We start from the raw sequence: 203,975 nt of genomic DNA, 5'->3' as shown, positions 1-203,975 counted from the left end.
GCATTCCATTCCTATTTTCTCTCAGTGAATTGATATGGTCAGTTCCACGGTAAAACAGAGCGATGTTGAGACTTTCCCTTTCAAATGTAAGCCAAACAAAATGCAATGATTGCAAAGTTAAACAAACCATACAACTCTATGCACAAGGATGACTTAACATTTTCCACAAATATTTTTTTACAATAACACATTTACTTGAACTGTGCAGATGTAAAGTTTGGTAACGGAATGACTGCACCAAAAGCACAAACCCTCTTTTTGTTACCAAACTTTGCACTGTTCTTTAAGTAAATGTTTTTGTAAAATTTGCAGTCATTGGTTTTGTTTGGCATACAAAGTAATGACAAGAAATCTTAGTCTCAGCATCACTCTTACTGTGGAATTGCCCATATGTTAATGTCTTGCCATACAATATCATAATGATGGTGACATTCTGATAATCATCCACTGTTAGATGTAAAGTGATTGGGGCCAACTCAGGAAGTGAATTGAAATTCAATTAATGAACTCAAAATGTGTATATTCTTTTCCATGGCATGTAATTCATAATCCCTGTTTAGTGTTCATATTATTGTGAAAACATTCTGAACAAGGGTATTGAATATGTGCCCAATAGGGGGCGCTATATGCTATGAGCATGCACGTGTTCCATTGACCAGTGCATAGATGGGCAGATGGTGCCTAAACTCTTAACATCACAGCACAAGGTCATGTTAAAATAATATCCATCATTCCCACATGAATGCTGCTATGCTGAGCTCCACGACAGGGGCGTGTGAAAGGGGCTGCAGTGTTTCCCCTGTGTGTGTGACTGACGTAAGGCCTTAATGGCCATCCCACCAGAATTTCAGAGGACATAGACCCCTGTAACCTTCCCCACTAGCAGTGCTAAATCTGTCTACAAATCTTAACCTAAATGGTCTAGCATAAACTTCAGGTGTTTAAACAGGCCATTTCATCATGAGCATTATGACAAAGGTATGACAACCCCTTTTTTTGAAGAGGCAGCTTTTTTCTTTTCCATCGGTTAGAGTTGGCCAGACTCCAATAACTTGTCCCATTGATCTAAAGCTAAAACGGCCCTGTGCGCACAGCCAGACCTGAGAGAGAGCGGGCCGGGTGTAAAAACATTTTTCAACCTCTTGTTTTTTTTTTGTTTGGGCTCAATCCCCGGTTCTTTCAGGGGGCATAAAGGAAGCGCTGCGCTCAGCAGGGTCATGTGGGTGAACTCTGCAGCCCAGGCGAGGGGCAGACTATAGGTGGTGATTAGGGCCTCTAATGTGTGATGAATCCTTTTCGAATCACATGATATGAACTAATGTCGCCATTTAATTATAAAACAACAGAGAGGGGGGGGGGGGTGAAGAGCCCACAGCTGCACTGGACCGTATAGGGGCATGGAATGGATGACAACTGCATTTCTAATGTTTTGTGCTCCAACAACATGCCTCATACCCCAGTGAAGAAAGATTTAAAAAGCCCAGGGAGACTGATGGAAAGATACAAGTATTTAAGTTAAACACCTGACAACTTTTTTTGCTTTTGCCTCATTGTCAATCCTCAACAATACTATATCTGACAGTAGCTGTTTTCTCGGCTTTATTTGCTCCCTGTGTAAGTTATGGATGGTTTAGTTTGTCCTTCCCATTGGCCAAAATAGTGGGTGGACAGGATATTGTGCACCTCCATAACACATCCCTGTAACCTTGGGAGCTGGTTTTAAAGGCTGACTCTCAATAGAGGGTTGTCGGGGTGGATTAAGTTACATTTAGGATGACCTATCCTTATTTGGGGGACTCAGGGAAGCAGTGGGCGTAGCCCTCCAATAAACACACACACACTGCTCTCTCACTCAAACAGGGAGTTTTCATACTCAGACTGAGCGATGGGCACTATGATACCCTAGCACTGCCTGTAGGAGTCTCTGTTGAGATCAGCCCATCTCCATGTCCTTCTCATCCCCATGTTCCCACATCTCTGTCACTGGGATCTTGGATGTGTTGTCATCTTTACCTCACTTTCTCATGACAAGCCCCTCTTTCTCATGGACAGTCAAAACACAGGGTCCCTATTCAGGGGCGGAAATCCCGGGGGGACACACAACCCCCCCATCCTGGGAAAAATATGATTTGTCCCCCCCCAATATATCACTGAAACATAACTATGTAATTTAAATAATATTAATAATACGCAATGAAAGCAATTGTGCTGATTATAGACACTTAATAGCGCGTTTTTAAGTTTCAAAAGATTGCAACCCCCCCACCCTTTGCCTCACAATGGTTTGATCCACTGCCAGTTCCTTAGTTTGCTAGGTAACAGAGAGGTCGTATCTACTGTCTGAAAGGCACTCAATGCACGTAACTGACGTGAGGTTAATCCAGTCAATCGCGCACACACACTAGCTGAATATGCAGAGCTAGCACGCAAATATGAACTATTAAGCTAGCTAGTACCTATTCCATTTATGTGGCGTCGTCAAAGATGGAATCAGCATGCAGATGATGTAAGTTAGTGCTTCAAAGTCCCTGTGATAAGGTTAGCGATAAACTGAAATCCAAACTGAACAGAACTATACTCTCTTCTACCATTGTCTTAAATATACTGCTCAAAAAAATAAAGGGAACACTTAAACAACACAATGTAACTCCAAGTCAATCACACTTCTGTGAAATCAAACTGTCCACTTCGGAAGCAACACTGATTGACAATAAATTTCACATGCTGTTGTGCAAATGGAATAGACAACAGGTGGAAATTATAGGCAATAAGCAAGACACCCCCAATAAAGGAGTGGTTCTGCAGGTGGAGACCACAGACCACTTCTCAGTTCCTATGCTTCCTGGCTGATGTTTTGGTCACTTTTGAATGCTGGCGGTGCTTTCACTCTAGTGGTCGCATGAGACGGAGTCTACAACCCACACAAGTGGCTCAGGTAGTGCAGCTCATCCAGGATGGCACATCAATGCAAGCTGTGGCAAGAAGGTTTGCTGTGTCTGTCAGCGTAGTGTCCAGAGCATGGAGGCGCTACCAGGAGACAGGCCAGTACATCAGGAGACGTGGAGGAGGCAGTAGGAGGGCAACAACCCAGCAGCAGGACCGCTACCTCTGCCTTTGTGCAAGGAGGAGCAGGAGGAGCACTGCCAGAGCCCTGCAAAATGACCTTCAGCAGGCCACAAATGTGCATGTGTCTGCTCAAACGGTCAGAAACAGACTCCATGAGGGTGGTATGAGGGCCCGACGTCCACAGGTGGGGGTTGTGCTTACAGCCCAACACCGTGCAGGACGTTTGGCATTTGCCAGAGAACACCAAGATTGGCAAATTCGCCACTGGCGCCCTGTGCTCTTCACAGATGAAAGCAGGTTCACACTGAACACGTGACAGACGTGACAGAGTCTGGAGACGCCGTGGAGAACGTTCTGCTGCCTGCAACATCCTCCAGCATGACCGGTTTGGCAGTGGGTCAGTCATGGTGTGGGGTGGCATTTCTTTGGGGGGCCGCACAGCCTCCGTGCTCGCCAGATGTAGCCTGACTGCCATTAGGTACCGAGATGAGATCCTCAGACCCCTTGTGAGACCATATGCTGGTGCGGTTGGCCCTGGGTTCCTCCTAATGCAAGACAATGCTAGACCTCATGTGGCTGAAGTGTGTCAGCAGTTCCTGCAAGAGAAAGGCATTGATGCTATGGACTGGCCCGCCCGTTCCCCAGACCTGAATCCAATTGAGCACATCTGGGACATCATGTCTTGCTCCATCCACCAACGCCACGTTGCACCACAGACTGTCCAGGAGTTGGCGGATGCAGTGTATTTTTAATGGTCTCGTTGCAAAAGCTAAATTGTCGCAAGTAAACTATTTATTTATTTTATTTCACCTTTATTTAACCCGGGTAGCAAAGATTATAGCAAACACCACTGAAACTGAATTGGTGCTCGCTAGCTTTGCAAATTCAGCTATTGTTGGAAGCCAGCCAATATGAAACAAACTATTAAAATTACAAAAGGTTGCAGCATATGTTGTGTAAATGGTGAACTCATACAGCTGTCAACTCTTGTCATTTTAATCCGTTTCACATTTTCTAGCTACCTTTTAGATCGAAGCCCAAATAGAATGATTGAAGATGATAGAAGCCCATCTCCTACTGTAAATAACCTACACACTGTGTGTAGCCAGCCAGCCAGCCAGGTAGAAAAATGGCAGAAAAATAAAAGACGGACATCAGAGTATTTTTCAATACACCAAAACGCATAGTAAGAACCCTAGTAGCCTAATATCTCAAAGACTAGTTGATAAAATGTTCATAAGAAAGAAATTACATTATAATGGAAATGTTTCACAATGATGTCATTAGGCAGAGCAGGCAACAGATGGCACACAGACAGCAGAGTTGGGGACAGATATGCAGGGACAGACTGGCAGAGACAGGGAGTCTCAGGTAAGTTTGTTGAGTCTTTGCTTGGCAACATTATGAAAGGTTCTCAATTTTTTTTACTTGTAAAATAGGAACATAATTGGAAAATGCCATGGATACCCCCACCCTCAACTTAAACTGGTGACTGAACTAAGATTTGTTAAAGGCAATGGTATTGCTGTTGTGATTAGTTGTGTAGTTTTGGGTACCGGTAGTTAGGAGTACGGCAAACACCTTATTTCTTTGGTTCCTCAATATACATTTACCATATTACAATGTGGGCTATGTGTTACAGCACTACTTTTGGTGTCCCCCTCAGGAATTGCTCTTGAGAAAATTTCATGTAATTGTCCCCTCCAAAGTTGATATCAGATTTTCGCCCCTGTCCCTATTGGATGCACTGTTTGGCCACACTGTAGAAAAGTTACAGGACATGAAGTACTCAATACCAGGATTAGGGTCTATGCCATTTTCAAATCAGTCTATTTAAGCAATAAGGCCCAAGGAGGTGTGGTATATGGCCAATATACCATGACTAAGGGCTGTTCTTATGCGCAATGCGGAGTTCCAGAGGTGCCTTATTGTTATTATAAACTGGTTACCAACGTAATTAGAGCGTTAAAAATAGATGTTTTGTCATACCCGTGGTATATGGTCTGATATACCACTTCTGTCAGCCAATCAGCATTCAGGTCTCGAACCACCCAGTTTATAATCATGATTATACAATGGGTGGGATATAATCTTGAATGCTGATTGGTTAAAAGCGCATTCCAGATGGTGTCTTTTCCACAAATTACCACCGGCTAAATCTATGTAGTTAAAATGCCTTTTTACTCTGCTCCATCTGACTGCGCAATCCACTGTCTCATCAGCCCAGGCAGGGAAGTTATAAACTTGATCTCCACTATAAAAAGCATCTAGACATTATCTCACATTTCTTTTAGACTAACATTTAGTTTTCAACAGCGGAGATTCGTATAAACCATACTGTCTGCCTCTCCGACATTTGCAACATTGTTTCAATATTCGATCTAAAACTGTCCCTTAGTTATGAACGTGTAGGGTTCGGGAGTCGAGACTAGACACATGCAGCGTTTCTCAGCCAGTCGAAATCATGAATCAGCTGGCATCATTTTTATGGATATAACAAAGAAATGTCAATTGAAAAAAGGTCAAACGAAATGAAGTGCAGCTAGTTTGCAGTCTTTCCAGCTTCAGTTTGAAGTTATTGTGTTAGCTGTGTTGTTGGCTAGCTCCTCTGAACAACTGTGTCTTATTAACGAGAGAGCACATTTTCTATGCCAGGCGAAAAATCGTGCCTCGTTAGCTCATTGTTACGGATGTATCCAAATAAATGTCACTAGAAAACAACTTAGAACAACAACAGTAGCTGCATTTGTTTATCTGCACCGTTTGACGTGACTGTAAGTTAGCCGTAGTTGGCTAGCTAGCAAGCAAGGGGTTAGAACGTTGCCAGCCAGTATGGCAATGGAACATTTAGAACGAACGACTGGGTCACATCCATAGATACAGAACAAAAAGACTGAAGGACTGGGTCACATCCATAGATACAGAACAAAAAGACTGAAGGACTGGGTCGCGTCCATTGATACAGAACAAAAAGACTGAAGGACTGGGTCGCGTCCATTGATACAGAACAAAAAGACTGAAGGACTGGGTCACATCCATAGATACAGAACAAAAGACTGAAGGACTGGGTTGTGTCCATTGATACAGAACAAAAAGACTGAAGGACTGGGTCACATCCATAGATACAGAACAAAAAGACTGAAGAACTGGGTCACATCCATTGATACAGAACAAAAAGAGTGGATGACTGGGTCGCGTCTCTGGCAACTGAACCAATAGAACGAATGACCAGCCGGGTTTGGTTGCAACCCTAGATTTGTTTCGGGACTATATCTTGTGGAAGGATGAAATAGTATGAATAATTTAATCAAAATAACGATTTTAATGAAAACATGTCAATCGTTATTTGAATATGTTGGTAACCTGTTGTATAAAAATGATAATGCCCTCAAAGCCGGTGTTTAGAGGATATACTGGCACGGTTTGCCTGCCCTCGACGAACAACACCCGGATTCTCGGGCATTATCACTTAAGTAGAAAATGGCACATTATTTTCTATGTGGATACGATTCATGAATCAAATGTAATTTAACTTGCTGAATTGACAGAATAAAACATGGAATGTATTTGGCCACACTGGTTCAATGTTCCAGTGTCTTCACTATAGGTTTAATTAACATCATTGTTTAACCCCTCATTCTCTCACACACGCACACATACCCACGCACACCCTGTCACTGAATTTTGAGGCCTTGTATTAGAAGATTATGTCTGTGGGAAGGCTATTCTAGGCCCCATAAAAACATCCAGGGCACCACTGAAATTAACAACTGGGTACTGACTTGATTGATTGATTGACTGACTGACTGGCTGACTGAAGTATTCGGACTCTGGGGCTAGTGTGAATTTGTTAGGCGATTAAAGGCTATAAATAACTGCTGTCTGTTTTGGGCCTGGCTGGCAGGGCTGGTGTCTCTGTGCCCTGGCAGCATATCGAGTAGCTTTCACATGGCAGCTCCCTGCCAACCCACCAGCAATCTTCCAACACTCCTCAGCCACAGGACCCTGTACCCCCACACCTATCTGTTATCTCTCTATCTTGTCCCTCTGCCTGTCTGGCTGGCCCTGTCTGATCTATGCACCCAATACTAATCACTCTCCTCCTTGTTCTATTGTACCTACTCACATTTCTTTGTCCATAGTTATTCTCCCTACATTTCTCATCTTCTACCCACTGTTCTTCCCAACTCTCAAACATGTCCACAAGTTCAGAACAGGTGTCCATTTCATTTGTAGATGTGTAGGTTTTGTTTCCCTGGTTCCCATGAGTTCCAGGAACAGCCTGAAGAGCCATTACTTCCTCATTCTCATGCTCAGGTGCTCCTGATCCAGGCTGTACTTTAAGACTCCAGGCTCTGCACTAGACTCCCCTAAGCCTGGTCATTTGTTGTTTTAGGCAGGTTATGAATCACTCATTGACTCGTGAGTGCCCAATGTAGATATCATCGACACCTTGATGTCTTAATTCATATTCATAAGCCAGCTGGCTAACTCCAATGCCCTCAATTTTCTTGGGTTGCAGTTTACTATAATACTGTTGATTGTCTCTATTTTTATCCTAGTTATTATATGCCACCTCTGTGCCAGAGGTTTAATGTTGGGGAGTTGGTCCATCGGTGCTGGTAAAAGTTGCTGGCTCTGTGTGATGGTGTTTAATGGATTTGTGATAGATGTTTGTCTCCAACGTGTGATACTGACACGCTGGTCTCAATTTAATTATATGTGTGGATGTGTGTTCACAGGGTAGTCAGCACTGTGGGGAGTGGTGTCACTCTTTCCTCTTTTCCAGCGCAATATCCCATTCTCACATCCAACCTTGGAATGTGAAGAGAGGGAGCGATACATTTAAAGGTCAATGAGTGTGAGCTCTTCTTGTACAAGATGCAGCCCAGCTTCCCCAAGATATGATCTACCCATGAAGGTACAGAATGTGTGTGTTGAAAATGTATACTCAAGTACAGTAGGTCCACATACTGGCTCAATTTTATTGATTGCCACATATACCGGAAATATGGTACAAAAAGTTTATTTAATAACAGTTTTGTAAACATTTGAGGTAAATTAACATTTACATCAACTTGTTTTTATAAGGCACTTCTCTTAAGACAGCATTGAAACAGGCTGTTGTTCTGAGCATAATGTAGATGGTTCCTACTCCCTGACTGGCCAGAGAAATCACGCTCAGCATGACACACATCAAGAGTTTGAAGAAAGCTACTGTATATTAACCTATTGGATGAGGGGCTTGCGGGCAACTCAAAACGATACACAAGTTGCTGTGTGTAGAAGAAGAAAAGGGCCAGCTACCCAGCTAACACTGTCTCAACATTAGTGTGATGTTTTAATACAAGCTAACCAGAGAGTCACAGGAATGTGTTGAGAACATAGTGAAAGCACTGAGTGAGCACACAGGAAATACTCACAGCCCACTTTTTTCTAGATTTCAAAACCCAAACTTTCTGCAATCGTTTCAGACCATGACATTTGCCGTATTTTTTTTTAAATACTGTCTTTAACGCAAAGAGCCGTTGTGTTTAACTGTTAAGACATTTTACTTTAAAGATTATATGGCCTATTTATTGCCTACCTCCTCATGCCTTTTGCACACACTGTATATAGACTTTCTTTTTTCTACTGTGTCATTGACTTGTTTATTGTGTTATTGGCTTGTTTGTTTACTCCATGTGTAAGTCTGTGTTGTTGTCTGTGTCACACTGCTTTGCTTTATCTTGGCCAGGTCGCAGTTGTAAATGAGAACTTGTTCTCAACTTGCCTACCTGGTTAAATAAAGGTGAAATAAAAAATAAACTAAATAAAATAAACATCGGCAGTCTGGTGTCTTTTCCACTCTCTCTCCTACCTCTTAGAACAGCATGTTTTGCCTAAATGTGCAAATCTTTTACCTTTTTACTAAAATGTAAACTTTGAGAACCAAAATGACAAATGCAAATAACACAGATTTTTTTGTGGTTTGGTACAGTTAAATAGTTTAAATGAAAAGGTTACATACATTGGGAAAAACGGTTGTCCCAATAAGAGTAACACTGTTATAAGCAAAGGATTGCATTTTCTCCTCGGGTAGTCTCTCCACGGTTTTAACTATGGTTTCTAGTTTGCATTGAATGTTTGTTATTGTGTTTATTTATGATCCTTCTCTAACTATAAACTATAAGCATATGGTAATTTGAAAGTATAAGAACTATGTAAGAAATACATAAGTGTGGTATTATACCAATCGTAATATACCAAGTAATTTAAGAAAAGGCCTATTTTAAGTGAATGATTGTGTTGTGCAATTACTTGCATAGCTTTTCAGTTATTCAAGATGGTTCAGGTAATCTACGAGGTGAAATATTACATTTACACTCACTAGGCGGAAGCATGTGCTTCCCATTGCTTACAACAGGTGACGTAGTCAGTAATAGTTGAGCTTCTATCAAAAATAAGAAATGAGGAAGGACTTTTCATCCTGGCGTTATGACACTTACAACGTCATTGCATGTGTCCGTTTTGAACCATATAGCTGTTTTGGTTGTCATAAACTGACTACAGTTTAGAAATGAGATTTCATTATAATTCAATAATGTTTTAAAAAATAGCACTTTGAAGAAAAACCAATAAAGTATCACATGTGATGTATGAGAGTGAGTTACCCTCAACATAAAGATGCAATGATTAAAAAGTGATATTGTGTTTATGATGACAGCAATAAACATGGTTATCATAAATATATAAAAAACCAAATCTTATTTACCGTCTTAAGTTGAAGCATTTGGTTTATATTTGGTTTTCAACCTCTTTAAAATCAGATGTCAACTTTTCATTGTGCATATGGCAGTGTGCTTTTTAATTTCAGGCAAAAGCAAATACTTTATTTTCTTAATTTCTGTATTCGAGAATCAAATGTCGGAGCAGGGGCTGGAACCATGGAACCTTAAAACAGCTGTAGACTACAAGAACACATTCAACTTCTAGTTCTGACCCATAATCCGGTTATAGTTTGTGTGTAGATGATGTGTTCAGTAAGTGGATCCTGGGTAAAACTCAGACAGATAAATGCATCTGCAGACCAGTTAGTGAATCAGTGAGTGTAGTTTGCATTTACAGATTCCACTGTTACTCTTCAAACACTTAATACAAAAAATAGCCAGGCTATTTCCTGAATATTATAAAAATAAAAGTTATTTAGACTGTGAAATTCAGGAAGTGTCAAAGTACAATATAAAAGTTCGATAATGAACAAGCAAATGTTGTCCCCATATTGGTGTCATTGCTGACATTGAACAGTATTCTTCATCTTGGAGAAAGAATGAGAGCATACGTTTGGATTTAGTTTGTCTTGCAAGCGACTTTCTAATACACCCAAAAAATGATTCAAAATAACTTGTTTTAAGAAAGGCTCAATTTGAAGGAACTGTATAACAGCATAAAAGTAAACATAATTAACACACAAGTGGTTTCAGAACACCCTGTTCTTACTTGTTCCACATAACAGTTTTATTCGAAGTTGGTTCTCAGCAATTTGCCAACCGAACTCAACGACTTGATGAATGTACAGTATCATTCCTAATTGGAATAAATAGGCTTTTATGTTCATCAAATAAACACAACAACAATAACCACTGTTGACAAGAGCACATTGACACATACCAGGCCGTTGAAACCAAAATCAAACAAAAAAGTTACTTGGCCATTTTAAACTGGAATAAGAACCATAAAGTCCCCTGATGTCCAGTATATCGAAGCCTTCAGCTTGTCAGACCATTTTAACCAACATTGCACAATCAGACTGTGTGCATTTTTTATTCTAACACGTATGCTACAACTCACCAATTGCACTGATATCAACTGCTGTTAATAGATCTATATACTAGGCAACAAGTCCAGTTCCAGCCCCCTGCCTCACATTGCCTCCATTAAAAAAACTAAAATATTTTTATTTTATTTTGTACTTTTTATATAGAAAAATCATTGGGGGCTTTGGGAGGTTGGAGGTGTATTTAGGGGGACTGACTATACTGCCAGGTCGTTGGGTCTGGATCTGATGCTGCTGCTCTTGCTGGCCCTGCTGAACCGTCGAGGGTCTGTGACCATAACGGGGGGCTCGTGCATTTCCACTGTGGTGGTGACGTGGCCTCCCTCCTGATTGCCATTCCCCCCACTCAAATGGTCCCCACTGGAGCTAGGTTTGGTGGTGGTGGTGGGGGGAGCAGCTTCATGAGGCTGCTGCTCACTATCAGAGGGTGAGGAGGAGGAGGAGGAGGTGGCCTTCATCTCCCAAGTCTGCTGCTCGGTGGCCAGGTTGGCCCAGTTCTGCTGCGTGGTCAGCCTGTGGTTGTTGTTGCTGCTCATGTAGTAGGAGGATGAGGGCTCCTCCTGCAGGGGGTCCATCTTGAACTCTGCCCGGGAGGCTTCTGCCATGGGCGACAGGAACGCACCACTCCCAGCCGTCACGTCTGTGTACATCGGTGGGTAGCTGAGGTTGGGAAGGGCAGTTCTGGAGGCTGAAGTCATGGACTCAGGCCCCACAACATCAGAGTGGGGCAGCAATGCATGATCAGGGGTGACCATTCCCTGTTTAACTTTCTTCCACCCAAGGTGATAGATCTCTAACAAATTCAGCAAAAGAGACAAGCAAGCCACCACAAGCATAAATATGATGAAAATCGTCTTTTCAGTGGGCCTAGATATGAAGCAGTCCACAGTGTTGGGGCAGGGCCACCGTGCACACTTGTATAGCGGCCTCAGCTGGAAGCCATAGAGAAAATACTGACCTAAAATAAACCCCACTTCAAACAGGGTCTTGAATATGATGTTGAACACATAGGTGCGCAGCAGGGCACCCCTAATGCGGATCTTGCCATGCTCATCCCTGATAGGTGGCTTCTCCTTTTTACCACCTCCTCCTCCTCCTCCTCGTCCTCTTCCTCCACCTGCATCCCCTTTGCCGTTGTAAAGGAGTTCATTCTCCTCCTGGAGTCTGTTGGCCTTTCGCAGCTCCTCCTCCTTCTCTTTCCGCTTCTCCTCCATGCGGACGATGTGCAGTACGTGACCCAGGTAGATGAGGGTGGGCGTGGACACAAAGATGATCTGCAGCACCCAGAAGCGGATGTGCGAGATGGGGAAAGCCTCATCATAGCAGACGTTCTCACACCCAGGCTGCTGTGTGTTGCATGTGAAGTCCGACTGCTCGTCGCCCCACACGTCCTCGGCCGCCGCTCCCAGCACCAGGATCCTGAAGATGAAGAGGACAGTCAGCCAGACCTTGCCGATTACTGTTGAGTGTTCCTGTGCATTCTCCAACAGACGCCCCAGAAAGCTCCAGTCACCCATGCTTCAAGATTTCTAGCCTAGGGAGAAAGTACAGTCTGGAGCAAACAGAGGGAGGAGAGAGGATGGAGGGGAAGAAGAGACAAGGAGAGGGGGAAAAAAAGATTGTCAGGAAACCTGTCAAAGTGATGCTGTGTAACATAAAGCATAAATAGCAGTCAAATAAAACATGGACAGAGAAGCATTACACACCTAGAGAGAGAAAGCAGAGGTCTCATCGCCCACAAACATACAAAGGGTTAATCACACTTCACATCGGCACAACACATTAAGCGCTTATTAAAATGAATTCCATAAAATGGCCTTGAAGAAGTCATTGACGTAAACCGCTGAATCAATTGTCTCAATCGAACAATTGGTCAAAGGAAGTGAACGGTATAGAAATGTTCTGTAATGTCATATAATTTTGTGAAGCCCCCTATTTCACTATTTAGCTTAGAACTCTGAACCTGACATTTGTGCTAACACTCTTTCACTATCCTGTTCTCTCTCTCTCCCACTCTTTCTCTCAGTTACTGTCAAACACACACACTCACACACTCTCTCTCTCTCTCTTTCTCCCTCTCTCACCCGCTCGCTCCACTGCCCAGATGGTATGTGCTGAGATCAACATTATAATGTTGAAAAACAGCAGCGAGCAGAGGTTGTACTGCGGTGTGTGGGCCCTGACACACACAACTCCCACTGTTACAGATCCAATAGGGCCATAGGGGTCAAGTCCAAAGACATAACATATGATCTTCAACATCTAATAGCCCATTATATCCTATGATCTACTGAATTACTTTTACATTGAGGATGGAGGCAGCTATAGGCCTCTTTTAACACGATGACAATTATTAATTAGCTAAATCTAATACATCTCTACCTCACTTGTTAAAAAAGGATGAGAGAAGAAATAACCAATGCAGAGGCCATTTGATGTTTGAGTCTAAAAAATGGGTGCTCTTTTAATGGCAATTGAATGGTAATTTGTATTAGAAATTGCAGCCAATAAATGCAAATACACCATACGCACAATAACATGCATTGACTAAACTATTAACTATGCAATAATACATACCGTCATGCGGCATAAATTAAACCAAACAGAATAATCAGATGATACTTTCCCATAATGATGGTCAAAAACAAGCTTTTAGAATGGTTTTTAACTGACCTCTGAATATACCCTAGTCACACGAAACACTGTTGAATACAGGAGCATGAAGACAAATAGGCCTACTGCCTTTTGTTATCGATATATAGTGTTTGGTTAGTGTTGTGCACATGAACTTGCCAGTAGATGCCTATCAATCTACTATTCACAGCAAAACCAAAACACAAGCAGATCAATCTACTATTCACACCAAAACCAAAACACAAGCAGATCAATCTACTATTCACACCAAAACCAAAACACAAGCAGATCAATCTACTATTCACACCAAAACCAAAACACAAGCAGATCAATCTACTATTCACACCAAAACCAAAACACAAGCAGATCAATCTACTATTCACACCAAAACCAAAACACAAGCAGATCAATCTACTATTCACACCAAAACCAAAACACAAGCAGGAACATAAAATAGTTGGAACTTACTAAAATGTTTTTCTATTGACGGTAATAAATCCATCGACTAGGGTTCAGAATATTTTTGACACCTGTAACGAAAAAAAGTATAAATCAGTTAACATATTCGTCCATGAATGTATTTACATCAAACCCAAACTAAAAAGAAGCCTATTCCATTAGATTTAAGCAGACTGGCACATAAAACGTCTGTTATTTTGTTTAATGATGGGTATTCTTTGGTTTACTAGTATTTTGTCACTCTTATTGAAGTGACAATTACCATAATCTGATTCATAACTAGTATGGCGTCATGAATTAGGATGTTAGTTAGATTGGAAAGACAGCCATTTTGACAAATAATTTATATGCAAATACATTTTGCTTTTGAAATATGCTTTCACCTATTTCTCTCTCCTTATCAATAACCCACCCTAAAGTTTGTATCCTGATTCAAATATTGTAAAAAATATATATATAATAGTAATAATATATATAGGCCTATATAGTTCACAGCAAATACATATGAAATATATATTAAGAAGTGCTAACATTATAGGCCTACGCATATTGATTCAACTTCAGATAAATCGATACCAAAATTGCTGTTCGATGGGTCTGATGATGACCCACCCCAAATCAATGCTTGTCTCATCAGAATTTGAAGTGCTGATCAAGGGGGAAAAAACGGGCATCTAACTATTGAAGTCATCATGCCTATGGGAAACATAAATGACTGTATAAAACAATGCAGAATGCTTTAACATGTATATGTTTAATATATTTGTATTTGCATTATCACTGCTATTATTAGGCTAGTATAAAGACTACATTATTAGAATACCATATCTGATAAGGTTGGAATGCTGCATGTTGTTTTTTTGGTTTTGTCTAAACACGTATATCAGCCCAGACAATGTCTCATCAGTTTATACAAATCGAATACATTGAATATCAGAAGTTTTATGAAGGTTTTGTTTAACATTAAATAAGTAATATTGATTCATTTGATCATGTTCAGATAGCCTGCAGTAACCTACAAAGGGTGCAGGATAGGCTTTGTGTCCACTGGCTCTTTTTAAGCATCCCTATACCTTTGTTATCCTATTATTTAAACCTGATTATAATAGAGGGTTACTACTGTAATTTCTAATAATTAAAATAGGCACACTCAACATTGACATTGTCATTAAATAAAATGTGCTTATAAGTTACCAGCATCACGGTCTAGGACGACAGTGCCGGGAAAGATATTCACACCTAATTTCAATCATACCTTAAACTGGGGAAGCCCAACTTAAATATCGAAAGCAATATCCGTCTGCCATTGGTGCCATATTTGAGTGCGTCGGATAGCCTATAGACCTCCCAAGGAAGCTGGTAACCTCCCCTCTCCCCCTGTCCCCTGATTCTGGCACCTCTGCCAGCTTACCAAACTCTTTTAAACGCAGCCAGGCCAAGATATTCATGCACAAACTTCTTCACACGTGGATTCGCCGCCAAACTTGCGCAAGGAAAGTTAGTTTTCCGAGGTGGATTTAACTTGGAAATGGGTTTCCGCGAAGAGCAGCTCCCAGTTATCGCGACTGTCACATTGTGTGACCATGCATGAGTGAATTCAGAAAGTCATCTCCCTGGACCAATGCACGCCACGCCCCTGTAAACTTTTTTTTATTTTTTATTCATCGCTCAAGCTTCAACTACAGGCTATGTAGTCTGGGGGTGTATGTTAACCCGGAAAAGTGGGTTCTGCGTTCATTCTTTTACATCTGACCTTTGGCCTACTACAGTGGCTGAATTAGGCGATTTTGACAATACAGTAGGCCTATACAGTAACCCACCTGTGAGAAATAGTTCATTTGGAATGCTGGGGAGAACATAGGCCTGTCAAATAAAATATTGATGTGATTTAGGTATTTATGATTCTACACTTCACTAGAATAAAATGAACTTACTTGTCATATGGCTATCAAAAGTTACACTGCAAATGCAGTCACCCACCCCAAACCCTATATCAATAACCTCCTGCCCTCTCTTGGTTGTCCAGAGAAGCGCATCCTAGTGACTGAGGTTGATGCGCCTGCGATCAATCATTGTTATTACAACAGATAGTCCAACAGTGTGAAAGGAATAAGTATCATTTTATTAAACAAACAGTCTCAAGACTGGGGGTCAAAGTGCAGATAGCTAATATAAAAAATACAAATCAAACATTCTTCATATAATATGCAGTTAGAAAGCTAATAGACATGCCCTAACTGCCGTAAGGGAAGTGTGACCATGAGGCATTCAAAATGTTGCATTTACAGATATCCTTTGGCATTTCCTCTAAACAATCACAATATAAAAATACAAATAGGGCCTCAACAACTGAATATTGAGAGAAAGTTAGCCTACAGTTTGCTTTCCATGACAATGTCCAAATCAAGAGCAATCACAAAATGTGTGGGATGCATCTCACTGGTAAAACTTACATCTTCCCAGGTAACTGTCAGATTGTCACTACAGTGATACAAGTTATGGTGTTCCAACTTCTACATGCATTTTTAGACAGAGCACATCAAGCCATTTTTGCCTGTAGATCAGTCTGCTTCCTCACATTGAAAGAGGTACACTGATTAGTTCAGTGGCTAAAATAAGCAACAAGCTGAAAGACAACACCCCCAGTTAGGCTCTGTAGCCAGGTTTACCACCAGTCTTGACAACAATAGGCCATGTCTGTCACAGTTGTCATAATGCTCAGAGGGCCAGTTTCCAGGACCCAGCTAAAGCCTACTCTTGGATCAAAAAACACTTTCCAATTAATATTCCTAATTGAGCATGCCTTCTAGTCTAGGCATAGGCTTCATCTGGGTCCAGGAAACCTGCCCAGAATGTTCAACTGGATCAGCCATCTTCCCTGAAAACATTGTGCTCAATATAAAGCATCAGGTACTATTTGACACTGCTGATAGCGACTCCCTTAAGGCACTGCATCTTAAAATTGCTTTGGTACTTGAGAAATGTCACTCGTCACTGTTAGAATGCAGGCAGCTATGTGTACACTGGTGATCCGCAAATAGAACTTGGAGCTATGCTGCACATTTGTGAGTTTCTGCTTTGGAAAAGTCTCCCACAAAAGCTGAACACAATGTTAACCAATTCTGGTTGCTCTCCACAATAAAACATCAAACTCCTGCAAACATATTGTAAACCAGAAGGTGGCACTCTAGACCCATTTTTTTACTTCTGTTCGACCTCCCACTCCCTGAACAGACATACAGCTCAAACATACAAGCACCTTAAATTGATATCAATAACAAAAATACATTAAAATTCTAACACGTTAAAACTTTTAAAACTCTAAAAGTAGTTTAGGGCACTGAGAGAGAAATATCCTCTACATGAGCAGACTCGGGGTTAGGCCGGTCCTCAGCTGCTACAGGCATCTAGAACAGAAGAATGGTCTCATCTCATGGTAACAAAACACTGATAGATTTCTACTCCCTAGTTCTGTGTAGTCTCTAATGGAAAAGAACAGGCACTGGGCTGTCCTCACACAGTCTTGTTGCTGGAGGAATCGCTAACAGACGACAGCAGCATCTGATTCTTTTTATTCTGTAGTAGAGACTTGTCCGGGGCCACATGATCAGGGTGAGCATAGGCACGGTTCTTCTTGGAAATCCTGGTGGAGCACCTCATCAGGGCCTTGGCGATGAGGTAGGCCAGCTCGGCCACATTGAGCACCATGCAGATGGCAGAGGAGACCACCATGAAGATGGTGAATATGGTCTTTTCCGTAGGTCGTGAAATGAAGCAGTCCACCTTGTTGGGGCAGGGCCATTGTTCACACTTCACCAGACGAGGCATCCGGAAGCCGTCGTAGACAAAGTAGAGTGCGTACATGAAGCCAGCCTCAAAGATGAGGCGGAAGAACAGGCTGCAGGTGTACGTCCACCACAGAGGCCCAGTGATGGACAGACGCCTCCTCTTTAGAGTCTCCAGGTCCACCTGCCTGGTCTTGTCATCACCACCGCTTCGTGAGGCCGCGATGATGTGCCGCTTGTCCCCACTCTTCCTGTAAGCCACATGCATGGCCACCAGCAGGGCCGGTGTGGACACGAAGATCAGCTGTAGGCACCAGAGCCGGATGTGTGACACTGGGAAGAAGTGGTCGTAGCAGACATTCTTGCAGCCGGGCTGCTGGGTGTTGCAGGTGAAGTCAGCCTGCTCATCTCCCCACACGCTCTCTGCAGCCAGTACCAGGATGGTGATACGGAAGATGAAGAGGACAGACAGCCAGATCTTCCCCAGGCTGGTGGAGTGTTTGTTCACCCCTCCCAGCTGGGTGTACAGAGCAACCCAACTCATCTCTAAGGCAACTTTGTCTGAGACCACCTGGAGAACACAAGAATGGAAAGAAGGATACAAATTAATTTCAGTTCTTAGTGGACATCAAAGGTTTCATTTTCAGAAAACCAAACAGACCACCCAGTAGACCTACATCACTGTTAAGTGTTTGTTTTAGTTCCCCCCCCCCCCCCATTTAAAAACCTAACCAAAAGGTCCAACCCAAAAGTGTTCAACTTAACACTAAGTGGTGTTTCTCTCCAATACATTTCAAGACAACTACTGTATATAATATATATCAGTGGTTCACAACCTTTTTTTGGTTATTGTACCACCAACTGAATTTTGCTCTGCCTGAAGTACCCCCTCATGTGCATTTTAGCAGTAGGCCTATGGTCTCATGAGTCTTCTCAAGTACCCCCTGTGGATAGGCCAAGTACCCCCAGGGGTCCTGGCTGGGAACCACTGATGTACAGTATATAATGTGTGTTTTCAGTCAAGTAATTACCTTCAAACAACACTGGCTAGTGGCTATCAAAAGTGAGGCTATATTGAGAGATGGATCAAAATAATCATGTCACACAAGAAAGTGAATTCCCATTAACTTAGAGAAATCAATGAAATAGCTTTTGTTTTCATTATAATAGGCGACAAAATGTCAGAAACTGTCCATAACAATTCGCCAATCAATCACATTATATCAAGTTTGGTTTCCTCGTCGAATTTCTAACCTGACAATTCTAACCTGTATATCAGGGGGGAAACATCTCAATCTCATTCACCGGCGGCTGTATCATTACATAAAGCTGAATAAAACTGTAGAATATGCGGCACGAATGATTCACAAATCACAGCTAACTCACCTCCCACTTTCCTGGAATATCAGCAAACTTCCATCAACTTCAATTTTCGGTGCTCTTTAACGCCGTCTTGTCAAGTAACTCCAAACGTGGAAGAGTAAAGTGTGATTTGTTTGGAAGCAAATCCAACTGAGAAAGCTGCGCGTGTGTGTGAGCTCTGGAGCGATGCACCTGAGTTTTTATAATCTTCTCTTCTTGAGGAGGATCCACCGGCTGGGGGCGAGACCAAGGAAAAGAGCACTCATCAACTCCACTCACTAATCGGAATACTGGGACATGTTCAGGACAGAGTAGGGCCTATGTATTTGTATGACTACCATAATCTACTATTTGGTTTCGAAGTATTGAAACCAAACCATATGATTTCAATTAAAAGTATTTTAATAAACAACCGGAAAAGGTTGTCATCATTTGAAATAGGTTACATGTCATATTAAACAGCATATAAACACTCTAAATAGGTCAGGAGTCAGACAAGTAGCCTAAGAAGGAACGAAAGTTAATTATTTAAGCTATATTATTTCAAGGCTATAGTCTACAAAGAAATACAATACATCGTAAAGCATTTGCGAGTGCTTCACACTAGGCTGTCGGACATTAAGCCTCAGCATTTAAATAACATTTCGTTGTATTACATCATTATAGTCTATAAATTGCACATCTAGGCTGTGACTTACTTAGAATTAAAATCAAATGCAACGAAAAAAGCCTTATTAGGCTCCATCTACAGTGCCTTTGAATTCATTTTTAGAAACATGAGTTTGGCTTGAGTCTGTGTCTTCAGGTGATGGTGCCTGGAGAACATGCCAGCAGCGGAGAATATGCGCTCAGTGCTTGCAGAGCCACTGGGAATGCTAAACACCCTTGGGACTCTTGCCAGGCTGGGCAGGGATGAGTATGTGTTTTTCTGTAGGTAGGCCTAAAGGATTTTAGGTAAAATAACCCTATCAAAACAGAAAGATCCTTGCAAGAGGTAATATGCCAGGCATATTGAGCCAAAAATCATTGATGGCCTACTGTATAGATAATATAACAAAAATTAACGAAACTTAATCTGATTTTTAGTTTATAAATACTTTTCTACAATGACACACCTAGCTAGCTACCCATCTCGTTTCTTTCTGTTAGCATTTGCACGTAGTAAGTACACGATAAGGCTTTCGGGATCATTTTCTTTTCAGATTCCACAACGATTCTTCAGTTCACCGCACTCCTTCTTTTTTAAAAACCTTTATTTAACTAGGCAAGTCAGTTAAGATCACATTCTTATTTCCAATGACCGTCTACCAGAAGGCAAAAGGCCTCCTGCGGGGACGCGGGCTGGGATTAAAAATAAAATAAAAATATAAAACAAAACACACATCACGACAAGAGAGAGACTAAGACAACACAGCACTTACTCCTCCTCATCTTTGTAAGTCACCTTGATTTTTCACCTGTGTGTTTTATCAGTTTCCTAATGAAAATATTTTGCATACTAAAAAACAGTAGCCAAAGCAAAGGGCTATAGCAGCACACAAGTAGACTACAAATGCATGCTGGGCCGGCGATGCCCTGAGCCCGTCTAGTGAGCGCTACTGGAGAGAAACTGGAGCGGGCGAGAAGGACCATGCCTTTGGGAAACTCGCTCCACTCCTCGCTCTATATGATTAAACATTCTGAACGTTTAATTTCACTGAATACACCCTGTGATCACATTCATTTCAAATGTACTGTTGACAGATCGAGACACTTGAATTCGGTGTTAATCACTGGTCAAGCATACTGTATAAAGTACATAGTCATCATGAGTCACAAGATCACCAGAACAAATGTAGGCATGACGGAAGAGGGAAGAGATTATTTTTTTGGGATGTTCAACCCATTTAACAGATTCCAATCATAGTTGTCCAAAATGCGACGTAACACAATATGAAAAACCCCATGATGTATCTTCAATCAATTCATGTTTGTTGTTTATCTTTAGTTCTTGATAAGGACAATTCAAATGTATTCCAATCCAAGAGAAATTCAACATTTTAATAAAAAAAAATAAGACAACACAGCACTCACTCCTCCTCATCTTTGTAAGTCACCTTGATTTTTCACCTGTGTGTTTTATCAGTTTCTTAATGAAAATATTTTGCATACTAAAAAACAGTAGCCAAAGCAAAGGGCTATAGCAGCACACAAGTAGACTACAAATGCATGCTGGGCCGGCGATGCCCTGAGCCCGTCTAGTGAGCGCTACTGGAGAGAAACTGGAGCGGGCGAGAAGGACCATGCCTTTGGGAAACTCGCTCCACTCCTCGCTCTATATGATTAAACATTCTGAACGTTTAATTTCACTGAATACACCCTGTGATCACATTCATTTCAAATGTACTGTTGACAGATCGAGACACTTGAATTCGGTGTTAATCACTGGTCAAGCATACTGTATAAAGTACATAGTCATCATGAGTCACAAGATCACCAGAACAAATGTAGGCATGACGGAAGAGGGAAGAGATTATTTTTTTTGGATGTTCAACCCATTTAACAGATTCCAATCATAGTTGTCCAAAATGCGACGTAACACAATATGAAAAACCCCATGATGTATCTTCAATCAATTCATGTTTGTTGTTTATCTTTAGTTCTTGATAAGGACAATTCAAATGTATTCCAATCCAAGAGAAATTCAACATTTTAATAAAAAAAAAAATGTAAAATCGTAAAACAAGTTTATCACATTAACAATTCATATTCACAATTCAAGAAACCATTGTGGTATGACCAAACCATTACTTCCTTTGTCTGATCATCAACTTGTTGATTGCATAAAACATGGTTATATTTCTGAGAAGGCATGGCAATCAATCCCCAGATTGGTTTATTGTGTGTGTGGGCTCCTACAGTAACATCCCAGATTGGTTGAGCGATTGATTGTGTGTGAGGACTCAGGACTACAGTATTCATTAACATCCCCAGTGTAGGCACCACTGAGAGATCAGATCATTCTCATCAACATGCTCCTCAGGCTGAGTGAGGGTCAGTGAAGGCCTGAGTGACGGACAGAAGAGTCCCAGACACAAGCCCATCTTGTACATCAGTGGTGTCCTGTGGTCACTTCTTGAGCTTGGCCAGGCCCATGAGGAGCTGATCCCTCCTCTCTCTCCTAGCAGACAGGTGCTGCGGTTCAGCTCACACATCTCCTGTAGGGATACATCAGAGGAGGAAAGGAGGGAGGGAGAAGAGGAGATGAGTAGAGAGAATTATTTGTAGTTTTAGCTGCTGGGATTTCTTTCCGCTGTTGGCCTGGTAAAATATGTCCTTGGTTGGATACACTTGGATGCATTAAATTGGTCCAATTTGAAATATTTTCTGCTTATGGTCAGGGTGTTCTCACACGACAGCCCCCATCTGTGGAGAATAATATTTGAACAGCTTGATGGCATGTGGTTGAGTAATGTCTAATTAACAGAGTAAAGTTCTAGAGGGGGAAATATGTAGAACGCTCGACCTTCGTTCCACATGTAAACATTGCCCTCTTTGAACTAACCCAGTTTTTCACACCTCCTTGAACTTGATTAGTCAAATCTGAAGATATTTTTCCTAGTCCTAGAATATAGAGGAGTTAGTACAAACAGTTCAACACACAAACACATAAGCCTACTTTGTTGATGCACTCGGCTGCCTCCCCAGAGAATTCGGGAACAGGTCCAAAGGCGTTCAGAACCCTCCTCATGCCCTCTCTGTATCGCTGGAGATAGTCCTCCAGACCTGGGAGAGTGGACCATACATAGAGGGTTGGCCAGACTTTAAGGCAATGAGAAGATCTTATTTGTTACAGAAGTTCAGAGCAGCAAAATCCGATCTATATGGTCTCACTATGACCGAAAATGAACATCTTCCAAGTCATTTAGTCATATTCTATAATGATTCTAGTGAGGGTTCTAGAGTTCTAGGGTGTAAGCATTTAAATGAGTAACTTGTTTCTTGGGTGTAAAATGCTATTCCCTGTTTTCTTACTCCCAAGTTGAACACTGAAAGTGTACATGGACATTACAGGGACAGACTAAAGCTAACATTTCAGTGTGATAACTGCCAGCTACATCCAACTAAGCTCTCTCACGGAGTTATGTTTTTGGTGGGAGAGATCTCACCTGACTAGCACAATTTCAGTGATCCTTTCTCTCCTTCTCTCTTCTGCTTCAATAGTCTGAACAAAATAAGTGCATGGCTCCTTCAGTCTCGTGTTCAGCTTATAAAATTACTCTGCTTTCTGGTTTAAGGGCTTTTCTGTGTCCTAACTGGAAAGTATAGTCACTCCGCCAGAGCAAAGCAGAGAGTGGACCGGAGTGTTTTACAATCTGATTGGACTGGTTAGACTAGACGACCTACAGCCACAACAGGAATGGGCTTGAGTAACCTTTGGATGTTCTGAGCAACATGCTGTAACACATGCCACTGGTGTTTTTATTTCATACAATGGGAGATAAGTGTATTTTACTACACTTACCCAGGCCGATGTTAATTCATCACTTGAGAAGATGGCAATAGACTGGCACAATAGGACTGTATAAAAAAAGATAAAGAAAAAAGAAAACAGTTAAAGTAGAATGTGTGAGTACTGTACAACATGTATTCCTCCCTGGTAATAGTGGTTTTAGATGACTTGTGTGAGGGAGTTCATTAATCTGTGTTGATCAAAAGACAGCTTTGTTCTGCCAAAGTGCTCTCTCACTCTCTGAGCACGGTGGTACAGCCAGAGCAAGGTCACCCTTTAGTTTTCACACTTCCCTTTCATATTCTACATCTATATGACATCTCTCTCTCTCAAACACACGCGCACACACCCCGCCTTCCCCCAATATATGCCTATATGGTAAAAGGGGACTGAGACATGTGAGGGCGTGTGAAGGCCACAGTTCCCCCTTCTCTTCACAGATGTTCAGCGTCTAGCAGAGCGACCTCTTTGAACTCTAATATCACGGTCTGGTCATAAGCTCTGCCTCTCACACAACCATAATTGTACATGGTTAAATGTGCCACAATCACACAGGACAAAGAGTACAGTATATAAATATGTATTCTTTGGGGACGGCCTCTCTATGTGTAAGTAAAATGAGGAACTGACCTTCAGGTGCATTAAGGTGCATGGTTTCCATGGGACCAATAAAAGCGTAGCGCATTCCCAGCCCCTCTGACATTACCAGGTCAATGTCCTTGACTGAGATGACACCGTTCCTGAAATGGTAGGTAGCAATGAACTCAGATTCAACAAAAGACTCAAAAGGGCAAAAGTTTTATTTTCGTACACCCCCCTCACTCAGGGTACCAAAGACACAGACGAGGGGTTATTCACCCTCAACGACACTCCAAATAAGCTTTCTACCTGCCCAACAAACAACCATCAGTCTGTCAGGAGGGCTGCAGAAGCATCAGACTAGACAACCCTTCTCCTTTCATCCCAGCAGAGCACAGCAGCATTAAGGCTACTCCCACCAGATTGGGTTTCCCTAATCATCCCGTTCTGTGTCCAAGGATAACGGCAGGGTACAGAGGAGAAAAAAGGCTGTGAGGGCAGTGCCAGGCCAGGGACAGGGCCTGCTGTTCCCCACTCAGATTACTGCTCAACAGATACTTGTTGGCTGACCAGGGGGAAATCAAAGCTCGGACACAGATATGGAGAGTAGAGGGGGAGTAAAGGGGGACAGTGGCGTCTTTGTTCACTTCCTGCAGGCCAACAACGGGCCCGTTATCTTGGTGTCGCGAGGCGGCGTCCAGGCGGGGGGCAGCCATGAAAAGGGGCTTTTCCTCTGCTAATCACTGGGAGCTACCGGCTGCGTTCTCAGCCACTCTGCTTTCCAACACTGGCTTGGACTCAAAGGCCAAGTTTTGTGTGTGTGTGTGTGTGTGTGTGTGTGTGTGTGTGTGTGTGTGTGTGTGTGTGTGTGTGTGTGTGTGTGTATGTTATTTAACATTAATATCAGTGACACTTCACTTGAACTCTCCGTCATTAGGCCTACATACGACCATAACACTCAGCTTTTTGCAACTTGTACAGCAATGACCAGGTAGACCTATGAACTTACAAGGCAACATTGTAATAACATGAATTACTTTATTATTTTGTGGGGATTCTCTGAGAAGCACCACTAGGTATCAGGTACTGTGGAGTTGAATTATTCTATGTAACCTAAGTGACTAGTACATTTCCATTGATGCCATATATTTTCCTACCAATTAACAATACAGCACCGTAAAATAAAATGTTGCCAATTCCCTCTTTCAGCGTGCTAACAACAAAATGAGTTGTATCAAAGGAGAGAACATGCAGGATAGACCAGATTTCCAAACTCTGACATCACAGCGAGCTTTCATTGTCATGCATGAGGCAAGGTGTGTATAAAGGATGATAACATGTCAACAGCTGAGTTGATGCTGGCTTTAAGATAAGCAAAGTGTGTCAATATCATTACATGTCAATTGAGTAGATTCAGTTCGGAAATTGAAAATACTGAAATATCTGCATTAGCGAATTGGCAGTAATTAAATTGAAATTGACCCAGACTGGTAAATATGGTAAATAATAAAATACCATCTGAAATGTTGATTCCATTAGCTAGGTTTCCATCCAATTTCATGTGAATATTCTAAAATCGACATAAAAATAATATGCACACTTTCCCACCAGAGACTTTCCATCATTTTATTTGGGAGGGTGCTTAGCAGTGGAGGGGGGATGCTTAGCAGTGGAGGGGGGGGTGAATGCTTAGCAGTGGAGGGGGGATGCTTAGCAGTGGAGGGGGGGGGGATGCTTAGCAGTGGGTGGGGGGGGATGCTTAGCAGTGGAGGCAGCTGCAGCTAAGGGGAGGAAGGCTCACAACAATATCTGAAATGGGGCCAATGGAACAGCACCAAACACATCAAATATGTTGTTTCCATGTGGTTGATACCACTCTACTGACTCCATTCCAGCCACCACTAAGAGCCGTCCTCCCCTCAACAGCCCCCACTGATGCTTAATATGTTTAGTGCTATGCTGTTAAAGTAGAACATGTTCCTCCCATAGCCTTCCAGGTGTCTTTTATATGATATGTGTGGGTAGCGTGTATTTTGAGCAAGTACATACAATGTCTGAGATTTGTTAATGTGGCTTTCGGTACAGCACCAATGACGAAACCACATAGAACAATATTATGGCACATACTATGTGTAACAAAACCCCTTTTCAAATTGACTTGTTGCAGGGAAAAAGCTGTGCGTGATGATGTAGTGTGCATAAAAATAAAATTCTCATGTACTGAATAAAAAAAATTATATTGCATTTTCAACTCTACTGATGGTTTTGTCACAAGAAATGTGTATTATATAGTAATGGGCCCACTCTGGTCTTTTCACATGAGCTCCAGCCAACAGCTCACAGAAACAGTCTAGCCATCAGCTCACAGATACAGTCTAGCCATCAGCTCACAGAAACAGTCTAGCCAACAGCTCACAGAAACAGTCTAGCCAACAGCTCACAGAAACAGTCTAGTCAACAGCTCACAGATACAGTCTAGCCATCAGCTCACAGATACAGTCTAGCCAACAGCTCACAGAAACAGTCTAGCCAACAGCTCACAGAAACAGTCTAGCCAACAGCTCACAGATACAGTCTAACCATCAGCTCACAGAAACAGTCTAGCCAACAGCTCACAGAAACAGTCTAGCCAACAGCTCACAGAAACAGTCTAGCCATCAGCTCACAGATACAGTCTAGCCAACAGCTCACAGAAACAGTCTAGCCAACAGCTCACAGAAACAGTCTAGCCAACAGCTCACAGAAACAGTCTAGCCAACAGCTCACAGAAACAGTCTAGCCAACAGCTCACAGAAACAGTCTAGCCAACAGCTCACAGAAACAGTCTAGCCAACAGCTCACAGAAACAGTCTAGCCAACAGCTCACAGATACAGTCTAGCCAACAGCTCACAGAAACAGTCTAGCCATCAGCTCACAGAAACAGTCTAGCCAACAGCTCACAGAAACAGTCTAGCCAACAGCTCACAGAAACAGTCTAGCCATCAGCTCACAGAAACAGTCTAGCCAACAGCTCACAGATACAGTCTAGCCAACAGCTCACAGAAACAGTCTAGCCATCAGCTCACAGAAACAGTCTAGCCAACAGCTCACAGAAACAGTCTAGCCAACAGCTCACAGAAACAGTCTAGCCAACAGCTCACAGATACAGTCTAGCCAACAGCTCACCGAATCCGTTCATAAAACACAGGCTTGATTTAGAAATGCATGAAAAAGACACTTGAAATATCTCAATAAAATAGAAGCCATCAGCTCACAGACAGTCTAGCCATCAGCTCACCGATACAGTCTAGCCATCAGCTCACAGACACAGTCTAGCCATCAGCTCCCAGACACAGTCTAGCCAACAGCTCACCGATACAGTTTAGCCATCAGCTCACAGACACAGTCTAGCCAACAGCTTGCAGATACAGTGCGGGCAGGCTACCTACATGATGAGATTTCTTTAATTATGTCAAACGGCAGCCAAACATCGATCATCATGTCACCAGAATAAGACCCTCAATATTTATTGGAAAGCACCATCAAGCTCATCACCCTGTTAATTAAGTTCATCATAACTTATTTCATCTGTAGCCTAATAAACGGCATGCTTTCCTGCTGTTGGGAGGACCACACAACATGTCATCGTGTGACTCCAAGTTTACTTCGATATGATGCCTATTATATCAATATTTGCACATAAAGGTGTTGTTTAGAGCCATTTCATGCATTATTCATTTTACAGACACAAAAAGATCCCACCATGTCCAAATAACAAATGATTATTTATACAATTGAACCGAAACTTTCTGTTTCCATCACAACGTCATGATTTTGGCCACCTAATGCATAGTTATAGTGGGTCAGCCGGTTCAGCTGCTTCACCCAGAAGGCAGCCAGCCTCAACCGAAAGGATTTCCAAATCACTGCCTGGCTCTGTCTCAGTGACTACGAACTACCCAGAGACAACATGAGTAGAGAGCAACCAACACCCAAAAATAGAAGAGTAAAATCCTCAGTGACATATTTGACATTTATACAAATATTTGACCCAGATCTGTCTGGTTTTACCTGCACAACAGCCTTACAAGATCTTAAAAAGCTGAAAAACTGATCTCAATCTCTCATGACATATGGTGTCTATAGATGACCTGTATCACACTGTTATTTTCATTAACTGGCATGATACACGTGACCAACGCATCCTACAGTTCCACACTGTGTAGGTAGAGAACCATCCACTTAGTTTAAACTCCATCCAGGTCAGAGCATTTCAATAGTAACAGCAATGTGTCATTTGTCAGTAAAGAACCAACTGTGCCCTCAGAGTTCATTTGGCTTCAGGGTACACCTCACAGCCTGCCAGGACACTCCAAACACTCCAAGGATCCAAGGAATGTCATAAAGACATGTCTGAGTTTCTACAGGTCTGTGTTAAGACGTAAATATCTTCACAAATGATATGTATAGGGGGTGGGGAATACAGCTCGCCAGCTTGTAGTCCTAAAACCCGGAAATGAGTGACCTCTGGTTTGTTCAGCCATCCCTACGGGAAATATGAATAGGAAGAGAATAGGGTTTTGGAATAAATGCCAAAAATAAGGTCTGAGGTTAACACAGGCTTAAGAGATATAATATGTTTTGTTCTATGAGATAATAGCAGTCAGTTAACATGACCTTTGTGAATTATGAAGCCTTTGTGCTTTTTTTATTAAACAAGATCTTCAAAATTCACAAAAAATGGCGTTAGCTGATGAAGATTATCTCATAGAACAAAACGTATAAGATCTCCTAAGCCTGTATTTAGCAAACCTTATTTTCTGCGTTTATCCCAAAACCCTACAAAAACGCCATACATTTTCCCCATAGGCTTTGTCCATCGAACCAATAGCAGAGTTAGTGCTTACAAAAACACACCATTTCTCTCTATGGATGTTAGGTGAAGAGGCTCAGTTCCCTGCGCCGTTTCTCTGAGCTAAAAACAACACAGATGTTCTCAGTAGCATGACCACAGCGCTTTGTTGAGTGGACTGACTGAGCTCACAAGAGCAGTGCCCTTCACTCTGAAGGCTCACTTAACCTGTAATGTAACTCTCTAAAGACACTACAGTGTTACACGCTAATGCAAATCCAGACTTAAGAGCTAATCGACTGGGTCGGAATGTTCTGAGTGTCTATGTGCATTCCACTGGGTTGTCATCTCTGTTCTATGAAGACGATGGAAGTAGAATAATTCTTCTCTTGGGTAGAGGTTCATTGACTCTAAATGGTTTGTGAAATCAATGCTAATTGACATCGCCAAATAAGTGGCAGACAGTGACATGACAAAAGCCCCACTGAGGCGTTATTTTTTTAAGCTTGAGAGGTTTCATGTCCAGTACTAGGCCAGATAAAGAGCCACAAAAGCAAAGCCGTCGTGACTCTGCACATTATCTGAGACTTCAGCACTTCTTACCATGTACAGTACCAGTCAAAGATTTGGACACACCTACTCATTCAAGGGTTTTTCTTTATTTTTACTATTTTCTACATTGTAGAATAATAGTGAATACATCAAAACTATGAAATAACACATATGGAATCATGTAGTAACCAAAAAAAGTGTTATATCTCAAATATATTTTATATTTGAGATTCTTTAAAGTAGCCAACCTTTGCTTTGATGACAGCTTTGCACACTCTTGGCATTCTCTCAACCAGCTTAATGAGGTAGTCACCTGGAATGCATTTCAATTAACAGGTGTGCCTTGTTCAAAAGTTAATATGTGGATTTTCTTTCTTTCTTAATGTGTTTGAGCCAAATCAGTTTTATTGTGACAAGGTAGGGATGGTATACAGAAGATAGCCTTATTTGGTAAAAGACCAAATCAAATCAAACTTTGTCACATGCGCCAAATACAACAAGTGTAGACCTTACCGTGAAATGCTTACTTACAAGCCCTTAACCAACAGTGCAGTTCAAGAAGAGTTAAGAAAATATTTACCAAATAAACTAAAGTTATAACAATAACGAGGCTATATACAGGGGGTACCGAGTCAGTGTGCGGGGGTACATGTACAGTGCCTTGCAAAAGTATTCATCCCCCTTGGCGTTTTTCCTATTTTTGTGCATTACAACTTGTAATTTAAACAGATTTTTATTTGGATTTCATGTAATGGACATACACAAAATAGTTCAAATTGGTGGAGTGAAATTAAAAATATAACTTTGCTATAAAGTCCCTAAATAAGATCTGGTGCAACCAATTACCTTCAGAAGTCACATAATTAGTTAAATAACGTCCACCTTTGTGCAATCTAAGTGTCACATGATCTCAGTATATACATACACCTGTTCTGAAAGGCCCCAGAGTCTGTAGCACCACGAATCAAGGGGAACCACCAAGCAACCAGCACCATGAAGACCAAGGAGCGCTCCAAACAGGTCAGGTACAAAGTTGTGGAGAAGTACGTCTGGGTTTCCCTTTGTAGTCCGTAATAGTTTTAAAGCCCTGTAATCCATGGCTCTGGTTGGGAGATGTACGTACGATCACTGTGGGGACGATGTTGTCGATACATTTATCGATGAAGCCGATGACTGAGGTGGTATACTCCTCAATGCCATTGGATGAATCCCAGAACATATTCCAGTCTGTGCTAGCAAAACAGTTCTCTAACGTAGCATCCACGCCATCTGACCACTTCCGTATTGTGCAAGTTACTGGTACTTTTTCTCTGTCTTTTCTTCACGCAAATAACGTGGATCTGGGCCTGTTCCCGGGAGAGCATTATATAATTCTTGTCGGACTCATTAAAGGAAAAGCTTCTTCCAGTCCGTGGTGAGTAATACTAGTTCTGATGTCCAGAAGTTATTTTCGGCCATAAGAGACGGTAGCAGCAACATAATGTACAAAATAAGTCAAAAAACAAGTTAAACAACACAACAACTAAAAACGAACAAAAAAGCACAATTGATTACAGCCATGTAAAACGTCAGCCATCCTCTTCGGCGCCATTTTCCATCAAGTCCATATTATAGCAAGAACAGCTCAAATAAGCAAAGAGAAACAACAGTCCATCATTACTTTGAAGACATGAAGGTCAGTCAATGAGGAAAATTTCAAGAACTTGAAAGTTTCTTCAAGTGCAGTCGCAAAAACCATCAAGCCCTATGATGAAACTGGCTCTCATGGAGGACCGCCACAGGAAAGGATGACCCAGAGTTACCTCTGCTGCAGAGGATAAGTTCATTAGAGTTACCGTCCTCAGAAATTGCAGCCCAAATAAATGCTTCAGAGTGACACACACATCTCAACACCAACTGTTCAGAGTAGGCTGCATGAATCAGGCCTTCATTGTTGAATTGCTGCAAAGAAACCACTACTAAAGGACACCAATAAGAAGAGACTTGCTTGGGCCAAGAAACAGGAGCAATCGACATTAGACCGGTGGAAATCTGTCCTTTGGTCTGATGAGTCCAAATTTGAGATTTTTGGTTCCAACCGCCGTGTCTTTGTGAGACGCAGAGTAGGTGAACGGATGATTTCTGCATGTGTGGTTCCTACCGTGAAGCATGTTGAAGGAGGTGTGATGGTGCTTTGCTGGTGACACTGTCGCTGATTTATTTAGAATTAAAAGGCACACTTAACCAGCATGGTTACCACAGCATTCTGCAGCGATACGCCATCTCATCTGGTTTGCGCTTAGTGGGACTATCATTTGTTTTTCAACAGGACAATGACCCAACACACCTCCAGGCTGTGTAAGGGCTATTTGACCAATAATTATTATTTATTTCACCTTTATTTAACCAGGTAAGCTAGTTGAGAACAAGTTCTCATTTCCAACTGCGATCTGGACAAGAATAAGCAAAGCAGTGCGACACAAACAACAACACAGAGTTACACATGGAATAAACAAGCGTACAGTTAATAACACAATAGAAAAAAAGAGTCTACACACAGTGCGTGCAAATGGCATGAGGTGGTAAGGCAATAAATAGGCCATAGTAGCAAAGTAATTACAATTTAGCACTGGAGTTATAGATGAGCAGATGGTGATGTGCAAGTAGAAGTACTGGTGTACAAAAGAGCAGAAAAGTAAATAAAAACAATATGGGGATGAGGTAGGTAGATTGGGTGGGCTATTTACAGATGGGCTATGTACAGCTGCAGCGATCGGTAAGCTGCTCAGATAGCTGATGTTTAAAGTTAGTGAGGGAAATATGTCTCCAGCTTCAGCGATTTTTGCAATTTGTTCCAGTCATTGGCAGCAGAGAACTGGAAGGAAAGGCGGCCAAAGGAGGTATTTGTCACGGTTGTCGTAGGGTAAAGTGGACCAAGACGCAGCGAGGAAATGTGCACTCATCTTCTTTTATTAAATGGACAAGAAGGTGAACCAAAACAACACGTACACAAAAAAAAACCACAACGACTAATAACAGGCCGGTAAGGCACAAAGCTATACACAGCACAATCTCCCACAAATACAAAAACAAACACATACCTATTTATAGAACCCTCAATCAGAGGCAACGAGAAAACACCTGCCTCCAATTGAGGGTTCAACCCCCAATCAACTAAACATAGAAACACAAATAACTAGACTGAACATAGAAATACATAAACATAGAACAGTGCCCAAAATCCGGAATACTAAATCAAACACCCTACTAAACACACAACCACCCCGAACCACATAAAACAAATACCCCCTGCCACGTCCTGACCAAACTACAATAACAAATAACCCCTATACTGGTCAGGACGTGACAGTGTTGGCTTTGGGGATGAACAGTGAGATAAACATGCTGTAGCGCGTGCTACGGGTGGGTGTTGTTATTGTGACCAGTGAGCTGAGATAAGGCGGAGCTTTACCTAGCAAAGACTTATAGATGACCTGGAGCCAGTGGGTCTGGTGACGAAAATGTAGCGAGGGCCAGCCGACAAGAGCATACAGGTCGCAGTGGTGGGTGGTATAAGGGGCTTTGGTGACAAAACGGATGGCACTGTGATAGACTGCATCCAGTTTGCTGAGTAGAGTGTTGGAAGCTATTTTGTAAATGACATCGCCGAAGTCGAGGATCGGTAGGATAGTCAGTTTTACAAGGGTATGTTTGGCGGCGTGAGTGAAGGAGGCTTTGTTGCGAAATAGGAAGCTGATTCTAGATTTAATTTTGGAGATGGATAATATGAGTCTGGAAGGAGAGTTTACAGTCTAGCCAGACAGTTAGAATATGTGGACAACTACAAATACCTAAGTCAGAACCATCCAGAGTAGTGATGCTAGTCAGGCGGGCGGGTGCGGGCAGTGAACGGTTGAAAAGCATGCATTTGGTTTTACTAGCGTTTAAGAGCAGTTGGAGGCCACGGAAGGAGTGTTGTATGGCATTGAAGCTCTTTTGGAGGTTAGTTAACACGGTGTCCAAAGAACGGCCAGATGTATACAGAATGGTGTCGTCTGCGTAGAGGTGGATCAGGGAATCACCAGCAGCAAGAGCGACATCGTTGATATATTCAGAGAAAAGAGTCAGCCCGAGAATTGAACCCTGTGGTACCCCCATAGAGACTGCCGGAGGTCCGGACAACAGGCCCTCCGACACACTGAACTCTGTCTGAGAAGTAGTTGGTGAATCAGGCAAGGCAGTCATTTGAGAAACCAAGGCTGTTGAGTCTGCCGATAAGAATACGGTGATTGACAGAGTCGAAAGCTTTGGCCAGGTTGATGAAGACGGCTGCACAGTACTGTCTTTTATCGATGGCGGTTATGATATCGTTTAGGACCTTGAGCGTGGCTGAGGTGCACCCGTGACCAGCTCGAAAACCGGATTGCACAGCGGAGAAGGTACGGTGGGATTTGAAATGGTCAGTGATCTGTTTATTAACTTGGCTTTCGAAGACTTTAGAAAAGGCAGGGCAGGATGGATATAGGTCTATAACAGTTTGGGTCTAGAGGGGGATGATCCTTTGAAGAGGGGGATGATCGCGGCAGCTTTCCAATCTTTAGGGATCTCGGACGATACGAAAAGGAGGTTGAACAGACTGGTAATAGGGGTTGCAACAATGGCAGCTGATAATTTTAGAAAGAGAGGGTCCAGGTTGTCTAGCCCAGCTGATTTGTACGGGTCCAGGTTTTGCAGAACATCTGCTATCTGGATTTGGGTGAAGGAGAAGCTGGGGAGGCTTGGGCAAGTAGCTGCGGGGGGGTGCGGAGCTGTTGGCCGGGGTTGGGGTAGCCAGGAGGAAAGCATGGCCAGCCGTAGAGTAATGCTTATTGAAATTCTCGATTATCGTAGATTCATCGGTGGTGACAGTGTTACCTAGCCTCAGTGCAGTGGGCAGCTGTGAGGAGGTACTCTTGTTCTCCATGGACTTTACAGTGTCCCAAAACTTTTGGGAGTTGGAGCTACAGGATGCAATTCCTGTTTGAAAAAGCTAGCCTTTGCTTTCCTGACTGACTGCGTGTGTTGGTTCCTGACTTCCCAATTAGAGTGATGGAGTGCTGCACCAGATGTCCTGGCCTCCATAATCACCTGACCTCAACCCAATTGAGATGGTTTGGGATGAGTTGGACCGCAGAGTAAAGGAAAAGCAGCCAACAAGTGCTCAGCATATGTGGGAACTCCTTCAAGACTATTGGAAAAGCATTCCAGGTAAAGCTGGTTGAGAGAATGCCAAGAGTGTGCAAAGCTGTCATCAAGGCAAAGGGTGGCTACTTTGAAGAACCTTAAATATAACATATATTTTGATTTGTTTAACACTTTTTTGGTTACTACATGATTCCATGTGTGTTATTTCATAGTTTTGATGTATTCACTATTATTCTACAATGTAGAAAATAGTATACATAAAGAAAACCCCTTGAATTAGTTAATGTGTTAAAACCTTTGACTGGTACTGTAATTCTGATCTTGGCTTTTCTTGTTTTAATGAAGTGGGAACATCAACAATAATTAGTGCTTTCTCTGGGAAACTCCTTGCAAAAATAGCTTTCTTTCTGCTGATATGGATGACCATGATAGGGAAGTGTCAGTGTCACTTCATGGAAAATCTTTATAGTCACTTTTCACATCATACAGTCTAGGGTTCACAACAATAAATACTTCACTTTCCAAATCAAATTCATTTATGAAGCCCTTTTTACATCAGCAGATGTCACAAAGTGCTGTACAGAACCTAGCCTAAAACCCCAAACAGCAAGCAACTCAGAGGTAGAAGCATGGCGGCTGGGAAAAACTCCATAGAACGGCAGGAACCTAGGAATAAACCTAGAGAGGAACCAGGCTCTGAGGGGTGGCCAATCCTCTTCTCTGGGAGCATTTTTTTAATTTTATTTTACCATTATTTAACTAGGCAAGTCAGTTAAGAACAAATTCTTATTTTCAATGATGGCCTAGGAACAGTGGGTTAACTGCCTTGTTCAGGGGCAGAACGACAGATTTTTACCTTGTCAGCTCTGGGATTCGATCTTGAAACCTTTCGGTTACTAGTCCAACACTCTAGCTACCTGCCGCTAATGTAATAAAAGTACATGGCCATTAAGGCCAGATCGTTCTTCAAGATGTTCAAACGTTCATAGATGACCAGCAGGGTTGTAGAGGGTGCAACAGGTCAGCACCTCAGGAGTAAATGTCAGTTGGCTTTTCATAGCTGAGCAGTCAGAGGTCTAGACAGCATGTTCGGTAGAGAGAGGGTCAAAAACAGCATGTCAGGGAGAAGGGAGCACTTCCGGTGAACAGGTCAGGGTGTACTATTGCTTTTGCACTAACCACCGCCGACAACAGGATGCCAACCGGAATGGAGATGGTTTGTTGAACCAGGTGATCCAGTGGTGGCTGAAGACTGAAGTCTGCAAACACATCTTCAATCTGTGCAACTCAGCCTTACCAAAACTAGGCACCTGTCACATCCTCATACACACATAACCACTGTGATCTCCTGTTTTCTTACAATCTGTTAATGTTCAGGCAAGTTAGTGGAAAAACACTTATGTTTCGGTGCCTGTGTGGACAGAGTGGAAAACAGTTTGACTGACTGGTCACCTTGATGGTCTCAAGTTCTCTACCTTTACCGACCAGCCTTTTCACAAGTACACCTTTCTGTGATAATACCTCATCATCCTTCCCTTACTGCCCCCACACCCACATTTCAGACATAGTTTGCACAGTTCTTGATTATTTCACTCTTCGCCATTTCCTCCGACACTATACATTTGAGTGAAAAGGAGAGGAGAGGGTGGTAGGCTTACTAGGCTATATGCATACCAAGACATAAACATAATTTAAGATGCCCTGATTAACTGTATTGAAGTGTAAAGGTTATGTACAAACACTTGTGGCCAAAGCAGCTCCTGTTGTAACAGTGTTTCTCTTGTCCTTGGTAGCTACTGTGTTTGCACAGGATAGCAGTACCCTAGCCTTGAGGGCTAGGTGGGTCTGTGAGACCAGTTCAGACCGGTCCGTGAGCATCTGATACACTGTAACTCAGGTGTACTGTAACTGTTACAGTAACACGGACAAAAATACTTAGTCAGGAAGCTGAATGTGGGGAATCTATTGTAAATCTCACCCAGCCACAAAAAATACAGAATAAAAATAAAAATGTTAATCAGGGGACTATAAATACTCCATTATAGTTGTGTGCTGACAAAGACAGAGGGACTGTGGTCTCTCTGTCTGAGATACACTACATTACCAAAAGTATGTGGACACCTGTTCGTCGAACATCTCATTCCAAAATCATGGGCATTAATATGGAGTTGGTCCCCCTTTTCCTGCTATAACAGCCTCCATTCTTCTGGGAAGGCTTTCCACTGCTACAAGAGTATTAGTGAGGTCGGGCACTGATGTTGGGCCATTAGGCTTGGCTCGCATTCCAATTTATCCCAAAGGGGTTCGATGTGGTTGAGGTCAGGGCTTTGTGCAGGCCAGTCAAGTTCTTCCAAACCAAACCAATAATTTCTGTAAGGACGTTACTTCCAGAGGCAGTTTAGAACTTGGTAGTGAGTGTTTCAACTGAGGACAGACGATTGTTACGCGCTACGCGATTCAGCACTCAGCGGTCCCATTTTGTGAACTTGTGTGGCCTTCCACTTCGCGGCTGAGCCGTTGTTGCTTCTAGACGTATCCACTTCACAATAACAGCATTTACAGTTGACCGGGCAGCTCTTGCAGGGGAAAGTTGCCGAACTGACTTAATGGAAAGGTGGCTTCCTATGACGGTGCCATGTTGAAAGTCACTGAGATCTTCAGTAAGGCCATTCTACTGCCAATGTTTGTCCATGGAGATTGCATGGCTGTGTGCACGATTTTATACACCCGTCAGCAACGGGTGTGGCTGAAATAGCCAAATCCACAAATTTGAAGGGGTGTCCACATACTTTTGTATATATGGCGTAATAGACCTCACTGATTGCCGTAAGCCCTAGATTGCAGCCATTAGCGCTTTTCTTTTCAGTACTGGGATGAGTGATGGGATTTATTACACATTATCCTCCATGCTGAGCCAATTCATTTCTGAAGGGGTGTATAGTGCAGCAGGGCTGAATACAGTCATATACCTTTCAAGGCATCAGCCTCAGTATCAGGGTGGTACAGCGATATGACCAGTTAAACAGTCTATTGTAGATAGAATATCAAAAGGGGCTGTTTACTCAGAGTGAATAAATGATTGTGATTAAGCTTAGTCCTGGCCTACAAAGCACCTTTAATGGATATTCTCCATTAAGATTGTTTTTAGTCCAGGACTAGGCTTAATTTCAAAGCTGGAAACCAGCCCTGAGAGTTCAGCTCTTTAAACAAGCACTAGGAGTAGGAACTAAGACACATTGGGCCGAATCATCTCCTCCATCCGTGTGGTGGTAATAGAGATTGCCATCAGGTAAAAGGTTTATTTAATCCCCAATTTCCCCATTTTCACAGTTACACTTTTGGAAAGGTAGCATGGAGATTAGACCTGAAGACAACTGGTAGAGACTTCCCCCTCCACTCCCATTTAGACATGACCATCAGCAGAACTATTAGGGACCCAAAGTCCAAAGCTACAAGGACTGAGGGACTCTTGTCTACAAAGACGGCCAGTGTCAACATCAAACAAATCCACCTCCACTCATGATACATAATCCCTTGGTTCCTAACTAATTAACAGACCAATACAGTGATAAGAGAGGAGGGTATGTTGATCAGTATTCAGTCTGCCTCCCACCTTGACCAGCCTCCAGGACTCAGCGATGATGGCGTACTGCACACGGTTCAGGGCGAAGCCATCAATCTCCTTCTTCAGCCTGACAGGAGCCTGGCCCACAGCGGTCATCAGGGCATGGGTGGTGTCCATCACCCCCGGCAACGTCTCTGGGTGTGGCACCAGCTCCACCAGACGCAAGTAGTAGGGCGGGTTCACCTGTAGGGAGCTAAACTTGTCAGCTCGAACAACAACAGAGAAACCTCCATATCAATAAACCATCTCTTCACTCCCTAGTACCTCAAATGTTTTACTGTAAACACTGAGGCTGTACCCGCTTTAAGTTACAGTTTCAGACAGTGGTCAAGTAAGCTACTGTAGCTATTTGATCAAATATAGGTCTAACAGAGTTGCCTACCATCAAAAACGAGGCCTATATTCCATGAGACTTTTGAAAAAAGCATGCAGGGCTTGACATTAACCTGTTAATCCACTTGTTCTTCAGACAAGGAGGTGACAGAACATTTTGTTGTGTTGTTTGATGCAAGAAAACACTTTACAAAATAAAATGCATTATCATTCCCATACTATTATTACAGAGAATCAGACAAATTATGCTACCCACTGCCTGTTGGCTACTTAGCTTATTCAAGACCGTCTCAAAATTCAACACTGCTCCTATAAGACAAAAAAAAGCTCTTTGTTCAACTGACTTTTCAAAGGTCTAGAAATGTACACGTTTTGTGCTCTTGTAGGAAGCAATCTCCCCCATTGCTGGCTACAAATGATCTATAACTAAGATAATAACTCACTAACTAGCAAAGGATATTAACAAATGTGCAGAAGTCGCTACATGCAGCTCTCGCTTTGATCTCAAAACAAGCACATCTACTCACGGCCGCTCATGCTGTAAACACAGTCCAGTTGAAAGTGAATAGCACAGATCCATATTATATATATATTTATTATTTTCATTTAACTAAGCAAGTCAGTTAAGAACAAATTCTTATTTACAATGATGTCACCCCGGCAAAACCCTAACCCGGACGACGCTGTGGGACTCCCAATCACGGCCGGTTGTGATACAGCCTGGAATCGAACCAGGGTATGTAGTGACATCTCTAGCACTAGATGCAGTGCCTTAGACCACTGTGCTATTCGGGAGCCCAATGACAATGGTCTATTTGCATATAGGCCTACCGCAGCTCTGATTGGTTATGCCACACTGGTCTGTGTAGAGTACGAGCTGAGTCATGCATTTCAATGCAATAGAATCCTACTCCAATGCGTTCTGCCTACAACAAAATCTCTTGCATACTATGTGCATAGTTCGTTTTGTTTCGGTATGTTGCAATGAAAGTGGCTAAAATTACGTTGATTCGATCATAATTCCCACAGTAAAGGGAAACATTGATAGTGTGTACTAATGGGGAAAAGTCTAGAAAGTTGAGTTAAGTTCAATCTCCTGCTTATCTGCGAGGGCTGATATTTCTTCTACACTGAAGTCCCAGGGAGCTGTGCGCCCGTGTGCAGTTTAGAGGGAACATCGCCTAGTGCCTCGCTTTTTTTATGTTAGAATTTGGAAAAACAGGGTGGTTGAAAACAATATGGTGGTTGTGTACGAGGAGTTTCACTAGTCCAGCTCTCTCACATCTGTACAGACTTGGGAGAGGAGACAAGGGGAGGTAGCTAATTGAGACTATTGAGATGTTATGCTACACACCTAGGGCTGTTGTGGTGACCGTTTACCTCCACACCGGTCATGACCTCAGTCAAATTCCGTGTGACAGTTGAAGGCTTCTCCAAAACAGCTCTCTGATGCCTCTGATGTTCATTAGTAGCCCACCAAACTTGCCAACGGACAGTCGCTAATGGCCGGTACTCAGCGCTCTATTGTCCCTCTAATCACTCTGACATCAATGCAAATGCAATTGAAAATCAAATCAAACACTTCATGAGAGCCCTGGCATTTAGAGTTTGAGCGGAATAGGATGTTGAGCAGCACCTGTTGAGCAGCGAGAGCCAGCTCCTCATAGCTCGTTGATGCATTGAATAAGTGCTCCTGTTGCGCATTTCTATGCAATTGCGTGAGAAAACATCATTTTGATGGCCTCTATTAAAAAGAGGAGGATCCCATCAGCTTTCTATAAGCAAAGCATACTATATTTATTTCTCAATGTTCCATATATAAAGCACATTACTTCGCTTTACAACTGGAGTAGCCTACCTGGCTGAACAGCAGGAAAAGAGTCTTCCATTTGCTATTCGAGTGCATACGGATGACATACCAGGCTGTATCACTGCCTGGTACGGCAACTGCTCCACCCACAACCGCAAGGCTCTCCAGAGGGTAGTGAGGTCTGCACAACGCATCACCGGGGGCAAACTTCCTGCCCTCCAGGACACCTACACCACCCGATGTCACAGGAAAGCCAAAAAGATCAACAAGGACAACAACCACCCGAGCCACTGCCTGTTCACCCCGCTATCATCCAGAAGGCGAGGTCAGTACAGGCGCATCAAAGCGGGGACCGAGTGACTGGAAAAACAGCTTCTATCTCAAGGCCATCAGACTGTTAAACAGTCATCACTAACATTAAGGGGCTGCTGCCAACATACTGACTCAACTCTAGCCACTTTAATAATGGAAAAATTGATGTAATAAATGTATCACTAGCCACTTTAAACAATGCCACTTTATATAATGTTTACATACCCTACATTGCTCATCTCATATACTGTACTCTATACCATCTACTGCCTCTTGCCTATGCCGTTCGGCCATCACTCATTCATATATTTTTATGTACATATTCTTATTAATTCCTTTACACTTGTGTGTATAAGGTAGTTGTGAAATTGTTAGGTTAGATTACTTGTTAGATATTACTGCATGGTTGGAACTAGAAGCACAAGCATTTCGCTACATTCGCATTAACATCTGCTAACCATGTGTATGTGACACATAACATTTGATTTGATTTGGAACCTGCGCCGACAGACGGATGATAATGGGCCATTCTAATTCAAAACTAATTTCAACATATTGTTTAGTATATGTAAAGACAAGATCAAATTCAGAATAGTCTGAATGTCTAGCCCATAGGCCTATATATTTTGCTAAGGTTTGTATCACAACTAAAGTGGCCAAATAACTCCAAACATAGCTTATAGGCCCAAGCCCCCTGGAACATGGATGGAGAGCCCATAGCCTACAGAGCCTACTGAAACGTGTTCTTATAAGCCCAGTCATTGCGTAACCGCCTGTGAAAACAGAGTTTTGACTGGCCACTTTTTAATAGCGGATCCCAGCCTTCTCGTGCTGCTACATTTATTGCTCAATTCCTAAAAACGACAAACGTTGTTGCCTACCTTGCATATTAAAAAAGTAGCTGCACGTAACGTGGATGACTTTCCTTTTTTTGTGGGCCATTCTAAATACAAATGATTCCACACATATATTATTAAACTATATGTAAAGACCAGATTAAATTGAGAAAAGAGCGCTTCTGTCACGCTTGTCGTCGGTTAAAGAGGACCAAAACGCAGCAGGTATGTGAATGCTCATCTCGACGTTTTAATAAGTACCAAATGAACACCAAAATAACAAACAGGAATACGATCGACAAAGACAGTCTGGCAAAGCATAAGACTACACGCAGAACAATCTCCCACACCTAACAAACACAAACACACCCTAATATATGGGACTCTCAATCAAAGGCAAGTAGACAACACCTGCCTTCAACTGAGAGTCCCAACCCCAATTAACCAAACATAGAAACAGACATACTAGACTAAACATAGAATGCATGAAAACCAAACAGTGCCCAAAAACCCCGGAATACTTAAATCAAATGCCCCTTCAACAAACACACCACCCCGAACCACATAAAACGAATACCCTCTGCCACGTCCTGACCAAACTACAATACCAATTAACCTTATACTGGCCAGGACGTGACAGCTTCCCTTTCATGTAACTTTTTTCAAATAATAATTTGTTGCATCATGCAGCCTTAGAATGTATTAGAAATCAAAACATGTAGCCTAACGTTTGTATCACAACTAAAGTTGCACAAATAACTCTAAATTAAGCATATAGGAGGACCTCAATAGAGAAAAGCCACTCAACACAGAATAGCTGCATATACACACTCCCTCGGAAATCGTTTGGGGAAAAATATATTTTCTATTTTATTCAGCTATGTTCAATTGTATTGTTCTTACTATAAGATAATATAAAATAATGCCACAGGAATTATAAGCATATCTTGCCTGCAAAATGAACTAGTGTTGCCCACAGCCATATGGCATAGCCAGATCAGGGCCTACCTAACATAAGGCCTAAAATAAATAATGGATTCATTGTGACGGTGTTGGCTATTTTAAAAAGGATTTAGACTTTTTTTTAAAAAATATAAATGTCCCAAAGGTTCACATCAGTGGCTTGTAGACTATGTGTTTATGTTAATTAACAGTCAATTACCGTGAGACCGGCAGTTATCTGCATGACAATCACTGGCTGACAAAATGTCATGACCGCCACAGCCCTATACACACACCCAGGGTATGTTCTTCTCTGTTGGACCACATTACTCTGTGAGCCATAAGCAGGGCTTAGCTCACACATCTCCCTCTGTGAAGGCCTCTATGAAAAGAGTGGCACTGAGGTAAAACCATTGGGCGATTAAACATTCATTTACATTTAAGTCATTTAGCAGACACTCTTATCCAGAGCGACTTACAGTAGTGAATACATACATTTCATGCATTTTTAATTTTTTTGTACTGGCCCCCCGTGGGAATCGAACCCACAACCCTGGCGTTGCACACACCATGCTCTACCAACTGAGCCACAGGGAAGGCTACAATCAACACACACATACGCGCACATGCACACAAACCTTCCCAGGTAAAGGTGAACTCGTCTCGCTGGCCACAGAATCAAATCAAATCAAATGTATTTATATAGCCCTTCGTACATCAGCTGATATCTCAAAGTGCTGTACAGAAACCCAGCCTAAAACCCCAAACAGCAAGCAATGCATGTGAAAGAAGCACGGTGGCTAGGAAAAACTCCCTAGGAGAAACTCCCTAGAAAGGCCAAAAACCTAGGAAGACTGTGTCTGTATGTGTGTGTGTTTAAGCCTCAAGGCGATAGATAAGGGTGGAATTTCAGTGGTTAGCTAGTTGTTAGGAGACTGAGGGAAGAGGGGTTAAAGTCCATAAGGTTCTCTAATACTTCTTTAAGACTGGACAAGGACTGGACTGCAATAAAATGTAGTGTTGCAACCTAGAGATTAGAACCTGAAGGTTACAAATGTTACTGTTGGAATGGATGGGTCATTCCCTTGTGCAAACACCAAAAGTACTGGCCTCGGACAGGGAGAGAGCATCCTGTTCCCTATGCTGTGCAGTGCTCTGGCCAAAAGGAATGGGATTAGGGCGCCATATTGGACACAGTCTTGGTGTTTGGGGTAATGCTGGACTGACCGGGTGAGATATGATGCAGCGCTTCCGGTTCTGGAGAAGACGTTGCCAGGCAACAGGCTGCAGGTGGAGCTACTGAGGATCACGCCCTCTCCCACGTGACTCTCCACCACCTGGAAGACAATCTGCTTGTCCTCAGTCTCCTCAAACACACGCTCCTGTACACACACACACACACACACACACACACACACACACACACACACACACACACACACACACACACACACACACACACACACACACACACACACACACACACACACACACACACACACACACACACACACACGTTTGTTAAGCAGAGACAATGTGACAGTGAAGTTAACACATTTTCCCATTGCAGTGGCAACAGACCTTCAGTGCAACATTATAAACAAATATTAGGACATACAGAAATACAATGTAAAGGCCGAAGAGAACAAACATGGTGTACTTTCAAAATATAACTTTTTTTGCTGGAAAAATGGTTCTACTTCACACAAAAAACAGCTTTCCGAGCTACTTGCATATGGCTGTGTCGTAAACTAAGTTATGGCACATGATCTGAGATTCCAGACACAACGTGTCACATATACTGAAAATAAATATAAATGCAACAAGATTTAAGGAAATCAGTCAATTTAAATACATTCATTAGGCCCTAATCTATGGCTTTCACATGACTCGGAATACATATATGCATTGGTTGGTCACAGATACCTAAATAATCATGGGTGTGGATCAGAAAACCAATCAGTATCTAGTGTGACCACCATTTGCCTCATGCAACGCGACACATCTCCTTCACATAGAGTTGATCAGGTTGTCGATTGTGGAATGTTGTCCCACTCCTCTTCAATGGCTGTGCGAAGTGGAACATGCTGTCGTACATGTCGATCCAGAGCATCTCAAACATGCTCAATGGGTGACATGTCTGTTGAGTATGCAGACCATGGAAGAACTGGGACAATTTTAGCATCCAGGAATTGTGTACAGATCCTTGCGACATGTGGCCGTGCATTATCATGCTGAAACATGCTGTAACGGTCGTCGTATATAGTGAACCAAGGCGCAGCGGGTTGAGTGCTCATATTAACTTTTATTGAACACTAAATAAACAAAACAAGAAAACGAACGCACAAACAGTATTGCAGGCTAACACAGCAGTGCAAAAACAACTTCCCACAAGGGACATGTGAAAACAGGGCAACCTAAGTATGACTCCCAATCAGCAACAACGATGTACAGCTGTTTCTGATTGAGAGCCATACCAGGCCAACACAAAGAAATACACAACATAGACAGATCATAGAAATACAAAACATAGAACATAAAACAAAAACCCCGGAATACTCTAAACAAACACCCCTCTACATAAACACATATCCCAACAAACCCCGAACCACATAAAACAAACACCCCCCTGCCACGTCCTGACCAAACTACAATAACAAATAACCCCTTTACTGGTCAGGACGTGACACATGCGGTGATTAAGGTTGATGAATGACACGACAATGGGCTTCAGGATCTCATCACGGTATCACTGTGCATTCAAATTGCCATCGATAAAATGCAGTTGTGTTCGTTGTCCGTAGTTTATGCCTGCCCATACCATAATCCCACCATGGGAGCGCACTGTTCACAACATTGGCATAAGCAAAACGCTCGCCCACACGACGCCTTACATGTGGTCTGCGGTTGTGAGGCTGGTCGGCCGTACTGCCAAATTCTCTAAAACAACGATGGAGGCAGCTTATGGTAGAGAAATTAACATTAAATTCTTTAGCAACAGCTCTGCCGGACATTCCTGCAGTCAGCATGCCAATTGCACGCTCCCTCAAAACATCTGGGCATTGTGTTGTGTGACAAAACTGCACATTTTAGAGTGGCCTTTTATTGTCCCCAGCACAAGCGTTTAATCAGCTTGCCACACATGTCAGGTGGATCGATGATCTTGACAAAGGAGAAATGCCCACTAGCAGGGATGTAAACAAATTTGTGCACAAAATTTGAGAGAAATACACTTTTTGTCCGCACGGAAAATTTCTGGGACTTTTATTTCAGCTCATGAAACCAACACTTTACATGTTGCGTTTATATTTTTGTTCAGTGTAGTTCTACGATGTGATATTCCTAGAAGACGACCTATTTCTTAAAGTAACTGCCCAGTGTTTCCAGGTTTCTATGAAATATGACCTATAATTACTTACAATGAGTGAAATAGTTTTCCTTGCAATTTGTTTTATTAAGTTTGTTAAAAAGCAGATTTTCTGTGTTGGAATGATGTGGGCGTACACCAGCAACAGAATGGTCATAAAAAATATTCACGCAAGTAGACCGCTTACTGGCCAGCTCATCCTCCTCTAGACCGCTGATTGGTTAGCTCATCCTCCTCAGGGAGATGACATCATGTTCTATGAGGAAATAGCAAGCATTCTTGAAACGGTCTGAGATAAATGTTTTTTCTCCTATTTATGCTTTGGCCACAAATACAGGTATAGGATGAGTCAACAACAATTTTTCGATATAGGTTGACAGAATATTAACTTTTAAAAGTGACATTTTGACTGGGCAATTACTTTAAGACTGAAAAGGAATATTGGGGCATGATCATGTTTTTACTGAAAAAGATTCTGTAAGCTATAAAAACAAAGAAAGTCTCACACTCCATATATATAACCTCCCAGTAATCTATTGGGTAAAAAAACACCAACGTCTCGGCATCACCAATGCCTTCTTCTGGGTGCGACTCTTTGTTTTCATAGCTTACAGTTTATTCCCCTTTAGTCAGCACCTCGACATTAAATACTTTTCTCTGGGTGTGTGCCAGCTCATGCTTTTTATTAGACTGAAAATGTCACATCTACAATGACTCAGGAATGGTGGTTTACAAAATGTTTCCCAGCTATCCTCATGATCCCCAGTCACAAGAGGGTTATGTACACTGCTGACATTAGTGTTTCAATACAAATACAAACCACATTGAGAAAAACATGACATGATTCGATGTGGTCATCGCTTCTTAATTAATTAATACAGAACACTGCTTGTGCTTAGTCGTGTTAAGTATCGCTCATCACAATCATATGCACAGACAAATGTCTGGAAGGACACGATGCTCTCTACCTCTGTCATGTTCATCTAAAGGAGTAGACCAAGGCGCAGCGTACTTAGAGTTTCACATGTTTAATAAATATGAAACTCACCAAAACAATACAGATGAAAACGAAGCATGACGTTCTGGGCTGCTCACAGGCAGCTACACAAACACAAGATCCCACAAAGCACAAGTGGGAAAAGGCTGCTTAAGTATGATTCCTAATCAGAGACAATGATAGACAGCTGCCTCTGATTAGGAACCATACTCGGCCCAAAACAAAGAAATACAAAAACATAGAAAAAGGAACATAGAACGCCCACCCTAGTCACACCCTGGCCTAACCAAAATGGAGAACAAAACCCTCTCTATGGTCAGGGCGTGACAGTACCCCCCCCCCAAAAGGTGTGGACTCCGGCCGCAAAACCTGACTCTAAAGGGGAGGGTCCGGGTGGGCCTTCCTTACGGCTGTGCGGGACGTGGACCCCGCTCCATCTTCGGCTTGGCCCACTTAGGTGGCGCCTCTGGAGTGGGGACCCTCGCCGCCGACCCCAGACTGGGTACCCTCGCAGCGGGCCCTGGACAGGCGGGCGACTCTGGCAGCTCCGGACAGGCGGGCGACTCTGGCAGCTCCGGACAGGCGGGCGACTCTGGCAGCTCCGGACAGGCGGGCGACTCTGGCAGCTCCGGACAGGCGGGCGACTCTGGCAGCTCCGGACAGGCGGGCGACTCTGGCAGCTCCGGACAGGCGGGCGACTCTGGCAGCTCCGGACAGGCGGGCGACTCTGGCACAGGACTCACCAGGCTGGGGAGACATGCAGGAGGCCTGGCTCTGGGAGCAGGCACAGGACGCACCAGGCTGGGGAGACATGCAGGAGGCCTGGCTCTGGGAGCAGGCACAGGACGCACCAGGCTGGGGAGACATGCAGGAGGCCTGGCTCTGGGAGCAGGCACAGGACTCACCAGGCAGGGGAGACATGCAGGAGGCCTGGCTCTGGGAGCAGGCAAAGGATAGACCGGGTCCTGGAGACGTATGATTCCTAATCAGAGACAACGATAGACAGCTGCCTCTGATTAGGAACCATACTCGGCCCAAAACAAAGAAATACAAAAACATAGAAAACGAACATAGAACGCCCACCCTAGTCACACCCTGGCCTAACCAAAATAGAGAACAAAACCCTCTCTATGGCCAGGGCGTGACAACCTCACAATGCTCTTTCACCTTCTAACTAAACTAACCAGCTTGGATATACTACACAATGCCAGCAGGGCAGCTTAACACCTACAGGTATTTCTTTCTAAGCCCTGATGGCTCTCTTGTGGGCAGGTAAGGTGTGTTGGCCAGTCACCCGTGCAATGGTTACTATGTCTTTATTAGTAAAATAATAACTCCATGACAAAGTCGCATGTCACCAGATTAAACTAGCAGCAGTAACTGGCTGGGTCAGTGGCATACCTGACACATTCACAAATAAAATGGTATGTCCATCACATAAAGAGAGAGACAAAAAACAACAATTACCCACTGAGGCGGGACACATTGTGCCTAAAATATTTCACAAGTCTTAAGCGGGGAAAACGATTATAAAGCCTATTCATCCAAAATAAGGTTAGAATCAAAGGAGGAGTGAACTGCTGTCAGTGAGGAAATGTATCTGAACCAGGATGTCACATCTGTGTGTAGGAACGGACCAAAGCGCAGTGTGAGCTTCGTTCCACATCTTTATTATGTTGTGAAACTTAGCCAAACAAACAAAAAACTACAAACAAAACACAAACCGTGACGACAGAGGTGCAACATGCACTAACTCAAAATAATCTTCCACAAACACAGGTGGGAAAAACAACTACTTAATTAAATATGATCCCCAATTAGAGACAACGATGACCAGCCTCTAATTGGGAATCATACAAAAACCTCAACATAGAAAAAAGAAACTAGAAAACAACATAGAAAAAATTAACTAGATAAACCCCCCAGTCACGCCCTGACCTACTCTACCATAGAAAATAAGAGCACTCTATGGTCAGGACCTGACAGTACCCCCCCCCCCCCCAAAGGTGCGGACTCAGGCCGCAAAACCTGAAACCAAAAGGGAGGGTTGGGGGGGTGTCTAGTGTTGGTGGCGGCTCTGGTGCAGGACGAAGAACCTTCTCATCCTGTGGATCCGCCAGCATTGGAGACGGCTCTGGTGCAGGACGAAGAACCCTGGACCGCCTACCGTCGCCTACGCCATGGATCGCTGCTGGAGGCTTCGTGCCATGGATCATCACTGGAGGCTCCGGGCCATGGATCATCACTGGAGGCTTCGTGCCATGGATCATCACTGGAGGCTTTGTGCCATGGATTATCACTGGAGGCTCCGGGCCATGGATTATCACTGGAGGCTTCGTGCCATGGATTATCACTACAGGCTCCGCGCCATGGATCATCACTGGAGGCTCCGGGCCATGGATCATCACTGGAGGCTCCGGGCCATGGATTATCACTGGAGGCTTTGTGCCATGGATTATCACTACAGGCTCCGCGCCATGGATCATCACTGGAGGCTCCGGGCCATGGATCATCACTGGAGGCTCTGGGCCATGGATCATCACTACAGGCTCCGGGCCATGGATCATGACTGGAGGCTTCGTACGTGGAGCCGGAACAGGTCTCACCGGACTGAGGAGACATACTGGCAGCCTGATGCGGGGAGCTGCCACAGGGCTTACCAGGCTTGGGAGATGCACTGGAGACCGGGTGCGGGGAGCAGGCACAGGATATACTGGGCTGTGGAGGCGCACTGGAGGTCTGGAGTGTAGGGCTGGCATAACCCGTCCTGGCTGGATGCTCACTTTAGCGCCTGGCAAGTGCGGGGCGCTGGCACAGGACGCACTGGGCTGTGAAGGCGCACTGGCGACACAGTGCGTAGAGCTGGCGCAGGATATCCTGGACCGAGGAGGCGTACTGGAGACCAGGAGCGCTGAGCCGGCACAACCCGTCCTGGCTGAATGCTTACTTTAGCCCGGCAAATGCGGGGAGCCTGCCACAAGCGCACCGGGCTGTGAATGCGCACTGGGGATACCATACGCATCACCGCATAACACGGTGCCTGACTGGTCACACGCTCCCCACGGTAAGCAAGGGGAGTTGGCTCAGGTCTAAACCCTGACTCCGCCAATCTCCCCGTGTGCCCCCCCCGCAAATGTTTGTTTGGAGCTGCCTCTCGGGCTTCCGTCGTTGCCGTGCTAATTCATTGTATCGTCGCCGTTCCTCTCTCGCTGTTGCCGCCTGCTTCCACGGCAGGGTCTTGTCCCCTGCCATTACCTCCTCCCAGGTCCAGGATGTCCTCCACTCCCTTTCCTCCCGGGCCCAGGATCCCTGCTCATCCTGGGCACGCTGCTTGGTCCTTTGGTGGTGGGAGATTCTGTCACGTATATCGTATATCGTTCCACATCTTTATTATATTGTGAAACTTAGCCAAACAAACAATAAACTATAAACAAAACACAAACCGTGACGACAGAGGTGCAACATGCACTAACTCAAAATAATCTCCCACAAACACAGGTGGGAAAAACAACTACTTAATTAAATATGATCCCCAATTAGAGACAACGATGACCAGCTGCCCCTAATTGGGAATCATACAAAAACCCCAACATAGAAACTAGAGCACAACATAGAAAAAATAAACTAGATAAACCCCCCAGTCACACCCTGACCTACTCTACCATAGAAAATAAGAGCACTCTATGGTCAGGACGTGGCACAGGAAAGTGTGGTCTCAGATGGTGACAGGAGATACTCTGAATATTTCACAACAGAATTTCCCTGTAACTCTCTAAAACACACTCTATTGTTCTCCTCCACAATGTGACACGATGGTATGTTCCTGAAAGTTTTAATCGATACACTGTAATGATTAAGCGTGTGAAATACCATGTAGCAATCTCCCACGTGACCCCTGTCTATTTTGGTTTGAGGACCACACTTCCTGGCTCGCGTGGTGTATTTGTGAGCATGTGCGTGACTAAGACCAGATGAAATAATTAATTCAATGGTAATGTGGACTCTCCCAGTCATATCCTCCTAAACCTTCCATAACAGGAAATGTCTGAAAGCCAACCCTTCTAAGGAAGGGATGGGCAAACTGAATCTTTACAGTCTCCTGGCTTTTGTTCTAGATTGAGATCAGAGTATGTGAGTGGATCGGAGCAAGCAGTGGAGCGTGCCCAATTTTACTGGAGCAAGTTTCCCAAAGGCTGGAACGTCGGCCTTCTCGCTCACTCCAATTTCGCTCCAGTAGCGCTCACTTCACAAGCTCAGTGTATGTCAGGCACAGCAGAAAGGAACGCGGTGGGTAGCTAGCTAAGTTGGTCATTGTAGCAATGTATTTATAAAGTGAAAATCAGATCTCTTAAAAGTTTCGTTAATTTTCATTCTATTATCTAAACAATAGGCCATCATTGATTTTGGCTCAATAGGTCTGGCATATTACCTCTTTCAAGGATCTTTCTGTTTTGATAGGGTTATTTTACCTAAAATCCTTTAGGCCTACCTACAGAAAAACACATACTCATCCCTGCCCAGCCTGGCAAGAGTCCCAAGGGTGTTTAGCATTCCCAGTGGCTCTGCAAGCACTGAGCGCATATTCTCCGCTGCTGGCGTGTTCTCTAGGCACCATCACCTGAAGACACAGACTCAAGCCAAACTCATGTTTCTAAAAATGAATTCAAAGGCACTGTAGATGGAGCCTAATAAGGTATTTTTTGTTTAATTTGAATTTAATTCGAAGTAAGTCACAGACAATATATGTGAATTTGGAGCAGCAGTTTTTTTCCTTTGAGCGAGGAGCGTTTGGAAAGGACGTGGAGTGCCGGAGCTTTGCGCAAGCACCACTCCATGTGCGTTGAGCGGGATTTTCGACCGCTCAACTCTGCTCACATTCTCTGATTGAGATGCATCCTAGCGAAGTGTTATTGCTATTTCAGCATGAAAGGCCATTTTCCTCAAAGATGATACTCATACCAGTCAGCCTACTGTACCTGGATGAAGAAGGTTCCCGCTAGTGCCTGAGGGAGGTCGTGGCTGCTCAGTAGGGCTAGCTGCTCTGAGGCACTCAGCTGCCCGCTCAGTATGTGAGCTTCCTGCAGCTCCTCAAGCTGTTTCCTGGGCCACCACACAAGGAAACTGGGTTAACACACACACACTCGCAGGCGCACCCAAGGTCTTTTTCAATGACCCATAACTATACAGAAACGTATTGACCTCTGGAATATGAAGGAGAGTCATTGCGTGCCACCTGACTACATAATTAATACACTAACACTGTGTCTGTACCTGTCCGATTGATCCCATTTCAAAAACCATGGGAGACTGGCAAAACACAATAACAACAGACAGGTTGAGAACTTCACCACCTTGTGAATGGGCTGAACATTAGTGGTTTCACTAGACTGCATTGTGTACCTGACAGCCATTATGTAAATACAATGACAGTCATTAACAGAGAAATATCAAACTGAAGTGAAACCTCAGGGCACATATCTGAACTCAGTGTAACCATGAGGAGAACTGAATGTTATCAGGTTGGTTCTCAAGCCAACAATATATGCACTGGTCCATTCCCTATGCTTTCGAGGCTGCTTTTCATACTGTCATTTCAAAGTGAAGTAAATGAAAACTTTATACGTAAACATGTCTTTCCGGTAGCTCTACGCTGAGGCCAGTGGTATGAGGGATGGAGTTGTTTCAGTGGCGTGTGTCAGTTTGTTTAATAGGTAACCAAGCAAGATAGACTCTAAAAGCTCAAGAATGCCCCCTACTGTCCAAAACATATTTTTTTTTTACCCATGTGCAGTTGAGCAAACTTAGTATAAAAGTGCAAAACAGCATGGTATAGAGAAGGGTTTCCCAATCCTCTCCTCTGGGACCACCAGATTTTTGACTTATAGCACAAATTTGTTGGGAAGTACTGGTATAGAAACCTGAAGATAAGACATACTGTGGCTCAAACTGTTACGATATACTGTAGCAAATAGCTATTTATTTTACTTCATCATAACACAGCAGGTCTGGGATTTGTTTACAGTCATGAAAAATTAGCAGGTTGTTATTTATAAATACTTTTAGAGACCAACCTCAAAGTGTCTGTACAGTATGATGCTGAATGTGAAACTCTTCTAAATGAATCATAACAGAACATTTCTGGACTAGGCTAGTAGTTCTCTCCCTAATGTCACTCTAAGAACCTTTTCCCATCATCCAGAGCCTTGAGCTTAAAATACCCTGGGTTAAAGTTAAACCAAAGATTTGTATAACTAACCCAAGATAGACCAGAGCCTGTCGTTTTCAATGGGAGCAAATTAATCATAGTGGGCAGAACATGCAAGGAGGCAGGCAGTGCCAAGCAGGAGCTAGTGAGATCCTACTGGTGCATTCTAGCATTTATTTGCATATTTCTGTGATGTGTGTGTGTGTAATAATTCAATTCGCCCTTGCACTCCTTCTAAACAACGCACTTTTTTTGAAACTTTGGCAAAGGGTAAAGTCTACAAAACACTCTGCTTGTCTCTGAGTCTAGTTTTGGGTCACTGGGCTTCTTCTCATCACCATATTTGGTAGTGAGTGAAAATGCCAACCGGATGCTTTACATTTATACATCCGGTGAAATATCTGGCTCATTGTTCTATCTGTGGTTAAATCCTATTACATATAGTTTTTAAAAAACTAAAGCATCATGTCGTAATGTTCAACCATGTTTTTAACACGGTACTACAATATGGTTGTTGACTGATTTATACTTTTTTTTATTTCATAATAATTAAGGAGTGGGGTAATGCCCATTTTTTGGCTTTATTGAAGAGATAGTAAAGTGTTGGAAAGCCGGGAAGTCAAAGGGCAGCAGGACAGATTTTAATCCATGCCGACTCTGTCATACATGTGTGCCGGGGTCAGTAGCTGTAACCGGCCACACAGGGTTTATACAGTTAAAAGGATTCACTGATCATGTTTTGTTCTTGTGCCTTCAGTGTGAGTGCAAAAAGGACTGAGGGGTATTTAGGTCATATATGAGTTATGTGTGAGTTGATGTTGTTATGAGGCATTTTGTTAATGTTTTGTTACGTGAATTAAGTTATCAATGTTCTTAAACCGAACTTCAATTAAACTACTCAGTCTGCCCCCCCAGAGTGTGTAAGATTCTGGTTGAATGAAGCAGACGGATAGCCAGCCCACAAGGGTCAAAACGTTTATCTATGAGAGCTCTGAAATCCTTACAATGTACAAAGCCTTTTATATTAACACACACACATCAGTAGAGAACTCCACCCCGCTTTAGGCGGCTGTATTTTTCCACAGTACACATACATTCCTTATCAACCTTGCCACCTGTCTTCTAATCTCCTGCCAACTAGCCGTTCCCAGGCCATTGTTTCTCTCCCTAACTTAGGGAGGCATCTTCTGTTCCTTTCCCAAGGTCGTCTTATCAACTCTGCCCTGCTCATTTTTGGAATATAGTTTTTAACCCATTATTATAGCCTTATTTCGAATACATTTCAACAGGTTATAGGGTTTCTGAGTGAAATCATTTAGTCAAACCTTTAATCATATAATTTCCATTACAATCCACCCGATTGACTAAATATTTCACATACACTAACACATCTATTTTTATTGGATTCAGAAATTTCACACAAAATCTAACTAATTCAGTAATGTTACACAAAATCAAACTAATTCAGGACATCAAAGAAAACAAATGCATATACTGTCAACACATACTTATCGATGACTGTTCTAAGCCTACTCCAATCATAGCACTTTGGATCAGGATTTTTGTTATGGCCTTTACTTAAAGAAACAGTCTTCCTAAACTCTAAAGATGGTCTCATCTAACATGGGCTCCTCATAATTGAATGAATCCTCCACCAGGCTCGGCGGTAAGTTTTTGTCGTCCCACTGATCTGAACTTGGAATCGGTCCGTATCTCACTATCTGCTCCGTTATCGATCTCTCCAGAATCCTGGAAATGAGACCTCTCGCACACGGGACCAAACAACAACCACACAACACAAACACACTCATACAGGTGAAAGCAGCCCACAATATCGTACTTACAACACTTTTCCATTTCTTGAACATGTTATCAAACCATCCTGTCAGGAAAGTATCCACACCCGAATTCTCTGCTAAGTCATTAGCTAATGTGGTTAACCCTGCCAGGGCCTTAGTCACTGATCCAGCTGAAGCTGTGTTATCAGGAACGTACGTACGTGCAGCAATGAAACCCCATCATTCTACCCACACCGCCCTTTTCTGCCAATAACATATTGAGAGTCAGTCTATTTTACCAGGTCATGAGGGAGGTGGCGGATAATTGGTCAGAGAACCCCTTTACTACATCCCCGGTTTCATTCATGAATCTCTGTTGATTATAAAAGATGTCCTTAATCCAATCCACATTTTTATTTATTGTCAACCACCAAAATAATGTAGTGTTAAAGCCTTCACATATTTGATTCATAGCTTTGTATTAATCTGGAACTTCCCTGAGGATGCCAATAGCATCCATCTAGACAAAGCTACTCCCATCCTGGTCAAAACTCCTCCTGTGCCTACTTTAGCCTCCTATAACTGGCCTCTGATGACTAATTCGAACTGGTTGGACCAATAACCCCAGGCGCAAGTTCCTAACCACCCTTTGTGGTAATTTCTGTTGTATGTGTCCTTTGCTGGTACTAGCCCACTCTACATCAGTTATAGGTACTGTGAGGTTAAGAATTTTCTACTGTACTTTCAAACCTAAGTCAGTCACATTAACGATTGCATTATAGCCATTAAAATCATCTAAGTTCTCGGTGCCATTCTTGTATCTAGAACACTGGTACTCATCAGGAATTTAAGTGAACCGAGGTGGGTTGGCTGAGTACTTCAATCTGGCCCACCCAATCCCTGTAAAGTTATTTGCTTTCCTCGGGAATCGTTTAATGTTTACCTTAAATTCTACATCTTGATCTTCTTTGGCTCCTTATTCTGTACGTCACTCAGTGTATTATATAGTTTATATTTTCATTCTTATAAATGACAACAGTGTCGTATGATTAGTACCGGAAGGTGGTGGATCTGAATGTATCAGAAAGATTACCAAGACTATGATGCAGCTCAGAGTCTCTACTCTTCCCAAAAACCGCCAACCCTCTCCTGCCCTTAATCGATCTGCTAGGTACTGCCCCATACTCACACCTCTAGGAACACACACAGTGATGAACGGTCGGGATAGGGAATCTTCGTTAAGGAGGTAACCCCCGGACCCTGTTGGTACTCAGTTCTTCTCCTAACTCTGTGTGTGATCAGCAGTGCTCATATGTGTACATACCTTCTTGCAGTGGATAACGTGGACCCAAGTGACTCTCTCAGTTTTTCTAATTGCAAAGGCAGTGGTTTAACAGACCCTGGTATGGGCCTTCCCAACGGGGCTGCTTCCAGTCTTTTCTCCTCAGGGAATGGATCCGCACCCAGTCTCCTGGTTGGATTGAGTGAATCACCTTCTCCTGTAATTCACCTGTTGGACACAAAATCTTGGACATACGGGTTTGGTTAACAAACAGTCTTCTCATGTGCTCTGCTAGTATTTCTTCAACTTCTATGTCTACCTGTTCTGGTATCTCTAACTCTGGCATTCTATTTGTTCAACCCGATTAGCTAAAATGTCATCCATCATTTAAAGAGATAGATCCTAGTAAACCAACTCTAGGGATAATATCTTGACCTCATATTTTAGTTACCATAATCATGTCCACCAAGTAAGTTGGGAACGCTTCTACCCATTTGCTATACTTATCTATTAATTGTTAAACACCCCTTCTTCCCCTCTCTTCGGAATAGTTCAATAAGTCCATTTCCAAATGTTGGAATGGATATCCTACAAAAAAATAGTTTTTTCTTTTTTTAAGTAGTTATTCTCTAGGCCACTAGGTCTTTCCTAACCTGCAGTGTTTCCTTACCTGCTCTATCACCTGTTCTACCATCCTACCCCCTGTTGACACCTGGCTCCGCCCATGTGTCAATATTGCCGCATATCTAAACAGTGTCTTTGGTAAGATTAGTAAATTATCCTTATGTCAGACCTTCTCTTGTGGGATTGCCCCCTTTCATGTTCCACATGTCCAATTCTCCCTGGGGAATTCGTTCTTGGCTATCCTGTAACAATTATCTGTCAAGTGTAAACTTAAAATCAAAACTAAAATACATGCCAATGGAGCCGATAGTCTCTCCATGAATTAATATCCTAAAGCTAAGCGAACCAAACTAAATTCTCTTCCTATCTTATATTCTTATTATGTCTTTACTGTCTGTCCCAGTATTATTTCTGTCCTCTCCTGTTTATAATTTAACTATGCTGGTCTCCACTCACTAACTGTTATCTAATTCTTCTGTGTCTCTTTTATCTTCTCTTCCTGGCTTATGCTCTCCTCCTGCTACTTCCAACCCATCAAGGTCTCAGCAGTGCAGGGGAGGACTTCTCCGTCTGCCCTACCTTCTATCTGTCTGTCGCTCTTTCTCATAACAGTCAGTATCAAATATGGGTTGTTTCCAAATATTGACTAAATGTCTCACTGTCTCCCTGGTTGCACTCCTGGATTTGAGAAAAATCAACATGTCTTAATATCAAGATTATTCCATAGCTACTTAAATTTATCTCGATACCCTCAATTATCCTGGATCACCTACAGATGTCATATATTCCTGTCCCATTGGCTTAGAATATATCCTAAATACTTGACATAAGTCTACCATTATTAAACTTATCTTGCTAAGATTATAGCCTTATTCCACAAGAAAATATAATAATACTATTATATAAATACCACCGCCTTGTTGTGTTAAATCTTTTCCACTGAATTCAACAACAGCTGACTACCTAAGGGAATATGAACTTGGCTAGATAATGTACAGGAATACTACTACTGGTCAAAAGATATTCAAATAACATAATCCGATCAAAATGACTAATCTGAACTACTCCACAAAGAAAAAATTATTGTACCATTGTCGTCATTCTGTCTTCTCATTGGTTAAAATTACCAATTGTGTCTAAGAACTTTAACTCCATCATAATTATCAGTTCTACAAATTTCCTTAAAATCAGTATCACAAATGACCTTAAATTCACTATCCAAATGGCTTTTCAATGGGGCTGATCAGACCACAAAGGGAAGCCATTATAGAGGTCAAGAGTCATACCACCCCTTCACAGAAGTGTTTCTTAATTTATTAGACAAATTAAAGAAAGACCTTCAACAGTTTCAACATATTTTATCTCAGGTTCCCAGAACATTTCCCTTATCCAAAGACTTCACGTGTTTAATTAAAACTCAGAAAACAAAACTTCAACGATTCCATGTGTGTGTATACCCCTTTAAGAAATCCTGTCCCTAGGAATTTGAAACGCTCCTTTTTCCAGAAAATACAACCACTTGGTCAGCATTTCATCATACTACACCGATTCAGAAACCCAAACATTGACTACAAACAAAACCTAATGATACTTATAATTCCATTGTACTCCCCCAATCATGAATTTTAATCTACATCAATGTATGTGTATGCTTAACCTGTTGGGGCTAGGGGGCAGTATTTGCACGGCTGGATAAAAAAACGTACCCGATTTAAACTGGTTACTACTCTTGCCCAGAAACGAGAATATGCATATAATTAGTAGATTTGGATAGAAAACACAAAAGTTTCTAAAACTGTTTGAATGCTGTCTGTGAGTATAACAAAACTCATATGGCAGGCCAAAACCTAAGAAGATTCCATACAGGAAGTGCCCTGTCAGACAATTTGTTCTCCTTCTGTGTCATCTCTATCGAAAATACAGCATCTCTGCTGTAACGTGACATTTTCTAAGGCTTCCATTGGCTCTCAGAAGGCACCAGAAAGTGGAATGACGTCTCTCCTGTCTCTGGTCGAAAAACAGCAGGAGATTTTGTGAGTGGTCAGGCTGGGAACAGTGACAGTGGCGATGAGAATTCTCCATTTTTTTCTTTCAGCCTTTGAATGAATACAACGTCGCCCGGTTGGAATATTATCGCTATTTTACGAGAAAAATCACATAAAAATAGATTTTAAACAGCGTTTGACATGCTTTGAAGTACGGTAATGGAATATGTTGACATTTTTTTGTCATGAAATGCGCTCGCGCGTCACCCTTCGGATACTGACCTGAACGCACGAACAAAACGGAGCTATTTGAACATAACTATGGATTATTTGGAACCAAAATAACATTTGTTGTTGAAGTAGAAGTCCTGGGAGTGCATTCTGACGAAGAACAGCAAAGGTAATCCAATTGTTCTTATTGTAAATCTGAGTTTGGTGAGGGCCAAACTTGGTGGGTGTCAAATTAGCTAGCCGTGATGGCCGGGCTATGTACTCAGAATATTGCAAAATGTGCTTTCGCCGAAAAGCTATTTTAAAATCTGACACCGCGATTGCATAAAGGAGTTCTGTATCTATAATTCTTTAAATAATTGTTATGTATTTTGTGAACGTTAATCGTGAGTAATTTAGTAAATTCACCGGAGGTTTGCGGTGGGTATGCTAGTTCTGAACATCACATGCTAATGTAAAAAGCTGGTTTTTGATATAAATATGAACTTGATTGAACAAAGCATGCATGTATTGTATAACATAATGTCCTAGGAGTGTCATCTGATGAAGATCATCAAAGGTTAGTGCTGCATTTCGATGTGGTTTTGGTTTTTGTGACATATATGCTTGCTTTGAAAATGGCTGTGTGATTATTTTTGGCAGGGTACTCTCCTGACATAATCTAATGTTTTGCTTTCGCTGTAAAGCCTTTTTGAAATCGGACAATGTGGTTAGATTAACGAGAGTCTTGTCTTTAAAATGGTGTAAAATAATCATATGTTTGAGAAATTGAAGTTATAGCATTTTTGAGGTATTTGTATTACGCGCCACACGATTCCAAACGTCCCACCTTGCCCAGGGAGGTTAACATACATACTTCAGTTGACTTCCATCTGTCCCGGAGGAAAGAATCCTACTCAAACACATCAGACAATACAATGTTTAATTAAGTGAAATCAACACCAAAAATAAACAATAAACACTAAACAGACCCATAACCCCTTTTCAGCAATCAAATCACTTCAACCTGTTGCATAAATTTAGTAAAAACAATTAATGATCTTCTGTCTGTACAGGGTCTGAAGTTCCAATGTATGCAGATGATACATTGATCAATGTTTCACACAAAGAAAACAACTGATGCCCCTGAGACAGATGTCTATGTATCAGGGGAAAAGTTCCATGTGATATCTGATTTTAAGTTCCACGGCCTCATACTTGATTCCAACCTCTCTTTTAAAAAGCAAATGAAAAAGGTAATTCAAATAACCAAATGCAACCTAGCTAATTTCCAAAACATATGAAATTGTTTTGCTACAGAGGTACCAAAACTATACTTCAAGGGCTCAGAGCGAGTGACGTCACCGATTGAAACGCTATTAGCGCGCACCACCGCGGTTACACTCACCCCCCCCTTACAAAGAGCACGTCCTCGCGTTAGCTTGCGACTCTATGTCCCATATCTCACTCCGCTATATTAGGTTTCCCTTCTTCCATAGAATAGTCAGACCAAGTTTTGTTATAGGGTTTCTGAGTGAAATCATTTAGTCAAACCTTTAATCATATAATTTCCATTACATGTTTCGCCTTATTTTCCAGGACTGACCTGACCTCCTGGAAGGCCCTGGCAGCCTGGTTGTCATAGATCTTCACTCTGTAGCCCCCACTCATAAACACCATGGCCCAGGAGCGTCCAATCAACCCACTGAAATACACACACAACAACAGAGCTAACATTTATTTAACATACGGAAATGTATGAACACACTACTTGTGTAGTTGCTTTCGATATAAGCATATATATATATATATATATATATACATACACACACACACACACACACACACACACACACACACACACTGTACAAAACATTACTATTGCAACTCAATATTAGGAAGATGTTCTTAATGTTTTGTACATAGTATAATAGGAGTGGTCATCGATTTTGGGGGTCAGTCCAAAGGTGAACACAAGTTAATTTAAAAACGAACAATAATGAAGTCAAAACGTAAACCTTCTTATATGACAAGCATTTGAGGCTCTAATTGTTCAACAGTGACAGTGCAGACATTTTGAGTGCCCTCAACATCCCTCAGGATTGTCCAGAAATGGTGACTAGAGAAGGTGGCAGGAATAACAGGAAGCAAAGGAAGAAAAGTGATGAATGTTTTTAAAATAAACTGCCAGCATCATCAACATAGGCATATGATGGCCATATGAGAGGGCTATTGTTTTTTACTACTATATTAGATTCTAAATGTTCATCAAAACAGAAATACATTTCCAACCAGATATCATGATCACATCATATGCCTATAGCTAGCACAACATTCTGACCAGATATGGCACATTCCGTGTAGCTATACAGTAGTTAGCTATAAAATAAAGATAAAGACAAAGTATTCTCTCTAGTATTGATGCATTGCACAACAAATATGAATACAATATCTGTAACGCCAAATATTCAGTGTCATGAAAATAAACTAATTAGTTTAATTTAGTTGGTGATCAGCCAACCCTACTCTAGCGCGAAGTTCACATGCATAAGCAAGTACTGTCCGTAGCTAACGTTAGATCCTGTAGAATAGTCGCTACTAGCTAAGTTAGCTAGCCCAGTTACTGGAGCAAGATTGGTTAGACAGGTAAAGCTCGTAAAATGTTAAGTTTCTGTTCACCTGCCAATAACTGTAATAGTCTTTGCCTCAGAGGAACTCATGTTGCAGGTTTGCTTAGCAGTACGTTATTGCAATATTGTAAATTCTCAAAAAAGTCTGCGTACAAACAGTGTTTCCAACTAATTTGCAGGGTAAGTTGCTAGAGGCAGGTTGATTTGTTGCTAAAAGTTGCTAAATGACGTTGTCATGTCAATGCGTGATAACGTAAAACTGCGATAACGTAAAACAATAACGTTACTCAAATTGACTGGCCATTTCTGCAAAAAATATGATTTGACATTTGTTCAGGTACAGACTCCCACTCTTTTCTGTACTTCTGGCTGTACATTATTGATTGAGGCATGTTGATTGATGTTGTAAGTTCTGTTCAAGATCAAACATTCGTGACCAACTATATTCATTGGGTTTGGCTCGTCAAAACCCGTGCTACTGCTACTGCAGTCAGCCAACAATGATTTACAATTTGCTGAAATTGCTGCTGGCCTGCTAATGCCTGTGCACGAGCTGAGCGCCTGCTGGTGACGTCACTCAAAAGGCACTTTTGCAGCAAGGCACATGTGTTGTGACTGAGTGTGTGACAGAGAAAATCGTTTTTGTGTCATTTAGAGGGGAAAAGCATTTTAGCGTTTGAGTCACCTTTCAAAAGTTGCTAAAAGTTAAATAATTTGGCATCACTGCTTACAAATCCTACAACCCACCCTGCTAGTCACGTGATTGTATAGTGCCCTAAAATGTTCAAAATAAAAAGATGGAACAAAATACATCAATTTACCGATTTGCATTATTTTATTAATCATGTGGTAATGCTCTTGGTCATACTTTTGACATTCTAGGCTGATAACATTGGATAAAAGAGACGAGTTAGGGTCTCCACACTGACTATATCGTAAAAATTCATGAAATCGAAAATGTGCTTTTTGGTCTTAATTTAAAGTTAGGGTTAGGTGTAAGGCTAGCTGTGTGGTAAGGGTTAAGGTTATGTTTAAAATACAATTTTAATTAGATCAATTGTAGACATAGGCGTGGTGTAACTTCAGATATTAGAGGAAGGACGAGATGGGAATCCCATTCGCCAATGAATGGAGGAACATATAGCGCCTCACCCAGAAGACTGTCGACCAATCGCGTTCACGTTATCATGCTGCATCAAGCGGTTGCTAAACTAATCGTCAGGGTATGAGTCAAGAATATGGAGCGAGATACCTGCCAAAAGGTTGATGTACGTATCTTTCTAAGGTCTTCGAAAGCCAAGTTAACAAATAGATCACCGACCATTTCGAATCCCACCGTACCTTCTCCATGGGTGAAGGTCATGGGTGCACCTCAACCACGCTCAAGGTCCTAATCAATATCATAACCGCCATCAATAAGAGACAATTCTGTGCAGCTGTATTCATCGACCTGGCCAAGGCTTTCGTCCCTCCCACTCTGTCTGCCGTATTCTCTCTCTTTGTTCTTGTTTCCTTATTAGGATGCCGGTGGGCGGAGCTGGGAGGGTCATCAGCTACATGGGAAACACCTGGGTCCGGGTGTGTCCCATGATAAATATACCTCTTTCACATTCATGGGGGGGACTCTCTCCATGCAGACACCTTGGTTGATTTCTGTTGTGGTAGTTTTGTGGCTTTTTGGTTGTTTGCTTTGGCACCCTTCAACACCCTGCATTATTACATTTATGCATGCAAACACTCACTTTGATTACTGATTACACACACACACACACCATTGTTAATTACTTAGTTTACTTTATTTAATAAATATACACTGCTCAAAAAAAATAAAGGGAACACTTTAACAACACAATGTAACTCCAAGTCAATCACACTTCTGTGAAATCACTCTGTCCACTTAGGAAGCAACACTGATTGACAATAAATGTCACATGCTGTTGTGCAAATGGAATAGACAACAGGTGGAAATTATAGGCAATTAGCAAGACACCCAATAAAGGAGTGGTACTGCAGGTGGGGACCACAGAACACTTCTCAGTTCCTATGCTTCCGGGCTGATGTTTTGGTCCCTTTTGAATGCTGGCGGTGCTTTCACTCTAGTGGTAGCATGAGACGGAGTCTATAACCCACACAAGTGGCTCAGGTAGTGCAGCTCATCCAGGATGGCACATCAATGCAAGCTGTGGCAAGAAGGTTTGCTGTGTCTGTCAGCGTAGTGTCCAGAGCATGGAGGCGCTACCAGGAGACAGGCCAGTACATCAGGAGACGTGGAGGAGGCCGTAGGAGGGCAACAACCCAGCAGCAGGACCGCTACCTCCGCCTTTGTGCAAGGAGGAGCAGGAGGAGCACTGCCAGAGCCCTGCAAAATGACCTCCAGCAGGCCACAAATGTGCATGTGTCTGCTCAAACGGTCAGAAACAGACTCCATGAGGGTGGTATGAGGGCCCGACATCCACAGGTGAGGGTTGTGCTTACAGCCCAACACCGTGCAGGACGTTTGGCATTTGCCAGAGAACACCAAGATTGGCAAATTTGCCACTGGTGCCCTGTGCTCTTCACAGATGAAAGCAGGTTCACACTGAGCACGTGACAGACGTGACAGAGTCTGGAGACGCTGTGGAGAACGTTCTGTTGCCTGCAACATCCTCCAGCATGACCGGTTTGGCGGTGGGTCAGTCATGGTGTGGGGTGGCATTTCTTTGGGGGGCCGCACAGCCCTCCATGTGCTCGCCAGAGGTAGCCTGACTGCCATTAGGTACCGAGATGAGATCCTCAGACCCCTTGTGAGACCATATGCTGGTGCGGTTGGCCCTGGGTTCCTCCTAATGCAAGACAATGCTAGACCTCATGTGGCTGGAGTGTGTCAGCAGTTCCTGCAAGAGGAAGGCATTGATGCTATGGACTGGCCCGCCCGTTCCCCAGACCCAAATCCAATTGAGCACATCTGGGACATCATGTCTCACTCCATCCACCAACGCCAAGTTGCACCACAGACTGTCCAGGAGTTGGCGGATGCTTTAGTCCAGGTCTGGGAGGAGATCCCTCAGGAGACCATCCGCCACCTCATCAGGAGCATGCCCAGGCGTTGTAGGGAGGTCATACAGGCACGTGGAGGCCACACACACTACTGAGCCTCATTTTGACTTGTTTTAAGGACATTACATCAAAGTTGGATCAGCCTGTAGTGTGGTTTTCCACTTTAATTTTGAGTGTGACTCCAAATCCAGACCTCCATGGGTTGATAAATTGGATTTCCATTGATTATTTTTGTGTGATTTTGTTGTCAGCACATTCAACTATGTAAAGAAAAAAGTATTTAATAAGATTATTTCATTCATTCAGATCTAGGATGTGTTATTTTAGTGTTCCCTTTATTTTTTTGAGCAGTATATATTTTGATACTCCTTGTCTCCACGTTGTCTCCCTTTTGTTGTGAACTCTGAGCCGGTTTGTAACACAATCACCACATTCTTATCGGCAGACTCAACAGCCTTGGTTTCTCAAATGACTGCCTCGCCTGGTTCACCAACTACTTCTCAGACAGAGTGCAGTGTGTCAAATCGGAGGGCCTGTTCTCTGGATCTCTGGCAGTCTCCATGGGGTACCACAGGGTTCCAATCTCAGGCCAACTTTTTTTCTCTGTATACATCAATGATGTCGTACTTGCTGCTGGTGATTCTCTGATCCATGTCTACGCAGACGACACCATTCTGTATACTTCTGGCCCTTCTTTGGACATCGTGTTCACAAACCTCCAGATGAGCTTCAATGCCATAACTCTCCTTCCGTGGTCTCCAACTGTTCTTAAATGCAAGTAAAACTAAATGCATGCTCTTCAACCGATCGCTGCCCGCACCTGCCCGCCCGTCCAGCATCAATACTCTGGACGGTTCTGACTTGTAATTGTCCACATATTCTAAATACCTAGGTGTCTGGTTAGACTGTAAACTCTCCTTCCAGACTCACATTAAGCATCTCCAATCCAAAATTAAATCTAGAATCGGCCTCCTATTTCGCAACAAAGCATCCTTCTCTCATACTGCCAAACATACCCTCGTAAAACGAACTATCCTGCCAATCCTTGACTTCGGCGATGTCATTTACAAAATAGCCTCCAACACTCTACTCAGCAAACTGGATGCAGTCTATCACAGTGCCATCCGTTTTCTCACCAAAGCCCCATATACTACCCACCACTATGACCTGTATGCTCTTGTTGGCTGGCCCTCGCTTCATATTCATCCCCAAACCCACTGGCTCCAGATCATCTATAAGTCTTTGATAGGTAACTCCCCGCCTTATCTCAGCTCACTGGTCGCCATAGCAGCACCCACCCGTTGCACGCGCTCCAGCAGGTAAATTTCACTGGTTACCCCCAAAGCCAATTCCTCCTTTGGCCACCTTTCCTTCCAGTTCTCTGCTGCCAATGACTGAAACGAATTGCAAAAATCACTGAAGCTGGAGACCCATATCTCCCTCCCTAACTTTAAGCACCAGCTGTCAGAGCAGCTCACAGATCACTGCACCTGTACATAGGCCATCTGTAAATAGCCCATCCAACTACCTCATCCCCATACTGTTATTTTATTTTTTATTTTTTGCTCCTTTGCACCCCAGTATGTCTACTTGCACATTCATCTTTTGCACATCTATCACTTCAGTGTTTAATTGCTAAATTGTAATTATTTCGCCACTATGGCCTATTTATTGCCTACCTCCCTTTTCTTACCTCATTTGCACACGCTGTATATATACTTTTTCTTTATTGTGTTATTGACTGTATGTTTGTTTATTCCATGTGTAACTCTGTGTTGTTGTTTGTGTCACACTGCTTTCCTTAATCTTGGCCAGGTCGCAGTTGTATATGAGAACTTGTTCTCAACTAGCCTACCTGGTTAAATAAAGGTGAAATAAAAAAAAGATAAGACTAAAATTGAGCTTTTTGGCCATCAAGGAAAACGCTATGTCTGGCGCAAACCCACCACCTCTCATCACCCCGAAAACACCATTCCCACCATCCCCCCATGTTTTTCATCGGCAGGGACTGGGAAACTGGTCAGAATTGAAGGAATGATGGATGGCGCTAAATACAAGGAAATTCTTGATTGAAACCTGCTTCAGTCTTCCAAAGATTTGAGACTGGGACGGAGGTTCACCTTCCAGCAGGACAATGACCCTAAGCATATTGATAAAGCAACACTCGAGTGGTTTAAGGGGAAACATTTTAAATGTCTTGGAATGGCCTAGTCAAAGCCCAGACCTCAATCCAATTGAGAATCTGTGGTATGACTTAAAGATAGCTGTACACCAGCGGATCCCATCCGACTTGAAGGAGCTGGAGCAGTTTTGCCTTGAAGAATAGCAAAAATTCCAGTGGCTAGATGTGCCAAGCTTATAGAGACATAACCCAAGAGACTTGCAGCTGTAATTGCTGCCAAAGGTGGCTCTACAAACTATTGACTTTGGGGGGGAGGTAAATAGTTATGCACGCTCAAGTTGTTTTTTTTGTGTTATTTCTTGTTTGTTTCACAATAAAAAATATTTTCCATCTTCAAAGTGGTAGGCATGTTGTGTAAATCAAATGATACAAACCCCCAACAAATCTATTTTAATTCCAGGTTGTCAGGCAACAAAATAGGAAAAATGCCAAGGGGGGTAAATACTTTCGCAAGCCACTGTAACTGCTGCGTGATGGGGTTGTGCAACACAAATGGCTATAACAAGCCTACATACAGAGTGGAATTCACTAATAAAACAGTCAAAATGCCTAATAAAAGGCATACAGTCCGTTCTCCCAAATACTGGAAAAAGTGTTTCATTTGGTTACATGATCACCACACGCAGCTATAAAAAATAAATTATGAAATTATATGGCCATTAAATAACACACACAGCATGGCATATTTAGATAGCGTAATAGGCCTAGCCTACATCATATTTACTTTCTATTTTGCAGCTCAGGGGATTATTCTAGACAAGGCTCTTTATCATTCTCACACAAGTCATTTGCTGAAGGCCCAAGCCTAGATTACGCCATCTACTGGTGTAACGTTGTTATTGAATGCAGTTCTAAAACAAGCTCTAGACTTTTATTTTGGATACGAAACTAACGTCTGGGCTAGAGTTGCTTGATTGACTAGCTAACTTTGACTAGCTACGTTCGGTTCATGTCCTTTGAAGATGCCACATTACTGACAAAAGTTTGTATGTATAAAAAATACGTGACAGAGTAAAGGGAGACAAAGTAAGAATTGAATGTGTAAATGTTCATTCATAGTCGTAACACAAGGTTTGTTCGTTTACAGATCTAATTTCACGCATGACAGTTCTTACAATCCTAACAATTTATGTATGGATTTTCTTATGATCCTAATGATACGTACGTTACGTACGTTCAAACTTTTGGCAGCTATCTTGCTCCATACGAGAAACCTGCCTATTTTACTCTAAAGTACATAATGTCACAATTCTTAAGCTATATGATATTACAGAGAACAAGTTAATTATCTCACATCAAAGGAAATATTTGTAATGTTGTACTTCTTGTTAACGAAATTCATGCTAATGTTGGGTTTTTGAAATAGTTCTTCGTTATCTGTGCCCCACTTTACAGACAACACCCCATCCATGACTGTGATCTGAGGACCCTTTTTAGCAGCAACTGATAACGCGCTTGGCCCTAACCACTTCTCCACAATTGCTGACCGTCAACCTCCCTCTCCTCATGGTGTGCCAGTTGGGGTTGGTGCCATGCCAGCCAGGATGCCTGCATGCCCCAGGTGCCTATGCTTTTCAGCAATGTCCAGTACAGACAGGGATGACAGGGAGGGTAGCTGTTGTTCTAGCTAAGGTTCAAGGAGACATGCCATTCCACAAACCTGCCCGGGACGGTTCCGTAGCCATTGAAGATCCTCCTCTGTGGGCTCTCGAGACAGAGGGTTGTAGTCGTCGGCCAGGTAATCTGGTTAATGATTCTATAATTGATTAAGTGGCTCTTTATCCTTGTAAAATGTTGACAGTTGTATGGAACACATTTTATTGCTAAGATGCTCAAACTTAACTTAATAGCTACACTCACTGACAAAGGATACATTTTATCCCTCAGGCTGGCCCTGGGCAAACTGGTAAGTTGCCCCTTACTATAGCTGCACTTCTCCACATTGCCAGACTTATGGTGGTCTTCTCCCCTTTTAATAATGCGCTTAACCTTGAAAAATACCATAAGGTCTGAAATAGACACCAAAGTCGACATACTGTACAAACAATTATCTAGGCTAAGTAAAACAAAATAATGTTTTGATCTACTGCTCTGCTAACTAGCTAGCTATAGTGTAGTCAGTGGCTAGCTAAGACAGAGAAAGGGGATGTAAGAAGTTAATAGACTGAACACAGGTTTCTGATTGTGCTGGTGAAAGGTAGCTGAAAGTGTCGGCTAGAGATGACGTAGTAGTTGTTGTGAAATTGTTAGGTTAGATTACTTGTTAGATATTACTGCATGGTCGGAACTAGAAGCACAAGCATTTCGCTACACTCGCATTAACATCTGCTAACCATGTGTATGTGACAAATAAAATTTGATTTGATGTTAGCTAAGTGTTGAGACAGGGTTATATAGCAAATACCTGAACACATAAAGCCATGATTGTAAATATGTTTTTAGAGAAAATACCTTGTCTGTAAAAAGTAATCTGATTATTTAGTAATGAGTTGATGGGGTTTTATCTTTTAAAGACCTCATAAATGCACATTCTAATTTGTAAATCTGTCTTTAATGCTGTGACTTTGTTAGGGTTTGACCAACTATTTGTTTGCATAACCAATATAATACAACTATTTAAACCTATATAATAAAATTAGTTGTGGTGCATAACTTATGAATACTAATGCTAAACATAAGAGGTTTATATTGTATTAACATAGATTGAGCGACATATAATAGACATGACTAACTGGAGGGTTGCTGGCTAGTAGGAGTGTAGGCTGAGTAGACTCGTGACACACACACACACTGCCTGGTTGTGGGGCCGCTCAAGGACAGGTGTACGGGAGGGGCTGGTAGAATGGAAGATAGCTGTAGCATAAAAACAGGCACTGTCCTTGAGTGTCTGACTCTCGGTTACACACACGAAGATAAGCTAGAAGACAACTATGCTTGGCAACAAAGATGCGTCTAGAGGCTGGGACCAGCCTGCACGCCAACGATAGGCTGGAGTAAGTCTAAACCACACCCAAGCCTCTACTATGACAGGCCCTCAGGGAGAGGGAACTACGTCTGTCAAGAAGTATTTAAGGAAGAACTTATGTCATTTCAGTTCTCTGTTTTGCCCTGCGAGGTGTTACAGAGAGCCCGTATATACGAACCACCTATTTACCATTCAAGTGTTTGCATTAATTAAAGTACAAAGAAATCAGAAGTTACTATGTGCTGACTATTTTGTTCCGATACCAGATTCGAATTGACGCAACTTAACAACTTGCAGTCTAGGATGAAAATGGCAGACCCATGACTGAAGCTGTACAGGTGAGAGCATCAGTATTCAGTTCATCTAGTTTTCCTACTGCCCACTGGGCACACACTGGTTGAATCAACTTCGTTTACACGTAATTTCTATGACATTGAACTAACGTGGAATAGATGTTGAATTGATGTCTGTCCCCAGTGGGTGGATTCTAATATCTCGTGAACAGACGCATGTAACACTGGTATTGTAGCGTCAGTCAACAGACTGTGGGATAAAACGACTAACAAGGAACTTTATTCCGGTGCAGCTAAGCCTACAGTATGACTGCAGTCAGAGCAGCAGGCTACTCTTCAGCCATGACCAGAGGGGAGTTTACCAGGGAGGGAGAGGACTGTGTGTTGGTCACATTCACTAGTTTATTGGAGACCACATGTATAGAACGTGATTTCAAAACCTGTTTCTTATATTTTCAAGTTCTGCATTTGACCCACTGGGTCAGTCCAAAGGACCAGCTTCTCTGTTGGAGGGAAAAAGTGAAGATACAGAAAAACACTTACGTCTTTGCTGCTGACCCCCATTTCAATATGCGATTCTCAGGATGTCTCCTGTGATTCTGTAGGATGATGAAGGTATAATAATGGTTAGGATGATTTAGGTATATTGACGGCCATGTTGTTTTCAGGCCAGAGAAGAAGGCGAAGGTCCTGAAGAAGAAGGTGAATGACCTGATAGAGGAGAGCTGCCTGGCACACAGCTGTGGAGTCCTACAGTTGGTCAGTGTACCTCTGCCTCTTATCTGTACAGAATGACTTAGAGACATCCAGACTCAGGAATGTGTAATGCTTTACCTCTAACATTGTTATTTCTACCATTGTTATTACAGTCCCTAGATCAGCGGTTCCCAAACCAGGGGTCGCGACCCCATTTGAGAATTTCCAAAATCCTCTTAAAAAATATGTTATAATATCATCTTTGTCTCTCAAAATCATTGAAATGTGGTTAACCTTAAAAATATAAATGAACATTAAAATCTAAAAGTAAAAACCAGAGAGCACACTTAGATCGGGAAAAGGTTGCACTTGAAGGTTGGACTTGATTCATTCCCACAGTGAATGTCTAAGCCCAGTACGCTATAAAACTATTGCAGAGACTTTGATATGGTGAAAACAATGTGTGGAGAGGCAGAGCCGCACAGAAACCCACATCAATACTTTTGTCAGATAACACTGTGGAACTAAGAATTGATGCTATGGCTAGCAATCAGGAGGAATCTCTTGACTGATGGACTCAAACTCCTCACCTTATGCCCTCAAAATGAACGTTAGCTGTGAGGGCCGAGACGCATAGTTATGAATGTGTCTCCCTCTGCCATGTGAACGCATTGCATGATACACCCACTGAGCTATAATAGATACACCGAGAGCAACTGGCGGCAGAAGAGCTGAGCGCAGAACTCAGAACTATGCAGTACAGGTAAGTGCGGTTGTAAACTAAATCGCACACGCCTGTTCGCAAAACTATCAGATCATGACAATGTTCTATTTCATACCGAAGCTTGGTGGTTATCGAGGGGGAGTGTTGGAAAGATTTTTCGAATTGAGAGAGAAACTGTTGTCATTCGCAATGGATACATATTTTTTTTTTAAAACAGACTTACACTTTCTGTGTAATGAAAATAAAATGTGTCTCCTTGCCTATCTAACAGATATATTTGGAAAACTGAACGCAAGCATGCAGCGGAAATACAAAACAATTCTACAGATGAGTGACCGAATCAGCGAAATCCGTTTGACTGTGATCCTGGCTCTGTTAACATGCCGGTAAATTAAATCGATCAGCTGCTCGAGCTGTCATGTGACCGAATGCTGTAGACAACGCATTCACGTGCCACTATTGAGGAGTTTTGGTTCCCGATTGAAGTGAAATACTGTGCTGTCTCCCTCCGAGCATTACAACTCATGGTACGCTGATTCAGTGCTCTCGTCTGCATTAAAAACCAATATTGATCCAGGTTGTATGTGACAGGAGAGACGAGGTGCGACCACGCCCCCTGACCTTGAGAAGCTCCGACGTGATATGCATCAAGGACACACATCTCATTAGTGGTGGTGAGATAAGAGAAATTATGTCAGACTAATATGCAACTGACTGTCATAGCCCCACATTAAAAGTATATGATGGTGAGTTGAGAATACAATCAGAAATACTGTTTGAATGTTTTGCAATTGATTGCCATGGCCCCAACTAAAAAAGTAAACTTTGGCTGTTAATTACATAATTATTTTTTCCACAAGGTTGGGGTCACGAGAATGTTCAGATATTAAAATGGGGTCATGGGCCAAAAGAGTTTTGGAACCCCTGCCCTAGATGGAGGCAGGGTGGAAGGACAGAGCATTGGTGAGACAGAGGGAGCAATCAGGCAATGCAGACCACATCAACCTGGACCTCACCTGCTCTGTGAGTACAATAACAACTGTCAATAGAAATACTAATCAGTCCACATCACCTGGACCTCACCGGATTGTGAGATGCAATGTATTTTAAGGCCAATGTTGGTCCGATCACATGGATCAGAGTTGACATTTAGATATTTTATTAACTTGGCGGCTCAATACGCTAACAATGACATGTACGCAGAGGCCCTGAACACTTACCAGGTCATCGTAAAGAACAAGAGGTTCAGTAATGCAGGTGGGTGGGAGAAGGATATCATATTTTAGATTAGCCACTGAAATGACAGGCCAGCACTGATGAGCATTACTGGCCCAAACACCTGTTTGTCAGAAAACTATTTTTTACTTTCTTTCCAGGAAGGTTAAAGGTGAACATGACCAACATCTACTTCAAGCAGAAGGATAAAGATCATGCAGAACATCAATGTCATCTTCATCCCCATGGGCAAGTACTCTGAGCGAGAGCCCCGACAGCTTTAACTTGATCCTGTGTGTTACCACGCCATTGGAGACAGAGAAAGGATGAAGAAGGCTTTTCAGAAGCTCATCTGTCTTCTGGGGATCGACAAGTACATCCCACCCAACGTGAGCACTTCAATTCTATTCTCAAACTGAACATAGTCAGCACAGTGAAGTGTACACTACAATATGAGTCCAGTCTGCACGCTTCAGCACATGGAAAGTTCTAGGCTTTATTGTAGTAGCATTTACTGCATGTTATGCTTCCGAAGTCATCCACGTTAGTTTTCAGGATGACACCCATGCCAACCTGGTAATTGAAGCCATCAAGAACGACAAGCTTCACCAGATGGAGAGAGAACGATAAGTCTTATTCATACATTATACAAAACATCACTGTTCATCTGTATGAAATGTTTCACTCATTGTATTTGGTCACTGGAATCTGTTCTCTTGACTGCAGGAAAGCCCTTGCTGAGAAATTCATCATGACATCAGCCAAGCTCATTTCCCTGACATCTGCTGCTGGATTTGACTAGTGTTTTTCCAAACCTCAACACTAGAGGGCAATACAGGGTAAATATGGTCTGGCGTCCCCTTGGTACAGTAATGGCAATACTCTGTGTGGTTGTTTCTGTAGGTTTGTGAACATGGTGAAGAGTTTCCAGTATAACGACCTAGAGATCACCAAAGCCATCACCTACCTGAGACAGAGGGACTTCAACCAGGTTGGTGTGTGTCACCGACTATGAACAGTCTTCCCTTGTACCACATGAAGGAAATTGCATTTTTTCCTTTTCACTCCATCCTGTCTGTATGTGTGTACGCTGTATTGTCTGTCCATGTATCAGTTTCCCCCTTCAGCTGTTTCACCACAGCCTTTCTCCTCTTCACTCCCTCCATTTTGTTTGTTTTCCTTTTCTTCATGGCTCTTAAGCTCGAGGTATGTGTTATACTCATTTGATTGTGTAAAGTCCTTGTCAGATGTTGTGAGGTGTGTGTATGTATGCTATATGAGTGCGTAAATGTTATAGTGATGCTCAGTGATTGGGTTCCTTGTACAGGCTGAGGAGACTCTGAAGACGTTTGAGAAGAAAGATAGCAGAGTGAAGAGTGCTGCAGCCACTAAGCTCTCCTTCCTCTACTTCTTGGTAAGACCCTCTCATTCTGATGAACAATATTATATAGTCATATTATGGAAATACTCCTATGTTCAATCATCATTAGCGTACTTCCTTGAACTGTATGGCATATGTAGCTCTCTTGGTGAGATTACCTCTGACCCATCACAAGAAGGACTATGACCAGGCTGACCGCTACAACCCAGCGGCGCTCATCAACAAGGACGATAGTGTTTGAAGAAGGACTATGAGAAGGCTACAGAGTTCTAAAAGGAGGCTCTCCGGAAATACTTGTCCTGTACTGAGGCCTGTATATAACCTGGGTTATAACTGTATATAACCTGGGTTATAACTGTATATAACCTGGGTTATAACTGTATATAACCTGGGTTATAACTGTATATAACCTGGGTAAATAAAACAGTCAGGACTCAGCAAGATCATTGGGAGCTCAGGGATCTGTTTAATATGCTATTATTAATCTTGAACAGTAGTCTTCCTTTTCTCACAGAATGTGCTTTTTCCTCAGGTCTGACCTATAAGCGTCTGGGGCGTCTGGAGGAGTCTCTAGACTGTTTCCTGAAGCTCAAAGCCATCCTGAGGAACAGCGCTCAGGTCATGTGGCAGCTAGCCAATCCGTATCCTCACAGAATACTGGGTCTTTGAGCGTTGCCTAAAAACAATGTTATTTAAGGAGCGCTTGTCTACAACTTAGAGCGTTATTATACTATATAGAAGGCTACATGTTTTGCGTATATGTGATCCTTGACTGCAGCTCAGCTTTGAGATGTTGGAGGACCCCCATAGAGTGGCTGATGCAGCTGATCCGTGTGACACCCACAGACCCCCAGGTGATGGCCGAACTGGGAGAGCTCTACGACATTGAGGGAGACAAGTCTCAGGCCTTCCAGTACTACTACGAGGTCAGTCTCTCTCAACGCAGTACTGGGACTTTATCATCAGATAATCATGATATACTTCTAAGTTTCAATGCTTATCACAATGTATCTGTATATTATATTGATTCACAAGTCTAAATTGTAGGAACGACTGTAGTTGATTACAAAAATCAGTCACATGAAGACTTCGGGTGAAATCTGGTGAAATCGGGTGAAACAAATGGTCTTTGTTCTTGTTCAATCCTTGAGGTATTCCCCCTCCAACATTGACGTTATTGAGTGGCTGGGGGCCTACTACATTGACACTCAGTTCTGTGAGAAGGCCGTCCAGTACTTTGAGAGAGCCACACTAATCCAGTAAGTCTGTAGTCCTCATCTCACTATAATATTGCTGTGTATGTGTCTTGAGTTTGTACATCATTACGTAACAAGTGATATGCTTTGTTTGTTGTGCCTCTATTCCGGCATATCTGCGCAATAGCCTGGGGACAAAGTAATGTTGTATCATGCCCCTGCAGTATTGATAACTTGTCAAGTCGTTTCATGCGAACTCAAGTGAAGTGGCAGTGTATGGTGACCAGCTGCTACAGGAGAAATGGTGAGTTTATCCTCCACGTCAAAGTGAGTTACTATGTAAATAAAAACATTTTGTCAGAATGAATTTATCACCCTTACCGAGATAGAAATAATTCCATGTGCAATAACCTGAACACTGCTGCTCCTTGTTCCTTCATCCTCATGAAACTACCAGAAAGCCCTGGAGACTTACAAAGACATCCAATGGAAATTCCTTGAAAACGTTGAATGTAATCCACCCAATCCCTTCTTGTCCTCTCAGCATTACTGCTCTAATGTAATGGTTTATAAACAATTATGTATTGATACTGACATCTCTATGGGTGTGTGTTTTTCCCATGTCCGCCTACAGGCCTGTGTTTTCTGGTGAGGCTGTGCACAGACATGGGTCTGAAAGAGGTCCAGGACTACGCCACCAAACTGAAGAAGGTGGAGAATATGAAGGAGATCAGAGATCAGGTACTCTACTTACTAACTACACTCTTGTCTAAGGCTACTGACAGTGACACAACACCATTTGAGGCCACTGTAGACTTTGGCTTCACTGTGTCTTTTCTATGGAAAACAGACAGAGAATAACGACATCTGACTGAATCAGAACCATCTGCTCCTAAATCAGCACTGAGATTTTCTTGGATCAGAACGGTCCTTCTAAGGAGCAAATCTCTCATTCCTGCTCTGTTGTTAACTGGCCCAGGCTTTGCTGACATGATCAACTCTAATGTCTGTGGCTGTTTTTGCTCTCTGCAAGTCTCTTTGTTTTCACTATAGAAACCAACAAACAGTTGGATAAATCAGAGAGTGTCTGTGTTGTTGTTTTGGTTGATGGTGGATTTGAACAGAGACATCTCTCTCTCTCTCTACACTCTAGCTGGGTTAAGTCGCCAAGGGAGGGCAGTGCTTAAGGGGCCCGGAGAGAGGGCAGCGACCAGCAGTGGTGATTGACCCGGCTACAACAGGACCCTGAACACCTCCATATGTCTACACACATCTCCAACCCTGTTTAGTTATATTTGGATAGTAATCACTCAAAAAAATTCATTTCACCAATTATCTATTTTCTCTTCACTGCTGTCCTGAAAGTAGGTACCCTGAACCCTGTTCGCACCCCGCCTGAGAAGGCCATTGGTACGAATAGACATTAGATAGTAATAGAAAAGGAGCTGTTTCAGACTTTCAGTATGACATGATGTTTATCTGTCTAATCCCACTGTCGCTAATCCTAACCCAATACATTTCCATTACATCTCTGACCCGGAGTTTCTCTTCTGATAGTAACCCTTTCCTACTTATTCAATTCAATGAACCTTTTATAATCGCTCTTTGCCCCACTGCTGTACCTGGGTGTGTTTCGACAAGGGGTACTTCTGACCCGGTCCGCACCCCACCTAAGAATGCCATCGGTACAAGCCTTCTCTGTGTAGATACAGTATGTGCCCCTTTCCAATACTTTTAATCCAGCTGTTACAACTGCTGTCACTTTTCTGTACTAACTAGAACAAGTTAAAACAACATTGTTATTCTGGCTTGACCATGTGAAAACAATTATTACTACGAAACCGTCATTGTCATTGGCACATAAAGGGTCAAAGGCGTTTGATTGACTACATACTACTTGCCCAAAGAATCTCTGAAATGTGTCCATGACCAGACTAGTTATTGTGGTTTCCTACACTAGATATGCTCTGACATCTTATGTTATAATAGTAATGGCTTAGTTCTACAGTATGCAGTATACTTGCTGATGTTTTCAGTGTTGAAGCAATAATTATCATGCCATATTCCATGTTCTTCAAAAAACACAGCTAATCCTCCATCACCACTCGGTAGTGAAGTGGACTGTACAAATGTTTACACAAGCTTAGTCTTTCAGTCATTTACTCCTCTTTTTTTATTCTCTTATGGCACTTCAGAGATGGATAACAAAGCAGATGAGCAGGACAGTGATACACTTTCTTTGTGTGGCAGATTGGTCTGGTATTTGGTGTTTTATTAGGATCCTCATTAGATCACACAAACAGTGCGCTAACCCTTAACACAAAGACACACCACACTATTTACTCTCCAACTGTCATTTTAAATTCCCTTTGTGCTCGCTTCATGCTGCGCTAGCTTGATCCTTTAAACTATCCTTGTTCTTCCCTGTCATTCTTCTGTCTTCCTTTCTTCTGGATCTGTTCTCTCTCTCATCCCGGGCCTAAACATAGTCCTCTGCTGTGTTGGGATTAGTTACTTTAAAAAAGTTATATTAGTCGTTACATTTAACACATGCTACAATATTAATTTGTGTGGAAAATAAGGGGTTATTTATTAGTGTTACTTTTATGAAAAATATCTGTTTGTTTGAATACTGGAGGGAGCATGGCGAGCCGCACGCTCTACCAAACAGGCTACTTACTAACTCAGGTTTGATCATCAATGTCTTCTTTCATCTGCGGCACAGCTTTCCTGTGATAGTCTACAAGTTCTACGCTATCTCATGGGCTGCTTATTAATTAACCATATATACTCTAAGCCAAACATCTGTACAGATTTCCTATCTTTTCATTCAAAATCTCTCTCGAGCTGCCAGTTCTGGTTATAGACTGCACGTACACGTACTCATGGAGATGTATAGAGGGCACACTTGCCACTAGATGGGTGAAGCCCTCTGTGGGCTTTGCTATCACAGAAGCGATCAATGGCAAAGATCAGAGGTACACCCTCCTATACATTTCTATGGACAGCAGCTGTCATGACATTTCTCCAAACACCCTTTCTCCGCTCCCTCGAGAGCTAAATGAGGAAACAAGTGGAGATCGGATCATGGAAACACACCCGGTAGAGATATGATTCTGAAAGTAACACACGCGTTGTTTGACAAAGTAACTGTAATAATGCTACCCAATTTGAAAAAGTCATGAATTACTTTACTCCATTTCTCATGAAAGTGATCTGACTAAATCATTTTTTTGTCGTTTGTCAAATACACTAAGCCAGGTGACAGTGTTAAGGTATAAAGTAACTGTTTAGGTAAAAGTAAAGGAATAAAAGTTTCCCAGTATGTTAGAAAAAGAAACACCAACATTTGAATTCTCAATTTCAATGACTGAACTACAGTCTAGCTCTACATTCCCAATTCACAGCGTCCAAGAAATCTTCTAGCAGGCTGCTGTTAGCTATGTATGCCAGGAATAACTCCCTCCTGTAACTCGCCACCTCAAGAGAATGTTTGCACTGATCACATTGCAAAGAGAGAGCTGAAAACGCTCTCAGATATTTGAGAGAACCTCCCTTCTTGCATACACCCCTAAGAGTTTCCCCTCTTTTGACCCCTCTTGACTACTAACTTTGAATACAGTGCTTGTACATGCACATTTTGGAGTGGTCGTTATTTAAAAACTGGGGTTGTTATTACGGTTATTTTACTTCAGCAAAGTCATCATCTACTTATGACTACTCTGTAACTGAGGATCCAGTATGGTTTAAAAGCATTTCTCAGACACTTCCAAATCAATGGTGCCCTTTGATCTAAATGTGTAAGCTGCCCTCTTCTTGCGCAGGGAGGTCTGATCGCACCAACAGTTGACAGCTGACCCTTTGACAGGGAAATACATAGCTAGACACTCATGGTATGTGCAATACATTTTTTTCTCCGTTTTGAGGCAGAAAAGGGGGCTGCTTTTCCACTGGAAATCTCACTGCATTTTTTTGGTGAGTGGGGCCTTTGGAAGGCTGTGATTTGAGGATTGTGAGGGCCAATGGAATATTGGGCCTCCTCTTCTTCCTGTTTTTGTGGTTGGAGTTGTTTCCATGACTACCTGGTTGCCAGATGTGAGTGTCTCTTGCCTGTCCCCCACTTTTCTGGACCGCCATACGGACCTATCATCTGAGCCTAGAGCTGCCACATTCCTTCTCCCTCCTTCTTTCTCTCAAACACACACAGAGGACAGAGAAGCATGTGGTATTAAACAGCCTCTCATTGTTTATCCCTCTCTAACAGAGTGTAACAATAATTGCTAAATGTGATCCATGCAGTTACAGGGTAATGAAGGGGCCAGTTCCAACAGTAGGCAAGCAGGTTCATTCTGTGTCTGTGTTTTCTCAGACAGTGGGCACCGCAGCCATGGCACCAGCGCCAAGGCTGAGCGCCAAGATGAAGGCACTGCCTGGCACCAATGAACCCTACGAGGTCAGCAGCCAGTGAGACATAGGTGAGACACACACACTGCCTCCCTCCACCTTCAACAGTGAAGACTTGCAGTGTAGGTTTTTTGTCTTCCATTGTACAACTCTACCTCAGTCTTTCAATGGTGTTCCAACTCTTTCCTCTCTGCCATCATTTTCATGTCAGGCCCCTGATCCATCTTAACACCTTGTGGACAGAAGCATGACAGAGGCCCAGACTAAACAGACAGACTTATATAGAGAGAAGCAGTATACCATCCATCTGTCTATAGGCAGTGGACCATAGACCACACACTCTACCTCTCTGTCAGCACTAACACAGCTGTCACCTTCATGAAGTAACTTACCCTCTCTTTCCTAACATTGATTTTCAAGGGGATTGGTCTTGTGTTCCCCTTACAATATTTTTAGTCTGTGCTGCTACAATAATTTATACATTTCACTTTGGAGTTCTAATGTGGGTGTCACTGTGGACACCCCACAGTATCTGCAGGGAGTGTGGTACACAGTTGCCACATATGGCGAGTGATCATGTGTGCAATATGATGATCAATAGTACCTGAATGTGTTTGTGTGCGTGTAGATGCCTCCTATGTGGATCCACCAAAGACTGCAGCCAAGAAGCATATAGAGGATGACGACTTTGCTGATGAAGAGTTGGGAGACGACCTACTACCGGAGTAGCCAATTCCAAGTTCCCCTGATTTACTCCTCTCCTCCTTGACAGTAAGGGCGTTTCGCATATGAAATTCGGTACACTGGTTCAGTTTCCTGGAGCGTTTGTGAGAATTCTACAGAATATGTTTTGCTTTCACAAGACCTGAAAATAACAGTTTCAGGGTGCGATTAGCAAGCCGCACATTCTACATGATGTTAGTGAGCTAGCTAGGTAGCTTGTTTACAATGGGCAAAAAAGTTCCATGCGACTCGCGCTGATGCACTACAATACCTGGTACTCTGGTCCTGGATCTTGGACCCGCTACTATAGCATGGATCTGGATCATAAGGTTATATGTGAACAACAAGTTCAAAGTATCTATACATCACATTCCACCAGAGTGGTGCAAACTGAGATGATTATTTTCCCATATGCTAGCCTGGATGCATTTTATCACCTGGAAACTTTCTGTGAAAATCCCTTGTTATTAACTCTACGGTAACCTCAGGACAGTAATACAGTTTTAACCCAGTTTAGAGGCTCTTCATTTAAATGTATACTTTATAAAATATGTTTATATTGCAAAGCACTATTTATTGTAATTTGCAAGTCTTTCCTGGCTTTTTGTGTTCTGACTGAGGCAAAGAAGTGCATATATGTATCTGATTTGTCTATTTTCAGATAATGAAAAAATGTCACCATAAATTTTTGCTCTTGTTCATTTTGGATGCATGGGTTTGGGTGTTGAAAAGATTAATTATGAACCAGGTTGTTCGAGCCCTGAATGCTGATTTTCTGAAAGCTGTGGTATATCAGACTGTATACCACGGATTTGACAAAACATTTATTTTTACTATTCTAGTTATGTTGGGAACCAGTTTATAATTGCAAAAAGGCACCTCTGGGGTTTGTGGTCTATGGCCAATATACCACAGTTAAGGGCTGTATCCAGGCACTCCACATTATACAACACAACTCCACCTTTGAAATATTGCATTGTAGATACGGAAAGTTGAAAGTATGAACCATGCCCGAGCGCAGGTGGATGAATTCTTGTCATAATCAACCGAACATTTCCTATTACGGCTGTCCGTGCCAGCCAATCTGTTCAACATTCTATCCCGAAAATATTTCAGAGTGGAAAATAGCTGGATGAGTACCTGCAGTTCGGCAACCATTCGAGTGACTCAGAGCGCAGTGCAATGTTTCCATCTGCGCAACAAGAATTACATGGGAGGACCCGACAACAGACTGAAGTTTTCGCAGACGTCAAAAACTATATAAGGGGTTCTAAACCGATGCTGTATAGCCCGATAATACTTTTTTTGGCAGTAAAAATTTACAATTTCGTGTCCAACAGAAGTGCGCAACGATGTTTGGTCGAGTATCTTTCGTGTTTTTGCTTCTGGTGCTGTTATGCGATGTGGCATCGGTAGCCAAGGTGTCCAAGAAGTCCACCCGGAGCCGACAGTGTTTGGATTTACCGGAAGAAATCCTCGAGCAGATGTTTGGGCGGCTTTCGGTGGGCGTCCTGAATGCGTTCCACCACACTCTGCAGCTTGCACCATTGGAGCGGAAGAATCTCACCTGCCCATCAGCGGGACGCCCTGTTCCCGACAGGAAGTCTCGGATCCCCGTCAACCTTCTCAGCTTGTCTCCCTGGGCATACAGGTAGGAACACCTGGGTCTAAATGTCAAGTGGGCCACAGTAATTATGAATGGGTCAATATAATTATCTATGGTTCTCCTTCAACAGGATCTCCCACGACCCCGCCAGGTATCCCAGGTTCATACCCGAGGCATATTGCTTGTGTAAAGGCTGTCTGATAGGACCGTTTGGTCAGGAGAGCGACCAGTACCGCAGCACCCCTGTGTACATGCCCTCCGTCATCCTGCGACGCACAGGGTCCTGCGTTGGGGGGCGCCACTCATACACAGAGAGCTACGTATCTGTGGCCGTGGGGTGCACCTGTGTTCCCCTGCTGGAGAAGGATAGGGATGCGCAGAGCAGCAACCAGAGCCTGGAGAGAGAACAGACAAAAGCTGACGAGCTCAGCTCCAACGACAAGAACATATAAAACATCCATGGAAAGCAAGGCAATAGAATAAAGGGCTGTATAATATGTATGAAAATGTATGGTTGGCTGTATAACAACAGTGTACCTAGTACCAGCTTTTGAACAGCAATATAACTCTAGCCACACACTGCCACCTGCTGGTGAATGGAATTATATTTCATGATCATCTAAGCATGTTTCCAGGCTTTCATAACAGTTTTTATTTTCTGTGTGTGTATATGAAATATTATTTACACTGAGGTCAAGCATAAATTAATAGCATTATTCACTTCATAATTCTGTCATAAGGGATAACAAATCATTAAAAACCATCCCCGAGTCTTTGTTACCATGGTTCCCAAAATGAAACTTTGGAAGTCTGACAGGCAATGGACATTGCCCAACAAGTTGGCCTTCCTTGTGACAGTCACGGACAACATCAGTCAAGTCAGTTCTGTGGGATGGATGAATGTCAGCCAGTAAGGACATTTCTAAACAAAGGGTTGCAGTAGCGCTGTCTCGGGACAGGAGTATTGAGGTGTATTTGGTGAAACAGTGGAACTCGTTGGCCAGCTTGTGGTTAGGGAGGAAGCTGCATATATTCAGACCCATAAGTTTGTCTGCATGCTTCTCCATGATGGTTCCTGTTGAGGGAGAGAGGTGGAGCAGGAGGGATTAGATCAAAAAGCTGCAGAGAAGCATTAATCAATATGTATGAATACAATGTGTAATGTTTCAGGTGTGGAGAAGGACACAAGCCAAAGTGCACAGCTATGTGAGGCTCATCAGTGCAGAGCAGCACCTTGCCCTTGGCCAGGTACTTGACAGTCTGGGCGACCTTGGTGAGGCAATCCTCTGACAGGTAGGGAGGGTCAGCTAGGATGATGTCAAAACTCTGTGGGGCCACGTCCTCTGGGAGCGCGAGGGGCTCGTTGTAGTCATAGAAGATGAACTCTTGGCCGTAGGTGTCGAATGTATGGTCATACTCTAGAACCACAGCCGATGTACGGTCAGAGCCCTCCACCAGCCGCTGCTTCAGCTTCTGGTACACACTAGGTGTGCTCAGACAGGCTATCCTCGAATATGACATCACAATGTTAGCACGTGTAACGGCGGTCAATGTGCTGCTAACAGCTTAGCTTCAGTGATCCTCTGCTTCGCAACATACCTGCCCGCCCTCCTTGACAACGTACCAGACGATTGAGCTATAAAAAAGGTACCAATTGGAAAGCCTCTTCGCTCCGTGAGACCTGTACAGAGATCTCCCGTCGCTGAAGGCAACATTCCGTACCACGAAAACATGTTTACCTATTAGAGAAACTTTTCCCGTCACCGAAGGCAAATCTATAATCCGGAATGCCTTACCAGTAGGGTTGGCCGATATTACGATAGTATCGTCTATTGACGGTGATTGACAGCTATTGTTGATGGTGACGACATAGTGATGTGACAGATGATGGTTTAGCCTATTTGATCTTTACTGGCGCAGCGCAGTAAAAAACAGAGTCAGCAATGCACAGCAGGGCAGCACTCGAGTAATTTTCCTATTCCCGATAGCCTATTTCAATAAATATGTTATATACAGAATGCAAGAGAGGAATGTAGTCGAGACAGAGGGGATGCATGGGCCTCATAGCCTAAACCTATTCCTAACTATATTGTGTCTACTGGTTTTAAAAAACATAGACTATGTTCCCTTCTCTCTCCATTTGATAGGCTTTGAATGACTTTGGGCTATCCACGTTCATCATTTTATGCATGGCTTTCTCCTGATAAAACGATGAATAAAGAATCCATCTCAAAACATTGTTTGAATAGCATAAAAGCATAAGGTAGCCAGGGAACTAATAATAAGCGAGAACAAATAACATTAATAGCCTATAGAAACATTGAATGACAACTTTAATAAAGTTTAAGCTTATTAAGAAATAAACGATCCGTGCGGGCCGGAAAAACCTTGACCCTCCATGCGAGTTTTAAAACTAAATGGCCAATAACCTATCCTCCTACAAGGCCTATCATAAAAGCTTTAAGACAAGTTAAAATTATCAACAATATCAATCAATTAATCAAATGTATTTATAAAGCCCTTTTTACATCAGCAGATGTCACAAAGTGCTATACAGAAACCCAGCCTAAAACCCCAAACCGCAAGCAATGCAACACGGTGGCTAGGAATAACTCCCTAGAAAGCAGGAACCTAGAGAGGAATCAGGCTCTGAGGGGTGGCCAGTCCTCTTCTGGCTGTGCTGGGTAGAGATTATAAGACTACATGCATTAAGGCCAGATTGTTCTTCAAGATGTTCAAACGTTCATAGATGACCAGCAGGGTTGTACAGGGTGCAACAAGTCAGTACCTCAGGAGTAAATGTCAGTTGGCTTTTCATAGCCGAGCATTCAGAGGTCGAGACAGCAAGTGAGGTAGAGAGAGAGGGTCGAAAACAGCAGGTCCGGGACAAGGTAGCACGTCCGGTGAACAGGTCAGGGTTCCATAGCCGCAGGCAGAACAGTTGAAACTGGAGCAGCAGCACGACCAGGTGGACTGGGGACAGCCAGGAGTCATCAGGCCAGGTAGTCCTGAGGCATGATCCTAGGGCTCAGGTCCTCTGGGGGAGGGGGGTAGAGAGGAAGAGAGAGAGAATTAGAGGGAGCATTCTTAAATTCACACAGGACAACAGATAAGACAGGAGAATTACACCAGATATAACAGACTGACCCACTTTGTCAAAGCACAGCCCCAACAACACTAGAGTGATATCAACAGACCATCAACTTACTACCCTGAGACAAGGCTGAGAATAGACCATGAAAGATCTCCTCCACCACACAAGCCCGAGGGGGCACAAAACCAGACAGGAAGATCACGTCTGACTCAACCCACTCAAGTGACGCACCCCTCCAATTTTTTTATTTTTTATATTTCACCTTTATTTAACCAGGTAGGCCAGTTGAGAACAAGTTCTCATTTACAACTGCGACCTGGCCAAGATAAAGCAAAACAGTGTGACAAAAACAACAACACAGAGTTACACATAAACAAACGTACAGTCAATAACACAGAAAAATCTATGTACAGTGAGTGCAAATGTAGAAAGAGCAGGGAGGTAAGGCAATAAATAGGCCATAGAGGCAAAATATTTACAATTTAGCATTTACACTGGAGTGATCGATGTGCAGATGATGGTGTGCAAGTAGAGATACTGGGGTGAAAAAGAGCAAGAGGATAAATAACAATATGGGGATGAGGTAGTTGGGTGTGCTATTTACAGATTGGCTGTGTACATGTACAGTGATCGGTAAGCTGCTCTGACAGCTGATGCTTAAAGTTAGAGAGGGAGATCTAAGACTCCAGCTTCAGTGATTTTTGCAATTCGTTCCAGTCAATGGCAGCAGAGAACTGGGGCTTTACCTAGCAAAGACTAGGTGACTAGATGACCTGGAGCCAGTGGGTTTGGCAACGAATATGTAGTGAGGGCCAGCCAACAAGAGCATACAGGTCACAGTGGTGGGTAGTATAGGGGGCTTTGGTGACAAAACGGGTGGCACTGTGATAGACTACATCCAGTTTTCTGAGTAGAGTGTTGGAGGCTATTTTGTTAATGACATCGCCAAAGTCAAAGATCGGTAGGATAGTCAGTTTTACGAGGGTATGTTTGGCAGCATGAGTGAAGGAGGCTTTGTTGCGAAATAGGAAGCCGATTCTAGATTTAATTTTGGATTGGAGATGCTTAATGTGAGTCTGGAAGGAGAGTTTACAGTCTAATCAGACACCTAGGTATTTGTAGTTGTCCACATGTTCTAAGTCAGAACCGTCCAGAGTAGTAATGCTAGTCGAGCGGGCGGGTGTGCGCAACAATTGGTTGAAGAGCATGCATTTAGTTTTACTAGCATTTTAAAAGCAGTTGGAGGCCACGGAAGGAGTGTTGTATGACATTGAAGCTTGTTTGGAAGTTTGTTAACACAGTGTCCAAAGAAGGGCCAGATGTATGCAGAATTGTGTTGTCTGCGTAGAGGTGGATCAGAGAATCACCAGCAGTAAGAGCGACATCATTGATATAAACTGTAGTGGCTTCCTTTCCTCTTTACCATAGCCACTGCCCAAGCCTGAAGCGGGGTTGTTTGGTACGCATACAGTCCACACTCAAGGTTTCCAAAAAGCCAAACATTCAATGTGATCCAGGGATATGGTGCAACAAAAATGTTTATTCTTCTTATATCTAACAGGAAAATGAATATCCAATCAACTTAAAACATAGATTACTTGATATGGAAAATACACAATATGACCTGTCTGTATGTCTGTATGGTCAAAAAACTATACCGCTCCAGCGTCTAGCAAGGACTCCTCCCCCCGAAGGCCCAACTACCTGCCTTTATCCTAACACACTTACCGCAGTACAATGAATGGGCAAGAGGGGGGGACAAAAACTAAGTTACACTAACAACAAATGAATAGATCTCAATCAGGTAAATATAAATCATTAAGGTACGTACCTAATATTTCATCATATACATTCATATTTACACAAATATACATGGAGCTCTGAATGTTCTGTCTTTTATACAAATATGTCCAAATTGGCTCTAACATACCGGCCCCTAATTGTTGACTGCACTGAATGGACAACAATTACTTAATATTCAAATGTAGAGCCAATACACAAAACATTCTATACCAGAGCACTATTACAGTTCATAGCTATATACAAATATACAAGGTGCCATATAGGAAAATAGTCCATAGATCTCAGTCTGAGTTGAAGTGTTCAGGTGTTCAACTTCCAAAAACGTCAAGAGTATGACGTCCAAAAAATGTATGACTACAACATCAAAGAATGTAAGAGTACAACATCAACGAATCAGAGGTGCACGTGATTCAAAGATGGAGCACTGTGTGTGTGTGTGTGTGTGTGTGTGTGTGTGTGTGTGTGTGTGTGTGTGTGTGTGTGTGTGTGTGTGTGTGTGTGTGTGTGTGTGTGTGTGTGTGTGTGTGTGTGTGTGTGTGTGTGTGTGTGTGTGTGTGTGTGTGTGTGTGTGTGTGTGTGTGTCACTCCGCCGCCTCCAGGAGCAGACAGAGTTTATTGATAGGTCTCTGTAAGATATTGGTCTTGGTCTTAACCATGACGCTCCGGACAAGACCTTTGGCCCCTGGCAAAGCCTCCACCACACGCCCCATTAGCCAAGAGTTCCTAGGGGCGGTGTCGTCGACGATGACCACAAGGTCACCAGGACTGAAGTTTCTCTTAGTTTTGTTCCACTTGTTCCGCTCCTGCATAAGTGGAAGATACTCCCTGATCCATCTCTTCCAGAAGAGGTCAGTAATATATTGTACTTGCTTCCATCTCCTTCGTGAGTATAGGTCGCTTCTCTGGAATAGTCCTGGTGGCAGTACTGGCTTTGCTTTCAGATGAAGCAGATGGTTCGGAGTCAGGGGTTCTAGATCATTAGGGTCATTTGTTACAGTTGTGATTGGTCTGTCGTTCATGATTGCCTCAACTTCACACAAGGCTGTCTGCAAAGCCTCATCATCCAGTGTATTTGATGTTGTATTTGACTGTTTATTATCTGTGCAGTCACTTTACCCCACCTACATGTACAAATTACCTCAACTAACCTGTAACCCTGCAAATTGACTTGGTACCGGTACCCCCTGTATATACGGCCTAGTTATTTTATTGTGTTATTTAACTAAATGTTTTACATTAGTTTATTTAGTAAATATTTTCTTGAACTGCATTGTTGGTTAAGGGCTTGTAAGTAAGCATTTCACCGTAAGGTCTACTTGTATTTGGGGCATGTGACAAATAAAATTTGATTTGACGAGTAGGTACAGTACAGTTGAAGTCGGAAGTTTACATACACTTAGGTTGGAGTCATTAAAACTTGTTTTTCAACCATTCCACAAATTTCTTGTTTACAAACTATAGTTTTGGCAAGTCAGTTAGGACATCTACTTTGTGCATGACACAAGTAATTTTTCCAAAAATTGTTTACAGACAGGTTATTTCACTTATAATTCACAGTATCACAATTCCAGTGGGTCAGAAGTTTACATACACTAAGTTGACTGTGCCTTTAAACAGCTTGGAAAATTCCAGAAATTCATGTCATGGCTTTAGAAGCTTCTGATAGGCTAATTGACATCATTTAAGTCAATTGGAGGTGTACCTGTGGATGTATTTCAAGGCCTACCTTCAAACTCAGTGCCGCTTTGCTTGACATCATGGGAAAATCAAAAGAAATCAGCCAAGACCTCAGAAAAATAATTGTAGACCTCCACAAGTCTGGTTCATCCTTGGGAGCAATTTCCAAACACCTGAAGGTACCACGTTCATCTGTACAAACAATAGTATGCAAATATAAACACCATGGGACCACACAGCCATCATACCGCTCAGGAAGGAGACGCGTTCTGTCTCCTAGAGATAAATGTACTTTGGTGCGAAAAGTGCAAATCAATCCCAGAACAACAGCAAAGGACCTTGTGAAGATGCTGGAGGAAACAGGTATAAAAGTATCTATATCCACAGTAAAACGAGTCCTATATCGACATAACCTGAAAGGCCGCTCAGCAAGGAAGAAGCCACTGCTCCAAAACCGGCATAAACAAGCCAGACTACGGTTTGCAACTGCACATGGGGACAACGATCGTACTTTTTTTGGAGAAATGTCCTCTGGTCTGATGAAACAAAAATAAAACTGTTCGGCCATAAATACCATCGTTATGTTTGGAGGAGAAAGGGGGAGACTTGCAAGCCGAAGAACCCCATCCCAACCGTGAAGCACCGGGGTGGCAGCATCATGTTGTGGGGGTGCTTTGCTGCAGGAGGGACTGGTGCACTTCACAAAATAGATGGCATAATGAGGTAGGAAATTATGTGGATATATTGAAGCAACATGCGAGCAAGGAGGCCTACAAACCTGACTCAGTTACACCAGCTCTGTCAGGAGGAATGGGCCAAAATTCACCCAACTTATTGTGGGAAGCTTGTGGAAGGCTACCCGAAACATTTGACCCAAGCTAAACACTTTAAAGGCAATGCTACCAAATACTAATTGTGTGTATGTAAACTTCTGACCCACTGGGAATGTGATGAAAGAAATAAAAGCTGAAATAAATCATTCTCTCTATTATTATTCTGACATTTCACATTCTTAAAATAAAGTGGTGATCCTAACTGACCTAAGACAGGACATTTTTACTATGATTAAATGTCAGGAATTGTGAAAAACTGAGTTGAAATGTATTTGGCTAAAGTATATGTAAACTTCCGACTTCAACTGTATGTACGGCAGGACCAAATCGGAGAAATGGGTAGGAACAAGCCCATCTAATGCTTTGTAGGTTAGCAGTAAAACCTTGAAATCAGCCCTAGCCTAAACAGGAAGACTAGCATTGGAGTAATATGATCAAATTTTACGCTTCTAGGAAAGATTGTAGCAACTGCGTTTAGCAGTAACTGAAGTTTATTTAGTGCGTTATCTGGGTAGCCAGAGAGTAGAGCATTGCAGTAGTCTAATCTAGAAGTGATAAAAGATTAGCTTTTGTCCATTTTTGGACAAAAAGTTAAAGAATTTTGCAATATTCCGAAGATGGAAAAAAATCTGTCCTTGAAATATTCTTGATATGTTCATCAAAAGAGAGATCAGGGTCCACAGTAACACAGAGGTCCTTCACAGTTTTATTTGAGATGACTGTACCATCAAGATTAATTGTCAGATCCAACAGCAGATCACTTTGTTTCTTGGAACCTAGAACTAGCATCGCTGTTTTGTCCGAGTTTAAAAGTAAAACATTTTCCACCATCCACTTCCTTATGTCTGAAACACAGGCTTCCAGTGCAGGCACTTTTAAGGCTTCACCATGTTTAATCAAAATGTACAGCAGTGTGTCGTCCGCATAGTGGTAAAAGTTCTGTTTCCGAATGACGTCACCAAGAGGTAGAATGTATAATGAAAACAATAGCGGCCCTAAAACGGAACCTTCCACAGAGACAAAATATATCTTACCGACAGATAAGATCTAAACCAGGCAAGAACTTGTCCATGTAGACCAGTTAGGTTTTCCAATCTCTCATTACTGACTTCCTGGTTTAGCGTGCAGTGTGTCAAGAAGCAGTGTGGCTTGGCAGGGTCATGTTTTGGAGGATGCATGGCTCCCGACCTTCGCCTCTCCCGAATCTGTACGGGAGTTGCAGTGATGGGACAAGACTGTAACTACCAATAGGATATCACGGAATTGGGGAGAAAAGAGGTAGAAAGTAGAACAATATATATATATATATATATATATATATATATATATATATCAAAAATATGCAAGACAGTCCGTTTGACTGACACTTTTCTCCATCATGGCATGTGCCACATATAATATATGTAGTAGTAGTAGTAGTAGTAGTCTTCTGTGGACTTTATATGTCGGTTGGCAACCAACTTTAAGGCACATTACAACCAACTGGACTGGAGTGTGTGACCACAGTTCATCTTTCAATCACCCACGTGGGTATGTGCTCCTAAAAACCTATGAGATGGGTGTGGTGGGACTTGCAGTGCTCATTGATGTGCGCGAGCATAATATGGCAAGGGAAGCCAGCGAGCATGAAAGAGAATAGTGTTGTGTCTTTGGCTATGCCGGATTAAGTGATATGACATGCTATTCTATAAAATCCTATCTCTGTAATTAATATTACCTGATTAAGCTAATCATGTAAATGTAATTAACTAGGAAGTTGGATCACCACGAAAGAGTGTTTATAGAGCTGTTATCTTCCGAATAAACTCTTAAAGACCTAGTAATATTTTACATCAATAGCAGTCAATATTAATCGTCACCTTATTTCAGTCTCATCTGAAAGTTGTAAATTCTTGGTTATCTTCACGAACCCTGGCTAACAAGTTGAATCAGCAATACAAATTTGGTTTAATTATTTATTTACTAAATACCTAACTAATCACACAGAATTACATATACACAGAATGCAAATTATGTCATACAGAAAACAGCCCTAGTGGACGGAGACGGTTGGGTTTGAGTGAAAGAGCGGGAAGACTGAGGAACAAAGGGAGAAGCTGTTCTATCGTAAATACATTATCTTATGCATTCTAAATCCCCGCCCATTTGGAAAAGGGAAATGCAATAAATATTTACTCTGAGCTGCGCTTTGGTAGGTTGGTCGTAGATGCTGGTCGTGTTGCCCAACAGAGATCTTGCTGTCCTCGGAAGAATGTCTCTGGTGGTAAATGGGATACGTTGTAGTATCGTCGTTGTGTGTTAGACTAGTTACGTCGTCCGTCCTTTCCTAGCCCACGTTTACAGTGGCCGCTGCTAACTCAATGGCTAGGAGGTATCACTTCTTTAGTGAATAAGAGTTCAAAGTTCATACCATTTGCAACCAAAGCTCACGCTGAGGTTGGCTTAGTTCTGTAGTTATTATCTGAATCCTTCTGACATCGGACCGTCGCCCTAATGTACCCGGAACAGAAAGTTATTTGCCCTTTAAACACAGAGGCTGCAGGCCTCGCGTACTCGGAATAGAAGGTTACATTTTCGTCAAGGGCTTATATAGTGGAGGGAGAGAAGGGTGTGTTTCATAGTTTATAACCAATGTCTCTTCACAGGGGCGGGCCACTGATTGAGCAGAGCTCTAACCTTACGAAAACCCAATTCTCTCATTTGGAAGCTAAAATTACATTTAATCTTTTCACAAATAGTGTCATATTTAAACATTTAAATCGCACAACAATTCCATGTGAATCTGATGACTAGAATGTGTAGACTTTCCCAGATACAGTTTATGTCGTCCTGTCATCAGTCATAATGTCTCAGATGACAACCAAACAGACATCATATTCATTAAGTACCAACGCATATTTTCAACTGGTTCTATTACCGAAATATGGTTCCTTTCCCCCCAGTTGTTTGATGTTCCCAGACTCTCTATGTTTAACAAAGGCTATTCAAGAGTCCTTCAGTAGAGTCAGAGAGAGAGGGAAGGGAGAAAGGTATTGACAATAGGATGGCATTGGCGTTTCTCTACAAGTAGGTTGAGTCAATATGTTTTTCTACTTGTATGAACACAAACACATAAATCAGAACCATGGACAGCCACATATTAAGCTTAAGTTGATTGGACTAAATTGATTTTGGTATCTTTTAGTTTTCGTTGTATTAGACTAGGCAGAGGTGATTTGATGATGTTGAAATGTTGAAGTTGAAATGGTGCTGGAAAATTGGAGGCAGCTTCTGTTTTCTTTACGACTTGCGGTAACTCTCCGATTCAAAATCAATAGTTGTTTAGTGGTGCGAAAATGTTGGAAACATTAACCATGCTGTAGGTCCGTAGGTCATGTAACTGTCTGTTACTGTACATGCAATATACTTTGTGGACTTCACTGGACAGAGGTTAGTATCCGGTTTTGTGATACAACAAAGGTGTTGTCGAGTTTATTCTTACCAACGTGTCATATTGTCTCGGCCTTTAGGCCTAAATATCACGTTAGTTTAGGAGAGTCAAATGTTTCTGCACGACTTGTATTTATTTATTAGGCTAGTCCAAAAAAAGCAATATCTTGCGGGCAGACTAACCAATAGCCTATGCTCTGTTCAGTTTGAGGAGAGCGCGAAGATGAGGACCGGAGGTCAACTTTGATAGCTTGCTACTTCTATTATGTATTTATCAGAGTTATTGACTTCACAATAAGCCAGATTCTAGCAATTTACATTGTGGTGCTAAAACTTGAAGCAGCAGCTGAGGCACAATCAATCGGAAATGGACATCGCTTGGTGCTGAAAGTAGGCATAATTAAATCATTTCAACAGTTTTTTAAAGAATTTACTAACAATGCTTTGTGTTGGAGACTATTTCTTGCTATTTTATAAATAAGAGGTAGGCCTACCTGTTCGACAGATTATTAGGCTATAGTTTGCTATATCCATAGATTTGTCGGCCAATTCTCCCACCCACTATGCACTCTTTAAATAGCCTACCTTCTTCCTGTCAGGAAGAATTGAGGGGGTATGCCATAGGCCTAACTTTTATTAAAATGAGTGGCAAAAAGCACAGGCCTACACCTTGTTAGTTTAAGATTGAAGATAATAAAACGGATTTATTTATTTAAAGTGATCTACTGTATAACAGCGCTTTGGTCCGCAATGCTTTATGCTACAAACAAGCTGTAAAATACCTGGGAAAAACGTGACTCCGATGCATATGGGGATATCATTGTTTCGTTTCTTTGACATTGAGGAAGAGCTACAACCTTCTATAGCGGAGACGACAACAGAATGACTTTGCTTGGGAAGTAATCTAATTCTGTCACTATCAATTGATTAAGCTATTCACTTTCTGTACAATAGATGTTTAAACTCAGACAGCTTTTAGGGAAACACTTGTGACCTCTCCTTGGGTCAAGCCATGGAAGAAGAGTAGCTAGCAGTTAAAGCTTACATATTTCTGTGTCGGTAGGCCTACTGTCTGGGATGGAAAGATAGGAATCTGAGCATGATTCCTTCAAAAGTTAGGCCTAATGACTTAGACTTTATTTGCAAACAGGGACAGTTTCGTTGCAAACAAGACATACAGATTTGGTGTTGGAGATAAGATGAACACAGGCATATCTATGTTCATTCTTAGCCTGTAATTTGTGTGGTATTAAAGTGTAAAATGACTAGAATTGCATGAAATGTTATGCATTTTTCCACCCCTACTCTTTTGTTCATGGTGGTCTGTGAACCAACAACCTTCTGGCCCACAGCGCTATCAAAATTCCTGCGTTGCCATGTAATGCTTACAGGATGAAGAATTCTGGAATTCTGAATTCTAAAACTTCATAAGGCTCTGGTCTGTCCAAGAAGTGAGGATAAATGGTAGGCATGTTCTCTAGCCACTTAATTATTGTTTAATATATAGGGGAAGGTCACTTTTAAGCGTTCAGGGAGGATTAGGTTACATATATTTTGCTGAAGGGAGGGCCATACGTTTTTATTTCAGGGAGGTTCGAGTTTCTCCATGTAACAATTATAAATAACTTTCACTTTAAAGGAGTAGTTCTATTTTACAACTTGATGTTAGATGGTCCCTCCCCCTGAGAAACTGTAATCCATGGTTCAGTTATCTTTAAAGAGCCACTACAAACTAAAACTAACATTAGCCACCACATGCTAACAATCAATGGAAGTAAATGTCAAAATCACCAAAAATCTATTCAAACAAACTCCGTATTTGGTTTGATGTTACTTAAGGTGATTTGGCGATAAAAAAAAAAACATGCTCATATGCCCCCATCACTTCCATTGATTGTGTTGTGGTGGCTAAAGTTAGCTGAAGTTTGTAGTGGCTGTTTAAAGAAAACTGAACAATGGATTATAGTTTCTCCTGGCCCATAGACTACTTTCAGGGTGAGGAACCATCTAACATCGTTTTAAAATAGTGAACTACACCTTTAACACATGCAGACACTGGTACTGATGATTGTCAGTGTGCTTGTAAAACATTTTTGGGATACTACTTATACTTTTCACATTATAACCATATTAGAAATCCCAATGCATTTCAGCGGCCATATACTTTAAATGGGGAAAATTCTGGTCGTCACTAGTCTGCAACTGTTGGAAGATGGAAATGCCATTTAAACTATAAAATGTGCAGACTGGTCTGGAATGGTGTGCTTGTATACAGCTTAAATTTTTTTGTTAAAGCTCCATAAGTATTTGGATTCACCACTTGTGTTGAACTGTTAAGGTACAAACTCCAAACCAACTTTGACATGTACAAACTAACAACTTACATTGCTTGTCAAAAGATTTGATTATATTATTGAACTATATCTTTCAAAAATTAGCATAGAACCTCCAGACTTCAAAGGCTAAATTTGTATTCACCATTGATTGTTCTTAATGCATTTCAGCTACAAAGACCACCCCAATGTTCACATGTGCAGACCGACTCAACTTAGATGGCTTCACAGGTTTTCTACCATTCCTACTTCAAACTATAAAGCGTGTTGTATCCCCATTCATTTCAATGGCAGAATGCAAGCTTCAACATTCTAAACCTAAATCACTGCCACAAACAATTCAGAATTTTCAAACTAAAACATTTTGAAAGCTTAAAAACATATCACCACATTTACTTCAGTAAATGTCATTTTCTGAAAATAATTTATAATTTAAACTATTTTTATTTCAGAGATGTTGAAAGCACTTTTGAGTTTTATGTTTACAAGAATGATCAAAACTGATGTGGAACTTGTTTGCATATTCTGTATAACAGGACATTGAGAAAAAAACTTTATACAGAAGAGGAAAAACAACTCCATATTTTATATAATAACTTTATGTACACTTTTACATTTCAATACAGTTCAGTCAGGCATTCCAAAATAACCAGGGTAGTGGTCTAAACAGAGGAAGGGCAGTGAGTCCATCTCAAATGCCATGGTTACAACAAGTGGCTCTGTTCCTTTTTTGGTTTGTTATTGCTTCCATTCAGTGTGTTTTGAAATGGAGATAGTGGCTGTGACATAGAAAAATATAACTAGAGAGAAGATCGCTAAACTTCAGGGGCCCAAACTTCCTAAGGCCTCCAATTTTCTGGATATTGGCTGTGGGCAGTCAGGACTGAGACAAAAGGGTGGCATAGAATAAAATTACAATCTAGAACAATAAAGAAATCAAAACAAAATCCAAAGTTTTCAAACTTGCCCCCTTTTTCTTCAAGTGATCCATAACCATAAAATTTCAGCTTCTCTGCCATCTTATAAAAACTTTTCAGTCATTGTTTTAAAAAAATGTCCCACTTTTTTTGGAAAACATATATACACCCTTGATGAAGACGAAGTGAATCGTTTTTTTGTCATCGGCCCTCCAATTAACAGGTTCAGCAACCTGAAGGTGGTGGGATCTAGCCTCTTGTGGTCATGGAGATGTGTGTGTGTGTTCTTCCACTGTGTTTTTGGTGTGTGTGACAGGCACAGTTGTTGCTGTAAGACACCTCTCAGCTTGGCCACAGACACACTGGAGTCGACACACGACACAAACAAGAAAACCAAGGCACTCTGGGAGGGGAGAGAGGGTATGGGCATGGGGAGAGAGAGAGGGAGGGGCATAGCGTTCTCAGAACAGATTGGCCCCTCCTCCTGTGTTCATCCCAACCCTCCCACTGGTAACCGTAAACAATGATTGGATGATGGGACAGAGGGGTACAGCGGGCAAGTCCATCCCTCTTTGACCCTCCACCACCAAATCTTAATCCCCGAAGCCACTGTAAGTTTGCGCTGTGGGACTTTGAGGAAAAAGGAGGGGTTAGGGGGAGGAGCGGGTGTGAACCTGCCCAAACCACACCCTGGTCCAGTTCACACCACAAGCTCCCTTCAGTGTCTCAACCTCACCTATTTTTTTCCCCACACAGTCTAACAGTGCAGCTCATCAGCTCAGTCTGTCCGTCTTCTCAATGGTTTGGCATGGTCAGATGTGGTCAAGGTAGGTAGGTAGATAGATCATCTGTGAGCGGGTTCGATATAGAGGGGCTAGGAGGAAGGGGAGCTAATAGTTATTTGACACAAAGTAGCCCCCCTACATTGGACACAAACTCCTCCAGACTCTTGAGGAAGGCCACCTTCTGCTTGCGGTCCATGCTGGGCGGCGTGCTGCTGGCTGTCAGCTTGTTGAAGGCATCGGCCAGTCTCTGGTAGATGACGGCATCTCGCTGGGTGGCGAGCAGAGACTCCACCAGCTCCTGGTACTCCGCCTGGAGAGAGAATAGGAAATTACATCATCATATGAGGCCGACAGGGAGGTACAACGTCCAGATCACCAGAGCCAATAAAAAGAATGAGATACATGTGTGAAGGAAGTTTAAAAACAAAGGATACTCACTTGATGCAGGCACACTAGTGTATAGAGAGCTTCTCCCGCTGCCACTGTGATCTCTGTGTTGTGTTTTTGCAGTACCAGCATGTCAAACACCAACTAGAGAGGGAGAGATTATCCATTACAAAACATTTCCACTTTCTGAGCACAATGGAATGAAGCAGACCTTGTAGTTAGGAGGAAATCCCAGGAGGGGGTGTCTCACCTTGAGGAAGTGGCGTGTGGCGATGAAGAGGGGCGTGTCTTTCTCCTGGGTCTTGGCACACTGCTCGGCCAGAGGAGACAGAGCCTCCAGACACAGCTGGCTGACCTCTGAACTCATGGATGTCATGCCCAGCTCTAGGGAGTACATGAGACTCTTAAACAGCTCCTCTGGTAACTGGGGGATCTTCTCAGGGAAGATCTCACAGATGAACGTGATAAGCTTGTAATACTGGTTACACAGAGACGGGAACTGAAAACACAGACAAACCAGTTTAACAACAGTTTGTAGTACAGTGACAGAATGTACATCAGTGATTACTTCAAGTAAGGAAGAAGCATTGTTTAAGTACTGGGACTGGGCCCTGGGTCTTACCTTGAGTAGGTCCTGAGACATGAGAGGCAGAATGATGTTGACGCCAAACAGAACTACGTCTGCAGCCGACACCGACCGACCTGCCGCTCCCGAACCCTGCTCCTGACCCCGGAAAACCTCATCTGTTCCACCATCAAAAAACACACACACCACAGGATTCTGTAAGTTGACTATAGCTCAGCCTTCAACACCATATTACCCGCCAAGCTCATCATCAAGCTCAGGGCCATGGGTCTGAAATCCACCCTATGCAACTGGGTCCTGGACTTCCTGACGGGCCGCCCCCAGGTGGTGAATGTAGGAAACAACACCTGCACTTCACTGATCCTCAACACAGGGGCCCGACAAGGGTGCATGCTCAGCCCCCTTCTGTACTCCCTGTTCAATCTTGACTGCGTGGCCACACACGCCTCCGAACTCAAATCATCAAGTTTGCAGACGACACAACAGTAGTACGCCTGATTACCAACAATGACGAGACAGCCTACAGGGAGGCAGAGTGGTGCCAGGAAAACAACCCTCTCCCTCAATGTCAAAACAAAGGAGCTGATCGTGGACTTCAGGAAGAAGCAGTGTGAGCACATCCCTATAAACATCGACGGGACCGTAGTGGAGAAGGTGGAAAGCTTCAAGTTCCTCGGTGTACACGTCACTGACAATCTGAAATGGTCCACCCACACAGACAGTGTGGTGAAGAAGGCGCAACAGTGCCTACGGCTTAGCCCCTAAGACCCCTAGAAACTTTTGCAGATGCACAATTGAGAGCATCCTGTTAGGCTGTATCACCGCCTGGTATTTGCAACTGCGCCGCCCGCAACCGCAGGGCTCTCCAGAGGGTGGTGCGGTCTGCCCAACGCATCACTGGAGGCACACTGGCTGCCCTCCGGGACACCTACAGCAACCGATGTCACAGGAAGGCCAAAAAGATCATCAAGGACAACAACCACCTGAGCCACGACCTGTTCTACCCACTATCATTCAGAAGGCGAGGTCAGTACAGGTGCATCAAAGCTGGGACTGAGACACTGAAAAACAGCTTCTATCAAGGCCATCATTCTGTTAAATAGCCATCACAAGCTGGCTACCACCCGGTTGGTTACTCAGCCCTGCACCTTAGAGGCTGCTGCTCTATGTACATATAATCACTGGCCACTTTAATAATGGAACACTAGTCACTTTAATGTTTACATACTGCTTTACTCATCTCATATGTATATACTGTATTTAGTCAATGCCACTCCAACATTGCTAGTCTTAATTCCATTATTTTACTTTTAGATTTGTGTGTATTGTTAGATATTACTGCACTCCCTAGGAGCTAGGAACATAGGAATTTCGCTACACCCGCAATAACATCTGCTAAATATGTGTATGTGATCAATACAATTTGATAAGTATTGATAACTAACTAGGAACTTAAAGTATTATACATAAATGCAGACTGATGTCACACACCCACCGTCCACACCTGTGTCTGAGAAGTCAATGAACTCCTTAGAGAGCAGGTTGGTGAGCAGCTCCATGATGAGCAGCAGGTCCTGGTACTGGTCCTCCTCAGCAGCCACATCAGCCCTCTTCCTGCCCAGGTTGTTCTTAGAGTAGACCTGCAGCAGCGTCAGGCACACCTCGTAAAGCTTCATAGACTTAGACTGGGGGTCAGAGAGGGAGAAGAGGTGGCTGTTAACTCTTTCCAGTGGAAGCCCCATATTCGATTACATTGCTCTACACATAATACAAGTGTAGGGATTTGTAATTCTAAGTGTGTAGTTATTATTAAAGCGATTAAGTGTTTTTTCTATCCTCACCTCTCCAAGGTAGCAGATCTGTTTGTGGGCGACCTCCACGAACACCTCGATGATGAGGTTGATCGTCTCGGGCGTGTTGCGGTACACCTCCATCAGGCCGATGCAACTGGACAGGAAGTCCATGAGGAAGCTGAAGAGAGACGCCACGTTGTCGATCTGCGTTGCCTCGGCGATGCCACACAGCGCCTCCAGGGTGGCGACGATCTCCCGCTTCACACTCTCCTCCTGACAGATCTGAGGAAAGTTCTCCTGGTTGATCAGGTTGAGGAAGCGCTGCTGGAGGGGGTGCAGCACCTGGAGGAAGAGAAAGGGAGGAAGGGAGAGAGAGGTGATCAATCAACAACATTTGTCACAAAGTGCTTTACAGTAACCTGGCCCCAGCCCCCAAAGAAGGAGAGCGGGGAAGAAGAGACAAAGATCAGCTGCAGGCTATTTTCATTCCCACCTCTTCTTGAATGGGCTACTGTACACACTAGTCACAGCAGCTGGAAGGCAAGACAGCTGCCGTCTCATTCATAGATCTCTACTAATGGCTTTGGAGTCATCTTGCATTACTATAGAATGGCCTTCAAGATCATTATGAGGATCATTATCAAACCATAGACTCTAGGGAGGTCTAATGGTTTTGGCTAAATCATTTGGCTTCGCCGTTTGTTACTACTGAAGTCTATAGGGAGAGTGGTTAAATAGAATCACCATAGTAGGGAAAAGACATTTGAGCTCACAACTTGTTACCAACTAAAGTCTATGGTAAAGAGAGCCTATATAGAGGAAATCTGAAGGGAAATTACACTTGCGACTTTCAGTTCTAGCTCCATTTCTCTGGGTCCTTGGAAAGGCGTGTGTGCGCAAGTTAGTTCCATTCAGGGATTCAGAGTGGGGGGTTCCATGTAGGGGTATGACGTTTAAACGAATTTGGGATCGGTAACGCTTAGAAGAAAAAAATGATTTGCCACAGATAGTCGTTAACAGTTGTAAAAATGAAAGAGAGACAGGGAAGCGGCAGCTGCGAAGTTCTGTATGGCAGTACTTTGAGAAGTTAAATGAGAAGGTGAAGAAATGCAAACTTTGCGAGGTAGAATTGAGCTACTGTGGCAATACAGGTGCAATGCTGAAAGAGAGGCACCGTGAGAGCCAAACCATTTCTGTCAGAAGTGCGATTATGGGCGGAGTGAGAAAATCACAGCAATGACTGCAGTTGATATGCAGCCATTGTTAAATGGTAGAGGATGTCGGCTTCAATACCCTAATGCAGGGATCATCAACTAGATTCAGCCGAGGGCCAATTTTTTTCTCGAGTGGATGGTCAGGGGGCCAGAACATACAGTTGAAGTCGGAAGTTCACATGCACTTAGGTTGGAGTCATTAAAACTCGTTTTTCAACCACTCCACAAATTTCTTATTACAAACTATACTTTTTGCAAGTCAGTTAGGACATCTACTTTGTGCATGACACAAGTCATTTTTCTAACAATGGGTCAGAAGTTTACATACACTAAGTTGACTGTGCCTTTAAACAGCTTGGAAAATTCCAGATAATTATGTCACGGCTTTAGAAGCTTCTGATAGGCTAATTGACATAATTTGAGTCAATTGGAGGTGTACCTGTGGATGTATTTCAAGGCCTACCTTCAAACTCAGTGCCTCTGTGCTTGACATCATGGGAAAATCAAAATAATTCAGCCAAGACTGCCGGAAAAAATTGTAGACCTCCACAAGTCTGGTTCATCCTTGGGAGCAATTTCCAAATGCCTGGAGGTACCACGTTCATCTGTACAAACAATAGTACGCAAGTATAAACACCATGGGACCACGCAGCCGTCATACCGCTCAGGAAGGAGACGCGTTCTGTCTCCTAGAGATAAATGTACTTTGGTGCAAAAAGTGCAAATCAATCCCAGAACAACAGCAAAGGACCTTGTGAAGATGCTGGAGAAAACAGGTACAAAAGTATCTATATCCACAGTAAAACGAGTCCTATATCGACATAACCTGAAAAGGCCACTCAGCAAAGAAGAAGTCACTGCTCCAAAACCGCCATAAACAAGCCAGACTACGGTTTGCAACTGCACATGGGGACAAAGATCGTACTTTTTGGAGAAAAGTCCTCTGGTCTGATGAAACAAAAATAGAACTGTTTGGTCATAATGACCATCGTTATGTTTGGAGGAGGAAGGGGGAGGCTTGCAAGCCGAAGAACACCATCCCAACCGTGAACCACGGGGGTGGCAGCATCATGTTGTGGGAGTGCTTTGCTGCAGGAGGGACTGGTGCACTTAACAAAATAGATAGCATCATGAGGTAGGATAATTATGTGGATATATTGAAGCAACATCTCAAGACCTCAGTCAGGAAGTTAAAGCTTGGTCGCAAATAGGTCTTCCAAATGGACAATGACCCCAAGCATACTTCCAAAGTTGTGGCAAAATGGCTTAGGGACAACAAAGTCAAGGTATTGGAGTGGCCATCACAATGCCCTGACCTCAATCCTATAGAACATTTTTGGGCAGAACTGAAAAAGCGTGTGCGAGCAAGGAGGCCTACAAACCTGACTCAGTTACACCAGCTCTGTCAGGAGTAATGGGCAAAATTCACCCAACTTATTGTGGGAAGCTTGTGGAAGGCTAGCCGAAACATTTCGCCCAAGTTAAACAATGCTACCAAATACTAATTCAGTGTATGTAAACATCTGACCCACTGGGAATGTGATGAAAGAAATAAAAGCTGAAATAAATCATTCTCATTACTATTATTCTGACATTTCACATTCTTAAAATAAAGTGGTGATCCTAACTGACCTAAAACAGGGAATTTTTACTAGGATTAAATGTCAGGAATTGTGAAAAACGGAGTTTAAATGTATTTGGCTAAGGTGTATGTAAACTTCCGACTTCAGCTGTAATTACAAATTGACCGCAAGAAGCCCAAACAGAGATGAATTTCAAACCTTGCTTACATTTGTATACAATCACATATCTCTTGTGTGGGAATACTTTGGAACAGATTTCCAACATTTAAAAAAAATCACTTGGAGCTGTTTTTAGTCTACGTAAAAAATTACAAATTTGGGGGCTCAGAAAACATGGGGGGCCAAATGAAATCACCCGCGGGCCAAATTCGTCCAGCGGGCCACCAGTTGGTTAACCTTGCCCTAATGGCATATCTAGAACCAGAATACAAGATGCCATGTTGAAAAACTGTCGGCCCTGATGAAGAAATATTACAATTTTTGCGCTGCAAGTACAAAGCTTGAGCTCTCAAACACGATACATGGCATTAACAACATTACTTCAACAAGCCATCACATTGATGAGATGTGGGACATGAAGTACCTACTGACAACATGGAGGCACACAACAGAACGTAAAACATCATTAATTAATACCATCGTTGCTGAGTGTGTGGGGACAGCAGTAAGGTGAGCACTGTTTGGTAGGGTTTCCAAGAGTTACCAAGGACACAAAATCCAAATTGGCAGATTGTAAAAATTCATGAAAACAATGTATTTCTGGTCTTAATTTAAATGTAAAGTTAGGCTTAAGGTTATCAGTATGGTTAGGTTTAAAATCAATTGAAATAAGATTAAATTTTAGAAAAAGGTAGGCTTTGTGGTCTTTGGGGTTCTACCTCGGTCCAGTATTGCTGCTTGGTGTCTGAGTCCATGTGTGCGAAGCCCCCCAGAACCAGGGCCTTCATCAGGGTCCTTTGTACTGAGCTGGACAGCAGGTCCAGGGGAGGGCTGCGGCTGGCAAACTGCTTTGCTAAGTTCCACCAGTTCTCACACTGCACCACTATGTTGGCCCTGAGAGAGGAGGGATGGAGAAAGGTTTGTTGGCATGTGATAATCATTGGCGAGATACATTTTCTCTTTTCTTATCTACTATCACTCCACCACAAGGGGTAGTTGTTTCAAGCACCAAAGTTTGGGCTTATTTGCTAACTAGATGTTTGTTTGTGCATTGTTCAAGTTGGGATACATAAGTCAGTGTCGAACCTCTCCCTCTTCTCCACCAGACAGACCAGTAGCTCCACCGTGTCGTTAGCCAGTTCAGGTTCAGAGCTCCACACAGACAGGTTGTTGATCACTTTCTCCAGCAGGTATCCCACAATCCACTGGGCCCCCTCCGTGTCAGCCCCGAATGCAGTGCTCAGAGGTATACTGATCTGAAGGAGGGATGAAAAGAGTGAGAAAGATAGGTGTGAAATGGTTTGAGGGACAGGTGTGAAATGGTTTGAGGGACAGATGAAAATCACTGCAACACTTGAACAGATCACATCATAAATAGCCATGGCAGCTGATGTCAGTGAACTGGCTGCACGGTCCAGTCCAGTGGTATACTGCACTGCTCCACACCATGCCACAACCCACAGCGAACCCGGTTTTACAAGACACACTTCCAGAGAGTACACTGGGGTTAAGGTGAAATTACACTGGTGGTGTAAACATAACAGAACTCTACAAGGAGGGCTTTAGAGGGCTACTTTAAGAACACTTATGAGAGCTCTCAGAGCTTAGCTACTGTAGACAGTGATGGAGGACAATCCCTGGCATTTCAAGTCATCTGTCAAATCCATGCCAAGTCCATTACCATGCCAGTGTTATTGTTTTATTTAAACTTTGTTTAACTAGGCAAGTCAGTAAAGAACAAACTCCTATTTACAATAATAGCCTAGGAACAGTGGGTTAACTGCCTTGTTCAGGGTCAGAACCACAGATTTTTACCTTGTCAGCTTTGGGATTCGATCGAGCAACCTTCCGGTTACTGGCCCAACGCTCTAACCACTAGGCTACCTGCTGCACCATGTTATAGGGCCTTCACACTCAGAGGGTTGGAGTGAGAAGTGTTATTATGGACGACCACATTAAGACAAAATCAGACAGTGGTGTCTGGTGTATGGGGTGCGAACGTTTCAACAAAATTGTGATCCTTAACGTTAAGGAAAAAAAATCCCTTCCGTTCAAAAGTTTAGGGTTACTTAGAAATGTCCTCGTTTTTGAAAGAAAAGCAAATTTTTCATCCATAAAAATATCAAATTGATCAGAAACACAGTGTAGACATTGTTAATGTTGTAAATGACTATTGTAGCTGGAAACGGCAGATTTTTTATGGAATATCTACATTGGCGTACAGAGGCCATTTATCAGCAACCACCACTCCTGTGTTCCAATGGCACATTGTGTTAGCTAATCCAAGTTTATCATTTTAAAAGGCTAATTGATCATTAGAAAACCCTTTTGCAATAATGTTAGCACAGCTGAAAACTGTTGTTCTGATTAAAGAAGCAATAAAACTGGCCTTCTTTAGACTTGTTGAGTATCCGGAGCATCAGCATTTGTGGGTTCGATTACAGGCTCAAAATGGCCAGAAACAAAGAACTTTCTTCTGAAACTCGTCAGTCTATTCTTGTTCTGAGAAATGAAGGCTAATCCATGCGAGAAATTGCCAAGAACCTGAAGATCTCGTACAACGCTGTGTACTACTCCCTTCACAGAACAGCGCAAACTGGCTCTAACCAGAATATAAAGAGTGGGAGGCCCCGGTGCACAACTGTCTAGTTTGAGAAACAGACGCTTCACAAGTCCTCATCTGGCAGCTTCATTAAATAGTACCCGCAAAACACCAGTCTCAACGTCAACAGTGCAGAGGCGACTCCGGGATGCTGGCCTTCTAGGCAGAGTTGCAAAGAAAAAGCCATATCTCAGACTGGCCAATAAAAATAAAGGATTAAGATGGGCAAAAGAACAGACGTTCGACGGAGCAAGACTGGAAAAAAGTGTTATGGACAGACCAATCTAAGTTTGAGGTGTTCGGATCACAAAGAAGAACATTCGTGAGACGCAGAACAAATGAAAAGATGCAGGACTGCTTGACGCCATCTGTCAAGCATGGTGGAGGCAATGTGATGGCCTGGAGGTGATTTGATGGTGGTAAAGTGGGAGATTTGTACAGGGTAAAATGGATCTTGAAGGAGGAAGGCTATCACTCCATTTTGCAACGCCATGCCATACCCTGTGGACGGCGCTTAATTGGAGCCAATTTCCTCCTACAACAGGACAATGACCCAAAGCACAGCTCCAAACTATGCAATAACTATTTAAGGAAGAAGCAGTCAGCTGGTATTCTGTCTATAATGGAGTGGCCAGCACAGTCACCGGACCTCAACCCTATTGAGCAGTTGTGGGAGCAGCTTGACCGTATGGTACGTAGGAAGTGCCCATCAAGCTAATCCAACTTGTGGGAGGTGCTTCAGGAAGCAAGGGGTGAAATCTCTTCAAATTACCTCAACAAATTGACAACTAGAATTCCAAAGGTCTGCAAGGCTGTAATTGCTGCAAATGGAATATTATTTGACGAAAGCAAAGTTTGAAGGACACAATTATTAAAAATCATTATTTATAACCTTGTCAAAGTCTTGACTATTTCCTATTCATTTTGCAACTCATTTAATGAAAAACAAGGACATTTCTAAGTGACCCCAAACTTTTTAACGGTAGAGTATATTTTTTTTTATTACAAAATGTAATTCACAGTGCAGTTATCACAAAACTACCACTAACAGGTACCGATCATCATCATAAAGTGAAAATAAAAATGTTACAAATACCTAATGAAACAATCCTGTAACGTTAGGAGTGAAAAAAACTACTTTTATTTTATTTAGTTTTTTATTTAACCTTTATTTAACTAGGCAAGTCAGTTAAGAACAAATTCTTATTTACAATGACTGCCTACACCGGCCAAACCCGGACAACGCTGGGCCAATTGCTCGCCGACCTATGGGACTCCAATCACGGCCGGTTGTGATACTGCTTGGATTCGAACCAGGGTGTCTGTTGTGATGCCTCTAGCATTGAGAATTTACCACAAGTTGTAGAAACAGCTCAAGGATGATCAATGGAAACAGGATGCACTGGAGCTCAATTTTGAGTCTCATAGCAAAGGGTCTGAATACTTATGTAAATAAGGTATCTGTTTTAAACTTTTTCTAAATTTGCAAACATTTCTAACCCTGTTTTCACTGTCATTATTGATTATTGTTTGTAGATTGAGGGGAAAAAACTGTTTCATCCATTTTAGAATAAGGCTGTAACGTAACAAAATGTGGATAAAGTCAACGGGTCTGAATACTTTCCGAATGCACTGTATTTATCATCTCATCTGATTACATAGTATCTCTGTCTTGACTGCCTCAAACTGAGATAAGCAGCTAGCTAATGTCAGCTAGGCTAATTGAGACTACATAACTTTTTCCCCTTCTGAATCCTACAGTAAATAACAACAAATCCATTCAAATTATTACTAACGGCTGGCTCTTGGTGTTGTAGCCGGTCCTTCTCATTTAACTTTTAGTTCTGTAATTTTAATTCCATCTTCCATTGATTAGCCTAGAATATCCTAATAACTTGTCACTTGGAGGCTTTTGCTCTATGACTGTAGCCAAGTGCCGGTTTGATGACTTGTGATTGGACGACAACGAGCTACACGCGCTACTCTCCTGAAAAGCACCAGCAGCATAAATAAGGTATTCTCTGTCAGCGGGAAGCACGATGTAGACCATCTGCATTGTGAATTCACATGGAACTGTGTGAATTTGTCTTATTGTTTTAACGGAAAACCGTTTTAAGAAATGGCAGTTTAAACGTTAAGATTCTTTTCTCCATTTGTCACATCCCTAGTCTGGTGGTAGTTGTACCTGTCCGTAGAGTTTCTCGTCCACCAGTAGGTAAGTCTTAGCCCAGCGTTTGAGGAACCAGACAATGTCCTTCCCCATCTGAGGGCTGAGCAGCTCTGTCAGACTGGCCCTGGTGGCCCTGGACTCTACCTCTGACGTCCTCAACACCGCTGACAACAACCTGAGAGAGGGGACAGGGAGAGTGAAGGAATGATAGAGGTTAAAGAGAAAGAAATGGCAAAAGAGAGAGAGGAGGAAAAAGAGGTGGATAAATTGTAATAAGAAGCCAATGCCAGGATGAGCAAGAGGGGAGGGGAAGAACAAAAGAAAGAAGTGGGGATTTAGTCTGTTCATTTCAGTAACTCCTACAACAAATGACCACGTTGACACACACAACAAATGACCACACACACGTGACAAAGTCCAGAGAGATTGAGGGCTTAGTGCAGCTTAGTGTTCTGTATGTAAGAGATGGGCCTCAGTACGTGCCCACACAGCATGACTGCACTGTTTCACATTGTTTGCAAAAATAAAAGCCCATTGACATTAACAGAGCCGGGGTCGCACGGTGTTATTAGGAAATCCGATGCCCGGCCTCTTGCCTTTCCATTCCTCTGTCCCTGTGCCCCCTCGCCCCCACAAAGAACAATCCAGAGCCCACTATCACGACCCCCACCACCTCAAATTCCCTATATGATTGCCCATGTAACCCCCGACCCCAAAAGCACGCGTGCAGACACGCACACACTACCCCAGCCCCCTACTAGTCTTAGCAGCACCCGGCCCTGCCTTAAATGAATGTTGGGGAGTGGTGGTCTGGGGCTGGGAGGGCTGGTGCTGGGGCTGCTCTAAGGCTGGCTAGGCCGCTACGCCATCATGTGTGTGTCCAAGATCCTGTTTGTGTGTGTGTGTGTGTGTGTGTGTGTGTGTGTGTGAGCGGCTGGCATGGCTGGGTCTGTGCCAGGGCATTCCCCCTCTGTGGCGCTGGCACCACACCCAAATGCGTGCACACACATGGCTCATTGGCCCTGCACTGTACGTAATATTTCCCCTACCATTGTATTGTACTGGTGGTGCGAGGAACCAATACCTAGATCTGTTGCCGCCTAAAAAAGCCTTCTGTTGGCTTCAATGGACAGTTTCTGTGCCAGATGGCCTGTGTAGTGCTATGTGGACCTTTGTGCCCCGCCTAGAAAATACTATAAGGAAAAAGCTGCTGCCATGCCACGGGACAGTAGGTTTTTACAAGGCACACTCCGGACAGACAGCGCACTGGTGTGAACGTGACAGAGCACAATGAGGGGAGACTGTCCATGCTGTTCATTAGATCACTGACTGAGACAGTGCGTTTTAGACCCATTAGTTGATGGATTTATAGCGGAGATGAGCAACTCTGGTCCACTGGCCTGAGTGTCTGTAGGTTTTAGTCATTCCTTTCAAACCAGCCATCCAATTTAGATCTGGGAATTTGATACGAAACTAGGTGTTTGCAATTAAGTAGTCCCTCCCTTACCTGATGACGGAGTCTGTCCTGTTGCATCCTGGGATAGAGGAGGCCTTCTCTCCAGGGGAGCCCAGTATCTGCAGGGTGGTGTTGATGTCTACCTCAGTAGAGTGGTTGATAGAATACTCCATCACCTCAGCCGGGATCAGAGGAGTCTCACCCTGAGGGTCATCTGCCAGGAGGTAGCCTGGAACACATACACACACACACACACACAAATCATTTGCATTCACAATTACAACTAGGACTCGCACTTACCAGAAACAATCTGTTATGGAGGCACTTTCAGAAGAAAACATTCTCAAACAGAGCAAACATCATGCTCACTGCAGTGAAGCGGTCCACTAATAAATTACTACCAATGCCATTCTTTATCAGTTGCTAGGATACCCTAGAAAACTCTGAGCACACTAAGAGAGAACCAACTAGGGGTGCAAATTGAGTTACGCACTGAAGGGGAATTCTGTAGCCAATGGGAATGCTAAAATGTACTATACATCAAAGCAGTTGCACAACTGGTGGCCTGGCCCTCCACGAACCAACATTCCTGCCATGCACCAATACACCAGCGCAGCCTGCCTCCCAGCCTAAATTTAGTCCCTAAAAACAACTAAGGAGATCTAAGGACATAGTCTATGCCCCCCAGAGTGCAGTTATGGTGCATTAGCATAAAATGAAACCTAAAACGGACTGAATGCTAAAAAGATTTGTTACACAATAAATCCATGCATAAAACAACAAGGGACCACTGATACAGTGGTCCCTTGTTGTTTTATGCATGGATTTATTGTGTAACAAATAAATATATATATATATTTATTTGTTACACAATAAATCCATGAGATTAGGAGTGTGCTCCTAATCTCAGCTCGTTACCTGTATAAAAGACACCTGGGAGCTAGAAATCTTCCTGATTGAGAGGGGGTCAAATACTTATTTCCCTCATTAAAATGCAAATCAATTTATAACATTTTTGACATGCGTTTTTCTGGATATTTTTGTTGTTATTCTGTCTCTCACTGTTCAAATAAACCTACCATTAAAATTATAGACTGATCCTTTCTTTGTCAGTGGGCAAACGTACAAAATCAGCAGGGGATCAAATACGTTTTTTCCCCCACTGTATACATATATATATCATCCGGAAACACAATGTCAACTTTCACTATGCGGATGACACACAGCTAGCTGTACATTTCGATGAAACATGGTGAAGCCCCAAAATTCCCTACCCTGGAAGCCTGTGTTTCAGACATAAGGATGGGGCGGGAGAGGTCGCCTAGTGTTTAGAGCGTTGGGCCAGTAACAAAAAGGTTGCTCGATCGAATCCCCGAGCTGACAAGGTAAAAAAAATCTGTCGTTGTGCCCATGAACAAGGCAGTTAACCCACTGTTCCTAGGCCATCATTGTAAATAAGAATTTGTTCTTAACTGACTTGCCTAGTTAACTAACCTCCAAACGAGCTTCAATGCCATACAACACTCCTTCCGTGGCCTCCAACTGCTCTTAAACGCTAGTAAAACTAAATGCTTTTCAACCGTTCGCTGCCCGCACCTGCCCGCCCGACTAGCATCACTACTCTGGACGGTTCTGACTTAGAATATGTGGACAACTACAAATACCTAGGTGTCTGGCTAGACTGTAAACTCTCCTTCCAGACTCATATTAAACATCTCCAAAATGAAATCCAGAATCAGCTTCCTATTTCGCAACAAAGCCTCCTTCACTCACGAAGCCAAACATACCCTCGTAAAACTGACTATCCTACCGATCCTCGACATCCGTGATGTCATTTACAAAATAGCCTCCAACACTCAACTCAACAAACTGGATGCAGTCTATCACAGTCCCATCCGTTTTGTCACCAAAGCCCCATATACCACCCACCACTGCGACCTGAATGCTCTCGTTGGCTGGCCCTCGCTACATATTCGTCGCCAGACACACTGGCTCCATGTCATCTATAAGTCTTTAATAGGTAAAACTCCGCCTTATCTCAGCTCACTGGTCACCGTAACACCCACCCGTAGCACACGCTCCAGCAGGTATATCTCACTGGTCATCCCCAAAGCCAACACCTCATTTGGTCGCCTTTCCTTCCAGTTCTCTGCTGCCAATGACTGGAACGAATTGCAAAAATCACTGAAGCTGGAGACTTATATTTCCCTCACTAACTTTAAACATCAGCTATCTGAGCAGCTAACCGATCACTGCAGCTGTACATAGCCCATCTGTAAATAGCCCACCCAATCTACCTACTCATCCCCATAGTTATTTACTTTTCTGCTCTTTTGCACACCAGTATTGTATTTCTACTTGCACATCAATCACTCCAGTGTTAATTTGCTAAATTGTAATTACGTCGCTACTATGGCCTATTTATTGCCTTACCTCCTCACACCATTTGCACACTGTATATAGACTTTCTTTTTTTCTATTGTGTTATTGACTGTATGCTTGTTTATTCCATGTGTAACTCTGTGTTGTTGTTTGTTGCCTTGCTTTGCTTTATCTTGGCCAGGTCGCAGTGTGTGAAATAAATAAGGTGAAATAAAAAAATGTAATAAGAAAATAATCTTGATGGTGTCGTCTCAAATAAAACTGAAGGACCTCGGCGTTACTCGGGACCCTGAGCTCTCTTTTGACAAACATATCAAGAATATTGCAAAAAATCTGAAACGTTTTGTCCCAAAATTATGCAGAAAAGCTAATCCATGCTTTTGTCACTTCTAGATTAGACTAGTGCAATGCTCCTACCTAATCTCTCTGATATGGTCCTGCTGTACGTACCTATGCGTTCGCTACGGTCACAAGACTCAGGCCTCCTTATTGTCCTTAGAATTTCTAAGCAAGCAGCTGGAGGCAGGGCTTTCTCCTTTAGAGCTCCATTTTTATGTAATGGTCTGCCTATCCATGTGAGAGACGCAGATTCTGTCTCAACCATTAAGTCTTTACTGATGACTCGTCACTTCAATAGGTCCTATGATTGAGTGTAGTCAGGCCCAGGGGTGCGAAGGTGAACGGCAAGGCACTGGAGCGACAAACCACCCTTGCTGTCTCTTCTTTGCTGGCTCCCCTGTCTCCACTTGGATCTCTGCCTCTGACCCTATTACGGGGAGTGACTCACTAGTGCCATTCCATACTGTCCCTAGAAGGGGTGCGTTACTTGAGTCACATGGGATCTTCCCGTCCGGTTTTGTGCCCCATCGGGCTTGTGTGGTGGAGGAGATCTTCGTGGGCTATACTCAGCTTTGTCTCAGGGTAGTAAATTGGTGGTCTGTTGATATCCGTCTAGTGGTGTGGGGACTGTGCTTTGGCAAAGTGGGTGGGGTTATGTCCTGCCTGGTTGGCCCTGTCCGGGGGTATCGTCGGACGGGGCCACAGTGTCCTGACCCCACCCGTCTCAGCCTCCAGTATCTATGCTGCAATATCTCCCTCTCACCCAGAGGACCTGGGCCCTATGACCATGCCTCAGGACTACCTGGCCTGATGACTCCTTGCTATCCCCAGTCCACCTGGTCGTGCTGCTGCTCTAGTTTCAACTGTTCTGCCTGCGGCTATGGAACCCTGACCTGTTCACCGGATGTGCTACCTTGTCCCGGACCTGCTGTTTTCGACACGCTCTCTTTCTACCGCACCTGCTGTCTCTAACTCTGAATGCTCAGCTATGAAAAGCCAACTGACATTTACTCCTGAGGTGTTGACCTGTTGCACCCTCTACAACCACTATGGTTTTATTTGACCCTGTTGGTCATCTATGAACGTTTGAACATCTTGAAGAACAATCTGGCCTTAATGCATGTACTCTTATAATCTCCACCCGGCACAGCCAGAAGAGGACTGGCCACCCCTCAGAGCCTGGTTCCACTCTAGGTTTCTTCCTAGGTTCCTGCCTTTCTAAGGAGTTTTTCCTAGCCTCCATGCTTCTACATCTGCATTGCTTGGTGTTTGGGGTTTTAGGCTGGGGTTTTGTATAGCACTGTGACATCTGCTGATGTAAAAAAGGCTTTATAAATACATTATGATTGATTGATTGATTGTGCCTTATGTTGGGAATCGTGCCTTATAATTAAACAAAAAAATATATTTTCTGAGTGGACTATTCTGAGTAAATATGATCCCAGTAATCCACTGACCTGAGACCAGTATGAGCCAGTGGATGTCTTCGTAGAGGTCGTCCAGGACCTTGCGGTCCACTGATCCGGGGTTAGACGAGTTCATGAGGTGCTGCTGGGTCCTCTGGAGCTGGCCGTGGAGCCGCGTCACCCGCTCCTCCAACAGACTGACCACACACACACAGGTCAGAATCATGTTTACACAGCTAGGGGATAGTCTAATAGCAAGAGGTGTGTGTGGAGTTTTCAACCAATTTGTGGAGTGATTGAAAAACTAGTTTTAATGACTTCAACCTAAGTGTATGTAAACCTCAGACTTCAACTGTACATATACATACATTTATACAGTTGAAGTCGGAAGTTTACATACACTTAGGCTGGAGTCATTAAAACTCATTTTTCAACCACTCCACAAATTTCTTGTTAACCTGTTGGGGCTAGGGGGCAGTATTTGCACGGCCAGATAAAAAAACGTACCCGATTTAAACTGGTTACTACTCTTGCCCAGAAACGAGAATATGCATATAATAGATAGTAGATTTGGATAGAAAACTCTAAAGTTTCTAAAACTGTTTGAATGGTGTCTGTGTATAACAGAACTCATATGGCAGGCCAAAACCTGGGAAGATTTCATACAGGAAGTGCCCTGTCTGACAATTTGTTGTCCTTCTGTTGCATCTCTATCAAAAATACAGCATCTCTGCTATAACGTGACATTTTCTAAGGCTTTCATTGGCTCTCAGAAGGCGCCAGAAAGTGGAATGGGGTGTCTGCTGTCTCTGGGCGAAGAACAGCAGGAGAATTTGTGAGTGGTCAGCCTGGGGACAGTGAGACTGAGAGGCGCGTTCACGAGAATTCTCCATTTTTTTCTTTCAGCCTTTGAATGAATACAACGTCGCCCGGTTGGAATATTATCGCTATTTTATGAGAAAAATTGTATAAAAATTGATTTTAAACAGCGTTTGACATGCTTCGAAGTACAGTAATGGAATATTTTGACATTTTCTGTCACGAAATGCGCTCGCGCATCACCCTTCGGATAGTGACCTGAATGCACGAACAAAACGGAGCTATTTGAATATAACTTTGGATTATTTGGAACCAAAACATTTGTTGTTGAAGTAGAAGTCCTGGGAGTGCATTCTGACAAAGAACAGCAAAGGTAATCCAATTTTTCTAATAGTATTTCTGAGTTTGGTGAGCCCCAAACTTGGTGGGTGTCAAAATAGCTAGCCGTGATGGCTGGGCTATGTACTCAGAATATTGCAAAATGTGCTTTCGCCGAAAAGCTATTTTAAAATCTGACACCGCGATTGCATAAAGGAGTTCTGTATCTATAATTCTTAAAATAATTATGTATTTTGTGAACGTTTATCATGAGTAATTTAGTAAATTCACTGGATGTTTGCGGTGGGTATGCTAGTTCTGAACATCACTAGCTAATGTAAAAAGCTGTTTTTTGATATAAATATGAACTTGATTGAACAAAACGCATGTATATCATAATGTCCTAGGAGTGTCATCTGATGAAGATCATCAAAGGTTAGTGCTGCATTTAGCTGTGGTTTTGGTTTTTGTGACAAATATGCTTGCTTTGAAAATGGCTGTGTGATTATTTTTGGCAGGGTACTCTCCTGACATAATCTAATGTTTTGCTTTCGCTGTAAAGCCTTTTTGAAATCGGACAATGTGGTTAGATTAACGAGAGTCTTGTCTTTAAAATGGAGTAAAATAGTCATATGTTTGAGAAATTGAAGTTATAGCATTTTTGAGGTATTTGTATTTCGCTCCACGCGATTCCACTGGCTGCGTCCCACCTCGCCCAGACAGGTTAACAAACTATAGTTTTGGCAAGTCGGTTAGGACATCTACTTTGTGCATGACAAGTAATTTTTTCAACAATTGTATGCAGACAGATTATTTCACTTATAATTCACTGTATCACTATTCCAGTGGGTCAGAAGTTTACGTACACTAAGTTGACTGTGCCTTTAAACAGCTTGGAAAATTCCAGAAAATTATGTCATGGCTTTAGAAGCTTCTGATAAGCTAATTGACATCATTTGAGTCAATTGGAGGTATACATGTGGATGTGTTTCAAGGCCTACCTTCAAACTCAGTGCCTCTGTGCTTGACATCAAGGGAAAATCAAAAGAAATAAGTCAAGACCTCAGAAAGAAATTGTAGACCTCAACAAGTCTGGTTCATCCTTGGGAGAAATTTCCAAACGCCTGAAGGTACCACGTTCATCTGTACAAACAATAGTACGCAAGTATAAACACCATGTGACCACGCAACCGTCATACCGCTCAGGAAGGAGACGCGTTCTGTCTCCTAGAGATGAACGTACTTTGGTGCGAAAAGTACAAATCAATCCCAGAACAACAGCAAAGGACCTTGTGAAGATGCTGGAGGAAACAGGTACAAAAGTATCTATATCCACAGTAAAACGAGTTCTATATCGACATAACCTGAGAGGCCACTCAGCAAGGAAGAAGCCACTGCTCCAAAACCGCCATAAAAAAGCCAGACTATGGTTTGCAACTGCACATGGGGACAAAGATCGTACTTTTTGGAGAAATATCGTCTGGTCTGATGAAACAAAAATAGAATTGTTTGGTCATAATGACCATCGTTATGTTTGGAGGAAAAAGGGGGAGGCTTGCAAGCCGAAGAACACCATCCCAACCGTGAACCACGGGGGTGGCAGCATCATGTTGTGGGGGTGCTTTGCTGCAGGAGGGACTGGTGCACTTCACAAAGTAGATGGCATCATGAGGATGGAAAATTATGTGGATATATTGAAGCAACATCTCAAGACATCAGTCAGGAAGTTAAAGCTTAGTCGCAAGTAGGTCTTCCAAATGGACAATGACCCCAAGCATACTTCCAAAGTTGTTGCAAAATGGCTTAAGGACAACAAAGTCAAGGTATTGGAGTGGCCATCACAAAGCCCTGACCTCAATCCTATAGAACATTTGTGGGCAGAACTGAAAAAGCATGTGCGAGCAAGAAGGCCTACAAACCTGACTCAGTTACACCAGCTCTGTCAGGAGTAATGGGCCAAAATTCACCCAACTTATTGTGGGAAGCTTGTGGAAGGCTACCCGAAACGTTTGACCCAAGTTAAACAATTTAAAGGCAATGCTACCAAATACTAATTGAGTGTATGTAAACTTCTGACCCATTGGGAATGTGATGACAGAAATAAAAGCTGAAATAAATCATTCTCTCTCCTATTATTATGACATTTCACATTCTTAAAATAAAGTGGTAATTCAAACTGACCTAAGACAGGGTATTTTTATTAGGATTCGATGTCAGGAATTGTGAAAAACTGAGTTTAAATGCATTTGGCTAAGGTGTATGTAAACTTCCGACTTCAACTGTAAATATACACATTCATACACACACACATATACACACGTCCGTATGTATACCTGGTCAGTAGGGGGATACAGTGGTTGGCTGCTATGCGTCCTAACATGCCGATGCTGGCCAGCTGATCTGAGAACAGCTCTCTGTCATCCTCCTGTAACTCGTTAATCTCATCCTCCTCATGAGATGCCACGCCGTTCACCGTCTGGAGGGAGGGAGGGACCATGACATTAAAGAGGAACCGAGACCAAGGAAGGAGAAGAGTCAGATGAAGACAGAGCGAGGAAGAAAGAAAACAGAAAGAGAATGATGGAATGTATGACAAAGGAGTTAGAAGATGTGGATCATGGTGGATTGACTGTTGAAAGCGCTGACATAGCATTTACCCATAAAAACAATTGACTGACTGCTTATTTGAAACTAGATTGATGTGTGTGTGTGATGAGTGTGTGTGTGTGTGTGTGTGTCTCACCAGGTTGCGGGTGCCGTCAGGTGCAGCCAGGTGACACTGGATGTAGGAGTTGAAGACCTGAACAGCGGGCTGGACGAAGCAGCCGCGGGGGAAATGTTCATCATCCTGAACCAGGGTCAGCCATGACTCTAACAGCTTGTCATACGCCTCCATGTATACCATGTCATCCTTATCCAGCTAGAAGGGTGAGAGAAAAAGAGGGCGAGAGAAGGGAGGAGAGTAGAGAGACTCATTGAATGTGCGTTTTCAACGCAACAGAATGAAAAATAAAAGAATGGAGCAACTATGGAATGTTCCTGCAGTAAGGATTGAGTGTAATGCTGACCACTTCCTCCAGGGCGGCGCTGCGTCCAAAAGAGCAGGTGAGGAGGGTGAGACAGTTGATGAAGGAGGTGAAGAGCTCGCTGGGCAGGGCAGTCAGGATGACACGGGGAAATGTGCTGATCAGGTTGGAGATGATGTTAGAGATACCTACTGCCTCAGAGTCCTCGATCTCTATCCTGGGGGAGGGACACAAACAAAACACAACCATAGAGGAATGTTGGCCAATTTCATTCAAAATCAGACAAATATGAGTAAAAAAAATTATAAAATGTATTTCAGAAAGATATGTTTGAAACAGGTATGGTATGAAAGCAGACGCAGTGCTGCCCAGTGTGTGAGCACTGAGCAGTACCTATTGCCTGGGTAGGGCCATGTTTCCACAGCCCCAGTTAGAGTACTGTCTTGAGGCCTGCTTGCCGTAGCTAGCCTACTGCCTAGAACAGTGCGGCTCGCTAAACCTTATCTGATAGATTTCAATAGCAAGCAGAACTGTTCAACCACTGCAGATTGGCCATCCTGCCCGCATGGTTTTCCGATGATGCAACTGGAAAAAAGCTCCAGGAATAGGTGATTACGGAGAGAGTGAGCGGGCAAGCGAGCCCCTAACTCACTGCGCCTACTGAGTCACGAGTTCCGAGCACAAGTGTGGGTGTGTGTGTGTTTTATTTATACATTCGAGCAGAGCCCTGTTGATTCAGATAAGTACTACTTCAACTGAGAGGACACACAAGTCGATTACATACAAATCACATTTTTCATGCTACCAGCCTCCAGTCCAAATAATCCCACTAACACACATACACATACACCCCATCATAATCATCATGCAGTACTGATACAGGCCCAAGTATCAAATTCATTTAGAGCTTCTTGCATGCACAGAGGGCAGCAGTGTTTCTAGCCCTGGATTGGGTCCATTGAAACCAACCAGAATTAGTCTAAGGCTCTGACAGACTCACCCATTGATCATGCTGAGAAGCCCCTCCACCAGGTGGGCCAGGTAGGAGACCTGGGCACTCTCATCAGGGAAGATTGGGCCATGCATGGAAGCCAGCTGGGCCAGGCACTGCAGGGAGTCCTGGGCCATGTCTGAGTCCTCACGGATCTTTATGTGGACCTGAGTGGAGAGGAGCATGGAAGGTTATAATTAAATAGTTGTTCTTTTGAGCAAGGGACACATAATAACATACAAGCTCTTGCCCATGTTAGTTTTAAAGGACAGAGAATATCATTTTTCTGATGACGATTATGATGATTGTGTGAGACCATGAATGTAAAATGAGCAGAGCCGTGAAAGCAGCTGGATGAAAACCTATCCAGGTTATTTTATCTACAAAGACTGGGCTGTAATGGAATAGACACCAAATATGATTTGTACCTCCCGTACAACATTGTGCATCTCAGACAAAGTGACACGGCTCATACACACACCTGACCAGGGCCGGTTATGCCACGGGTACAACTGACAGAGCCACAACTCTCAATGCAGTTTCAGTAGTTTCTGTTTACAACCAGAAAAAGACAGCATTATAAGACAAACTGAAGTGACAGACTCACCGTCTTCTGAAGCAAAGTGAACAGAGAATGAATGCTCAAAATGCCAGCCACTGGACCCAGACACAGTAACTCTGGAAGTCAACACAGACAATACCACTCGATCACAGAGCCAGTCTGAAACTTTCCGAGGCCGTCTCAGTCAAACCCAGAGTCAGTCAGTAGTGAGAGAGAACCTGCATGGTGAATCGGATGCGTAGTGACCGGCAGTGAGGCGGCTTCAGCTCCACTGTGGAGCAACGTGTGCTATCACTGACAGGCAGTGCAATGTGGACGCCTGGCTCTGAACTCTGTCTATTCTCTCGGTCTGCTTTTTCTCCCCCTCTCTTACTGTTATAGACCCTGAAAAAACCCAGGTGCTAGCCACACAATCCCAACGCAACCCCAAACAGCTCCAGAACACTCTCCCCACCTCAAGTCTCCTTTCTTCCTCTGAGAAACTCCTTCTCTCAACCTCCCTGTCTCACTCCCTTTCTGGCTTTCCCTCCCTCCCTCCCCCAGCTGTAGTGGTTGGTTGTCGGCCACTGTGTTCCAAGGACTCTGATGCTAATGTAGCGTAGCAAAGAGATCTCTGCTGCTGGTGAGTGCTGCTGCTGCCCTCTCCAGAGTCTGAAGTCATTCTCTGGAGGAGTGGAGTGGAGGGAAGGAAAGAGGGAGAGAGAGAAAAAGAACGCAAGGCCAAAGGTCGCACACCGCACGCGCTCTAAAAACAGCTGCACCAACGAACATCCGCGCAACGCTAGCTATGCCAATCGCCTCGAGTACGACTATAGTTAGAGACAGGCAGGGGGTAGAGGGGGAATCAAAACAAGACTGGGTACTCCTCTGCGGAGAGAATGAATCTCCTATTTATAGCAGGAGACAAAGCCTGGTGTCTGTTTCCTCAGGGGGATTGAAGGCTCCCCTTTCTGGGTTTTTTTAATTAACTGAGCGCTTCCGTATGATTGTCTCCCTCTCTCTCCTTTTCTCACTCCTTCGTTTGTCAGATTCAGTTACTGTCGCCCAGGGTAGAATCAGCCATCGTCACATCATCATAGGCTCAGCTCTACAGGCGCAGCCCTGATTGGGTTTACTGGGCAAACAGAGCTGGAGTGTACGTGTGAGAATGACAAATTAAAGCCACTCTCACAAGCCAAAACCAACGCAAACCACAAACAAAAACAGTCGTAGACCCAAATTGCAGCTGGTGGGGAAAATGTTAACTTAGAGCTCATTCCGCTAGGTGTCAAAAAAACAGAGGGGATGGATACAATGTATTTTGAGGGTGGCGTCATTCCCATCGCCGATATATCCTCCCCGGCCTAGACCAATGTCTCAGAGTGGAACTGAGAACGCAATTCATTCAAATTACCTCTAACATTTGTTATTTCTTTCAGATCTGTTAGTCACTGAACTGAAGCTTCAACTTTGCAATGTAAAGGACCTAGGTGATTCTATGTACCTGGAGGGAGACCTCTTTCGCTATATTCTGCCCCTCTTCAACCCTCCTAGACCACTTCGCTTCCAGAGTAGGGTCATTTAAAGGGAGATTGACACCTACACAGGGGGGAGATGGACCCCCTCAGGGTCCTTAAGGTATGCGAGGCGGGGGGTGTTAACGGGGCCCCCTAATCTAGGGCCCTATAAAATCTGTCTTATTTTCCCCCAAAATTCTGTTTTCTCCTGGGTTTCCATTTCTACCTGTTTTTACCTCAAAATCATACGTTTCAAATAGAAAAACAACAGAATTGGATGTTCTAAATCCACAACAATGCTTAAACCACATAAGGAGACCACTTTTTAGGTCTGGGGAAAAACAGAAGACATTAGATTTTTTGGGTGTAGTTACCCTTTAATGCAAGTGGGCACCAGCCAGATACCGTTGTTTGGTTAGCTATGTTTCTGTAGCGCTCATGTGATTACAGAATCATGATACAATTTTGCCAGGTAGGCATAGGCTACTGTGTAGTTAACATTTATTTGAGAAGGTTTTTGGGAAAGCCTTTCCATCTACCAGAAGGTTATCATTAGCATCACAGACGCGCACGCGCACACATTCTTGTGTCGTTCCAGAATGTTGCAGGAAAATACAAATCATTGATGCATTTTGTTCATGTCTTATGATTCAAAAAATAAAATGGTTGAATTCCATTTGTCTGGATTCTGTGATCCTGTCCGCAACGCCAATTTTATAGGGCCCTAATAACCCCAGGGTTAGCGTGTAATCCTGCCATCACTCTGTTTGAACTCTGACCCTGGCGGCACGTGTCTGGACGGCCCCCTCCATGGGCCTTCACCCTCACAGCTGAGGATTGAGGAGCAGCAGCTGAGCACCCACCAAAACACACACACACACACACACACACACACACACACACACACACACGACAAACAGTTGCACTACAGCAGTCTTACAATAACAAACACCCCATCTACCACAAATACCACAGAGGGAGGTAAGAGACACTAGCCCTGTTAGACCAATATGCTGGTCAGTGGTCAGACAATACAATAGATCTTCTGGTCTCAAACCACTCCATGAAACGAGAGGGGGTTACACATTTAGAACTTTGCAGAGAAGCTGGACAAAAAAAGGCCATAATACAAAAGATATCTTCCTCTATGGGGCCTCTCAACCTCAGTCATCCAACAACATATCTCATGTCAATTGTAGAAATTGAGAGATGCAGAATAGAGAGAAGCATCCAGTTGGGGATATTGCCTGGAGGAGAAGGGAGCAGTATTTGGCAGAGAGAGCCTGGATGCTGAGGGAGAGTTGACTGATTTGTTCCACACTCAGACACAAACACTTTATAAAAACAAGTTTCACTACCATATCTACACGTCACCTCGGAAAAATACTACTACACTGCAATAAAGATAATTTTTAATACATGCCTCACTATAAAATATGTCATATGTTTCACATGCCTCATAGAATACACAGTTCAAACCCTCCCTCTCCTAATCTGTGGTAAGAACTACAAGAGAAGACAAATGGTCAAAGAACAGTCAGCAGGACACAAGGATATTCTAGCTACAGAGAGACGAAAAGGAGAGAAAGGTAAGACTCACGGTGAAGAAGAGGTCCATGACGCGGGTGTCAAGCAGGGCTTCTCTCCAGGTCTCTGTGGGCTTCAGCATCACGTTCTGGGTGGACTCGAACATGGCGATGTAGTGGCGCCCCAGTGACCCCCAGGTTAAGGCCAACAACATAAGGAACGCTGACTCTCTCACACGGAGTCTCTGTCACTGGAGCCCTCTCTGTCAGTCACAATAGAATCTGGTCCCTCACCCTCTCTTTCTCCTCTCTGAGGTCTGAGTGCAGTGGAAACTTGTGGTTACTAACTCACTAGTTCTCGTTCATCAAGTCTGCCACGCTCTCCCTCCCCGACCCTCTCTCTCACACTCAAGGCTGTCTCTCTCTTTCCTTCACTCTGTCTTTTTCTCTCCCCGTCTGTGCTGAGGCCCAGTGAGGAAACTCCCACAGGAAAGCCAGTCACTGGCACGACCAAGCATTCCACTGGGCAGGACCAACAGTCACTCCCAAACACACCCTACACAATCGTGCTACCGAGACAGGTGCGTTTCTGTGCCCCTCACCCCACAGCAGCCTTGCCTTTTTGGCCATTTAAACAGCCCTGGTCCACCAGAATGCTAAGTGAACACACCGAGAGAGAACGTGTGAGAAGCCTCTTGGGAAGAGTGTTGGAAACAGGGGTATTAACTAGAGCCCAACCACCAGTGTTCATATGTGTGAGAGATTTACCTTACTGACAACCATGTATGTATCAATCAAATAAAAATGTGATTTTGGGGTATATACTCAAGCAATTTGGAATGGATCTTAGATAGAATAATGGATACTCTTCACTTTACGTAGTGTAAAGTAAAGAAGGTCATGTGTCTGTATGAGCATGAATGTACATGCTTGTGGATGGATGGATGGATGGATGTGCTCAGTCAGGTGACTTTTTCCACATATCACCCGTCTCTAATCATCACTGTCCAACCTTCCAGCACCCTCCAGAATAAGCAACAGTACTGTTACCTCGCCTACAGAGACAAAGGAAGGGGAGACGTAGAGACAGAGACCTCCTGCTGGGCTCTAAACCCTGCTGCACTAAAACGGGTCTGGATGACAGGTCAAACATCCAGCAACACTTTTAGAGCGTTGTTTTAGTATCAAACATTTACAGTTGTCCATCAACTGTCTCAATTTACAGTTATCTGTCAACAGCGTTGCAACTCATATGACAACTGTGCCATCTGTAGAAATTAGATGACTGTTTAAGTATCTTAACACTATTGGTGTAAACACACTGTGTTGAGTAGTACTTGAAGTCTATATAGAAGTGCGTTTACTTATAGTGAAAGCCTATATTGAACTCATCTAGGTATTTTCTGTCCAGATGACTTGAGGCCATTGTATTTAGATACTGTACATCGACAGTGGACGTGTTAAGAGTGCAAAGCTATGTTAAGGAGTGATAGGGTTTAAGTGATACATCCTCCACTAAGTCTTGCTTGCAGCCTTGCCATGTGAAATAACACTGGAGGAACGCCCATCACCCCCACCCTCTTCTGCCCTACTGCTCTCCCCAATAGGGTTGGCCCGATAAATGACTAAATCGAATATCGTGATATTTGACATTGACGATATACATCGTGAAGAGCAAGATGATTTATTGTGAGGTGCAAGAATATACTCTATTTGACTTTACAAATCAAAAATGGGCAGTTTTATAATTTAAGACTATATCAATATGTTGAAAATAAAGCCTAAATCAAGAGTTCTCAAACGTTTTCGGGACGGGGACACCTTTTTGTGATAGCAAATTCATCAGGTACCCTCTCATAAATCGGGAGGGAGATCAAAATAGCATACAAGGAATTTACTAGGACTTCGGCAGTGCATGACGGTACGAACCAAGTCTAGAGGACCTGGGAAGGAACATTTTAATTCCACATATTGAATGCGTTTTGATGTTGCAGTTTTAAAGCTAATATCCTACAATTCTACAAATATTTCCACAAGGCAGAGAAAACGTCGCAGTTTTATAGATTAAATTAGTGCATTTATGTCAAACAAATAAAAATAAGTATTCCATGTGGCTGCGGTCCGGATTTTCTGGAACCCGAATTTCCGCAGCTATTGATAGATATTTCTGCGCATGTACAGGAATAAAAAATAAAGTGTAGCTGTTGCCCCCTCCGTAGTTTATACTCCGTGTTCCCACCGCGTCGCTGCCTCTTCATTGACATGGGAGGGGGAAACTTAATGTTGTACACTAAAGACACGATCGACATGTTCGAACTATGCATTCATGCCTCAAGCGCGACTTCATGTTATTTTTTCATGTTGTACACTACACAAAAGACATGATCGACATGTTCATACAAACTGTTGTAAGAGTATATTTAGGCAAGCAAAACACAAGCAACAGATACAGGCAGTCAACAAAGCAATTACTTTCTCATCATTACAAACATTGGCTAGTTCTTTTTTCATCAACTATCGCTACGATATGGCAGCATGAGGAATAAATCGGGTGCCGGGCGATGCAAAACAAAGTTGCCCATTGTCAGACTGATTCCCGGTCCGGATACACAGCTAGGTAGCCTACTCGTGTGTTACTTGCATGATCTTAAGGTGGTTAAAACGCAGAAAGTTTTTTGCCCCAATGCAAAACTCAAGGAGTTGCATTCCTTTCAGTAACCCTGGCTAGTGGCTACGACATGGCAGCAACTATAAAGATTAGCCTACATTATCACACAAAACATTGATTGTTTTTACTCCAATGCAATGTGTGCACCCAGCTTGTAGTTTTGATGTCTTCACTATTATTCCACAATGTAAAAAATAGTAAAAATAAAGAAATCTTTGAATGAGTAGGTGTGTCCAAACTTTTGACTGGTACTGTGTGTGTGTTACATTTAAAGAAAACTGGCCACGGACTGCTTGCAGTACCTCTGCGGATCCCTAGCCGGTCCGTGGATCCCACTTTGAGAACCCCTGCTCTCTAAATGAATAGAAATGTGAAAAACAAAGATGTTTTATTGTCACATACACCGGATAGGTGCAGTGAAATGTGTTGTTTTACAGAGTCAGCCATAAACTAAGCTCTATTTTTTTCACTACACAATTTATGAGAATGTGACTATAATATTGGAAATAAGCACACAAACGTCCCAAAATGATTATATCGGATATCGCAATATTTGGAGTAGCATACGGTAGAAGTGGTCTCCCCAAATATTTCCCGATTCCCCCTCACCTGTGCATGAGTTGGGACAGCCGTCCCCAAGACAGCCTTACTCCCTGTTTGGTGTGTGTTTATGTCAAGGTCCCCAGTGGGTCAAGGCAAGGAGCAGGACATAGGGGTTGTGTCATCCACAGTAGCCATTCAGAGCACCTGACCAGCCTTGAGCTTGACACGTCTCCATCCCGACTCTGGGGTTAACATCAGCGTGGAGAGACACGCTGTCTTACTAACGCAGGGGCCACATGCTGGGCCCAGAGGGGGGAGTGTGGCGAAGACAGATGACACACATGCCACACGGTTGGTTTGTGAAGGATGGAGCCGCTGTGGTGTTTTAAAAAGAGTCTTTAAAAAGTAGACGGGGGGGGGGGGGCCTAACAGGCTACAGCTGCCAGGCATGCAATTAAGGAGTGGCCCCTTGATACACACACGGTCACGGACACACACACTCAAATTCAGACAGAGAGACATGTCTGATACACATGGACAGAAGGCCACACCGCTTTACCTTCCCAGAAGTCTCCATAAATCTGTTCTCCATTCAAACAAGCATCCAGACAGCACACACCAAGGTTTCCGTTAGGAAAATGTGGCGCCGGAAAAGTGACCGGGAAGATTTTAATTTATCGGACATTTGAGAAATGTATCGGTCATCCATATGCATTGCATGTCCACCCACGCACCCAGAGCCATCAATAAACAAGGGATGCTGGCCAAATGAGCCACAATTACAAAAACACAATTCCTTGAGTTTCCTTTAGCAGACAATCTTAGGCAAAGAGACTTACAGGAGCAATTAGGGTTAAGTGCCTTGATCAAGGGAACAGAGATTTTTCACCTAGTCAACTCAGGGATTCGAACCAGCAACCTTTTTTTTTTTACACAGCTACCTGTGTAAAACGTCATAGCCTACTGTTGTATAGGTTTTACTTTCTTAAAACAATAATTGTCCACATCACAGTTCAGTTGTCAGAGATTTGAGCACTAAATGCATCGGCATTGCATGCATAGGCGTGCATTGTACGATTTTAAATATATAAAAAGGAAGAGAAGCTTAGGCCTAGCCCCAGAGAAAGAGATATGCCGGTGGCATGCTACAACACAGACATTTCTTTACCCTTGTCAGATAGGCTACTGCGTCTGCAACACAGATATAGACGTACAGGAAGAAGCTAATTAATTTCATTTTCTATCCCAATATTTTTCTAAAGATAAGCATCATATTGTTAGATTATAGGAGTAACTCTGGTAGGCCTAAAAAAAATTCTTCCTCACCTCAAGTTCAACTGTTGGAGTCAGTAGGAGCGCCGTTGCCTGCAGTATAATAGGCTAATAGCCGATTCAAAACTTTTGTGAAGGTTTAAACCCGTTCGCCAGTGTTTTGTTTCATTCTGTTGAGCCATTTTCTTTGGCCAAATTAAGTTTCAACTGTAACGTTGTGTTTGCCACAATATACACTGAAGAAAAAGAAAATGCAACATATAACAATTTCAAAGATTTTACTGAGTTAATGTTCATATAAGGAAATCAGTCAATTGAAATGAATTCATTAGGCCCTAATCTATGGATTTCACATGACCGGGAATACAGATATGCATCTGTTAGTCAAAGATACCTTAAAAAAAAAGGTATGACCACCATTTGCCTTCACAGGAGATTGTGGTCTGTGGAAATTCATCCCACTCCTCTTCAATGGCTGAGCGAAGTTGCTGGATAGTGGCGGGAATGGAATACGCTGTCGAACACATCGATCCATAGCATCCCAAACATGCTCAATGGGTGACATGACTGGTGAGTATGCAGGCCATGGAAGAACTGGGACATTTTCAGCTTCCAGGAATTGTGTACAGATACTTGCAACATGAACAGCGGATGAATGGCACGACAATGGGTCTCAGGATCTCGTCACGTTATCTCTGTGCATTCAAATTGCCATTGAAAAATGCAATTGTGTTCGTTGTCCGTAGCTTATGCCTGCACATACCATAACCCCACCACCACGGGGCACTCTGTTCACAATCTTGACATAGGAAAACTGCTCGCCCACACAACGCCATCTGCCAGGTACCGTTGAAACCAAGACTCATCTGCCAAGAGGACACTTTTACAGCGTGCCAGTGGCCATCAAAGGTGAGCATTTGCCCACTGAAGTTGGTTACGACGCCGAACTGCAGTCAGGTCAAGACCCTGGTGAGGACGACGAGTACGCAGATGTGCTTCCCTGAGACGGCTTCTGACTGTTTGTCCAGAAATTCTTTGGTTGTGCAAACCCAGTTTCATTAGCTGTCCAGGTGGCTGGTCTCAGACGATCCCACAGATGAAAAAGCCAGATGTGGAGGTCCTGGGCTGGCGTAGTTACACATGGTCTGCGGTTGTGAGGCTGGTTGGACGTACTGCCAAATTCTCTAAAATGACATTAGGTGGCTTATTGTAGAGAAATGACATTCAATTCTCTGGCAACAGCTCTGGTGGACATACCTGCAGTCAGCATGACAATTCCACACTCCCTCAAAACTTGACACCTCTGTGGCATTGTGTTGTCTGACAAAACGGCACATTTTAGCGTAGCCTTCTATTGTCCCCAGCACAAGGTGCACCTGTGTAGTGATCATGCCATTTAATCAGCTTCTTGATATGCCACACCTGTCAGGTGGATGAATTATCTTGGAAAATGATAAAATGCTCACCAACGGGGTTGTACACAAAGTAGTGAACAAAATGCGAGAGAAATAAGCTTTTTGTGCATATGGATAATTTCTGGGATCTTCCATTTCAGCTCATGATACATGGGACCAACACTTTACGTTTATATTTTTGTTCAGTTTAATAGCCTGCTCGTATTTTCCCTATAAACACAGGCTTGACTTACTTTTGATATTACCCTAACAAAGTTTAGAAACCTTTGTAAAGGTTTGGTGTGGTGTAGCTATTATTAAGCTTTAGCTACTGACAATTGAACTTGAGGTAAGGAACAATGTGAGGTGGACAATTATTGTTTTAGGAAAGTAAAAAACTATTGGTTATAAAGTTTTGCATATGCTACTGGCTGGCAGGTAGCCTAGCGGTGGGCCAGTAACTGAAAGGTTGTTGGTTTGAATCCCTGAAACGACTAGGTGAAAAATCTGTCAATGTGCCCTTGAGCAAATGCTACATATCAAAACACAAGGAATAGTGTTTATGTAATTTGTATTTGGATGTTTTTAGGACACATACATTTAGCTCATTTGGCCAATATCCCTCGTTTATCGCTAGCTGCGCCAGGTCGGAGGTTTCTTTCTCACTCTCTACTCACGGATATGAATGCATATGGGCTCCCGAGTGGCACAGCGGTCTAAGGCACTGCATCTCATTGCAAGAGGCATCACTACAGTCCCTGGTTCGAATCCAGGCTGTATCACATCCGGCATTGGGAGTCCCATAGGTCGGCGCACAATTGGCCGTCATCGTAGAATAGAATTTGTTCTTTACTGACTTGCCCAGTTAAAAAAATAATATATATAGATAGATAGATGTCTGGTAAATTTCTCAAATGTCTGGTAAATTAAAATCTTCCCGGTCACGTTGTACGGAGACATATTTTCCTAACAGAAACCCTGACACACACAAACAAACACAGACACACACAGGACCATGTCTGGCATTCCAGACAGACACTCAACAAGCTGTGGGGTTTAAAGAGGCTGGCGGCAATCCACCCCCTCGCCTGTCCCCCATTAAAGAGGCCTGGTTATCAGGCTGCTATCTGGTATGGGCACAGACACACAGGGCCTCTTTGAAAGTGATACATAACCCTGGTTTGCAGCGACGCCACCTCAGATCCCTTTAAACACAGAGGCGGGAGAGAGAGGCTGCAAGTCTGAGTAGGATTAACGCTCCAATGAGCTCAACAGGCCAATGACACACACGTGCACGCACCCACTCACACACACAGTCTTAGAACACACAAACACAGCCCAATGAAAGCAACAAATGAAAACATAAGTGGTACGACCATATGCCACACCCCAAACCTTTTACACTGTACCCAAGACAATCACATTTTCCTATGACTCACCTAAAATACAAGACCAATGTTTCTGATCAAACCAGTCTAGTGTTTCCTCTAGGATTTTTCAGCAGTGGTGGCAAAGTTAGGGTGGCCAATGGCGCGGTTTTAAAGGCCCCCCTTTCGGCCGCAGAGACAATATTTTACAGTTTTGAAGCTAGTTTCTGCAATTCTACACATTTTGCCATGGGGCTCCATTATCTTTTCTAAATACTTTATATCTGCTTTTAGTCATTTAAGTCTACACGGAAAACGTTTTACCATCCCTAAAATTACAGTGCATTCGGAAAGAATTCAGACCCCTTGACTTATTCTATATTTTGTTACGTTAAAGCCTTATTATAAAATGGATTAAAAAAAAATAAAAAAAACATTCCCTCAATCTACACACAATACCCCATAAAGCGAAAACAGGTTTAGACAAGGCACACACCAGTCTATATAAGGAACACCATGAGGTTCAAGGAATTGGCCATAGTGCTCAGAGATAGGATTGTGTCAAGGCACAGATCTGGGGAAGGGTAGCAAAACATTTCTGCAGCATTGAAGGTTCCCAAGAACATAGTGGCCTCCATCATTCTTAAATGGAAGTTTGGAAACTCCAAGACTCTTCCTAGAGCTGGCCACCCCAGCCAAACTGAGCAATTATGTTCACTCTGACAGAGCTCCAGAGTTCTACTGTGGAGAAGGGAGAACCTTCCAGAAGGACAACCATCTCTGCAGCACTCCACCAATCAGGCATTTATGGTAGAGTGGCCAGACAGAAGCAACTACTCAGTAAAGGAACATGACAGCCTGCTTGGAGTTTGCCAAAAGGCACCTAATGGACTCAGACCATGAGAAACATGATTCTCTAGTCTGATGAAACCAAGATTAAACTCTTTGGCCTGAATGCCAAGTGTCACATCTGGAGGAAACCTGGCACCATCCCTATGGTGAAGCATGGTGGTGGCAGCATCATGCTGTGGTGATGTTTTTCAGAGGCAGGGACTGAGAGACTAGTCAGGATCGAGGGAAAGAAGAACAGAGCAAAGTACAGAAAGAACCTTGATGAAAACCTGCCCCAGAGCGCTCAGGATCTCCGACTGGGGTGAAAGTTCACCTTCCAACAGGACAATGACCCTAAGCACACAGCCAAGACAATGCAGGAGTGACTTCGGAACAAGTCTCTGAATGTCCTTGAGTGGCCCAGCCAGAGCCCGAACTTGAACCTGATCGAACATCCCTGCAGACCTAAAAATATCTGTTCAACCTGACAGAGCTTGAGAGGATCTGCAGAGATGAATGGGAGAAACTCTCCAAATACAGGTGTGCCAAGCTTGTAGCGTCATACCCAAGAAGACTTGAGGCTGTAATCGCTGCCAAAGGTGCTTCAACAAAGTACTGAGTAAAGGGTCTAAATACTTAAGTAAATGTGATTTCATTTTTTATATACATTTGTAAAAATTTCAAACAATCTGTTTTTGCTTTGTCAGTATGGGGTATTGTGTGTAGATTGATGTGGGAAAAAAACTATTGAATCCATTTTAGAATAAGGCTGTAACATAAGAAAATTTGGAAATAGTCAAGGGGTCTGAATACTTTCTGAATGCACTGTATTTTCAAAAACAATATTTAATACAATTCTTCCATGACCCTAAGGGAATAAACTGCTACCCACCAGTGGGTCCTAACCCACCAATGGGGAAACACTACGGACGCAAGAAAGGATATGATTGGGCGGCAGGAAGTTCCAGCTAAGGACCTGATTGGCCAGGGCCAGGTATCTCTGGAACACAGAGGACATCTGAGCGTTGAGGTTCTCTCTGCGACTGAACTCCTGCAGCACCTCCATGGTCAATACGAAGATCTGACGCAGGTTGTCCTCCTGAACGTGAACACACATCAGAACAAAAACACACGCACAAAAGGTGTCAACACAAACTACTACCAAGCCAGAGAGAGCATAGCATTCAGTTAGAGAGGGACAGAGGAGAAAGGAGGAAAAAGGAGCAAGAGGAACGGAAGTCTGACCTGAAAGATGCGTTTGCAGCTGCCGTGGAACTCCATGTTGAGGCCGATATTACTGGTCTTACTGGAGCTGGAGAACTCACTGATGAGGGCCGTCAGGATGGAGCAGGCCAATGTCTGCTACAGGGGCACACACACAGGTCTGAGGTCACACACACACAGTCTGATGTCATATGTCACATTGAGGGTAGCTGACAGAGGACAGCAGCCGGCTTACTAAAGAGGACAGATCTAAATAGACCCAAGCCATGAAGCCCTCCCTGGCCTCCTGAAGAATGACTGCCATCTAGTGGAGACAGTTATACTACTGGGAGAGCTAATATCAAGTTCGTGAGACCAGAAATCTCAAAGGAACAGTGGGTACCGCATGGGCATTTAACTCCTGTTTTGGGGACCTGCGTGGTTCTGGTATCGGCTCCGACCAACATTTTAGCTTATAAATCAACCTGTGTGAAGCAGAATGTGAAATCTGACATCACTTTAAGCTGGGATGTCCCTCCAACCATTTCATTCGCTCTTCTGACTGTCCAACTCCTGGCTGAACCCTACGTAACAGCCCCTAACAACATATGCCTGGAATCCTTACATCATAATGCAGCAGAACGGAGTGGTTTCATCGCTGTGGCACATTCAGAGATATTTTAGATTACTAGCTATAAATCATTCATAGATTTTAAACAAAAACAGTCATAGATGGACAAGATTAATATAAGATGAAAGGCGAGTTCCTAACAAGTTCAGGAAGACACGCTAGAGGTCTGTGAGACATTCACAGAAATGGAGGCAGACATTTTGATCAAGAAAGACCTTAAGAAAATATGCACATTTTTTAACACTAAACATACAAATATGTATTTTACAGTTATAAGGATGGTGAAATCTTATAGTTAGTTGTTTTATAATTTGATTATAGTATTTTTTAGAAAGCATATGATTAATTTCAAGCCTTATTCATACAGCTGTGTTGAATAGTAAATACAGTTCGGAAAGTACTCAGACCCCTTGACTTTCCCACATTTTGTTAAGTAACAGCCTAATTCTAAAATGGATCAAATAAAATCCTCAATCTACACACAACAACCCATAATGACAAAGTGAAAAAAGGTTAAGACATTCAAAATAAAAAAACAAATACCTTATTTACTTAAGTATTCAGAGCCTTTGCTATGAGATTCGAAACGGAGCTCAGGTGCATCCTGTTTCCATTGATCATCCTTGAGATGTTTCTACAACTTGGAGTCCACCTGTGGTCAATTCAATTGATTGGACATGATTTGAAAATGCACATACCTGTCTATATAAGGTCCCACAGTTGACAGTGCCTGTCAGAGCAAAAACCAAGCCATGAGGTTGAAGGAATTGTCTGTAGAGACCTGAGACAGGATTGTGCCGAGGCACAGATCTGTGGAAAAGTACCAAAAAACATCTGCAGCATTGAAGGTCCCCAAGAACACAGTGGCCTCCATCATTCTTAAATAGAAGAAGTTTGGAAACACCAAGACTCTTCCTAGAGCTGCCCACCTTGCCAAGCAATTGTGGGAGAAGGGTCATGGTCAGGGAGGTGAACAATAAACTGATGGTCAATCTGACAGAGCTCCAGAATTCCTCTGTGGAGATAGGAGAACCTTCCAGAAGGACAACCATCTCTGCAGCACTCCACCAATCAGGCTTTTATGGTAGTGCGGCCAGGAGGAAGCCACTCCTCAGTAAAAGGAACATGACAGGCCGTTTGGAGTTTGCCAAAAGCCACCTAAAGACTCTCAGACCATGAGAAACAAGATTCTCTGGTCTGATGAAACCAAGACTGAAGTATTTTGCCTGAATACCAAGCGTCACGTCTGGAGGAAACCTGGCACCATCCCTATGGTGAAGCATGGTGGTGGCAGCATCATGCTATGGGGAAGTTTTTCAGCGGCAGGGACTGGGAGACCAGTCAGGACCGAGGGAAAGAAGAACAGAGCAAAGTATAGAAAGAACATTGATGAAAACCTGCCCCAGAGCGCTCAGGATCTCCGACTGGGGTGAAAGTTCACCTTCCAACAAGACAATGACCCTAAGCACACAGCCAAGCAAAGACAATGCAGGAGTGACTTCAGAACAAGTCTCTGAATGTCCTTGAGTGGCCCAGCCAGAGCCCGGACTTGAACCTGATCGAATATCCCTGGAGAGACCTGAAAATAGCTGTGCAGCAACGCTCCCCATCCAACCTGACGGCTTGAGAGGATCTGTAGAGAAGAATGAAAGAAACTCCCCAAATACAGGTGTGCCAAGCTTGCAGCGTCATACCCAAGAAGACTCATTGCTGTAATCGCTGCCAAAGGTGCTTCAACATAGTACTGAGTAAAGAGTCTGAATACTTATGTAAATGTATTATTTCAGTTGTTTTATTTTTAATAAATAAATCTAAAAACCTGTTTTTGCTTTGTCATTATGGGGCATTGTGTGTAGATTGAGGAGCAAAAAAAAACTACGGAATCAACTGTAGAATAAGGCTGTAATGTAGCAAAATGTGGAAAAAGTCAAGGTGTAAATACTTTCCGAAGGCACTGTACATCATAAAATATTTGTACTGTGTACTTGAGCTTGTGTCCTCAAAAGTGACTACTCCTCAGCAATGTATAGCTATTTTTACCAGAAAGGTGAGATTTTAACCTTTTTTTTGAGTATGCAGCATTACTAGTTATTGTTTATGGCCCTCTCGTGATAAATAATTACTTTTGGGGATAATGTAGATTACATACATTTTCAATTACATTTAGTTACATTTAACTGGTTTTAAAGCCAGAAGCAGAGTGAACATCTATCACTATGGGATTTGAGGGAGTGGACTTGTGGAGCTCTTTTCCCATATCACTAACGAGTGTACTCCTTTCACGTCTTTGATAATTATGACATTCTGATGTTGTTTCCATTAATTGATCTTTTGCCCAATCACATCGGGATCTTTTTGACTTGTTGATCTGAAAAAAGATCAGAATTGGGCTTCGGAGTCAAGTAGGCTGCGTTTACCTAGGAAGCACAAATCTTTTGACCAATAAGATCAGCTCTGAAAAATATATTACATGAAAAGATAGGAGTGATTAAAATAACATTTAGTGAGAAAAATATGAGAATTGGGCTGCCTGTGTAAACACTGCCTTATACACGTGTCTCGTGTCTGTGATAAATGTAAGAATTAGACCGGTGTTTCTTACCACTGTGGGGTTGCCGCTGCTGATGAGCTGGCTGACTTCGTGGAAGATACCTTTACAGTTAATGGATTTGTCCAGAGAGCCTCTCTTCACTATGACCGCTACAGCCAGCAGGATCTGCTCCCGGACATACTTCTGTAGACTGGGGGGGGGGAGAGGAGAGACATATTTTTAAACTGCATTACAGGCCTGCATGAAGTGAGATTGATAGATCCTTGAGAATCTAATTCATGCTGCCGCTACACACACGCCTACTTGGGTCTCTGTAAAACGTAGGTGAGGAGGAATGTCCGGAGTGACTCGATGCTGGCCTTCTCCAGCAGGATCCACTCCCGTACCACTGCCTCCATGACGGCCGTGGCTGCCTGGAACAGCACATAGTCCACCTTACTGGTCTCTGTGGAGGGTGACAGATGCACATTAATCACAGAGTAGCGTTAAGATTTCCCTTCACTGGAACTAAGGGGCCTAGCCCAAACCCAGAACATTATTCCTCCTCCACCAAACTTTACAGTTGGCACTATGCTTTGGGGCAGGTAGCGTTCTCCTGGCATCCACCACACTCAGATTTGTCTGTCGGACTTGCCAGATGGGGAAACATGATTCATCACTCCAGAGAACGCATTTCCCCTGCTCCAGAGTCCATTGGCGGAGAGCTTTACACCACTCCAGTCCAGTCGACGCTCGGCATTGCACATGGCGATCTGACGCTTGTGTGCGTCTGTCCGATTACGGAAACCCATTTCAGGAAGCTCCCGACGAACAGTTATTGTGCTAACAATGCTTCCAGAGACAGTTTGAAACTCGGTAGTGAGTGTTACGAGGACAGGCAATTTTTACTCGCTACGCTCTTCAGCACTTGGCGTCCCGTTTTGTGAGCTTGTGTGGCCTACCACTTTGCGGCTGAGACGTTGTTACTCCTAGATATCTCCACCTCACAATAACAGCACTTACAGGGCATACATTTTACGAACTGACTTGTTGGAAAGGTGGCATCCTATGACAAGGCCACATTGAAAGTCACCGGGCTCTTCAGTAAGGCCATTCTACTGCCAATGTTTGTCTATGGAAATTGCATGGCTGTGTGCTCGATTTTATACACCTGTCAGCAATGGGTGTGGCTGAAATAGCTGAATCCACATACTTTTGAGTATATATAGTGTATTTCCATCAATTAATAGGCTAAAAAGCATTATTTCGCAATGGGATTTTTTTCTTCTCCCAGACAATTGGTCGGCGCCAATTTGAATTCAATTGGCTTCTCTCTCAGTTATTTTAAAATCGGCCAAACGCTGGCTAAAGGAAAAACTGTTATGGGCACACCTGCACACACACAGTATCATATATCACCCTCACAAACGTTTACAGATGCACAATTGAGAGTAGAGGTCGACCAATTATTACTTTTCAACGCCGATACCGATTATTGGAGGACCCAAAAAAGCTGATACCGATTAATTGGTCGATTTTATTTATATTGTCATTAATGACAATTACAACAATACTGAATGAACAATGAACACTTATTTTAACTTAATATAATTCATCAATAAAATCATTTTAGTCTCAAATAAATAATGAAACATGTTCAACTTGGTTTAAATAATGCAAAAACAAAGTGTTGGAGAAGAGAGTAAAAGTGCAATACGTGCCATGTAAAAAAGCTAACGTTTAAGTTCCTTGCTCAGAACATATGAAAGCTGGTGGTTCCTTTTAACGTGAGTATTCAATATTCCCAGGTAAGAAGTTTTAGGTTATAGAGAGAAATAGTCCTATAATAACTGCACCATTTGTATTTCATATACCTTTGACTATTGGATGTTCTAATAGGTACTTTAGTATTGCCAGCCTAATCTCGGGAGTTGACAGGCTTGAAGTCAAACAGCAGAAGAGCTGCTGGCAAACGCAGTAAAGTGCTGTTTGAATGAATGCTTACGAGACTGCTGCTGCCTACCACCGCTCAGTCAGAGTGCTCTATCAAATCATAGACTTATTATTATTATTAACACAGAAATACGAGCCTTAGGTCATTAATATGGTCAAATCCGGAAACTATCATTTAGAAAACAAAATGTTTATTCTTTCAGTGAAATACAGAACCGTTCCATATTTTTTCTAACGGGTGGCATCCCTAAGTCAAAATATTCCTGTTACATTGTACAACCTTCAATGTTATGTCATAATTATGTAAAATTCGGGCAAATTAGTTGAGCCAGGCGGCCCAAACTGTTGCATATACCCTGACTCTGCATGCAATGAACGCAAGAGAAGTGACACAATTTCCCTAGTTTAATATTGCCTGCTAAAATTAATTTCTTTTAACAAAATATGCAGGTTTAAAAAAAAGTATACTTCTGCGTATTGATTTTAAGAAACGCATTGATTTTTATGGTTAGGTACAATCGTGCAACGATTGTGCTTTTTTCGCAAATGCGCTTTTATTAAATCATCTCCCGTTTGGCGAAGTTGGCTGTCTTTGTTAGGAAGAAATAGTCTTCACACAGTTCGCAACGAGCCAGGCGGCCCAAACTGCTGCATATACCCTGACTCTGTTGCACAGAACGCAAGAGAAGTGACACAATTTCCCTAGTTAAAAGAAATTCATGTTAGCAGGCAATATTAACTAAATATGCTGGTTTAAAAATATATACTTGTGTATTAATTTTAAGAAAGGTGTTGTTTATGGTTAGGTACACATTGGTGCAACGACAGTGCTGTTATCGCGAATGCGCTTGTTAAATAACCCGTTTGGCGAAGTAGGCTGTGATTCAATGATAAATTAACAGGCACCGCATCGATTATATGCAACGCAGGACAAGCTAGATAAACTAGTAATATCATCAACCATGTGTAGTTAACTAGTGATTATGTTAAGATTGATTGTTTTTATAAGACAAGTTTAATGCTAGCTAGCACCTTACCTTGGCTCCTTGCTGCACTCGCATAACAGGTAGTCAGCCTGCCATGCAGTCTCCTCGTGGAGTGCAATGTAATCAGCCATAATCGGTGTCCAAAAATGCTGATTACCGATTGTTATGAAAACTTGAAATCTGCCCTAATTAACCGGCCATTCCGATTAATCGGTCAACCTCTAATTGAGAGCATCCTGTCGGGCTGTATCACCGCCTGGTACGGCAACTGCACCGCCCTCAACCGCAAGGTTCTCCAGAGGGTGGTGCGGTCTGCACAACGCATCACCAGGGGCAAAACTACCTGCCCTCCAGGAGACCTACAGCACCCGATGTCACAGGAAGGCCAAAAAGATCTTAGGACAACAACCTCTGAGAGACTGAAAAACAGCTTCTATCTCAAGGCCTTCAGACTGTTAAAAAGCCATCACTAACACAGAGAGGCTGCTTCCTACATACAGATAAAATCATAAGCCACTTTAATAAATGGATCACTAGTCACTTAAAAAAATGCCACTTTAATAATGTTTACATATCTTACATTACTCATCTCATATGTATATACTGTATTTTATACCATCTATTGCATCTTGCCTACGCCGCTCGGCCATCGCTCATCCATATATGTACATATTCTTATTCCATCCCTTTACATTTGTGTGTATTAGGTAGTTGTTGTGAATTTGTTAGATTACTTGTTAGATATTACTGCACTGTCGGAACGAGAAGAACAAGCATTTCGCTACACTCACATTAACTAACCATGTGTATGTGACCAATAACATTTGATTTGATTTAGGCCTAACACACACAAACAAACATTATTGAGGAGCGTTTTGAAGCTTTTTTGTTAGAGGGACACTTACCTAATATGTGCTTGCAGACAGCGAAGGGTGATTTGGACTTCCGGAAGGAGAGGAATACGTGTTCTGCGTGCTGCCTCTGTTCTGTATTGACCATGGACGGCGGTGCCTAAACACACACACACCATTTGTGTACAGTCAATTACACCATATCTCAACTAAGTCACACACACACACACACACACACACACACACACACACACACACACACACACAACCTTAAAAGACCCCCAAAATATACACAACTAAACACATACATACGCGGTAAGCCAAGGAGTGTGGCTAGAATCGGGTTCGGCAGGAAAATCACAATCCAGGTCTAATTGCAGTAAAATAAGCTCTCTGACTCACGTCACGGTGGCCAGGAATGAGGCGAGAAAGACCATTTTATCTCTCCTGACCACAGACACGACAGGGGCTTCCTTCCCATGCCCACCCCTTCCCCTGAACATACACGCGTCACACACATTTAGAAACTATTGGACCAGAATCTGTTAACTAGCTAACCTCTTATTCAACACAGTTACATAATTATGTGGCTAAAACAATAGCAAGGATAGAATAAACTCGAAGATGAAGAATGTTATTCGAAGTAACTGGCACGAGCTCCCCAGAGTACTTCAATCACCAAGCATGGTGCTTAATCAAGTGTGTGATCGATAACCTTTAGCCAACTACTGTACTAGCAAGCCAACCCTTCCTGATGGTTAAGCTAATTGTTTCCAATATATGACTTTTCCTTTACTAAAAGCTGTGCTTTGTGATATATTCAGGGAATTGAGACAGTGCCCTCCTTGACTGTTGCATAACGTTGGTGACAAATAGACGGTAAAGTCAGTAGCTAGCTAGCTAACGTTAGGTGGAACATGGTGAATCAACAGCGTGTCTAACGACGCGGGCTGCAATGGGGATGTTCACCGAACTGTCTAGTGTGGAAGAAATACAACTTGAGTATTGAATCAAACTAACTAGCTAAACAAGTGTGTGGTTCCCTGTAAACATGAGTGTTCTACTAGTGAAGTTTTTAGGAAACATCGTCACAACAGACACTGTCACACATAGCTAGCGGCTTCTGGGGATGATGGCTATGCTAGATTTTTGCAGGATGGAGACAGCACTGCGCCACGCATCAGTATCCTTCTCCGATAAATAACTGTGCCCGCTAAATCGCTCGCCGTCACATAACTCTCAATAAAACCAAGAACCAAACACATACCAAAAAACTTTAAAAAATAGATTATTTTTCTCACCATTAAAACTTTGGCAGCGCTTTCCAGCTGTGAAATCACTTCTGGTGCACCAACCGCCGCCATCATTGTCTCTCTTCAATGACGCGCCATGCGCTGAATTGTGGGATTAGAGGTACTCTGGGCCAATTTGATAGTGGAGACTTCTACAGGGAGTTTCAGTACAGCGCGTGGCTCTATGGAGGATATGTAATTAAAAAAAAACAGCAATAAAATATTGAACATAAGGTCTTAATTTTTACAAGCCAAGACGCTTGCAAACGTCATATGTTGTGATACCTTAATTCTTATAAATGATTCCTACCACCAGGAGAGCGCACCAAGAAAGTCACAAAATCATTTGAATCCTTTTGTCAACATGGCTTATTGAAAGATTTGCACTCAAGTGGGCCTTTCTTGAAAGTTTTTTTTTACAATATTGATAAAGGTGGTCATTATTACTACTAAAATAAACCCCCATTATGCCTATTTATTAAGAATGTCTAAATGACATATTACCAGAGATCTATGATATTACCTTTACCTTATCATAACCCCCAGAGGACCTATTCTGTTCATAATGTTATGGTTGTCATAGCATAGGACACAAATTATACCTATTAAAAAAAGTGATGTTGCTCTCATGAAATGTAATTCCTTGCCCCACTAGCCTATCATAGAAAATATATTGTTTTACATGTGATTTTACAGCTTCAAATGATGATGTAAATGACTTTAAAGAGATATGTCAGTTATGAAAAAATATGCAGCCACATTTCTTAGAACTAGGTGACAGCTAAAGGCCTACCAGTTATGTCTAAATGGTGTGTGTGTCCTTCAAATCTGAGCCAACAACATCATCTGTTGTCATTTGATTTCATCTGTTGTATGTTGTACTTCTGATTGTTCTATCTCATTGTTTCCTTCTGTAAGATAAATATTTGACACTTCATGGTAGGGTTAACATGTTTATTTTTGAAAATGTCATCAATTCGTACATAATTATTGGTGACGTGATAACTTCCTGAATACATACAATGCCTGTGCTGTGTAGGATAGATTGTGTGCTGGACTTCCTCCACTGGTAAAACGTTGATCAGAATCTACATGTTCATCCATCTACCACACATAAACCTCTTTCAACCAAGATAAATAACCTGCAGAGATTTAAGTTGTAATCAACCCCCATTTCAATATTTGACTATATTGCTCATCTTACCATTGATTAAATGGAACCCATGTTTTAGTTCACGTGTGCATCAAAAAATATACTTCAACCTTTTTAACACCTTCAGAGAGGTAGCCCACACAGTGAAATGACAGACTTGAGAAAAATTACAATTTATGTCAAAACACCTTCTAAGTGTTCTCTGTGTGTCTTGCTGCATTTCAATAGAATACTGAATAAAAAGATGTTCAGGTCTATATTTGAACACCCTCGTCCTTATACTACTTTCTAAATAAATATTATGGTAAGATAAAAATGCATGTCACATTCTATGTCTCCATCTGATGGAAATGAACAGTTTAAATGGCATCTGAATTCATTAATGTTATGAAAATTATCTTGTATCAGTACCGTTGAAAATAGAGCAAAATAATATTGGGTACGGCCAGAATGCTGATATTGGTATAGCTCACTGTATACAATTTCAAACTCTCAGGGGACAATCATCTAATTATCCAAAGCAAAGCAACCCACAACTATCCACAATGGCCAAAACAACCACCCAAAACAACACTAGCTACCTAAAACAACACAACTACCCCCAAAATACCCCAAACTACCCCACAATGAACAATTACCCAACACAGCTACCTCAAACCTACCAAAAACAACCTTAACTACCCACAATGCCCAAAACAACCCCATAATTACCACCCAAAACAACACGACTACCCCCAAAATACCCAAAACTACCCCACAATGGCCAACTACCCAAAACAGCTACCAAAAACAACCCACAATGCCCAAAACAACCCTACAAACTAGTCTGGCTGACACCAAACTCGAAGTCTTGATGTTGTAGGCACAAAGTGTGGATAATGAAGGGGGATTTTTAACAGATTGGTTCTCCTATGTGTCTTTCTCACTAAAACACCCACATGGACAGCCACACACAGCCCCGAGCACCGCCCCCTACCAACACAACTGTTGGATTTTTAAATCCAAAGGACAGGTCAAACCCCCTGGGAAAAAAGAGAGAACCAAACAAAGCTCAAGCAACTTTTGTGTGAATATTGCTCCCTAGCTGTGTACCATGCGAGTCGTGTCAGCCAGGCTACTACAAAACCCCAAACTCTTCACTTTCACCTCTCTGGGATATGTGGCTAGCGTCCCACCTCGACAACAGCCAGTGAAATTGCAGGGCGCCAAATTCAAAACAACAGAAATCTCATAATTAAAATTCTTCAAACATACAAGTATTATACACCATTTTAAAGATACACTTCTTGTTAATCCAGTCACAGTGTCTGATTTCAAAAAGTCTTCACGGTGAAAGCACACCATACGATTATGTTAGGTTAGCGCCTAGTCACAAAAAAAAATACAGCCATTTTCCAGCCAAAGAGAGGAGTCACAAAAAGCAGAAATAGAGATAAAATGAATCACTAACCTTTGATGATCTTCATCAGATGGCACTCATAGGACTTCATGTTCCACAATACATGTATGTTTTGTTCGATAGAGTTCATATTTATATCCAAAAATCTCAGTTTACATTGGCGCGTTATGTTCAGTAATGTTTTGCCTCCAAAACATCCAGTGATTTTGCAGGGAGCCACATCAATTTACAGAAATACTCATCATAAACGTTGATATAAGTTACAAGTGTTTTACATAGAATTAAAGATAAACTTCTCCTTAATGCAACTGCTGTGTCAGATTTCAAAAAAGCTTTACGGCAAAAGCACACCATGCGATAATCTGAGTACAGCGCTCAACCACCAAAACAAGCCATACAGATACCCACCATGTTGTGGAGTCAACAAAAGTCAGAAATAGCATTATAAATATTCACTTACCTTTGATGATCTTCATCGGAATGCACTCCCAGGAATCCCAGTTCCACAATAAATGTTCGTTTTGTTTTGATAAAGTCCATATTTATGTCCAAATACCTCCTTTTTGTTTGTGCGTTCAATTCACTATTCCAAATGCACAAGGAGCAGGCACTAAGTCCAGATGAAAAGTAAAAAAAAGTTGCATTACAGTTCCTAGAAACATGTCAAACGATGTATAGAATCAATCTTTAGGATGTTTTTATCATAAATCTTCAATAATATTTCAACCGGACAATTCCTTTGTCTTTAGAAATGAAAGGGAATGCAGCTCGCTCTCACGGCTGTGCGCGTGACTTAGCTCATTGCATTCTGCCAGACCCCTGATTCCAACAGCTCTTATTCTCTCCCCCTTCACAGTAGAAGCCTGAAACAACATTCTAAAGACTGTTGACATCTAGTGGAAGCCTTAGGAAGTGCAATATGACCCCACAGACCCTGTATATGGGATAGGAAATCACTTGAAAAACTATAAGCCTCAGATTTCCCACTTCCTGGTTGGATTTTTTCTCAGGTTTTTGCCTGCCATATGAGTTCTGTTATACTCACAGATATCATTCAAACAGTTTTAGAAACTTCAGTGTTTTCTATCCAAATCTATTAATTATATGCATATTCTAGCTTTTGGGCCTGAGTAGCAGGCAGTTTACTCTGGGCACCTAATTCAACCAAGCTACTCAATACTGCCCCCAGATCCCAAAGAAGTGTTAAAGGTATGGGGTTAAGGTCTGACTACAATCTACTATGAATATTGTCCTCTTTTCTTTTGCACATATGGTCTGTTGATCTTGCTGATGTGTGTGGACCTGTCAGTTTCTGCAGGAACTGCAGAACTAGTCCTAGTTTCCCTATGTCCACAGCTAGTACAAACAGCACTCTGAACTATTTTGTTCATAGAAGCATTAAAATGCTTAACAAGCACTCAGCAGTTTAAAGAAGCCTGCGATTAAAAGAAGAGTCCTGTGGACATTGTGACATTGCACTGTATTAATCATGATCATGTATTTTGCAATAACTATTCTTTGCACAGTATTTATCATGTGCTATAACATATAAACCCATAGCTTCTGTTACAGTTGAAGGCGGAATTAACATACACCTTAGCCAAATACATTTAAACTCAGTTTTTCACAATTCATGACATTTAATCCTAGTAAAAAAATTCCCTGTTTTAGGTCATTTAGGATCACCACTTTATTTTAAGAATGTGAAATGTCAGAATAATAGAAGAGAGAATGATTTATTTCAGCTTTTATATCTTTCATCACATTCCCAGTGGGTCAGAAGTGTACATACAGTCAATTAGTATTTGGTAGCATTGCCTTCAAATTGTTTAACTTGGGTCAAATGTTTCGGCTAGCCTTCCACAAGCTTCCCACAATAAGTTGGCTGAATTTTGGCCCATTCCTCCTGACAGAGCTGGTGTAACTGAGTCAGGTTTGTAGACCTCCTTGCGCGCACACGCTTTTTCAGTTCTGCCCACACATTTTCGATAGGATTGAGGTCAGGGCTTAGTGATGGCCACTCCAATACCTTGACTTTGTTGTCCTTAAGCCATTTTGCCACAATTTTGGAAGTATGCTTGGGGTCATTGTCCATTTGGAAGACCCATTTGCGACCAAGCTTTAACTTCCTGACTGATTTCTTGAGATGTTGCTTCAATATATACACATAATTTTCCATCCACATGATGCCATCTATTTTGTGAAGTGCACCAGTCCCTCCTGTAGCAAAGCACCCCCACAACATGATGCTGCCACCCCCGTGCGTCACGGTTGGGATGGTGTTCTTCGGCTTGCAAGCGTCCCCGTTTCCTCCAAACAAATCAATGGTCATTATGGCCAAACAGTTCTATTTTTGTTTCATCAGACCAGAGGATATTTCTCCAAAAAGTACAATCTTTGTCCCCATGTGCAGTTGCAAACCGTAGTCTGGCTTGTTTATGGCGGTTTTGGAGCAGTGGCTTCTTCCTTGCTGAGAGGCCTTTCAGGTTATGTCGATATTGGACTCGTTTTACTGTGGATATACTTTAGTGCTCGTTTCCTCCAGCATCTTCACAAGGTCATTTACTGTTGTTCTGGGATTGATTTGTACCTTTCGCACCAAAGTACGTTCATCTCTAGGAAACAGAACGCGGCTCCTTCATGAGCGGTATGACGCCGCGTGAAGCCATGGTGTATATACTTGCGTACAATTGTTTGTACAGATGAACGTGGTACCTTCAGGCATTTGGGAATTGCTCCCAAGGATGAACCGCACTTGTGGAGGTCTTCAATTTATTTTCTGAGGTCTTGGCTGATTTCTTTAGATTTTCCCATGATGTCAAGCAAAGAGGCACTGAGTGTGACGGTAGGCCTTGAAATACATCCACAGGTACACCTCCAATTGACTCAAATGATGTCAATTAGCCTATCAGAAGCTTCTAAAGCCATGACATAATTTTCTGGAATTTTCCAAGCTGTTTAAAGGCACAGTCAACTTAGTGTATGTAAACTTCTGACCCACTGGAATTGTGATACAGTGAATTATAAGTTAAATAATCTGTCTGGAAACAATTGTTGGAAAAATTACTTGTGTCATGCATAAAGTCGATGTCCTAACTGACTTGCCAAAATTATAGTTTGTTAACAAGAAATTTGTGGAGTGGTTGAAAAACGAGTTAATGACTCCAACCTAAGTGTATGTAAACTTCCGACTTCAACTCTATATACAGTGCATTCAGAAAGTATGCAGACCCCTTCACTTTCTCCACATTGTTGTATTACAGCCTTATTGTAAAATGGATTAAATAGTCCAACCCCCTCAATCTACACACAATACCCCATAATGACAAAGAAAAACAGGTTTATTAAAAATAAACTGAAATATCACATTTACATAATTATTCAGACCCTTACTCAGTACTTTGTTGAAGCACTTAAGGTAGCGATTACAGCCTCGAGTCTTCTTGGGTATGAAGCTACAAGCTTGGCACACCTGTATTTGGGGAGTTTCTCCCATTCTTCTCTGAAGATGCTCTCAAGCTCTGTCAGATTCAATGGGGAGCGTTGCTGCACAACTATTTTCATGACTCTCCAGAGATGTTAGATCGGATTCAAGTTCGGGCTCTGGCTGGGCCACTCAAGGACATTCAGAGACTTGTCCTGAAGTCACTCGTGCATTGTCTTGGCTGTGTGCTTAGGGTCATTGCCCTGTTGGAAGGTAAAGCTTCGCCCCAGTCCGAGGTCATGAGCGCTCTGGAGCAGGTTTTCATCAAGGATCTCTCTGTACTTTGCTCTGTTCATCTTTCCCTCGATCCTGACTAGTCCCCCAGCCCCTGCCGCTGAAAAACATCCCCACAGCATGATGCTGCCACCACCATGCTTCACCGTAGGGATGGTGCCAGGTTTCCTCCAGACGTGACGCTTGGCATTCAGGGCAAATACTTCAACTTGGTTTCATCAGACCAGAGAATCTTGTTTCTTATGATCTGAGAGTCTTTAGGTGCCTTTTGGTAAACTCCAAGCGGGCTGTCGTATGCCTTTTACTGAGTAGTGGCTTCTGAGCTCTGTCAGTTACCATTGGATTATTGGTTACCTCCCTGACCAAGGCCCTTCTCCCCCGATTGCTCAGTTTGGCGGGGCAGCTAGATCTAGGAAGAGTCTTGGTGGTTCCAAACTTCTTCCATTTAAGAATGGAGGCCACTGTTTTCTTGGGGACCTTCAATGCTGCAGAATGTTTTTTGGTACCCTTCCCAAGATCTGTGCCTCGACACAATCCTGTCTCGGAGCTCTACGGACAATTCCATCGAGCTCATGGCTTGGTTTTTGCTCTGACATGCAGTGTCAACTGTGGGACCTTATATAGACAGGTGTGTGCCTTTCCAAATCATGTCCAATCAATAGAATTTACCACAGGTGGACTCCAATCAAGTTGTAGAAACATCTCCAGTACAATCAATGGAAACAGGATGCATCTGAGCTCAATTTCGAGTCTCATAGCAAAAGGTCTCAATACTTCTGTTAAAGGTATAAAGGTATCATTTTTTTATATTTTGAATACATTTGCAAACATTTCTACAACCTGCTTTCACTTTGTCATCATGGGGTATTGTGTGACATTTTTAATGAATCCATTTTAGAATAAGGCTAACAAAATTTGGAAAAAGTGAAAGGGTCTGAATATTTTCCAAATGCACTGTAGCTCTCTGGTTGTGATCTGTCATGTCTGTAAATTATGATGATTTAATGTTGTCTAAACTCAGTGCTCTTGAATGCCAGACAAGTTCCTGTAGAAGTCCAAATAAATTAACTGAATTGATCACCATCTTTCACATCAACAGACAAGACTTAAGGTTAAGTCAAATATTCAAAGCCAACAAGAATCAATCGTATTATTCATCCAGACATAACATTGTTTCAGGCTTTGGAATTACAACACAAGTCAAAGCTGGTTAATTTAAATTTATACATATATTTTACACGTGAGGACAGTGAAAGCAGTTTTTCAAATTCTCAATTCATACATATGTAAAAAAGGTGATATGCTGTCCAAATTATATTGTCTATAATACTGTAGACAAAGAGATTCGAACATTAGCTCAGAGGAAATGAAAAAGAATATAGATACAAAAAAATATGTATATCTGTATAAATATATATTCAAGAATAACAAAATTGTATTATACATTAAGGAGGATCAAAGACATGAGAAACTCCCGAGAGTAAAAATACAAAAAAGTACATAGATAAAAAAAAGTCCCATCATGAGTCATTACATAAGATCTCAAATCAGTCAAAGATTGTCAGTCATCACTTTCAAAACTCAGATACAGGGAAACCACACATCATCCACAGCACACCTAATACAAAACACTCATACACACTAGAAAACTGACTCAGTGAGCAGTTTCTTTTTAAAGCTATTTTTCACTGAGTAGTCCATCCTGGTGGATTGGCAATCCCACTTGCGCTGACAACGATGACCAAATGAAGTGAATTTGCTGCCCAATCCTGAAGACATGAGGCATATTATAAAAAACATGTCAATTTCAATTCATTTTGTCATGCAAGTGAACAAAAACATTATTGGCACGTTTAAACAATTGTCATTGTTTAAAATATTCCCCTCATATTTTGCCACAAATCTGATCTTTGAGATACATATTGGTGCACTTAGAATGTTTGGGAATTGACATACGGCAGAACTTGCAACTTTTTGACCGTTCCGTCAGTATGCAATCACATATGGAATACTGTTATTCAGTTGGACATACAAGACTGCGTCAATGGTTGATTGTCAATAAGCATATGGAGATATTGGAGAAAATAAAGCATTTCCTGCTTTGAGCAGTGCTCCACTGCATAACAACAATTCTGTAACACAAGCATAATATTAATGGTCAAATTAACCTGTGGTCATTAGGATGCATTAAAATGTACCAATAATAGTCTGTCATTTACCATACTTGGTCTTGTAATACAAAGGAGGCTATTTATTCATATATTTTACACTTTATAACCAATCTTGCCTTGCTTTCCTTTTGTCTCTGAAACTCATCTTTCTCTATCACTGTCTGTCTCTCTCCCTCTTCCGCCCTACTCTCTTACACACAGGGCCAGCCCAGTTGCAGAGAGCAGGAACGCTGCTGTCGTTATTCTGCACAAACACTGATCATCATCACCTTGTGGTGGATAGATGCGCACCAACATTCATCTAAAAAAGCACACCGTTCGTCACTTTCAAATTCAAACACACTGGCAATCAAACCCACACTTTTCTTTTTACACAAAAAGGAAAGAAGTACGTATACATGAAATAATGATAAAAATGTAAATAATATTAATCACAATAATAAGCAGCATTGGGTCATGTAACTATACGGAAAATATATAAACCAATATAATATATATTTTTACATAGCGTGTTTCAGTATTAAAAGATCAAAAGAATAATTGTAAGTGTTTACAAAACAATATATTGTATTTTCTGTATTGCACATAGTCATACTATCACATGTTTCTGCCATGTCTCCATATGGACCGAGGAGACCGTGTGGACACTTGGATGTGTTAACTGTATAATACTGCGTGTGTGTAAGTGGTGCACTAGCAGGTTGGACTTTGAAATGTCAATGTGGCTAAAAAGCACGGCATCAGTAATGTCACAGTACATGACAGTCTTAGAGCAGGTGTACTGTATGTGTTGTGTTGAGACATGGATAGGCGTGACTGCTTACCAAACATGTATGTAATCACAAGATCCATATCCACAACAAAGCAATGATTCACACTTGTAGTTCACCTTCCTCAGAACTAGCTCAATAAAACATAGTCATCATAATAATACCGAGAGAGGAATTGATTGACTCCAATAACAATGTCATCCATGTATCTGGCAGCTGGCACTTCAACCAAAGGAATTTGTTGTTGTTCCTACGAGTATTTCCCCATCACAACTATTCCCCTGGGTCTAACACTCGAAGCAGAATCATTTAGGGGTGGTAAGGGAACAACATAGTGGCTCTCTAACCACAAGATGGCGGCATCCCACATCACCTATTTGGAGAAAGAAAATGTGTATGTGAAGCTGAAGGTAGGAGACACACAGCTAGTTAACCTTGGGGGAATCTCTAGACTGCCATGTCAGACCTTCTACCTTTGAAAAACATCCAAACAACATTGATAGAAATGCGTAAGATAACCCTGTGGTTTTAGAGGACTTAGGGTGGTTAGCTGCAGAGGACAACCCCATTGCTTCCTCCTAGATTGTGTAGTTCAACCATCCTGCAAAGTGTGCATGTGTATTTTGGTAGCTTATTTTGTCACAGCTGTGTGATAAGTGTTGCGTTTTGATTCTTCCCGCCAGTTAATTCAGTCTAGTCCAACCTAAAGTCCAGCTCAGTGTCCAAAGCACACATTGGTTCTAGTCCCTACGTCTCAGAAAGGAAGAGACAAGCAACCCGTGAAACAGCAAGTGTTTGTGTTTACTTCATGGGGTAAGGTCAACCTGGAAGAAGTGATCTCTGTAAGACCCAGGGCGGAAGGAATGGGATAGAGCACTATGACCACCAGAAACACGCATGGTCACGGTCCCAGCGTATAACTCTTATCTGAACACTTTTGTAAACCTCCACAGTGCAGTGGAGCCTTTTAAAAGAACTACCTGTTCTGATGAGTCTTTTTTCATAACAGTCCTCTGGCATCATTATCCCATCCCTAGCCCTTGTACAGTTAATTATTTATTGGTCCCAGATCAGGGGTTCTTATTGTAGTCTCTGCTCACGTTGTAGATTCCACACAGTAGCGCTTGAATTGCTGAACAGATGTCTGGCCGTCCTGTTCTCAATATCTCACTCGCTCTCAGTCTCTCAAAACCACATATACAGAGACATGCACACACACACATGAACATACATTCACAGTGGTAGATGGGAGGTTGGCAGACATGGTCCCAGGTGCTGAGTGTTGATTTGCTGGAGAGAGAGAGCGAGAGAGAAAGAGAGAGGGGGGCATAGTTTAGAACGCCAACAGTCGGGGCTCTTCTACACATACACAGGCTCACAGCCTTCCCCCTGCTCTTCCTCCTCCTCCTCCTCTTCCTCCTCAGGGCCCATGCTGCTGGCTCCGCTGCTGCTGGGAGGCCCCTGGCTGTGGCTGGTCTCTGGGGGCTTGGGGTAGCGGAAGGGGCAGCCGTTGTCGTCAAAGAACCTGCGGAAGGTGAACTCGTAGAAGGCGTGCTCCGGGTGTTTCCCGTGTGGGGTGCAGAGGGTCTCCCAGGCCCGGGTGCTGTCTCCGCTATCACTCCACGCCCCGGGACCCCCTTCCTCCTCCACTGGGTCGAAGTTGGAAGTGTCCATGGGGTGGGCAATCTTGGGCCGGTAGGGGGCGGGCTGGGTGCGCAGGTTGCTGGAGAAGTCCATCTGGTCGAAGAAGGGATGAGTTTTGATCTCGCCGGCGCCGTTGCTCCCAAGACGTTCCTCTGGGGAGCAGCAGAGACGGCCGATGATGTCGACAGCCTCGGGGCTGAGCTTGATCTGCGGGGGCACCTGCAGCGTGCTCTCCCAGTTTATCACCTGAAGAGGAAAGGGAAGGGGGAGACCGTGAGGATACAGTATGTTTCAGAGCTGCAATTGAGGAGTGATATGGTATTTCCACATTCAGTAGTTTTACTGAGCCGTGAATCGACTGACTACTAACCTTTATCTGTGTCTCGGTGGGTGTCGGGGCCAGGAAGGGGGGCTGTCCCACCAGCATCTCAAATAGGATCACTCCCACACTCCACCAGTCACACAGCTGGGTGTACCCTGCAGGGACAACACCACAACCGCTCACTAACAAGATCACAATGTGCTTCTTTATTTCATATATCAAACATACAACTACTCCACCATGCCCGGTCTTGCCCTCACCTTTGCGCAACAGCACCTCAGGGGCAATGTAGTTGGGCGTGCCCACCAGGGAGTGTGCCAGGCAGCGCTGGTGTTGCCGTGTCGCCCGCTGCTCTAGGGTCTGCAGCCGGTCGCCACAACGACAGTTGGACACGTCGTCCCAGAAGTCACTGGGCTCCATGCTGTCCTGTCTGATGTGGCTCCCTGGAGAGAGGAGAGGATATTACATATCGATCATATCAAGGGGAAGCCGTCTATACAAAAGCATCTACGCAATGAAAGAACTTGTCCTTTGTCTTGTCCCCTGCTCACCTTTCTGATAGTACTTGGAGTTGTGCGTCCAGCGGAAGCCAGTGCAGAGGCCAAAGTCGGTCAACTTTATGTGTCCGTCCAGGTCGATGAGGATGTTGTCCGGCTTGATGTCGCGGTGGATGAAGCCCATCTTGTGGACACTCTCGATGGCCAGGGTCAGCTCAGCCACGTAGAAGCATGCCAGCGGCTCAGGGAAGATGCCCATGCGGATCAGCAGGCTCATCATGTCTCCTCCGGGGATGTAGTCCATGACGAAGTAGAGGCTGTCACGGTCCTGGAACGAGTAGTACAGACGCACCACCCACTCGTTGTCTGCCTCCGCCAGGATGTCACGCTCAGCCTTAGGGTTAGAAAGAATAAGAAAAAACTTTATTGTCCATTCCACACCAAACGCTGAAATGTGCTTTTGGCATCACAATAACATGGAAACATCTCCAGGTGCAACGCTTCATCATGATAATTTGCCTTCAGCTTTACCTTGACGTGGGCCACCTGGTTGCGGTTGAGCACGTCCTTCTTGCGCAGCGTCTTCATGGCGTACAGGGCTCCCGTGTCCACCTTGCGGGTCAGGCACACCTCACCGAAGGCCCCGATCCCCAACGTCTTGATCTTGATAAACATGGCCTTGTCCATCTTGGCGCGGCGCAGTCGGTTGTAGTTGGACTCCTTCTGGTTAAGCATCTTCCTCATCTGCTCCTGCTCCGCCTCTGATAGGCCAGCCTGGAGGAAGGGGGAGGGGAAGAATAAAAAAGGTTAAGTTGCCTTGGTAAAATACTGTATACATGCTTTACTACGATTATATTCAATTTTATATTTATGTTTCGAATGTCTCAATCAACTGTGAATGTAAGATAAAAAATTAACTAATGTATTACATCACTAGTAAACCCCATTTTTTGTTGTTGTATGATATCATAACATTCTATCAAAAGGACTGAATCCTAAGTAATTGTTTTTTAAAAATGTTTTGGACAAGCTGTTACAAATAAAGCCATGAACTCATTGACTCCTATTCTAGGCATGTAGGGTCTTCGAGGTGTTGTCTACAACACAGGTCCTCAAAACCTTTAGGTCTCCCTCTGTCTCACCTTGGACATCTCCTGCTCTAGCTGCAGCCTGCGGTTCAGTTTCTGCTGGTGGGTCTTCATCACATTCTCCACATGCTGCTCCATGTAGAACTTGAAGGCAAAGGGCGAGTAGCTTTTAATGCGCGACTCCCTCTTCTCCTGATCACGTCCGTTCTTCCTCACCGGCACCGGCGATGTCTGGATCTGCTTCTTGTTTTTCACTGCCTTCTCTCCTTTCCCAGACTTGGTCTTCTCTTTCACCTGGCTCTCCTCTGCCTTTCCTCCTCCTCCTCCACTACCACCATGTGGCCTAGAAGGGGTGTTGAGGTCTGGGGCTCCACACATAGCACCTCCTGGTCCCTCCAGGGGCCCTGCCTCTGAAGCAGCCCCAGACATGAGCAGGGTTTTGGGGTAGGGAGGTGGTGGACAGCGGGTCTCCTGGGCATGCTCCAGAGAGTAGGCCTCTTCAGGCATGTAGGCGAGGGGCTCAGATGCTTCCTGAGCAGCCAACCAGCCAGGGTGACATGGCCCCACAGCAGTCTTCGGCTCGGGCCTCATTACTCGGATGCTCTTCACCGGCTGCTGGATGGGGGGCGAAGTCACCGCTGTGATGGTGTTGGGTTGTCCCAGGGACGGGTCCTGCTTTCCGGGAGCTGGGGTGACCAGGGTGGGTCGGACGTTGTTTGGGGGCACTGACCGGTTGTTGAAGGAGTTGGTCCTGCTGGGGACCCGCACCTCTCCCCGGAAGGGCCCCTGAGGCTGGGGCTGCCTGGCTGGAGGGGCACCCTCAGGCCCCTGGGGACCGGCCCAGTGGTGCTGGTGCTGCTCGTACAGGTCCAGGTTAAGGCTGGCTCTAGAGGGTGTGAGCAGGTCAGAGAAGTCTGGCCCCATGGCAGCGGCGGCTCCACCAGGTGAGCGGGACATCATGTGGACCTGGTGTGAGGTTGGGCTGGACTGCTGGGGGTGGGGCGGTATGTACATGTTAGGAGGGTACCCTCCCCCGTTCTGGCCCATGGCCCCTTTCCCCTGCATGTTGACGTAGTTGTCGGGTGCCAGCGGCGGCATCTTGTTCTGGAAGGAGGCACTCCTCTGCACGCCGTAGCTTGAGGGCTCCATCATGTGAGGCCGGACGTGGCCATAGTCGTAGTGGGGTCCGGGGGCAGGGCCTCCTGGTGCCTGGGGCTGGAGCTGCAGGGGCTGGCTGGGGACGCTGTAGCCCATCATGGCCTGCTCCATACTGCCTGGGTAGGCATTCTGCGTGGTGCCTGGGGTGTACATGGGGTTCCCTGGATTGGCTGGAGGGTAGGCTGCCATGGTTGGAGTGTAGGCTCCCATGCTGACGGGGCGTCCCATGGGGTTACCTATGGCAGGGCCCTGTACCGCGACCGAAGGGGGCATCATGTAGTTCATGACAGGAGGGGCGCCCATGTAGGCGCCCTCTGGCCCATAACCAGCACCCTCATACATCGGCGCCCCCATCTGGTGGTAGGGAGGCATGGCGCCCTCACTTGTTCCCTCCAATGGTGGTCTGTGGTCCATTGAGCTTGGAATGCCCCCTTTGCCTGTGGACAGAAATCATAGTGGGGAGTGAGTTCATATCCTTACTGCATTTCAAACTTTATGTCCATACATTTAGAATGTACAGTCCATTCGGAAAGTATTCAGACCCCTTCACTTTTCCCATGTTACAGCCTTATTCTAAAATGGATTAAATAAAACATTTCCTCATGAATCTACACACAATAACCCATAATGACAAAGTGAAATCAGGTTTTTAGACATTTTTGCAAATGTATTTCAAATAAAAACGGGAAATATCTTATTTACATAAGTATTCAGACCCTTTGCTATGAGATTCGAAATTGAGCTCAGGTGCATCCTGTTTCCATTGATCATCCTTGAGATGTTTCTACAACTTGATTGCAGTCCACTTGTGGTAAATTAAATTGATTTGACATGATTTGGAAAGGCACACACCTGTTTATATAAGGTCCCACAGATGACAGTGCATGTCAGGGCAAAAACCAAGCCATGAGGTAGAAGGAATTGTCCGTAGAGCTCCGAGACAGGATTGTGTCGAGGCACAGATTTTTATTTTTTATTTAACCATTATTTAAGATCTGGGGTAGGGTACCAAAAAATGTCTGCAGCATTGAAGGTCCCCAAGAACACAGTGGCCTCCATCATTCTTAAATGGAAGAAGTTTGGAACCACCAAGACTGGACGCCCCACCAAACTGAGCAAACAGGTAGAAGGGCCTTGGTCAGGGAGATGACCAAAAACCCCATGGTCACTCTGACAGAGCTCCAGAGTTCCTCTGTGGAGATGAGAGAACCTTCCAAAAGGACCAACATCACTGCAGCACTCCACCAATCAGGCCTTTATGGTAGAGTGGCCAGACAAAAGCCACTTCTCAGTAAAAGGCACATGACAGCCCGCTTGGAGTTTCCAAAAGGCACCTAAAGGACTCTCAGACCATGAGAAACAAGATTCTCTGGTCTGATGAAACCAAGATTGAACTCTTTGGCCTGAATGCCAAGTGTCACATCTGGAGGAAACCTGGCACCATCCCTACGGTGAAGCATGGTGGCGGCAGCATCATGCTGTGGGGATGTTTTTAAGCTGCAGGGACTGGGAGACTCATCAGGATCAAGGGAAAGATGAACGGAGCAAAGTACAGAGTGATCCTTGATGAAAACCTGCTCCAGAGCACTCAGGACCTCAGACTGGGGTGAAGGTTCAGCTTCCAACAGGACAACGACCCTAAGCACACAGCCAAGACAACACAGGAGTGGCTTCGGAACAAGTCTCTGAATGTCCTTGAGTAGGCCTGCCAGAGCCCGGACTTGAACCCGATCGAACATCGCTGAAGACAGATCTTGAGAATATCTGCAGAGATGAATGGGAGAAACTCACCAAATACAGGTGTGCCAAGCTTGTAGAGTCAAGAAAGCTCGTGGCTGCCAAGAAGGCTCGTGGCTGTAATCGCTGCCAAAGGTGTTTTAACAAAGTACTGAGTAAAGGGTCTGAATACTTAAGTAAATGTCATATTTCAATTTTTACTTTTAATACATTTGCAAACATTTCTAACAACCTGTTTTTGCTTGGTCACCAATTTGGTCCTTTTTAGAATAAGACTGTACATTTATGAAATGTGGAACAAGTAAAGGGGTCTGAATACTTCCCGAACGCACTGTATGTGCATGAGTTGTGTTACCTGGTGAGGTCTGTTTGATGACCTGGACGATGAGTTCATTGCGGGGGTCCAGGTATCCCATCTTACTGATGTACTCCAGAGCAGCCTCAATGTTTCTGCTGCCCGTCTGCTTCAGAGCACGCACCGCCATTTCCTGGTGGCAAAACAACGATGTTGAAAAGACACTGATAAATCATTGAGAGACTGTGACTGATGACACTCATCCATCTCATTTTGTGGAACAGATTGCATTATTTTAGTGCCAGATAGTGTATAGCCTCTTCTATTGTCTTTGTCTCTTCTATTGTCAACCATGCACACATAAGGACATGATGATTTAAACAGCCCCCCAGCAGGCCTTGCACCTGCATCCTCTTCTCCTGGGGTCATGCACCAGCCATTTCCTGAGCCAGCCTCACACACACACACAACAACATAAAATACAGAGAACACAGAACCTGCCCTTTTACATTTTTTCAACATTTCAATAGCACGCTATTTTTATGACAAGGACCTCTACGGTGACAGTTCTATACCATACTGTAGTACATATTTTAGGATTTATATAAAGATCATGCAGGTTATCCTACTATTTTCATACTGGCAAAGTACAAACAACAACAGCCATTAAACATCAGTGAGTGAGACGTGAAAATAAACACGACACAAGCTGTGACCGTTCTTTAACTAGGCGACCCACACCTACATGAGGAAATACCCCTTAATGTCATATGACCTCACTCTAAAGACATTCAACCCATACCTCAGTGTGGCCCTCAGTCAACACAGGCATTCAGCCCCACACCGCCTCTGCTGGTCAGTTAGAGAACTTCAACCAAATACTACTGCTCATCTGAAATAACCACTGGAGGTTGTTGTTTAAAACATAGAATCAAGACTAATCTTGATGATGTTGTGTATGAATATTACATTTTACAGGAAATAATCTAGGGCTAGGGTTGTGGCGGTCTTGAATTTTTGTCAGCCGGTTACTGTCATGCATAAGACTGCCGGTCTCAAGGTAATTAACCGTTAATTAACATAAACATGTTTAGCATCTCCAGACCTCCACGCATACAAGCTGCTGATGTCCACCTTTGGAACATCTGCATGAAAAAGTTAGAAATCAATTGAATATATACCATCACCAATTAATGTATTTTCAGCAGGTCTAAAGAAACATTATTATATGAAGAAAATGTATTTCAGAAGAACAAAATGTTATCTGGCTATGTGCCATGCCATAGGCTTGTTAATTTAGCAGACAAGATATGCTAATGAGTCATGTTCCATTATTTTATAGTAATAAGAATATAATTGAACAGCTGAATAAAATAGAAAGTATATTTTTCGCATCCCTGGAGTGAGAGTGCACATATGAAGTGGCTATGTTGAGTGTAAAAGTAATCATTTGAAACAGGTCCTATTCACTAGATTTAGATTTATTTGTCAACTTTAGTTGAGAATGATACAAACCTTTAAATGTCTTAGAAATCAAAAGATATATGGGCTGCATGATGAAACTAAAGGATATTGATGACTTGAGAAAGTCGCAAAAAATATTTTCAAATTTTAACCCATCAGACTATTCTAAATTTAATCTTGTCTTTACTAATATGTAAAATTAGTTTTGATTTACAATGTCCCATTATAAAATGGGCAGAAATTGAGGCCACTTTCCCGCTGGTTTGTTTAGGCTACTCCGGTTATTTCAACACAGGCAACTGGTGATATTCCCCCCAAACTCTGTATGCCATGGGCTCTGTTCCCACCCTGTTCCTACAGCTACTCAGTGCTTCAGTTGGGAAACCAAGGGAAATTTGTTCGGGAACCTCGATAGTAACATGTTTTCACACCTAAACATTTCATTAAACTGTTGCCACCCCCTCTCTCTGTGCGCTGGAGAAAGGAATGAACAAGAGAAGGGAGATGGAAATGCACGGTGGTGAGATATTCTCTAGCTACAAGGTCATGTGTCAGCCTATTAACTATGAAAATAAATAAAATGCCCCATTACTATTCAAAATCAAATACAAATTCACTACAAACTCAATTTAGGATAGGCCAATTATATACCAAAGATATCTTAAATCAGTATTTTTGGGTAATATGCAGTAGGCTATGAATTGTATAACAGCACAATCATTTTAATTCAGTTTATTTTTTCGGGCTTCGGCTCATTCGGGCTTGGGCCTATGAATATGCATAAGCTCTAATATGCATATGGGAGTTTTGAATTAATCATTACCTTAGAAAGTGCTGTCTATTTCTTTGTATTAGGCTTTGAAACAACGTCCACAACGACCATGTTTTCCACTTTTTCAACCTGTTGTTGAATTTCTTTCTTCAAATTGATCATCACAGTGAGGTGAGTTTTAAAAGCAGATATTGTTTTGATTTTAGATTGCGTTTATGTCAGAGTGGTTAGAGGGTCAATAGAGCCCTGACTACCAGGCCATTAGCGACCAGATGATCGTTAGCGAGTTGGGTACTACTAACGCATGTACAGAGTGCATAAGAGGAGATTACAGATGACTCAACGGTCACTTAGAATTTTACTGCAGTCATGGCAGTCACCGCAACAACCCTAACTAGGGCTAAACACATTCTAAGGACTGAAGTGTGTGTCCACAGGTTCTGACAGACAGGGTGCTTCCATTTGCAGGGAGGAAACTTAGGGGTTTAAAAACAGGGCTGCATAGCGACAGAGCACAATCAGTTCTCAGAACCAGGAAACAACGGAGCCACAGATATTCTACACAATGTACATCAGAGTGGGCCTGCCCATATCACTGAACCAAAACACCTCCCTCTCCCTCAAACATAACACAAACACACACACACTAGCGTACACGCACAGGAAACCGAAAATAAACACTCACTTCCACAGGCCAGGAAGTAAAGAATTCCAGCTATTTGGAAATCTGTATTTTTGGGTGTCTTTCCCTCCCATTGCTCTCCCTCCCTCTCGCATACTCTCTCCTTCTCCCTCTGTTTGTCTACTAGACTCATGTGACTTCCAGCTTAAAATATCCTCTACCACATTTGCACCCTTGTTATAATGGTTAGAGCCACAAGCCAGGGAGTTATCCCAAACACACACATTATAATGGTTACAGCCACAAGCCATGGAGTTATCTCAAACACACACACACACACTCTCCTTAGAAGGCTGGGAGTTCGTAAATATCATCACACACACCCACCTCTCACTCAAGTGAACTACAAAATACACACTCCTGGACGTAGTGACAGTTTCTGTGCCACTGTTCTAGGTTCTGAGAGGAAGGCAGTTTTTTTATATATTAGCTTTCACTTTGACTTAATTCTGCAACACTCCACCACGGGACGCTGGAAATGAAAGCCATATGGAAGACCTTTATGGAGCCGAGTCTGGATGGACAGGCTGAGAGGGAGGGACATCAGTAGGTCTGTGGAACAAAAGATAGTGCGCCACCATATTCTCCTTCTCTTAAATACACACACACACACACACACACACACACACACACACACACACACACACACACACACACACACACACGGCCTCCGTCACATCCTGTTAACCTCATCATTACATAAAGGCGGCGACCACATCATTTCATATGTCAGAGGTTTAATATGCTTAGTGTGCATAAGATTCCTGTCTCCCCTCCACTCCGCTTGGCCCGCCCCTCGTACAGTAACAGTGCAGCCGCTGTACACATGAAGGAAGGTGGAGGAGAGGAAAAGAACTCCTCCACACTCCACCCCTCCCAGCGGCCCCTCCTCGCTCCCCAACAAAACATTTCCTCTTTTACTGTGATTATGTAACTTGCCGCAGCGCTGTGTAATTTGTGGCTGGAGGAGGAGAGGCTGCTGATAAGAATAAGACCAGAGGGCCCTTGGGGATGGAGGGGGGTTGAGACTAGAGAGGCCACTCACTACAGTGGCCATTATGGCTGTGGAATGCGTAGGAAAATACGGGCCCGGGCCCACACTCAATGGTCAGTTCAGTGGCCCCTAGATCACAGTCACCTAAAAATACCAGGACCGTCCATCATACCTGCCTGGTGGCTGGTCCAGAAAGCATTTATGTAAAGGGCTGAGGACTGATTAAGTTGCTAAATGGTCGTAATGTTGTTGTTAATGTCTTTACTGGACGCATACCTCGGTCCGGCTGGGTTACCTTGAGGAGGCAGCCCTAGGACAAACACAGTGACAGGTGACTGCAGCTTTGCTCATTGAGACACCATATCTACAATCCATCACTATGATGGTAAAAGCAAGATGACAGACAGTCAAAGTCAGTAGGCAGGAAAAGAGTTGCATCTATCTGGCTTGTGTCGTTCTTCTCTCCCTCTCTCCCCACTATCTCTAATTCTACTGTGCTGAGGTCTGAGGAGCGTTTTTTCCCCTAGCACAGACTTGAGTTAAGCATTCTTTAAAACGAGGAGTGCCGCCATTACAGGGCCTGTCCTCAGGCCTGTCCCGAAGACTTCAACCACAGTACTGAGTCTGATTATAGTAACTGGTCTCTGGCCAGGCCAAGTGCTTCGAACACACAGAGCCCTTTAAAATGCCCTGATCTTAGGCCAGTTATGGGTGTTTAAAGAGACTGAACTCTGCTGAACAGCCTGACCATTATTACTCGGAAATACTCAGATAAATTGCATCCCTGTAATAAGGCTATCCATATCTGAAATATAGTCGGCTTTATTTCTTTAGGCGAAAGGTGAGCATGTGTGAGCTGACAGTTTCCTGCAGAAACGTTCGCTCTCCTCTTCCATCTCACTCTGGAGTGGACAAGATGTTCACTCATTCCGAAAGAGGATGAAGAAACCAACTGATATCTGAACATGTCTGCGTTCCACATTATGTAACCATTGTACTGTACTCTGGATATTATGACATTGAATGGCGCTTTCAACATCCACATGAGTTGTGAGTTATGTTAGGCACTTACAGGACATGATTATAGAACCAGCATTTAAGCTGAGACATCGATACAGACGAGAGCAGATTCTCCCACTTGAAAGCACACAGACACTCACTCACTCTCCAGTCCTCACCTGGTCACAGCCAACATTGACCAACTCCTGCAGCATCTGTCGGTTGACAGAGGAGGGGCCAGACTCGTAGGGCTTGAGGGACTTGCGGATCTCTCTCAAAGCGTTCTGGTAGTTGTTGAACTTCTGAGGGGGCCGGAGCTGCTGCTGGCGACTCCCGGGGTCTTTGCCCTTGCTTTCGGTTCCGCGGCCCCCCTCACCCCAGGAGCTGCCCCCATGGAGGGCCTGACTCACCAGCTTGGCTGGCTGCTTCAGCCCCTCCTTGATCTCCTGGAGGCGCTGGCGCGTGTTGCCCACGTACGGAGCAGAGGGGAACGTCTTGGGCCTCATGACACTCCCCTGTTTTAGTATCTAGCCTAGGGAACTCACACCCAAACAGACACCCACAACTGACACACTGACACAAACACTCGTAAGCTTGCTCTGGAACTCTGTGACCTAAATAGATAAGGCCCTCCAGTAGGAGAGATTTGTGGAGAGATTATGTTTCCTCCTCGCTTTCTCTTGGTCTAGGTTTTTGTTTGTCTCTGTGTTGCTGGCTCCTACTGGCGTTCCATGTTGTGTGTTTTAGGGGTCACACTCGTTCCTATTCCAAGTCATGTGAGGGGTCACAAGGATGCCCTTGGCCCAAACCACTCTGGCTCCCTTCTGTACCTGTGGAGCAAGACCAGAGCAGAAAACGTTACTAAAAATGTCACTGTATGGGTAAGGTCAAGATGTGTGTGTGGTCGAGTTATGGTCATGGTGGCGTAGGGTTACATTAGTTACACACGTCTCATCAACTGTGTGTGAACTTCTCCTGTGTGATCCAATATTAACACCCCTTTGCAGTTTTATCTCCAAGAACATTGTCTACATTCTATTGTGGCAGTGCTACTCTCTGGGGCATAACAGATGTGAAGGAAGCATATTTATCTGTGCACACGTGGAATAGTCACATAGCAACAACAATGTATTATTGCGGTGTAATCGTGTAATGTAGCTTTTGTGGTGTAAAACCCTATTATTGATGTATGATCGTGTATAACATTTTATTAATGTATTGGACCTGTGTAACTTACGCATGTTCAATTATTAAAATATAATTATAAAATTATTTCAATTCAGTGGTTATAGAACAGGGCTGAGAGACCATCGGACCAGTACTTGGTCGGTGTTCCTTTAGGCCTGGGATAGCCTGGGATCAACAGCATCCACTGGGGCCATTTAAAACAGGACACTACCATCAATACCACCCTCTGTCACCATCTCTTTCTCCCCCTCTCTGTGTGCTATGTCCCATCATGGGTTGAAAAGGGCATTTTTGGGGTTTGGGTGTTTGAGGCGTTTTCTGACACAAACACAGCACTCACTGTGAGTGTAGTTTTTCTAAACAAACATGTTTAGGATGGCAGTGCCAAGCGCCATAGCAATCTCCAGAATATTTAGCCTCGGCTCCCATTGTTGTAATGCTTTGCGTGCCACATCTGACCCATAGCATTCCATTCCACAAGTGATGACAAGAAAACTCAAACCATTGCATCACGGGGCAGAGCGGACCAAAATAAACAACAGAGAAATAGATTTCCACTGAAAAACAACAGAGAGGAGAGTAGAGACAGGGTCTCCTACTTACAAGGCTCATACATGTTTTATACCCACTAGTAGGAACAGTGGGGTGGCCTGCAGTTGACAGAGTGTACTGATGTGTATAGTGTACAGATGAATCAGTGATCGCTTTTCTACCTGTATAATGTCATTTTCTATGCTTGATTGTGTGTTTTTATGTACCGTAATTTCCGGACTATTGAGCGCACCTGAATATAAGCCGCACCCACTGAATTTTTTAAAATATATTATTTTGAACATAAATAAGCCGCACATGTCTATAAGCCGCAGGTGCCTACCGGTACATTGAAACAAATGAACTTTACACAGGCTTTAACGAAACACGGCTTGTAACAAAAATAAATAGTCTTTAACGAAACACGGCTTGTCATCGACTCATTAAGACCAAGCTCCCGTGCAGCAGCTCTATTTCCTTTTCCTACAGCCAGATCAATCGCCTTCAACTTGAAAGCTGCATCATATGCATTTCTCTGTGTCTTTGCCATGATGAGGGTGACAAAATGACTACCGTAATCAGAATGATGGGATGTTTGAGAGCACTCGATTTAATCTAAACAGTAAACAAAAAAGTTGTTTGACCTTAACCCGTTCGGCAATTTCATTGGTCTAATGAAAGCTTCATGCCGGCAAAAAACTGAGCACGTCACAGAATGTGTTTTTTTGGAGAAAAAAACATTTAAAGCGGGAAAAATCCATATATTAACCGCGTCATTGTTTAAGCCGCGAGGTTCAAAGCCTGGGAAAAAAGTTGCGGCTTATAGTCCGGAAATTACGGTATACACTGAGCCACAACCAACATTTTCCCACGGGATAATAAAGTAATTATCTTATCAGCCTATCTGACTGATTGGAGACTACTGTACTGTTAATAACACAAGATCTATGGTGCCTATTGGCCTGTATTTTCTAATGAGGGCCTCAGGCTGCAATGCATAATAAGGCTGCATGATCTTGGAAAAAGATGGAAAATTGTGATTTTATTTCTCTCCAAATATCGAGATTTGACTTGCAAAATATATAAAAAAACTGGAATGATTTTTATTAAGATGCAAAGTAGAACACAGCATCGTTCTTGTTTGGAACAATCTGTTGACTGCATTTGACCCAACAGAACATCATGCACACTTATAATGAATCTAACAGCAAGGAGGAAGTGAGCCCGGCCATTTTAGCAAAAAAACTAACAAAAAAGTAATTTTTTTGGCTGTTATTTTGGCATTAATTCATGTCACATCTCAATTTGAAAACAATGCCCCCCCCCCAATTTTTTTTAACTTGAGTTCATAAAGCTACATACAAACATGGTCTCTTTCTTGAGTAAAGCAGCTCCAAAATGCAAGTGTTTCAGCCTAGCACAGTGCTTTCTGTGGTGGAGGGACAGCCAGCGAAAATACAGAGTGTAGGCGTTGGTAATCTTCTCCAGTTGCACCGTGATTGGCTCAGTGTTGTGTCACTCATGGGGACACTACGTCACCACCAAATCTACAGGGACAGCTAGGCAGTTCGGGCCCCCTTGGGTGCTGCCATAGATTTACATGAGAAGTGCCTGTCCGAGAACATTCAAGGTCATTGGCCACAGATAAAATGGCTTCAAATCACGTTATATCTACCGTAGCTTTGATTGGACTGATCATGTCAACATCATACTTTCACAATCTTAGCTAGCAAGCAGTCATCCTCATGAATTATGACAATCTACTGGCAAATCCATTTCAATCCTTGTCATACGAAGAGAAATTATAGATAAAACCTATCGGTGCTCATCGGGCCATTGGACAAAACATTGCTCAACAAGTCTGAAATCGCATATTCAACAATGAGTGGTTTGGAAGGAACCGATGGCTAACTGCAAGAGTTGAGAAGCAATCACTATTTTGCTTCCCCTGCCTGCTATTAGGTGGAGAGGGTGTGTGGTCCAAGTCTGGGTTTATGGATTTAAAACATCGGTCTGAAAGGGTCACTTTTCCAAGTTTAAAAGGATGAACATTCACACGCAACACCATGGGCCAAAAAAGGTTGAATTACATTGATGTGTTCAAGACAACTGGGAACTTGGAACTCTGGCCTCTTTCTAGAGCTCCGACCTTAAGATCACTGACACCATGACTCAGCCTTGTTCCCCCCCCCCTCCCCCCCGAGTTACCAGTTGTCTTGAAAGCACCGTAAATCCAGAGATTGCCAGACCTTGCCCACAAGAAGGACCGCCGCGCCACGTTTAAGTGATCACAGCAATGGTGAGTCCAAAAATATGTCTTGTATAGTGCTGCATAAATGTAATATGCCAGGGAGATCCACTACATAACAAAAAGTATGTGGACACCTCGTCAAACATCTCATTCCAAAATCAAGCGCATTCAAATGTAGTTGGTCCCCCCTTTGCTGCTATAACAGCCTCTACTCTTCTGAGAAGGCTTTCCACTAGATGATGATGGAACATTGCTGCGGGAACTTGCTTCTATTCAGCCACAAGAGCATTAGTGAGGTCGGGCACTGATGTTGGGCGAATAGGCCTGGCTTGCATTCGGCGTTCCAATTCATCCTCAAGGTGTTCGATTGGGTTGAGGTCTGGGCTCAGAGCAGGCAAGTCACGTTCTTCCACACCGATCTCGACAAACCATTTCTGTATGGACATTGCTTTGTGCACAGGGGCATTGCCATGCTGAAACAGGAAAGGGCCTTCCCTAAACTGTTGCCACAAAGTTAGAGGCACAGAATCCTGTAGTATTTCATTGTATGCTATAGAGTTAAGATTTCCCTACCCTGAAACTAAGGGGCCTAGCCTGAACCATGAAAAAACAGCCAGACCATTATTTCTCCTCCACCAAACTTTACAGTTAGCACTATGCAGTCGGGAAGGTAGCTTTCTCCTGGCATCCACCAAACCCAGATTCGTCCGTCGGACTGCCAGATGATGAAGCGTGATTCATCACTCAAGCGCGTTTCTACTGCTCATAAGTCCAATTGCGGCGAGCTTTACACCACTCCAGCTGACACTTGGCATTGCGCATTGTGATCTTAGGCTTGTGTGCGGCTGCTCGGCCATGGAAACCCATTTCATGAAGCTCCCGACAAACAGTTATTGTACTGCTGTTGCTTCCAGAAGCAGCTTGGAACTCAGTAGTGAGTGTTGCAGAGGACAGACAATTTTTACTCACTAAGCACTTCAGTGGTCCCATTTTGTGAACTTGTGTGGACTACCAATTCGCGGCTGTTGCTCCTAGACGTTTCTACTTCACAATAACAGCCCTTACAGTTGATCGGACCAGCTCTAGACTTGTTGGAAAGGTGGCATCCTATGACGGTGTCACGTTGAAAGTCACAGAGCTCTTCAATAAGGCCACTCTACTTGCCAATGTTTGTCTATGGAGATTGCATGGCGGTGTGCTCGATTGTATACACCTGTCTGCAACGGGTGTGACTGAAATAACCAAATCCAGTCATTTGAAGGGGTATTGTTGCCTCTACCTTCTTGACCTTTGTGCTGTTGTCTGTGCCCAATAATGTCTATACCATGTTTTATGCTGCTACCATGTTATTGTCATGTTGTGTTGCTACCATGCTGTGTTGTCAAGTGTTTCTGCCTTTCTCTGTTGTTGTCTTAGGTCTCTCTTTATGTAGTGTTGTCTCTCTTGTCGTGATGCGTGTTTTGTCCTATATTTATATTCATTTTTAATCCCAGCCCCCGTCCCCGCAGGAGGCCTTTTGGTAGGCCGTCATTGTAAATAAGAATTTGTTCTTAACTGACTTGCTGAGTTAAATAAAGACGAAATAAAAAAATATTAAAATCCACATACTTTTGTATATATAGTGTATGTCAGTAGCTAATAACGTTATCTTAAGTGTATGATGTGTAGTAAGCTGCTAGTAGCCAATGTGTCTCACCCTAAGAATTTGGTCCTTCTCCCCCTCAGAATTTAGCCTAGTGTTCTGACTTGGTGGTGCACATGTAGCCTATTGCCTGTTGTAGAGAAATGTCATCATTGAATATTGTAAGAGCTTTCATTATCTGCTTATTTATCCTACGGTTCTGACTTGGTGTACTGGGAGCATATTGTAATAAAGGCCCATGTTCTGAATTCTGTCGCTGTACATTTCAAAAGTGCTGAACAAATAGCTATATTGACTACCTGCTCATTGTCTTAATCGAAATTATGGCTTGCGTCATATGCTCATCCTTCCTTTATGCGATAGTTTGTAGATCTCAATTGTTTTATTGCTTATATAGGTGTCATTAGTATCTTATTCATCATCTTTGGCAATGTCGTAATGATTTCATTGTTTTGCTTACTTTGTGTATTATAATAAGCTGATGTGCTTTTCTTCACGATGACGGGATACTATATAATGTTGTTGGGTCTGTAACCATGTTTGCCAATGACAGTCTCTTCCCATTCAAATATATTTTTTTAAACAAAAAGTTCCGTAATAAACCCATGTAATTCCAGCTGATATTGCGAGGGTTGTTTTGTTTGCGCAATGCGTTGTCTGTGCGTCGGTATTTTGTCTATAAAAGTGGATCCTCGTGGTTGTATTTCCCTTACTTTTTAGACCACATAAACATTATAAAATGTTGTATAGTGGCTTTGCTGGCATACACCAAAAAAAAAAAAAAGATTTGGTCGAGTTTGTCCCAAGATTTACATGCAAAAATCGCCACTGTATGAACCCCGTCCATCGCAGGCTTTAGTGAAAACTAAACTCAACCATTAAAAAGAGTTGTTTCGATATTCTTACCATATTGATCACTTCGTGGGTTTTCTTGTCGAGGTTGTGATTAGTTTAACATTTTGAGAGTAAAAGAACGTGGGGCCTTCTCAACTTAGCGCTGGAAGCAACGCAACTCCACAGCCTGGAGCAGCCCGACATTCCAATGAAGGGAGAATTTCAGTCCCAGCAGTCTTTCTCTGGCCGAAAGCTGGTCGCGTTGGAAGAAATCCGAGGCTTTATCTCCAATTTAAATAAAATGCAGTACTAATAATAACTTTTATTTCTGTGTCTTCATCAAAATAGTTAGGCTTTCCCAAAATATTAAGTTTTTAACTTACCATGAGATAGATGTATCATTCAGATTTAATCCGATAAAGAATCGAACCAAATACACTTTTCGGAAAACTTTAAATCCAATAATTTGTTGCACAACACATACGATAATTTATCGAACTTTCTCTTAACGGTAGGCCCGAGTAAATATCATGAAGAGACTCCATTTTCTCCCAACTCCAGGCAGAATTAGAATTCAGTACAAAATTGGACGACACTTACTGCATTGTTAACATTCCAGGAGTCACGTGAGGGACAAATGCACGTCAGCGCCACACATATTATAGGCGGTGCTTCCTACATGCATTTAGCTATATAATAATACAACTTGGCATGGATTCTTGCATTTAGCAAAACCAACAAAATGTGTTCTGTACATGAATAATATGAACCACACTCAAGATATTAATATTTGGTTTATATTCATAGGCAAATAATGAACACAACCAATAACCCTTGACATCAAAAAGGAAGCTGACAACCATTTGCATCATGGAATAGGGCAAGCTATGGGTCTTAAATGCTTTTCATACACAAGAACATTGCACAGGGAAATAACACAATCAAGAGTAGTGCAACAAATTCATCTTTTGAAATGAATTGTAAAGCATGAAATACCGAGAATCTCACTGCTGATCGGTACTCATAACAGTAGGATGTCGTTGTTTCTGTTGACAGAAGAAAAGCTGTACCTGCTGCATGTCGACCAGGTCTAATGATTGTACTTGTAGAATGGATATGCTTGTCAGTGGCCAACAACTTCACTTTGAGCCAACTAGAGAGAGCATGAACCCCCATGTGTGTGGGGGTGAAATAGGGCATTTTCTCCTTACATCCATGGATGAGCCAGTCACACTTCATATGCAATGTAGGCTATGGGAATGTAGCGTTGCTAGCTAGCTAACTAAATGCACACAACACTAAATACTTCCTCTAAGATAGCTAACCACTAACTAGTATTGACATAATCACAATAGGATTTGCTAACTGCAGAGTTAGCTAGTCCAGTGTCTTTAGCTAGCTAGCTCGTTGTGCTAGTTTGTGAATATGCCAAGGTTAGCTAGCAAAAAAAATTGTCTATGGGATTATGGAGAGGGAATTAAATTGTGTTTTCGTCATCTAGCTAGTATCAACAAAGGGTTTCTACAAAATAGCAACATTAGTGCAGATAGCTAGACCATAAGCAATATGCACGGATAAGCATCGCCACCTTCTGGTTTGGAGTATTTTAATATGGTTGAGTGGCTGACAACTTTCAAGGTCTTTGCTGTGTGAACACAAAAGAGATTGACTGCTGACACCATTCAGAGGTGCTAAATACTGTCGGCAGGCAAACGTTTGACAATCCTACCAGTGTGTCAGAGCTTTAATGCATGAATAGCAAATTAATTAAATACATTCCTATGCTGTGCATTTAAGCAATGAGAAGAAGGCTGAGAAGAAGATGTGTTGTGCTATAGCATGTCTCTGACACCTAGGTAGGGAGTCTACTCCCATTTTTGGCTGTCAAGCTTCGGAATCGACTCAAGATTCAGTATTTTTGCAACGGGGGAAACTATTTTCCGTGGTCTATTTCGAGAACAAACTCTCGCATCTTTCACAGAAAAGAAAGAGAGCGAGCAAGCATGAGAGCGAATGATGGAGGTGCACAGACAGACATCCCGGCCACTAGGCAAACCGTCAGATCCGTACATCGGTAATCAAACTATTTAGGCTATCGCAATGCTGTATTTCGCAATTTCTTGGCTTGTTCATTAAAGTAGGGGATATCAATTAGTAGGTAAACTATTCTACATGCAACAGACAGAAGACCAAACACTGGCGTTGTTCATAGTGAAGAGAAAGAGGCGCAGGCGAGGATCGGGGAAGACAGAAACGGTCAGAACGGTGCGCACAGGCTATATTTAGCAATGCCTTGTAAATTCAAAAGTAGAATAAAGCTTATATTAGGCTCCGAGTATGGAACTATGAAGAATAGTTTAGCCAGTGAATTGAAGTTGAACATCGCCAAATGCATCAGTTTAATTAGGCCTAAATGTGCAATACAAAGTATTGCCTATCGCTCATTTAATACAACTCTGCCTGGCTATTGATGTCCATGGACAGGGCTCTCCAACCCTGTTCCTGAAGAGCTACCGTCCTGTAGGTTCTCTCCAACCCCAGTTGTAACTAACCTGATTCAGTTTATCAACCAGCTAAGTATTGAATCGGATGCGCTAGATTAGGGTTGGAGTGAAAACCTACAGAATGGTAGCTCTCTACGAACATGGTTGGAGAGCCCGGTCCTAGGCAATAGATCGCAAAGCAGCATTCCCATTAAACTTTTTGGGAAATGGCAACTTCACTCTCTCATCCATAAATAGTCAAGTGCAAATACGGTCCAGCATCTCACATCAACTTGTAGATGTGGGGCATTGTTACTAGTAAGGACGTCTACCATGGATGGATCGCTAAAATAATGATTTTGATCACACTTCATCCATGTAAATTTATGGGGAGACCTATACATTTGGCAGCCAAGCACGTGTTCAGTGTAGCCTATTATCGCCTATCTATCATGTTGACATATTCTCGCCTTCAATAAAAACCTACTGGCTTTGGAAAAAATTAAGAATTACAGGAGACAATTTGGAAAAACTAATCCAGTGTGAATCGTTCTCTGGAATAACGCACATGCTTGGATAATTACAAAACCAACGTCTCTAGTAATACCCGTCCGAATAGGGCTGTAACATGGCAAATAATAGGCTTATCAGCGTAGAGTGCGCCGCATCATCCCAAGGCTGCACACAGCAGAAAGATCACTCAAATATTAAAGTTCATACACATCACCTATATTCAAACAAAATAGGTACTTTATAGGCAAATGGGCAGCATCATGCTCCTCTAGAACGCAAATGTAGTCTTCCTAGTAGGACTCTGCAATGAGGTGGTGTGTATGTGCGCGCATCCGTTTTAGAGTATTTTGGGAGTCGGAGAGGTGGTGGTAGGGTATCCACAGTAGTGTTGTTTACGCGACTTTAAAAAAAATTATTTTCTCTCTTGACGCATTGCATGTGATGCACAATATGTAAACAATAGCCGACTGTAACCAAATGTAGGAGTCCGAAGCACGTTTCTTCGCAATCTGCTGGAAGTGTTTGCCACCATATTGTGCAAGTGTTTGTCACATGCGAATTGCATCGGTATTAAAAATACAACCGATATACAGACCAGCGTACTGAAGGTCGGGTTTATAACACTTCCCTCTAGATTTTGTATCAGATTACCTCAGACACACGTAAAGTAAATTTAAATGAAGTTTGTTCAACATTCTGATTTGTAAATGGGACTGTTCGGGAATGCTGAGCCTACATGGTAGAGACAAGTGTTAAAGTATTTCACTCAGATTCTACTAAGAGGCACTGCGTCATTAAATTCCCAGCACCTCTCAATCAACAGAACCAAAGACCATACACAGACAGTCCTTACAGACTGACACCAGTCATCACTATTAACATGAACAAACTGGATGTTAAAAAATAAGAAATACACTTAACTCATGCTCAGAGAATGCATAAACCACAACATAAGGGACAAAAAGTTTTAGACGACATTACAGTGCTTTTTGAGGACAGTTATTGACATGTTTGAGGACGGTTATTGACATTATGTTTCTATCCAATTGGCGACAGATTTTCATACGAATACTCTAGAATCTGCATAACGAAAATATACACATTTTCCCAGTGGCGCATTTCCACCAAATGCACTTTATTACGGATTTATTTATTATCTGTGCGTGATGATGTACACACAAAATGTACTTTTCCGCTTACGTTTTCATGTACTGAATACAAATCTAAAGTTCTATATGTTTCCATCGCATTTTCAACTCTGCCAATAGTTATGTCACAAAAACTGTGGCGTTAAATAGCAAATGTGCCTATTCTGGCCTTGGCACGTGCGCTCTAGACAACAGCTCGCAGATAAAGTGTGGGTAGGCTGTGATGAGATTAGTAAGGATAAGAGCGAGAAAAATATATTTGTCAAACGGCAATCAAGCATCGATATTTATTGGAAAGGAGCATCAAGATCACTGTGCACTTTCACTACCCTGTGAAGTTCATCGTCATTTATTTAATCTGTAGCCAAATAAACGGCATGGTTTCCCGACTCGTAGTGGGAGGACCACACACACCATATCATCGCGTGACTCCAAATTTACTTCAACTTTATGTTTATTATATCAACATTTGAACATAAAGGCGTTTCCGCCGCCATTTCTCACATAATTAATTTTACCGACACTAAAATATCCCACCATGTCGAACTAACAAATTATCTGTCAGCATTTATAAAATTGTACCGAAACTTCCAGTTTCCATTGAAGCTGTCATGATTTGTTTTTATACAGTATGACTTTACTCGCATAAAAACTGTGGATGGAAACGTGGTTAGTCATATGAAATGACTTTACTCGCATTGTGTCATGTAAAAATACATCTCTGTTTTGTTACAGCAATACCAGCATTTCAAACTAAAGCACTAAAACCTGAGGAAAACGGTAGGCTAATGTTCGATCCATTGTAAGTAACGCAAATGTCTCTGAGAACCAAGTAATGGTCGAAAACCACAATGTACATTCAATCATAGAATACTTGGAACTGTTGGAATGTCCTGAAATATAGCCACATTTCAAAAATGCTGATGAGCTCAGTAATTCAAATTCTCACTCAGTTACATCCAGAGGGGCACAAATAATAGTAATACAGTGAAAATATTGTGACAAATTGATCCATCAAATATCCCTCTGAAAGTTCTCTGTTGGAAAAAATAAAAAGTTCCCCTCTCCAGAGTCTAAGAGTGAAATTGTAGAATGGAGCTAGGATGTTTAAAGGAAAAGTTCACTTTTTTAAACTAAATCTATATTTTGGATGCATATGGCTAAATGCCCAGACACTTTTTTTTGCAATTTCACTTGTTTTTGAGGAACTTACCCCAACCAGTGATAACCTTCCTCATATTCGTTCTGCAGTGCCAGTGTGTGGATAAAGGCAACAACAACAAAAACAAATGCAAGTCTTTAGATGTTGTACACATGCAGTTGTGTCATTTGAAACTTTATCCACAACGTTGTATTCCATATGATGCGGTAAACCTATCCATGGTAGCCATCACATGCACACACAGAAGTATCTCTGGAGCCGTACAAAACGGAATTAAACGTTGCGGATAAAGTTCTGAATTACACAAATGACAAAACACCTAATAGGTTGTATTTGGATGATGTTGGGGCTTTTGTTCATGTTTTCTTTTCACGCCCTGGCACTGCAGAATGAGCATGATAACGTCTATCGCTGGTTGGGGTAAGTTTTGCAAGAAAAGTGTCACATCCAAAATATAGATTCTAAGTGTTCAAGAATTAAAGGGGCCATCAATGCTCGTATGGAGCAGCACTAGTGTGAGTCACTCTAGGGGAGCAGCAGATATACACAGGTTGTTTAAGGCACAGGCAACCTGCACAATCTTATCAAAAGTGAAAATGTTGGATGACCGCTCAGCGGCCGTGAAGGGGCCCTCCACTGGGCCAGTCAGCATGGAGTACCTTAGCTTCACCATGGAGACGACCCTCTCCACATGCCTCCGCACACTCAGCTTCTCTGGGGAAATGTCTGTCAGCGAGACACCTTCGCTCCCTTCAGACCCCTCTCCGCCATCGCTGCCAGTGATTTTCAGCAGGGCACCATGGGCCGCCACCAACTCACCAATGTCAAAATCCTTATCGGCCAGGACCACGTCTCCTGGGAGTAGCTTGCCCAGGAAGCCACACCCCTCTGCCAGGCTCTTGTCGCTGACACTCCCCGGCGACCCCCTGGAGACAAAAGTGACCACGCCCTGCGGAGCCATGCCTATCATGTATTTCAGAGTGTTGCTCCCTGCTGACGCCCCCTGCTGGTTCAAGTAAATTCAAGGAGCAATTTTTTCTGGGTTTAAATAATGACAGGGAGTACCAGTCAAAGGTTTGGACACACCTATTCATTCAAGGGTTTTTCTTTATTTGTACTATTTTCTACATTGTAGAATAATAGTGAAGACGTGAAATAACACATGTGGAATCATATAGTCACCAAAAAAGTGTTTAACAAATCAAAATATATTTTATATTTACATTTCTTCAAAGTAGCCACCCTTTGCCGTGATGACAGCTTTTGCACACTCTTCAGCTTCACCTTGAATGCTTTTACAACAGTCTTGAAGGACTTCCCACATATGCTCAGCACTTGTTGGCTGCTTTTCCTTCACTCTGTGGTCCAACTCATCCCAAACCATCTCAATTGGGTTGAGCTCGGGTGATTGTGGACGCCAGGTCATCTGATGCAGCACTCCATCTTGGTCAAATAGCCTTTACACAGCCTGGATGTGTGTTTTGGGTCATTGTCCTGTTGAAAAACAAATTATAGTCCCACTAAGCGTAAACTAGATGGGATGGCGTATCGCTGCAGAATGCTGTGGTAGCCATGCTGGTTAAGGTTGCCTTGAATTCTAAATAAATCACAGACAGTGTCACCAGCAAAGCACCCCCACCTCCATGCTTCACGGTGGGAACCACACATGCGGAGATCATCCGTTCACCTACTCTGTGTTTCACAAAGACACTGCGGTTGGAAGCAAAAATCTCAAATTTGGACTAACGTCCATTGCTCTTGGTTTCTTTGCAGCAATTCGACCACGAAGGCCTGATTCACGCAGTCTCATCTGAACAGTTGATGTTGAGATGTGTCTGTTACTTGAACTCTGAAGCATTTTTTTGGGCTGCAATTTCTGAGGCTGGTAACTAATGAACTTATCCTCTGCAGCAGAGGTAACTCTGGGTCTTCCTTTCCTGTGGCAGTCCTCATGAGACAGTTTCATCATAGCACTTGCAACTTTGAAAGTTCTTGAAAATTTCCAGATTGACTGACCTTCATGACTTAAAGTAATGATGGACTGTCTCTTTGCTTATTTGAGCTGTTCTTGCCATAATATGTACTTTGTCTTTTACCAATTAGGGCTATCTTCTGTATACCACCCCTACCTTGTTACTACACAACTGATCCTCTCTAGGTTTCTTCCTAGGTTTTGGCCTTTCTAGGGAGTTTCTGTACAGCACTTTGAGATATCAGCTGATGTAAGAAGGGCTATATAAATACATTTGATTTGATTTGATTGGCTCAAACACATTAAGGAAAGAAATTCCACACCTGTTAATTGAAATGCATTCCAGGTGACTACCTCATGAAGCTGGTTGAGAGAATGCCAAGGGTGTGCAACGCTATCAAGGCAAAGGGTGGCTACTTTGAAGAATCTCAAGTATAAAATGGTTACTACATGATTCCATGTGTCATTTCATAGTTTTGATGTCTTCACTATTATTCTACAATTTAGAAAATAGTAAAACAAAAAAAAACCTGAATGAGTAGGTGTGTCCAAACTTTTGACTGGTACTGTATAACAGGATATATTTACCACAGCATATATCATATATACCAAATTAGACAGAACAGATACTCACACAGAACAAGTTCACTTCTGACCCGGGTTTCTCCAGGGTCACCCTGAAGCAGTCTATGATCACGGCACAGTCAGGGTAGGTCGAGTGGAGAGCTGCTGGGAGGTTCTTGCGGAGCTCAGCCCTGGAGGGCCAGAAGACAGCCGTGGGTACCAGCGTGGTGGACATGACGTTAACCATTCTGAGCACCGTCCTGGTCACCGTGCCAACCTTCACGCCGAATCGGTAGGCCAAGTCCTGGTTCTTGAGGTCAAGCCGGAGACGCATTAGTGTCAGCAGCAGCTGCTGAAACTTGGAGAGCTTGACCATGTTCTTGGTCCCGTTCATGTGTGGCGCGAGGAGCCACATGACTGTCTCAAATACAAAGTAGTTGGGCAAGCCAGTGTAAAACCTGACCTTTTCTGGGTCGTTCCGGAATGAGTTCTCTGAGAGTGACATTTTATCCACAGACTCCTGGAGAGCCCGGTTCTCCTTCTTCAAGATCTTGAGCACGTCCTCATAGTTGTCGGGCTCTGCGGCTGACCTTTTGCCGGGCTTCCCTCCCCTGTCTTTGCTGTCGCTTGACACTGGTTCAGATTCCTCACCATTGTCACTGGTAGAGGATGAGGATGCACTCTGGGCCACGTCATGGTCCTCCTGGCTCGGCCTCTGGTCGACCACAGACCTGCCCTGGCCCTGCAGGAAGAGCAAGGCGTTGGCCGCCTCCACCTGGGCTTCCTGCTTGTCTGAGATTTCAAAGGCAGCAGTCTCTTCCTTAATTTCTGACTCCGGGGATAGGGGAGCTGATGTAAATACAGAGGGAACATAGTCTGGCGAGCGTGGATTCTTCACCTGTTTACCTGGAGTTGAAGAAAAAGGGAGAAACTTTAGTGAGGCATCATGCACAATCACATTAGAACATACAGCTGCAGTGATTTCTAGTTTAAAAAAAGTAAAGAATAGCAGCAACATTTTATATGGTGATCAGGTGCTGGTTGGGAAAACTTCAAAAGTGAATTGAATGGCATATTGCTCATTTATGGACTGTTTTATTGACAACGTTGGCTGCGTACCTGAGATGAAATGAGTACTACACAGCCTGCTCCCGTCGTTTGGCAGCCAGCCTTCTCGGTTCACAGCAGCTATCCAACGCTGCTTTCTGTCGGGATCGCGTGGGAAACGGTAAAAAGACAATGATGTGCCTGGTATTCTTCTATTCCGACAGCCAGCCACCACGCACGTGTGTACCATAATAAGGCCCAAAGGGTGGTGGTTTTCCAATACAATTCTGACTCCCAAAATGGTGGCTGTTGGCAAATTAGTAAAGTGACTTTTTGTGGCCTCGTACATTTCCAGTGGTGTGATTCGTCAAGGAGGGTCTGTTTTATACCGTTTATCCGACGTCATCAGCACGCGACTAATATTTATTTTCTGCTGCTACTCGTTGAAAGTTCCACTTACAATTTAGCTAAATTATCAAACGCTGTCAATCATGGCTGTGGAATCAAGAGTCACACAATAACAAATTAAGAAATAACCTGAAAAACCTGTTGACAGAGAGAAGGTAGCTACTAGCTAACCAACTGCGTTTGGATAATGTTAGTTCGGAACGCTAGCTACAGCTAGCTGGCTGGTTAGCTAGGTTTTGAGCAGTGGTTTATATACACTAGATTACCGATAGGGGCCGCTAAATTGAAGCCACGGTGCCACCGTCTTGGTGCTCCCCCACAATTGTAAAACATATTTTGGAACCTATAGAAATTGATTTATTCACGTGTACATTCGTTTTTGCCACATTTATTATATTAGACACCTTAATGCATAATTTAAAAGGGTGAGCTAAACAAAAAAAATCAAAATATATAAAATGTTCCTTAAAGTATACGTTTTAAGACTTACTGTCCCCACTATAACAAAAATACATGTAATTGTACTTAAAACATGAATTGAAATACTGTAGAATTCCATTAATTCCTATGGAGGACTGCTCCCACTGGGGAGTGACAATATGCCCTCTCGATGGCCAATACATAGCATCAGCAATCCAAGATTTATATACATTATTGGTTTTGAGGCACTCATGCCACGTTGTTCTGTTAGTTAGACCAGGTATTCCCAAACTGGGGTACGCGAAGCCAGTGAATCCCATGCGTTACAGATGGATGAGTCATCCTAAGGAAGACATCCTCCCCCACGGGTACGCTAAATAAAAATGTGATTCACATTTCAAAAAATAAATAATTATTACATTTTTCAAAAAATGTTTCTTCAAATTTTCAAACAGTCCATTTATATTTTCCAAGGGGGCTATACATTTGGGTGAGGGTTTTTTGTCACCTGAGTAGCCATGTTTCACTGCCAAAAATAAAATTAAACAATCTAGTGTTTAGCGAAATAACAACACTGTCAAATACAGGTAGCCTAGTCAAATAATGAACATCCAATCACCTTAACCGTTACTCTCTCATGGGTGAAACCTTCAGTCTTGCGCAGACATTTAGAAACAAAACATGACAATTTAAAAAATAAGCCACGGGAGTTTTTTGAGCGAGAGTAAGACATGTATAAAAGAAACAGATACCATTAATAAGAAGGGGCTAGAAGCATCTTTATATGGTGAGCTATCGAGTGGCTAGGACAGACGAGCCCCATACTATTGTGGTGTTCTTAATTCTTCCTGCTGCCGCAGATATGGCTGGGACAATGCTTGGGGAAAAGGCCAAAAACTATACATACAATGTCTTCATCACTGTTTCACAATGCCTCAGTGACATGGCTGGAGATGTTTTGAAACAATTACTGCTTTGCATACAAGCCAGTGAATTCTATGCGTTACAGCTGGATGAGTCAACAGACGTCGCGGGCCTGGCACAGCTGGTATATGTCCGTTATGTTTATGGGGTCAATTAAGGAAGACATCCTCTTCTGCAAACCACTGGAAACCAAGACAACAGGAGAGGATATTTTTAAAGTACTGGACAGCTTTGTGACATCAAATGGACTTTGGTGTTCAAGATGTGTTGGTATCTATATTGATGGAGCAAAAGTCATGACGGAGACATAGTGGAGTGGTAACGTGGGTGCAAGCAGTTGCTCCCGACGCCACTTGGATACACTGCAACATCCACCGAGAGGCTCTTGCTGCCAAGGGAATGCCTGACAGCTTGAAAGACGTTTTGGACACTACAGTGAAAATGGTTAACTTTGTTAAAGCAAGGCCCCTGAACTCTCGTGTATTTTCTGCACTATGCAATGATATGGGCTGCGACCATGTAACGCTTTTACAACATACAGAAGTGCACTGGTTATCAAGGGGCAAAGTATTGACACATTTCTTTAAATTGAGAGACGAGCTTAAAATTTTCTTTGCTGACCAATTTTCACTTGTCTGACTGCTTGCATGATGATGAGTTTCTCACACGACTGGCCTATCTGGATGATGTTTTACATAGCCAAATCCACTAATTTGAAGGGGTGTCCACAATTTTTTTAATATAAACTCAGCAAAAAAAAAAAACGTCCTCGCACTGTCAATTGCGTTTATTTTCAGCAAACTTTACAAAGTTATTGAGGATCCTGTGGTAGGAGAGAATTAAAATAACAGTACAATTATGGATTGGTAGTCCAGAGTGCAATAATATCTTATTGATTATGATACAGTATCAAACCAAAAGCATCTGAGATGTGTGACGTTCTACTTATGTTTGGTAAAAACATATAGGAGAAACATTGTTTCAAACAGGGAGTGTTATGCTAGGAACAATATCTATAGTAATAAATCAGTATGACCAGAGATTAATGATTGATAACCAGAGGTGTAAAGTACTTTGGATTTTTTTTTTTTAAGTACTACTTAAGTAGTTTGTATGGGTATCTGTACTTTACTATTTACTTCACTACATTCCTAAAGAAAATAATGTACTTTTTACTCCATACATTTTCCCTGACACTCAAAAGTACTCGTTACATTTTGAATGCTTAGCAGGACAGGAAATTGGTAAAATTCACGCATGTACGAAAAGAATATCACTGGTCATCCCTACTGCCTCTGATCTGGCGGACTCACTAAACACACATACTTAGTTTGTAAATTATGTCTGAGTGTTTGAGTGTGCCCCTGGCTATCTGTAAAAAATAACAATAAAATAGTGCCGTCTGGTTTACTTAATATAAGGAATTTGAAATTATTTATACTTTAACTTTTGATACTTAAGTATATTTTAGAAATTACTTTTCCATTTGATACTTAAGTATAAACTCAGCAAAAAAAGAAATGTCCTCTCACTGTCAACTGCGTTTATTTTCAGCAAACTTAACATGTGCAAATATTTGTATGAACATAACAAGATTCAACAACAGACAAACTGAACAAGTTCCACGGACATGTGACTAACAGAAATTGAATAATGTGTCAAAAGTAACAGTCAGTATCTGGTGTGGCCACAATGCTGCATTAAGTACTGCAGTGCATCTCCTCCTCATGGACTGCACCAGATTTGCCAGTTCTTGCTGTGAGATGTTACCCCACTCTTCTACCAAGGCACCTGCAAGTTCCCAGACATTTCTGGGGAGAATGGCCCTAGCCCTCCGATCCAACGTGTCCCAGACGTACTCAATAGGATTGAGATAAGGGCTCTTCGCTGGCCATGGCAGAACAGACATTCCTGTCTTGCAGGAAATCACGCACAGAACGAGCAGTATGGCTGGTGGCATTGTCATGCTGGAGGGTCATGTCAGGATGAGCCTGCAGGAAGGTTATCACATGAGGGAGGAGGATGTCTTCCCTGTAACACACAGCGTTGAGATTGCCTGCAATGACAACAAGCTCAGTCCGATGATGCTGTGACACACCGCCCCAGACCATGATGGACCCTCCACCTCCAAATCGATCCCGCTCCAGAGTGCAGGCCTCGGTGTAACGCTCATTCCTTCAACGATAAACGCGAATCCGATCATCACCCCTGGTGAGACAAAACCACGACTTGTCAGTGAAGAGCACTTTTTGCCAGTCCTATCTGGTCCAGCGACGGTGGGTTTGTGCCTATAGGCGACGCTGTTGCCGGTGATGTCTGATGAGGACCTGCCTTACAACAGGCCTACAAGCCCTCAGTCCAGCCTCTCTCAGCCTATTGCAGACAGTCTGAGAACTGATGGAGGGATTGTGTGTTCCTGGTGTAACTCGGGCAGTTGTTGCCATCCTGTAGCTGTCCCACAGGTGTGACGTTCTGATGTACCGATCCTGTGCTGGGATGGGAAAACCTTCCAGAAGGACCAACATCGCTACAGCACTCCACCAATCAGGCCTTTATGGTAGTGGCCAGACAGAAGACACTCCTCAGTAAAAGGCACATGATGGCCAGCTTGGACTTTTGGCACCTGAAGTACTCAGACTATGAGAAACAAGATTTTCTGGTCTGATGAAACCAAGATTGAACTCTTTGGCCTGAATGCCAAGTGTCACGTCTGGAGGAAACCTGGCACCATCCCTACGGTGAAGCATGGTGGTGGCAGCATCATGCTATGGGGGTGTTTTTCAGCAGCAGGGACCGGGAGACTAGTCAGGATTGAGGGAAAGATGAATGGAGCAGAGATCCTTGTTGAAGTCCTGAGCACTCTGGGGCAGGTTCTCAGATTGGGGCGAAGGTTCACCTTCCAACAGGACAACGACCCTGAGCACACAGCCAAGACAATGCACGAGTGGCTTCAGGACAAGCCTCTGAATGTCCTTCAGTGGCCCACCCAGAGCCCGGACATCTCTGGAGACCTGAAAATAGCTGTGCAGCGATGCTCCATATCCAACCGTAGAGCTTGAGAGGATCTACAGAGAAGAATAAAAGAAACTCCCCAAATACATGTGTGCCATGCTTGAAGCGTCATAACCAAGAAGACTCAAGGCTGTAATCGCTGCCAAAAGTGCTTCAACAAAGTACTGAGTAAAGGGTCTGAATATTCATGTAAAGAAGGTATTTCAGTTTTTTATTTTAACCTGTTTTCGCTTTGTTATTGTGGGGTATTGTGTGTTGATGAGGAAAACAAATAATTGTATCAATTTTATAATAAGGCTGTAATGTAACAACAAAAAGCCAAGGCCTACTCAAAGGATGGTCAGTAAATGGGACCTCGCTCACTAGTGTCGAGTCATTTGGGAGGTTTAAGGTAGGGAATGTCATTGTAATTCCGATCAGGTATGCGTCTGACAGGATTTTATACATGGCGCTGGTACCTACTCCCTGCACATGCTCCAGCCTCTTCAGCTCAGTCAGACACAGGAAGTACATGGGGGCTTTGGTGCCCACCCCCGTGATCCTCTTCAGCTCCTCCATCAGAAACCCTGCAGGGCCTGCATTATCACCTGAGGCAACAGAGTCCCAAAATACATTGATCTTCTGAATGGCCTGGTTGAGGCTGAACAGAGGAATCCGTCTCACGTAGCTTGGAATACTTTCTGACACCATGGCCAGACACCGCCCTGGAGGGAAGACTTTGACACCATGGCCAGACACCGCCCTGGAGGGAAGACTTTCTGACACCATGGCCAGACACCGCCCTGGAGGAATGACAAAAAGAGAGCAGAGGTTTGATTAGTAAGTAAATCTATTGGAATTGGTAATGGTGTAACTCTTTTTAGGATATGTTATTAATAAACGTATTCTACTTTCTTGTTGGCATTATCAGAGTTGACCTGTTCTTCCCTGTTGCTGTGTGGAGGATTGAAGGTATGTAATGTGGCTGAACTACTGCTGTGGGGAGTTTCTTGCTCTGGGAAATGAGCTGTGAAATGAAAGACAAAACGCATCAGAACCAGTCAGCACAGAAGGTAAAATCACATCTCTCTAAAAGCCCACTTGGTAGTACAGACACTGAAGCCTTTTCACCCCATCTGTGCACAGGAAAGGCAGTTCCCACATCTTCTACTCCACACTGGCTTCCACAAGTCTCCAGTGCACTCACCTTAAAGAGGTCCTGTGTGACAGAGCTTAGGTCCGGCATTTTAGGAGTAAATGGCTCAGGGTAATCCCCTCACCCGCAGGGTACCCAGGTTGAATGCCTGGGTGGAACCGTCTGGCTCCAGGACTGAGAGGGGGCTTTTCTGCCCCATGCTCTGCTCTCCACGGGCTCCACCACCACCCCTCTACAGTCAGGGAGAGAAGAGACAGCGAGGCAAAATAGATACTCAAACTTAACTATTACTATAAGTAAGCACTCAAGTGACTTTATAGCAGTTTCAGCTTACAAAGGGCAAAGAGTTGCCCAGAAAGGACTCTAGGCTTGGCATCTTTGGTGTAGATTTTTCCACTGTACAGCCAATGATTGAGATCTCTGGCACATTATATAACCTGGCTTGATTGGCACCTCTATTGGAGGTTGGAAGTTCCAAGTGATCTTGTTCTTCATCTGCCTGTGTGTGTGTCTCACCCTGCAACATGACAGTTACTCACTATATTTGAGTGCAATTTGTAGTTATGTCTATGGTCCATGCCTCCATAAATAAACAGACATGTTGACAGACTGACAGTAATACACATCTTTCTGGTGCTAAGGAGCCTGTTGATGTACAGGATCTCAAATACTGGGACCTCAGTGCGGCTTGGGTCACGCTCTCCCTGCAGAAAAGGGGATGTGGATGGGCTTTGATCTTCAGACCTGAGGTGAAATAAAATGTATTCACATGCTTATCACAAACGGACAAAAATGTCACATAAAAATAGTCCCAGGCAGTGTCAACATCGGGAATCAGACTTACTCTATCAATACTATGGTGCAGATCATGTAAGAATGCTTGCTCATCAAACTGTCTAAAATGCATTTAAAAAATATAACAGGGTTTGGCTTTGGTAATTTTTGTATTTCTAACACAAGCTTTTGCACAGCGATCACTCACATCATTACAGAATATCCCAGTCGATGTGTATTTGTGAGGGGTATTCGTTAGAACTGCCAATAGTGTTGATTTTGTAGGTGCTCTGGGATTCGATCTTGTAGGAGCATTAATTAATTGTGCGAGTCACACAGTTCTTCAAAAGAGTCCGATACAGATGTAATCATGTCTCAGTTCAAATCTCATGAAATAATGAATTCAGAGTAATTTAGCTTCTGTAGGACGATAGAGAGTGAAGTGCGTCTCCCGAAGCCAAGGGTGGTCTGTAGCAGCCGACTACAGTGATGTGGGAGTCCTTATATACAGTTGAAGTCGGAAGTTTACATACACTTAGGTTGGAATTATTAAAACTCGTTTTTCAACCACTTCACAAATTTCTTGTTAACAAACTATAGTTTTGGCAAGTCGGTTAGGACATCTACTTTGCGCATGACAAGTAATTTTTTCAACAATTGTTTACAGATTATTTCACTTATCATTCACTGTATCACAATTCCAGTGGGTCAGAAGTTTACATACACTAAGTTGACTGTGCCTTTAAACAGCTTGGAAAATTCCTGAAAATTATGTCAAAGCTTTAGAAGCTTCTGATAGGCTAATTGACATCATTTGAATCAATTGGAAGTGTACTTGTGTATGTATTTCAAAGCCTACCTTCAAACTCAGTTCCTCTTTGCTTGACATCATGGGAAAATCAAACGAAATCAACCAAGAACTCAGAAAAAAATTGTAGACCTCCACAAGTGTGGTTCATCCTTGGGAGCAATTTCCAAACGCCTGAAGGTACCACGTTCATCTGTACAAACAATAGTACGCATGTATAAACACCATGGGACCACGCAGCCGTCATACCGCTCAGGAAGGAGACTCGTTCTGTCTCCTAGAGATGAACGTACTTTGGTGCGAAAAGTGCAAATCAGTCCCAGAACAACAGCAAAGGACCTTGTGAAGATGCTGGAGGAAACAGGTACAAAAGTATCTATATTCACAGTAAAACGAGTCCTATATTGACATCACCTGAAAGGCCGCTCAGCAAGGAAGAAGCCACTGCTCCAAAACCGCCATAAAAAAGCCAGACTATGATTTGCAACTGCACATGGGGACAAAGATCGTACTTTTTGGAGAAATGTCCTCTGGTCTGATGAAACAAAAATAGAACTGTTTGGCCATAATGACCGAAAAAGGGGGACGCTTGCAAGCTGAAGAACACCATCCCAACCGTGAAGTACGGGGGTGGCAGCATCATGTTGTTGGGGTGCTTTGCTGCAGGAGGGACTGGTGCACGTCACAAAATAGATGCCATCATGGGGGAGGAAAATGATGTGGATATATTGAAGCAACATCTCAAGACATCAGTCAGGAAGTTAAAGCTTGAACGCAAATGGGTCTATCAAATGGACAATGACCCCAAGCATACTTCCAAAATTGTGGCAAAATGGCTTAAGGACAACAAAGTCAAGGTATTGGAGTGGCCATCACAAAGCCGTGACCTCAATCCTATAGAAAATTTGTGGGCAGAACTGAAAAAGCGTGTGCGAGCGAGGAGGCCTACAAACCTGACTCAGTTTCACCAGCTCTACATTTACATTTAAGTCATTTAGCAGACGCTCTTATCCAGAGCGACTTACAAATTGGTGGATTCACCTTATGATATCCAGTGGAACAACCACTTTACAATAGTGCATCTAAATCTTTTTTCTTTTTTTTTGGGGGGGTTAGAAGGATTACTTTATCCTATCCTAGGTATTCCTTAAAGAGGTGGGGTTTCAGGTGTCTCTGTCAGGAAGAATGGGCCAAAATTCACCCAACTTATTGTGGGAAGCTTTTGGAAGGCTACCCAAAACGTTTGACCCAAGTTAAAGAATTTAAAGGCAATGCTACCCAATACTAATTGAGTGTATGTACACTTCTGACCCACTGGGAATGTGATGAAAGAAATAAAAGCATAAATAAATCATTATCTCTACTATTATTCTGACATTTCACATTCTTAAAATAAAGTGGTGATCTAACTGACCTAAGACAGGGAATTTTTACTAGGATTAAATGTCAGGAATTGTGAAAAACTGAGTTTAAATGTATTTGGTTAAGGTGTATGTAAACTTCCGACTTTAACTGTAAGTTCACTTTAACCGCAAGCAATTCAAAATGTTTGGCTTTGGTCATCGAGAGAATTTCAGGTGTTAAACTTGGATTTGACAAATTGCGACCCCTCCTCCTCTACTCATCCGATCCGTTCTAAAAATGTTGTACCCATCAATAGAAATCGGGTTATGACACCGATTTCCATAGCCAAGTTTCTGATAAAACCATTGTCTGCATTTGTCGTATTGGCCCATATTCTAAATCATGTCTATTTTTGGAAATAGACTTCTGACATTAACATGCAAGAGGCCAAAACCTGCTCTGTTTTTAAAACCCTAGGGAGCCGGTAGAGATTGCATGGTATCTACCGGCCCAGGGTTTGGTCCCACATTACAAGAGATCAATAATAAAAGCATAACATATATCTCAGTTGTCCAATGCATGAGGACTTGGCGGAACCAGCACCATTGTACATTTTTTGAGATTTTGGAAGTATAAGTGTAAGTCCACTTGTGTTTGAGAGTGGTGCAATTGCAGATTGACATGATGGTCTCGTCAGAGTGTTAGCAAATTGTAGGGCATAAGGCAAAGATAATTCACTCACCCATTGATCATTCAGTCTAATTAATCCAGGATGGCATTGAGTAAAGAGCAGGCACAGTAACAGATACATAATGCTGGTTTTTAGAGGTCTTTCAGCACAGGTGTGCAACGATCAGTAGATGTTGTGTAGAATGACAGATTGTCCCACGGCCCATCAGGTTTTCCAATCTGGCAACCGCTTCTCCGTAGCAGGCCTTGCGAGCAGACAGACGCTCCTGACTCGGCCCACTCCAACTCCAAAAAAGTGTAGTCTACAGTTTACGAGAGGACCGAGGCTTTCTCAATGCAGCCTTCTCAATCAGAAATCTTTGTACAAGAACATTTTGTAAAATAAAGACAGATCTAAAAATAAGTTATATACAGCATCCACATTCACAGCAAACATTTTCTTCTGTAAACAGGTTCAGGGTCATTAAAACATAACTCTTAACTCTGATCTCAAGGATCAGACAGACTGATTGGCTGCCATCTTGGTGTTTTGGGCATGGCCAGGACCAGAGAGGGCGGAGGAAGGGTCATCATGGGCGTGTGGGCCTCAGCGCTGGAAAACACTGCCACAAATCAGTGTCAGGTTCTAATTGTACCCTCTTCAGGTGGATCTCCGACAGGTCGAAGTTAGAGAGCTGGGGGATGCGCATGGGGTCAATGGAGGTATCTTCAAAGGGGTCACTGAGGGGAGGTGTTCCTCCTTTCCTGCCTCCTGGTCCTCCTCTACTCACTCGGTGTCATCCTCTTTCTCTGAAGCTTCTGCCTCCTGGCGGTTCGGCTCTGAGCGAGAGACAAAGTCTCCAGATAAACCAGCGTCGTTCAGGAGGGGAACATTTTAGATATAAAGTTAGTCCAAATTATTCAGTATTTGGTTAAGTGAAGTGTTAAATAGATTCTTTATTACCTGTCTGTTTCTGTGTGTTCTTAGGTGCTTTGTAGACATATTTTTCATAGTGTCTCTGTATGTCCTCTGTGGTCCTCTGCTTCAGCACCATACACATCTTTATGAAGCTCATCACCTCATTCTCCTTTTTTTACCTTTAACTAGGCAAGTCAGTTAATAACAAATTCTTATTTTCAATGACGGCCTAGGAACAGTAGGTTAACTGCCTTGTTCAGGGGCAGAACGACAGATGTTTACCTGTTTACCTTGTCAGTTCGGGGATTCAATCTTGCAACCTTCCGGTTACAAGTCCAACGCTCTAACCACTAGGCTACTTGCCACTGCCTGTTGGCGCATCAGCTGCTCCTTCACCTGGCCCTGGGCATGCACAACAAGCCAGTTATGTAAATCATTCTCTAAATATGTATACTAATGAATCACATAGCTATTATTAACTACAAGCAGCTCATCAGGTGCCACATTGAGGGTTACATTGAGGCCGCTGACCTCTGAGTGCAGCTCATGCAAAACTCGCGCTGCACCCTCAGTGCTATGATCTGAAACAGTTTTACAGAACGTTACACAACAAAGTGATAATACGGTAGATGTGGACTGACTCTTCTTCTGCCATACACCTATCAAAATGGTTCTGATCCTACATTTGACCTCACCTCTACCCAGTGGAACATTCATATAAATTACATCTAGTTTCAAAGGTTTTTTGGCAGACCGCCTGCTTATCGGAGACCAATCTCGTCATTATATAGTTACTGTATCTCTGGTGGAAGTCTGTTTCATACCTTCTTCGTCGTAGTTCTGGTGTGCCTGCTAAAGACCGGCAGTTTCAATCTTCACGGCTAGGTTTCGCAGCGAAAAAAGTGCCTACGAGTCAATTTGTTAGCAGATGTGTTTCTAAAAGTAGTATCGTTATCTTGAACTGCAATTTAAACAACTTTCGCTGGCTGTTTACATTCATACAAGTTGGTACAGGAATTTGGCGCCACTTCCGGAAGTAGTTTCAGTATTTACTATTCAGGACTTTCACCACCGAAGAAGAGAATGCATCTCGAGCTAAATGCAAAACTGCCACCTACCGGCTTCACGATTAAATACATTCAGTTACAGAATCAAATCAAAGTTTATTTGTCACGTGCGCCGAATACAACAGGTGTAGACCTTACAGTGAAATGCTTACTGACAGGCTCTAACCAACAGTGCAAAAAAGGTGAACAGTAAGTAAAGAAATAAAAACAACATTAAAAATACAGTGAAAAATGAGAAATGAGCAAGATAATTTTTAAAGAATTCTGTGGTGGACTGACAATATCATCATGAAGAGAAACTTCAAAGGCAAGAGTTCATAACACACTTCAATATGAACATTTGTAACATTCATGACAAAAAAATGTCTATCCATCTATTAATTTGCAATAAACTCACTTCCTTTACTTATAACCCTCTTTAGCATGAGGAGGATTAATAGAGCTAGGAGGTGGAGGAACCTTATCAGATCGCTGATTATGCTGGAGAGTGTATAAATACTGAGGAAACAGTGAAGGTCACCACAGACCTGACGAAGAAACATTCTGACTGGTGAGTAATGGAGTATAGCAAGTTTATATGTTAATCTGAATAGCATAAGTATTTACAGAAGATTATGGTTGGTAGATATTGGCCTTCTGTATCGACTACATTGGCATATTGGCCTATAATTAGATCTATTTCTCTTGATTCCTCAGCACCAGAATCAGCCAGCTATTTCACAATTAACAGATTTTTAGTAAATAAAACCATTTAGTTGTAGCGATGGCAATGTTCGGCAAGGTGCTGGAGCCGGTGGGCTACATGCAGACCATGAGGACCCTGGTGGAGGGCATCTGTACCTACCTGGGTGGCAGTGCCTCAGCTGAAGAGACAGACCTGGCCAGGAAGAACCTGGACTACATAGACCAGGAGCTGGCTGCTGCAGGGCCGGGCCTGCTGACCGACCAGGAGGTCCATCGGCTGGAGGATGACTTGGCTGTGGTCTATTACCAGCTGGGCGCGGTCGTCAGGGCCCAGTCTGAGTTCACCAAACGGGAGACAGAGGTGTTTCTCCAGTATGTTCAGGAGCACCGGCTGGAGAGGCAGCTGACGGCACTCCACAGCCGACTGATGGGGGTGTCGGTCCTGACAGACCAGCCGACCCTGCTGGAAGAGCTGGTCCAGAGCCGCAAGCCCAAACGCTGGGAGATGAGGGAGTTCTGTGTCAAGGTCAGTGGGGGTCAGGGAGTGGTCAGCCATCAACACACAATGCCCAACAGGCAACAGAGGTCATCATGTTACATTCTACATTTCTCTAACCAATTAATGTGTAAATCACATTCTTTGGTTTACCAAAATTATCCATGAAGTTCAAAGAACAAAATTGCTTGCCTGGGCACCATGTCTTATCTGACTGTCAGACTAAAAAAGTTTGTAAATAGACATGAAGCTAATGCTTTTCTACACTCTTAGAAAAAAGGGTTCCAAAAGGGTTCTTCAGCTGTCCCCATAGGATAACCCTTTTTGGTTCCAGGTAGAACACTTTTTGGTTCCAGGTAGGACTATTTTGGGTTCCATGTAGAACCCTCTGTGTAAAGGGTTCAAAATGGAACTGAAGAGTTCTACCTAGAACCAAAAAGTGTTATTTAAAGAGTTATCCTATGGGGACAGCCAAAGAACCCTTTTAGGTTCTAGATGGCACCTTTTTTTCTAAGAGTGTAGCCTACTTCCAGATCTGGCACTCAGCCAAATTATTTTACCCCTAAACATTTTACACTAAAATAGTCAAGGTTACTGGTTGTATGTTTATTCAAAATAGATAGTGATAATTGTAATGCAGTTGCATATACAAAGTTCACCCCTATTTTTTCCAACACTTGGTACGTCACACTGAAAAATGTATTCCTCTGCTAGTGAGCAGAAAATGTATGTGGAGAGACAACCTTATTTCACCTTGCGAGAAATACAAACACATCTGTTATGTTAACCTTGGATAACTTATCAGTCACAAACATTGCAGCAGAATGTATGAGACTGATTAAATAAAAGCTATTTTGGGCACTGTGTGATCTTGAAGGATCGTCCCAGCCCCTGCTGTTGAAGCAGATTTTTTCAATCATATACATTACCGTGAATATTGATGAGTGAGAAAGTTAGACGCAAAAATATAGTATCCCCCCCTGCTCCCCAGTGTAACCTCCCCTTTTATTGTAATGGTGAAAGGTCTTGGAGGAATGATGTGTGCGTCTAACTTTCTCATTCAACATTATTCACAAATTAATTCAGAATGGTCTGTAATCATGGTAGCATCCACATTAATGTATAAGTGTTTAGAAACATTGTATTCTTCTTTACAATAAAAGTGACAAAACATTATTTACCATTAATTTCTATTGGGCACAAAATAATCTCAAACAAAATAATCAAACTGCAAATGCATCCAACAAATTGAGTCACAAGCTTGAAGTGGTCATTGCGGTCTCTGAATATGGGATCAAACACTTAAAGTAGTGAAAAGTTAATACACAAGTGAATATGTCCCAATATCTTTGGTCCCCTAAAATGGAGCGACTATGTATAAAAAGTGCTGTAATTTCTAAACAGTTCACCCGATATGGATAAAATACCCTCAAATTAAAGCCTGCACTTTAACCTCAGTCAGTGTATGATGTCAAATCCAAAGTGCTAGAGTAGAGAGAAACACAAATGTGTCTCTGTCCCAATACTTTTGGAGCTTACTGTGTATAGCTCTATGCTATGCCTCTCCAAATGCTGATTCTTCAAGATGCAGTCTGTTCAGTAAAGTAGACCACCAGTTATCTAAGGGGGCCAACACTACGATTATTTAATCTCCTGAACATGAGTCATATAGTCATAGCATAGAACTTGGGTTTTGTTATATCAGCCTCTCTTCCTTCCTCTTGCAGGTGAATTTTGTCCTAGGCACGGGTCTGCTGTGCCTCTTCACCCAGGCCTTCCTTACGGGCCGAGATCAGGCCCTGCTGATGAAGACCTGGTCTGAGCGCATGGGTTCCCTCTACAGGAAGATGAAGACAACTGGGGGTCGCTGTTCGGGCTACTTCCTACAGCAGGCAGAGGAGGACGTGCGTCAGCAGCTGCAGGAGGCCATGCAAAGCCGTTCAGCTCCCGAGGAGGCGGCAGCCGGCATCCTAAAGACCCTGGAGAAGAACTACGACTGGCTGCGCTGGGCCGTCATGGTGCACCCTGCCATGGGGCCCTTGGAGGAGGATGGGGGGGAGGGCCGGGAGAACACACTACAGCCCAACCACTTCTTGTCCGTGTCATCTGAGGCACCATGCCCTCATGTGGTGGCCTGCTACCGTGACACGCCCACCTCGCTGGACAAGAGCCACATCCATCAGCTGATCGTGGACCTGGAGTGGAAGATCCCCAACCCCCCTCCAGAGGTGTACGCCGCCATCGAGGAGGACCCAGGGAAGGCCCGACGCTACCTGGCCTCTCGCATGCTGAAGAAGCTGCAGGAGGGGCTGGGCTCAGCGGTGGCCGTCCATGTGGTGCCGGGCAAGATGGAGATGAAGTGTAACTTCCCCCAAGCCTCCTACTACCTGTACGAGTACAAACATAGGCTGGCCTCGGGCACCTTGTGTGTGTTTGGATAAGAGAGTGGGGGGGCTGGCTAGTCATGCAGGCTTAGGTTCAGCTGCTGCATCTGCTGGGGCTGGGCACACATGAATGAATACACTACTTAAAAAAAACCTCCAGATGTTCAGTCAACTGAAACTATGTTTCCCTTTTTATTTCAGCTGTTTCATAACCAAATAGACCTTGTTTTATGTAACTGACATTTCTTCACAATAAACGATTAGAAAAACAAAACAACTATTTTAATCATTGCCTGTCCTGAAATACACTCTCAGTTAATGCAACAATATAGTGTGGCGTTTTGGATCCACCCAGATCTAGAGTATAACTATTAGTAATCCAGACTATGGATTGTATGATGCACAGCTAAACATGTATATGTGGATTTGCTAAATTTGAACAAATAAATATTCATAAAATCTTTATACATAAAGTATAATACAATTTTAGACCAGTCTACACAGTACCAAGTCTGAGCTACACTATACATAAGTGGTCACATAAATGGGCGCACTGCACTAGAGATGTATCACATCTTCCTTGTCCTGTTGTGCAAACTTTTCCATGTCCCTCCTTATGTCAGGGAAGCTCTGTAGAACCCTCTGGAAGCGGTCTGAAGACAGGGAGAAGAGCTGGCATGTGGTCAGAGCTCGCACCGTGGCCAAGCGCTTTCCTTTGGTCATAAGGCAGGTCTCTGTAAACCAGTAAGGCACAGAACACCATATACATTTATTAAAATGCATATCAGATATGCCCACGGTTCCTTGTCATATCCTGCATAGTCCCAGGGATGTAATCAGCACAACCATGTAGAACAGGAGAATAAGAATAACTTGTGTTGGGGGTTGGGTCTTTTTCAATTATGTAAGAAATGGATGAGGTATGACTATCAGAATTTCAAGATTACCCAATCTCTTGTGTGATGGCCTGAATAGAATGATGGTCTGAACAAATGAATGAATGATGCTGAAATGAGCTACTCGAATGTGAGCCTGACCTCCAAAGTAGTCGCCGTCAGCCAGCTCCTGCGGGAAGGAGTCTGCTTCCACCAGGACCTGGCCGTGCTCGATGAAGAACATGCGGTCGCCGGGCGCGTTCTGGTGGAAGATGACATCATCCTCCTGGAAGACCTCGTGCTGAAACTGGAGGAGGACGGTGTTCAGGAAGTTGACATCTCGGTTCTGGAACATGGGTACGTTGTTCAGCAGGCTCGAACACATCACCGTCAGAATCTCCTGTATAACACACACACACACAAAGCTTTTCTTCAGATTGTTTCATAATAAAGTTGCACAACTAGACAGACAGATTCCACTATTAAACACAGCTGTCATAACCTAAGGAAATCACAGGTAAGTAGAATGTAGTTATGTACTTCATGTAGTTACGTACTTATACTTTCACCGAACAAAAATATAAACACAACATGCATCAAGATTTTACTAAGTTACAGTTCATATAAGGTAATCAGTCAATTGAAATAAATAAATAAGGCCCTAATCAATGGATTTCTCATGACTGGGAATACAGATATGCATCAGTTGATCACAGATAACTTAAAGAAAAGGTAGGGGCGTGGTTCAGAAAACCAGTCCGTATCTGGTGTGACCACCATTTGCCTCATGCAGCACGACATCTCCTTCTCATAGAGTTGATCAGGCTGTTGATTGTGGCCTGTGGAATGTTGTCCTACTCCTCTTCAATGGCTGTGTGAAGTTGCTGGATATTGGTGGGAACTGGAACACACTGTGGTACGCGGCGATCCAGAGCATCTCAAACATGCTCAATGGTTGACGTCTGGTGAGTATGCAGGCCATGGAAGAACTGGGAAATGTTTTAGCTTCCAGGAATTGTGTACAGATCCTTGCGATATGGGGCTGTGCATTATCATGCTGAAACATGAAGTGATGGTGGCGGATGAATGGCATGACAATGGGCCTCAGGATGCATTCAAATTGCCATTGATAAAATGAAATTGTGTTCGTTGTCCGTAGCTTATGCCTGCCCATACCATAACCCCACCACCACGGGGCACTCTATTCACAACGTTGACATCAGCAAACCGCTCGCCCACACTACGCCATACACGTTGTCTGACATCTTCCCAGGTACAGTTGAAACTGGGATTAATCCATGAAGAGCACACTTCTCCAGCGTGTCTGTAGCCATCGAAGGGGAGAATATGCCCACTGAAGTCCCTTACAACACCGATCTGCAGTTAGGTCAAGACCCTGATGAGGACGATGAGCAGGACGATGTGCTTCCCTGAGACGGTTTCTGACAGTTTGTGCAGAAATTCTTTGGTTGTGCAAATCCACAGTTTCATCAGCTGTCTGGGTGGCTGGTCTCAGACGATCCCGCAGGTGAAGAAGCCGGATGTGGAGATCAAGGGCTGGCGTGGTTACAAGTGGTCTGTGGTTGTGAGGCCGTTGGAAGTACTGCCAAATTATCTAAAACAACGTTGGAGGCGACTTATGGTAGAGAAATTAATATTACATTATCTGGAAACAGCTCTGGTGGACATTCCTGGAGTCAGCATGTCAATTGCACACTCCCTCAACTTGAGACATCTGTGGCATTGTGTTGTGCGACAAAACTGTACATTTTACAGTGGCCTATTATTGTCCCCAGCACAACGTACACATGTGTAACGATCATGCTGTTTAATCATTTTGTACAAATATGTGTACAAAATTTGAGAGAAATACATTTTTTGTGCATATGGAACATTTCCGAGACTTTTATTTCAGCTCATGAAACATGGGACCAACACTTTACGTGTTGCGTTTATATTTTTGTTCAGTGTATATTTTTTACATTTGTACATTATTATATAAGGTCTGCGTAATGTAAAGTGGGACCTAAAGACACAGTGAATACAGAGAAGTTGTATAAAATAGAATAGAATATGACCGACTGAAGTACCTCTCTCAAAGCTGAGGAGACTGAAATTAGAAAGTTCTTCTCATCAAACCATCTCCCCCCATAGCGGGCTCCGTAGTACTTGTTGATGCGAAGCCGAAGGTCATTAGGAAGCTTCAAGAAGGTCATGTAGTCGTCTAGATGATTCATCTGTGAATTATCAGGCATTATGGCCTTTGAATGACATGCCATTACAGTCAAAGTGACATCAATAGAGATCCTTGCTTATGTGATCAAATTTGAACCGGAGTCATCTGTGTTAGCTTTATGAGCTAAAGCCTAGGCATTAAATCTCCATTACACTTAGAATACCTTGTTCTTGTAGGCCTTTGCTGCTTGGTCTACGTTGGTTATTATGGCAGCAGCATTGGCCACCAGTACAGTGTACATTAGAGCCCCAGACAGCATACTGGTCATGACCACCCACAGCTCCACCTCATCTAGGGAGCAGAAAACCCAGTACACACAAATACAGTGTAATACTTGGCTATTAAACTCCACGCACTCCAGTCTTGGAGTAGCATCAGTCTAATATATGAGTACGTATGAAAGACAATCTATTGTGAGAACAGAATATCACCAGATTAGGAACAGTCCTTACTTGTTGGTGACTCCGTGGAGCCATAGGATATTTGGATCATATGAGAGAGAGCCCGAAACACTCCAAAGGAATACTTCTCACCAACCGTGGCATTCTGGAAAATACCACATTGTTTATATAGGGTGAATTAACCCTTGAAATGCAGCTGAGACCTACATTTTAGTAGATGTGGGGCTTACCATCAGTTTCTCTCGTCTGACCCAGCAGTCTGATGGGAACTCCTCCAGCATTGGGACAAAGTACTGGATACAGCCGTTCCAGTGGCACAGCAGGAACATCATCATAAACAAAGACAGTATGCGGAAGAACAGCTGAACATACTCCAAGTTGGCATTTGAAACCTATCGAGAAAGAAACAAAGGCAAATTATTAAACATGATGCCACCAAAAATATTGATTGGACTGCAAAGATAATCTAGATGTGTATGTGTATGCCAATCAAAAGCACTACCCCTGTACATGTTTGTATTGCTTCTTGGCCAAATGTATTTGTAGTACAAGGTTTGACTTTGTGGGGATGTGCAGCATACATATCAGAACTTACCTTCTCAACTTCATTGAAGAAGCGGACAAGCCTGGAGACTCTGAGGAGCCTGACGAGGCTGATGATTCGGACAAACATGAGAATCCGGACCATTCTACTGGCTTTGGAACCTGAGGTGGAGGTGTCACTGTGGGATTGTAACTCCTGTCACAATAAAAATAAAAATACACATACATATTTTAATTCCATGACCTTATATTAGACTGGAACTACTGTATAACAGCGTGATGCTGGAACAGTTGTAGTAATTTATCATTACCGCAATTAATAATATGTAGCCAATTGGGAATGCTGCAATCACATCTGGTATGAACCAACTCTTTAGGTAAATCACACTGATCTTTTTGATATCCAGGATAGCCACCTGTGGAATTGAATAACAGACAGTAGATGTTCAGGTGATTGATATTAATGATTGGCAGCATGCTTCAGACAAATGAATCATTCAACCATTCAATGGAAGCTAAATGTTTTGGGATTCTGGCCAAAATGAAACGAGACAGTGATGCCATCCAGAATGTACGTCATAAGCTATTAATAGAGAAGTGCATTAATATAAACTTGACAGGGTAGTCAATTGGCCAAACTTTCACATTAATATTTTACACCAACTTGGCCTGAAACTGAAACAGCATAAAGCACTAACTAGTTCTTGATCAGCCCCCTTATTTGCCCATCTCCTTTTTATCAAATAACAATGATCAACAGCCATGTTTCATTATGTTTCATCATCTGTGCACTTCAGGACATATTTACTAAGCATCTTGGTCCTAGGTAAAGTTTGTGCCTGTTATTTTCATGAGAGAATTTAAGATAAAAGGAAACCTAATCTATAAATAGTTATCTGTAAATGAATCTACTTCTCAGAATCTTTATCTTCCAAATTTTGAAAATTCCCTCTTGCAAGTAACAGCTGCAGGCTTAGCACATGCGACAGTGGTTCAGTTAATCTGGCCCCTTCTGTGTATTGAACCTAATACACATAGGACAAATTGGGATTGCATGCTCGTGGAAGGGGATTATAAAACTATCACAGATTGGGACTGGTCTGAAAATACAGTAAAGTCAGAGCCACGTTACCTCACTGTCCTCAGAGATGATACCCATTCGAAAATTCAGAGCCACATCCATCAGAAACAAAGTGTCTGAGAAGACATTGAAACCTTCCCAGCCCACTCCACTGTACCCGTCTAAGAAAGCTATCTCCATGGGGATCCCAATCAAATTCAGGAATGTGATGGCAACCATACACATGATGTAGTAACTCCTACAAGACACAATAACAAAGGGTTTGCATATTAAAGACATGCAGACACGCAGTTCTTAGAAACACTGTTAGAAACACCCTTTAGTGTTCTCTTTGGCATATACCTAAGCTCTTTGCTGTCTTTGCAAACTTTGCTGTGTTGTGCTTTGACAGGCAAACAAAATGCCAAGACATCCAAGGTCTAACTTGTTGTTCTAGGACAGACAAAATGCCAAGGCAGCACAAACAGTAGTTAGAGAAGAATACCTTATGGGGCTGAATGGGTGGATGACCCAGACTCCACTCTGCAGCTGGCGTATACATTCCTTCTCCACAGCGATCTCGCTACCGTACACAGATAGAGATTGCCTGTTCAGCTGAGGCAGAAAGACACCTCTCCAACCACAGTTGCTGGCTGTGCGTCTGCCGACAGGGGCTTGGGAGTTCTCCATCCCAGAAGGAGCACACGGTTCCTCTGTTTAGCCGACCGCGCTGGCCATCCTTCCCTGGGCTGCTGAAGAGTCGCGTCTAACTCTGTCTTTTTGGTCACAGGGTAATTTTCCATCACAGCTCCTGTGGCCGGAGCTTATTGAGGTGGGAGGAGAGTGGATGCCAGACCTCTCTCTCTCCCTCCCTCCCTCCCTCCCTCCCTCCATGGGAAACATATGTTTATATTGCCAAAGCAAGTGAAATAGATAAACAAAAGTGAAATATATGTATTTTTTTACAGTAAACATTACACTTACAAAAGTTCCAAAATAATACAATTATTTAAAATGTCATATTGTCTATATGCAGTGTTGTAATGAAGTACAAATAGTTCAAGTACAAAAAGGGAATATAAATAAATATTGGTTGTATTTACAATGGTGTTTGTTCTTCAGTGGTTGCCCTTTTCTTCTGGCAACAGGTCACACATCTTGCTGCTGTGATTGCACACTGTGGTATTTCACTCAATAGCTATGGGAGTCAAAAACATTGGATTTGTTTTCAAATTATTTGTGGGTCTGTTCTCTCTCTCTCTCTCTCTCTCTCTCTCTCTCACATTAATACTAAATACAATAGCTGGTTTTGAATATCACAATTATTGTCATCTGAACTAGACAACTAGGAGGGCACAGGATGAGAAGTTTAGTAATTTTAACAGTTGACCATTGAATATGAAAAATAACGACTCTCCTTTTGGTCTGATCTGTTACCCACCAGCACCTCCTCCAGTAAGATGTGAATGAGGGAATCGAGTTACACACAAGGGAACTTTATTGCCATACACAGTGTCGGCTCCAGGCATAAGTGACATAAGGAATCATGTAGTAAGCAAAAAAGTGTTAAACAAATTAAAGTACATTTTATATTTGAGATTCTTCAAAGTAGCCATCCTTTGCCTTGATGACAGCTTTGCACACTCTTGGCATTCTGTCAACCAGCTTCGTGAGGTAGTCACCTGGAATGCATTTTTTAACAGGTGTGCCTCAACATTGGCATTAGACACCTATAAATAAAAATGTATATAGCATACAGTGATGGGGTAAAGAACTACATGCAGTTCAACTAGTAATTTAATTACATTTTGCTGTAGCTTGGTGGTAGTTGAACAAAATGTAATTATTGGTAGTGTTTTCAGTAGTTAATTACTTTTTTACCATGTAGTGGTGTATTGGAACTATACATTACTACTTTTTTTAAAAGAACATAAAATATGGGTAAAGTAGGCAAGATTTCCTTTCTTTTTTGGCATCAGACCTGCCTAATTCTTACTTGAAACATAGTTTTTGTGTTTAATAAGCTAAATTACACATCTGACTCCAGAGTGATCTGTTCTTGCAATTTGTAGTCCATGACATTTCAGATATGATAATTTTTCACAAAGAAGTGAACTACTTTTTCAAAGCAACTTTAGTTAAGTCAACTATACTGTATGTTTCTTAATAGGGTAGCTCTAGCTTAACTTCTTCCAGTGTGAAGTAATTGGTAGCTTGGTAAACTATATACCTTCTCTAGGGTAGGGGGCAGTATTTTGACGTCCGGATGAAAGGCATGCCCGTAATAAACTGCCTGCTACTCAGGCTCAGAAGGTAGGATATGTATATCATTAGTAGATTTGGATAGAAAACACTCTGAAGTTTCTAAAACTAACTAATGTTAGCTACAGTGCTTGCCCCATATTTGTGTACTAAGACATTGTTGCTAGCTAAGGTAGCTAATTTACCAGCTGTACCCATTGACTTAGATAGACATCACATCAGTATCTGTCCCATTATGGCGTCTGTGAGAGCAAGGGCAGCGCACGATGTTTCACTGGATGTATAAATCTGAAGCATCCGGTTGGCATTTCTATTCAGCACCAAATATGGTGATTAGAGGAAGGCCAGTGGCCGGCAGTGGGAGAAGATGGAGCGAGACATTCTGCAAATGTTCTCATCTATGAAATATTTGATCTCAATACAGTTCCCAAAACTAGAATCTGTTACGAACAGTGGACTAAGTTTTGTAGACTTTGCCCTTTGCCAAAGTTTAAAAAAATTACATTGTTTAGAGGGAGTGCAAGGGAAAATGTTGTTATTGCACTCGCACACTTCACAGAGAAGACATTCCCTGATGGAAATATGCAAATAACTGCTAAAACCTGCCAATAGGATCTTGCTAGCTAGTGCTTGGCTCATCCTACTTCCTTGCTTGTTCTATACACCATCTTTAATTTGCTCCCATTGGAAAGACAGGCTGTGGTCTATCTTGGGTTAGTTATACAAATGTTTGGCAGCGCAATTGAGGCCATCACCATTTTGAAGTAGTCAATTTTATTATTTTGCTTCTTCTTTGAGTTGGCAAACAAACTGAAAGGGTGCACACTGCCACCTAGAGTGGGTTCTTTGAACAGGTATAAAACCAAGGTCGGCGATTTACTGCCACCTGCAGTTATGGAATGTTTCATAATGTGTTTGGAGTTGTCTTTATATCTAATAGACGATGATAGAGTTTACACGTCCTTTTCTAATTATAATGTGGGAAGGTCAAGATAATGAAAAACTAGCTACCAAATCTATTCATACATTTTTTGGGCGGGATTAGGCCTACTTCTCCTTGCCGTTATCATTCACCTTAAAAACGTATGATGGGGTCCCTGGGTTGCCAGTTTGCCTGGGAGTGGGTCCCTGGGCAAGAAAAGGTTAAAGACCGTTGAAGTATGGGCAGAGAGGAAGAGGTGAGGCAAGAGGGTTGGGTAACTGCATACTTGGAGTGTGTCTGAAAGTGGGCGTTGCAAAAGAAGTGGGTGGATCAACAGCAATGGGTGTAGCATCGGTGGGTGGATCAACAGTGATGAGTGTAACATCAGAGTGGTATAATACAAAGAAAGCTAGATCTACTCAGGCTTTTATAAAGCTAGCCAGCTTCAGTTAGCTTTACATTCCAGCTCAGGCTTCATCCGTACTACAACGGTGGATATTACTTGTCTGCCCCCACTAACTCTAACAGGCTTGTAACTGCGAGTGCAAGTGGCTAGTCAAACGCCAAACTCTTCATTGAGACAATGCTGAAACATCAATACATGGAGGCGAACTAGTGATGGCTCGAGTTTGGAGTGGAGGGAGTACAGGGCTTAGCATGTCTCTCGTTGGGGCTAAAAGAAGATTTTGGCTTGGAAAAGTTTAATATTTTCAGAAGGAGTCGGGTAATTGGTTAAGGGAGGAGGATTGAAGGGAAAGAGAGAGGAGGTTGAAAAGACTGAGGAAGGCAGAGGATGGTTTGAATCTGTTGAAGCTAGCAATAACAAGGGAGAGGGTATGTTGAGCAAGATTGGTGTGAAGTTCAAACAGAGTGAGCCGGACGCCAGTTCGAGTTCTGGAGGTGAAATGGAAGGGCTAGAAGGTGTTGTGAGGAGCTTTGAGCCTTGCATTGATGGGCATCGTTATGATAAAGATGCGTTTAGTCCAGAGATTTATGAAGAGGGTGGAACCATGTCTTCTGGCTCATTCATGGGTGGTTTCAGGTTGGATGGAAAAGATAGTGGGTGCTGTTGTGTCGGTGAAGGTAACCCGAAGTGGACCTGTGATGTTTGTTTGTGTTTCTTCAGATCAGAGGGCGCAGCAACTTGGGGAAAGACCTGTATCTTTCTTTGCGCTTAGATACAGGGCACTGTTAAAGGGAGTGATTTCTGGGGTAGTGTGGAGGTGGAGCAATTGAAAAGGAAGATGCCTGGGGTTTGTGATGCCCACGGGTACAGCCATCGGTGGGCCTTAGAGACCACCCACTTGGCAGCCAGGCCCATCCACTGGGGAGGCAGGCCCAGGAAATCAGAATGAGTTTCGCCCCACAAAAGGGCTTTATTACAGACAGAAATACTCATTAGCACCCCTACCCCCTGTCAGATGATCCCACAGGTGAAGAAACTGGATATGGAGATCAAGGGCTGGCATGGTTACACGTAGTCTGCGGTTGTGAGGCCGGTTGGAAGTACTGCCAAATTCTGTAAAATGATGTTGGAGGCAGCTAACATTATACTCTCTGGCAACAGCTCTGGTGGACATTCTGCAGTCAGCATGTGAATTGCACGTTCCACCAAAACTTGAGACATCTGTGGCATTGTGTTGTGTAACAAAACTGCACATTTTAAAGTGGCCTTTTATTGTCCCCAGCACAAGGAGCACCTGTGTAATGATCATGCTGTTTAATCAGCTTCTTGATATGCCACACCTGTCAGGTGATTATCTTGGTAAAGGAGAAATGCTCACTTTTAGGGATGTAAACAAATTTAGAGAGCATTGATATATAATGCATGCTCCACTCTCAAGTTGAATTTGAACTTGTTGACTGATGCTCTTGCAGTGGCTGCTAGGAAGGGAGCAGCAACAGACCAGAAGACTGCAGCCAAGGCAGCACTGGTCCACACCTGCCCAGTCTGTCGGGTGAGTAGTATTGGTTGATACGGTATGTGCCTTTAGGTTCCTCTCCATGTGTAGGCTATTATACTGGGCCCAGTTTCTCGATAGTCACGGAACTTAGGCTTACAAGTGTTTTAACATGCATCTTTCCTACAATAGCAAAAGATGTAACATGCGTTTTCCAAAACACCATGCAGAGAGAACATTTGCTAAGTGCATCGTTGAGGCATGTGTCGATACTGATATGATCAAAAGAAAGGCAGCGCTGCTCTTGAATCAGCTTTCTCCATTATAATCTTACCTTAAAATTTGAATTATTCCACAATACTGACGATGGATCAGCTCCTAGAACAATATATTATCAACTACGGCTGCAAATATTGAGGCAGCTTATTCTGATGCTTAGGTTACTGAGTATGCCAAGCATTAGGAACACCATCCTCATATTGAGTTGCACCTCCCCTTTTGCACTCAGAACAGCCTCAAGTCGTCGGGGCATGGACTCTACAAGGTGTCGAAAGGGTTCCACAGGGATGCTGGCCCATGTTGACTCCATTGCTTCCCACAGTTGTGTCAAATTTGCAGGATGTACTTTTGGTGGTTGACCATTCTTGATACACGTGGGAAACTGTTGAGTGTGAAAAACCCAGCAGTCTTGCAGTTCTTGACACAAACCGGTGAGCCTGGCACCTACTACTGTATCATACCCCGTTCAAAGACAGTTAAATATGTTGTTTCTTTTGTATGTGTGCCATTCACCATCTGAATGGCACACATATACAATCCATGTCTCAAGGCTTAAAAATCCTTATTTAACCTGTATCCTCACCTTCATCTACAGTGATTGAAGTGGATTTAATAAGTGACATCAATAAGGGATCCTAGCGTTCACCTGGTCTGTCTACGTCATAGAAAGAGTTCCTAATGTTTTGCACACTCAGTGTATCTCTTGCTAGTTATCTGACGGTAAAGGTGTCAGCTAGAGATGACGTGCAGGAGCTTGCAGGGATTTGTAGACTTGCATAATGTCTACTTTGATAATAATTAGCACTTTTTGAATCAGAGTAAATAGAGCAGCGTATATTGATAAGTCACCTTGTCCGAGAGAGATTGACACAGTTATCAAAATGTCACACCAGGGAAAGCCTACATGAAACACAGACCTTGTTTGAAGTGGTTTTAAAATCCCCTAGGGAAAAATGAATAGTGAATTTATTTATTTTTTTACATTTGTAATTTAGCAGACTCTCTTATCCAGAGCGATTTACGGTAGTGAGTGCTTACATTTTCATTTTTTTTCATACTGGAACCATTTCTGAGTTTGACCGCTAGGTTTTATGGGTATTATGACACGTCCACTGTGGGGCTCTATTGTTAGTTGTTGGTTAGCTAACTAGTGAATTGTTGCCATATTAGCATTGACATGAAATCAGTCAAAACACCTCAAAACAAGACATGTTATCAAGAACAAGATAAAACTAGCTGAAATGAGCCACTTACGATTCTCCATATGTCAGCTTCTTGTCATTGATACTAGCTATCTGACTGTTCCGAGTCATTTACAAAGCACAGCTTCTGGCCCCATCGATGCGCGTCAATCATTTTCATGATGTTATCAGCCAACCCGTCTATGGTGTGAAATAGGCTGTTAGAAGTACCGTCTTTATCTTATTACGTATCGTTAATGACGTCTTTGGTGTGCTTATCAATACACAAGCACATTTTTTTCCCGCTCATATAAAAATTAATTGTATTAAGTCATACAAGTTTTACAGTGCATGAAGTTTCAAATGTATTCTGTCATTACTAAATGTGTAACGTGATAGGTATTTTAGCATGACAATTTATTTTACACAAAAATCCTTTCATAAATAAAATATTTACAAAGTTGTCTTCCTCAAATGAAGGGGATGATGACGCAGGGAGGGAATTTGATTTAATTGGTCCTCAACCTGCAGCTCATGCCGTGTTCACACGCTAGTCGGAAATAGTAAATTCTGACACGTCCGAGTTGCTAACTGGTTGTAGTTATACACGTGCTGCGTTCAACCAGTTAGCAAGTCGAACATTTGAGTTTCCTATTTCCGACTAGCTTTGTGAACGTGGCATTAGACACCATTCAGGATAAATTGAGTTACCCGTCAGTTAAATTGAGTTACCCCTGAGTTAAACTGCCCCGGTGCAGGTTAGTTCTGAAGGATTCAATGCCATAGAAATGTACCTGGCTTGCAGTTGAACTCACAGTTGACCAAAGTTACCTCACTAACTCCACAAACCTTATTTGTAGTATAGGGCTCTGCTCTCTGTTATTGGTTAAACCGGCCATAGCCTGGAGCACCGTGGTTTAATGTTTACATAGCAGGTTAAGATAACTAACGTAGCAGGTTAGGATAATTAACATGGCAGATTTGGAGAATGAGGTTAAGTTTAGGAAAAGGGTTAGGCTTAGCTAAAAATGCTACAGTTGTCAACAATCGACTCGTTGTGCAGCCCAATCAGCCACGCAAAACGGTCTTGAGCGGCAACACATTTGTCCGATTAGCTGATTTGCTTTCCATACACAGTCTATTGTGTGTATTGGACATTCATATTGCACTCTACAGCGTTATGTTAGGGTTGAACTGGCTATTTGAATGCATAACCTTTATAATATACTGGGGAAGCTATGCTACAATATTAAGTATATGAACTGCGAGTAAATCAACTGAAGACAAGAAGAACTACAACCGGCAACAGGAAGTGCGTCACGACGCTGGGATCAGCCTACACGCCGACGACAGGAGGAGCAAGTTTAAACCACGCTCCTCCTCTCTCGGACAGGCCAGCATTGAGCAGGAACTATCTCTGTTAGAGTATAAAAGAGAGAACAATAGGATGTGTCGCTCTCTTCTCTGTTTTGCCCTGCGAGGTAAAACAGCGAGACCGTATATATACGAACCACACGTATACCACACACGTGTTTGCATTAATTAAAGTACAGCTAAATCAGAAGTTACTATGTGCTGACTATTTTGTTCTGTTACCAGAAACGAACTGTCGCGACATTAACAGTTACCTATGGATTGTGCAGCCATGAAATGGGGTATCAGGACATATATTGTCATTGTTATGCCCTGATATCAGGAGCTTGCGACAAAAAAGTTTAATTAAACAATTTGTGTAAACTCTTGAATTGTGTTCTTTTTGTGTTACTGAG

General features: G+C 42.9%; 11 protein-coding genes across 52 annotated transcripts; 2 read left to right on the top strand and 9 right to left on the bottom strand.

Moving 5' to 3' along the window:
- Nucleotides 1-8,076: 8,076 nt before the first annotated feature.
- LOC106582074 (gap junction alpha-3 protein) lies at nucleotides 8,077-15,976 on the bottom strand. Of its 3 annotated transcripts, none has more exons than XM_014164798.2 (3): nucleotides 15,231-15,976; nucleotides 13,985-14,046; nucleotides 8,077-12,434 (listed from the first exon to the last, which is right to left on the bottom strand). In XM_014164798.2, the coding sequence occupies exon 3, from the start codon at nucleotides 12,397-12,399 to the stop codon at nucleotides 11,080-11,082; it is 1,320 nt and encodes a 439-aa protein (XP_014020273.1). In that variant the 5' UTR covers nucleotides 12,400-12,434; nucleotides 13,985-14,046; nucleotides 15,231-15,976; the 3' UTR covers nucleotides 8,077-11,079. The 3 variants fall into 3 exon arrangements, with proteins under 3 accessions (XP_014020273.1, XP_014020274.1, XP_014020275.1); XM_014164799.2 differs by having other exon boundaries at nucleotides 15,387-15,976; XM_014164800.2 differs by lacking the exons at nucleotides 13,985-14,046; nucleotides 15,231-15,976 and adding an exon at nucleotides 12,589-13,219.
- Nucleotides 15,977-16,078: 102 nt separating this feature from the next.
- On the bottom strand, nucleotides 16,079-19,327 carry LOC106582078 (gap junction beta-2 protein). Its single transcript, XM_014164806.2, has 2 exons — nucleotides 19,147-19,327; nucleotides 16,079-18,331 (listed from the first exon to the last, which is right to left on the bottom strand). The coding sequence occupies exon 2, from the start codon at nucleotides 18,302-18,304 to the stop codon at nucleotides 17,489-17,491; it is 816 nt and encodes a 271-aa protein (XP_014020281.1). The 5' UTR covers nucleotides 18,305-18,331; nucleotides 19,147-19,327; the 3' UTR covers nucleotides 16,079-17,488.
- A 1,666-nt stretch (nucleotides 19,328-20,993) lies between these two features.
- Nucleotides 20,994-61,980, bottom strand: LOC106582035 (lambda-crystallin homolog). Its single transcript, XM_045704897.1, has 9 exons — nucleotides 61,726-61,980; nucleotides 60,625-60,751; nucleotides 51,939-52,055; nucleotides 38,360-38,548; nucleotides 35,649-35,653; nucleotides 24,245-24,354; nucleotides 23,627-23,682; nucleotides 22,771-22,948; nucleotides 20,994-22,307 (listed from the first exon to the last, which is right to left on the bottom strand). The coding sequence occupies exons 1-9, from the start codon at nucleotides 61,764-61,766 to the stop codon at nucleotides 22,231-22,233; spliced, it is 900 nt and encodes a 299-aa protein (XP_045560853.1). The 5' UTR covers nucleotides 61,767-61,980; the 3' UTR covers nucleotides 20,994-22,230.
- Nucleotides 61,981-70,069: 8,089 nt separating this feature from the next.
- il17d (interleukin 17D) lies at nucleotides 70,070-82,868 on the top strand. Of its 22 annotated transcripts, XM_045704335.1 has the most exons (12): nucleotides 70,070-70,197; nucleotides 70,821-70,911; nucleotides 72,164-72,246; nucleotides 72,433-72,595; nucleotides 72,949-73,778; nucleotides 74,115-74,201; nucleotides 74,701-74,809; nucleotides 74,952-75,094; nucleotides 75,320-76,105; nucleotides 79,734-79,839; nucleotides 80,397-82,142; nucleotides 82,228-82,868. In XM_045704335.1, the coding sequence occupies exons 11-12, from the start codon at nucleotides 81,844-81,846 to the stop codon at nucleotides 82,547-82,549; spliced, it is 621 nt and encodes a 206-aa protein (XP_045560291.1). In that variant the 5' UTR covers nucleotides 70,070-70,197; nucleotides 70,821-70,911; nucleotides 72,164-72,246; nucleotides 72,433-72,595; nucleotides 72,949-73,778; nucleotides 74,115-74,201; nucleotides 74,701-74,809; nucleotides 74,952-75,094; nucleotides 75,320-76,105; nucleotides 79,734-79,839; nucleotides 80,397-81,843; the 3' UTR covers nucleotides 82,550-82,868. The 22 variants fall into 22 exon arrangements, with proteins under 22 accessions (XP_045560291.1, XP_045560288.1, XP_045560287.1 ...); XM_045704332.1 differs by having other exon boundaries at nucleotides 72,433-73,778; XM_045704340.1 differs by lacking the exons at nucleotides 70,070-70,197; nucleotides 70,821-70,911 and having other exon boundaries at nucleotides 72,164-73,778; nucleotides 75,320-75,427; nucleotides 75,589-75,668; nucleotides 75,822-75,876; nucleotides 75,999-76,105.
- Nucleotides 82,869-83,130: 262 nt separating this feature from the next.
- On the bottom strand, nucleotides 83,131-83,618 carry LOC123729593 (EEF1A lysine methyltransferase 1-like). Its single transcript, XM_045704896.1, has 2 exons — nucleotides 83,331-83,618; nucleotides 83,131-83,172 (listed from the first exon to the last, which is right to left on the bottom strand). Exons 1-2 carry the CDS (start codon nucleotides 83,616-83,618, stop codon nucleotides 83,131-83,133), a joined length of 330 nt encoding a protein of 109 aa, XP_045560852.1.
- Nucleotides 83,619-95,847: 12,229 nt separating this feature from the next.
- LOC106582068 (exportin-4) lies at nucleotides 95,848-139,419 on the bottom strand. Of its 4 annotated transcripts, none has more exons than XM_014164780.2 (22): nucleotides 139,314-139,419; nucleotides 138,067-138,172; nucleotides 134,547-134,688; nucleotides 134,295-134,433; nucleotides 131,104-131,220; nucleotides 130,804-130,957; nucleotides 121,858-121,970; nucleotides 118,209-118,366; nucleotides 117,251-117,425; nucleotides 116,926-117,102; nucleotides 116,516-116,658; nucleotides 113,097-113,242; nucleotides 108,970-109,147; nucleotides 107,478-107,637; nucleotides 103,777-103,946; nucleotides 103,410-103,584; nucleotides 99,783-100,076; nucleotides 99,437-99,626; nucleotides 97,978-98,099; nucleotides 97,606-97,854; nucleotides 97,407-97,499; nucleotides 95,848-97,278 (listed from the first exon to the last, which is right to left on the bottom strand). In XM_014164780.2, exons 1-22 carry the CDS (start codon nucleotides 139,377-139,379, stop codon nucleotides 97,081-97,083), a joined length of 3,465 nt encoding a protein of 1,154 aa, XP_014020255.1. In that variant the 5' UTR covers nucleotides 139,380-139,419; the 3' UTR covers nucleotides 95,848-97,080. The 4 variants fall into 4 exon arrangements, with proteins under 4 accessions (XP_014020255.1, XP_014020256.1, XP_045560623.1 ...); XM_014164781.2 differs by having other exon boundaries at nucleotides 99,446-99,626; XM_045704667.1 differs by lacking the exons at nucleotides 138,067-138,172; nucleotides 139,314-139,419 and having other exon boundaries at nucleotides 134,539-134,688.
- Nucleotides 139,420-146,780: 7,361 nt separating this feature from the next.
- On the bottom strand, nucleotides 146,781-167,226 carry LOC106582069 (serine/threonine-protein kinase LATS2). Its single transcript, XM_014164783.2, has 9 exons — nucleotides 166,997-167,226; nucleotides 160,347-160,997; nucleotides 155,317-155,449; nucleotides 152,121-153,661; nucleotides 151,510-151,752; nucleotides 151,033-151,372; nucleotides 150,742-150,924; nucleotides 150,530-150,636; nucleotides 146,781-150,405 (listed from the first exon to the last, which is right to left on the bottom strand). Exons 2-9 carry the CDS (start codon nucleotides 160,671-160,673, stop codon nucleotides 149,875-149,877), a joined length of 3,405 nt encoding a protein of 1,134 aa, XP_014020258.1. The 5' UTR covers nucleotides 160,674-160,997; nucleotides 166,997-167,226; the 3' UTR covers nucleotides 146,781-149,874.
- A 3,967-nt stretch (nucleotides 167,227-171,193) lies between these two features.
- On the bottom strand, nucleotides 171,194-176,162 carry LOC106582070 (uncharacterized). Of its 2 annotated transcripts, none has more exons than XM_014164785.1 (3): nucleotides 175,575-176,162; nucleotides 174,526-175,361; nucleotides 171,194-172,925 (listed from the first exon to the last, which is right to left on the bottom strand). In XM_014164785.1, the coding sequence occupies exons 1-3, from the start codon at nucleotides 175,849-175,851 to the stop codon at nucleotides 172,440-172,442; spliced, it is 1,599 nt and encodes a 532-aa protein (XP_014020260.1). In that variant the 5' UTR covers nucleotides 175,852-176,162; the 3' UTR covers nucleotides 171,194-172,439. The 2 variants fall into 2 exon arrangements, with proteins under 2 accessions (XP_014020260.1, XP_014020261.1); XM_014164786.1 differs by having other exon boundaries at nucleotides 171,194-172,922.
- A 4,288-nt stretch (nucleotides 176,163-180,450) lies between these two features.
- Nucleotides 180,451-186,972, bottom strand: LOC106582079 (uncharacterized). 15 transcript variants are annotated; one of them, XR_006761203.1, is made up of 8 exons: nucleotides 186,740-186,972; nucleotides 186,447-186,496; nucleotides 186,206-186,317; nucleotides 185,961-186,100; nucleotides 185,070-185,836; nucleotides 181,453-182,145; nucleotides 181,157-181,272; nucleotides 180,451-181,048 (listed from the first exon to the last, which is right to left on the bottom strand). XR_006761203.1 is itself a non-coding variant. In XM_014164807.2 (3 exons), the coding sequence occupies exons 1-3, from the start codon at nucleotides 181,489-181,491 to the stop codon at nucleotides 180,483-180,485; spliced, it is 717 nt and encodes a 238-aa protein (XP_014020282.1). In that variant the 5' UTR covers nucleotides 181,492-182,907; the 3' UTR covers nucleotides 180,451-180,482. The 15 variants fall into 15 exon arrangements, 1 of the variants encoding a protein (XP_014020282.1); XR_006761201.1 differs by having other exon boundaries at nucleotides 186,447-186,972; XR_001323240.2 differs by having other exon boundaries at nucleotides 185,961-186,317.
- A 492-nt stretch (nucleotides 186,973-187,464) lies between these two features.
- Nucleotides 187,465-190,823, top strand: LOC106582077 (uncharacterized). The gene is made up of 3 exons (XM_014164804.1): nucleotides 187,465-187,532; nucleotides 187,679-188,192; nucleotides 189,890-190,823. Exons 2-3 carry the CDS (start codon nucleotides 187,746-187,748, stop codon nucleotides 190,601-190,603), a joined length of 1,161 nt encoding a protein of 386 aa, XP_014020279.1. The 5' UTR covers nucleotides 187,465-187,532; nucleotides 187,679-187,745; the 3' UTR covers nucleotides 190,604-190,823.
- Nucleotides 190,710-196,534, bottom strand: LOC106582072 (potassium/sodium hyperpolarization-activated cyclic nucleotide-gated channel 1). Its single transcript, XM_014164788.1, has 10 exons — nucleotides 196,167-196,534; nucleotides 195,734-195,920; nucleotides 194,913-195,017; nucleotides 194,654-194,797; nucleotides 194,289-194,450; nucleotides 194,110-194,203; nucleotides 193,821-193,948; nucleotides 193,512-193,658; nucleotides 191,584-191,821; nucleotides 190,710-191,280 (listed from the first exon to the last, which is right to left on the bottom strand). Exons 1-10 carry the CDS (start codon nucleotides 196,349-196,351, stop codon nucleotides 191,105-191,107), a joined length of 1,566 nt encoding a protein of 521 aa, XP_014020263.1. The 5' UTR covers nucleotides 196,352-196,534; the 3' UTR covers nucleotides 190,710-191,104.
- Between the last annotated feature and the right edge of the window lie 7,441 nt (nucleotides 196,535-203,975).

This window comes from Salmo salar, chromosome ssa21 (genome assembly GCF_905237065.1).
Source record: "Salmo salar chromosome ssa21, Ssal_v3.1, whole genome shotgun sequence".
Lineage (NCBI taxonomy): Eukaryota > Metazoa > Chordata > Actinopteri > Salmoniformes > Salmonidae > Salmo > Salmo salar.
Note: the sequence above shows the minus strand (reverse complement) of the source record. Positions and strands in the feature narration are given on the sequence as shown.

Coding starts and splice junctions, on each gene's coding strand:
- LOC106582072 (XM_014164788.1), bottom strand. CDS start 196,351: ATGGAGAACTCCCAAGCCCCTGTCGGCAGACGCACAGCCAGCAACTGT. Junction 194,798..194,912: donor GCTACATATTATTAATTGCG/GTAATGATAAAT, acceptor TTATTGTGACAG/GAGTTACAATCCCACAGTGA. Junction 194,204..194,288: donor TCAGACGAGAGAAACTGATG/GTAAGCCCCACA, acceptor GGTATTTTCCAG/AATGCCACGGTTGGTGAGAA.
- LOC106582079 (XM_014164807.2), bottom strand. CDS start 181,491: ATGCCGGACCTAAGCTCTGTCACACAGGACCTCTTTAAG. Junction 181,273..181,452: donor TCACACAGGACCTCTTTAAG/GTGAGTGCACTG, acceptor TTCATTTCACAG/CTCATTTCCCAGAGCAAGAA. Junction 181,049..181,160: donor AACTCTGATAATGCCAACAA/GAAAGTAGAATA, acceptor TCATTCCTCCAG/GGCGGTGTCTGGCCATGGTG.
- LOC106582068 (XM_014164780.2), bottom strand. CDS start 139,379: ATGATGGCGGCGGTTGGTGCACCAGAAGTGATTTCACAGCTGGAAAGC. Junction 134,434..134,546: donor TACGTTTTACAGAGACCCAA/GTAGGCGTGTGT, acceptor CCCCCCCCCCAG/TCTACAGAAGTATGTCCGGG. Junction 97,500..97,605: donor CCACACGCCACTTCCTCAAG/GTGAGACACCCC, acceptor CTCCCTCTCTAG/TTGGTGTTTGACATGCTGGT.
- LOC106582070 (XM_014164785.1), bottom strand. CDS start 175,851: ATGTACGAGGCCACAAAAAGTCACTTTACTAATTTGCCAACAGCCACC. Junction 175,362..175,574: donor TAGTACTCATTTCATCTCAG/GTACGCAGCCAA, acceptor CTTCAACTCCAG/GTAAACAGGTGAAGAATCCA. Junction 172,926..174,525: donor CAGAAGTGAACTTGTTCTGT/GTGAGTATCTGT, acceptor TACTTGAACCAG/CAGGGGGCGTCAGCAGGGAG.
- LOC106582077 (XM_014164804.1), top strand. CDS start 187,746: ATGGCAATGTTCGGCAAGGTGCTGGAGCCGGTGGGCTACATGCAGACC. Junction 188,193..189,889: donor TGAGGGAGTTCTGTGTCAAG/GTCAGTGGGGGT, acceptor TTCCTCTTGCAG/GTGAATTTTGTCCTAGGCAC.
- il17d (XM_045704335.1), top strand. CDS start 81,844: ATGTTTGGTCGAGTATCTTTCGTGTTTTTGCTTCTGGTGCTGTTATGC. Junction 82,143..82,227: donor TTGTCTCCCTGGGCATACAG/GTAGGAACACCT, acceptor CTCCTTCAACAG/GATCTCCCACGACCCCGCCA.
- LOC106582035 (XM_045704897.1), bottom strand. CDS start 61,766: ATGAGTTCCTCTGAGGCAAAGACTATTACAGTTATTGGCAG. Junction 52,056..60,624: donor TGGAAAATAAGGCGAAACAT/GTAATGGAAATT, acceptor CCCAGGAAACAG/CTTGAGGAGCTGCAGGAAGC. Junction 22,308..22,770: donor CATCAACAAAGTAGGCTTAT/GTGTTTGTGTGT, acceptor GAGATGTGTGAG/CTGAACCGCAGCACCTGTCT.
- LOC123729593 (XM_045704896.1), bottom strand. CDS start 83,618: ATGTCATATTCGAGGATAGCCTGTCTGAGCACACCTAGTGTGTACCAG. Junction 83,173..83,330: donor AGTACCTGGCCAAGGGCAAG/GTGCTGCTCTGC, acceptor CTCCCTCAACAG/GAACCATCATGGAGAAGCAT.
- LOC106582074 (XM_014164798.2), bottom strand. CDS start 12,399: ATGGGTGACTGGAGCTTTCTGGGGCGTCTGTTGGAGAATGCACAGGAA.
- LOC106582069 (XM_014164783.2), bottom strand. CDS start 160,673: ATGAGGCCCAAGACGTTCCCCTCTGCTCCGTACGTGGGCAACACGCGC. Junction 151,373..151,509: donor ACCAGGTGGCCCACGTCAAG/GTAAAGCTGAAG, acceptor TCTAACCCTAAG/GCTGAGCGTGACATCCTGGC. Junction 150,406..150,529: donor CCACCGAGACACAGATAAAG/GTTAGTAGTCAG, acceptor TTTCCTCTTCAG/GTGATAAACTGGGAGAGCAC.
- LOC106582078 (XM_014164806.2), bottom strand. CDS start 18,304: ATGAGTTGGGTTGCTCTGTACACCCAGCTGGGAGGGGTGAACAAACAC.